General features: G+C 42.1%; 3 protein-coding genes and 1 long non-coding RNA gene across 6 annotated transcripts; 1 reads left to right on the forward strand and 3 right to left on the reverse strand.

Annotated features, from left to right (window-relative positions):
- Window positions 1-80887: 80887 nt before the first annotated feature.
- On the forward strand, window positions 80888-196743 carry SLC7A14 (solute carrier family 7 member 14). Its single transcript, XM_061416113.1, has 8 exons — window positions 80888-81103; window positions 139071-139525; window positions 159632-159868; window positions 161416-161633; window positions 171908-172054; window positions 174022-174230; window positions 176017-176894; window positions 189650-196743. Exons 2-8 carry the CDS (start codon window positions 139222-139224, stop codon window positions 189970-189972), a joined length of 2316 nt encoding a protein of 771 aa, XP_061272097.1. The 5' UTR covers window positions 80888-81103; window positions 139071-139221; the 3' UTR covers window positions 189973-196743.
- LOC133247390 (uncharacterized) lies at window positions 178015-189970 on the reverse strand. The gene is made up of 3 exons (XR_009736376.1): window positions 189736-189970; window positions 180873-180973; window positions 178015-180279 (listed from the first exon to the last, which is right to left on the reverse strand). It is a non-coding gene; the product is annotated as an uncharacterized LOC133247390 (long non-coding RNA).
- A 19334-nt stretch (window positions 196744-216077) lies between the features above and the next one.
- CLDN11 (claudin 11) lies at window positions 216078-230968 on the reverse strand. Of its 2 annotated transcripts, XM_061416131.1 has the most exons (4): window positions 230526-230968; window positions 226384-226548; window positions 220608-220709; window positions 216078-217364 (listed from the first exon to the last, which is right to left on the reverse strand). In XM_061416131.1, the coding sequence occupies exons 1-4, from the start codon at window positions 230752-230754 to the stop codon at window positions 217132-217134; spliced, it is 729 nt and encodes a 242-aa protein (XP_061272115.1). In that variant the 5' UTR covers window positions 230755-230968; the 3' UTR covers window positions 216078-217131. The 2 variants fall into 2 exon arrangements, with proteins under 2 accessions (XP_061272115.1, XP_061272121.1); XM_061416137.1 differs by lacking the exon at window positions 220608-220709 and having other exon boundaries at window positions 230526-230966.
- A 17470-nt stretch (window positions 230969-248438) lies between these two features.
- Window positions 248439-274437, reverse strand: SKIL (SKI like proto-oncogene). Of its 2 annotated transcripts, XM_061416151.1 has the most exons (7): window positions 274087-274437; window positions 270664-272432; window positions 259468-259565; window positions 257709-257941; window positions 253993-254234; window positions 253477-253701; window positions 248439-252806 (listed from the first exon to the last, which is right to left on the reverse strand). In XM_061416151.1, the coding sequence occupies exons 2-7, from the start codon at window positions 271759-271761 to the stop codon at window positions 252648-252650; spliced, it is 2055 nt and encodes a 684-aa protein (XP_061272135.1). In that variant the 5' UTR covers window positions 271762-272432; window positions 274087-274437; the 3' UTR covers window positions 248439-252647. The 2 variants fall into 2 exon arrangements, with proteins under 2 accessions (XP_061272135.1, XP_061272144.1); XM_061416160.1 differs by lacking the exon at window positions 274087-274437 and having other exon boundaries at window positions 253546-253701; window positions 270664-273350.
- Between the last annotated feature and the right edge of the window lie 13921 nt (window positions 274438-288358).

The following is a 288358-nucleotide window of genomic DNA, read 5'->3' on the forward strand; positions in this document are numbered from 1 at the left end:
ACCATGAGAAGCCTGTGAACCACAGCTAGAGAGCAGCCTCCACTCGCTGCAGCTAGAGAAAAGCTGGTGCTTCAACACAGACACAGCACAGCCAAAAATAAAGAAAGAAAAATTAAAAACTTTTAAAATCCCTAAAAAAATTAACTACTAAGAAAGGAATTCTCAAGAAAAACCCTTTCACACCCTCCACAGGCACATCTTATCTTTAAATGCTGCCCAGAGAGTAACTGGGCTTCCTAGGTGATGCTAATGGTAAAGAATCCACCTGCCAATGCAGGAAACATAATGAGATGTGGGTTCATTTCCTGGGTCAGGAAGATACCCTGGAGGAGGGCATGGCAACCCACTCCAGTATTCTTGTCTGGAGAATCCCATGGACAGAGGACCCTGGAGGATTTCAGTCCATAGGGTCACATAGAGTTGGACATGACTTAGTATTCACACACACAGAGAGTAACTATGCCCATAGAAAGAGTACTTGCCGACTGCTCTCTCCACATCCTCATATTGAATTTAATGCAGGACTTCACTCACGTAGGATTGCCTCAGTGTTAGAAGAATATGGGAGAAGAAGCTAAACTTTAGAGTTTGGGGATATTTTCCAAAGATTACTTGAATGTTGGGGCAGCCCGGCTAGAAGCCAGGAAATTGCGTTTGAGTTCACCATGAGACTTCCCTGGTGGCTCAGACGGTAAAGTGTCTGCCTGGTTGGATGGCATCACCAACAATGGACATAGGTTTGGGTGGACTCCGGGAGTTGGTGATGGACAGGGAGGCCTGGCATGCTGTGGTTCATGGGGTGGCAAAGAGTCCGACACGACTGAGCAACTGAACTGAACTGAACAATGCGGGAGACCCGGATTCAGTCCCTGGGTCTGGAAGATCTCTTGGAGAAGGAAATGGAACCCACTCCAGTACTCTTGCCTGGAAAAATCCCATGGACAGTGGAACCTGGTAGGCTACAGTCCATGGGGTCGCAAAGAGTTGGACATGACTGAGCGACTTCACTTTCACTTTTCACCATGTGACCCTGGGCAAGTGATTATCTGTTAACCACTTGCTCATCTTTACAATGCAGAATCTGATGTGAGTATTCCTAACATCCCTTCTGGCTCTTACTGTCAAGATTCTCTCATCCTGATTAGTGTTGTATGGACCTACAAAAAGCTGCTCTAGCTCTATAGGTTGACACAAGACAGATTTAAATGACAACTGTAGGGAAGCAGGAGAGGAAGAGGCATCATCTAAAGGCATCACGCTCTTTGTTAAGCCCCCAGAGGATATGTGCAAATTTTACCACAGTAAGCAGTTATCTTCAAATGCTTGAATCAGGGTGAGGCCACTCGACATGGGGCTAGGAGAAATGAACCATTGGGTTTTCCCATTTCTCCCCCTCTGAACCCAGCTGGCAATTTCAGGTGATAAATGCTCTGATGCAGAAGGACAAAAGGTTGAGGGAGCACAGAGGGTGGGCATCTGACCCAGGGTTAAGAGGCATCTAGGATAAAATTATCTTTAAGTAGAGGCCTGAAATGTGAGTAGGAGTTTAGCAGGCAAACAGAAACAGGAAATGCATTCTAATTAAGGAGAACAAAGAAGATAAGGGCCCAGAGTTGCAAAAGAGTTACCACATTAGAACTGATTGAAATTCAGGATGGCTGGAGCATGGATGTCAGTGGCTGGGACATGATCAAACAGACCGTGTCTGGAGACTTAGGCAGAAGCCACATCATGACAACCATATTAAGCCATGAACTCTATGGCCACGTCCTGGTTCCTTCATTTACTCATGCATCTATGCACCTCATTCATCCACTCATCCATCTATTTATTATTCATCTGTCACCCATCCAATAAATAATGCAATGCTTTCAACCGTGGCAACTCATTAGAATTACATGAAGAACGTGTAATTATCCCAAAGCCCAGGCTGCATCCCAGACTAGCTAAATCAGACTCTCTAGGGGTAGAACCCTGGCATTGGTATTTTCTATGCCTTCCTTCAAAATTCTAAAGCACAGCCAAGTTTGAGAACCATTGAAAAACGATGTATTAATTTACACAACTATCAGGGTTACCAGGGTTCCCACCACTACTGCACTTTCCTTTTATTGCTCTGAATCCGGGCTTCTCTCTCCTGGGCTCATGACTTGTATGGAACTAGACATTCAGTCTAGACCGTCGGCAGGCTATAGGACACCATTGTTAAATTACAACAGGTATCCCTCCCTCAAAATATGTTGCTTCATTCTTTTTGAAATTGTCTTGATATTGTATACTGATTATATTGGACGAAATCTGCCCACTGGTTGGGAAACTGCTGTACTACACATACAAATCAATGATGTCTACAGTGTGAATGTTGCAGAAACCAGTAATCGAGAAACCAAGTACCACACTCGGAGAGTTGGAGAACTCAGGTTTATTACGCCGGCGGGCCCAGAGGAGTTAACACTCCAAGTTCTGAGCCCCAAACAAAGGGGTTACAGGGTTTTTATAGACAGACTATAGTGGGCAACACTAGCTGTTAATAGGATGGTTTAAACTAAGGCGTTTTGAGCATGCAGGAATAGTGGTCAAGATGGGGAGGGGGATGCCTGATCTTTAAATGGACAGCCATGATTAAGCAGGTTTGCAGGGGTTGGGCAATTGCAAAGAGCAGGACAAGGGTGAGTGAGATAAATTCCAGTTCCTAGTGTTGTAAGTTCCCACTTTCTGAGACTACATGACCTACGTGATCCAGACTTTGCAAGGAGTAAGCTGAGTTACAGAGGCAGAACAAGCAGGAAATGATATAAAATTTTAACTTTTCCTTTTCACGAGCAGAGAACCCTTGTATGTGATAACCTTGCACAGTGCACAACCTGTACACTCACACATGATGGCCCTCATTTAGCCAGTGTAGGCATGTGACTCCAATTCCCTAACTCTCTGATCAGAGCCCAGCCAACTTCCTCTTTGATACTTTTCTAGTCAAGATGATCCACAAACAAGGGGAATGTATTTCCAAAGCCTAATGCAGACCCTTGGCACTGGCAAAGGCTTTTGTTTTTCTGATTAGTGGATTTATTTAAATGAAAAGTCCTATAAATAGCATAAAAATTAAATCACATTTGGTTACTTATGTAATGAGCCATCTTTATTAAAAATAATTATGTGGCATGAAATTGGAAGTGTTCTGGAAAATCTGAGAAGGATGGCTGCCAAACTCTGGCTTCCAGACTGGAATTCTGTAGCTCTGCTCTCTGGTCCCCCATAATGAGACATTCGTGACCCACTTTATACCTGGCAGGTTCCTTGTGATTGAGAAGCCACCGGTAACTAAGATGGTTCTGATGGGAAATGGGAGATGCACAGAGCATGTCCTTGTCTGGCCTCCCTCCATGAGCTCTTAGAGAGATGGCTGCTTGAGAAGGAACAGCTGCTAATCCCTGCATTCTCTCTCTTGCCCACCCCTGGGCAGGCATGCATGGTGGCACTGCAGTGGAAAATATTGGGCTCACTGATGGCTGAGGAAAGGAGAGGCAAAAACCAACAAGGGTGGTGATGATCCCAGAGACCCACTTACAGCATTTATCCCATGGATGATCAGGAGGAAGAAAAATGAGCCTTCAGATGAGAAGGAGAAAGTGAACCATATTTAGGGCAGTGAAACTATTAATATTTTGTATGATTCTATAATGGTGGATATATATCATTATACATTTGCTCAAAGGCATAGAAGGTATGACACCAAGAGTGAACTCTAATGTAAATTATGGACTTTGGGTGATCAGTCAGTTCAGTTCAGTCTCTCAGTCGTGTCCGACTCTCTGCGACCCCATGAATCACAGCACGACAGGCCTCCCTATCCATCACCAACTCCCGGAGTTCACTCAGACTCATGTCCATCGAATCAGTGATGCCATCCAGCCATCTCATTCTCTGTCGTCCCCTTCTCTTCCTGCCCCCAATCCCTCCCAGCATCAGAGTCTTTTCCAATGAGTCAACTCTTCACATGAGGTGGCCAAAGTACTGGTGTTTCAGCTTTAGCATCAGTCCTTCCAAAGAAATCCCATGGCTGATCTCTTTCAGAATGGACTGGTTGGATCTCCTTGCAGTCCAAGGGACTCTCAAGAGTCTTCTCCAACACCACAGTTCAAAAGCATCAATTCTTCAGCACTCAGCCTTCTTCACAGTCCAACTCTCACATCCATACATGACCACTGGAAAAACCATAGCCTTGACTAGACAGACCTTTGTTGGCAAAGTAATGTCTCTGCTTTTGAATATGCTATCTAGCTTGGTCATAACTTTCCTTCCAAGGAGTAAGCATCTATGGACTTTGGGTGATAATAATAGGTTAATATAGACTCATTGACCATAACTAATGTGCCACTCAGGTGGGATATATTGATGAAGGGAGACTTCCCAGATGGTGCTAGTGGTAAAGAACCCACCTGCCAATAGAGGAGACATAAGACATATGGGTTCAATCCCTGGATCAGGAAGATCCCCTGGAGGAGGAAATGGCAACCCACTCCAGTATTCTTGCCTGGAGAATTCCATGACAGAGAAGCCTGACAGGCTACAGTCCATAGGGTCACAAAGAGCTGGACACAACTGAAACAACTTAGTTTGAATGCATATGTATACATGTATGTATATGTACACATGTGAGGGGGCAAGGGGGCCTATGAGAATTCTGTATTTTCTGCCCAATTTTATTGTGAATCTAAAACTGCTCTAAAAAATATAACCTTTTTTTTTTTTTTTTTTTTTAAGAATAAACACTCTGATTCTATAGCATCATGATCAGGGTCTGCATTTGGGTCTCCTGACCTCTTGTCACATTGAGGGTTCCTACCATCATTCTTACCACGTGCAGAATCTTGAAGAAGTAAGATAGAGTAATGAAATATACAAATTACCAAAAATGGTCTGTTAGTTACTGTAACAGATTGCATTTTCCAAACATAGCTGCAATAATCTTTTCAGTCCCACATACTCTTCTAGAACCTTGCCACTTGCCCACCAAAAGATAGAGTCTAGATGCCCTCTGCTTGAACATGAGCAGGCCTTCTGATTGCCTCAACTGAAAACAGAATATGGTGAATATGATGCTTTGTGACCCTCTGAGGCTAGGTCATAAAAAGCAGTGCAACTTCCACCAGTTCTCTCTGTCATGAAATACTCAGCTTGGGACACTGCACAGCCATGTAAGAAGCCCACGACTGCCATGCTGTGGGGAAGCCCAAGCTCTTCCCTATGGAGAGACCCTGCAGAAATGCCCTGAGACCACCTGAAGGGACCAGCCCCCAGCTGCTCCTGGTTCCAGCTCTGGCTAGAATTGACTCACCGTAACTGTATGAGAGACCCTGAGCCAGAAGCATCTGGCTGAGTTGTCCTCCAGTTCCTGACTCACAGAAACTATGAGAAATAACAAATGTTTTTGTTTTAAAGCATTGTTTAGGATGACTTCTTCTGAAGCAGTGGATAAACTGGACAAAATGCTTGGCAAAGCGTAATAGCCGAGTCTGGCTTATTCAGGCCCACCTCTCTCAAGCCCCAGATGGCTATGTGACCCTTGAGAGAGTTGCTGCTTTTCTGGCCAGAATCCAAGCACAACTTCTTCCCAGTCCACCTGAGAATTTTCCTTTCGGGAGAACACCAAAACCCAAGCTTTGGCTTTCACTGTTCAAGCCCAAAGCATCACAGATTACTCTGGCCTTGGCCCCCAACCTTGCTGACCCTCATCACTCTCAGCAGGGACCCTGTTTTCTCCCTTTCCTTCAGTACCTACTAGGCATCTTGAAAACCCTATCTCACTGGCTCTTTCTTGAGAGGCTTCACATTCTCTTCCCCTTTTATCATTCAGCATCATTTTCCTCAAGTCTCAAGATGCCAGTAACTCCAGTGTCTTCTTCTGTCGTTACTCTTCAACTGATTATGAAGGTGATAATAAATCCTACATCCTCTCCAATAAGCATAATAAAGAGTTGATTCTAGGAGGATAAGTTTCATTTATCATGATGAGGGAGGAACTATTTATCATAATGTCAATTCAAGATGTTTACATATTAAAAAAAAAAAAACTATACTTGGGGTCATCTTGTATAATAAAGTATTCAAGGAGCTTTTTACTCAAATCTCTTCCTTTGATAAACTCAAGTCCTGGCTGCTCGTCTGAGGCAGGGACGTCAAGAAAGAACAAGCTCGTGTCAGACATAACATGTCTTGGTTGCCTGAAAGGAATATCCAAAGCTGAGAATAGAAAGTAAGAAACTGTAACTCCAAGGTGACAGTAGGGGACAAGTCAGGTCTGACTTCTTAGAAACAGCTCACAATATGGTAAAAAGAGCCCAGAATCTGATCTGGAGACAGAAACCAGCAATTGTATTCCAGCTCTGTAACTTACTAGCTTGATGACTTCTTCAACAAGTGTGATTTCCATCACCTAGTTTCTTCATCTTTAAAATAAGACATCAATAAATCTACTTTTAAAAGTATATAAAAAGAATCAGAAAAAAAAGAGTTCAAACAAAAACTTGTAAACAAATCTTCATACTGACATTATTTACAGTAGCCAGTAGGTGCAAAGAATCCAAATGTCCATTAACTGATAAGTGGATTAAAACCAATACAGTTATCCATTACAATATAATATTACTCAGCCATAGAAAGGAAGGAAGTACTGATACACGCTACAACATGGATGAAAACATGGTAAATGAAGAAGTCAGGCATATTGACAGATTCCCATTTATATATGGTGACCAGGATAGGTAAATCCAGAGACTGGAAGCAGATCAGTGGTTGCCAAGGCACGGGAGTAAGGAAGGATAGGCAGTAACACTAATGAGTACTGGGTGCCTTTCTGTGCTGATGGAAATGTTCTAGAGCAAGATGGTGGTGATGGCTGCACAGACTGTGCATGTCCTACACGCTGTTGAATTCACTATATTCACTACAAAATGGTGAATTGTATGCTTTGTGTGTTTTAACACAACAAATGATGTAAGCACCTAGCACACAAATCCCTTCTCCCGTTCTCTGTGTTATTAGACAGAAAGAAACCAGCAAGAGCTTGGAATGGTTTGTCCCAACCTCTCCATCCCAAATGGCGATTCCCATTAAAAAGTTCATACGAGAGAAAAGACAACAGAGGTCAGAGATTCTGCTTCATTTTCTTTGGGTGCAACTGTGATGCATGTATTTAGAAAAATTTCCCTGGTGATTCTCATGTGCACGCCTACCTAGGAACTTCTCTATTGATCAGCTGGCCTCCGAAGAGGACTTGGCCAAACACTCTGCTTCCTACTGAGAGCCCTGTTTATCACCTGAGTTCACCTACTGTGAAGTTCTCTCCAACAGAGACACAGAGCTCAGAAGACATTCTATTCAGGAACACTTTCAGGAGGACAGAAAAGCCCCTTGGTGGCCCCATTAAATGAAGCTACCTACCTCAAGTGGGCTGAATTGCAATCAAAACACTATCCTTTTATCACTGTGAGAGACAGCCATTAAAAGACTTCTAATTAGTTGGCAGAATTGCTGTTAAATGCTTTTTGTAGTGAACTGAATAGTGGGCCCCCACCAAATGCTACGTGCAAGTCAAAGCCCTAGTGTATATATGAATATGACCTTACTTGAAAATAACTTCTTCCCAAATGCAATTAAGTTAAAGATCTCAAGATGAGATCAGCCTGGATTAAGGGTGGGCCCTAAATCCAATGACTGCTGTCCTTAGGAAAGGAAGGAGAGGCAGTTTTGAGACACAGAGGGGAAGACCATGCAAAGACCCAGGGATCAGAGGCACACAGGGCGAAGGCCACGTGAAGATGGAAGCAGTGATCTGAGTGATGTGTCTCCAAGCCACAGAACTCCAAGGACTGCTTGTGGCCACCAGAAGCTAGGAGAGAGGCTTGGATTCTCCCTCAAGCCCTCCAGGAGGAACCAATCCGGCGGCCACTTTGATTTTGGACTCTAGACTCCAAAACTGTGAGAAAATAAATTTCTGTTGTTTTAAGCCATAAATGCGCAATAATCTGTTACAGTCATCCTAGAAACTAATAAACTTGATATCTTATATCAAAAAATATCAGTGATTAGACCACAAATTTCCTTCTAGAATTCCATACAGCGAAGCAGAATCTCTCCAGATAAATATGTATGTTCCCCCCTCACCCAGCAAGTAGTAAGAGGGTTGTTGATTCCTGACACATTTTGTGCTTTTCTTGTCAGAAAGATCAAATAGAAGGCTAAGGCTTAGGATATATGACTATCCCTCCTGGATTCTTGCCATCAACTTCTCCTTGCTTTTCATGTTGCTGTTTTCTCTTTCATTTCAAATGTTATTTTTAATTTGCTTACTCTCCATATGCACAGTTTTATTTTGAATCATCTGAAAGTGATTTTGACAAGAGATGGCTATACAATCACTCAGTCATGTCTGACTCTTTGCGACCCCATAGACTATATAATCCATGAATTCTCCAGGCCAGAATACTGGAGTAGGTAGCCTTTCCCTTCTCCAGGGGATCTTCCTAACCCAGGGCTTGAACCCAGGTCTCCTGTATTGCAGGTGGATTCTTTACCAGCTGAGCTAACAGAGAAGCCCATAAAATTGTAAGTGATAGCAGAGTGGCAAAGAGGCTGGGCTCAGGAACCAAACTTCCTAGGTTCCAATCGCAGCTCCATACTTAGGAGCTTTGTGACTGTGGAGGCACTCCATGCCTCAACTTCCTCAGCTGGGAAATGGGGATAATAGTGGTAGGTGTCCTAAGGGCTGTTTTAAGGGTTAAGTGACTCCATCACATGCAAAGTACTTAAGACAATGCCTGGCATATAAAAAACATTCATTCAAGAAATGTTAGCTATTACTAACAGTTGTCCACATTACTGCCTTAGTTAAAACCCTCTCCTGCTGCTTGACTGCCTGCAGGATGAAGTTCAAGCTCCCATCACAACACACAAGGCTTTCCATGAATGTCTTCTTTCGGGGGCTGCAGGTGTGTCCTGCCTGACCCTCCTGAGATGCTGACCACATCCACACACTTGACTGTCAGCTCCAGACTCGGCTCCGGGTTACTTTCTCCAGAAGCCCAGCCCTGGCTTCCCCATCCATGGTGGATGGTCCTCATTGCGGCTCCATCTCCAGCTCTCCACTTCCACAAACTAAGTGATGCGTGCTGCGTCTCCTGCATCCAGGAGGTATCTGAGTCTCCTCGTTTTTGATGTCTTTGTGGGCAGAGAATGAAAGCACTGAGGCTGTTTGGAAGATTGAGCTGTTAGGCGGTGGTGAGGGAGGGACCCGTCTGAAGTCTGTGTCGTGACTGACCAGACTGTCCCTGAAGGGATGAGGGATGAAGAGCACTCAACAATTTAGAACTCCAAAGGAGCCACAAACCACATCCAGTCTCCAGTGGTTGGGGTAAACACTGGCTTTTCCAAGAAAGCCTTTGACCCTCGGGGCTGGTGCTACTCAGTTGGATAAATGTCATTCTGCATTTAGCACCACAAAGCCTTGCTTTTGAGGGAGTTAAAGAATAACAGCCTCTGAGAGAGTTTCCAGGTGGCTTTGTTTAATCAAGTTTGGAAGTGTGACATTAAATCCTCTGAGAGGTTTGCCCTCATGCCTTTTTTTTCCTCAGCTTATTGAGGTATAATTGAAAAAAAAAATATTTAAAGGGTTCAGTTCAGTTCAGTCGCTTAGTCGTGTCCGACTCTTTGCGACCCCATGAATCGCAGCACGCCAGGCCTCCCTGTCCATCACCAACTCCCAGAGTTCACTCAGACTCACGTCCATCGAGTCATTGATGCCATCCAGCCATCTCATCCTCTGTCATCCCCTTCTCCTCCTGCCCCCAATCCCTCCCAGCATCAGAGTCTTTTCCAATGAGTCAACTCTTCGCATGAGATGGCCAAAGTACTGGAGTTTCAGCTTTAGCATCATTCCTTCCAAAGAAATCCCAGGGCTGATCTCCTTCCGAATGGACTGGTTGGATCTCCTTGCAGTCCAAGGGACTCTCAGGAGTCTTCTCCAACACCACAGTTCAAAAGCATCAATTCTTTGGCACTCAGCTGTGGTAATTCACTGTACATATACATTGTGAAGGGATTCCCTCCATCCAGTTACGTAACATATCCATCACCATTCATCACGTATTTATTTATTTTGGGGGTTAAAACATCTAAATTCTACTCTCGTAACAAATTTTGATTTACAGCACAGTGCAATCAACTATAGTCATCATGTGTGACATTAGATCCTCAGATCTTATTCATCTTATGTTGATGAATCCAAGTCCATGTGCTGGACCCACAGTGAAGCCAAACAAGCCGAGCAGTCAGAACTGGGTCAGGCAAGGAGAATGATGCTGGGAAAGACTGAGGGCAGGAGGGGAAGGGGACGACAGAGGATGAGATGGTTGGATGGCATCACTGACTCAACGGACATGAGTTTGAGCAACCTCCAGGAGATCGTGAAGGACAGGGAAGTCCAGCGTGCTGCAGTCCATGGGTCACAAAGAGTTGGACATGACCTAGAAGAATGCATGGCTCTTGCTCAAAAGAACTGAACTTCCCAGTGATTTTCAGGGAAGCATTTTTACAGGCAAAATTTGGGGTGAGAGCTGCAGGGTGTGTGATCTTCTACTAATCAGTTTGTGGTGAGGAAACAGGATGATTTTTCTGGAATCTCACCTGGTTCCAACCAGTCAGGAGGCTGAATTGTTGAGGTCAGCATGGAGTCACCATACTCCACCTGGTGGGAGTCTTATTGTCTACAGAACAACTCACGGACCATGCATCAGATTAGTATCTATACCCCTTCGGGAATCACTAGTCATCCTGTGACTATATTGTTGCATTAACTGCTTGAGCCTGCTCCTTGGAACTCAGGAAAGGCCAAGGAGACTAACACCTTTTCCCCTACAAACAAGAAACAAGGGACACAGAGGGGCTTTTGAACCCAGGAGGGTCCTGGTCAGTTTCATTTATAGTTGGAAGTTTGTACCCTTTTACCAATCTCTGCCTAATTCCTCCAGCTCCAGGCAACCACTTTTTTACTCTCTGTTTTTGTAAGTTTGACTTTATTTTCTCTGTTCATCATTTTTCTTAGATTTTACATATAAATGATACCATGCAGGATTGTTTTTGTCTGATTTAACTCACTTAGCATCATGTCCTCAAGGTCTACCCATGTCATCACAGAAAGCAGAATTTCCTTCTTTTTTAAGGCTGAATAATATTTCTGAGGGCCTCATATTTGAGATGTAGGGTGGAGTGTGCATGTGTGTGACTGAGAGACAGAGAGAGAAGAAATCAGTCAAACATTGCCTTGTGGTACCGTGGAAATTTCCCCATTTGAGCATCAAATGGTATCAAAGTCAAGGAGAAAACTTGAGTCCCAGTTCAGCTGTCCCTGTGTCCCATTCCCACTCACAGCCCTGCTCTCCAGCTTCTCCCCACAATGTTCAAGGCATGTCTCCCAGATCTCCCATTCTCCCAGGCCCCCTATTCCCACCAGGAGCAGGATATGTGAGCATGAAGGTCCCAGACCGGGTCTATAAGGGTCTGTGTACCTTCTAGGGTGGGGACCTGAGCCTGCACAGAGAGAGCAATGGAGTCACTAGGCTGCAGGTTCCCAGACTGCAAGTTGACCTCCTGCTGTCCCCAGGGCCCTCCCAAGCCTGCCCCTCTGACACTCTCCCATTCAAGGAAGCTCTTGCTGGTCTCAATGTCTCAGATTCAGAAAAACCAGGAGTTATTCAGATTCAGTTATTCAGAGGTGTATGTGGGTGAGCAGAGGGGGAGGCCCAGGGTGATTTCTCTCGGGCCCAAACCGCAGCCATCATCTGGTGCAGAAACAAGCTGAAGCCTGGAGTCAGGCAGTGCTGAGTCAGGTCCTGGGCAGGGAAGAGGGAGGAAAATGGGAGCCCGCTATGTGCACGCTGGGTTTTGAAGGCCTGTGGATGGGCAGCTGGTGGAGGCTCTGCTCGCTGCAGCCAACCATGAAGCCTGTCTCAGGACACATTCTCTTGCTTGCAGAAATCCTGGCCCGTCGACCTCTACCATATCCCCACCCCCAGCTCCTCCATGCTCAGTCCCAACCTGTGATGGGCTGGGCCGCTGGATACTCCTTTGAGATTATCTGGCCCAGTCTCCTCATTCAGCAAATGGGAAAATGGGACTCATTGGTGTTCATGCCAAGATTATATCTGTTTTAACCGGAGTGGCACTAGTGGTAAATCCAGAACCTGCCTGCCAACACAGGCGCAGTTTCGATCCCTGGGTTGGGAAGATCCCCTGGAGGAGAGCATGGCAATCCACTCCAGTATTCTTGCCTGGAGAATCCCATGGACAGAGGAACCTGGCGGGCTACAGTCCATAGGATCACAAAAAGTCAGACACGAACTAAAGAGACTTAGCACGCACGCATAAGCCTGAGTTAGAGAGAGGCCACAGACAAAAGTCAAGCACAACCCAGGAGGCAAGGCATGAACTCAGAGTCAGTTCAAATCAAGGGCAAAAAGCATCAAGTGAAGCAACCATCTGCCTCCATGTGGTTACAAGCTAAGGATGGACATCACCAGCAGCAAACAGGTGACAGCCAGCTAGTCAGTGGGTATTCACTGAACACCTGGTAAGTGTCATGCTGCCTTCCAGGTACTGAAGACAGAGTGGAAGCCTCTGTCTTCCAAGAAGATGCTGGTGAGCCAGCCCCAGCAAAAGGGGCACTGCGGTATGGTAAGAAGCTTGGATTCTGTCTGAATTTGACTCTGCCTCTTAACTCTGTGACCTCAGGAAAGCCATGTTAACTCTCTGTGTTAGTTTCCTCATCTGTAAAGTGGAGCTAATAAGAGTAACACCCACAGAGGGCTGCTGAGAATATTAAATCCATGAGCGAAGCACCGAGCACGGTGAGAATGTAGTTATTATCATCCCAGACACTGATCTTATAAAAGTGCTGAGATTGGGCCATGCTTGCACTGGCAAACCTTTGAAAGAGGTCACCCAGGCGTCTGACAGCTTGTGTTCCATCGGTGGTAACAAATTGCTGCCTGGCATTAGACAGGTCAGGTCACTAACTATTCTCAGCCTCCGTTCCATTCCATCCAGGGACAGCAGAGGAAGGGTGATGGCATTCTGCTCAAGAGGTACCAGCAGGTGACATGAGGCCACCTCCAGAAGAGTCAGGGCCAGTGATCCTGGGTTTACCGTGGAAGGAAACAGCAAGGCAGCCTGATCACAGAGGGGCTTCGTCTGGCGGGGATCTTGGGGCTTCTAAGGTTGTATGCACTTGAACTGCTTGAAGGGTAGCGTCTGGTATTGTCCGGGCATGATTTATTGAAAGCTGTACTCAAGTTTAATCAAGAATGAAAGGTTAATCACTGAGTGCAGAGTTTCAAATATGTATAATTGGCTGAGCAGGAGCCAATTATATATTGGGAGAAGAGCAAGCAAGGAGAGGATTCAGTGTCCTACAAGTAAAACTCAGGAAGATTCTCACTTATTTGCTTTGATTTGTCCTCTCCAGGACACAGTCTGCAATAATATGACAGTCTAGCCACTGAAAATGATGCCCTTTGCTGTGTTTAGAATACCTGTACTGTCCCATATGGTAGCCGCAAGTCATATGCAGCCATGCAGCACTTGAAATGTGGCTAGTCCACGGTGGAGGTTGAAAGGTTGTTGTTGAATCACGCGAATACACCGGGATTCTTGGCCCCCGGAGGAGAAGAATTCAATCCGGGGCCAGAGACGAGGCTTGATCGCTCAGAGCTTTTGTGTAATAAAGTTTTATTAAAGTATAAAGGAGATAGAGAAAGCTTCTGACATAGGCGTCAGAAGGGGGCAGAAAGAGTACCCACTTGCTAGTGTTAACAACGAAGTTATATACTCGCCAATGAATCCAAAGAATGTCTGGAGGTTGTAAAGACCTCACCAGACCTACTCCCATAATTTACATTTTAAGATAACAGAAGGTTTAATCCAAAGACTGTCCTTAGGCAGGATACATAATTGTTATATAATCCTGAGGAATGTGGAGAAAGAAAAAAAGTTTGTCCTTTCTTCCTCCTTAAGAATTCCAGACCCCTCTCTCCTTGGGGACCCCTAGACTCCCTATCAACCTGCCTAGGAAATGACTCTCTCAAGGTGCTGTATGAGTACCCCCTGGACTTTCAAGACTTAGTGTAAAAAAGTGTAAATGTCTCATTAACAGTTTTGTTAATTACATATTGAAATGCTAATACTTTGGATGTGCGGTGATAGGCATGTGCACTGTGCTTAGTCACTCAGTTGTGTCTGACTTTGCAACGCATAGGCTGTGGCCTGCCAGGTTCCTCTATCCATGGGATTCCCCAGCCAGGAATACTGGAGTGGGTTGCCATTTCCTTTTCCAGGTGATCTTCCCGACTCAGGGACTGAACCCACGTCTCTTGGGTCTCCTGCTTTGGCAGGCAGATTCTTTATCACTGTACCACCTGGGAAGCTGTACTTTGGCCATATTGTGCTAAATAAAATAGATTATCAAAATTAATTCCACCTGTTTCTTTTTTTTTTTTTAAGTGGCTACTAGGAAATCTACTGTTACATATGTGGCTTGCCTAATATTTTCATTGGACAGTAAAGTTTAAATGGAGGATGGTGGTCAAGGGGTCTGCTTTTTCAGCAGTGCTGGTTGAGCCATCAATGATTCTCTTCTTCAAATCACAAGAAGACATTGAGAAGGAGAAAACATGGAACCAAGAGACTGCAGATCCAAATTATTATTTCATACTGGTCATTGACTTGCTGCATGGCCCTGATAATGACAGTAGTTGTAGCAAACACTTCTATAGTATTCCTAATAGTTAAAGCCCCATTCTAAGCATTTGACACTTGTCAGTGTCTCACAACAATCCTGTGAGATGGGAGCTTTTATGAGTTCCATTTTCCACATGAGGACACTGAGCCATGAAGAGACTAGCCCAGAGCTCACTGATGGAAGGTGGTGGCACTAAGATTCAAACCCAGGCAGGCTGGTTATAGGGTCTGTGTTGTGGATTACTTTATTGCCTCTCAAGTTATCCAAACTAGCTAAAATTCAGTTTCTTCACCTGTAAAATAGACTTAGTAGGTACTCTGTTGACCTTGCAGGATTGTAATGAGGACCAGAAAGTGACTTGGGTGACCACAGACCGTAAACAGGTAAGGTGGCAGAAGCTTAAGAAAGGAAATTACACTGACAGAGCGTCCCATCTGTAAGACCATTAAAATCCAGATACAGTTCTTTCAAACAGTGTTTCCCCAAATAGAGTTAATTTTTCCCCCTCCTGAGTGCCATAGCACTCTATGATATATCACAATCCTTCATACACTTTGTCTTTCATTGCATGCTTTTTCTTCATTACACTTCAAGTTTCTTAAAGACAATCTGTCTTTTTTTTTTTTCTCTAATTTTATTTTATTTTTAAACTTTACATAATTGTATTAGTTTTGCCAAATATCAAAATGAATCTGTCTTAAAGATCAGTGCTTCTCAACTGGAGATCGTTTTGCATCCCCCACCCAGGGGGCATTTGAAAATGGCTGGAGACATTTTTGATCCTCATTGCTTGGCAGGGGGTGAGGTGCTACTGGCATCTAGTGGGTAAAGGTCAAAGATGCTTCCAAACATCCTACAATACACAGGACATCTCCCCAAGCAACAAAGGATTATCTAGTCAAAATGTCAATAGTGCTGAGATCATTTTATGACCCATTGTGGCTCAGACATGCATGACACGGTAGGTACTTAATAAATGATGAAAGGATTATTGAATGAATGAATAATAAATACTATAATCACTATCTGCCTTGGATATAACTTCCTTTCAGTTATACTCTACTAATACATACTAAATACCCACTACATATCAGATATTTGCTAAGGCTGGAGGACAGGGAGATGCCAAAGTCTGAAAGACAAACTCAAAGATCTGGCTGTCTTCTAGACAGGTCAAATAACAAACATCAAAGAGACTGTTAAATAGTGTGCTGTGGTCCTCACCAGCTCCGGGCAGCAGCATCACTCAGGAGCTTGTAAGAAGACAGATGGCCCAACCAAATGGATAGAACTAATAATTTTTCTCAAATTTTTATTTTGAAAATTTTCAGACACCCAAAAGGTAGAATAACTTTAGAAAATTTTCAAACAGCCAAAAAGTACAATAAACATTATATACATATTAACATTTGGATAGATAGCTGGATAAGTGAGAAATGAAGATAGATGATAGGCAGGTAGATACATGATATAAATATGACACATATACATACCTTTTTCTGAACCACTGGGGAATAAGGTGCAGACATTACGACCTCAGCTAAAAGTACCAGCCTGCCTAGAGGAGACCTACGGATTTAAAAGTTCTGGAGTGGGGACAAAAGTAGTTTTTTAAAAAAAATCTCCATTTGGACACTCAGACAAGGCTGAGAACCCTTAAGATAGATAGAGGGATTGTGGGCCCAGACCATTCTTGGGCAAGATGGAAGCTTTCTGAAGGAGGCAAAGCCAAACTGAGTCTTGAAAATGAGTCACGCAGGTAAATAAGACATAAAGGGGAGTTCAAGCAAAGGTAAGAATGTGAACTCAAGTTCAGAAGTTAGAAATGATGTGTTTAGTATTCCTGGAGCACAAACGTGCTCACAATGAGGCTGCAAAAGAGGAAGAGACCATTAGTAAGGCCTCATATGCCATTTGAGGGTGGGCGCAAGGAGCTATTGAGTGCTTTAGGCGGAAGAGAGACGAGGGAGGAAATGATGGGGAAGGTGATGCCAGTTAAGCTATTGCCTTAGTCTTAAGACAGACATGGGAATCTGAACAAGGGCAGTGGTGGGTCTGCAGAAGGAGGAGAGAAGGCTTTGAGGAAATTTGTTTAGTAAGTAATCAGAAGCACTTGGTTCCTGTTCCCTTCTCCCCGCTTTGGACTGGAGTGTTCCCATTTTCAAGCATACTTCTTCAAGTCTCTGGAGCTCATCATGAATCTTGACAGGCTGATAGAAGGATCTAAGGTTCAAAATCAAACCACTCTTGCCAGGGTCCCAATTCTGACAGCTGCCCTTCTGTCCTGTCCCCTTGGCATGCCTCAGTCTTGGAATCTGGGGCCTTGCCTTGTTCCTGCCCTTGAGCCTAAGTCTGCATCTCAATAATCTGCCAGGAACACATAGGCCTTCTAAGATTGGAGTTTCCGTGAATCCTCCTCCTTTTATCAGAGGTTCCTAAAGCATTTTGCCTGAATCTCCAAGCTCTGCCTGCTCATCAGCTGACCACTCCACTTTCGATGTATCAGTAGGCACCTCGTGCATGCTGGTTGTGCTATTGAGAAGTGACTGTTGCAGTGCCCTTTGGATGCCTTGCTCTAACTGCCATAAAGGATGTTCAAATGCCCAACCCAGCTCACCACCCCATCGAGTGCCTGGGTCTGTTTCCAGGGCCCCTTTCCCTTTCAGCTACCAGGGCCCTCATACACTTCCCCTCTTCCAGTTGCCATTGCCTCATCTGTATGTGCACAAGCAAGAGGCTTGCATACTCATGATCCTAGGGCATTGTGCAGGTCCTCTGATACTCAAATTCTCAGATCTGACTGTCTGATTCTCAAATGTGACTGGTGTTAACAGCAAGCATCAGACCATATGCAGGGAATCTACTCCTTGGCCATGGCCATCCTAAAACTTAGCCTAGCAAGCACATGGTTTCAATATTTAGTGAGGGCAAAGCATCAGACAGGTTCCAGTGTAGTCAATGTACCAATAAAATATGCATTGGTGGGTTGATAGCATTGTTGAATAATCTTCTACTAAATATCTTATTGGGCTTCCCAGGTGGCTCAGACAGTAAAAAATTTGCCTGCAGTGCAGGAGACCTGGGTTCAATCCCTGAGTAGAGAAGATCCCCAGAAGGAGGGCACGGCAACCCACTCCAGCATTCTTGCCTGGAAAATTCCACTGACAGAGGAGCCTGGCAGGCTACTGCCCATGGGGTTGCAAAGAGTTGGAAACGACTGAAGCAACTTAGCAAGCACGCAGCCACGCAAATATCTGATTAATGTCCTCCTATCCCCAGTATTCTGGCTAATACTTCACTCTGTTCCCCTCAGGTATATTTATCCCTTTCATTTCTCTCAATTCTGTTAACTGAGGCAAAATACTTCCATGCCCCTCTGATTTCCAGAGGACCTACCAAAGCAGCTACCTTTAAATAAGTCAAAACAGAAGAGAGATGCCACTGGAGAACACATGCAGTCAGGCCTGGCCCTTGGGCTTATCTCTTCCAGTGCTGTTCTGCTAGCTGTGCACAGAAGCAGTTTGGCTCCCAGATGGCTGTGGTGGCCTAGACCCAGGGACACAGTGTCTGTCGGTAGATCACAAGGGCCAAACAGCTCCCCTGGTGGCTCAGAGGATAAAGCGTCTCCCTACAATGCGGGAGACCTGGGTTCAATCTCTGGGTCGGGAAGATCCCCTGGAGAAGGAAATAGCAACCCATTCCGGTACTCTTGCCTGGAAAATCCCACAGACGGAGAAGTCTGGTAGGCTACAGTCCACGGGGCTGCAAAGCGTCAGACACGACTGAGCAACTTCACTTTCACTTTCATTACATATTTTAAAACTTAAATAAACATATAGGCCATGTGACAGACTGGAGGCTGCTAGCTTATCCAAAGTGGCACAGCTGGCTAAATGGCAGATTTGCTCCTAGGACATAGACTTCCTTATTCTTTTTAAATGTTTTTGATGTATGCTGGGGGGACAGGGCAGTGATCAGTTGATATAACAAGTTTATATAATTCATCTTAACCATAGTAATAATTTTAACCAAAGTTTTCATTTTTCTTTCTTCATCTAGGTTTCCAGACCACTGAAAAGTGAAAGATAATTTTTAGTCACCAACAAAAGTCAACTCTGAAACCTCTGAAATAATGTGATGTGTAAGATTTGTTTCAGAGAAATCTCTGGGTGGAGGCAGGAGTGGAGATCAACAGCACTGGCCATGAGCTGGCAATTGTTGCGGCTGAGTGATGGGTACATGGGGACCATCATACTATTCTTTCTACTTTTGAATCTACCTGAAATTTTTCAGTATTAAGGCTTTAAAAAACTGGTAAGGTGAGCTAGGGATCTCTGTAATATCTTTCTGTGCCTTTCCCAAGTGCTTCTTTTTTTGTTTGAAATATAGCTGACTTCTAGTATTATTTTGGCTTCAGGTGTACTACCTAATTATTTGACATCTGCATACATTATGAAATGATCATCACCATGGTAAGTCTCATAACCATCTGTCCCCATATAAAGTTATTACAATAAAGTTATTATTGACCACATTTCTTATGCTGTATGTTACATCTGGGTGACTTATTTATTATATAACTGGAGGTTTGTACCTTTCAATTCCCTTCACCTATTTCTCTCAGCCCTCTCACTCCCACCCCACTACCTGGTAACCACCAATTTTTTTCTCTGTATCTATGAGTATGTTTTTATTTTGTTTGGTCTGTTTTATTTATATTTCACATATAGTGACAACACATAGTCTTTGTCTTTCTCTAACTTACTTCACTTAGCATAATATGCTCTAGTCCATACATGTTACAAATGGCAAGATTTCATCTTATATGGCTGAGTAATGTTTCATTAATATACATGATATGTATACATTATATATCTCTCTCTCTCTCACATCATTGTCTATTTGTCTATTGATGGGCACTTCAGTTGCTTCCATATCACGGCTATTCTAACTAATGCTGCAATGAACACACGGCTGCATACATCTATTTGAATTAGTATTTTTGTTCTCTTCAGGTAAATACTCGGAGGTGAAATTGTTCGATCATATTGTTGGATATAATTCTATTCATAATTTTTTTGAGGCACCTCCAGAGTGGCTACACCAGTTTAAAATCTTACCAAAAGTGAACGAGGTTCCTTTTTCTTCATAGCTTACCCAGCACTTGCTATTTTTGGTCTTCTTGAGAATAGTCATTCTGACAGGTGTGAGGCTGTATCTCACTGTGGTTTTGATTTGCATTTCCCTGAAGGTTAGATCATGGCATCTGGTCCCATCACTTCATGGGAAATAGATGGGGAAACAGTGGAAACAGTGTCAGACTTTATTTTGGGGGGCTGCAAAATCACTGCAGATGGTGATTGCAGCCATGAAATTAAAAGACGCTTACTCCTTGGAAGGAAAGTTATGACCAACCTAGATAGAATATTCAAAAGCAGAGATATTACTTTGTCAACAAAGGTCCATCTAGTCAAGGCTATGGTTTTTCCAGTGGTCATGTATGGATGTGAGTTGGACTGTGAAGAAAGCTGAGCGCCGAAGAATTGATGCTTTTGAACTGTGGTGTTGGAGAAGACTCTCGAGAGTCCCTTGGACTGCAAGGAAATCCAACCAGTCCATTCTAAAGGAGATCAGTCCTGGGTGTTCTTTGGAAGGAATGATGCTGAAGCTGAAACTCCAGTACTTTGGCCACCTCATGCGAAGAGTTGACTCATTGGAAAAGACTCTGATGCTGGGAGGGATTGGGGGCAGGAGGAGAAGGGGATGACAGAGGATGAGATGGCTGGATGGCATCAAGGACTTGATGGACATGAGTCTGGGTGAACTCCGGGAGTTGGTGATGGACAGGGAGGCCTGGTGTGCTGCGATTCATGGGGTCGCAAAGAGTTGGACATGACTGAGCAACTGAACTGAACTGAACTGAACTGTAGGTTAGTGATGTTGAGCATCTTTTCCCATGTCTGTTGGCCATCTGTGTGTCTTTAGGATGCCTTATTCTTGACCTACATATAAATAAACGTTTTCCAGAACTTAAAGTCTAGAAAGAGACAAGTGGTCAATTTAAAAGAAGAGGAAAAGAATTTGAAGATGGGCGAAGTGCAATTCAGCAAAGAGAGAAGACAAAGGGGAGAGGGAAAGGGAGCCAGGGAGGAGAGTGGAGGTGAAGGATGGGGTGAGCAGAAGTCCTGTGAGAAGTGATGGTAGACTGGGAACCGGCGTCCCTCAGCCTACATGTGGCTGGAGGTGAGCAGCCCTCAGTAACCAGGACTTGTCTGCTAAGTAGCAACAGCAAGCATGTCGGGGAGGGCAGGAGCTTGCGGTGGTACTGCCACAAGCTCCGCAGAGGGGCCATCAAACACACCAGACCACGTCCAGGCCAAAAAACCACCTCACTCATGTTGCTCGGGCACCAACCTGCTTCAGCTCAAACCCTGCAGGATAGTCCCTGTCCCAGGCTGTGTGAGTTCCAGCAACACCACAGCCTCTCCTGGATGGCCGGGCATCAATCTCTCCAGGCTCCCAGGGAGCGACATCCTCCATGAGGCCCCAGTTTCCTCACCAGAGGTGTGACAGAACCTGCTGACGGCAATGACTGGGGCGCCAGCCGTGGGCTCTGCCAGCCTGGCCCTGGGCAAGGGTTCCTGCTGAGTCAGTCATTCGCTCTTCCATTCTCTCAGCCTGCCCTATATGAAGAGAGCTGCTCTGGCAGAGGACCATTTAAACAGCCTCCCTCCTCAGCTCTGATCGTCTCGTGGCAAAAGAGAAGAGGCCTGGGCAAGTCAGGCCCTATGCAGTTTTCACACTGTCATGTCAGTTCTAAAGGAAATCAATCCTGAATATTCATTGGAAGGACTGATGCTGAAGCTGAAACTCATACTTTGGCCACCTGATGCGAATAACTGACTCATTGGAAAAGACCTTGATGCTGGGAAAGAATGAAGGTGAGAGGAGAAGGGGATGACAGAGGATAAGATGGTTGGATGCCATCACTGACTCAATGGACGTGAATTTGAGCAAGCTCCAGGAGTTGGTGAAGGACAAGGAAGCCTGGCATGCCACAATCCATGGGGTCGCAGAGTCGGACATGACATAGTGACCGAACTGATGGGAAGTGAAGTGACGGTCCCCAAAAAGCAAAAGCCCAGGCCCAAAGGCCAGCCCTCCACCTGCCCTTCGGGATCCTGGCACTTTGTTTTCTTTTCTCACTTGTGAAGCACAGAAGCAACTTTCTGCTTCTGTTTAGACAAACGAACACAAACACGGTGAGAATCAGAAAAGACCTCTGCCCTCCCACAGCCCAGTTCCTGCTTGACAGTAATAGTCATGTCTGAGCGCTAAGGCTGAGGGGTCATAGCGAATCCTTGGGGGTGCCGTGTGGTTGCCGGGAAGTCCCACCAGCCTGGGTGCCCCAGCCCTAGCCATATACTGAGCCCAAGGACCTGAGGCACTGGCCTTATTGGTGACAACAAAGTCCCTCACTTTGAAGGGGAAACAACACCAGAGCTTCAGATGGCTTGTCTTGGTTAGTGTATCACAAGAAAGAGAGGAAGAGAAATCAAAGAAGTTGTTAGTCCAACACAGGAAATCCCTAGGTGCAGACATGACCTAGTGACTTCAGTGAATGAGTCCTCGCGAGCAAGACGGCTGGGCTGAGTCAGCTGGATACAAAATGGGTGGTGGTCTCCCAGGTCCTTCCACCCCAGGCAGGTGCTGCAGCTGCTGACAGCGGCTGGGGCCCCAGTTCTGCACAGGTATAGGCCTTTAGAGGGGAGACCCAGGTAGTGTGAGAGGGGAGGTTCACCCAGACTCCTCACAGTGTCTCATGAGTCTCTGGAGGGTACAATTCCTCTATCACAGGAGGGCAGGACGGAGGGGAGAGGGTCCCATCGCAGGACCATAGGTGGGGAATGCACATCTAGGGGTTTTCTCTGTGACTATCATACCTTCTTCTGATTATAATATATTTTCTAACAAATATGGTCATTAGAATCTTCCATGATAAGTATTTCATTCATGAATAAATGTGGAAAGGAGCAGGAAGCACTAGCTGGCAATATGATGCAGAGTAATTGTGAGCTAAGTGAAGAGAATGATGCCTGGCAATTTTCAAGCATGGCACAGGGGTGGTCTTAACTGTAAAACTGACTCCATCCCCCCACAACAGCCCCACATTCCACACTTTACCCCATCCTACAACAAAGCTGAAGCTCCAATACTTTGGCCACCTGATGCAAAGAGTCAATTCACTGAAAAAGACTGATGCTGGGAAAGATTGAAGGCAAAAGGAGAAGAGGGCAGCAGAGGATGAGATGGTTAGATAGCACCACCAACTCAATGGATGTGAATCTGAGCAAACCCAAGGAGATAGTGGAGTACAGAAGAGTCTGGCGTGCTGCAGTCCATGGAGTTGCAAAGAGTCAGACACGACTTAGTGACTGAACAACAACAAGAATGCAACAAAGCTCATGATTTTTGAGCTTCAGTTGAGCCCTAAATTGCCTGTACCTGGTCCAATACTGATCCTGGGAGAGTAGACTGGCATTGTTAGGCTCTTTGCACTATGTACAACCCCAGGGACCAGACTAGTTCTAGGAAAACTGCAAAGTTGAGCCTCTGCCTCCATCAAGCACCCACATGATCTAGGCTCAGCCACTTCCCACTGGAAACCTTCAAAACTCTCTGCTTCAGACCCACTGTTTGGATATGGTCCATGATGGATCTGGATTCAACCACCACTTTACTCCAAGTGATAATTGTTTTCTGTAGGTTTTGGCTTTCGGCTGAGAGCCAAGCATTTCCACATTTCACTCAATAAAACTAAAGACTTTGTTGCAAAGACATGAAGAAACCAGATTCACGAAACTAAGGTCAGGTGACAGCCGGCTCCCACTATCTGTCAGTGGCCAGCTTGTTGATAGTTGTCTTTTCTGAAGCCAAACCAAGACCTAAGCTGTTTAGGAAGAGAAGGCCCAGATGTAATTTAGCAGGAAAATGAGATGCCAGCTCATCAACATTGCATCTCCAAGTCCCTTATTTCTCTCTGTAGACATCTGCTGCTTTTGGCTTCAACATCACGATGGTATCTATCAGTAGTAGCAAAGAAATTACTTCTGAGGTTCCAACATTGGACTAACTTGTGTTTATTCATTTTGTTTTCCTTCATTATGAAAGGCTTTGATTATAATTAGTACATTCCATGGAGTGTTATTGAGTTTCAGAGTCTTTATGTATCTACAGTGAAAATATTTCCTTTTCACACTAAGATACTCAATACATTGGTGTTTAGTCTAAGTATATACTGAGCCTCATAAATGAATATAATTTGCACACAGATGTCTGGACAAGTCTGGACATCTTCATTGTGTGGGGGCCTGGGGTTGGATGATAGAGAGTGAGAGATGTCCTGGACCTCTTCCCTTGTTGCCATAGGCTTGAGTAGTTATGGTTTAGTAAACACCCTTCACCTTGGACTCCTGTTCTCCCAGAGCGAGTGAGAAACCACAGCCAGCTATCAGCTACAGAGCTTTGCCCTGGACTTTTGGCCATGTGCATAAACAATGGGCCAGGCAAATTTGATGGTAATTAATTCTTTTTCCATTTAAACTGCTACTCTAATTGCATGTTACATGGTGACCTGTTTGGTCTCCAGAGAAGCTTCTCCCAATATTTGTGGGTGTTGGACTTGTGTCAAAAAGGCAGGGTTCAGAACCTTTGGGAATGCCAATCCCTTTCTCAGTCCCACTGACACTTGCCTTGCCCAAAAACAGAGAAGCAGTCTGGGACCATTCACCCTCCAGCCCCTTCAAATATGTGCATCTCCTACTTCATCTGGAGTGTGATCTCCCCACCTCACCTCCATTCACCCTACATCTATTTGCAAGATCAACCTCCCTAAAGACAAGCTCTAGTCTTGTCACTTACCTGCCAAAACTCCGTGATGGCTTCCTATGTGAATTACAGAATTATGTCTAAAGTCCTTAGTGATGAACTTACTTGAAACTCAGTATTGGCAAGAGAAATTTCCCATTTTCTTGTGGTTGTAAAGTGAGGTCTGCCCACCCCCAGACTGTGGCTGGAGGTTTCTCCATTCCCGGTAGACCACTCTTCTAGCGTGTGTCCATTACAAGCTGCTCTTTGAAGCAAGGCATGGCACCTTTAAGTCAGGGTTCCATCTTCCCTGGCAATTACTATTGGCTGAAAAGTTAAGTTGCTCAGTCATGCCTGACTCTTTGTGACCCCATGACTATAGGCTGCCAGGCTCCTCTGTCCATGGAATTCTCCAGGCAAAAATACTGGAATGGGTAGTCGTTCTCTACTCCAGGGGATCTTCCCAACCCAGGGATTGAACCCAGGTCTCCCACATTGCAGGCAAATTCTTTACCATCTGAGCCACCAGGGAAGCCCCAAAATCCTGGAGTGGGTAGTCTATTCCTTCTCCAGCAGATCTTCCTGACCCAGGAATCAAACGGGGATCTCCTGCATTGCAGGTGAATTCTTTACCAACTGAGCTAAACTATTGGCTACTAGGACATAATCAGTCATGGAAATCTGATCTGGCACGGGTATGAGAAAAAGAATTGATCGGTCGCACCTCTTCCTAGTAATTGTCATTCATAGTTATGACATCAAGAAAAACAGGTGTGTGTGTGTGCGTGCATGCGCGTGCGTGCACAGGCACATAATCACTAACTGTACACCATAGAAGTCTACTAACCAGTGGACCCCAAAGAAGATAGCAGTGGCCTCCTAACTGTAAACAGAGCCTGAGGACTCCAACCTAGAAGCTGAAACCAGAAGATCTCGGTACAGGCTGGAGTGCTTACTGGGGGGTGTCGGGTGCTCCAGGCTGTGATGTTGAAAGGAGAAGGTCAAGAGGAAGCAGATAATCAAAGTCAGCCCCCTATCAGGTGGCTGAAGTCAGGAAGAGAACCAGGGACAAAGTAAGAAGCGACTGCAAGCTGAGCAATCGGCAGACAGAGGGAATTCTGAAACTGAAGGAAGTCCAAACAGAATCCTCTTCCAGCTTCTGGCTCAGGAGGCCCGGTTTCCCAGGGGGAGCCCTGCCCTAGTCTAGGCTTTGTAGCATCGCTCTGAGCCCCCCACATCAGGCCTTGGGGTTCAGTCTTCTCCTTCATCAGCAGAGACCTGCCTCCCTCCACCACATCCAGTTCTCTATGTCCAAGTCCTTCCCACCTAATGGCTCAAACGCAACAACTTTCTCACCCCAGAAAGAAGCTACTACATTCCTCCTAACCCCGTTTCTACAAAGATTTTCATTTTTGCTACCGAGTCCACCAAAGCTAAAGGCCCTCAACCAGGTAACACATTCACCTCACCTGGTGAACTTTTATAAAATATTGGTGACTTCACTCCCATGGAGCCTGATTTTTGTTGATCTTGGGGGGATCCTGTGCGTGGAGTGGCCCAGGAGACCCCAATGTACAGCCAGGTCTCAGAATGACTGACTTCAACCCTTCCTCCGCCAGCTGAATCTCAGCCACAGAAGACACTCTAACGACATGTTCTACTTGATGCTTCCCAAAGGATTTTCTCTCTTACCCTTAGAACAAACACTGAGTCTTTGCCCCCCTTTCCCCCACGGGTCTGAGGACACCAAGCACACTTCTGCCTCAGTGCCTCTGCCCTTGCTGTTCCCTCTGCCTGAAATGCCCTTCTACCACAATCCCTTGGCTTGCTCCCACATTTCATTCAGTGGGAGCTGAAATGTCACTTTCTCAGGCTGGCCTGCCCTGAGTTCCTGGATAAATGCACAGCTCCTATGTCTTTCTATTCCTTCCCTTGCTTATTGTTATTCATGGCAGTGAATAACTTCTTTCTGCCTGATAATGTTTAAGTTCCTATTTAATTATGTTTTTATCATTTTATTTCCAGCAGAATGCAAGCCAGCTACAGACAGAGATATTTTCTTCTTCACTGTTGTATCCTCAAGCTTAGGGCAGCTCCTAGAACATAGTGGAGTATCCATTAGAGGACTGTCTGATAGCAAATGGATTTAACAGATGAGAAAACTGACACTCAGATGGAGGAAGTGACTTACAGAAGTCAAGGAAGCTCCCAAATATTCTACAACACACAGGACGCTCTTCCCTAACAAAGCCATGATGTCAATGGTGCCGAGGTGAGAGACACTGGACCTAAGTTGGAGGCAGGGTGGTGAGGTTGGGAGTGGGGAGGAAGCCTTAGAGCTGGACATGGAATGGGAGCTTATTTGCACGTGGGGACAATGAGCCTGTGCCTGGGTCCAGCACCTCCCAGCCTGTGACCACTCGAAGTTCACACCTTCATTTTGAGCCTAGCATCCACCCCTCAGTTTTGCCAACCAAAAACATCTCCAGACATTAGCAAATGTTCCCAAGGGGACAAAAATGCCCTGGTTGAGAACCACTGGGGGTCTACACTCTCCTTCCTGGGAACTTCAGCCCCCGCCTTTGCACCCTTCTCAGAGGTCTGAGTTCCATCTCAAGGTCAAGGGCGCTCCTGAACGCACACAGCTCCTCTCCTGCTAGGCAGTGGGCTCTTCATCCACCATCTTCCCCACTCCCTGTGCACACTCCTTCATTATACAGAGCCTGTTCCTCACACAGGGACCAGGGGCCTCCAGGGGAATCAGTTTCTAAGGCGCTTGGCAACCTTCAAAGGGGAAATGACTTAACATGGGGCCAAACAGAAATAAATCAAAAGTCTAGAGATTCTGCCTATTGCTGGCTGCCGTACTATAGGTGTGATGATCTTAAGCCATTACGCAGAATGATTTGCAAATAGCTCTAATACAGATGCTTTTGAACGGTGGTGTTGGAGAAGACTCTTGAGAGTCCCTTGGACTGCAAGGAGATCCAACCAGTCCATTCGGAAGGAGATCAGCCCTGGGATTTCTTTGGAAGGAATGATGCTAAAGCTGAAACTCCAGTACTTTGGCCACCTCATGTGAAAAGTTGACTCATTGGAAAAGACTCTGATGCTGGGAGGGATTGGGGGCAGGAGGAGAAGGAGAAGACAGAGGATGAGGTAGCTGGATGGCATCACTGACTCGATGGACATGAGTCTGAGTGAACTCCAGGAGTTGGTGATGGACAGGGAGGCCTGGTGTGCTGCGATTCATGGGGTCGCAAAGAGTCGGGTGGATGCTAGACTGAGCGACTGAACTGAACTGAACTGATACAGTTCTAACATTACAGGGAAAGTGTTAGTCACTCAGTCCTGTCTGACCCTTTGCTACCCCATGGACTGTAGCCCACCAGGTTCCTCTGTTCATGGGATTCTCCAGGCAAGAATACCGGAGTGGGGTACTATTCCTTTCTCCAGGGGATCTTCCCCACCTGGGGATTGAACCCAAGCATCCTGCATTGCAGACAGATTCTTTACATCTGAGACACCAAGGAAGCCCCAAATATTACACAGGTCTTGCAAAATAAAAGGCCAACTCCTCTATTAATCACTGCAGAACATTTGAATGAAAGCTGGGAAAAGAAAGAAGCACAGAGGGCAGAAAACCAAGAAATTTGATTGTCAGTTCAGACAACAGTCCCCGAGGGGCACTCGAGAGGGCTTGGGATGACATTATTTAGCATTTAAAGTTGTTGCTATCCGTTCTTTCAAAGTGAAAAACAACCATTTTTTGTTTGATTTGGCTTTCTTTCTGGTTTAAGATTCAGCACATCACCCAGCTTGGCGGATTTCATTGAAATATTTTCCCCAAATGACCTACAGTTTCATTTTCTAATACACTGCCACCCACCCACCGTATATAAGCCGACGATTGATATTCTGTAATTTTCTGTAAGTAACTGAAGCTTTCCTGTGTGCTTCAGTACTACTGCTGCTTGTTTCAGGTAAAAATAAAGAAAGTGGTTATTATGCTGCTGGAAAAGTCAGTTGTAGCTCTATGATGATATCACTCTAAATTGTAGAAAGATTAGGGATGCATGGCTGGATTGAGCAAGTACAGGTCAGCAATTTCATGTTAAATTGCTTATTGCAAGGTGGGGCTGGAAGATACCCGCAGAGCAAATTCAATTTACCTTGAAAATAATTAGTGAGATGCAAAGACCTGGAGATGGAAGATTTCTTGGAAACTAATTATTGCTGTTGACATCTAGCCAGTCTCTTTCAGCGGCAAGAACAGTCTGCAGCTAGAGATTTCATCTCTTTGAGCACTGCTGAAAGGATCTGTTGGATTCTGATCTGAAATCAGGAGACACTATACATGATAGTGCTGCACAAGGAGCTGAACAGTCAGAGGGTCGGATGAGCTTCAAAATGCACACTGAAGAAGAAAATGGAAAGCAACATCCAAACGGATCTAGGGGTCTGCACCTCATCTAGTAACCCAGGTAACTGTCCATTCCTTTGTGTGGATAAGGAGGGATGAACGTCTTCTTCACTGCCCTCAGCCAGCACACCCTTGGTCACTGAAGACAGACAAATCAGACAGAGTGACACATCCCATTTCTACCCTCATGTAGTTCACAGCACCCTCACTTGGGAGCATTCAGGCTGTAAGGCAGAAATTGTGAAGTCAATTAAAACCATCAGCAATGACTGGCAAGGAAACCTGAACAAAATAAATGGGCTGGAAGTCTAAGCCCCGCCAAGGGACTGGGCCTCGCATTTCACAAGGGAAGGGGTGAGAGGTAAGAGCAGATCACATCATGGCACTGAGGTATCCTTTGTCCTTTCAATCTGCTTCCTTCATCCACACTAAGGATGCGAATGGTAAGGACAGGTTCTACCAGTCCTGCAGGATGCAGGGGGATGGCGCGTTGAGGAAGGGTAAGTCTGCAGGAAAATTCAGCAAAAACAGCCACTGGAGGCTGCTCTGCCTGCAGAACACCAAATAACCAGAGGTGTCACTGGTTTGTGTGACCTTTCCGTAGAAGCAGGCAAAGCAGTCAACATTTGGATGGCAGTGGGAGTCCCCGCCCCCCAACAGTGTTACTGCTTTTGTGGCTGCAGCTGTGGTGAGAGATGACTCACTCGGGCGGGATAAGCAGGGAGTAAGGGGGAGACAACAGAGAAAACAGATCTGTCAGCAGGTTTTCTTCTCTAATAAGTTAAGGCTCAGGTACAGACACTCAGCCAAAGGTGGCACGATCCATGCTCTCCAGTATGAACGTTAGGAACAGACACCTCCTTCCTCCAGGGCACACAGCCTAGTGAGCAGATGGTAGGCTGAATTTTAGGGCGCAGTCACTAAACCAACATATATATACCCCATTGATGTTGTTGCTGTTGTTCAGTTGCTAAGTCATGTCTGACTCTGCGACTCCATGGACTCTTCTGTCCTCTGCTATCTTCCAGAGTTTGCTCAAATTCATGTCCACTGAGTCGGTGATGCTATCATATACCTTGAAACCTTCCATATCAGTCATGTTCCAACAGGAAAGAGTTGGCACATTCAAATTAGGGTACTTTGTGGAGAGTTTAATAAAGAGACATCCCTTAAGGTGAGGGCAGGGTGTAGAGAAGGAACCACGATGGACAGGACAGAGCTCCTAGTGTTAGGGGAAGCACACTGACTGAAACCGCCCACCCTGGCCAGGCACAGTAGTAACAATTTGCATGAGTTGTTTTAGAACAGGAGGTCCTGGTAATGAAGACGGAACTAAGAAGCCTCCACCAACTGGAAGAGTTCAGGAAAGGTCAAAAGGAGACACCACATGTCCAACCACCTCCCAGAATCCTCTCTCGCATCCATCTTGGCTGAACAAGGTGTGCACCTCCAGGAAGGACTCTGAGTCAGAACAATTGGCCAAAGACCACCCGGAAACTACTCCCATCACCATAAAACCCAAGACTGTGAGCCATGTGGCAGAGCTGTTCTCCTGGGTTCCCTTACCCTACTGCTCTCCACCCAGCTGCCCTTTCCCAATAAAATCTCTTGCTTTGTCAGCACATGTGTCTCCTCGGACAATTCATTTCCAAGTCTTAGACAAGAGCCCAGTTTCAGGCCCTGGAAGGGGTCCCCCTTCCTGCAACACTAGGCTCAAGAGATGAGGGTCAGGGGACCACTAGGACCTGGATCAGGTGAAAGGTTTCCTGGCAGGTGCTGTGATCTCTGGAGAGTAGCCTGCCAGAGACAATCCCACTTGGAGGACACCCAGGAAATATATACCCCAACCTCACTCTGCTCCAGCCCTCCAGACTCTTTCTGGGGTCCCTTGTTGGCTGAACTCACCTGGAAAGCCACAAGTGAAGGGAGCCCATGGATGCGGGCAGCCTCCGAGGCAGAGAAGTAGATAGATGATGAGAGCGGGCTTAGGGGTGCACACGGGAAGGATCCACCATCCAAGGCAGGGCCACCCCAATCATTTATTCATCTTTCAAATGAGTATTCAGAGACATCTCCTAGGCAATGCACCAGGTTCACAATGACGTGTCTATAATGAATCCCTACCTTAAGAAGGGCTTCCCTAGTAGCTTAGCTGGTAAAGAATCCGCCCGCAATGCAGGAGGCCCCGGTTGGATTCCTGGGTTGGGAAGATCCCCTGGAGAAGAGACAGGCTACCCACTCCAGTATTCTTGGGCTTCCCTGATAGATCAGACTTAGCAGCAGCAGCAGACCTAAGCTTCCATGCTGATTAGAGGGGGCTGATGTTATCTTGAAGACTTCTGACAGCTTGTATTTTATGAGTCTGTCTGCTTGGTAAGACATTAACCAGGAAAATATTAAAGTTTGCAAATTCACCAACAGACCCAGAGGGACAATGTGATGATACAATTTTTGATATGTTTTTAAAAAAAAAAAAACACGAAAAGGCTGCTACTGCTAAGTCACTTCAGTCGTGTCCAACTCTGTGTGACCCCATAGACAGCAGCCCACCAGGCTCCCCGTCCCTGGGATTCTCCAGCAAGAACACTGGAGTGGGTTGCCATTTCCTTCTCCAATGCGTGAAAGTGAAGTCACTCAGTCGTGTCTGACTCTTAGCGACCCCATGGACTGCAGCCTACCAGGCTCCTCAGTCCATGGGATTTTCCAGGCAAGAGTACTGGAGTGGGGTGCCATTGCCTTCTCTGGAAAGGCTAACTAACCGAAAAAGGTGAGGAGGGGTGCAGAGGAAGCAAGTAGAGTCTTCTTTCTCTTTTCACTGTAAATAGGATAGTATGGATTTGTTTTCTATGGACAGTGCTGATTCACCAATGATTTAAGGGTTACTAATGGGTGTTTTCACTTCTCATTTGCAAATGGAATATGTTAAGAAATTACTCAGCCACTCCGTGTGCTTTTGATCGAAACCTACCTCTCTGCATAGACAATCAGAATTTGTTTTCACTGCAGGCAGAGGCTGGTTGACCTTTTCAGCTTCAAAGGGCCTGAAATGTGGTCGGCACAGCCACCCTTTTCACAACAATAAGCCATGAAATCTGCCTAAAGACTAACCAGATTGTCTGACTTTTCTCAGAACTCACTGCTTTAAAATTCCCTTCCCTTCTCTTCTCTCTCCCTCCCCTCCCGCCCTCCTCATCTTTCCTCTTTCTCTCTTTCTTCATGCCCCCTCTTCCAAGCTCCTTTAAGGACACAAAATGCAGCAGGAGATGACACATTTGTGAGCCCAATGTCTACCCCCTGTTTGAAAACATGAAATAAACCATATTTGCTGGAAAAAATATATTAGACCCAATATAACAGGCAAAGAGTTCTCATACTCAAACGTGAGTAAAAATGAATAAAAATCTGACTCTGATAAGTAAACATAGGACACAACCAGACAATGCCTTCAGAAATCACAGCTACTGAACAAACATGGAGGGCAGGATGTTCAGCTTCATTTACTCGTTCATTCATTCGTCCATTTGTTAAATAAGTATTTACTGAGCACCCACTGTGTGCCAAGCACTACACAAGCTCCTGGACACCTATAGATAAATAAAAGAGACTTTATCCCTAGGGTTCCTCTTCAAGAGAGACCTGAAAACAAGAACCACGGAGCAGGCTGTTTTGTTTAGGGAACTATAAGCAGTTAAGAAACTAAAATGCTTAAGGTAGAAACAGTAAAGATGTCCAGAGGAGAACTCAGCAGCCATTAAAGAAGTGAGAGCTCAAACAAGTGCCATTTTCAATGAGAAAATAGCAAATATTTTTAAAAATAATACTTAACCTTATAAAGCAAGAGTGAATCAAGATGACCTTAACTATGGTTCTTTAATTCTATTTCTGGAGTTCCATATTAAGGGCATAATCTATCAGGAAAGCTATATGCCGTAAGAAATTTATATCATATAAAATATTGCTAGATACAGTAGTAAAAATTGTAATCATCCAAAATACCCAACAACCACAGAAACATTCAGTGAGTTATAATATATCCAGTTGTCTGACTATTCTGCATTCATTAGAAATTCTTCTAACATATTAACTGCAAAACTGAAAATTATGTAAACACTAAATAACAATTACTTGAAAATATGCACAGAAAAAACCTCTGGGAAACAATGTGTTAAAATGCTAACAGTGATTAAGTTTCTTCATCCTAGTTCCTCCCAATTTTTCAATAGAATGAAAAGCCCAACTGGCATAGAATGAACAGTTAACAAAGAAAGCAAAATCTTACCCATGTCAAGCAGCTCTCTACTAGTTGGAATTCAAACAACAGAAAAAGCAGGGCATCCTGAGTCCCAGATGGTGGGCCTGTCTCACTACTTAGAGTTCTGTTGAACAAGCCCTTTACCTCTCTCATTCTGCCTTTGGAAAGTAAGATGCACTGAATTATCTTCAAAGCTCTTGCTGCCCCTAAAATCTATGAATCTTGACATCCTAGAAGGCAGAGTACATACCTCAACTCTCACTGAAATCACTAACAGGCATAGAGACACTTCACATAAATCAGGTGCAAAACATGGGTAGAGAAGAGACAGAATCAGAAAATAATGCCTCTTGGGCTCATCAGACATTTCTCAGAAAAGATTAAACAGTGTCTTTTCCCCACTGAATTCATTATGTCCTCTGGTTCTTGTCTTTACAGAAGAGGATGCTTTATCAATTACTTAACACATGTCAGTTTACTGTTTTTCAGCCTTGCTTGTGAAGACGATGCCTTTTTTGTAGGCCTTGGGTTTCCTCAGGCCAACGCAAAACTGTCGCTCTAATTGATAGGGTCTCTTGCGTTTTTTATGGTCACTCACAGTACTGCATACTCTGAGCCTCTGCAGATGCAGCATCTCAAACTGGAGATGATGCTGGATAATGCAATCTATATCATTTCTTCAGGCTGGGGTAAAGTACAGCACTAGTCAGATATTTCTTAGCACATCTGTGCTTCAGGCCAGGAAATACACTCGATTTCTTTTTCTAATCAGAGAGGTTTTAAACATTGAATCAGTCTTTTCTTAGGAGTCACAGTGAAGTCAGCTCATGGACTGAATGAAGGCTAATGGGTTCACTCGATCAGAGGAAGTTATCAGTGGTTAGTGAAATGAAAACTGAAATATCTTTCATTTCATGGGGGCACTGTGGGTGAATAAATTCCCTCATTTGTAAAATGAGAGGCTTGGGCTTTATACTTCCAGAGGTCCCTTCTGGCTCCTTACTTTAAAATCTCACTCTGGGGCATCAGAGCTGTGAAGCACTGACCCACAAACTATTAGAAGCTGCAGAGGTAAGAGCCTGTGGTATTCTGGCTCTCAGGGAAGATCCTCAATAGCTGCTTGCACCCATGAAAAGAGAAAAACAAACAGCAAATAATACAGCAACTGTGCAGAGCTTCCAACGTCTAGCTGCTAAAGGTGACGGCCCACACAGTCACTGAGCATGAACGACCTAACCCACACTCGCCTCCTCTTTTTCGTAGGAGGGCTCCCAGGGTTCAGAGCATACCAGAGTTAAGAGAGAGAGGCAGGGGCTTCCCTGGTGGCTCACAGGTTAAGAATCCAGCTGCCAATGCAGGAGACATGGGTTAGATCCAGGAAGATCCTACATGGCTCGGAGCAACAAAGCTCATGTGCCACAATTATTGAGCCTGTGCTCTAGGGCCAGGAAAACACAACTACTAAAGCCCGAGTGCCCTAGAGCTCCACAACAAGAACAGCCACGGTAATAATAATAATAATAATAAAGCCTATACACCACAACTAAGAGGAGACCCCACTCACCACAACTAGAGAAAAGCTCGAGCAGCAATGAAGACTCAGCAGAGCCAGAAATAAAGAAATATTTTTTTAAAAAGAGAGAGAGAGAGAGATGCAGGAAAGAAACTAAGAGATCTGAAAGGAAAAAACATCTCTGGACAATTTCCCAATCATGGAGGGTGGGGTCAGGTAATAATGACTACATGATGAATCCTCAGAGAATTTGAGGTCCCACTATGTGAGGATTTATTTCTGGGCATCTTTGGGCAGGTCACAGGTTTAGTCCTGGGCCCCTTTCTCTTCCATAACTACACACTCTCCTTCAGAGTCTCATCCAGTCTTCAGGTGTCAAATATCATCAGGCTGCTAACAACTCCCAAATTGATCCCAGACTCATGTGTCTAACTGTCTGGCTGACAGCTCCACTTTGATGCCTCATAAGGCACCTCCAACTTCAGGATCCAAAGAGAACTCCTGATTGTCTGCCTTCCACTTCTGAGTTTGGGGAGCCCCTAGAATCCCCAGAGTCATTACTGATATCTTCCTTTTTCCTCATCCTCATAGCCATTTCAGCTGTCAGCCTTGTGTCTGATGGAGACCCACCATCAGTGCCCACCATCGCTGTCGCCACTCAGGTGCCAGCCACGGTCGCCTCTCATGGGGGCGACACCAGCCATCTCTTAATTACTCTCTTGACCGCCACTCTTTCCCACCCCCCAGTCTGTTTTCCATGCAGGGTTCAAAAGTTCTTTTTGAACTATGGTTTGTATTATTCTGTGAACCTGCTTAAGTTTCATCTAGCTTCCCATGTGTTTATAATGAAATCCAGTTTCATACCGTGGTGTCCTGGACTGTGCACCCGGGGACCCTTACGTGCCTCTCCACCTCACCCAGGCCCACACTTCCTTTTGCCTGACGCACTGCACTCCCACTGGCCATGTCGATCTGGCAGCTTTGACCACACCTTAGAGCCTCTGCCCCACTGTTCCTCCTTTCCCCTACTCTTTGTATAGCTGACGCTTTCTTCTCCAAGTTTCAGTGTTTATACAACTTAGATAGACCTTCTCTGATCACTTGTCTAAAGGATGCCCACCTTCATTTCTATCTGTGATTGTGCCCTGTTTCTTTCTTAGCGTTTATTGAAACTTGCAATTATTTTATTATTTAGTTAGTTATGGTTCTACACCTTATCTAGACTGTAAACAGTAAGGGAGCAGAGGTTATCTTCTTCCCTATGTATTTCACACCCAGCATATGATAGATGCTCAATAAATATTTATTGATAAGTTAATGAATTAAAGAAGACCATTAGTGATTCACACTTGCCAGCTAGTTGTTAGGAAATCAATCTAATTAATCTAATCTGATTTGAGGCACACAATTTTTTCTCGCTCCATCTCTGTGCAAGCAGAGATCCAGATGCAGAAAAGGGGGAAAAAATGCAGCCTCATTTCCTGAAACTAACTCTTAAAGGAATAGAAATGTCAGTTCCTTTTTAGGAGGGCGTCTCAATAGTTTCCTTTTCCATCACTCCTCCCCTAAAACATTCTGATTTCATAGGGTATAGAATATGATTATTATGATTTATGTGAGCTGCTCTCCATTTTATAGTCAATTACACTGCCGTTCATAACATGTATATATATCATTAATATGTGTCAGATTGACTTCTTGTAAGCTTTATTTAATTATAGCTCAGATAATACAGTTGTCCGTTTTTTAATTAGAGGAAACAATACATCAACCGGATAGATTATTATCCAACCATGCAAAATTATTATGTAAACAAACAAATAGCACTACAGTAACAAATGGCAGTGTTTATGATTCACTGTAAGAGACAAAAGCAGAATACATAATTGCTCTGATTAGTAATTAAAACTATTACACAAATGAACAAGTACTGTAGGGAACAAGGAGGAACACCTTGGTTTTCTAGCATAGTGAATTTATGCACAATTCTTTAAAAAAATTATTATTTCTTGGTGCAATATTAATTGTATTATAAAGTCAGAGAAACACCAAATATAAATGTGATTGCTGGTGGGTAGCTGTAGTTACAGTACTAACTAGAAACACACGAGGTCTATCTGAAAAATGTCTTGCTGTGACTATTCCTGCTTATTCGAACTGCCTAAAAACCATACCCTTCTGTTTATTGCCTGTGGCTTTAGTGCCTGATTAAATCCTTCACTCAAATATTCATATCAGGAAACAGCAGCAAGAATGAACCTCTTTAGAATTATATTTCCTATTCATGCTCCATGTGGCTATCATATGAAAGTGTGTGGGTTAATCAGGGAGGAAGCAGGCAGGACAACACATTTAAAATAAACGCAACGAAAGAAGTTACAGAGAATGATGTGGATTAGTATGTCCTATATGGAACCACTCCAAAGATACACCATTAAATTTATTCTCTTTAAAAAGTAGAAGAGGGTCCATTATATTATGATTTGTTAAAAACAAAATAGAACAGAAAAGAAAACCAGAGAGGAGGACATATATTTATATCTATATAGAGAGAGAGCTTCATAAAGTATATGTATGTATAAATAGGTATGTTGTATATCTGTAATATGAATATGTAGGTCCTACACAGACACCAAGATTTTTAAGTAAAGGTAACTGGTAAGATAGATAAACCCTATATTGGTAATGATAGCTGCTTCCAGAAAAGAACAAGAGACTGAGATGTGAGTGAGGTTTGTGTGTGTGTGTTCAGTCATGTCCAAATTTTTGTGACCCCATGGACTATAGCCCACCAGGCTCCTCTGTCCATGGGGTTCTCCAGGCAAGAACATGGGAATGGGTTACCATTTCCTTCCCCAGAGGATCTTCCCAACCCAGGGATCGAACCTGCATCTCCTGCTTGGCAGGTGGATTCTTTACCACTGAGCCACCTAGAAAGCCCCCAGATATTTTTCACTATATAGTCCTTCACAGCTGTTTAAAATATTTACCATGGACACATACTAGCCATTCAAGCAGGTGATTTAGTCTCTGTTAATGGAAGTAGAAAGTTGATGGCCAAAAAACCAAAATAACTGCGTATGAAATAAATTATGCTAAAGATTTCATGAATAAAGTTTACTAAATACATAACAAAAAATAAAGTAAATGCAGGTGGTATTATTAAGTGCCGTCTAAATCGTGTGCTGGGCATTTTGTGAGGCACAATGTGGCGGAGATGCACCAGAGAAACTCAAGGTGTCACTATCCCTATGAGCCTGCTCGGGCTGCCACAACAAAATACCACCGAGTGGCTCAACCACAGCTCTTCTCACCGCTCTGGAGTCTGGAAGACCAAGATGCCAGCAGGTTTGGTTTCTTTTGAGGCCTCTTTCCTTGATTTGCAGATGGCTGCCTTCTTGTCATGGTTTTTTCCTTCTGAGTGTTCATCCCTGGTGTCTCTTTATAGGTGTCTCTTTATAGGAGCCAATCTCTTTTTATAAGGACACAGTCAGATTGGATTACAACCCACCCCAACAGCCTCATTTTAATTTTATTGCTTTTGTTAAAGGCCCTCTTTCCAAATACAGTGACATTTTGAAGGGTTCAGCACATGTATTTGTGGGAACACAATTGAGCCCACAGAATTCCCTTGGTGGCTCAGTGACAAAGAATCCACTTGCCAATGCAGGAGATGCAAGAGACTTGGGTTCAATCCCTGGGTGGGGAAAATCCCTGGAGAAGGAAATGTCAACCCACTCCAGTATTTTTGCCTGGGAAATGCCATGGACAGAGGAGCCTGGCAGGCTACAGTCCATGGGGTCACAAAGAGTCAGACATGACTTAGTGACTAAACAACGACTATTGAGTCCACAGCACTGTCCTTGAGGAGTTTTCAATTGAGTCAGGGAGCTAAGCCATATATGCTTGAAATAATGTTAAGGGTAGCAAACAATTAAATATCAAAGTGAATAATAACCTACAAGCTAAGCAGTACGATTTTCTAAAGATTCCCAGACACAAACTCTTTATTTAAAAAAATGGAAATCAGAATACAGGAGGAGGAAAACAGTCCTTGTCACAGGCACTGTGTACAAGGCAAGGGTCTGCCTACACTGAGTTTGGAGAAACAATTAGTTCACTAGATTATAATATAGGAGATATGTTATCAGAGCAACTCACTAATTCAACCATTTTAGTGGAAAGATATTACCCTCATGCTATTTGAAATTATCTAATAAGGAAGAGAAAATTAGATTGTTGGAATGCTTTCTTTGTTACCAGTTATTTTATGACAAGAACAAGAGAGTAAACTCAAACACATACAAATATTAGAATTCCTTCATTCAGGAGGAAGCCTTATAAATCCCCCCTGTTAGTCAATTCAAGTAGCAAATACTGAAGTGCATGCCCCCACGAGGTTCTCAGGCCATTTCAGGGCTTCTGAACAATCAGAGAAGGGAACCACCAAGTCTTCCCTGATGGAGTGCTCAATCCAGCCAACTGGGGCTTTCCATTGGTTAAATGCTCAACTATTTTATTAACGCTGTGACTCATCTTCTGTCTTTGCTTCCTCTTACCCAATTTCTCCTTTCTTTCTTTCCTCATTTGGCCTCATTTTTTGCACCTTTATATAGGTAAAAGAGCACATGGTCCAGAACCACACCAAGGTAACTTGGTCCCTCACTTTCCAGATCCACGCAGTATGATGGTGGAGCCATTATATGACCCACTATATACGAGGGCTCCTAATGATATTCTGCTCAACTTACTCCACAGATATTTTGAGGGTTTGATTAGGCAACACATGTAAAAGCATTGTAGGAGCAGTGAGGCCCTCTTCAAATGTTGGCTATTACTACAGTGGAGAATTAAACAAAAAAAAGAAACAAAAGCCAGGTTCATTGGACTGGTCAACTGACCAGTCCGTTATAGCCATTGGGTATCTTGAGAGTACCAGAGCCAATAAGATGCTTTTGTTCCCCCAAATGATGACTTACAATGAGGGAAAGCTTCACTGGTCAATATAGCAGGAGAAAATATACATATGGTGGAACAAGGGGAATTTTGTTATCCTCTTGCTTTTTGTAAATCACTTAAATATCAGTGTTGACCCTTAGATATTCTACAAAATGCCTTTTTTGAATGCATATCAAAAGAATATATCATGAAACAGAGCAAAATGATATTTTTGGCGCTCTGAATTCCAGGAATGCAGAAAGAGACCTAAGAAATGTAAGTGCATATCAGTTCCTCGAAATGATCCAACACTTGGGGAAGACAGATTACACAGGGGCTCAAACACACTTCAAAAGCAAAACAAATGATGGCTGGTGTCCTGTGGTTGACTACACAGCTCTCCTTTCCATGATCACAGGCTAACAGCTGACTCATTCTGCCCTTCTCTCTCCTAGGCAGCCACACCTGCTCCTGGACGCTGGCCCCTGTGACATGCCAGAGCAGGTGACTGAGCAATTCTCCAGGCCACTGACCCAGGCTGGGTTTACCCTGAAACACAGAAACCTAGGGGGGAAATCGAACAAAGGGAAGGAGGGGTTGCCAACTCCATTCTCTCAGTTTAATTCTCTGGAGGAAAAATGTCATTGATGTATTTTAAAAAATAAAAAGCAGCAATGTCAGACCCCTTTTTGGGTTAGCTGAGCTCTGTACGTAGGTTGGTTGGTTGGTTTCTCCCTGCTCACCTGACTTAACCTGGCAATCTAAGGAGCAAAATTTCACTCTGCCTTAACGGACAGCCTGATTTTCATTAGATCACCTATTTGTGTTGAATGAGAGGCTCTTGGAGCATTCCCCTTCCTACAGGGAAGTGCCTTCATCCAGTCTCGGATGATGGATTTCCCAGGTACTTGAGGGGCAGGGAGAAAGCTGGGAAAGGAGTGCAGGCCCATCACTCTGGTCAGGGACTGTCCACCAGATCACAACAGCTTCACTAAGCCAAGCCAGAGAGACTATCTGGAAAGCGCTTGGGCAGCACAGAACTCCTTGCTGTCATCCTGTTCTTCGCTCCCCTGCTTTCAGTTCAGTTCAGTTGCTAAGCCGTGTCCAACTCTTTGCAACCCCATGGACCACAGCATGCCAGGCCTGCCTGTCCATCACCAACTCCCAGAGCTTGCTCAAACTCATGTCCATCGAGCTGGTGATGCCATCCAACCATCTCATTCTCTGTCATCCCCGTCTCCTCCTGCCTTCAATCTTTCCCAGCATCAGGGTCTTTTCAAATTAGTCAACTCTTTACATCAGGTGGCCAAAGGACTGGAGTTTCAGCTTCAACATCAGTCCTACCAATGAGCACTCAGGACTGATCTCCTTTAGGATGGACTGGTTGAATCTCCTTGCAGTCCAAGGGACTCTCAAGAGTCTTCTCCAACACCATAGTTCAAAAGCATCAATTCTTTGGCGCTCAGCTTTCTTTATAGTTCAAATCTCACATCCATACATGACTACTGGAAAACCCATAGCCTTGACTAGACGGACCTTTGTTGGCAAAGTAATGTCTCTGCTCATTAATATGCTGTCTAGGTTGGTCACAACTTTCCTTCCAAGGAGTAAGTGTCTTTTAATTTGATGGCTGCAATCACCATCTGCAGTGATTTTGGAGCCCCCCAAAATAAAGTCAGCCGCTGTTTCCACTGTTTCCTTATTTATTTGCCATGAAGTGATGGAACCGGATGCCATGATCTTAGTTTTCTGAATGTTGAGCTTTAAGCCAACTTTTTCACTCTCTTCTTTAACTTTCATCTTTAGTCCTTCCAAGAAGGGGTAGGCTGATGGGAAACCAAGGGAAGCTGGCCGGAAACTGAGGAACCAGATCTGCTATGTGGAAGCATTTTATTCACATCTAGGCGGGGCTCCTCTGGGAATGGCCGTGCTCTCCTAACACTTTCTCAGGCTTTCACTAGGCAAACTCATAGATGGAAGTGGGAAGAGGGAAGAGAAAGAGAAGCCACCTTCTCTGAGACAAATGTTTATGCCTCCATGTCTTTTCTGCAGTGAGGTTTACCATGCTATGAAGGAAAGGACGTGACCCCTGGGTGTCAGACAGGCCTGAGTTCAAATCCTGTTTCAGTCACTGTATTAATCAGCTTAGGCTCAATTATGTTGCAGTAACAAAACAAATCCAGAATCTTGGCAGCTGTGATAACAGAGGTTTACTTCTCACTCAGTCTACACATCCACGATAGGTCCGCCAAAGTTTTCATCTCAAGACCCAGGCTAAAGGAGCAACTTTATCTGCAGATTCAACCCTTGGCCATTCATCTCTATCACCAGGGAAGATTACATAACCCCAGAACAGAAACTTGTTGACTCGGTATCAAGGCAACCTTAAAAAGAGCTCCATGCACCTTTTCATGTGGTTCTTACAGGTTCAGTGGCTGAGGCCCTGTACTGATTTGCTGCCATGTAGCAGTTTCTTCTAAAGCCTGCCTTGCTACCACACTGGTCCCCATCTTCTGGAAACCAGAGTCCTCCTTCTGACCTCCAGCCTGGGAGCTCCTGTCTTCCAATCCTCTTATATAAATTAAACAATGCCACAGTTCTCCCACCTGCCAGGGCATTCATTTTTTGCCTCCCCAGATCCTCTCTGATACTCACTATCCACCCGTCTGGATTACTGCCTCTTGCCAGTTCACTGTACCTCCCAAACTCCCACTGATATCTTAGGACCATAAAAACACATCCTGATGGTCCAGACCCAACCACCCTTCAGTTCTGCACCAGGTAGTCAAGGAGGCATTTTGTGGAGTACATATGCAGTCATGTACTGCCACCAAAGGCAGGCCTGACTAATATTCCATAAATAGTTCCTCCAGGCACAAAACCAAAAGACATTTTCTTCAGCAGTTGGGGTCACCACAGCTGCACCTCCACAAAGTCTCAACATTAGCAGGCCAGAGATGGGGACAAAGGCAGCAATAAACAAAAGCTGGGAGTCCACATCTATTACCAATCTCAGGCTTCTAGCCCTTTCAAGGCTTTGTGATGATGATAATGAGGAGTCCAATATGAACATGTTTCATATTTTCAGAAGTTCTTGTCACTACATGCTGAAGGAGACGTTTTCTATTGCCCTAGAACTGATAACCAGATAGTTTTACTTTCTAACACAACCGTCAATGACTGGATCACACACTGCGCTCAGAGCTACATAGAAGCCGAAACATCCCCTCCTACTCCCAAGCTTCATTCTTGCCTCTAGTTTTAATTTTTTTTTTCTTTTTATGCCTCTAGTTTATATAAGTGGAGAAGGCAATGGCAAGCCACTCCAGTACTCTTGCCTGGAAAATCTCATGGATGGAGGAGCCTGGTAGGCTGCAGTCCATGGGGTCGCTACGAGTCGGACGCGACTGAGCGACTTCACTTTCACTTTTCACTTTCACGCAACGGAGAAGGAAATGGCAACCCACTCCAGTGTTCTTGCCTGGAGAATCCCAGGGACGGGGAGCCTGGTGGGCTGTCTATGGGGTCGCACAGAGTCGACACGACTGATGCGACTTAGCAGAGGCAGCAGTTTATATAAGACTGGAAATTGAGAAAGAGAATGTGCAGTGTCCCATGGAAGGAGTTCAGTGTTCACTGTGGGAGACTTCTTTCTTCCTTAACTAGGGGAGAGGACAGGAGCTTCCTCCTTACATGTAGTAGTTAGTGTAATATTGGCTGCCATAACCAATGAGCCCAAACTATAGAATAGCTCAAACACAATAGTTTATTTCTCACGTCACAGTTCAAACCAGATGTTCTCATTTAGCAGAGAGCTCCTATCTATACGTGATTCAGGGATTCTGACTTCTCCTATCATTTGGTTTTGCCATCATTCCCTGAGTCTTCATCATCATCTGCAACCAAGCATTGGAAGTAGAAAGAGTGCCTGCAGGGAGCAATTCTACTTCTTAAATGCTTTACTCTGGAAGTGTCCTGTATCACTTCTGCTCACTTTTCACCAGTGAGAGCAAGTCACATGGGCAAACCTAGATGCAAAGCGGGCTGAGAATTGCAGTTCCTGATTGGGAAGCTCTTTCCCAGAGACCTCTCTATTGTGGAAAAGGAACTCAGATTGGAGGGGACACCAACCCACAACCACACATCACCTAGTACCACACAATGGAGAGAAGACTCCAAGGACATCTTTTTTTTTTTTTTTTTTTGAGAGAGAGAGAAAGGATCCCTCTTTATTTTTTAATATTTGTTTATTTATTTTTATTTTGGCCGCATCAGGTCTTAGTTGTTGCACACAGGATCTTCGCTGTGGTGCAGGGGTTTCTCTCTAGCGTGGCACTCGGGCTCCAGCGCACAGGCTTTAGTAGTTGTGGAGTGTAGGCTTAGTTGCCCCACAGCATTTGGGACCTTACTTTCTGGACCAGGGATCAAACCCGTGTACCCTGCATTGGAAGGCAGATTCTTAACCACTGGACCACTAGGGAAGTCCTGGAAATCTTTTGCAGAGATTGGAGATACTCGCAAGAAGTGGCACCTATCATCTTATCCCCATATGGATGGTCGCTAAGCAATGGAGTCTAAATCCTGTTCTGACAATGCCTTCCAGGGAGAGCCAGAATGTGATAATAGAATTCTTAGGACATATTGACATTGCGTCACTGATGGGGAGAGGAGATACTCCTGAATCTAGAGACTGGTGCTTGCTTCTTGTATGGATATGACTAAAGGAGGGTTGTCAGGATGAGAAAGAGCTATAATGTGTCATGCCATGTACAGAAATGACAGTTGAGACAGCCTCAATCCAGGCCCCCAGAACTCTCACGGGGTGTGGAACATACTTGAATGGTTTTGATGACATCATGCAAGAAGCATAGAAGCTGTAGCAGGAGAGAGGAGTTTTAGGGTTACCAAAGCAGCCACTGGGCCAGGTGAGGTGATAACCCATCAGAAGGGGAGGGTAAAGACCTGGACCACTTGCCAGACCAAAAAGAGACCCATTTGTCTTTCACTGAGGGATTCTCAGTACTAGGGTGGAAAGGGAAGGAAAGCAGACAAAATTCTATACCACCCTCAAAAAACCTGAATAGCATCTGTGCAAAACCTCTGCATCAGCAGAGGCCACCAGCATCAAACAGAACCATATCAAAACTGAATGGTCCAGGGACATCTCCCTGACACACACATGTGGCCAGGTATGGAAGATGACCCTCCTGTACCATCTCTCCATCCAGCTCCCTACTGTCCAGGAAGATGGAGACCTAGAAGAGGAGAAGGTGGGACATGTGCACCTCCACTCCTCTGCTTACAAAATCAGAGGTCTGTCAGGCCTGTGTTGGAGGGAGGGGAGTGGATGAATTGTAATAGACTGTGAAATTGAACTGGACTTTGAATTAGCAATAGTGGCAAGGAAGTTATGGAATCAGCTGAAGATACTGTTAAGAAATAAGAAATGGAGGACTTATCAGAGCATAGTTTAAAGAGGTAATTGGAAAAAGTAAAACTGTTATACTCCACTGAATTAAATCTCCTCGATACACTGTTAAGCCTATTTATGAATCATTACCTGTTTGTATTTGGCTGATTAAAGACTAACTTTCTAATTTCAGGGGCAGAGTTAAAAGCAGGTTCCTTTTTCCTTTAAATAGAGGGCATTAATTCAGGGAAAGCAGGCTGGTAAGCAGAGGTAAAACCTAACCAAGCTTTAAATCTGCCTTTCAGAGATTTCCCTGGTGGTCCAGTGGCTAAGATGCCACGCTCCCAATGCAGGGGGCCAGGTTCAATCCCTGGTCAGGAACCTAGATCCTACGAACCACAACGGAAAGTCCACATGCCACAAGTAAAGATCCTGCGTGCCACAATGAAGACTGAAGATTCCCCGTGGCAGATGAAGCCCCAGCACACCATGGCCGACTCATACTGATGTACGGCAAACCCACCATCATATTGTAAAGCAATTATCTCCCAATTAAAATAAATTAATTTAAAAATGTTTTAAAAAGAGATGAACTGTGCCATGGCCTTGGCCCTGTCATTCAAAAGCGGTTTAGCAAAAGAAAAAAAAAAAGACACAGCACAGCCAAATAAATAAATAAAATAAATATTTAGAAAATCTGCCTCCCAATCTAATCCTAATTTGAGGGATTCCAAAAGAGTATAAAGCTGTCAGCCAGGGAAGGGTAAAGTTTCTTCACATTCCAAGTAGGATTTCACACTTAAGGATGGCAGAGAAGGGATGGAGTGATTCCAACTGTGATTTCCTAAGAAAATTAGATCTGCTTCCTCCAGACAGAGGAAAGGACAGCACGGGAGCTGCTCTCAGAAGGTGTGATATGAAAGCATGGACTGGTGTGTCCTGTTACCTGAGATTTTCCTGGGAAGACAAGGCAGAGCCCTGAATCTTAGTTAATAGAGCAGCAAGGCCACATCTTCACTGATTGAGCCAATAGGTTGTCTCATCAGATATAATGTGTACTGAGCACCACAGTGTATCAGCAACCCTCTGCTTCACTGTGGGGATATATCAGTGAACAGATGTATATCCTACCCTTGTAGGGCTCAGAGAGACATCATAAACAGCGATCATATAGTATATGGTTTTTGAATCAAGTTAGGAAGTAGGCTGTGCAATTGTCTAGGAGAAGAATATTCCAGAGGCTCTGAGGCAGGAGCTTGCCTGTGTTGTTTTTTGGGTTTGGAGGTTTTGGGGTTTTCTGTTTGTTTGTTCTGAAGAGCAGTGAAAAGACCAGTGTGACTAGAGTAAGTGTGAGGGGAGGGGAATTTGGTAGGAGATATGGTCTTAAAAGTAAAGGTGAGGCCCATCACAGGGGCTCTGGATTGTATTCTGCATGAAACTGGGAGCCAGCAGAAATTTTTGAGCAGAGGAGTAACATAATCTGATGCTTAAAAAAGGATCATTCTGGCTACTTGAAGGATTTGATGATAGAGTCTACAGAGGGCAAGGCTGGGTGGCAGAAAACCCATTAGGAGACTACGGCAAAAATCAGTTAAGAGAGAGTGGGGACTTAGGGTGGAAGAGTGAGAAATAACCAAATTTGTGTATATATTGATCTACAACATGATAGAAAGACAGAAATTGTGAATGACTATAAGATTTCCTGATTGAGTAACTGGAATGCGGGGTTGCCAACAACTGAGACAGCAGGCCTGGGGGAGTATATCAGGAGGTCAGCTTTGATCATGTTAAATCCAAAATGTCTGTTACACATCAAGGAAGAGAGTTCAGTTGACAACTGGCCATGTAAATCTAGCATTTAGGAGAATGGTCCAGGCTAGAGATAGAAATTTGGAACTCATGGGAATATGGGTGGGTTTAAAACCCTGAAACTAGACAAGATCACCAGGGGCAGTCAGTATAGACAGAGATGAAAAGGGGACCAAGGATTGTGTAATGGGACACTGAAATCTTAAGAGTTAAGGAAAAGAGGAAAAATCAATAAAGGAGATTGAGAAGGAGGGACCAGTGAGTTATGAGAGTAAACAGTGTTGTGCAGGCAATTTCAACAACCACTTTAGTAGAAAAGAAAATCCTAATGTGTAGTGTTTACCCATTTCCATGGAGTAAATACTCCCACCATAGCCAATTTCCAATTGTGACCAACTACCAATGTGATATTAACCACTCATCATTACTGAAAATTTAACAGTCATCACCTCTTATGAACCAGTATGAATTAGCTTCATCATACCACTTACATGACTATTATGAACAACTATAAACCAATGTACTTGAAATTCTAGTTAAAGTGAATAACTCTCTTGCAATATATATAAAATATAGCACTTACTTGGCTTCCCTGGTGGCTCAGACAGTAAAGTGTCTGCCTACAATGCGGGAGACCCAGGTTCGATTCCTGGGTCGGGAAGATCCCCTGGAGAAGTGTTGGGGGCTGGCGTGAGGCACTCCGCCCATGGCAAAGGTCATGAGGAAGGAGGCTCGACATATGCAAAGGCGGGATCAAGCCTCAGGAGTCCCCCTGGAAATCCTCGAGCATCTACCCCCATAACCAGAGCCTGCCTACTTTACTACTTTGTGCTCTCACCTACACCTCTGACTTTATGGGGGGCTGTCCCCCACCACATCTTTCGGAGAAGGAGTTAACTTAGAGCTCCAGTTAATAAAAACTCCTGGGCATGACAAGAGTGTTTTAACCTACAAACGCCTCTGAAGGTTCTCTAGCCTGCCTGACAGGCTTGTCCGGCCACATGTGATTGCTCACAGCCTCCCAACTGTGAGAGGCACGAGATGCTTTAAACCTTCTAAAAACAGGTTCCTTAGAAAAGTTAGAAAACCATTAGTATAAGTATAGTGGGCTGATTAGAAATTGTATTGGTGAAGGGTTTTTCATTTGTTGAGCCAATGTTTATTGCTACGTCTCTACATCCCCTGCCCTTACACACATTAATGAATATATAGAAGAAATAAGTATTAACCTTTGATATAAATCACATTAGACCTTAGGCTAAGTAAATTCTTTCCTTAACTAAAACCCACTACACCCTCACCCTATAGGAATGTAACTTTATTTGGGTGGCGTCTGTTTTAAGAATAATCACCCCTGGAGAAATAAGTGTCCTGGTTGACTGACTGCTGTCACAAGGAGAGGGTCATAAATTGTCAGCAGGCCCCCTGGCCAGAAGATGATGTAACATCCCTAAGACCTCTGTATACATTTGTATGAAGCACCGACTTTGATAAAAGTCAGGACTGCTGACCCCACGTGACTTTTGCATAACATCTCAGTGTATAAAAGTAGACCATGGAAAATAAAGAATTGGGATCAGTTCCTCGAAATACTGGTCTCCCCATGTCGCTCTCTCTCTCAAACTCTGGCTGAGTCTCCATCTCGAGCGCGGAACCCACCATGCTTACTAATTATGCCTGGGCTTCTAAGATCCGACCGGGGAAGCCTCAGTGTCTCCTCTCCTTTGGGAGAATGGAAGGACGCCTGCGGCCTACATAAGTGGTGCAGACTTCTTGTCTTGAAGTTTTATTGGTCTCCCGCGTAAACCAAGCTACTCAGCCTCTTTTCTCCACTGAATTTTCCTACTGAGCTATCCTCATTCTAGTACTCTTTACATCTTTAATTAATATCTAATTGAAGCTATTGTATCCTGATCCTCGCTGACGCCGTCCCTGCTTCGAACTCCCTGGATCAGCCGGGGCTGGACCCCGGCAGAGAAGGAAATGGCAATCCACTCCAGCACTCTTGCCTGGAAAATCCCATGGATGGAGGAGCCTGATAGGCTACAGTCCATGGGGTCTCAAAGAGTCGGACACGACTGAGCGACTTCACTTCACTTCACTTCACATAGCTATTATAAACAACTATAAACCAATGTACTTGAAACCCTAGTTAAAGTGAATAACTTTTTGCAATATATATAAAATATAGCAAAGTTTACACAAGAAGAAATAGAAAATTTATGTAAACCAATCACTATCAGACAAATTATAATTACAGTCAAATCTTTCTCTTTCCTCCCCCAAAATCATCACCCCCAGATGGTTCTGGATAAGTTTTATAGAACTTTGAAGAACAGATAATCACTCTCTAACATAAGTTCTTTAAAAAGAAAAAAGGTAAAGCTATCAAACTAACTTAATTAGGATTGTATAATTTTCATAAGAAAACTGTAAAAGGGCAAAATAAGATTTTACAATTCAGGCTGGGTTTACTTTTTAACGTAGGTGCAAAATTTAAAAGAAAATGTTAGTTATTTATTTGGGGACACTCCAGAAACAGATACTAAGATAAAGATTCATGGGCAATGATTTGCTTAGAAGGTGACTCTAGGAAACACCAGTAAGGGAGTAAGAGAATGAAAGGAAACAAGTGCATTTTTCAAGCACATTATCATGGTGGGCAACTTGTGTTTAATCCATTAGCTTAGACCGGAAGCCAATGGAGAACACATGTCTCAGATTTATCCTTCCAAGGGGGCATAGAAAATAGGTCCTTTATCCTCTCAACTCCATCAGTCATTGGCTGAGGGCTGCCCTTGTTATGGGAAAAGTGTTAATTCTCTGGTACTTGCAGCCTGACCTGCATACAGACAGAGGAGGTTCCAGTGACTAGAGAAAACTCTCAGGCCAAGAGTCACAGATACTGGTAGTGGGCTCAGCATGCATGGAAATGGTTCATCCCATGTGGGTATGAGCAGGGCACAAACACATTCTACCACTTCAGCTAACTGAATTGAATAGAATATTAAATATAATATTATGATCAAGAAAGTTTAAACACAATAACACAGAGAATGTTAGAAAATCTATCAATGTGATTTATACCACATGATTCCACTATATGTGAAAACCCACACAAATATCTCAGTAGATGCATAAAACACTGAAGTCTAACAGCTAACTTCTTTTGGATCAACCTGCATACATAGATATACATTTCTTCAGCTCTTCTTTGCCAATAGGCCAGATGCCACATGAACAACTTTAAATTCCTTATTGCCTTGATTCTTGGTATCAAGCAGATTTATAGTGAACTGCTGCCCTTATAAAGATATCTATGATAAGAATTACCTACTCTTCAGATCAGATCAGTCGCTCAGTCGTGTCCGACTCTTTGCGACCCCATGAATCACAGCGTGCCTGGCCTCCCTGTCCATCACCAACTCCCGGAGTTCACTCAGACTCACATCCATTGAGTCAGTGATGCCATCCAGCCACCTCATCCTCTGTCTTCCCCTTCTCTTCCTGCCCCCAGTCCCTCCCAGCATCAGAGTCTTTTCCAATGAGTCAACTCTTCACATGAGGTGGCCAAAGTACTGGAGTTTCAGCTTTAGCATCATTCCTTCCTAAGAGATCCCAGGGCTGATCTCCTTCAGAATGGACTGGTTGGATCTCCTTGCAGTCCAAGGCACTCTCAAGAGTCTTCTCCAACACCACAATTCAAAAGCATCAATTCTTTGGCGCTCAGCTTTCTTCACAGTCCAACTCTCACATCCCTACATGACCACAGGAAAAACCATAGCCTTGACTAGACGTACTCTTAAGCTAAGCAAATAACCAGAAATCTTTATCACTGTCATGCCACACCCAGAGTACATGCAATCTTTTCTGTTTTCGTGGGTTGTACTAACATTTAAATTAGAAAAAATAAAAGGTCTTTTAAACAATACCCCAAATCTGGCCATGTCTCACAAAATCTATCACTCCTATACTGACACAACTGATCATTATTGCTTATCTGGTATAAAATCAAAGGGACAAGTCAAATCAGTAGCAAACAAATGTATTATTTATAATAGGGCATTGGAAAAAATATCAATATGTAGAAAAAACTGAGTGGAATTCCCACCTCTTACTATGTTTTTAAAGATGCTTTTTGTGGATTGATATTTAAATGTAAAGGTAAATACAAAGAAGTAGGCATAGATTTCAAATTCTGAGATTAGAAATAGAGCAAGAATGTTTGCTACCATCCCTCTTATTAAACATTGTACTGGAAGTCATAGCCAGTGCAATGCAAAAATAAATAACATCTGGAAAAGAAAAATGAAATTATTGTTATTTGTACATGACATGATAGTATAGGCAATCCACAGACACTAAACATTTAGAACTAATAATTTAATTCAGCACAGTTACAGGGTACCAAGTCAATATTTTAAAAATCAGTGGTATTTCTACATGGAAACATAACAAAATAAAAAATATTTCAATTGCCTAGGAATAAATTTAACAAAAGATACACAAGGCCTCTACCAAAAACTCTAAAATTACTAAATTACTAAGATAATTCAGTAATTATTAAATTACTGAGAAAAATAAAAGATATCTAAATAAATGGAAGGCTCCAGCATGTTGTGGGTTAGAATACTCCATGTTGTAAATCAATTGATCCTCGCTAAAACTAATCTCAACATTTAATACAATCCAAGTTGAAATTCTAAGTAGATTCTTTTATAGAAATGAAACAGATGATTCAAAAATTAATAAAGAAGTACAAAAGGTCAAGAATAGGCAAAAATATTAGATAATTTTGAAAGGAAGTTCTTGAATAAATTCAAGACATATGAAGATATGGTTTTTAATAGAGTGTAGTACTGAAATGTTAAATAGATGAATGAAATATAATAGAGTCTAGAAACAGATCCCTAAGCCTATGGACCTGAACTATAACATAGGTGGCAATGCAGAGTAGAGATAAAGGACAATCTTTTCAATGCTGAGTCAATTATTTATGTGAATGTTTTAAAAAATGGAATGACTCCTACTTTACCTTACACAGAAATCAATGCCAGATCGATTGAAGATCTATCTGGAGAAGGTAAAATATTAAAATTTAATGAAAATAATGTAGATTAATATTTTCATATTAGACATAGAGAAATATAAGCAGATAAAATAGCAAAGGAAATTATTTTAAAAACTGGATTAAAGTAAAAAAACTTCTATTCATCAAAAGATGCCATTAAGAGAGTGAAAAAAAGTAAGTCACAGAGTGGGAAAAGATATTTGTAATTCATGCAATGAAAGTTTATAAAGGATTTCCATAAATCAATTTTTAAAAAAAAGGTAACTCAGTAGAAAAGTCGGCAAGAGACTTCAAGAGACAATTTACAAGAGAAGTTATCCAAATGGTCAATGAGATTAAAAGGATCTCAATCTCATTAGTCATCAGAAAATACAAATTAAAACTAAAATGAGATGCTGCAATACATTTCCTAGATGACTAAAACTTAACAGACTGACCACACTTAGTGCTAACAAAAATGTGGAGCAACCAAAACTCATATACTGCTGGTGAAAATGTAAATCAATACAACCACTATGGAAAATGCTCAGCATTATTTACTAATGCTAAGTACATAAGGCTGCCTATTCTACAATCCAGCAATTGACTCCAAAATACGTAACTATCAGAAATACACATATATGTGCACTAAAGGTTATGTCCAAGAACATTCATGCACTATGATTTATAATAGCACCAAACTAGGATCAACCCATATTCATGAATAAATCAACTGTCATATATTTACATAATAGAATACTATCCAGAAATTAAACAGAAGATTCAGTTCAGTTCAGTCGCTCAGTCGTATCCGACTCTTTGCAACCCCATGAACAGCAGCACACCAGGCCTCCCTGTCTATCACCAACTCCCGGAGTTCACCCAAACCCATGTCCATTGAGTTGCTGATGCCATCCAGCCATCTCATCCTCTGTTATCCCCTTCTCCTCCTGCCCTCAATCTTTCCCAGCATCAGGGTCTTTTCCAATGAGTCAGCTCTTTGCATCAGGTGGCCAAAGTATTGGAGTTTCAGCTTCAAATCAGTCCTACCAATGAACACCCGGGACTGATCTCCTTTAGGATGGACTGGTTGGATCTCCTTGCAGTCCAAGGGACTCTCAAGAGTATTCTCTAACACCACAGTTAAAAAGCATCAATTCTTCTGCACTCATTTTTCTTTATAGTCCAACTCTCACATCCATATATGACCACTGGAAAAACCATACCCTTGACTAGACAGACCTTTGTTGACAAAGTAATGTCTCCGCTTTTCAATATGCTGTCTACATTGGTCATAACTTTCCTCCCAAGGAGTAAGCATCTTTTAATTTCACGGCTGCAATCACCATCTGCAGTGATTTTGGAGCCCAGAAAAATAAAGTCAGTCACTGTTTCCACTGTTTCCCCATCTATCTGCCATGAAGTGATGGGACCAGATGCCATGATCTTAGTTTTCTGAATGTTGAGCTTTAAGCCAACTTTTTCACTCTCCACTTTCACTTTCATCAAGAGGCTCTTTAGTTCTTCTTCACGTCCTGCCATAAGGGTGGTGTCATCTGCATATCTGAGGTTATTGATGTTTCTCCCGGCAATCTTGATTCCAGCTTGTGCTTCTTCCAGCCCAGCATTTCTCATGATGTACTTGCATAGAAGTTAAATAAGCAGGGTGACAATATACAGCCTTGACAAACTCCTTTTCCTATTTGGAACCAGTCTGTTGTTTCATGTCCAGTTCTGACTGTTGTTTCCTGACCTGCATACAGGTTTCTCAAGAGGCAGCTCAGGTGGTCTGGTATTCCCATTTCTTTCAGAATTTTCCACAGTTTCCTGTGATCCACACAGTCAAAGGCTTTGACATAGTCAATAAAGCAGAATTAGATGTTTTTCTGGAACTCTCTTGCTTTTTTGATGGTCCAGCGGATGTTGGCAATTTGATCTCTGGTTCCTCTGCCTTTTCTAAAACCAGCTTGAACATCTGGAAGTTCATGGTTCATGTATTGTTGAAGCCTGGCTTGGAGAATTTTGAGCATTACTTTACTAGCATGTGAGATGAGTGCAATTGTGTGGTAGTTTGAGCATTCTTTGGCATTGCCTTTCTTTGGGATTGGAATGAAAACTGACCTTTTCCAGTCCTGTGATCACTGCTGAGTTTTCCAAATTTGCTGGCATATTGAGTGCAGCACTTTCACAGCATCATCTTTCAGGATTTGAAATAGCTCAACTTGAATTCCATCACCTCCACTAGCTTTTGGTACAAATGTAATTGAAGTTTCAGACTGTGAATTTTAAATCATTATAACTAGGCTCAAATACATCTTTATTAATCAAAATAAGAACCATTACAATCAACTCATTTTGCCAATGAGAAATAAGTTTGTTTATTCCTGTAGCATATCCTGTGCTTCAGGAGTCAATGAACTCTTAGAAAGCATTTTCAGCCTCCTGCTGCCTGTGGAAGTGTTTTCCCTGCAAAAAGTTGTTGAGATGCCTGAAGAAGTGGTAGTCAGTTGGTGAGAGGTCAGGTGAATATAGCAGATGAAGCAAAACTTCATAACCCCATTCATTCAACTTTTGAAGCATTATTTACGCAACATGTGGTTGTGCCACATACATTCGGGTATTGTCATGGAGAAGAATTAGGCCCCTTCTGTTGAACAATACTAGCTGCAAGCGCTGTAGTTTTCAGTGCATCTCATTGATTTGCTGAACATACTTCTCAGATGAAATGCTTTCTCTGGGATTCAGAAAGTTGTAGTGCATTAGGAGGACAGCAGACCACCAGTAACCATGACCTTTTTTGGTGCGTTTGGCTTTGGGAAGTGCTTTGGAGCTTCTTCTTGGTTCAGCCACTAAGTTGGACATTGCCAGGTGCTGGATAAAATCAACTTTTTGCAGTATGTCACAATCCAATCAAGAAATGGTTTGTTGTTGTTGTACAAAATAAAAGATGACTCTGAAACGACAGCGTTTTTGATTTGTAGTCAGCTCATGAGGAACCTACTTATTGAGTTTTTCACCTTTCCAATTTGTTTCAAATGCCAAATGACTGTAGAATGGTCAACATTGAGTTCCTAGGCAACTTCTCATGTAGCTGTGAGAGGATCAGCTTCAGTGATAACACTCAGTTGGTTGTTGTCAACTTCTGAAGGCCGGCCACTACCCTCCTCATCCTCAAGGCTCTCATCTCCTTTGCAAAACTTCTTGAACCACCACCGCACTGTATGTTCGTTAGCAGTTCCTGGGCCAAATGCATTGCTGATGTTGCAAGTTGTCTCCACTGCTTTACGACCCGTTTTGAACTTGAAAAAAAAAACACTCGAATTTACTTTGTGTCTAACATCATTTCTATAGTCTAAAATAAATATAAAATAAACAGCAAGTAATAAGTCATTAGCAAAAAAAAAGTGAGAACTGTGCATTAAAATGATGCATAACATAACCACATTTATTTAAAAATGTATTCCAATATCAAATGGCAAAGTGCAATAATGCAAAACCGCAATTACTTTTGCACCAACCTAATACTACATTTAGAATGGACAAACAACAGGTCTTAAAGTATAGCACAGGGAACTATATTCAATATTCTGTGATAAACCATAGTGGAAAAGAATATTAAAAAAGAATGTATATATGCATAATTGAGTCACTTTGTTGTACAGCAGAGATTGGCACAATGTTATAAATCAACTACACTTCAATTAAAAAATTGAAAAAAAGAAGAAAGGGAGCAAAAGGAAGACATTCATAAAGTTTTATTTCTTATTTTGAAAGATTAACATAGGAGTACTCTGAGAAATCAATAAGCTGTGCACTTATGATTTGGGCAAATTTTTATAACTTTATATTCTAATTATAACTCAACCTAAATTTTTTTGTAAATTCAATTTTTTGATTCAAAAGATCTTTTATAATGTCATTAAAAAGATACTACAGACAAAATTAACAAAATTCCAGGTGACTGGAAGATGTTTATAATGTCCACAATGAACAATAGATTAATACCTAAAGTAAACAAAGAATTCTTCAATACAAATAGGAAAATGGTCAAATAACAACAATAATTCACAGTAAAGGAAATACAATTACTTAATAACTATGTAAAGAAATGTTCAACTTCACCAGCAATCAAGAAATTCAAATAAAACAATAGAAAGATGTCACTGTACACGTATCAGATGGGCAAAAATAGAAAAGCAGGTAATATTAAGTACTGATGAGAACATACAAGAACAGAAACCCTCTGATGCACTATTATTGGAAATTCAAACTAAGTAGCCATTTTAAAGCAGTCAAGCCTATAGAATATGCTTGTACTTGACAACTCTGTAATTGTACTCCTAGATGTATACTCACAGAAAGTCCCATACGAGTGCACAAGGAAACATGTAAGTGAGTATTAATTGAAGTGTGATATGAAACAGTAAGAGTCAAACACCATGGATTTCTTAAATAAAATGCAGCAGATGCACAAGAAAGAAATCTATACAGGTATCTGATAGAATAAAATAGATCTGCAGTCTGCAATGGAAATGAAGCTCAAAACATAATTCTAAACTTTCAAATGAGGAACAAATGACATTTCTGATGAAATGCCATTTCTGTACATTGAAAACATAGATAAAATACCATGCATTTTTATTTATAGACATTTGTGTAAATAGACATATGAGTAGTAAAATAAAAAGATATTCATAAATTAAGCAAGAGTGAGTGTCCTTTTTAAAAAGAACTTTTTATTTTGTATTGAAGTATAAACAATTAACAATGTTGTGATAGTTTCAGATGGACAGTAAAGAGACTCAGCCATACATATACATGTATCCATATAAAAGTGAATGTCTTTGAATCAAGATTGCCAGAAGGAATATTAATAACCTCAGATACACAGATGACACCACCCTTATGGCAGAAAGCAAAGAAGAATGAAAGAGCCTCTTAGTGAAAGTGAAAGAGGTGAGTGAAAATGTTGGTTTAAAACTCAGTATTCAAAAAACTAAGATCGCAGCATCCGGTCCCCACACTTCATGGCAAATATTTGGGGAAACAATGGAAACAGTGAGAGACTTTATTTTGGGGGAACCCCAAAATCACTGCAGATGGTGACTGCAGTCATGAAATTAAAAGACCCTTGCTCCTTGGAAGAAAAGCTACGACCAACCTAGACAGCATATTAAAAAGCAAAGACATTGCCTTGCCAACAAAAGTCCATCTAGCCAAAGCTATGGTTTTTCCATTAGTCATGTATGAATGTGAGAATTGGACTATAAAGAAAGCTGAGTGCCAAAGAATTGATGCTTTTGAACTGTGGTGTTTGAGAAGACTGTAGAGAGTCCCTTGGACTGCAAGGAGATCAAACCAGTCCATCCTAAAGGAAATTAGTTCTGAATATTCATTGGAAGGACTGATGCTGAAGCTGAAACTCCAATACTTTGGCCACCTGATGCAAAGAACTGACTCCTTGGAAAAGCCCCTGATGATGGGCAAGATTGAAGGCAGGAGGAGAAGGGGATGACAGAGGATGAGATGTTTGGATGGCATCACCAACTTGATGGACATGAGTCTGATCAAGCTCTGGGAGTTAGTGATGGACAGGGAAGTCTGGTGTGCTGCAGTTCACAGGGTCGCAAAAAGTCAGACACAACTGAATGACTGAACTGTTTTTGAATGAAGGAAGAAAGAAGGGTCAGTGTTATAGAGAGAAGAAAATATTTAAATGAAATATAAACAAAGAAAGATTTTCTCTGATGAGATAAAATGAATATTTTCTGAAATTCCTGAATATTTCATGAAAATTTCAATGATGAGAATGAGGCATCAACTTAGGAGTAAGTATGATGAACTCAGTTCTGTACTCCAAAATGCAAGGAAAGAAAAAGAAATCCAAGAACAGTGGATAACCCATTTTGATTCTGCCTGGGTAGGAAATTTAGTGCCAACGCCATAAAGGGGTTCATTCTTGACTTCCTATGATTCTGCCGTGTACCTACTAGTCAGCTCCTTTCCCAGTAAGAATAAAAGAAATAAAGTGCCCCAGGCCTACCTGCAATGAGAATGCATTGGCTCCTATCAAAAAAATAATATATTCAGCTTCTCTGCCCACACTCCCTCCCCAAGAAGAAAAAAAAACACCTTACTGAGAACAGTAATACTTAAGTTTAATAACTACCATTTATGAGGCACCTACTGTTTGTCAGGAACTGTACTACCAGTTTCCATGTGTTATGCCTGTAAAGTCTCACTACAATGCTGCAAGTTGAGTTTCTTATTCCATTTCATATATTCACAAATCAGTGCTTAGAGAATTAATTGCCCCCCAAAGCATAAAGCTGGCAAACAAATAAACTGAGCTTCCAAGTCTATCTGAAACTGACTGTGTTGCCTCTACAGTGGTCTTAAGAAACAGATACAAGCCCTTAGGGACAAAATATCTAGACATCATATGACTAAGGGATGGAAAGCATTGCCATGTTTAAACATATTTTTTAAAAAAGTGTGTCCCCAGAATTGGCACATTTAAATAGACAGTCTTGACCACAACTCTGACAACAGCTGCTGGGAAAGTGGAACCAGGAATAGCTTCTGTACTGTTTTTCCAGACACTCACCCCCCATCTGCCTACACACATTGATGGCATTTTCTGTATCAGGACGTGGGGACAGAGAACACCTCCACTCATTGTACTTCCCCCACAGTACTAGGGATTCCCTGGTAGCTCAGTTGGTAAAGAATCTGCCTGCAATGCAGGAGACCCAGTTCGATTCCTGGGTTGGGAAGATCCGCTGGAGAAGGGATAGGCTACCCACTCCAGTATTCTTGGGCTTCCCTGGTGGCTCAGCTGGTAAAGAATCCACCTGCAATGTGAGAGACTTGGGTTTGATCCCTGGGTTGGGAAGATCCCCTGGAGAAGTGAAAGGCTACCCACTCCAGTATTCTGGCCTAGAGAATTCCAGAGACTGTATAGTCCATGGGGGTCGCAAAGAGTTGGACACAACTGAGTGACTTTCACTTTCACACTAGTATGGTAAGTCTTCCTTGGATCCAGTGAATCATAAAAGGAGCTGTACTATCAAGGAACTGTGCTGTCTCTCAATGATGACTGTGTATGAACACTTCTTTCTCTATTAGTCAAAATGAAGTTCACCCACTTTCTGCCCAGCTTGACCTCTATCTAAATAAATAGCTTCATTCTTGCCCCTAGTTTTAGAAACCAGCACTGTTTATAAGATCTGTTTCACCTACACAGACTTAGCACTTAACAGCACCAAGGACAGCAACAGTCGGTTTCATAGGCGCAATGTCCTGCCATTCTAAGAACCACACGAAGTTTAAGGAAAATGTCTTCAGGAGGTGAAAGGGACTTACAAATACTGTCTGGAATAGTGTTTGATCTTTTCTGCCTAACTAACCAACCTGACTTTATTTCCAGGCCATCTCATGAAATGAAAGCCATAAACACTAACTATTGCTTTAGGTAATCCATGATTCTTTTGGAGCTTTCCAATAACACCCACCATAGTGAACTGTAATTTTCAGTGTACTTCTCCATCTACTCCATTAGAATAAGCTCCTGGAAAGCAGACATTGTATCTTGTACCTCCTTATTCCTAGTAAATAGTGTGTCACTGGGTATGTAGAACCTATAAGTGGCTGCTGAAATAAATGAGATTCAGAGCTTGATGATGAGTCTAAGTAAACACCCAGAGGATGCACAGGTTTTAAAACTAAAATCAAGGGCTACATTCCACAATCACTTCCTTGATCCTTTTTTACTTCCTCCCCAACACCAAGCCTTCCCCATCTCATTCAATCAAGCCACCATCTTAAACTGAAAGAAGACTCATAAAACAATTATTTTTATCTACTCAAAAATGTGATCTAGGAATTAAGCATGGCTGAAAAGATAGTGAAAGAGAAACTCAGTGGACCAGGTGGTAAAGGGGAATGATTTCACTCAAGGTAATGTCAACTCCCAAAATCAGGAAAGAAACCATATGAATAATAATAAAAGAAGACACATACAAGAGTTCTCAGTAAAAATGCCAGGAGACTGTCCAAAGCCAAAGGCACTGAAGTCAGAGTACAGAGTACAGATTCAAAGTTAGTAAGATGAAAGCAAGAGCAAACATGAGTGAATGTCATTATCTTTGAACATGGAGGCATAAAGGAGAGTACAAGTCACACACTCTATTTGTGGATGCCATCTATCTAGATAATTTAAGAGAAACAATGAAAGTATGTCTTTTTCATTGAAAGGCATTGTATTTTATATATAGCTGTGTGTGCATGTCAATCCCAAACTCCCAATCTAATTCCCCCCCTGACCCTTGCTCCCTGGTAACCGTAAATTCATTCTCTGTCTTAATGTAATTTTTTCAGAAAAAATATTCACAAATAACTCCTGGCATAAACACAGGCAATTTCTAATCAAAGCACTTAGGCATTTCTGCCATCACTTAATAGCTGCACACGTACTTTAACAGCAATTCAACTTCAATATGACTTAAGATATTTTAAGAATTGTTCACTTAGTTTTGCAATAGCACAGAAGTGCTCCCCTTTAAAATGATGTACTTTTCCATGAAAAATTTGTACTGAAGTGTTAAATGAATCATGAACTCTGATACAGACTGTTTTAGAATAAAGCAATATGGAAAAGAAATTCTACTCATTTTTCCTGCAAACTCGCAGTCTCTAATGAATGCTCTGATTTTTCAACTATTCCTCTGTGAAAATAAACAGAAAGTATGATCATTTAATTTAGTAGAATTTTATTTCATGAAAAATCTCCATTGGAATAGAAAAAAACATTTGCATGGACATATGGAAGCTTTGACAGGTCATTCATTTGAGTGGCCATAGCTTGCCATAGTGATATCAACTTTACTAACAAATTATTATACACTGATGATTGAAGATGATCCTTTGAGTAATACATTCTACTATGTGTAACAAACATTTCACATAAGGGTAGTTTAAAAGATTTATATGTTAATTTTTCCTTCACATAAAAGAGGGCTCTAGGTAGGAGCCTGGGGCTGAACAGGCAATTCTATAGTCATAAAGGTCCTCCTCTCTTTCTGCCCTACCATCTCAACACATGGTCTCTTCTCAAGACCACCTCCTGGTCCAAAATGGTAACCTGGGTTCCTGATTCAAGGTAGGGAGAAAGACAAGAAAGTCACATAAGCACTATCAGCATACTTTTCAAAGAGACTTTTTTTCAAAGGCCTTGTGGCAGAGTAGACTAAGTAGGGACTTTAGCTGGCAATTTTCCAACCAGAAAATAAAGGAGGTACTGTTATTAAGAAAAGAGAAAGTGCCTACCAAGTACATGAGAAGCCTCTGTTATTTAGTTAAGGAAAATAGAGCTCAAAGTAGCTATCTTGCTTGCCCAATATCACACAGCTGATAAGGACAGATTCTAGACTAGGTTCTGGGCATCCATTCATTTCTTTCTTCTTCCTCTTAACAGAACCCTGATTTTCTTCAGGTATCTATTCCCCCCACACATGGTGCCCTTGTATTGACAGAAGCTGTCTCCATATTTAGCCCCAGAAGTGAGCTTGATTTGTTAAAGGGCAGCCCATCTTCCTTGCTATAATTGGACCATATTAGTCCATGATGTCAACCGGGTCTACTAAAGCAGAAAGAAATTTCCTAATGGTTTCCTGAAAAGTTATTTCTTGGTCTGGTCTTCTAGAGGTCACCAGCTTTTTCTCCCTTTCATACTTTTTCTCCCTTTTAGATCTCATTAGTAGACATGAGATATATAATTCTAGGATAACCCCTCAATACCAGTATGAAGCTACCCTGCAGGAGAGAAGAACTAAGATAAAAGCCAAAAAAAAAAAAAAAGTGAATGGATTAAGTTAACATAGATTGTACCTACCTCTAGATTGTAGATAAATTTCCTTATTCTTTACCATGCTTTGAGTTTGGTAGTTCTTGTCAGTTTGTCAGACACCCCTGGTTTGGCACTGACTTTTACTTGTTTGCCTGAACCATCCTAAAAGACTCTTTTTCTATAAGGAGAGCCATACTATTAACATCTTAGGGCCTGACAGTACTTTGAAAACAACATACAAAAGGTCAAATGGGTAATAATATGTATTTCCTTGAATTTAGGCTAACCTAGTGATATTGACTATGCCAAAGCCTTTAACTGTGTGGATCACAATAAACTATGGAAAATTCTGAAAGAGATGGGAATACCAGACCACTTGACCTGCCTCTTGAGAAACCCGTATGCAGGTCAGGACGCAACAGTTAGAACTGGACATGGAACAACAGACTGGTTCCAAATAGGAAAAGGAGTACATCAAGGCTGTACATTGTCACCCTGCTTATTTAACTTCTATGCAGAGTACATCATGAGAAATGCTGGGCTGGAGGAAGCACAAGCTGGAATCAAGATTGCCGGGAGAAATATCAATAACCTCAGATATGCAGATGACACCACCCTTATGGCAGAACGTGAAGAAGAACTAAAGAGCCTCTTGATGAAAGTGAAAGAGAAGAGTGAAAAAGTTGGTTTAAAGCTCAACATTCAGAAAACTAAGATCATGGCATCTGGCCCCATCACTTCATGGCAAATAGATGGGGACACAGTGGAAACAGTGGCTGACTATATTTTTCTGGGCTCCAAAATCACCGCAGATGGTGATTGCAGCCATGAAATTAAAAGATGCTTACTTCTGGAAACTTAACTTTCCAGAAGTAAGTTATGACCAACCTAGACAGCATATTAAAAAGCAGAGACATTACTTTGTCAACAACGGTCTGTCTGGTCAAGGCTATGGTTTTTCCAGTGGTCATGTATGGATGTGAGAGTTGGACTATAAAGAGATCTGAGCGCTGAAGAATTGATGCTTTTGAACTGTGGTGTTGGAGAGGACTCTTGAGAATCCCTTGGACTGCAAGGAGATCCAACCAGTCCATCCTAAAGGAGATCAGTCCTGGGTGTTCATTGGAAGGACTGATTTGAAGCTGAAACTCCAATACTTTGGCCACCTGATGGGAAGAGCTGACTCATTGGAAAAGATCCTGATGCTAGGAAAGTTTGAAGGCAGGAGGAAAAGGGGACGACAGAGGATGAGATGGTTGGATGGTATCACCTACTCAATGGACATGGGTTTGGGTGGACTCCAGGCATTGGTGATGGTAGACAGGGAGGCCTGGCGTGCTGCGGTTCATAGGGTCGCAAAGAGTCGGACACGACTGAGTGACTGAACTGAACTGAGTGATATTTTCACATTTAGTTACTCACTACAGTAACTATAATTAAGGCTTCATTTTTCTGCTTTCAGAGAAAGCCATGATGCATTCTCCTCTAAAGCCTGGTGTCATGGTAAGGGTCACAGTATGTCTTCTCTACCTCAACAATCACATCAGTTTTGCCATATGACACAGATCATGCATCTCTTGACTTCCCATTGCTTAAGTCTGAATACATTGCTCTCCAGCTCTTGCTGGTGCATATTTAAGGCAACAATCTAATCAGCTGAAATTGATGCTGCTACATTTGCTTCTGGGTGAGTTTCCATCACAAATACTATGGCAGCTGGAGTGAACATGCCATGACCAAAGTCCACTAACAAGTTAACATTGATCAATGCCAGCTTTTCAGAAGTATACACAAGTCATCTTTACTGATGGCTTGTTTATATATCCAGCCATGTTTGTTGATCCTAGTGCTTATCACAACTGGGAATTTTAAAGCTTTTTTGTTGTACTAAGTATTTTTTATGATTAATACTTAAATAAGAAACAGATCATTAGAGAATGTAAGAAAAAATGTCAACAAATGCATAAATATTGATTTGAGGATTATTAACCTAGATAGTATATTGAAAAGCAGAGACATTACTTTGCCAACAAAGGTCCGTCTAGTCAAGGCTATAGTTTTTCCAGTGGTCATGTATGGATGTGAGAGTTGGACTGTGAAGAAAGCTGAGCACCGAAGAATTGATGCTTTTGAACTGTGGTGTTGGAGAAGACTCTTGAGAATCCCTTGGACTGCAAGGAGATCCAACCAGTCCATCCTAAAGGAGATCAGTCCTGGGTGTTCATTGGAAGGAATGATGCTAAAGCTGAAACTCCAATACTTTGGCCACCTCATGCAAAGAGTTGACTCATTGGGAAAGACCCTGATGCTGGGAGGGATTGGGGGTAGGAGGAGAAGGGGGCAACAGAGGATGAGATGGCTGGATGGCATCACCGACTTGATGGACATGAGTTTGAGTGAACTCTGGGAGTTGGTGATGGACAGGGAGGCCTGGCATGCTGTGATTCATGGGGTCACAAAGAGTCGGACATGACTGAGTGACTGAACTGAACTGAATGAATTTTAGCCAGTTGATAGACATTTGCTGTAACAGTATATATGTAAATAGATGTGTCTATAAATGAAGTTATTCATTTATATCAAGATTTGAAGAAGGTAATGATATAATATTGGTTAATAAGGGAAGACAGAAGATTTGCTCAAAACATAGATCTATTCACATTTCAATGAATGTGAATAGACCTATATGCATAGAACTATTCTCATATCAATATAACAAGCTATATTGATAAATATATCTTAACTGTCTATCCAAAATAAGGTACTTCCATCTCAAAAATACTAATGATGTATACATTTGGGGTTTGTTCCCTGAAGTATGTCCTTACTCAATTGTTTTAAACAGTGATTGTCTTTATAAAGGTAACATGTCATGGCAGTGGTGATTTAGTCGCTTAGTTGTGTCCAACTCTTGCAACCCCATAGACTATAGCCCATCAGGCTCCTCTGTCCATGGGATCTCCAAGGCAAAAATACTGGAGTGGGTTGCCATTTCCTCTTCCAGGGGATCTTCCTGAGCCAGGGAACAGACCTGTGTCTCCTGCATTATAGATGGTCTCCTGAATTGCAGGTGGATGCTTTACCACTAAAAGCATCAGTGGTAAAGCCACCAGGGAAAACCAATCATCTAGTACAACTCCCTTATTTACAAAGTTGAAACCAGGGAGGTTGAGTTGCTCAAGGTTATGAAAATACTTATGGTTTAGAACCTACAGCTCCTAATTCTTAGCCTGTGATCCTCCCATTAGCCCACAGTACTGGTGATTATTACTGCTTGTAAATGTTTATGTGCATGCATGCTAAGTCACTTCAGTCATGTATGACTCTGTGTGACCCCATAGACTGTAGCCTGCCAGGCTCCTCTGGTCATGGGATTCTCCAGGCAAGAATACTGGAATGGGTTCCCATGCCCTCCTTCAGGGGATCTTCCCAACTCAATGATCAAACCTGTGTCTCTTTTATCTCCTGCATTGCCAGGCAGGTTATTTACCAATAGTGCCACCTGCATGCATGCGTGCTAAGTCACTTCAGTCATGTCCGACTCTCTGGAACCCCATTGACTGTAGCCTGCTAGGCTCCTCTGTCCATGGTATTCTCCAGGCAAAGATACTGAAGTAGGTTGCTCTTTCCTCCTCCAGGGGATCTTCCTGACCCAGGGATCGAACCACATCTCTTGTGTCTCCTACATTGGCAGGCAGGCTGTTGACCACTCGCACCACCACCTGGGAAGCCCATTAGTGTTAACAATCATCTTTAACCACAAACTTCTATTTCCTTCATCATAGCCACAGTTTTTATTAGAGTACAAAGTCTACCTGGAATTTCCAGTTGGATTGAGATTTCTGTATTAGTTCCAGGTTCAGAAACAAACTTCTAAAGTTCAACCTATAAAAATGTCTAGTAGCAAGATAGAATTTGTGCCATGAATACAAATTTCAGAGAATTCAAATAGAACAAAATGCATTTAACACTAAGTCTATTTTGAATGTTACTCACTTCATATACGATAATTCAGAGGTACTAGCAATATCCTAAAAGTCATCATTACAAATATTAACCAACACTGAAGTAAATATTAATTCATAGTTATATTGGCCAGCAGAAATTTCCAGTATATAAAGGCTAAAATTGATTTTCCAAATTTCCAAGAACCATTAAATATTCTTGAATTTTGAAAAAGAAGAATAGCTATCTTCTATAAAGAAATCCTATAAACTTTCCAAAAGGTTAAGAATTAAGTCAATAAATTGACATGTAAATAACTAAATGAATGGCTACCTGTTTGTACTTTATATCCAAATCACTCTGGTAATAGAAATTGACTAGGAAACACAGAGCCAATCATGCTAAGACATTTTAAGAAATTCAGAAATCACTGTCTGATTTTAAATATCTTAGTGTCATCTCTAAATCATTTTTCCTGGGAATAAGTATATAAAGAATTCTATTCAAAATGTTTATGGACTTCTGTGACTTAGAGAAGAAAGCTTCAGAGATAAAAGTGTGTGTGTGTGTGTGTGTGTGTGTATTTAGTCGCTCAGTCGTGTCCAACTCTTTGCTACCCCATGGACTTAACTTTCCCCTATGGAGCTCGCCAGGCTCTTCTGTCCATGGAATTCTCCAGGCAAGAATACTGGAGTGGGTTGTCATTTCCTTCTCTATCAGAGATAAAGTTCTCCTATTATTATCTACTTATACATTTATTGATTACTGTAGGCAGCCAGAGGCGTTATTTAATAAGTAGCTACTATGTGCCAGGCACCATTTGGCACTGTATGTCACCACTTGTATAACCATCCCCCAAATACTATAAGGTCAGTGTTATTTTCAACTTCATCATATGAGAAAGCTGAAAATCAAAGAGGTTAATGATTGGCCCAAGGTTACATGATAATTAGGTATCTGTTTGTTTCAAAACTCATGTATTTTTTACCTCTGGATATTCCAAAGGTAATAAAAAAGGTATATACAAAGGTAATCCAAAGGTATATACAAGTACTATACTTGTATAGTACTTTATACTGTGGAGCATAATTTCTTCCCACATGACACTGTCCTAGGATACTGAACATGTTGCTAAAAATAACCCCTTTGATCATACAGGCCTCCATCTGGTCTTTCTCCAGCTATTCCAAAGTCATTGTTTTCTGTGCTCAGCACCATATATCAAAAAGCCACTGCTGCTGCTTTTTTTCTGCAACTGGATGTTTGGGATAGAACATTTTCCAAAGTAAATCCATTTCTCTGAGTGATTGATCTGAAATCTCTATTCTTCACTAAATGAAGCCACCCATGAAAAAAAAATAGTAATAATTTGCATTTGAATTGTAAATTAGAAAATGCTACTAAATTCATGATCCTTTTCTTGATCACAACAACCTTGTGAGGTGAATAGGTAAATATTATTCTCATTTATCCAGTGAAAAAGGTTGAATTTTAGATATGAGATATGGGGACTTGCCCAAGGTCATAGAGATAGAACATGGCATCACTGAATTCCAAATCCAGTGCTCTTTCTGTTATCCCCAAATCCCTTCTATAGACAGCCTGTGTCTGCCTGAAATCCTTTGTAGAATGAGGCTAAATACATAATATTTTAAAGGAGAGAGAAGTAGAGAGGGAATATAATATGATAGTCCTACTCCAATGGGCATTGAAGTTGCCTCCCCCATATCCAGCTCCCATTCCTTGGTAACCACCCAGTTCACTTGACCCCATAGGACTAAAGGGAAAATAATTTCAAGTCTGGCTTCAGAGGCAGAATACAAATTGGCATAAAGCAAACATCCAGTTAGAGCTTTTGATCAGAAGAGGGAATATGAAAGAGTTCATAGGAAAGAAAGGCTTGTTCTCTCTCCTCCTGGATGGCATATGGTGCAGATGTGGAGCCTAGAACCATTGCAGCCATTTTGACACCATAAAAAGAACCCTTTTCTGATGATTGTGTTAAGCTACTAAATCAAACAAATCTTGAACTCTATCATACATATGATATGATTGACCAATCGAGCTATCTATCTAGCCATTCTTGTCCTAAAATGATCTAAGGTAGACATAGGGTTATAAGAGCCATAAATTCCCTTTATTTTCAAGTCAGTTTGAATTGGACTTTCCATTACCTGCAACCAAATGCATCCTCACTGATACATGCACACATACATTTATACACTCCTGGGTAAAAATGAAGTCCCCAGTGCTCAGTGAAAGCTCCACATAAACTGTCTCAATGCCACCGCTTTTGAAAACAAATAACTTGGAGCCTGGACCACTGCCTTCTGTCACTTTTCAGTTTGACAGCTGGAAGTAATTTGTGTCTTCTTCCTTTAAGCAGCTCTTTCCTCTGCTAATTTCTTATCACACTAAAATAAAAGACATTTTCACCAAGGCAAAGTTAATTAGCACATTTAATACCTTCATTAAGAGTTTTTGAGTCCAGCAAAGAGACAGGTGGAGCTGAAGGGAGCTGGGAATCAGGTATGATATTTTGACAATTAGTGACAAGAAGACTGATGTCTGGTAACTGAAGTCGTTGAGTAATTACCTACAGTTGATAGCATCTTAGAGCTAATGAAATGGTATTTGGGGGAAAATTTTGAAAACATGTAAAGCACTGAACAAATGCAGAGAGATAGTCTTAAGAATGGGCTTCCCTGATAGCTCAATTGGTAAAGAATCCACCTGCAATGCAGGAGACCCCAGTTTGATTCCTGGGCCAGGAAGATCCCCTGGAGAAGTGATAGGCTACCAACTCCAGTATTCTTGGGCTTCCCTGGTGGCTCAGCTGGTAAAGAATCCGTCTGCAATGTGGGAGACCTGGGTTTGATCCCTGGGTTGGGAAGATCCCCTGGAGAATTGAAAGGCTACCCACTCCAGTATTCTGGCCTAGAGAATTCCATGGACTGTATAGTTTATGGGGTCACCAAGAGTCAGACACGACTGAGCGACTTTTACTTCACTCTCAAGAACAAATTTAATCACCATTATCATTGTGAATATGGCAGTTCCTAAGGGTATCAAAGGGCTTCCCAGGTGGCGCTAGTGGTAAAAAAAAACCCACCTGCCAATGCAGAAGACCTCAGAGATGCAGGTCCGATCCCTGGGTTGGGAAGATCCCTTGGAGGAGGGCACAGCAACCCACTCCAGTATTCTTGCCTGGAGAATCCCATGGACAGAGGAGACTGGGGGCTATGGCTTGTGCTAAGTTGCTTCAGTCACGTCTGACTCTTTGCAACCCTGTGGACTGTAGTCTGTCAGGCTACAATAGGGTTGCAGAGAGTTGGACGCGACTGAAGCGACTTAGCACGCACAAGCACAAGGGTATAAAAACTCAGGTAATGCATTTTCATCTTTGTTTAAAAACAACATTAATGGGTCAGATAAGAATTTCTAGGCACAAGACAATGAATATTATGAGAAACTGAAGACTGCATTTCCCCAAATATGTTCTACTGAATAGTAACTTCAAGAAAAAAAATTATTCTTTGAGCGATAAATTTTGGGAAATGCTCATTGTTTTCACCTGTCTAGAATGTATTTCTTTCTCCTAATAACAGTATCTTATCCCCCCTGCTAGTCCATGTGGCTTATGTGGTCCTAACCTCATTTCCCAGAACTATAGTGAACACAGGGCCTAGATCAGCCGATTATTACATACCATTTCCCTGAACTTAGTTATTAACTGATGAATGAGCAAATGACCTCTGTCAGCTCAATGAGAGTCAGCCCTGGGACTTGTGTAGGAAGGATTAGAAAAGAGATCCTCTCCTTCTATTTGGATTGTCAACCTGGTTTAAAAAAATTTAAAAAGTGATTATGTGGCCCCTGGCAGCTGTCTGCCACCCTTGAGTAGAGAGCTTGGCTGAGGAGGAAGCTAACTCTGAAACAAACAGAACTGAGAAAGGATGACAGACACCTCTTGATGTTCTCTCAGCACCTGGACCCAGCTGTGCCTGAAGCCCCTAACTTCATTTAGAAGGTCATGCACAGGGAAGCCTGAAAAGGCCAGGCCACAGTCACATTCTCCGTATCGCCCAGCAAGCTAGCTAAACTGCTGGACACCAATTTCGTCTCACCCCTACCTATTCTTCATATACACATACCATATTGGGCTCTATATATTTTTTAAAAAATTAGTTTTACTCAGCAACTTGGTTGTAGGCAGTTCTGTTTTTCCTCTTTTCCTTTATCACAAAGGCCCTACTTGGTCACCATGCAAGCAGTCAGCTCTTGAGAAATATCCATTAATACACGATGTTCATTTAGTGAACTTTCCACAAGGCAGGTATTCTGAAATTCTCTTTGAAAACTCATACATCAGATTCTACCACTAATTTGGTCGGAGTTTATTTGACTCAGTCAATGAATGACTAATATCTATGACCTTCTTGAGCCCTATCTAATCAGCTCCCTATGAATGTTAGTCATTATAATTTTAACTTTTAAACATTTTCTGGCTTTCTTGGCCAGGTTGAAATCACCCTTCCTCCCCTCCCAAAAAAATGCTTTTTTTTTTTTCACTTGCATCTTCCCCATTTTGTTAAAATAAACAGCTCCACCAACAACTGTCCTAAACCCACCCAAGTCTCATCACAGAAGGCCTCAGGGAATAACAATCATTTCCACATCTCACATCACTAAGGTTATTTTACACTCCACACCCCCTCCCCTGGCATAAACACAATACATTCAACTTGGGATTTCTTTATCTTGTAATTCACTTACCTGACTTGGAAGACCTAATTCTTGAAAAGTTTCATGATATTCCCTTGACTACAAACAGACTTTTCCCATCCTGAGTAGGGCAAACATTTTATCTTTGCTGTCCTTCACATTGACTCTTCTTTTATGAAGATTCCTAAGCAACCAAATACATTGGCATGTGTGAGGCAGCCCAAGTTTTATGCAGAATTCTTTTAGTAAAGAATCCGGGAGTTAAAACCACTTACAGAATTCACAGGAGATGGGCAGTTACTTGTTATACCAGCCATTGTTAGCATCTGTTCTGGACAAAACAATTGAAGTCTTGAAGCTATTGTGAGATGGGATTAAGTTTGCCTCATTTCCCATTATAGTTTAAACTACTTCTTCTGATGATACATTAATTGGTACAAATGCCTCCTAGGCTAAGCGTAGTGGAAAGGGCAGCAGCTGATTCAGCCAGGGTAGGGGGCTTGAGGTTTGGAGAATGGGGTGGGAAGATGTCGGCCCTGTTACTGCATCGCCATCTTCATCTGTATCACCATGTCACCACCTCAGTAGGTGGAAAGCCAAAGAATAGAAGGAAAAGCACAAGACTGGAAACACACCTCATGAATGAAGCAAACTCATGTCCCTCATCAGGACAGGTTAAGGATAAAGGGAGCCATCCTTATTTCTCACAACAGCATTTTTATACATTAGATCAGGACCTCCTTTTGATCACCATTTTAATAGATGCTCAAGCCTCTACTGAACATGGATATATAAACATATGGGCTTCCCCGGTGGCTCAGTGGTAAAGACTCTGCCTGCAATGCAGGAGCTGCAGGAGACACGGGTTCAATCCCTGGATTGGGAAGATCCCCTGGAGGAGGGCATGGCAACCCACTCCAGTATTCTTGCCTGGGAAATCCCATGGACAGAGGAGCCTGGAAGGCTACAGTCCATAGGGTTGCAAAGAGTCAGACATGACTGAACAACTTAGCATGCATATAAACATAGATTAAATGAAGAAAAATCCTCAGTGTATCTTGTGTGCAATTACATAAGGCTTAGCTAGATAATTAAAAGTGGGGCCTGCAGGCTCAGAGCCTAGAAACCATGAACTAGTGTCCGGTTCAGGACTTGATCCAAGAGGCCAAGTCATGTTTCAAGAGCTGGATGTTCACTGGCAGTTGCTCCAAACCCCTTGGAGAAGGTGTCCCAAACCAAGTTGGACACAGAGCTGACAGCCAGTGCCCAGAGTGATTGGCCAACCTGAAGACAGAGGACTGCAGGGACGGGATGACTGAATCCTCCAAGCAGGACATACTAATTCTTGCCTTGAATCATCTTGAAGGCACTCCTGGTACCTGACACAGACACTGAGACAAAAACCTTAATGCAAGGACAATTAAACACGAACACTTTGTAGAAGCAGCCAATGAACTCTCCCCTCCCTGGGGTTCTGAAAACAGACCTCTGTGGTTGAGGGTTGAGGCCTTCTCTAGCTGGGACTGGGAAAAGACAGAGACTACAGCTTCATTCCCTTCTCTAAATTGTCTTATCACTTTCATCTAATGTACTAGAAGGCTTTATAGAGACTTTGGTCTTCTTAAGAGCTTTAAGAAATGAGTAAATGGCATGAAATATTCTCATTTTCTAAAAGTCATTGAATTAAACAGGAGAAAGCTTATACACAGCAGGTGAATACATACCTTCAAAAGGCTGACAATAAAATAATCACTGTTTTACATGATGGATGCTTACTCAGAGGGTACTGATTTGCCTGTCCAGCTCATGAAGGGAATCTGCTGTGGACTTAATTGACCCACTACCAGTATAATCTATTCTCCGCTTGGCAGCAATAGCATGAGCTGCTGAGACTGGAGTAAGCTAACAATCCCATTAGTGCAAGCATTGTTACTCTCCCTCCAATTCTCTCTGGTGCTTATTGACATTTTTGTTCTGTATTCAAAGCTGCGGCTTGTGGTTGCTGCCTTGGCAGGCACTGCTTCTGTTAGCAGCATGACTTTTCCTATATGCAAAAGTGACTGCAAAGACCACCCCTGGACCCACAGCCATCCCTACATTGCCTATTGTTGCAGAGAGTCAATGGTTGGTGGCAATGGCAACAGAAATAAGCTTGTTACTGTTGGGCTCAGGAGCCCTACTGGTGGGCCCAGGGACTCTTAATTCAGCAGAAGCTATTCAACCCTTGTCAATGCTGCACTGAATATGGCTGCTCACCAGGCCCATTCTCCAGCTGTCCCCAGGAGAAGCTCATGACTCCTGGTGTACTAACTTGAGTCCATGGAAGAGCTATTAGAGGAAATCTGCTCCCATCCCCTCAATTTTCTGAAGAACAAATAGAGGCTCAGAACAAGACACCTCTAAGGATGAACTCAGGTAGGTAAAGGCATCTTCTTACTGCAAATAACACTAAGACTAGCCATTGACATTGAGGAACTATGTGTTCTGGGCTCTTTATGTATGTTATTTCCAGTCTTCACCACAACTCTGAAGTTAGGCATTACTATCCCCTTTTACAGGTTGGAATACTGAGTCTCAGAGAACTTGAACAATTTGCCAAACACCACATCATTTATAAGTGGTTAAGTCTGGATACAAACCTAGGTCTGTCTGACTCCAGAGTCCCTGTCCCTTCCCACCTTGACCTGAATAGTACACGTGACAATTCTAGCCCTCATCACTCTCAGGCTTCCAGAACATGACTTCCCAACACTCACACTGACCTTAACTATTACACCCTCCCTTTGGGGCCTTTAGAAGAGGCTTGGTCTCTCCAGGCATACGGCAAAACCTCATGTCGTAACCAGTATAAAATCAGGACATCTCAGTTGTTTGTCTACACATGCCTACTAGAGCCAAGGAACTCCAATGTCAGTGTGAACAAGGAGTCTATTCTTCAGGACCAATTCTGCCTTGCTTTGTGAGAGTGACTTTCTTAGACTTCCTGGGAGAGATTCTAGGCTTACAGTCTGGCATCGATCCTGGTTTACCCTCTGCATTGACCTTGACAAGTTATATAAGCCCTCTGAGACTCTGTTTCCTTGAGTGTGAAACAAGCCAATAACACCCTGAATGTTCTAAGGGCAAAATCATGTAAATATGCTAGCATAGGGCCTACCCTTTCATAGGCCCTGAAGAAATGATTGTTTCCTCTCCTTCCCCTGACTTCTTTTTCTCTACCCCTCTCTCTCTCCCAGTCACCATGGCCATTTTCCTTGACTTGGTCTGTCTCTTTTGATGCTCCTGCTATCACCACAGTTTCTGGCATCCTGAATTCCCTCCACCATTATATTGCCTATTCTTTCTGTATGATACAGAAGGACTTGAGGGTGGGGCAGGGGTGGGGAGGCGGCTAACAGTGGCCCTACTGGCCTGGGAACATTGGATATGTGAGATCCTGAGAAAAGAGAAAAGACTGAGATAATGAAATGAAGGATCGTTAGTGATAGAAGAACTATTTATTTGATGGAGACTTTCAGTGTTTCCTCTATCTGATTGTACTCTTATTCCAAGAAGATGGAAGTCTTCTTCTTCTCCACTCCTGGCTTGCAATTGCAGTTGAGTGGGTCCATGTGCCAGCTAATTGGCTTGTGGGCAATAGTGACATGCATCGCTTTCAAGCCAGAGCATTTAGTTGCTGGTGCAAGGTCCTCCAGCTTTGGTTCTACCTGCCAAGGCCAGCTCTGAATTATCTTGTTGAGATGGGGCATCAAAACATGGTATAAAGTGACTTATGTGGAGCAGGACCCATAGTAATCCAAAACAGAGACAATGTGAACAATAATAATGTGACTTAATGAGACATAATGTCAACAATTGCTATTTTAAGCTACTGAGAGTTTGTGCATGTCTGTTACCACAGAATAACCTATAAAACACAGCAATCCAAACCTTGACTTTCATGCCATAGCCCCTTGAAAAACGGTTCTGGTGGGCTCTAGCAGCAAGTCAGTGACCATACAGATCTTTTGGGAAAGAACACTGGACTGAGAAACTGGAAGCCTGTGAAAAGGAGTTTTAGACCTGGTTCATCTACTAACTAACCATTGGACCTTAGGTTATTTACAACCTCCAACTCCTTACTTTTCTCATCTACAAAATAAAAGTTGCCATCTCCCAAAATGTAGGACACATACCATCACTGGTACTTGGATCCTTGCCACTCACAGAGTGATCCAACAACAAGAAGCACCAGCGTCACTGATATTGTGTTAGAAATGCAAGTCCTTGGGTTCCACCCCAGAACTACTGAATTCAGTTCAGCATTTTTAACAAGCTCTCCATTTGATTCCTATGCATGTTAAAATTGGGAGAAATGCTGATTTAAATAGGGCTTCCCAGGTGGTGATAGTGGTAAAGAACCTACCTGCCAGTGCAGGAGACATAAGAGACGTGGATTCGATCCCTGGATCAGAAAGATCCCCTGGAGGAGGGCATGGGAACCCACTCTAGTGATCTTGCCTGGAGAATCCCATGGACAGAGGAGACTGGTGGGCTATGGTCCATAGGGTCTCAAAGAATCAGACACATCTGAAGAGACACAGCACACATGCAAGGCTCAGTACTAAATCACCTATCATCACACAGTGAGAAAATAATTCTTTTCCATTTGTCCTTCAATGTTTCTGATTACTTCATGGAGAAAGTCTCAGTTTGATGCCAATATGTCTTTAACACCTCTTTAATAGTTTCTTTCTTTTTTTAATAATGAGAAAGCAAACCTCAGATTCCTGGGCAGGCAATAGTATTTAGCTTGACTATAATAGCATCATTTTATTTTCACTGTGCTTATTTAAATAATTATCTTGTACAGATGGCAACAGATACCCATTTTCTACTTAAACTAGTGATAGAAACCTCTTTAAAATAAATTAAGTGTAAAAGTGAATGTATTTAAAGAAAACATATAATAAATGTGAAGAAGTGTTTCCTTTAATATTTCCTTCCATGTCAAGGAATTCCACTGTTTTGGCATTTCTGACTTCTTTCCACAGCTTCATCATTAAGGAACTTTATTCACACTGCATGGGGTGGGACGGGAAGAGTTGCTGTACCTCACTGTAAATTTGGGAGGAATAAAATGAACGTGTTCAAGTCAGCATCCCCCTTCTTCCTCTTGGAATTTAGATACACAGAGGATAGTTACTCACAGATAACTGCTGATAAATTCCCAGTCCGATTGGTAGAATACTAGCAGCAAGTTATCTGTTTAGTATATATTTATTGTGTGCCTGTGGTAGTTGGGTTCTGGGTCTATCTTTTCTTCTTTTTCTGCACAGTAAGCAACCTCTCCATTCAGAAGTTTCTTGACCAGCCTCTGGCCAGGCTGTCACAGTGCTTTTGATTTCTCAGGCTCTGAATCTCTTAAAGGAAGAAGTCAGGGGGGCATTGATGAGTTTGTGTTCCTTTTAGAAGAGAGCATCAACTATTCATCACCATGAAGCATGAGACAAAAACAGGTAATGGTTGTTAAGGCATCTGGTCAATCCCCTGGTGGCCTAATCATAATCCATCCATGTGGGTCAACTGCGAAGGTTTTAGTGATTACCCTGCTAATGATGTAGACTTTTGGCAAAAGGCCCCGGGTAAGAGGGCACTGGAAAATGTACATTTTCATCCCAATTCCAAAGAAGGGCAATGCCAAAGAATGTTCAAAATACCACACAATTGCACTCATTTCACATGCTAGCAAAGTAATGCTCAAAATCCTCAAAGCTAGGCTTTAACAGTACATGAACCAAAGACTTCCAGATGTACAAGATGGATTTAGAAAAGGCAGAGGAATCAGAGATTAAATTGTCAACATCTGTTGGATCATTGAAAAAACAAGAGATTTCCAGAAAAGCATCTACTTCTGCATCATTGACTATGTTAAGGTCTTTGACTATGTGGATCACAACAAATTGTGGAAAATTCTTCAAGAGATGGGAATACCAGGCCACCCCACCTGCCTCCTGAGAAACCTGTATGCAGGTCAAGAAGCAACATTTAGAACCAGACATGGAACAACAGACTAGGTCAAAATTGGGAAAGGAGTAGTCAAGGCTGTATATTGTCACCCTGCTTATTTAACTTATATGCAGAGTACATCATCCAAAATGTCAGGCTGGATGAAGCACAAGATGGAATCAAGATTGCTGGAAGAAGTATCAGCAAGCTCAGACATGCAGGTGATACCACCCTTATGGCAGAAAGTGAAGAGCAACTAAAGAGCCTTTTGATGAAGATGAAAAAGGAGAGTGAAAAAGCTGGCTTAAGACTCAGCATTGAAAAAATGAAGATCATGGCATCTGGTCCCATCACTTCATGGCAAATAGATGGGGAAACAATGGAAACATGACAGACTATTTTCTTGGGCTCCAAAATCACTGCAGATGGTGACTGCAACCATGAAATTAAAAGACACTTGCTCCTTGGAAGAAAAGCTATGACAAACTTAGACAGCATATTAAAAAGCAGAGACATTACTTTGCCAACAAAGGTTCATATAGTCAAAGCTATGGTTTTGCCAGTAGTCATGTAAGTGTACGAGAAGTGGGCCACAAATAAGGCTGAATGCCAAAGAATTGATGCTTTTGAACTGTGGTGTTGAAGAAGACTCATTTGAGAGTGAGAATCCCTTGGACTGCAAGGAGATTAAACCAGTCAATCCTAAAGGAAATCAATCCTGAATATTCACTAGAATGACTGATGCTGAAGCTGAAACTCCAATACTTTGGCCACCTGATGCAAAGAGTCAACTTATTGGAAGAGACCTTAATGCTGGGAAAGACTGAGGCAGGAGGAGAAGGGGACGACAGAGGATGAGATTGTTGGATGGCATCACCAACTCAATGGACATGAGCTTGAGCAAGCTCTGGGAGATGGTGAAGGACAGGGAAGCCTGATGTGCTGCAGTCCATGGGGCTGCAAAGAGTCAGACATGACTGAGCAACTGAACAACAAAGAGGGCACTGCCCTTTCCTTGGAAAGTAGTAAGTTGTATGTCTAGGCCCCTGCATTTGCTTTTGTCAGTTCTCCACCACTCAACTAAAGTGGTGTCCTCACTCCTTGTATATCACTCTATTTTATTTTTTTTTTAATCATGGTTCTTATCTTCACCTCTTTGTTTACTTGATTAGGGTCTGACTCCCTCTACTAGACTGTAAGCTCAAGGAGAACAGGAGCCATTTCTCTGCAGTTCATGGCTGTATCTCAAGTGTCTAGAACACACTGAATAAATCAATCAACAGTCCCATATTCCAATTGTTAGAAAAAGAAAAATAGAATGTGTACTTTCAAGATGTAATTAGCAGTCAATTTGCAGTATCATTGCTTAACCCTGGAACTAAGATATGCATCAATTGTTCCTGCTGTGTGTGGCTCTAAATGCTCTGCTACACTTTTATCTACCGCATTTCTATTCATTGATTCATTAATGCTTGGTCTACAGCTGGAAAGTGTCTGCAGTGACTCATAAAGGCAACAATCAACAGGTAAAAGATAAGACCTTGTAAGTAAAGGAGTAGGACCCAAGGGAAACCTTATCAGGAAATCATTGTTAAGGTGTAACTTTCAATTACAATCAATGCAAGATTTGTCCCCCAAGCTTCCTTTTTCTGTCCTATGCTGTGAAAGGTGACTTGAACATTGAAAAGTTGTTTGGAAAAATTATTCAGAGTCCCAGAGCAATTTCTGGTAAAACTGTCCAAATTTTTCTGAAATTTATACTCATCCAAGTAACTGTTCATAATGGTACCATTTTTGAGGCAAAATTATATTATTTCATGCTAATTCTTCCATTCCTTATGCTTCCTCATGACAACACAGAAGTAGGTAGGAGACAGAGGTAGCATTTTACCTAGCCTGGACAATTTTTTTTTTTAATGATATATATATATAGGAGCATGAGTTGGCACCTTCTGGTCTTTTGGTGTCCCTAAACATAAAGAGGTCCAAACTGACACTTCCTGAAGAATATTTTTAAAAAGAAAATCAGCAAAGTGGACTAGAATTTGCTTACAAATGGGAAAACTCCTCAGGAGTTCCTGGTTCGTGTAAAGATGTCATTGGGTTCATAGGCAGTGAACTGGAGACTCATATCACTCAAGGAGCTGATGGCTAACCAGAAATTGCTCCTGGATGCTGAATATTCTTGCTTTGAAATCAAACTCATTTTGAATTTCTAACCCAAATCAGTTTTACCTGGGAAAGGCAGAAGAGTGTAAAGCTGCTGTCCTGAAATATAAGTGCAAACTTATCTCAGTTATGAAATACTCATAACCACTGTGACTGTGGCTGGTGTTGTTCTAAAAATTAAAAGGCAGGAAAAAAATTAAATTTAATCCAGAAATTCATCACAGAAGACACTGAAAATGAAAATATAATGCTCAAAACACTACACCCCTTAAATTACATGCACACACACAGACTTACAGAAAAATACTGACAGTTTAGTTGTTGCACATTCCATGATAAATCCCAACTTCCTACCCCTTCATGCCCATAATGCATCTGGACCAGGCTAAATTCAGGGTTTTCTTCAGTCTGTAATGTCAATAATTCACATTTATTCACTCTGGACATTTAATGGTATGGCTTGTCATACATTATCCTCCATTTGAACCAGCTCATGGAAAAGGCAGACAAACATTCTATTCCCATTGAAAAGCTGAAACTCGAAGAGCTTGAGTGATTTGCCAAAGATCATATAATAAGTAACTGGCAGAGCCTGTATTTGGAGAAGGAAACAGCAACCCACTCCAGTATTCTTGCCTGGAGAATCCCATAGTCAGAGGAGCCTACTGTCCTCTGGGGTCGCAAGAGTCAGACATGACTTAGTGACTAAACCACCACCACCAGAGCCTGTATTAAGATGCCAAACTTCTGATTCTTTAACTCTATGCCTTTCCTGCAAAGTTCCACAGCTTCTTGGGTATCCTAGAAGATCTGATATACCCTGCATAAGCTCAAATGAAGGAGATATCTCGATACTTAAGACCTGGATGCTGGTCCAAGGCAGTAATAAATTTAAGCTAGGTAGACTTTCCCAGACTGTCACCCAGGTCCTCTAGCTAGAACTCACAATCTAAAGGTACATTTGACTGCTCCATGCTAGGAAAGAAGTGTCAGACAGCCAACATTCTTCTCAATCAGAAGTCCAGTGAATGTGTTTCCAAGGATGGGGAGTTACATCTCATTAGCTCCCATATATTTTGAAGGCCTGGACCAAAGATACAAGATTATGTAGGTACTGTCCATCTAAAGCAGTCTTTTCAATTAATTATAAATAATTAATTCTCTGATGAGGCCAAACATGCCTCGGTTTGTACTACATAGTCCTCATCCTTTTGAGACATAACATAGTTCTCAACAAAACCAATGAAAAAATATAAGCCCAGTAAATTGCTTTTCTCCTTTCATATATTATCTGTCAAGCCTGAATGCACAGACACCCCTTTCTAAGTTTACAAAAAATACTTCCATTCTACTGGTGCAAATCACAGTCTCCTTGTTTCTGAGATTTATTTTAACAGAGACGGGGGAAGGATTCCCATTTATTGAGTTCTAAATATGTTAGGCAACTTTAAGAATATTACCATTTTTAATTCTCATAATAGTTCTGTGAAGGGGTCATTTCACAGATGAGAGAAGAAAGGCTAACAGAAGTTAAATACTCCCAAGGGTATCTATTTTTGGTATGGACCAAAATTCCTCCTCAATCTTCAAATCTCAAAGCCTCAATCTTTTCTACTAATAAGATGTTTATCAAAAGATAAACTTGGTCTATTGGAGAAAGAGGAAGATCTTGTCGTTTTTAGGAGGGGAGGGGAAATCAATCTCCCCCATCCTTTCCTTTCAGCAATGCTGAGGGAGGTGGAAGAAATTTAAGAGCAGCAAGAGCTCGGTGAAGAAGGGGGAAGCTTCCAGAGGGCAGGAACCAGGTCTGGGTAGCCAGCTTTGTCCAATGTCAAGTCCAGCAGAGGTGGAGCTTCTCGCAGAGGCTGTGCATTCGCAACACATCAACACTGCAGAGTCCTGCCTGGTACTCTCCCAGGACGGAGAGCTGCCCGCATCTCTTTCCCTCAGCCTCACATACCATGAGGTACTGGAAGCAGCACCTGGAGGCTTAATAGGCCGGGGAGGAGTTGAGAGCGGCAGATAGCAGTGTGTGTGTGTGTGTGTGTGTGTGTGTGTGTGTGTGTGTGTGTACTGGGGGCGGGGGGGGGGCGTCTGGTGAGAGGCTTCTGCTCGGTAATGTAAGGGGTTGGGCAGCCCACGTGACTCCAGGAAGGCGGAGACAGGCTAGCTGGAGGGAGGGCTGAGAGGCCGCGGGGAGGGTGCAGATAGAGGGGCAATCTGAATAATTGAGGAGCCGTTCGGCAGCGGCGGCTGCCTCCTGCTTTCCTTTGCCGCCAGCACCCCGCATCACGGGAGAAGAGACAAACCCCGAGCTGTAAGTGAGGACCGCCAGCCATCAGCCCCGGTAGCCAGTTCATCACCTCCAGCCCTCCGGTGAGTGAACGTCCCCCTGACGCTGTAGTCTGTCCCCCTCCGTGGCCCCTGCATCCCAGCTGGAAAATGGGATGATCACCTCTTGTTGAATGAACCAGGGAGCCGGAGCCACCCGGAGCGGGTAAGCAGGAACATGGCGCGGAGGCTGAGGGCGCCCTCCGGGAAGGGGTCTCCTAGAAGGAAGGATGGAGCCGGGTCGGGGTCTCTCCGGCTCTGGCCCGGAATGGGGCCTGGATAGCATCCAGGGTTGGGGGACGCCGGGCTCCAGCTGCGGGGCTGCCAGGCAGGTCTGGCCCGCGGGAGCTAGAGGCGGAGGAGGGAGCCGCCAGCAGCGTTCGGGCCGCCCAGGTCTCCACAGACGCCGGGCCCGTCCTGTCCCCCCAGTGCCTTGGCACGCACCTTGGCTCGCGCCGCTCGGTTTTCTCGGCGTCTGAAAGAGTCCAACGAGAGAGATGCTTTTCCAGCCGAAGCCCGAAGGACGGGCGGGAACAATGTCTGCCCTTTTACATGAGAGCAAACTCTTCAAAGGGACTCTATCTGAGCCAGGTGACCTGACAAGGCCATGCGCTCGCAGGAGCATCTGTCCCCAGAGACCGGTGACACACCGGGGGCGACGAGGAGGACGTGATGGGTGAGGTGTCAGGGAAGCTCCCTGAACAGAGGGGGCAACCCCGGGGAGAGGACTCTCACACTTACACCTAAGTCAGAGCCCGCCCCACTTCCCCATCCCAAAGCACATCAGTGTCCTAAGAATCCAAAGGGCCAGAGTAGGGCAGTGTAGCCTCGCCGGACGCAGCCACAACCTCCTTCTAGCTCTTGAGTCAGCACCCTCCTCTCCCCCCCCCCCACCCCCCGCCACCGCACCTACACACACACATGTATTTTGTATTGTGATTGAAAAGTAAGACAGAAGTCGCTGAATGGCTAGAAGTAAAGTGAAAGGTGGAGAAAAGGTGCAGGAATGCTGGAAAAATAGAGCCCTCACCGGGCTATATTTTAGCATTCCCCACCCCACCACCTATGCTGACTTCGGTTCTTGGAGGTCTTCAACCGAGAGGAGAAAAGGAACCGGCCCTTGGGAGGTATTCTCACCGTAGCGGCAGGGCCGGTCACTGGCCAAAGTTGACCGAGAAACACAGAATGATAACCCACCCTCCCCTCTCCCAACCCCACTCCGACAGGAGCCCCCTCCAGGAAGGGGTTCGGGAGAATGCCAGTCCAGAGAGTGGGCCACAGAGAGGACGGCGGGAGCTGTCCGCGGTGCTGAAAGTTCTCCAAGGCGGCGAGATAACACCGCCAAGGGACTGGAGGCTCACTGCTTGCCAACATTTTTCTCCAAAGCAGAAACTGTGTTAGAACCCTCGTAAAGGAAGTCAAGTGGATCAAGTGACCTAAAGAGAGGGGTAAAGGTGCTATGCATTCCCCGTTTCTCTGCCTTCCCCTTCCCCTCCCCCTCCCCCACCCCTGGATTCCACTTGGAAGCAGGTTTTCCCCGATGCTGGGTTGAGGAGCAAGGAGCGGGTGTCACTCTAGGATCCAGCTTTGCTTACTTGAATGGGAACGAACGTGGTGCCTCATTCTGTTTTCTCTGCCTGCGCTGTGAATCTTCCTGTTGGTGAAGTGTTGGAAACACAGGGTGTTGTTCTGATAAACGCTACTGTGGCTTTCAAGAACCAGAGAACTGTGAGGCTGCACAAAGGAAGAGGCTTCATTAACGGAGAGACTAACTAGGCTTTCTATTCCTGGCTGAGGTTTTTTCTCTCTTCAGTACCCTTCTCTCTCCACCACGCGTTATCTACAATGTAAATTTTGCATCCTCTAGATATAGATCTCTAAGCAGTCTTGTATGTTTCTTTGAGAGTCTTTTACATTATGGGCTAGATGAGGAATGAACTAAGCCAATTTCAGGAGGCCAAGTTAAGAGACTATTTATTTAAAAAAAAAAAAAAAACCTACTATATGCTGGGCCATATCATCTCATTTAAGCTTCACAATAGCTGCTAACCAAAAGTATCACAAAGTTTAGAAAACTGAAGTTATGTATCTCGAATCCAGAACTTGGATTCAAATTCAAGTCTGCTTAACTCTGAAGTCCAAGCTATTTCCATGCCCTTATTTTGGCATTGACTTTGGGCAGTGGTTACTGGAGACTATAGCAAGAATCTGTCAAAGGTAGAGGACCAGCTTTGCTTTTCACAGACACTACTCTCTCTTCCAACCCTTTCCTCTTTAATCTGTTCACCCACCCACTGTCACTAACTCCCACCATACCAACTGCTTTTGTGCATGCTGCTTGAGATACCACTGTTCACACACTTGAGCTTCAGGATAACAGAAACATGACAGAGGAATAAACGGTAGGCTTTCCTGAAGAACAGCAAGGCTTCGGGGAGTCTGGAGAACTAGATCTCACTCGTGCTTTCATATTTAGAATTACACCCTTGAGTTATAGGGCTGGAAAAACCTTCAAGATCATTAAGCATCATTGTTTTACAAAAAAGAGAATTTGGGAACCAAAAGATGCTTATTAGTCTAACGCACATGACTGAAAAGTTAGGACTGGAATCCAGTTGACCTGACTCCAAGGCCAGTGCCCTTTCCACTACTCCCATGATGCCTCAAATATTCTTCCATGCCTTCTCTGATTATCTTTGACAAGAATATCAGCAGGACTGAACTATATTCAGTAATTTGTTGTTTTTGTTGTTGTCATTTAGTTGCTGAGTTGTATTCGACTCTTTGCCACCCTATGAACAGTAGTTCACCAGGCTCCTCTGTCCATGGAATTCTCCAGGCAAGAATACTGGAGTGGGTTGCCATCTCCTTCAGAGGATCCTCCCAATTCATGGGTTGAACCTGCATCACCTCCTTGGCAGGCAGATTCTTTTACCACTGAGCCACCTGAGAGGCACAAACACTCAAAATACAAGTAGTCCTCCTACCTAATTTTTCTTCCTGTTCTTCCCTCTCTGGTCTCACTGTTCCAGTGTTGGCTGACCGAATATAACTGAGATACCTGACCCACATTCCTCAACAACTGTTTTCCCTATACCAACAATTTGCAAATCGGGATGGTGGTATGGCATTTCTTTACTTGCCTTTATGCTGTCTATATTTCCTCTTCTATGATCTATTCTCAACAAAATAATTTTTCCAAAATCAATTACCCTTAGCATCTTCCTGTGTTCTCACAGGTACTTACTTGGCAGAGGCCTCAAAAAGATTTAGGCAGAAATAAGTGATCATCCTAAGTCCTGATATTTATCAATGCTAGGCAGTATGCTAAGTCCTTTCATAAGTCATTGAATTTTCACAATTCTGTCAAATAGACAATTTCATTAGACATGGTCCTAGAGTTCTAGTCCACTCTAACATACAACAGACTTGATACTCTATTCATTTTTGCTTGCTTCTCTTCTAGCCCATAGTAAAATCTCACTTTCATTAATTAGATTTTTGTAGCCCTAGTAATCACACTTGGCAAGATGAAATTTTTATATTAAATTGGACAGTTCTATCCTGCTCCAAAATGTAGAATTTAGAGATTCAAATTCAGTTCAAATGGCACCATTCCACTGTTTCATCTCTTAATATTTACCATAACATATTCCTCCCATTTATTATTCTTTACTTAAAGATCCCCTTATGCCTTCCTAATGCTATTACTGACATTCTGCTTCAAACCTGCTCCAGAAGCAATTAAGGCATAACTCATAATTAAATACATAACTTCTATTATATCATCACTGGGTGATTCTGCAAGGATGATGTTGCTGGGTTACTCAGTCCCAGGTACCATAAGCTTACACTGTCTAGAACCACTCTATCCAATATGGTAGTCACTAGCCATATGTAGTTATTTACCATTTTAATTAGCTAAAATTTAAATGTTAAAAATTCAGCTCCTTAATTACACTAGCCATATTTCAGCTGCTTAATAAAACCATATGTGGCCACTGACTGCCTTATTGGACAAAGCAGATACAGAAAATTTCCAGCATTGCAGAAAGTTCTATTGGACAACATTTCTATAGGAAGTGCTAAAAACATCACAGCAACTGAGAATATGAAATTGGGAATAAGGACTTGGGACTCTGCTTTGAAACTTTTTCCAAGAGAAGAGAAAAATCCACCTGTGCTGAGAACATCCCCCAAAGCCCAAAGATGCTCAAGACAATAAGGCTAGGAAGGAAAAACATGTATCTCACTGAAGGAGCCGATGCCTTCTGGAGTTTAATTACACATAGATTCCTTTTTACCATAAAGTCAAATGCTCTATTTTACTGTCTTACTGGTTTCCTGAGTTCCAACTTAGAAATAACATAGCTGTTCTTATTCAGATTTCAAATTTATATATACTTTACATAAATATCTTATACATATATATATATTTATCTTAAGATAGATAAATAGATCTTAACAAAAGAATGGATGGTAACTTGAAAGATACTCTTTCAGAAAAAGAGCTGAGATATACTCTCAGCCTGATGTTGGTCAAGGATGCCATTCTCAGGCAATTGTTACATACGGAATCTTATTACTAAAGGAGAGCTTAGAGAAACTGTCTACTCCGGTCTCCAGCAGATCATGCTGGCTTTAATAATAAATACCACTTTGGGGGGAATCATGGTTTATTCATTTCATGGGAACTCTTTATCTCTTAGAGAGGCCTGGATTTTGGAAGAGAGAAATACATTGCCTTGGAGCTGAAAAGAGTTTAATTTTCACTGTCTTCAGCTTGAGGGATTTAACTGATTTTGTATCTCAAGAAATAAATAGAACTGACCGTGTAGCTTTGAAACTCATGCTGGTAGCATACAATCATTCACTTAATCAATAAAGTAGTTGAGGAGTGTCATATATTTGCACAGAAAGGCTGTGGTCACAGGTGTTTGGAATGCCTATAGCCTAGCACATGGGTGCTCAAAAGATATTTGCTGAATTCATACCATTGTTCCAGGTCACTTCATGCCACAAACTCATCTAGCCAAGAAATGAGTACTCCCCGTGGCATTTTCCCTTATCAAATAAAACAGGAGACAGACACAGAACATCAAATCTTACCCTGATAACCACCCTCCTAACCCCTCTGGGGGCATAGGTAGTGATGGCCAAGACAGACCGCCACTGAGAACTGTGTCTTGCTGTTCTCCTCCAGGGAACAAGGAACACATCAGTCCAAGAGTGTTTCATTTCTTTATGATGAGGCAATTTCACAAACAATACTTATATGGAATTGTATGATACTTTTCACTTTTACCTTAAAGAGACATTTATTTCCTTAAGAAATAAATGATTGGCCTTCATGATTGTTGCAGGCAACTACTACTATTCCTAAGTTTAGAAGGGGCTTAGCTCAAAATGAAAACACATATAATAATAAAAGGAGAGCTGACAACATCACAGTTTGATTGGTCATATAATATTATCCTTTTCCAGGAATAATTGGGCTTTCCTTTACAAGTTTTAACTGGTGATTACTGACAAAAGTGAAAGAAAAACATCTTTCTATTCTAGCAAGTCATTAAGCAAATGCCTGGAATTAGCTGATTCTCACTTGCCAAAGGCAAAATATTCCAACCCAATAAACTGTCCTACAAATGAGCAAGCTGATCTCCATCATCTGTTCATTTGAAAAATTGTTTTCCTTTGTTTGTTTTAAAAATAATCAGCAAATTTAAAAAAACAATTGCATCCAGGTGTTTGAACATTTTGATGACAAAATGTTTCTCATAATTGTAAAGATTTAATTGTTCATTAGAGAAAATCTTTATACAATATATTATTGTGCCAATATTTTGTAACAGTTGCATAACCTAACTCTCTTACTTTGCAAACAGAAAAACTGAGGCTGAGAGTGGTCACTCAAGTTAATAACAGAGGCAGAAGCAAGACCTGAGTCTTCTTTCATAATTCACTGCTCCTTGCATCTTTTAACATCATGCATCTTTTCATTAGTCATTAAAATTTTTATCAATGACTTTAGCCACCAAAACTTTACCAGAGATGCTAAGAGTAGGAAAATGAATGTATCTGGATTTCAGATTATTTCCCTTGTACCCTGGTGTGAACTACTAGTCAAGGATAGTCAACAGGTAGAAATTTCATGGCTGGTATTATAAGGCAGAAGAAAAGCATTCAAAACTTCAGAATCTTTGTTGCCAAGAATTTGAACAAGGATTTTACTTCTCTCACCTTCATTACCTTCATCTTTAAACCAAGAAATTTGGATTAAATAGTGTTTCAGGTCCCACAAGCTGTAATATTCCATGGTTCTATGAAATGAGGCTAAAGACTTGAATATGCTGTCTCACTGAGCCCAAAGAATCAAAAATAAATGAAGGATTCCTATTTTTACATCATTATTTATTGGAAGCTCTGACATGTCATGACATGTCATGCTAGTATTTCACCTAGTTACAGCAATAATGATAATGATAATGATCATGATAGCGAATACTCTTACTCTGACCCTAAATGTTGGTAATGTTATTATCCCTTTTTTACAGATGAAGAACTGGATCCTAGAGTACTTAAATAACCTGCCCCAATTCTTATTTCTTCATGGCTATGCTGGATCTTCACTGCTACACATGGGCTTTCTCTAGTTGTGGAGATTGGGGGCTGCTCTCTAGCTGCAATACTCAGACTTCTCATTGCAGTGGCTTCTTTTGTTGTGGAGCATGGGTTCTAGGGCATGCAGGCTCCAGTAATTGTGGTGCACGGATTTAGTTGCCTGTGGCATGTGGAATCTTCCCAGACCAGGGATAGAACCCATGTCCCCTGTGTTGGCAGGCGGATTCTTAACCACTGGGCCACCAGGGAAGTCTGACACTTCCTCTTTGAAAACCACTAGTCTCTCAGATAACTGATGTGAATCATTTTTAGGCCACAACATACAAGCCCCTTCTCTGGGGAATTTTCACTTTACCTACATTTTCTGGCTAGAATAGCAATCACAAGGTGAATAGAATTCCAGGTTTCTGGTTCGGATGAAGTTACATAGGGATCTGTATTGTCTTTCTGCAAGATGGCTCTTGTCCTTCTGTAAGTTACGACACTGATCAATTGTTTCGGTAGTTCAGTACTGAATGTTGTTGCTTTGCACCATGCTGCTTTTCCCAGAGTACATGAACTGCCTGTACTGCCAGAAATGAATGAATGCTGGTGCAGGATCCATCACCTTTTAACGCTACAAATGTCAGCCTACCACATCTTCACTGTTCAGTAGAGTTTTCTGGCGTTTACCTCCAGGTTTTTTACTCAGAGTGACAATCTAGACAGCTTTTAAGGAAGAGAAGGAGAGCTTCCAGAGTGTCATTTCCTAGTGATGGGCTTCTATCAAAAATAAGACTAAAATTTTCAAAATCATGTGTAGAATTCATTTTCTTCTCATTGCTGCTAAGTCACTTCAGTCGTGTCTGACTCTGTGCGACCCCATAGACGGCAGCCCACCAGGCTCCCTTGTCCCTGGGATCCTCCAGACAAGAACACTGGAGTGGGTTGCCATTTCCTTCTCCAATGCATGAAAGTGAAAAGTGAAAGTGAAGTTGCTCAGGCGTGTCCAACTCTTAGCGACCCCATGGACTGCAGCCTACCAGGCTTCTCCGTCCATGGGATTTTCCAGGCAAGAGTACTGGAGTGGGGTGCCATTGCCTTCTCCATTCTTCTCATTAACCCTATCTTAAAACCAAATTAGTCAAATAGAATACATGACAGTATCTATCTACCTCACTGTGGGTTTTAACGTATATTAAATCTGCTCCTCATATCACAAAAAGGGCCAATGAGATACTCCTTGTGAACCATAAAGTCTTTACAAAGGAAAGGATGGATTTTCTGTCCTTTCTGTTCTTTTCAAAAATAGCTCTTCTCTTCAAAAAATAGCTCCAGTCCTGAACCTGACTTCACAGCTATATCAAAGTCTTTAGGGTTAAGATCTTAGACCTAAGCTTGCACGTCTAGAAAATGCTTATTAACAATAAGGGAGGCTTCCTGGTTCCTTCTAAAATCAATAGTTCTCAAACTCAGGTGCTATCTCACTAAAGGGTTTTGTTTTTTTTTTTATTCTTACAAACACTGGGGGAAGGGGGAGGTATTATCACTGGCTTTGGCAGCCTGGGATCAGGGATGCTAAATATCCTGCATCAGCAGGACAACCCTGCACAATTTAAAAAAAAAAAAAATCCCACCTGAAATGCCAATAGCACTCCTCCTGCACTGAGAAATCATGCTCAAAGTGAGATGCTGTTCCAGCTTCCTAATTCCCCAATTGATACAGAGAATTTACTTTAGTATCCTTCCCCAGATGGAATGCAACCAATGTGAAGTCTACAGCAGCTCAGATGCATTACTGGGATTTCAGTAATTTTATTGAATTCAGGGCTGGTTCATGCCCTGAATCATGAAGTCTATTGTCACAGCTACAAGAAACCTCAGAAATCAACCCAACCAGCCTTCTCCCTTCCCTATGTTTTAAAGATGAAGTAATTGAAACCCAGAAATGTTAAGTGACTTGCCTAAGGTCAGCCAGCAAATTAGTGACAGGACCAAGACTAGAGTGCAGTCCATCCTCTTTGTTGATAGCATTTTGCCCTGCTCTGTACTGCCTTCAGGAATTTTATTCACCCTTGGAGCACAATCCAGTGTAACACACAGTGTGATTATTAAGTATTTATGAGGCTCCAAGTTTTCCACTGCTCACTATTGAGATATGGTTCCTTCATAACAACCAGGTAAGAGATCAGATCCTGGGCTACTTCTATACAAGAGCATTCTTCTTAGAAATACAGATAAGCAGCATACCCAACACATGGGCACAGCCATTCTTCCCCCGCCTCACACACCCTCCCCTGCCTCCTCGTTTCAAACTGCCAGAGATTATAGAGGCACAGCCTGAACAGAAGGCATCTTAATCTCCGGTGATTCTGTAAATAATATGCTGTTCATGCTTGCATATAAATGATCACAGCCTCTCTACTTTCCAGATGAGGGAGACTTCAGAAAGATGAAGTTGCCTGCACACAGAGTATGTCAGAGAGAGGATTTTCAGATTCCAAGCACCAGCTCTCTTTGTAGCAGGGTTAAATTTTTCACCCATCTGCACATTCCTAATTATTTATCCAGGCTTATGGTCTTAAATTTCACCTCACAGTCAAGTTAGTTTGTGCATATTTAGATTCTCAAATTGCTTATTTCCTACTTTTCATTCTCTGGCCACCGTTCTTCTACCTCTCATCCAATATACATCCAATAGAGATCATCTAAACCAATCCACTCAATTTACAAGAGATGAAACTCTATCTCTGAAAGCCAGAGAGGCAAAGCTGCCAGTTCAAGGTTAGATTCTCTGACTCCCACCCCCATGCTTTTCCCTCCACACCAAGCTGCGACTTTCCAAGGGTAGGTAAAAGAGCATCTTCCCACTCCCCACACACCTCCCATTCGTTGACCAACCCCATAAGGATGGATGGAAATGACTAACTGCACTGTGCTCTGATGCTTATTCCAGGACCTTATTTAGAATATCCACAACTTAGTATCTCTCACTTTGTATTGATCCATCTATCATATTAAGAAGCTGGTTATAGAGGACACTTTCTAGTCCAGAGGGTATATATAATCAATATCATCAAGGCAGAGATCACCACAGAAAACTATGCTCAAGAAAAAAGAGGGCATGATCCATGGCTCCCATCACTTGATAATGGAGCAAAGTTCATCCTGCATTCACTGTAAATGGCAGGTCATTGGATTCATAATCCCAGAAAGCAGATAACCGGATAAATGGGTAGGCTGAAAAGAGTAAGAAAGTTAAAAAAGACAACTCCTAAACCATGTCTGCTTTAGAAGCAAGGTGTTTTTCCTGAATTGATCAGCATGTGTTCATGCTAAGTTGCTTTAGTCGTGTCCAACTCTTTGCGACCCAATGTACTGTAGCCCACCAGGCTGCTGTCCATGGGATTCTCCAGGCAAGAATACTGGAGTGGGTTGCCATTTCCTTCTCCAGGGAATTGATTAGCATGGTACATTTAATTTAATGTACACAAGGCTTACAATAATAGGGTTTTTCTTTTTTTTTAGAAAATCAATGAAACATTTTCTATTTAAATTCATTCTGAAGAATCATTTAAAAACAAAAACAGGTGGTGTTTCAGTAAAAATTGCACTGAAAAGAGAATTGGTGAAGAAATCTAAGAACCAGCTTCTCAGGCAGGGCTTCACACCGTCATGATTGTCTCATCGTCTGACCAGGCTTATTAGGTTTAGAAACCTGATTTTATCAGTTCTATCAAAAGTCTTCTAGCTCTGCAGAGCCAAGCCATGCTCCCCAAATCCCAAGAGAATGACCTGATAACTAGATGCCAATACAGTCACTTCTAATGTAGGATGCTTTCAAGTATTGCCCAGGTCATTCCCATCCTGGTATTAGGATAGTAAGAAAACCAAACAAGTCATAGAAGATGACTTGAGAGCACAAGATCAGGATCAGTGGAGTTGGAGAAGCAGTCTCAGGAAATCTACCATCCACCCTGAAACAGGGACTAGAGAATTCTTCCAAATTCCACCAAGAACACCTTTCAGATTACTGGAATATTGGGCCCTCCAAGTGGAGGATCTTGTTTCCCCTTTCTCTAGTGTTAGAGAAACTTTGGAAAATTATTTCAGTAGAAGGTAGACTTTAGCTTCTGTGCATCCCTCATCTTCTGTTAGGATATTATTTCATACATGTTATAACTTCTTAACTCATAGCTTGTCTTATATTTAGTTACATTCTAGTCTCCTTTAGGGAGTTTTGGTAGATGCCCCAGTTTAACCACCAGTCATGAATAAGTCACCCTAGTGGCTGGGTTATTTCTAAGGGGCAAATCTCTTGTATTTTGCACATATTCTATTTATTCCACTTCTCAGAGGGTGCCATGATCTGACCTCGCTCTGAGAGCACTGGGTCTGGTGTATACTTGTCAGTAATCTTCATGTGTGGACCCTGACATTTGAAACTGTATTCATTAGTCACTCTCAACACAGAAAACATTCATGGGGTGACTATGACTCATCCACAAAAATGCCAAAGGAATCAACTCTCAAAAGGTTTTTTTAAAAAAAATCAGACACCATTGTTACCTCTGACAGAGGTCAAACAATCATTTAACTATTTTTATTCTCCCCTTGAGCAGGCTAGTTATCCTAGTTCCAAGCAAGCATAAACTGCAACAGACGGTCTGGGATTCATCTTAAGTTCTTTCCTAGTCACACAGACTTTTGACACACTTTCTATTCCAGCATCAGAACATAGAGGAGGAAAATATCTGAATGAGTATAGACTGTTGTGCCAGAAATAAGTTCCTAATATAGACAACTAAAACATGCCACCATAGAACTTAACTGTCAAAACAGAAACAAGACTTCTCCATTTCAATACTGTCTTAGTGACTAGCCTGTGTTCTTCTTTTCTGCCCCCAAGTCTATTCCAAACCAGTTGTAAATAAATATTATGGTGCCAACACAGTAATACTAGGTATCTGGGGAGAACCTTCAGTTGAGCTTTGTGATGTTGTCTCTTTACACACGTGATTCCAATATGGCAAGTTACTGAAGTCAGGGATAATTACATAGCTACATCATAATACTTCTGACAATAGTCACAACAGCTCAGTTCAGTTCAGTTCAGTCACTCAGTCATGTCCGACTCTTTGCAAACCCATGAATCACAGCACACCAAGCCTCCCTGTCCATCACCAACTCCCGGAGTTCACTCAGACTCATGTCCATTGAGTCGGTGATGCCATCCAGCCATCTCATCCTCTGTTGCCCCCTTCTCCTCCTGCCCCCAATCCCTCCCAGCATCAGAGTCTTTTCCAATGAGTCAACTCTTCACATGAGGTGGGCAAAGTACTGGAGTTTCCGCTTTAGCATCATTCCTTCCAAAGAAATCCCAGGGCTGATCTCCTTCAGAATGGACTGGTTGGATCTCCTTGCAGTCCAAGGCACTCTCAAGAGTCTTCTCCAACACCACAGTTCAAAAGCATCAATTCTTCAGCGCTCAGCCTCCTTCACAGTCCAACTCTCACATCCATACATGACCACTGGAAAAACCATAGCCTTGACTAGACGGACCTTTGTTGGCAAAGTAATGTCTCTGCTTTTGAATATGTTATCTAGGTTGGTCATAACTTTCCTTCCAAAGAGTAAGCGTCTTTTAATTTCATGGCTGCAGTCACCATCTGCAGTGATTTTCACATGTACTCATTTAATCTGAGGAGTAGGTATATTTATCCCAATTCTTCATATGAGAATTATCAATTTTAAATGACATGCCCAAGGTCTCAGAGCCAGATTCAGATCTGTGCTACCTGACACCAAAATCCTCCCCATTCATACTACTCATCCACAGTTTTCTTAATTAGTTTATTTATTTTAATTGGAGGATAATTACTTTACAGTATTGTGATGGGTTTTGCCATACATCAACATGAATTAGCCACAGGTGCACACGTGTCCCCCAATCCTGAACCCTCCTCCCACCCCACTCCCCACCCCATCCCTCTGGGTTCTCCCAGAACACCGACTTTGAGTACCCTGCTTCACACATTGAACCTGCACTGGTCATCTATTTTAAATATGGTAACATACATGTTTCAATGCTATTCTCTCAAATCATCCCACCCTCGTCTTCTCCCACATAGTCCAAAAGTCTGTTCTTTACATTTGCGTCTCTTTTGCTGTCTTGCATACAGGGTCATCGTTATTGTCTTTCTAAATTCCATATATATACATTAATATACTGCATTGGTATTTCCCATTCTGACTTACTTCAGTCTGTATAATAGGCTCCAGTTTCATCTACCTCTTCAGAACTGACTCAAATGCGTTCTTTTTTATAGCTAAGTAGTATTCTATTATGTATATGTACCAAAACTTCCTTATCCATTCATGTACTGATAGACATCTAGGTTGCTTCTATGTCCTAGCTATTGTAAACAGTGCTACAGTGAACATTGGAGTACATGTGTCTCTTTCAATTCTGCTTTCTTTGGTGTGTATGCCCAGCAGTGGAATTGCTGAATCATATGGCAGTTCTATTTCCAGTTTTTAAGGAATCTCCACACTGTTCTCCATAGTGGCTACACCAGTCTGCATTCCCTCCAGCAGTATAAAAGGGTTCCCCTTTCTCCACACCCTCTCCAGCATTTACAGTTTGTAGACTTTTTGATGGCAGCCATTCTGACCAATGTGAGATGAAACCTCATTGTGGTTTTGATTTGCATTTCTCTAATAATGAGTGATGTTGAGCAACATTTCATGTATTTGTCAGCCATCTGAATGTCTTCTTTGGAGAAATGTCTGTTTAGTTCTTTGGCCCACTTTTTGATTGGGTCATTTATTTTTCTGGTATTGAGCTGCATGAGCTGCTTATATATTTTGGAGATTAATTCTTTGTCAGTTGTTTTGTTTGCTATTCTCTCCCATTCTGAAGGCTGTCTTTTCACTTTGCTAATAGTTTCCTTCATTGTGCAAAAGTTTTTAAGTTTAATTAGATCCCATTTGTTTATTTTTGTGTTTTGTTTTTTTTTCCATTACTCTGGGAGGTGGGTCATAGAGGATCTTGCTGTGATTTATGTCAGAGAGTGTTCTGCCTCTCTTTTCCTCTCAGAGTTTAATAGTTTCTGGTCTCACATTTAGATCTTTAATCCATTTTCAGTTTATTTTTGTGTAACTTATCCACAATTTTAAAAGTCTCTCTGAGACAGACTGATCCTAATATATCTTACATGAGTACACGGATGACAAGAATGGCTCCGCAAGTGCACTTACCTTCGTGGCCTTATCAGAGGAGTTAGACCCAGAGGTCCAAAGGTTTCACGTGGAACCGTGAAAAAGTCATACTTTTTCTAGGCCTCAGTCATTCCATCTAAGAAAGATAAATAATAGTGGCTCTTTAGTTATTCACTCATTCAACAAATATTCTAAAAACTGAAGTGACAGTGGAAAAAAACACAGGTTAAGAGTTGTTAATAAAAATAGGAACCCCTGTTCAGATTATTGTTGCTAAAATAAAGATAATACTAAGTGCCAATGGCCTAGGGTATGTGGAAGACTGCATTCAAGATTGTTTTGGGTTAGTTTCTTAATCAGCAAAGCAGTTTGAAATCTTCTCATGTATCTGTCAAATAAAACTACAGGCCCAACTGACCAACATAATGCAAGTTGTTACTTATGAAAAACAATAGCCTGGATCCTCAAGGTTCCTGTGAATGGTTTCTGAAGACAAATTTGTCCTAAGCGATGAACAATACATCTTTAGACTTAAATTATTACAGAACTTCAAAGTGCCTTTTCATTTGCCTAAGGAACTCATTTCTTTCAGTGAAGGCTGAGATCATGTGATTACTCAAAGCAAGAACACAGTACAGGAAGACTAATAATCTATAATGGCAAAAGAGATATCTATTAAGCAAACAGAATGGGCAATTTGAAATGAAGGGAAGTAAGGCCATTTTGAAAGGCCATTTTGTTCAGTTTAAGAAAATTCTTAAGTTTAATCTTGCTGGAACTAGTGAATGTTAAGAAAACACTGAATGAGAGAGTAAAAAAGAAAACTTGCTGTTCAGTTGCTAAGTCATGTCTGACTATTTGTGACCCCATTGATTGTAGCGCTTCAGGCTTCCCTGTCCTTCACTATCTCCCGGAGTTTGCTCAAACTCATATCCATTGAGTCAGTGATGCCATCCAACCATCTCATCCTCTGCCGCCCCTTTTCTCCTCCTGCCCTCGATCCTTCCCAGCATCAGGGTCTTTTCTGATGACTCTTCACATCAGGTGGTCCAAGTACTGGAGCTTCAGCTGAAGTCAACCCACAAAAAGGAGGGGGAAGAGATGGCATTCTTCCTAAAGCACTTTCCCTAGAAAGGAAGAGTTGAAGTGGGAGGTGCAGAGGCGTTTGCTGGGCGGTGAGAAGTGAGATGTGTTTCCTTCCCCTCAGTCAAAGACTTTACCGTGTCCCAGGCTTGAGAGTAAGAGACATCGCACACATAAATAAGCAGATGGCTCTTTCTTCAGTTCTGAATCATCCAATTTGTCCCCAGTTTTCAGAAGTCACTTGGCAAAAGGCATCATCATGAAGCCATTAACTAATGATTGCAAATTCACCAAGCCTAGAAGCCTAATTTATACACAGGAAACTATTTGGACTTTTAAAGTAATTTTCTCCTGTTAAGAAAAGGGGCATCAAGCCTTTCTTGGCATAAAAACAAAACAAACACAGACTCAAAAAATCAAGGGGGAAGCACTGGCATTAGAAAATGAAGGAAATTTGCCAGCCTAATCTCGCAGCTTAGCTTGTTTGCAAGGCCAGTTTCTAGTCAAAAAGTAGGATAATAAGAGTTGTAAACAGAATGTTAAAATGTGATTTATGACTGGACTGTGTCATATCACTCAAGGTGATCCATTTTAACTTAGCTTTAAATATCAAAGCAAAGTTCTCAGTGTTGGCTTTTTTTGTTTGTATTTTAATGAACTATAAGGAGGTCCTTATTGGAATTTATTTGCTGCTCAGCTGCTTGCAGTTTTTTGGAGAAGTGTTTCATTACAAGCTCTATGGCTATAAGATTAGTAAAACTCATCTCTCCTGGACCTTGAATGCTGAGCTAAGGGGATTAAGCTTTAAGCCACAAGCGCTGGGAGCCACCAAAGGTTTTAGTATGGTGAAAGTTATGACCAGAAGAGTAAGAGAAGGTTCTGGCAACAGTGAGTGGGATAGCTGAGGGAGACAGAGAGAGGAGGGGAACAGAAAAGTCAAGTCAGGAGATTGTCAAAAACATTCAAAAGAAAGAGCATTTCATAGCTGCAGAATCAGGGGCCATTGTTATTTCTTGGCTGGTGTTAAATCATGTTGCCTGGATCTGGAGATGAGCACAGCTCCCAGGACTAGGGCTCAAGAGCGCCCTCTCCTTGACTTCACACCTGACCCACGCCCTCCCTCTCCTTTCTGTCAGCTGACTGGAACCCCTCTCCACTCATGGTGAAAGGGTTGGTGGGGATGGGCTGGAGTGCAGAGAGAGGTAAACCAGAGGAGCTTTGCCTGCCTGGAACCAAGACGGTGCCAAGAAGGCACCACAGGGAAGCAAAGCAGGGGTGGTGGTTTCAGGCCAGCCTCTCTAGCAGTGTGTGCCTCACCTCGCACAGGTTACTTTGCTTTTCTGAGCCTGAGATGCCCCAACCTTCGAACAGAAAGGCTACTGTGGATGCTTGCCATGGTTCTTTCCAGCTTGAGAATTTATAAAATCAGCAGTGCGTTATTAATTTAAAGATGCATTTCATGGACCACATTCAATTCAGTTCAATTCCAGGGCGGACACTGTGCAAAATGCCAAAGGGTTTGATTTCCTCCTTTTATTCCCCACCACTCCATTTCTTGTATTTTTCCATTATTTCTCAGATACAGTATTTTTCCCCCGTTCCTTTTTTTTTTTTTTTTTCCTCCATTTTCCAGTGGTAGCAGGGAGGGGGCTGTTTCCATAAGACAAGACACTGGGATCATCTGTTTATTGACAGGACAAGGGACTAGCCCGCCAGCTCTTTTGCACATCATTCTGCTGATGTCCCGTAGTCCTGTAGCAGCAGGAAGAGGAAGTTGAACTCAACCTCCCTTCTGACTTTTATTTTTTAATCACTGCTTTCTCCACCAAGCTGCAGGCTTCCAGATGTTCTAGGCAACTCTCCCTCACTGCCTACAGGTCAAGCAAGATGATTGCTGTTACCCACTTTTCCCTAGGAAAACAAATAAAGAAGGAGGCTATTTATACTGTCTTGCTGTAGTTTAACTTGACAATAATTAATACGCATGTGCATATGTACACACACAGCCCAGCCTCTTGAATGCAACTGCATCTGTTTAACCTTGGCCTACTCAACTCTAACCAGAGAGCAGGGCCATGGAGGCCTCACTCCCAAGGAAACAACTGAACCCTGAATTAGTCACCTGTCTTTTAGTCCCCTGAGCTACTATTCCATTTGAGAACTATCAAATACTTGTCTTGCTCATCTCAGTTGAAGCTGAGCTCAGCTAGGGTCTCCCCTATTTTACTGCCCCACCCAACCCCCAACCCCAGCCTAAGGCTTTCAACCCCCGACTCAGTATCTCACTTCCTACACCAGCCTGGTTAATATTCTAAGCACAACTTCTAAAGAAAGAGAAACAGGCCAGCAGAGGAAGCGAGAATCTATTTCTTCCAGTGCTCACAGCCTAAGGAGGCTAGAGATTTTCTCCTAACAATCCAGGATTCTGCGATGAGAACCAGGTTATTGGGTAGCTAGAAATACTTCAAAAATAAAACACTCAACACCCAAGAGAGGCCTACGTGGATGTACATGGAGCCCAAAGCTGGAGAGATGAGGAAAGACTTTAGGAAAGACTACCAAAAAAGTATTATAGAAAATGTAAATTATTATTAAAATTAGAGGGAGCAGTTGATCCAGCCCCATCTCCTAGAGCAATAACAATAATATCTGTATTTTAATCTAGTACATACCACACACTTCATATACATTAACATGAATTAGCACAAAAATCCTAATAAGGTGGGCATTTTTATGCTCTTTTTTTTTTAAAAAGAAAAGCTCTTCCCTGGTGGCTCAGATGGTAAAGAATCTGCCTGCAATGCAGGAGACCCGGGTTTGATCCCTCAGTCAGGAAGATCCCCTGGAGAAGGGAATGGCAACGAATTCCAGTATTCTTGCCTGGAGAATCCCATTGACAGAGAAGCCTGGAGGGATATAGTCCATGGGTTCCCAGAGAGTCAGACAAAACTGAGCAGACTAATACTTTAGATAAAGAAACCAGGCTTAGAAAGACCATAACTCTAACACAGATGTGTCTAACTTCAGAGACTAGAGATGATTACTTCTGCAAAAAATAAACTGCTGAAACTTAAACTTGGTAAAATAAAACCAAAGCCAGTGTACTGGAGGCAGACCTTTTGGGTCCAGGGAACAGCAGTGTGACCCTGGGCACATCCTTTAGGTCACACTTTCTTGTCTATGAAATACAAGTTTGGGATCCAATCATTTCTTCCAACCCAGCACCTGGGAGTGAGCTTTATAGTCCCTGCATGTCTCAGCCACAGGAGCCAACAGCTAAAATCTTAGCTCAGCACCACAGATCTCTAACAACAGGAAATGCCACTTCAGAGGCTCTGGAAATGACTCAGAAAATCATTCTGTTCTCCAAAGAGAACCTATAATTTATACGATTGTGATTATCCCACCAGTCAGGGCCTAGGTAACATTCAGCATTCCATTCCATGGCACTCTGACAACACTGGAGACAGGAGCTGTGCTCAGTTTTTTTAAATACATGTGTTTAAAGCAGATAGTGACTCAAAAATGAAACAGGGTAAAAAAATCAATATTACAACCCACACATTCCTCTTATGTGAGAACCCATGACAAGAACATGTTAATGGCAGGGAGGGCTGGGGTTATTTACCAGCAAAGAGTCTTCATTTAATAAAAGGAGTCACCAGGATTCCTAAATAGTGTATGTTTATAGTCTGCAGAGACTGAACTTGATGGAGAGATAGACACTAAACCAATGGTGACTGAATGCAGATCAAAACCAAAGTGAGAACATGTGTTATTTAAATTGAAAATAAGATATCCTGTTTACAAAGGTTTGCTTTACACATAAGTGTTAGGAACCAGTGTTTGCTGAACGGATGTGAGTGTCCCTTTGGTATGGCAGGAGCCCTCTAGGTACAAATCTACACAGAGGGGCTGGATGCACACAGGTGAGGGAGGGAGAAAGAGAGGTGGAGGCGAGATGTGAGGGAGCCTCATTTCTGCTTAGAAAGGCATCATGGCAGTAAAAAATTGTATTGACTTAAAATAAAAATGGATGTTGCTAGAAAAGAGGATGATATATGGTGCAATTCTTTGAGTTAAACAACCAAAAATGAACCTTTGTCTAAGCCATCTAGAATATCAATAGGGCTTCTTCGGTCAGTATGTTAACCATTAAAGAGAGTTTGACAAGCAAAAGCAATATTTCTTGTAGCAAGGCCGGCAATCAGACAATGCTAGCATAAACAACGTCCCCCAGGAGGAATCGGAAATCTCATAACTGCCTTTGTGGTTTACCATGTCCTGACCCACAAACAACCAAACATTACCAACAACACACTGTGGATCGCCTTTTAAAGTTTATACCCCCTTTTCATGTGGCATTTCTTATTTAATCCTCTTCACAACTCTTCAGGGTAAGCAGAGCCAATATATTATCTTTGTTTTGAAGACAAAGAAACAGGTTCAGAAAGGTAGACGGATTTGTTTAAAGACATACACTTTTTCTGTAACAGGTTAATCTAAAACCCTGGAGTTCTGACTCTTAGTCCAATGCTCTCTCCACAATACCCCAGTAGGATCTGAGGCTTGGAGTACTCTCTTTCATAGGCTTACGTGGAAGGCAGCTCATATGTTTTGTGTGAAGATACAGACACAGCAATTTCCCACACTGGGAAGTTTGTGAATCAGTAAACAAATATTTGTTGCAAGAAGTCTGCTCGATCGTATATTAACACTGAAGAAGACTAAAACATGAGCCATGTCCTCAGGGAGCTGATAGCTGTGAGGCCTAGACTGTGAAGGGACTTAAAACCACAAGATGTATTATCAAAAGTAGTATTAGCATCAGTTAAGCCTCAGAGAATGAAGAGGTGAATCAGAAGGGGAAATGGGAGAAAGAGGGGAAGAAGGGTTAGTACCCAGGACGGGGCACTACTGCTTAAGGACATGAAGGCCCACACAGGAGGGACAGTAGATTTAGGCCCCCTGGAAGAGGGGAGTTGGAACTGAGATACCCACACAGATCTAGGACTTTCAAAGGACCTCATCGTCAGTGAAAGGAAACACAAGAAAAATCCTACTCACCCATCAGAGATCATCAAGGGAGCTGGTCTCTGCCCAGAGTTCTGAATACAAAACAAAAAAGGCTTGCATGAGAAACCAAAACCTTAGCCTTTCCACAAAAGGGTGGAGTCTAGATTCACAGTACTCACTCAGTATGAGAATTCCAAGGCTAAGAATTTAACATAAAGACTGGGCCACAAATACCCATAAGGCACCTTTCACAAAGGCTTCCCAGGTGGCCCAGTGGTAAAGAATCTGCCTGCCAACGCTGGAGACAAAGGAGACATGGATTTGACCTTTGGGTCAGGAAGATCCCTTGGAGGAGGAAATGTCAACCCACTCCAGTATTCTTGTCTGGAGAATCCCATGGACAGAGGACTCTGTTGGGCTACAGTCCATGGGGTCACAAAGAGTAGACACAACTGAGCAAGTAAACAACGAGAACCTTGCAGAAGAAAAATGCAAAAAACTCTGAAAGGATACTCTGACCACCCAGGCCAGATGGGATATCCCAGACAAAATAAACTCCACTGAAGTTTGCTCACAACCAAAAATTTAAAAACATATAAAGAAATATTCTCCAACGAGTCAGAATGGGTAACACAAAGAACTGGAGATTATCCCAAGAACCTGAGCATTACTCCAATTAAATTCTCTTTTGAAGCAAATTTTACATTAGCTATCAGAAGTGGAGAGAAACAGCATGGGAGGTCTACATTTGCCATGATATTTTAGCGTTTTCCATTTCAGGTTCTGAAAACCATCCCTCTTTATTTTGAAGATTCTGTTGGCCAAATAAGTTCAATAGCTGTAAGTCTCCATGACACCATGATAAAATGAACTTTAAAAAAGAAAAGAAAGAAAGAAAAGCCACAGATCTAGAAAAGATACATTCACTGTATCTAACTAACAAAGGATTAGTATAAATCACATGTATTTTAAAATTCCTACAGATGAATAAAAAAAAGAAACAACACAATAGAAAACGGGCAAAGATTAGAAACAAGCAATTCACAGAAAAGGTAAAGAAAAAAAAGACCTACTTAACAAATTGAATAATCAGAGAAATACTTAACAAAGTAAACCCACTGAAGTCTTTCTAAACCTATCGTTTAAGCAACAATTTTAAAGTCTCATAACACCAGGTGTTGGTGATGATGTGCAGAAACAAGAAGTCTTACATATGTCTGATGGAAGAACAAATTTCTGCAACCACTTCAGAAAGAAATTTGACAATATATTGTAAGTTAAAGTTACTTTACACCCCAGTAACTCCAAGCACACATGTGTAAGGAGACGTACTTTGCCAACAAAGGTTCATATAGTGAAAGCTATGGTTTTTCCAGTGGTCATGTATGGATGTGAGAGTTGGACTAAAAAGAAGGCTGAGTGCCAAATAATTGATACTTTCAAACTGTGGTGCTAGAGAAGACCCTTAAGAGTCCCTTGGACTGCAAGGAGATCCTGAAGGAAATAAACCCTGAATACTCACTGGAAGGACTTGATGCTGAAGCTGAACCTCCAATACTTCGGCCACCTGGTGCAAAGAGCAGACTCATTGGAAAAGACTCTGATGCTGGGAAAGATTGAGAGCCAGAGGAGAAGGCAGTGACAGAGGATGAGATGGTTGGATAGATCACTGACTCAATGGACATGAGTTTGAGCAAATTCTGGGAGATGGTGAAGGACAGGAAAGCCTGGTGTGCTGTAGTACATGGGGTCACAAAGTTGGACACAGCTTAGCAGTTGAACAGCAACAGTTCAGTAAGAGATTACACCTGAGTTATAATAGATTATCTAGACCTAGAGACAGATTAACTTCAAAATTAAAACTCTGAGTGAAAACGTTAGTTGATACTATTTTTAAACATTTTAAACACATACAAAACAATCTATAAGGATACAACTTATGTGATTTAAAAAAATGTTTAAAACATCTGTGGGGATGATGAATATCATCTCCAGGATAGTAGTTACCTCTACAGAGAAAGAAGGAAGCAAGGAAATAGAAGAGTCTTAGCTATTGATTGGTACCTTTTATTTATTTCCAGAAAGAAAGATCTATAGCAAAATTGGTAAAAATCTGTTAAATAGGAGCAGTTATCATTTTGCTTTCTAAACTTTTTTTAAAAAGTAGTTTTATTTATTTATTTCTGGCTGTGCCGGTTCTTCATTGCTGCACGGGCTTTTCTGTAGCTGTGGTGAGTGGGGGCTACTCTCTAATTGCAGTGCATGGGCTTCCCATTGTGGTGGCTTTTCTTGTGGCTCCTGGGCTCTAGAGCACAGGCTCAACAGTTGTGGCACATGGGGCTTAGTTGCTCCACTGACATGTGGGATCTTCCCAGATCAGGGATCATTGGCAGGCTGATTCTTTACCACAGAGCCACTAGGGAAGCCTCTGCTCTCTACACTTTGGCCTATGTCTGAAATATTTCATAATGTAAATTTTTTAATGTTTTATTTTAAAAGTTGACGCACTGTGCCTAGCCCCATATCAGAGAGCAAGATGGCCTCAGTGAGGTTGGCAGGGACTGAGAAAAGTTTTCCTAACCATTACTGAGAGAGAGTAGAATTTAGAGGTCATGGTCCCACGGAGAGAGACAAGGAATGAGACCATAAGGTACACCAGGCAGGGCTCTCACACACCCCTACCAGCCCAGTTGGATCAGGGCTTGTTTATTCAGAGACTGGAGACCTCAGCAGCTATAGCCACAGGCGCTTTGTCTTGGAAGGAAGTTCCTAGTCCCAGTGGACAATTCAGCCTGGCCAGAGGGTTGGCAAAGACTGAGCTGGTGCTTCTTACCTCTAGCAATGCCAGTTTGATTTGGTTGTTAATTATACACTGTGCGAGACTGAAGTCCCACCTAATAAAGCCAACCATAGTGTGGCCTCCCAAATTTGAAAGAGGGGTGGGTGGAGAGGAACTCTGCATGTTATTAGTTGAATCTATTTGCTTGTTTTATAACCTAGGTATTAGAATTAGTAGTTTTTTTTTTAATCTATGGCATTCACTTAAAACAGGACTTAATAAATATCCCATTCTTGATTCAAGCAAACTAATGAGTGTTCATGGATGAAAAAATTTTTCTAGAGAAAAAGAAAGGAACAAAAAATATGCTCTGAATGCTACATCTCTTACATGAAAATAATTTGTAAACTGATATAACAGTAGGCATGTTAAAGTGACAGACTATAGTCTTCTTCCTCCTGCCTAAATTTTTTATGTTAGTTATCACTTTTTTATAGTAACAGAATTTTTAAGAAAAAGGAGTAACACTGTATTTCTGAAATCAATTAGTTCTACTGATTGAGAGAAATAGATCTTTTCTGGTACCTAGAAGAGAATCTTACAGTTGGTTAAGAAATAAGTTTTAATTAATGATATTCCACCTTTCTAAAAGAGAAAAGAACTATATTCTATCTTCTCCCCCTGAACAAATTTAAAAATTGAAACAACCCTTTGAAATCACTAATGTTCTATTTGAATAGGCCCTTTATCAGCATTAATACTAGGAACTGGCAGGAACACATTAATTAGTAATTTTGTGAGGTTCAGGTTTTGAAATCACTGTATGCCATTTGTGGGTTTTACGAAATAGACTTTCATGGAATTGGACTCCTATATAAACCTCCCAGGACAGTCATTCAGCCAGGCAGTTACTAGCATGAAAATCAGCAGGTCACATCCTTTATCTGAACAGGGTCACACTCAGGGAGAACTATTTATACCAGGCTAAGCACTGTTATAACAGGAAGGAATTGCCACCCCTTCTGCTTAGGTGTAAGGAGAAACTTAAACAAGCCATTCTTATCCTATAACCTTGTATTTATAGCCAGTGAAAAAGGCCAGTCATTGAAATCCAACTTTGTAATTCTCCATTCAGAATGCCACTGTAGGGAAAACATCATGTTTAACTCTGTCATTTGACATTTTTCATACCACATGGGTGTGTTTCCTATTTGAATTTCAGCCACAGTCTTATTACTGAGCTACTCACATCTACCACTGTGATGGGAAAATAAAACTGGCTATTTGCCCAGATACCTCAGTGTACAAAACACAATAAGTTAGAAGTAGAATGGGGATTTAGAACTTGAGAATTATAAATCTGAAAGGTAATGTAAGTAGTTAATTCCCCCAACCCTGCCTTTTTATTTTCTAAATTGAGAATACCAAGCCTCCAAGCAGTCTTGTCTGAATTGGCTCGGTGCCGTTTCCCAGTGACTTGAACACAGGACAAGCAGTATAAGATGCTATATTCCAGACTAATCCTTCTTGCCCCCAGTGTGTGCGTGTGTGCTCAGCCTCTTCAGTCTGTGCCTGATTCCTTGAGACACTATGGACTGTAGCCCACAAGGCTCCTCTGTCCATGGGATTCTCCAGACAAGAATACTGGAGTGGGTTGCTATGCCCTCCTCCTGGGGATCTTCCTGACCCAGGCATCGAACCTGCATTTCCTGCATTGCAGGCAGATTCTTTATCCACTGAGCCACCTGGGAAGCCTGCCCCCACTGTGTAAGGAAAGGAAAGTGAAGTCACTCAGTCATGTCCCACTCTTTGCGACCCCATGGACTGTAGCCTACCAGGCTCCTCTGTCCTTGGGATTTTCCAGGCAGCAGTTCTGGAGTGGATTGCCATTTCCTTCTCCAGGGGATCTTCCCGACCCAGGGATCGAACCCAGGTCTCCCGCATTGTAGACAGACGCTTTACTGTCTGAGCCTTCCTTGACAGTCAGAACCAACTGGCCCACACAGTAACCCCCTTCCTTCCTTCCTTCCTTTTTGATTCAGAGACATGAGCCTTGCCCAAGATTACAAAACTATTCAGTGAGAAAGAGAAGACTAGAATTTAGAATTCACTCTTGTTCTCACAAGACAGTAATTAAACAACATTTACTGGTGCTTACCTTCAGCCCTGCATTTTCTTAAGCAAGATGCATGGAGCATCTCATTTAATCCCTACAATAAGAAAAACAAATACTGCATAATATTGCTTATATGTGGAACCTAGAAAACTGGTACAGGTGAACTTATTAGCAGAGCAGAAATAGAGTCACAGAGGTAAAGAACAAACTTATGGTTACCAAGGGGAGAAGGTGGGGGTGGGGGAGTGGTGAATTGGGAGATTGGCATTGACATATATACTACTATGTTTAAAACAGATAACTAATGAGAACCTACTGTATAGAACAGAGAACTCTATTCAGGGATCCGTGGTGACCTAAATGGTAAGGGAATCTAAAAAAGAGGAGATATATGTATATGCATAGCTGATTCACTTTGCTGTACAGCAGAAACTAACACAACATTGTAAAGCAAGTATACTCCAATTTAAAAAATGTTTTTAATGTGGTTAAAATTAGAAAAAAAAATCCCTGCAATAGCACTTTTAGGAAATATGCTATTATTACCCCCATTTTACAAAAGGAAGGACTTCACTGGTGGCTCAGATGGTAAAGAGCTTGCCTGCAATGCATGAGACATGGGTTCAAATCCCTGGGTCGGGAAGATCCCCAGGAGAAGGGAATGGCACCCGACTCCAGTATTCTTGCCTGGAGAATCCCAAGGACAGAGGAGCCTGGCGGGCTACAGTCCATGGGGTCTCAAAGAGTTGGACACGACTGAGCAACTAACACTTTCACTTTACAAAAGGAAAAACTGAGATGTGGAGAGCTCAAGTTACAAGGTCACAAGGCCATCACTGATAGAGCTGGGATTTGAAAGAGGTAGTCGGATGCCAGACCTCCACTCTCATCCACTATGTCTTCCTTCTTCCTTCCCATCTGTCTCCCACTCCAGTGCCATTTCCACTACACAGGCTCAAGGGGTCGCATTCCTTCATCTCTGGCCTTAGCACCCAGCAGTGTCTGACACAGACTCGTCACTTAGTTTGATAAAAGGGGTTGAACTTCTCCATGTAACACATATAGGCAACTCCAGATGCACTGTTCTTAAAATCAATATTGAATTACATAACTCAAGGATAGTGACAAACTAAGGCTGATTGAAAACTTCCTGGCCTGAAGCCAAGACATTTTAAATCATAAAAGGTTTGGCTTGAGGGTTTGTTGGGTTTGTTTCCTTAGCACTTTCAATGTGCCTAGACTGTACTAAGCACTTCACATACATCACTGTATAGAACTGCTCGCAGAAATCCTGTAACATATGTCTGTGATTATCCCCAGTTTACCCTGGTGGAGTAGCTTGCCCAAGGCCATGCACCAGTACGGGGTGGAGACAGACTTTTCATACAGAAATGTTTCATTCCAAACTCTGCACTTTTCTACTATAAATATGAAATGAGTGTTAACCCAGCCATTTATACTATTTTTCCCAAAATCTTTTCATCAGCTTGTTAACGTAAATATTCATGTTGAAGACTCCCCACCCCCACCACCCACTTCAGCTGTACAGAATATTCTTGGGCCCCAGCAGCTAGAAGGAGAAAGGTAGGAGGGTAGTGCCAACTCAGCAGGGAGGCCAGGCCAATCACCCTCTAGAGAACAGAGTTCTGCCCCTTTCTCTGAGACACAGACAGCAAGGATCTGGGCAGTGCCCAGGCAGCAAGCACTTATCTTGTTTATAACCTGCCCATCCCTCCTTAGCCACACCACTTTCCTTTACAGGACCCAGTTCAACTAGTCTGTCTCTGATGAGGTGTCTACATCTCCCCATTCTGTGGATTCAGGCTCAACTGGGCAATAGAACCACCCATCATTATGTGGCTTCTGTGAAAGTGGGCTCCAAATTCCAAAGGATGAGCTTCCAGTGAACCCCACAGCACATCTCATGATAAAGTCCTAGACAGCCTTCACCCAGTAAGAAGACCAGCCAGTTCATTCCCTAAAGGCAGAAGCTAGCACAGAAATACACTAAACAGGAGAACTGTGTCCCATAACCCACCTGGAAACCACTGGAAAAGCAGGGGGTGAGAATGCACTTGAAGCCTGATCCACTCTCTCATCAGGACTGAGAGACAGGTGAAAAAAGACGAATTCCTTGAGGCACCAGAGAGGCCTCATAAACACTATTTTTTTAATTTTGTTTTTATCACTTTTTTAAAAAATTTATTTATTCCTCTGGCCTCTTCTAGGACCCTCCTCTTGTTTTCCGGCCTTAGTACCTTAGTGGCCTTAAAATTACTTTTGTTACAAGGTTGTGATGGGAGTGGGGGAGAGCCTGGTAGGCTATATTTTAGCAAGGGTAATGTAGACCTTGGCGCTAGTGGTAAAGAAACTGCCTGCCAGTGTAGGAAATGTAAGAGACATGGGTTCGACCCCTGGGTAGGGAAGACTCCCCAGAGGAGGGCATGGCAACCCACTCCAGTATTCTTGCGTCGAGAATCCCATGGACACAGGAGCCTGGCAGGCTACAGTCCGTAGGGTCGCAAAGAGTCGGACACAACTGAAGTGACTTAGCACGCACACGCGAAATGCTGATCTCGAAATATTTAATAATTTACCTGAAAAATCAATGAATTGATTTCATTTTCTGGGTCTGTGTATGCCTATGGTAGGACAAAATCAATACCTAGTTTCTCTAGATTTCATGAGGAATGTTTAAACAGCCCCTGTGTCTAGATTCTGCTATTAAAAACACAATATTAAAAATATTAAAGGCCTATACAGAAAATAGGCTTATGTGGTGACTCACCATTTAATGTGCTGATGTTGAAAAAGAGAATTAATGCCTTCCTTGAAGAGCAACCCTGTTAAATCAAACTTGTGTGTCATCATTCAGGGCACAGGATGCCTAAGTGATTGACTAAAATGTGCATTACAAAAATAGCATGACAATTAAAACCCACCCTTACAAGGAGCCCTACATAGATTATTTCTTGTAGTCCTCCCATTAAAGTAGGCATGATTGATAGTGTTTACAAAAGATCTGAAATCCAGAGAGGCAAAGGTGCTTTATCCAAGGTCACAAAGAGGGGAAATGGAAGCCAGGGCTAAGGGAATGCAATCCTGTGGACTGCCCAACTTGCCATCCCACCTCCCAGCATCTACCGCCAGTCCTTACACAGGCTGCAGGCCATCCTGAGCCTCACGGACATTAGCTATCTATATGAGAAATGGGCTGTGGTTCCAACTATTTATGAATATCGTATCTTAAATATACAGTGTTAGCTGAAGTCTGAAGGTACAAAAAATTTGAAATGTCATGGCTTAAAAGGTATTATAATTCAATGCTTCCGTTTTGCAAAGAAAGAATCTGAGATCTGGGGCGGTGAATTGTCTTCTAACTCAACCAACATTTAGAGTACACCTACTTCGGGCAAAACCTTTTGCCAGTTCAGCGTACACAGTGTATGTTACTTGCTTAGTAATGGAAATAAAACAAATACACCATTTATTAAAATATAGTAGGCAGAAGTATTATAAAGTGCCATCCTCTAGAAATCTCTTCTAACCAAATATAAAAAATGTTGTAAAAAAGTATATGCAAGCAAGTTCATTTTGCATTATTTATAATAGTAAAACCTTGATAGAACCCTAAATGTCTGGGGCATTCCCTGGAGGTCCAGTCGTTAAGGACACACTTCCACTTCAAGGGACACTGCTTCCATCCCTGGTCGAGGAACTGAGATTCTGCATGCAGCATGACATGGCCAAAAAAGGGAAACTGAAACCTAAATGTCTAACAGTCCCAACAATAGTTGAATGATTACACTAATTATGGCCCAACTATGTCATGAAACATTGAACAACCACCCAAATCACATTTTATGAGAATATTTAATGATCTGAGCAAACGTCCATAACATAATAAGAACTGAAAACATCAGAATACAATATTTTATGTATAGTTTGAGTGTAATTTGAAACATTTGGACCCAAAATATTAACAGTGGCTAACTCTAGGCAGTGGGATATGAGCGATTATTAATTTCTTCTTTACATTCTCTGTGTTTTCAAAGTTGTCTACGATGGACGTGTGTAACTTTCATAATTAGCTAAACAAGCAAATATTTTTCAAAGTGCTTGGCAGTCTCTTCCAAGATTCCTTTCCACTGGAGCCATTTGAGAATAACAGAATAGTAGACAGGAGAGGCAGACTGGGGTAAACAACCTACTAAGGGCTGAACTTAATTCCTTTTACATCAGGGACCTGTTAAAGGTTTCTGAGCAAAAAGGTACTAACTAGGGCTGGGCTTTAGAAGCTGCGTCTGCTGTGGGGCAGAGGATGAGGAGGAAGGAATTGAAAGCAGAATCTTAAGGGCTGTCAGAAGCAGTCAGGGCAGTCCTAGTTCATGAAGGATGAAGTGCATGCGGACTGTGGGAAGAAGGAGGGGAGCCTTGCCAGAGACACTGCATAGGCTTAGTGTTGGCCATTTGGGGAGAAGAAAATGCTGAACATCAGTTAGAATGCAGTTTCAACATCACCCTTTGGACTTGACGTGAAGTCCAAAAGGAAACACAAAAAATGAAACAAAAGCCATAGGAGAGAAAATATTGAATCAAAAAACCCTGACCAAAATCATTCTTCCTTGGCTTAAAAAGCCAGGAGCTGCCATCTGACTCATGGTTAATTTCATTCTGGTCATTCTGAATTGTGTTACTGACGTCACAGCTGTGCAGTGCAAGATATAATAGAATCAATACCCTAATCACTCAGAGCCATGCCCAGCACAGTCCTTGGACAGAGGAGAAGAGCCGGCAAACTCCTCACCACTTCTTGTTTACCCTCTTTTTGCTCTTGTCCCATTTTTTCTTTTGTAACCCTGAAACTGGCAGTTTTACCCAATGACTAACTATCAAAAACAAACCGAGGAGGGGTTAAAAATATGGAGAGAAAGTGACTGGAAACATGTGCACCAGAATATTCACAGTGCCATCTGTAGGCAGTGGAATTCATGGCGATGGATGTTGTCTCTTTTTATTTAATCATATTTCTTCATATTTTTCTAACTAACATGTAGTAATTTTGGAATGAAAAAAGTCATATTAAAATGTCAAATCATGAAAATAAAAAATTTTAACAATGGCTTGGACATCAGAGTCCTAGCAGAAGGATTGGTGTCCAAGGTCAACTCCAGTGTCAATGTTTGCAAACAAGTAATTTAAACACAGCACCTGCCACCTCAGACAAATGTATTCTTCCAACTGTTCCCTATATTCTTGCTGCTTTTAGGTCCCTCAGGCTCCCTAATCTCTCCATGCTGCTGCTACTGCTGCTAAGTCGCTTCAGTCATGTCCGACTCTGTGCGACCCCATAGATGGCAGCCCACCAGGCTCCCCTGTCCCTGGGATTCTCCAGGCAAGAACACTGGAGTGAGTTGCCATTGCCTTCTACAATGCATGAAAGTGAAAAGTGAAAGTGAAATCGCTCAGTCGTGTCCGACTCTTAGCGACCCCATGGACTGCAGCCTACCAGGCTCCTCTGTCCATGGCATTTTCCAAGCAAGAGTACTGGAGTGGGGTGCCATTGCCTTCTCCGAATCTCTCCATAACCTCTGCTTATTTTCCACCAGACATTTCCACTTTCCTGAATATCTCACTTGGGGCATTTGGGTTTTAAATCACCTCTTTCCTCATGGAACAAAAAGGCTTTGTCCCATCAGAAAACTTCTAACATTTGGAAGACTTTCTATCATTGTTCTCAATGACGTTGATGATGATGAAGTTGAGGGGTTTAATTAATTTATTTTTTAGTTGAAGGATAATCGCTTTACAGGATTTTGTTGTTTTTCTGCCAAATATCAAAGTTGATGTTTTGACCTGGAAGCTTCCTTTCCTTACTCTCTGGAATTAAACATACAGTCCCTTGTCTATCTTCTCAAATAAATGTGTATGTGTTATATAAATAAGTGATAATAAATCTTTATGTGTTGCAAGGTAAATCAATGCATCAGGAGAAAGAGAGTAGTTAGTTTCCTGAAGGAATAAGAACTTAAAGGAGTCCTGAGGATTCATCCTTTCAACAAAATTCATTGATCCTAACAGTGCCAGACAGTGTGTTTGGGACTGAGGTGAAACTACAGATGACAAGATGAACAAAGTCCCAGCACACAGGGAACTAAAGGAAGGGCATCACCGGTTGGAGAGGAGAACCCCAAGGCTTCCAGAGGGGCTGATGGACCTGGTTCTGAAAAACGAATGTGATTTCCAAAGAGCTGTCAGTGTACCCAATGGAGGGGCAACAAGGCCAGTTCCTAGGCCAGGTGGTGTGCAGGGTACCCTCGATTTGAAGGGTAATCAAGCTGATGGGCGATGTAGGAAAGCTTGTCCTTCATTTCACAGAGCATAGGGAACTATTACAAGCCTTTCAGCAAAAGGAATAACCTGGAAATACTCATAGTTTAGCCATGAGAGATGTACTGGAAAGGCAGAGAAGGAAGTAAGTTGAAGGGTGCAGAAGGTACCTTTACAGAAGTGGTTCTTAACAGGAATACTGCTTCTTGAGGGATATTCTAAAGATTTATGAGACATCTGAACTGTCACAGTGACTGGAGGGCACACTGGCATTTAATTGGCAGGGACTAATGATGCTAGTTATACTGCAATGGGTAGCATAGTCTCACAGGAGGAAGAATGGCCTTGCCGCTCACATGATGTTCAAATGTCCCACTAGACAGTTACACAGGTGAAAACCTGTTGACAATTGTCTGAGCCCAGAACATAATTCCATTTTATATGTAAATAGTGTGCATACATTTTATATATGCCATAAAGACAGGCATATAGATCAATGAAATAGAATTGAGAGCTCCAAATAAAATCCTTACACTTACGGGCAATTGATTTTGACAAGGGTATCAAGATAATTCAATGAGGAAAGTACAGTCTTTTCAACAAATGGTGCTGGGGCAGCTGGATATCCATACACGAAAGACTCTTATCTCAAACCATACACAAAAATTAACTCATAGTGATCAAAGACCTAAGTGTAAGAGTTAAAACCATGAAAGTCTTAAAAGAAAACATAAGCATAAGTCTTCATGACCTTGGAGTAAGCAAGTTTCTTAGATATGACACCAAAAGCAAGCAATAAAAGAAAACATAAATTAGACTAAATCAAAACCAAAAACTTCTGCATGCAAATGACTCCATCAAGAAAGTAAAAAGACAGTCCACAGGATGGGAGAAAGTGTTAGCAAATTATGTATCTGATAAAGATCTAGTATCCAGAATATATAAAGAACTCTTAGGGGTCAATTATAAAAAGATGAATATTCAATTTAAAGATGGGCAAAGGATTTCAAGGGCTTCCCTGGTGGCTCAGATGGTAAAGAATCTGCCTGCAATGCAGGAGACCCAGGTTCAATCCCTGGGTAGGGAAGATCCTCTGGAGAAGGGAACGGCAACCCACTCCAGTATTCTTGCCTGGGAAATCCCATGGACAGAGGAGCCTGGTGAGCTACAGTCCCAGGGTCACAAAGAGTCGGACACGACTGAGCAACTAACACACACACAAGGGATTTCAATAGACATTTCTCTCAAGGAGATATACAAATGGATAATGAGCACATGAAAAGATGTTCACTAGTTATTAAAGAAATTCAAATCAAAACCACAATGAGATACTAAATGATACTCACTAGGACAGTGATAGTAAAAAAAAACAATGGACAGTAACAAGTGTTGATGAAGATGTGGAGAAATCGGTGACTTTACATGTGCTGGTGGGAAAGTAAAATACTGCTGCTGCCTTGGAACACAGCCTAGCATTTCCTTAAAATGTTAAACATAGAGTTGACATATACAGCAATTTCACCCCTCATATATGCACAATGGACTTGAAAGCATACGTCCAGACAAAAATTTGTGCATAAATGTTCACAGCAACATTATTCATAATAGCCAAATAGTGTAAACACCCAAAATGACATCAACCAATGAAAGGATAAACAAAACGTGCTGTATCCACACCACAGAATATTATTCAACTATAAAAAGAAATGAAGCTCTGATATGTGAAACAACAGGGGTCAACTTTGAAAACATTATAAATGCAAGAAGCCAGACACAAAAGGCCACAAATACTATTACATTTATATGAAATACTTGAAAAAGGCAAATCCATGGAGACAGAAGGTAGATTAGTGGTTTCCAGAAGTTTAGGGGAAGGGCTGCTCATGGGTATGGGTTTCTTTGGGGGTCATAAAATGTTCTGAAATTGGGTAACTGTGATGGATATGCAATTAAAAACAATTGAATCATGCATTTAAGAAACGAATTTTATGGCAGATGAGTTACGCTTCAATTTTTAAAATTTACATGTACTTAATTTTCAGGAAGGCAACTAACATATAAATCAAGGAAAAGTGGTATTAGGTTTAATTTGAAAGTTTCTGGAAAATCACTTCACCCACAAGCCCTCATCAGCAGTATTTGCATTACCAACACCCCACAACTTTATTACTTGTGGCTGTTGAGATCACTCTGGGCAAAGATGCAAGTTCGAATACTTCATTATATTGTGCTTGAGCATTTACAGTTTGAAAGTATTTTTCTTATAAATTAATTGCCTTCTAGTTCTTCATATTATGAGTGCACTGTATTGATTTTTCTTAAATGTCTGTGGGTCAAGTATATTATCTATGAATTTCATGTCAGTTTAGGAATGAGTGTGATTCCCCATCACATTAATAATATATTATGTGCTATAAAAAAGCTGGCACTGAGGCTAATAGAATTGAGGGCTCTTGATCTATTTTCAGATCAACCCCTCATTACACACGTGCCGAATCACATCATTTAATTATAGCCCAAGATCTTCCTCGTTTCTTCTCTGCACGTAAAACCCCAGACAGGTGAAACCATAGCAGCCCAGCTTCAGTATTTCCTTACACGGAAGCCTGCACAAATTAGGTCTCTGCCTCTGCAATTACAAAAATTTCCTGTAAAAAGCTTAAATTGCTTTTCTGTCTTTGGGAATGTTCAGACTCCCCACATCTCCATGGTTTGGGGGCAAGGCGATTTTGCTGATTGATCTATGTATGTTTTCTCCCCTGCTATGTTTTAAAGTATAATGTGGAAGGGACTACAGGAACCATTATTTATTCTCAAAGGATGCAATCTTCATGTCAGTGTTCAAGCCAAGTGCCTCTCTGTAGGATGTCAGGTGGGAATAACTTAGCATTCTTAATATCTGAGATCATAACAAAGTGTCACATTGAGGACATTTAAACAAATTTCCTCATCTCTGGCTGAGTATAAAAAGATATAGAGGAACTGCCAGGAGAGGCAGAGAAGGGACAGAAATCCAATGTCCAAGTCTAGACCTAAGCTGTGTCATCATTAATGAGTCACTTTCTGTCTCCAAACTTCTCTTCTTCATTTGTAGGTTATGGATATTAATGCCTATGCTTCCTGCCTTACAGACTTATGACAATTTAATGTGAAAATATTTACAAAGTGTTTTATAAAGTATAGACTCATTTATTCATTCCTATGTTCTGAGTATCACTTTCCTGCCAGAAGGCCCTTGCTTGGTGCTGGGGACACTACAATGCCCAGGACAGCCACAGCTCTGCCTTCATGGGAATTCAGGGACTAAAAGGGACACAGACTCTAATCAATAATGACAAAATTAGTTCACTGATTCCATGGAGGGCTCCAAAGGAGAAGTATGGGGTGCTTTAACAGCTTACAGAGGCGGGATAGGGCCACACTCGTTCATATATCAGAAATGATGCTCGGGTGAAGCCTGGGGTTGCTAAGAGCAACCTAACCAGCAATTCCAAGAGTCTGATCTGTGATTTTGTTTAAAACACAGATTCTTATACCTCACTCCCAGAGATGTGGAAAAGCCTGAAGAGCTGAGTTTGTGCTTTTGGTTTTTTGAGTTTCCTGGGTGATATCTCATGTGCAGCCAGAAGTGGGAACAACTGACCTGAGCTAGGAGTAGGGAAGATTAAGCAGGTTAAAGAGAGCAAGCCACTGTGAAGGCCCAGAGGTGGGACTGAGTCTTGCTGCCAGATGCAGAACAACTGCACAGGCACTGCATCTTCTCGAAGGTTCTTAGGAATGCAGAATCTGAGATCCCATCTCAGACTCACCGAGGCAGAAACTACATTTTATTTTTTATTTTTTTTTACATTTTCTAGTTTGCTTTTATTTTTTTGGTCAATATTAATTTAATTTAACTTTATTTTTTAACTTTACAATATTGTATTGGTTTTGCCATATATCAAAATGAATCCACCACAGGTATACATGTGTTCCCCATCCTGAACCCTTCTCCCACCTCCTTCCCCATACCATCCCCCTGGGTCGTCCCAGTGCACCAGCCCCAAGCATCCAGTATCATGCATCAAACCTGGACTGGCGACTCGTTTCATATATGATATTATACATGTTGCGATGCCATTCTCCCAAATCATCCCACCCTCGCCCTCTCCCACAGAGTCCAAAAGACTGTTCTATACATCAGTGTCTCTTTTGCTGTCTCATATACAGGGTTATTGTTACCATCTTTCTAAATTCCATATATATGCGTTTGTATACTGTATTGGTGTTTTTCTTTCTGGCTTACTTCACTCTGTATAATAGGCTCCAGTTTCGTCCACCTCATTAGAACTGATTCAAATGTATTCTTTTTAATGGCTGAGCTAATACTCCATTGTGTATATGTACCACTGCTTTCTTATCCATTCATCTGCTGATGGACATCTAGGTTGCTTCCATGTCCTGGCTATTATAAACAGTGCTGCGATGAACATTGGGGTACACGTATCTCTTTCAATTCTGGTTTCCTCGGTGTGTATGCCCAGGAGTGGGATTGCTGAATCATAAGGCAGTTCTATTCCCAGTTTTTTAAGGAATCTCCACACTGTTCTCCATAGTGGCTGTACTAGTTTGCATTCCCACCAACAGTGTAAGAGGGTTCCCTTTTCTCCACACCCTCTCCAGCATTTATTGCTTGCAGACTTTTGGATCGCAGCCATTCTGACTGGCGTGAAATGGTACCTCATAGTGGTTTTGATTTGCATTTCTCTGATAATGAGTGATGTTGAGCATCTTTTCATGTGTTTGTTAGCCATCTGTATGTCTTCTTTGGAGAAATGTCTATTTAGTTCTTTGGCCCATTTTTTGATTGGGTCATTTATTTTTCTGGAATTGAGCTGTAGGAGTTGCTCGTATATTTTTGAGATTAGTTGTTTGTCAGGTGCTTCATTTGCTATTATTTTCTCCCATTCTGAAGGCTGTCTTGTCACCTTGCTTATAGTTTCCTTTGTTGTGCAGAAGCTTTTAAGTTTAGTTAGGTCCCATTTGTTTATTTTTGCTTTTATTTCCAATATTCTGGGAGGTGGGTCATAGAGGATCCTGCTGTGATGTATGTCAGAGAGTGTTTTGCCTATGTTCTCCTCTAGGAGTTTTATAGCAGAAACTACATTTTAATAAAATGCCCAGGATATATGTATGTATATGAAAGCACCCAGGAGTACTGGGTAGAAAAAGGCAAGAACTCTGGCTTATATGTCTTGATATTCTTAGCACCCAACACATATCAGGCACTCTGTAAATGCAGCCTGAATCAAGTTTTACAGGTGAAAATTTTTATTTTATGGGAACTGTCCATTTCAGAAGCTGTTGAGACTGACAGGAAATGGATACAGGCACATTATACTGAGGAGTGTGTAAAGTGGCACAATCTTTTGAAAGGCCAATCTGGAAAAGACACCTAAACATGAAAGGTGTCTACCTGTTCACTTGGGAGCTCCACTTCTAGGAACCTGGGGTAAGATATGGAAATGTCTGCAAAAAATACCTCCACCATGGCATTGTTTGTGAGAGGAAAATAATGAGAAGAGCTTCAATTTTCATTAAAAGAAGATTAATTGTTGTATACTGATCTTCCTCTACTTGTGATGGAATTACATCCCAAGAAACCCATCAGAAGTCAAAAGAAACAACAGCTCAGCCTAGGGTACCTTAAATGTGCTCAGAACATTTACATTAGCCTACAGTTGGGCAAAAATCATCTAACACAAAGCCTCTTTTGTAATAAAGTGTTGAATATATCATGTAATGTATTGAATCTCATTGTTATTGTTCAGTCATGTCAAACTCTTTGTGACCCCATGGACTGCAGCATGCCAGGCTTCCCTGTCCTTCACTATCTCCCAGAGTTTGCTTAAACTCATGTCCATTGAATCAGTGATACAATCAACCATCTCATCCTCTGCCACTCCCTTCTTCAAAAGTGAAAAATAAAATAGTTGTGTGGGTTCAGAATGGTTGTAATTGTATCAGTCATTTACACAGCAGCTGATTGCCCAGCATCACAAGACAATATCGTACCATATATCGCTAACCTGAAAAAAGATCAAAATTTGAAATACAGTTTCTACTGAACATGGATTGCTTTCACACCATCATAAGGCAAGCCACTGTACGTTGGGGAAGGTCTATATACATAAAAAGACCAAATATGGTAACTCTTTAAAATGATGTACATCCATGTGTATGGTCTCAATATCTCTGATACAGTAAGTGAAAGAAGATCATAAAATAGTGTTTCAATTCTGTAAATATATGTATAGTGTGTGTGTGCATATGTGTGTGTGGTTAAAAAGAAATAGTAGTAGTTTAACATTTTTTTTTAGATACCTCTAAATCGTCTGAAATTATTTGCAAGAGGTATATATTGTTTTAGGCTTCCTAGGTGGCGCTAGTGGTAAAGAACTATCTGCCAACGCAGGAGAATTGAGAGACACGGGTTCAATCCTTGGGTCAGGAAGATCCCCTGGAGAAGAGTATAGCAACGCATTCCAGTATTCTTGCTTGGAGAATGCCATGGACAGAGGAGCCTGGGAGACTATCGTCTATAGGGTCGCAAAGAATCAGACACGATTGAAGCAACTTAGCACAGCACACACAGACAGCTCATATATTGTTTTGTTTACAGGCAATGGAAAACATTGTCATGCTCATAAAAGAAAAGAAAACCCCGTACTTCAGAAAGTAGAACAGACTGTATTTGGCTTTTTGAGTCGCTGCAGGAGACAGGGAGGAGGAAGGGGAGGAGGAGGAGCAGGACGAGGTTCTGATGTCCTGAGGTTGCTAGTTGCTCCATCCAGGGTCTCACTGCATTGGAATCACCTGGGGTTCCCACACATCACTGATGCTAGGTTCCCAACCCAGAGCAATTAAATATAAGTCTTTTGGGAGTGCGACTGGTCCCTGTTACTTTTAGAAGCTCCCCAAATGACTCAAATTGTTCTAAAAAGTTCAAAGGCTGAGAATCCCTGGGGATCTAATATGAAAGACCAAGGACATCTATGTCTCATCCAATATTCATGGTGCTACAACTTTCACCAATGACACTAGTTCAAGTCCAGTTTTCAGGGAGAGAAAAAGGATTTGACAAGTGAAAGGCTGAACCAAATCAGCTTCTAGATCAGCTGAGCATCAGTGTGAGGGTCCACCCAACTGCTTTATTGGTGGGCACATCAGGAAACAGTAGAATTGCTCCAGGAGGTGGCTTGGAGGCCTGACTGGGAATAGAAAGAGCTTCTGTTTAAAAGTACAATGCTAGACTTCATCCCTTGAGAAAGTATAAAGTGCCTTCTTACCCCTTTTCCTTCTCTATTTGTACTACCACGTGAATTTGTTCCCTCTAAATGAGTCAGTGGAAATGAGAACACTAATCTACGTCAGTGCTCTGAATTTTTAAGTACCATCAGGTTGGCTGTAGTTGCATAACTCAGTCATCATTTGAGAGCCGCTAAGTCCAGGGTTTGTCACAGGGGAATTGGAAGCATCAAGGAGATTCAAACACAGATGCCTTTCCTCCCCACCATTCAATGGCCTAGAAGAGTCCTCATCAGTCTCTCAAGCTGCTTTCCAATGAACTACTTTCCAGGTCACTGGAAATACTTGTGTGCTCCTCCTCAATAGGAAACATTAGATTCTCCCTCCTGACTGTGAGTTGGATGAGTCTTGTCTCCAGACAAGACAGCAATCGAGTTTGGTGATCAGATGGGCAGAACCGCTACCTGAAGAAGTCACAGCATTTCTTTTCTTGTGATGCCAGAAAGGACTGGCCTCCCAGGCAGCAGTACCCAGTACCCAAAGCCTGGGTACACCAGTAAGAATCAGGGCTTTCTTTGCTTAATAGAGTTCTGTTTTCTCTGTCCATGCCCAAGAGTTAAAGTAGGGTTTCCTATTCACATAAATCCTAAGTCTCTAAAGGGATGTAGAGGCAGGCAAATCAATGAAATGTTAATATTAATAGTTGTTGAGAGGTTACTGGGTACAAGATACTGAGCGTGGTTCACAGTGGGTAACATGAGGTTGGCTTATTCAAAACTATGCTTAAGAAAACTGACGGTCTCCCAAACCATACATGATTGTGTATCTTTTCTTTAATAATACTACTAGCTAAGGGGAACCTAATTGAATAAAAGGTTTTGTTTTGTTAGTTTCTGGGTGTTTTGGTGGGAGGTGGGTTCAAATTAAAGAACAAAGCTTGAGGTAGACATAAATTTAGTACTTTTAACTAAAGGCTGTTTTGATTTGGGAGCATATATTTTGTTATTGTTTTGTTGTTGTTTAGTCTCCAACGTGTGTCCAACTCTTCCACTACCCCGTGGACTGCAGCCCACCAGGCTCCTCTGTCCATGGGATTCTCCAGGTAAGAATACTGGAGTGGGTTGCCATTTCCTTCTCCACTGGATCTTTCTGACCCAAGGATCAAACCCATGTCTCCTGCATTGGCAGGTGGATTCTTTACCACTGAGCCACTTGGGAAGCCCATACATTTTGTTACCAATGGTAAAAGAATTGGAGTGGATTGGAAGGAAAAATAACCAAGAAGAAAGAGACAACAGAATAATGTTTGAGATAAGCCCTTAAGAATGGTAAGAGTGAGCACACTACTCACTACCAAGTTAAGCTGTTCCAGTCTACTCAATTAAACGATACAGGACCATGCCACGTCCCCCGAACATAGAGCGTGATGTCCTGTCACAAAGCGCTGTTCTACTGTTACGGCGTTAATAATGGAGGAGGGGAAAAAGAGACTCTTTGATAAGGGTGAAGGAAGAAAGATGCTTTCCGATCCTGTTTGGAAAGAGATGAAGAGCCAGGAGAGTGGATGGGGGCTGGGGGTTGCATCTCTGGTGACCAGAGCTTGTGATTTCAGCATGTGGCATCCTGGCTCTTCCACATTCCAGCTTCAGAACCTTGAATAAATCCCCCCAGTTTCACTGACACTCACTGTCCTCTTTTCTAAAGGATATCACCACCTTTCTGATGCTATTTTGAAAGTTATTAGACTCTACAGCTATGTGGCCCAGTATCATAGCGACTAACCACATGTGGCCATTTAAAATTAAATAAAATTTTAAATCCAGTTTTTCAGCTACACTAGCCAAGTGCCCAATAGCCACCTATGGTTATGGCTACCATAACAGACTTCACAAAGAACACTTCATCATCACAGGACTCAGCTGGACACTGCTGCTCTAGATGGGCCACTGCCCTGGAGATTCACTTCCTAGGTTCAAATCCCAGCTCTGCCACTTCATAGCTATGTCACTTTGAAAAAATGCCTTAACTCTTCTGTACCTCAGTTTGGAGATGGTTAAAAATAAATCTCCCTCATAGGGCTGTTGTAAGAACAATATATGCTCAGTTGCTAAGTCATGTCTGACTCTTTGCGACCCCATGGACTGTCGCCCACCAAGCTCAGACTTTGTCCATGGGATTTCCTAGACAAGAATACTGGAGTGGGTTGCTATTTCCTTCTCCAAAAGAATAATATATATATATTTATATATTATATTTATTATATATATATATATAAATCAGTTAAAGTTGTGCCTGATACATAGTAAGCCTCATATAAGTGGTTATAAGCTATTCTAGAAGTGAAGGTTACCCAGGAGAGGACAAGGCTGCGTCTGGCACATAGAATGAGATGAGCGAATATTTCTACCCGAGGTGCATGGACAAAAAACACAGAGAGGGAGGACCTTTTTTTAAGCATTATGACTTACATTTTAGATATATAACCATGTAACCTCCCCATTTTTTTAGCCTCACAATAAGGGACTCTCTTTTTTGTCTATTTTATCCTCATCCACTTGCAACAGAATGAGACTCAGAGTTCAAAATAAGAAGGGGGCAGTTTTAATCCTTTTATTTGTCCCAAGGGGTGCACACCCCTTTATACACTTAGGGATGTTCACTAAGTGGAATTGGGGTCCTGCTGCTGCTGCTGCTAAGTCGCTTCAGTTGTGTCCGACCCCATAGATGGCAGCCCACCAGGCTTCCGGTCCCTGGGATTCTCCAGGCAAGAACACTGGAGTGGGTTGCCATTTCCTTCTCCAATGCATGAAAGTGAAAAGAGAAAGTGAAGTTGCTCAGTCATGTCCGACTCCTAGCAATCTCGTGGACTGCAGCCTACCAGGCTCCTCTACCCATGGGATTTTCCAGGCAAGAGTACTGGAGTGGGTTGCCATTGCCTTCTCCGAATTGGGGTCCTAGTCACATCTAAACCACAGACAGGAAAGAATTACACTCTCAGCATCTGCCTATGGCAGGTGGAGCCAATTAAGTGTTCTCAATGCCAGGTTCTGAACACAGATGCTCACTTGTTGGGATACTCATCAGTTGTCAAAAATATGACACAGTTTGACCCACCCTTTTCATGGCAACCCACTCCAGTACTCTTGCCTGGAAAATCCCATGGATGGAGGAGCGTCCATCCATGGGGTCACAGAGTTGGACATGACTGAGCGACTTCACTTCACTTTTCCCAGCCCAGCCCACTTGGTACTAGAGATTATACTTCTTATGTATCCCATTGATGCAGAACATAGTGAAATGAGTCTTCTGGCGCTGGTTCTAAGTACAAGACACCCCAGCCTTCTCTTCTAGGGGAGACAGAGAAGACTAGGTCACATCTGGGCTGGTGTCTTCTGGGGAGAAAGAGGAGGTCAAAGGCTCCAGGGCAGCAGGTCCACCAGCCTAGCCTGGCAAAGGGACTTTACACTTTCTACCAAGCTTCAGATCTCAGAGACGGCAACAGCCTCAGAAAGGTCAGCTCCAAGTATGCGTCAGTGTGCACAGGTGACCCACAGTCCAGATGGACTTGAAAGTTTGTAAACCATCTAATTCTTTACCTCAAGGAATACTTTTATTCTAGCTTTAATTGTGTAAGTAAGTTCTTCCATTTCTTTTTCATGTTGAATGAAAGGGTGTCCTTTCCCTTTCCAGATCATTTGGCAGACATTCCAGTATCACGGCATGACGGTTTCTTGATGTTGACTCACACTGACTAATACTGGTTACTTGTAAATATCATCCTATGATTCCATTTAATAGTAGACACCATATCAAGGACTAAAAATGTACCAGGAGTGAGGATCTTCTAGAGGATGCATTCTTCCTTTCAAAATTGCATTACACTGAGGAAGAAAATCACAACAGCTTATTCCTAATAGGAGGTTACCATCAAGCTTGTGCATTACATACACACAACTTCTAGCTCTCACTGCTGTCAGATGAAATTAAGAGTGTCTGAGAAGGAGGGTGTGAACAGCTAAGTTGAATGCCTCTGACAGGTGAAGGGAGGGAGATGAGAACTAAGATATGTCCATTGGATTTAGCAACACAGAAGTCACTGATAACTTCAGCAATGCAGTTTTGGTGGCAAGCAAAATACAGAAGGCAGAATAAAGAAGGCCAATGACTGACAATATACGAAGAAGTGGAGACAGCCAGGATGACAATAGCTAAAGTGTGGCAATACCTAAAGAGGGCATGGCAGTTTGGGGGAGGGGGGCTGTTTTTAATTGTTTGTTTTGTAAAATAAAGTGAAAGTGAAAGTGAAGTCGCTTAGTCGTGTCCGACTCTTTGCAACCCCATGGACTTTGCGACCCCATGGACAGTAACCTACCAGGCTCCGAGGTCCATGGGATTTTCCAGGCAAGAATACTGGAATGGGCTGCCATTTCCTTCTCCAGGGGATCTTCCCAACCCAGGGGTCGAACCCAGGTCTCCTGCATTACAAACAGACGCTTTACCGTCTGAGCCACCAGGGAAAGCCTTGTAAAATAAACCTGTTGAGAATAATTCAAATTCTTAGAAAAGTCCAAGAAATCATCAGAATTAGTTGCCTTTGGGGGATGGAGGATAATCAATATGGAATGAAAGAAAGCCAATCTAAGAGAAGCCAAGGGGACTTCCCTGGTGGTCCAGTGGCTGGGACTCTGCACTCCAAATTCTGGGGGCCTGAGTTCGATCCCTGGTTAGAAGGCTAGATCCCACATGCCACAACTAAGACCAGGTGCAGCCAAATAAATAAATTAAATATTAAGAGAAGCCAAGGTCACAGGACTAGATACTTGCTTCAGGGGCAGATTCTATCTTCCTATATTGGCCTGAGCTTTGTGTAGCATCTGAGAGAATCCTGCCTCCGGGTTCCAGGTAACTCGTATCTGCTGTGTAAGGCTGATTCGTTAACCAAGTCAGAGCATTCCCTGGAAATTTCCTGAAAATTCTATCTCCAAAGTGAAGAGAGTGACAGTGATAATATTGGCTAATCTAATTCCATGGGGGAAACAGATGCTAGAACAGTTCCCTGTAACAGAGACGCATAGAAGCATAACTACAAAACCCAAGGATAAGTCTTCATGACCAGGAACAGGAACAGGCTCATTATTCTGGGATCTTCTATGTTTTTTTCTGATTTTCAACTAAATATTTTTCCCTGATTTTTAAAAAATACATGCCGACCACAGAAAAGAAGAAAACAGAAATAATTTCTAAGTCAATCACCCATTGATCCCTCCTTTTAACATTTTTTGTGTTAGTTGCTTGTCGTGTCTGCTCTTTGCAACTCCGTGGACTGTAGCCCACCAGTCTCCTCTGTCTATGAAATTCTCCAGCCAAGATTACTGGAGTGGGTTGCCATTCTCTTCTCCAGGGGATCTTCCCGACCTAGGGACTGAGCCCAGGTCTCCAGCATTTCAGGCAGATTCTTAACCATCTGAGGCACCAGGGGAGCCCCTTTAACATTTTAGTCCTCTGCTTCCAGAAGAGAATGCAATTGGATCATATGCTATACAGTTTATATCTTTTATTGTTACTTTTTAAATTTAATATATTCTGAATAATTTGTTACTATGTTATTAAATATTATTTCTGAACAATATTTTGTTGGTTGCTTAAATTTTTATATTTTGAATCCCTTAAATCCATTTAACTCTGCCCTTATTTTTGGACATTCAGATTGTCCCCAATTTTCACCACTATAAATGATATTGCAACAACCATTGGGGGAAAAAAACCTTTTTTTTGTACCTGATTATTTTCACGTGATAGATTTATATTCCAAACACACTTATGTCAGCCCACTCTCCCACCATCAAAGTATGAAAGTATCATTTCTTTGATCCATATTATTTAATATTTGTTTGCATTAACAATTGCTCCTTAAAGGGCTCTATGAGGAATACATTCAAACTCAAGAACTTGCAGTTTGCAAAAATATTAACTCAACAGCATGGAAGCAAGCACTTTTCAGTCAAATAGCTTGCAGTCTGGAAGTTCATTTAAAAGTCCCCAAATGAAATCTGGCATTTCTCACCATTGACATTGAAATACGCTCTCTGAATTTTCAGATTTCCTAATGAAAAGACATGCTGATTGTCAGGAAAGGAACCTGCCTCCAGGGAGTTCTCTGGCTATGTATCCAGAGTGCACCCCAAGGGCCTCAGACCCATGAATCCTGAATGGGTGCTATCTTCCAAGGAAGCCCAGAAGCTGAAATGAACATGTACCCACAGGGCAAAGTGATCTCCATTTTTCAAAAAAAATATTGAATTCCAGGTTGTCAAAGTTCTCAACTATATTCTACACAGATTGAAAAAAAAAAATGACGCAAACTAAAACTCAAACCCTCTCTGCTATGGTGGATACTCTATGATTTATGAGACGTTTACTGCTCCGATGAGGTGAAATACTTTTTGAGGTCTTCAAGGAGCTACATGAATCATCAACATCAAAAAATACAACTCTAACCCTAACTGGATGTTAATATTTTAATGTTAAATATTTTTAATATTATAATAGTGTGAATTTTTAACTGTCTTCCCTTGACTGAATATTAAAGGATCAAAAACATAGAAAGATCATTTATTTATAACTATGTAATATAGATAATTTGGTTTCCCAAAGGGATTTGTGAAGGCAGCCAAGGAAAATAGAGTTCAATCATTTGTAAAATCTGAGACTTGGATTAAATGATTTCTGAGGTTTTGTGTTCTTTGATTTTATGCACACAGGGTACTCAACAAAGGAACTCCTCCTACGTTGTAACAGAGAACAGGGATTATTACAAACTGCTATTGTCAAAGACACCTTTCATAAAGAAATATTTATGCAGAATATTCTTTTTAGCACTGTGGAAAAACCTTCATTCTACAAACATTTGTTGATTACCTATGGCTTGCCAGTCCCTAATGTGGTCCCTGAAGATTCAGCAAAAAATGAGACAGACAAATCCATACCTTCAGAGAGTTTATAGTCTAAAGAGTGTGTGTTCCAAGAACAGAGAGATCAGTGTGGCTGGACCAAAAGGGAGGGTGGCAGGCAATGACCTCTGAGATGAAGCAGATGCCAGGCCACTTAGGGCTCTTCAAGCCATTGTATAGGGCTTCTCAGGTGGTGCTTGTGGTCAAGAATCCATCTGTGCAGGAGACATAAGAGATGTGGGTTCAATCCCTAGGTCAGGAAGATCCCCTGGAGAAGGTCATGGCAACCCACTCCAGTATTCTTGCCTGGAGAACCCCATGGACAGAGGAGCCTGGTGGGCTACAGTCCATAGCGTTGCAAAGAGTCGGACGTGACTAACGCGACTGAGCACACACCCAGACCATTATAAGGAACTTGGATTTTACTCTTTCCAAGATACAACCATTTGCAGGGTTTTAAGGAGATACAAGCCTTCAGGTGTATATCAATCTGTGTCAAGGCACAAATTAATATATGCTGAGTTGGGGGGAATCAGAGAAGAAGTGGCCCAAGTCATTAGCACACACTTAATGACAGGTGGGCTATGAGCTATGTGCCAAAAGAACATGAAAATGTGGATAGCTTTGGGGAGGCGAAGGTGGGGGAAAATAGCAAGAAGAACAGCTAAAAAGTAAAATCACTGTAACCATCAGGGAGACCTGCTCTGTCACACCGGATGGTTACATCGTCATCACGCCTGTCTTCCCGGCCAGTGTGGGGGCTCCGAGAGCAAGGAAGCCATCTTCTTCTTTCTGTTTCTGCATCTTGCACACACGATGCTCTGAACCCATTAAAGCAGATGGTGTGTACTGAAAACAGTACACACCCAGAAGAGAGAGGGGAGGGGAATGTGGCATCAGGCTTTGTTGAGAACTGAAAGTTCATGAAGCATGTATAATAACCTACATCCGTCAAATTTATATTCCATCCACTTGTCTGTTGATTATTGTATCACATAGAAATGGCCATTTTCAAAATGTGAAGGACCTGCTTGAAATTATCTGACTTAAAATATAGACTCTTTAGAAGAGTAGAAATTTCCTTTGGGGGCCTTGGAAGGAAACACAGAGCCAGGAATATCCAGAATAACTGGATCAAAGTACAAAGGGGTCTGGGTATGTGTTGACACAGTGACGAGGGAACACAAAACAAGTTTCAGACATAAGCTCCAAACCCAAGGCACAATGCCATACTAACTGCAGTCACGAGTGCGTGAGGGAGCTTCTCACATCGGCAGTTCTGTTCAGCATTTCCAGGGAGAGAAGCTGCACAGATGTATCCACTGAAGGATTCTCCTGAGCAGTGCTGAGGAAACCAGCCGGTTAATAAGGAAAAGCATTTATTAAATCCCTGAAAGACTCGTGCTTCTCCAAATTAGATGAAGAAATTCCCACTGAGGCTGAGTCACTAGGAAAACTCCTGAGGAACATTAAACACCCTCAGCTCCTCTAAAGGAACATTACCACCTAGGCAGGGATCATTCCAAGCCTGGCACGACAATAATTTCATACAGAAAAAATATAGGCAGCTCTGTCCACTGTCTTAAATATGGAGCGGTAGGAAGAGGGGAGGGGGAGGAAGGAGAGGAAGATGATGTCAGGTGGGGATATCCTCCCTGACCTGCTACTGGAGGAGAAAGGGCTTCCCTGCAGGAGGTACGGGTTCAACCCCTGGGTCAGAAATCCCAGGAAATGGCAACCCGTTCCAGTATCCTTACCTGAAGAACCTCATGGACAGAGGAGCCTGGTGGATTACAGTCCATGGGGTCTCCAAAGAGTCAGACACGACTGAGCAACTAAAACAACAACAAATATGTGTGTGTGTAACTGAATCACTTTGCTGTACACCAAAACTAACATATTATAAGTCAATAAAAATTAGTATTTTTTTAAAAATTTATCAGAAAAAAGAAAAAAGATAGATGTGATTGTTTTAACATATTGAAATTTAACATATTGCTTGTTACTGCAGCAAAAGCTTATTAATGGAGTCAATAACTTTTTAGAAACAGAAAAAGAAATAGCACACTTTGTAAAGGAAGCTGAAATGATACCACCTCTTTTGCATAGCTATTCAGATGTCATAGATTCAAACTCTCCTTTAAAAATCTTCCAAGCAAAACAAAGTCAGCTGTGTCTGAGATCTCATATACAACATAAATGGGCTAGCAATTGGTAAGTAACATGGTAGGTGATCAAGAAATAACAGAGGTAGGCTTGATCAATCAAACACTTAGCAAAGATATTGTTGGGAAGATTAGCAATCTGAAAATCAGGAACCCTGGTTTTAAAGCCAATTGTACATCTGAGTGAGTCTGTCAGGCACTAGTATTGCATGATTTAGGAGATACATGTATACACAAACACAGCCAGACAGATCAAAAACATCTCCCCTAACACTCTGGTCCAAAACTGTCACCATGATAAACTGCAGCCTGCCCAGGAAGTACAAATCAGAAAGTGAAAGATCTGGAAGCTGTACCACATGAGACATTGCTTATCACTGAAGAAACTGAAGATGTTTAGTCTAGGGAAGATAAGACTCCAAGAGACATGTTAGCTGCCTTCAAAGACTTGAAGATGTTCCCATAAACAGATTAGCCCTAATCTGAACAGATAGAGACAGCAAAACAGGGGACAACAAGAGAAATCTACCAGGACATCCATCTCAATTCAATTTACTAGGTGTTCTGTTCAGATGGCACAGACCCTGGGATTCACATATATCTGACCTGTATCTGGCCAACCCTGTAAAACCACAGTGACTGACAGACAAGTGACTCCACAGTTGAGATACAAACACAGAGCTGTAATTGACAAGCTTGGAAGAAACAGAAGAGCAACAGAAGCCAGGACCTCAGCAGAGAATCTGCCACCAAAGACTCTGGCCAAGTAAGCCACAGTAAGCCACACATATGATGGCCCAGGGCTTCCCAGATGACGCTAATGGTAAAGAATTCTCCTGACAATCAGGAGACATAAGAGACATGGGTTCAATCCCTGGGTCTGGAAGATCCCCTGAAGGAGGGCATGGCAACCCACTCCAGTATTCTTGCCTGAAAAATCCCATGGACAGAGGAGCCTGGAGGACTGCAGTCCATAGGGTCACAAAGAGTTGGACAAGACTGAAATGACTTAGCACGCATGCAGGCATGAAGGTCAGAAGGAGGTCAGGCTTTCAGAGATAGGGTGGTGACTATAGATGAACCCACCATGCCCTGACCACCAGCATGTGTATGCGTCTGGGGCAGAAAAGTCAAGGGTGTAAGAGTATGAGAGCAGATGTAACATTCAAAGCTCCAGGCAAATCTGCCAAGGACTGTCTTTAGATAATAAAAGACAGGAAAGGAGAAAGCCTTTCTCTAAAAGCTTGAGAAAGGCAAACATGAGCACCTAGGATTGCAATACCAAGGTGTACAATCTGCAGCCAGAGGATCCAGGAGGTTTCAGTAGAGAAGAGTTGTGGGTGAGGGCTGGGCAGCAGGCCAAGGGCCCTCTGAGAGCTGCCTAGTGGGGGTGGGAGGGCATGTCAGCAGTAGGGGACAGAAAGACCTGGTCATCCACCAGAGCTGGGTGATGCTAGCAGGCGGCTGTTCCCTGGCTTCCGTGCACGCCAGGCCCTGTGCTAAAAGCTCCATACACGTTAACTCTGATCCTCCCCACAGCCCTGTGAGCTAGTTCAGTTCAGTTCAGTTGCTCAGTCGTGGCCAACTCTTTGCGAGCCCATGAATCGCAGCACGCCAGGCCTTCCTATCCATCACCAACTCCCAGAGTTTACCCAAACTCAGGTCCATCCAGTTGGTGATGCCATCCAGCCATCTCATCCTCTGTTGCCCCCTTCTCCTCCTGCCCCCAATCCCTCCCAGCATCAGAGTCTTTTCCAATGAGTCAACTCTTCGCATGAGGTGGCCAAAGTATTGGAGTTTCAGCTTCAGCATCGGTCCTTCCAATGAACACCCAGGACTGATCTCCTTTAGAATGGACTGGTTGGATCTCCTTGCAGTCCAAGGGACTCTCAAGAGTCTTCTCCAACACCACAGTTCAAAAGCATCAATTCTTCAGCACTCAGCTTTCCTTATAGTCCAACTCTCAGATCTATACATGGCCACTGGAAAAACCATAGCCTTGACTAGATGGACCTTTGTTGGCAAAGTGATGTCTCTGCTTTTTAATATGCTGTCTAGGTTGGTCATAACTTTCCTTCCAAAGAGTAAGCGTCTTTTAATTTCATGGCTGCACAATCACCATCTGCAGTGATTTTGGAGCCCAAAAAAATAAAGTCTGACACTGTTTCCATTGTTTCCCCATCTATTTCCCATGAATTGATGGGAACAGATGCCACGATCTTAGTTTTCTGAATGTTGAACTTTAAGCCAACTTTTTCACTCTCCACTTTCACTTTCATCAAGGGGCTTTTTAGTTCCTCTTCACATTCTGCCATAAGGGTGGTGTCATCTGCATATCTGAGGTTATTGATATTTCTCCCAGCAATCTTGATTCCAGCTTGTGCTTCCTCCAGCCCAGCATTTCTCATGATGTACTCTGCATAGAAGTTAAATAAGCAAGGTGACAATATACAGCCTTGATGTACTCCTTTTCCTATTTGGAACTGGTCTGTTGTTCCATGTCCAGTTCTAACTTTTGCTTCCTGACCTGCATTACAGGTTTCTCAAGAGGCAGGTCAGGTGGTCTGGTATTCCCATCTCTTTCAGAATTTCCCACAGTTTGTTGTGATCCACATGGTCAAAGGCTTTGGCATAGTCAATAAAGCAGAAATAGATGTTTTTCCGGAACTCTCTTGCTTTTTCATGAGCTAGTTAGTGCCCTTCTTATCCCATTTTATAGACGGCACCAGCCAGGCAGAGAGAGGCTCATAGCTAGGAAAGGCAGAGTCAGACTTTGAACCCAGGAAATACGGCTTCTGAATTAGGTCCTGAACCAGAAGCCAGGAGCTCAGGGCAGAGGATAAGCAGTGAAGCTGGGGGCAAGGGTGGAGGGGCTAGCACATGACCTGGGTACAGGAGTAGGGAGGGGTCTCCGATGGCTTCTTCACATCCTGCGGTTCCAAGGAGGGGCTCTTCAAACCTGGCACCTTCAACTGCAACTTCCATTTGCCTGGGTAAAGAATCCGCCTGCAATACAGGAGACACAGGAGACGCAGGTTCAATCTCTGGGTCAGGGAGATCCCCTGGAGAAGGAAATGGCAACTCACTCCAGTATTCTTGCCTGAAAAATCCCTTGGACAGAGAAGCCTGGAGGGCTACAGTCCGTGGGGTCATAAAGAGTAGGACGCAACTGAGCAGGCCTGCATGCAAGCAAGGTACAGAATGAAAAAAAAAAAAAAGATGAGAAGGATTTTGCTGCAATCCTAACTGTCCAGCCACATGAGGGGCAGCTCCCGTCAGCCACCGCTTCCTGCTGCTCCAGATGTTCCAACAAAGGCCTGCTCCTGGGGAGAGTCAGGAAGGGATTTCTGTAATCCCTTCGTGTATTTGCAAAATCAGTCAGGAAAGATTTGAAGCTGGTTACTGTTTTGTTTGCCTTCATTTACTCCCTCTCCTCACCTCCAAAGGCAGGCTCCAACCTAATTCGATAATCCTACCTAGCCAGTAAACTTCCAAGCCATAATTATTCTCATCCTCACACAAACCTGCTCTTACCATCATTATCCTTGGAACCCACTGAACCCTCAAGCATGCAGGCCAGCACCACAAGGATGCCTCCCTCCTCCCAAGGGCCCCGCAAGCCTTCCTTAGTTATAGCTGTGAAGTATTTTGAGAAACCTGAATTAAAGTGCTAGAGAAAGCACAACACACATTTATTGCTCATCTTGGAAAGACAACAGCAATAAGCTTCCAAAACTCCTTTTGATTAGCATAATCTGGGGGTAATGAATATGGATATTGTCAATAGTCACTTAGAAGCATGTTTTCTTTTGCACATTTTGTTCTCTCCAGTAAATTTCCAACCAAGGAAGGAAATGCCCCAAGTCCCTGCCTGCATCAATAAAGCTAGCACTCAGAGGAATTACATGGGGAGAATAGAGCCAGGAAGGAACTCTCACCACCTTCAACCTTTCTTCTAGTTGATTTTCAGTGTTTTCACCATGATTTCTGATTATCAAATAGAAACTCTCAGTTCCCTAACCCATCTGGTTCTTTTTTCAGTGTCCTTATGACAGTTTCTGATGAAGGGCTGATCAGAACAAATATCCCGAATGGTATCTCCAGATAGCACAGCATCCATAGTCACCACCTGAAAAAGACAGCTGCTGAGAGGCACAGGTACCTGCCTAGGAAGAGAAAGAGGAAGTACCTGTGGGCCTTGGGACCTCATGTGGAAAATGGCAATGGGTCAGTCAGGGTTTCTCCAGAGAAAGAGAACCAAGAGTACTTATAGAGAGACTATGTATATGAGGACATCACTTCATGAGAAATAGATGGGGAAACAGTGGAAACAGTGTCAGACTTTATTTTTCTGGGCTCCAAAATCACTGCAGATGGTGACTGCAGCCATGAAATTAAAAGACGCTTATTCCTTGGAAGGAAAGTTATGACCAACCTAGATAACATATTCAAAAGCAGAGACGTTACTTTGCCAACAAAGGTCCGTCTAGTCAAGGCTATGGTTTTTCCTGTGGTCAGGTATGGATGTGAGAGTTGGACTATGAAGAAGGCTGAGCACCGAAGAATTGATGCTTTTGAACTGTGGTGTTGGAGAAGACTCTTGAGAATGCCTTGGACTGCAAGGAGATCCAACCAGTCCATCCTGAAGGAGATCAGCCCTGGGATTTCTTTGGAAGGAATGATGCTAAAGCTGAAACTCCAGTACTTTGGCCACCTCATGCGAAGAGTTGACTCATTGGAAAAGACTCTGATGCTGGGAGGGATTGGGGGCAAGAGGAGAAGGGGACGACAGAGGATGAGACGGCTGGATGGCATCACTGACTCGATGGACGTGAGTCTGGGTGAACTCCGAGAGTTGGTGATGGACAGGGAGGCCTGGTGTGCTGCGATTCATGGGGTCGCAGAGTCGGACATGACTGAGCGACTGATCTGATCTCATCTGATCTGATGTATATGAGGAGGGTTCCTTACAGGAATTGGCTCATATATTATAGAGGCTAAGAAGTCCCATGATCAGCTATCTGCAGGCTGGAGAACCAAGAAAGCTGGTGGTGTCAGTCAGTCTGACACCAAAGGCCTGAAAATTTGGGAGGGGCCGGTGGTGTGAGTCTTGGTCTAAGTCTGAAAGCTCAGGAACCACAAGACTTCCCTAGTGGTCCAATGATTAAGACTCTGTGTTTCCAATGCCAGGGGCACAGGATCGGTCCCTGGTCAGGAAACTAAGATCCCACATGTTACATGGAGCAGCCAATAAATAAATGACTTTTTAAAAGAACCAAGATCACCAATGTACAAGAAAAGGAGAAGATGAATGTCTTGGCTCAAGCGGAATCAGTGAATTCACCCCTCTTCTGCCTTTTTGTTCTATCAGGCCCTCAGTGGATCAGACGATGTCCACCTATGCTGTTTCGTCCTAATCTCTTCCAGAAACACCCTCACAGACATATCCAGAAGTATTAATAGTTACCAGTCAGCTTGACACATAAAATTAACCATCCCAGGCAGTATCTGGTTTTCTACACCAGTGCTGCAGTCATTATTAACAGGGCAGTGGACCCCCACCCTGCAATGCAAGAATGAGCAAGGGAACTCTAAGGAATCTCTATGTTGATGCCACAGCTCAGACCAATTAAACTGGGGTCCCTGGGGTTGAGGCCAAGCACCAGTGTTCCTGAAAGATCCCCAGGTAATTCCCCAGTGTAGCCAAGTTGGAGAACCAGGGTGGCCATCGGCAGCAGGCCCACACCTCACTCCCCTTTGTACACTGGTCCTGGGATTGACACATCAGACAGCACGAGCCTTCACTGAACCTCGCTGCACCAACAATGATCTTTTTAATAATGTAAATCACATTGTGTTGCTCACCTTAATAAAACCCTCCCGTGGCTTCTGAAGGCTCTTAGAGTCAATGCAAGCCCCTCATCTTGGCTTGAGAGACACTCAGCAGTACAAGCTTGCACACCTCAGGCGGGAGAAGGGAAAAGTGTTAGTTGCTCAGTCATGTCTGACTCTTTGCCACCCATGGGCTGTAGCCCTTTTCATACAGTTTATGGGGTTTTCAAGGCAAGAATACTGAAGTGGCTTGCCATTCCCTTCTCCAGAGTATAAAGCACAAGCTGGAATCAAGATTGCAGGGAGAAATATCAATAACCTCAGATATGCAAATGACACCACCTTTATGGCAGAAAGTGAAGAAGAACGAAAGAGCCTCATGATGAAAGTGAAAGAGGAGAGTGAAAAAGTTGGCTTAAAATTCAACATTCAAAAAAAGAAGATTATGGCATCCGGTCCCATCACTTCATGACAAATAGATGGGGGAAACAATGGAAACAGTAAGAGACTTTATTTTTGGGGGCTGAAAAATTACTGCAAATGGTGGCTGCAGCCATGAAATTAAAAGACACTTGCTCCTTGGAAGAAAAGCTATGACCAACTTAGATAGCATATTGAAAAGCAGAGACATTACTTTGCCAACAAAAGTCCTAGTCTAAACTATGGTTTTTCCAGTAGTCATGTATGGATGTGAGAGTTGGACCATAAAGAAAGCTGAGTGCTAAAGAAATGATGTTTTTGAATTGTGGTGTTGGAGAAGACTCTTGAGAGTCCCTTGGACTGCAAAGAGATCAAACCAGTCCATCCTAAAGGAAATCAGTCCTGAATATTCATTGGAAGGACTGATGCTGAAGCTGAAACTCCAATACTTTGGCCTCCTGATGTGAAGAACTGACTCACTGGAAAAGATCCTGTTGCTGGGAAAGATTGAAGGTAGGAGGAGAAGGGGACAACAGAGGATGAGATGGTTGGATGGCATCACTGATTCAATGGACATAAGTTTGAGCAAGCTCCGGGAGTTGATGATGGACAGGGAAGCCTGACATGCTGCAGTCCATGGGGTCACGACTGAGCAACTGAGCTGAACTGGACTGCAGCCCACCCAGCTCCTCTGTCCAGGCAAGGAATTTCAAGGAATGTCCAGGAATTTCCCAGGCAAGAATACTGGAGCGGTTGCCATTTCCTTCTGCAGGCGATCTTTCCGACCCAGGGATGGAACCCGGTTCTCCCTCATTGCAAGTGGATTCTTTACCGACTGAGCCACCAGGAAAACCCTCAGGCAGGAGAGCTGAGACTAACACTCTGAAAGCAGGGCCAAGGGCCAGCTCTGCCCTAATGTGCTTCATGACTTCAGAGGAGTTACTGGACCCCCAGCCTTCTCTGCCTCATGTGTCAATGCAGGTTTGCCTAGGATTTGATTAGTTGACACGCATAACACTCTAACATGGCACCTGATTCCTCCTTGTCACCCTGACCTAGTGTCACTCAGTCCCCAAAGCAGTCATCCTGTCCCCCCTCTGACCCAGCTCTGCAGGACACTCTCCCTGACACCTGGCATAACTTTCCACCACTTGGGAGCCAATGCTATGACTACAGAGACCCTCTCACCCCTTCACTGCCCTGTTTTATTTTCTTTATAGCCTGTATTCATTCACCAGGGCTGCTATAACAAAGTATCACAAACCGCATGACTTAAACAACAGAAATGCATTGTCTCACAGTTCTGGAGGCTGCAAGTCTGAGATCAAGGTTCAGAAGTGTGGGTTTCTTCTGAGGGCTTTGAGTAAAACTCTGTTGCAGGGCTCTCTCCTAGGTTCTGGTGGCTGGCTGGCAGCCCCTGGTGTCCTCTGGGTGGTAGATGCATCACCATGACGTCTGCCTACATCTTCACCTCCCATGCTCCCTGTGTGTGTGGCTCTGTGTCTAAATTGCCTCTTTTTATAAGAACACCAGTCATGTTGGATTAGGGTCCCATCCTACTCCAGTATGGCTTCATCTTAGTTACCGCTGCAGAAACTGTTTCCAATTGAGGTCACTTTCTCAGGCACTGAGGGTTAAGACTTCAACATATAAATTTGGGGGGAGGGGATGCTGTTCAACCCATAACATACCTTCATCCCTCTCTAGAATGATCTGGTTTTATTTTTATATCTGTGTATTGAATTATCTTGTCTCTCCTCACTGAATGTCATTGCTTATATTGCCTGATTGTTCTGCAATGGCCATGCTATGCCTTTGTCACACACAAAAAATAATAAAATATAAGCCTTTCAGAAAAAAAAAACAAAAATGAACCTTCTCCCTTGCACTGTGATTTGGGTGACTATCATCTCCAGTTCTAGACTGGAAACTCCATGAGAACAGGGACAGTGTCTTTGCATCCATCCCTGAGCTTAACACCATGCCTGCTCATAACAGATGCTCAGTACATACTGGCTGGATTGGATTAAACAGATATGTACACTGATTTCCCCACAGGAGCTCAAGTAGAGCACTGTTCTTGCAGCCTTCCAGATATACCTTTTCTCAAAAATCTGGAAATCTTAATAATGTTAGCACTCTAAGCTTTTGAATGACGCTGCCATATACAGTGGCACAATTCAACTATTCTGATATCTTAGATGTTGTCAAGAATTAACACACAGCATGAAGCAATGCTGTCAAATCTAGGAGGAAATTAAACCAGTAGGTCCATCACCCAATCCCTGTGAACTAAACTGCGACATTTCACCTAATTCTTCTAATTAGGTTGTGTTTGCAATGTCTTTAGAAGCAGACAAGTGTTACATCAAGTGCTAAGTAGTATTAATTAATAATATTGGTAGATTACACCAGTTGGTACTTGCTGTAAATGTAAATGTTCTAAGCCTATCAGTATAGTACCTGGGATCAATGTTCTAGCTGTACTTTAAAAATTCTTCATAGAATTTTATAAAGCCTCTGACTTCCAAGTCTTCCCTGGTAACTCAGATGGTAAAGAATCAGCCTGCAAGGCAGGAGACCCGGGTTGAATCCCTGGGTCAGGAAGAGCTCCTGGAGAAGGGAATGGCAACCCACTCCAGTATTCTTGCCTGGAGAATTCCATGGACAGAGGAGCCAGGTGGGCTACAGTCCATGGAGTCACAAAGAGTCAGACATGACTTAGTGACTGACACTTTAACACTGACTTCCAAAGAAAGTAGCTTCATAAAATCTTTGCATTTTCTGTAACTACTTGACAAAATTTTATAAATCATCTATTACAACAATTCTCAAATCTATCAGACCAAGCATCTCTTTTTTATAATAAATGTTTTGACACACCCTTCTTTAATGTCCTAAAGCAAAATTCATGAGTAACCTGCCTGTATATAACATATTTCAGTATATAAACACTCAGGCAAGTACAAATATTGTCGTAAGATGATGGCACTGTATGAAAAATCACTGTCAACATGCCAGTTTCAAATGGCACCTTTGCAGACTGTTATAGGTGTACTGAATGGGCGATGCAGTACCATGGGTTGCACTGAAAGGGGGTCTCTTGGTTTTCCAAAATGGTGATGAACTCCTTTCAAGTTCCAAATTAAAGAATTTACAATCTTCCCTCAATACATTCTATAATTGCCTTCCTGGAAAAGCCAAGAGACTGGTCTACTAAAAACATCCAAAATAGTCTCATGTGCTTATATGTTAAACAGGGATAGGTTTCAGTTCTTGTAGGTGAAGAATCATAACCAGATTCTTCACCTACAAGAATATCCAATGAGACATCTGAAGATAGTATGACACCACCCAACACATTTAGCATCTTTGGGCCCCACCAAATGCCATGGGCACTGCCCCTACCCCAATCTCTGAGAGCAAAAATTCTCAAAACTTTCCATTTCATTAGAGAACAAAATTCCAAGATAATCCCATGGGGTGGCTCTGCCCCTCTTGAGATCTGACTTTACATCTTTATATTAAAAAATGAGGATTTGTGTCCCCAAAGAATATGCTCAAGAATCACAGACCAAGTCTTAGCAAAGCCAGGTAAGAAGCACTTGCGGGTTGACAGAAGAGCACCTTCCACCTGCCAGGCATTGTCTTAAGATCCTTCTGTGTATGTGTATCCAACTCTTTGTGAACCCATGGACTGTAGCCTGACAGGCATCTCTGTCCACAGAATTCTCCAGGCAAGAATACTTAAGTGGGTTGCCATTTCCTTCTCCAGGGGATCTTCCTGACCTAGGGATAAAACCTGGGTCTCCCATATTATAGGCAGATTCTTTACCATCTGAGCTACCAGGGAAACCCCTAAGATCTTTTTAGACAAACACTTATTTAATTCTCACATCAACACAAGGCAGGAGGCTTGACCATCCCCATGGTACAGTTGAAACTGAAATACAAAGACATGACATAACTTACTGCAGGTCCAGTGGCAGAGCCCTAACTCAGACCACCCTCTTCAGAATGACCATGCAACATAGGGCAAACTACTCATTTAGGACTGGAAGGGACACAAAGCGGGAAAAGCAACCCTCTGCATTATGAATACACCCAACAGATCAGTTCCACCAGTTCAGCGCACTGACCTCTAGCTATGTCTCCAAGTCATGGTTTGTTCCCCCTTGGTCTCACCTTCCTCCTTCTTGTGTGTTTCCTGCAGACATTCATGCCCAGGAGAAGGCTGCTGCAGGTCCCTCTGGACCTTTCCTGAAAGGGAGATCCCCATTCACTAGATGAGTTCCAGAAGCATCCACTGAGGTTTCTGCAGCCCACCTCTGTCAGCGGACCTTCACCACTGCCTGTCTCTCAGGATGAGTGGCTTCCTCACCTCCCTCGACCCCCGGCGGGTGCAGTGGGGGGCCGCCTGGTATGCCATGCACTCTCGGATCCTGCGCACCAAACCGGTTGAGTCCATGCTGGAGGGAACTGGGGCCACCACGGCACATGGCACCAAGCTAGCCCAAGTGCTCACCACCATGGACCTCATCTCGCTCGGCGTCGGCAGCTGCGTGGGCACAGGGATGTACGTGGTGTCTGGGCTGGTGGCCAAGGAGATGGCAGGACCCGGTGTCATTGTGTCCTTCATCATTGCAGCCGTCGCATCCATATTGTCAGGTAAGCATCTCGACGAAGGCGAAGGCCGCGCTCACCAGCCTGTTACCGTTCCTCCCACTCTTCTAGAGTATTCAGTAGTGAGAGGAGTGAAATGGTAGACCTTTTTGCTTTGACTAACAGGGAGTTCACTAGGTTTGGCTCATTGGAGTAGCTTCCTTTTCCTTTGGTTTCTCCATCCAAATAATTACCCTGGTGCCTAGCTACTGCGCAATGTCTCATTCCCTGTTACATCCCAGTGGCTCTATTTTTATTCTAAGTCTCCTTTCATGGGAAGGTGGGTCAGTTCCCTTTGTGTGTGTGGTGGGGGTGGGGGCGGGATATAGCCAAGATATAAACAATAAATAATGGATAGGCAGAGTAGCAAAATGACACGTCAGTAAACCTGATGTGATTGGGACTTGATGAGCCTCAAATTGGCATTGTGATCACCAAGGAGGAGGAAACCAAGCTAGGAAATATAAAGCCATTGTGAGAACCACAAAGCACCACCTGCTGCAAGCGTTTCAACAGCTTGATATTCTACAGTGGTAGCCCAGCAAGCACCTTCTCTCTCCTTGAGAAAAAATCATAAAGCTCATTTGTTTGTTTTTTTAAATAAGAACCAGGGCTTACATACTGATAGTTTATGAAACAGCACTATTTCTTTTTCCTCTTTCTTCCTCTTGAGTTGGGGTCCACAGTATTTTCCCAGAATGCCAGGGATGGGTCAGTGGAAACCCTGAAAAAGAAGGGAAACGTCTTGCTCTTGAAGCTTATACTGCAAAAGCTCAAGGTGGACTTGAGGGTGGCAAATCACGTGGGTCAACTCATGTCTTGGCAATGAATGCTGTGGCCTCTTCAACTGTTTCTGGAGCAGTAAAGGTGCTGACTTATACTGGGAGTTCTGTGTACTAATGCATACAACCACAAGGAGAGTTCCACACTAGTATCACACATCCAGGCTAAATAGTCTTCATCTTTATGGGATGCACGGGCTTCCCGGGTGGCATTAGTGGTAAAGAACCCACCTGCCAATGCAGAAGAAGCAAGAGACGTCTTCCCACTAGGTTGGGAAGGTTCCCTTGGAGTAGGAAATGGCAACCCACTCCAGTAATCTTGCCTGCAAAATTCCATGGACAGAAGAGCCTGATGGGCTACACAGTCCATGGGGTCACAAACAGACACGACTGAGCATACATCCACGCATGCACACATATGGGACGCACAGACCAGGGACACGCAACCACAAAGTACACTGGTTTACATTTGTCATCTTTTTAATGTGATGAGAAAAGTAATTCCAGACTGATTTGAAAATTTATCTCCTGCCATGGCTTATATCCTTGTTGGTTTTACCACTATCTTTTCCTTAAGTCATTCTCTAATATGCATGAATATCCTAATAACTGAGATTCCTGCAGAAAAGAGGATTTTTTTCCTTATAGATGAAAATAAATTTTATTCACATGAATGAATCCTGTGGATGCTTGAAATTCTATTAACCTGATTGCAATCATTTTCAAACTTGTTTGGCAAAGAAATTATCTGGGGGAGATGCCAGATTCTTACTCACCATAAATTTATAAATCTGAAAATGTCAGCATACAGAACAGAATAGCAATGGTAAGACAAAAGGCAGGCATGTAACCACAGGTCCTACAGAGGGCATAGGGCAGATGGCTAAGGTCCTGCCTGGTCAATGCAGACCACTTGCTCTCTGCTTAGTCGCTCATTTGTGTCCAACTCATTGTGGCCCTATGGACTGTAACCCTCCAGCCCCTCTGTCCATGGAATTTTTTAGGCAAGAATGCTGGAGTGAGTTACCATTTCCTTCTCCAGTGGATCTTCCCAACCTAGGGATCAAACCCACATCCCCTGCATTGGCAGGTAGATTCTTTACCTGCTGAGCCATCGGGGAAGCCCCACAGTCTCCTCTATGTCCCATTCTATTGTGCCCCAGTCCCCCAAACCCACAATAGTTCCCACAAGTGAATCCCCACAGCTTATCCTTCATGTGCCAGCTTGCATTTAGAAATTAGAACCAGGCCCAGTCACATTCTGGGAGCCTCTCCCCCTCTCACCATGCTCATGTGTAACCTAGCCCAGGGTTCTGGAAGGAGTATTGACACCACAGATATTGGCAAACACTACAAATCAGCATTTGTTTGTTTGTTGTTTTCAGAGAGTGAGTTGTTATCCATTAACCAGCACATCACTGGCCTAGCTTCTCAGAAGGCCCCAGTACTATCCAGTAACTCCACCAGGCACCAAGAGAAAGTCCTGCTTCTCCCCCATTAGGGACACTCCTCTCTGCACCTGGTCTCAGCCATAATCCTGCTCTACCCTTCGTAACAGACACCTCCTCACTGAGGCCAACCAGAACCTTCCCTGAGCTCCCAGCCAGGGCCAGGACCAAAATAACTGTGCCAAAGTTGGCAGTTTTACATTAGGTTTCTTCATCCAGGCCTCTCACTCTATGATCCTCGGTCACTAAACCAAGGAAGGCCCCCCTCCACTGTGCTCCTTCCACTCCTGCATCGTGACCTCAGTAGTACCTCCCGCTGGACCCAGTTCCCCACCACTTCTCCGTATCACAGTAATCAAGCTCCTGTCTACCCTCAGGCTTTTTAATACATGGTCCCTTTCTACTCTGGCCTTAAGCAGAATGGTTTTAATTCGCATTTCCCTAATTATGAATATTTGAACATCTTTTTGCATTTATTTGCCATGTATATATACTCTTTGGTAAAGTATTTGTTCAAATCTTTTTCCCATTATTTAATTGGAGTCTTCAGGGTTTTTTTAAATCAACTTTTTAAACTCCTTTATATAGTTTGTATACAAGGCTTTTATTAGATGTGTGGTTTTACAAACATTTTCTCTCAGCTTGTGGCTCATTTTTAAATTTTCTTTTCATTTTGTTTTCTTTTTTAAGATACTGCTGCCCAGGCTCTACCCCCTAGAGATTCTAATCCAATTCAGTTGGATCAGGGTACAGCCCAAGGATCAATGGCTTTTTTTTTTAATTCCCTGGGGAATTCTAATGTGCAGTCCAGGTTAAGAACTACTCCATTATAGGAACCGGGACTTACCTATGGAATAGCCATGACCTACAAGAAAAGGAAACATATACTAAGATAGAAACTCTTTGGCCAGCAGATTCTTAAGAGAATTTTGCCCCTGTGGCATCATCCTCCATGCCACGCAAACCAGTTTATGATATGGAACAAATTCAACTAAGAGAGGGAGCCACTTTCTCTATAACTGGACAAGATTCAAAGCTACAATAACTTCCCAGGCTCCTCCTACTGTTCCTGCCCCAACACCAGAGCTGCCCACAGCCTATCACAGGTAGGAGAAAATTTATCAGAGGAAGCAGCTTGTGCTGTAACCTTTACCCTTCATCCAAAAGGTCTTATCTACTCTCGAATAGCTCAGCAGTGCACATCCAGACCCCATGCCTGTGCCAAACCTTAGAAACCCTTTGTGTATACCAGATTGTATAAACCAGATAGGGGAAGTAGTTTTCTCTCTGGTTGCCACTGACAGCTTTATGAAGAGATGAGGGATGAAAGCAGGATAGTTTTCAGAGTTTCTCTAGTTCAGCTGGCTTGGGATGAAACACAAAGCAAGGTCTCCATGCCAGCGACACCTGGCCATTCAATGCAACCTGCCCCAAGAGGCTCCTGTGGACGTGAGTTGGGAAATCAAACTTGTTTATTTTCAGTCCTTTTAATATTAATAAAATTGAACCTCAAACAGAATATAGGTCTGAATGACTCCTAAGATCATGCACTGTCTATAATAACTCTTTGAGCCCACATCTCGGGGTCGGGGGGCGTTGTAAGGATTAAATGACAGTAAGCATTCACAAGCTCAGTCCCCTGGCTGGTACACAATACTGATAATTTTTATCTGCTCATGAAAAACAGTAGCAAAAATCTAATAAGATACAGTTTGGGAAAGCTGTATTGGGTACCCACTATATGCCAGTCTTAGGGCAATAGCAGAAATTAATAAGAAATTGTCTCTACCCTAAAGGACCAATCACTTATTGGGTTCATCTCCACTGTTGGAGATAAACACTAAACCTGCTAAGTAATTACAGCAATAATAATATTATTGGCAGCAGAAGCAGCTGATTTGAGCACTTCCTGTGAACCAAAAGAGTTCTAAGTGATTTACACACTATTGTACTCAGTCTTCAAAACAACCCTATGTGGTAAGTGGTGTTACTGTCCTCATATTACAGATGAGAAAAAAAGGAGGCTTCTGAACAGTTTGGCAATTGGTTTAAGGTTCTTGCTTAAGAGGTGACAGAACAAGGAACAGCATGAACAGTCTGACTCCAGTGACCACTTGGCACTCAGTTTACGGTTCAGCACTAGGGTTGATTATTTTGTGTTGATCATGTGAAAGACTCTCACTTGCTCTTTCGCATCTTCTCATCCATCATCAGGTGAGCCCTGGTAACTGAATCCCCGGGGAGGTGGAAAGGGGAGCAGAACTCTTTCCCACAGACGAGGCTCCCAATCTCCTCCCTGCGCCGGTTCTGCAGATCTTCACAAAGTTTAAGCTGGGCCTCCTCGTTCCGGTGTTCATCTCCAGTTGATTTTCATGGCCAAAGAGGTCTCTAAAGACTTAGGGTCTATTTAGATAGTCTGGTGAGCTTCTCCTCCTCAAACTGAAGCACAGGTGAGAGGTGACCACCAGAAGGGTTGCCCCTTCTGCAACCTGTTTTCAGTGACGTAGATCGCTCATTCATTCCACAAACTTGCATTTACTAGTTCCTCCAAACATACTTGAGAACTGCTCTTAATCACTAGGGGGAGTGGGAGAGGCAGGAACATTGAGAGGATAGAGAAGAAATGCAAAGATGAACAGATGCGGGGCAGCCTTCAAGCTTCTTGAAGACTAGCTCTCCAACATATTGTCCAAATACACAGCTGTAAGTTGGAAATCTTAATAATGATAGCGGCTGCCCCTGATGTTTGTAAAGTCTGTAAGACATCAGTTAGTAAACACTTGATAAATGTTAGCCACTACTATTATTACTGTTGTTATTATTATTCTTAAGTGAATACTGTGCTTTAGGCACCACAAATATACTACTTCATTTAATCCTCTCGGCCTCCCTGCTGGGCGAGAATACTTTCCTGTTGTATAGCTCACCATAATAGCTAAACCACTGGGCACTGATAACATGCCTGGCACCAGCTGAACACCAGCTGCACAATCCTCCCAACAAATCCTACAAAATAAGTACCACTGTCAGATTCACCTTGCAGATGACAAAACTGAGGCTCAGGGAGGTTGGGTGACTTGTCCAGGACAACAAAGTAGTCAGAGGCAAAAAAGGCAAGTCTACATTTGATTCTGCCTTCTCCAGAGGCTGTTACCCCCATATTGCTTCATGCAGACACACACCCCCAAAATTTAAAAACTCACCAGAGAAAACTGAGTGAATCAAGGAAACCCTCATTCTTTTTTTTTTTTTTTTGAACTAAAGCTTCATTCTTATTGGGGTTTTAGAAGAGCCTGTAGCTCACTCTGTTCTATTGATTAAATGAGTACTTTTCTAGATCAAAACTTCTGTAACCTGGGTCATGAAAGTGACTTCAAAGTTCAGTGTCTTTCCGTCACCTGTCGGCAGTGAGAAGGGTGCTCTGAAGTGCAGACAGCTCTTCCACAGGGGGCTGGATTGACAGCCCTGTAGGAAGGCTGTCAGTTACCAGTTCAGGAAAGGTGAGCACAATCTAATAGAAATATGCAAGTTTCTCAGATCACTTAATGTGAAAATGAGCTTCCTCCAGCAAATCCAGGAGAGGCTGGGCTTCTTTTACATCTTCTCCAGCACTGGCTGGGGTGGACAGGGCATACTGAGAGCACCCAGCGTGGCTGTGGGAGGGACTGGCCACCAGCTTGGCAACGCAGAGATGTTGCAGAAGACAGGAAAGAACTCCGAGACAAGGGGCTTGGCATGGACGCAAAGAAACAAGACAGGCACACATGAAATAGTCGTGGGCACTGCAGGAGACAAAGGGCCTGGGACACCCGGGATCTGGTCCAGCCCTGTCCCCCAGCAGCTTGGGACCCTGGAACAAGTCATTTACATCTTGTGCCCTCAGTTTCCTCCTCTGCAAAATGAAGAGTTTAGATTGAAAGCGAAAGTGTTAGTCGCTTCAGTCACGTCCAACTCTTTGTGATCCCATGGACTGTATCCCACCAGGCTCCTCTGTCCATGGAATTTGCCAGGCAAGAATACTAGAGTGGGTTGCCTTTCCTTTCTCCAGGGGATCTTCTGGACCCAGGGATCAAACCTGGGTCTCCTGCATTACAGGTGGATTCTTTACCATCTGAGCTACCAGAGAGGCTTGCCCATATGAGTTAGGGTGAAAAAGAGAACCCAGGGAGGGGAAAGATTTGTAAAGAAAGGTCCAGTGCCTCAATTCCACCCCCTACACACACCCCAGCACCACATAGCATGGGAGGGGATCAGTCCCAGAGCTGACATACCTCACTTCAAGCCCTGCCCAGCCATTTACTACTTGTGAGACTTAAAGAATGCACTTAACCTAGGGCTCCCCAAGCAGGTTGCCAGAAATGACAGATGTGCCAAGGTATTGCTCCCTTAGCCCTCAGGGCCACAGGAGGTGACCAGGCTTGACACTTGTACCTGTGAACAGCCTCGTCCCTTTACACAGGACCTCCTGACCACATTCAAACAAGCATCATTGTCTAGGTGTATTCTGTCAAGCGGAAAAGATCAGGGAGTCTGGAGAACCTACCTAGATCTTGACCTCAATTTCTATAAATGGGATAATGATAGCCTCAGCACCATTATGACCTTGTGAGGTTCAGATCATGTATGGAAAGCGCTAACCAGAGCTGGTGCGTGTAGTCAATGTTTAGTAATGTTCGCTATTATTTTTATGACTATCACTACTGCTTACCAGGTCTCCAACCTACCAAGGCTAGGCTCGTTCCTGGTGCAAATGAGCCATCTGTGGTTCAGATTCGGAAGTCCCTCCACACACACCTAGCAGAAGACTCAGACCCACCTCCTACCCAACCTTTCTCCAGATAAACCTTGGGCGAAGAGCTTGCTTTTGCTTCTGAAGGTATTTGCCAAAGAGGAACTCTATCTCTGCAGGGACAGTCCCTTCAAACAAGCTGTGCTTCAAAACATACAAGAAGACTGTTCCTCAGAAGACAAGTAAATAAATATATAGAAAAATTCCAAACTGTAGTAAATGCTCCGTGGAAATTAAGCAGGGTACCATGGCAAAGTACTCTCTCTCTCGGAACAAATGGTATTTAAGCAGCCTCCATTCTGTGCACTGAAATAGGGGCTAGAGATGAGTCAGGCACAGCAGCCAAGGATAACCACCTGATGCAGGAGTGCAGACGGAAACCATGAAGAGCAGCTGTGCCAGGCACCAGCTCTCACCCTTGGAGGCCTGGTAAAGGCAGACACTGTGGCCGACCACAGCAGCTCAGGGATTGCTCGTGCCAGGCACCTGCTCTAAACACCCTGTCCCACTCAAGTGTCCCTCCTCATGCTGCCTGGTCACAAAGGCTGGATTAAGGGGCCAGGGCCACCCAAGTGAATCAGGGAGGGCCCTGCAAACTCCCCAAGCCCTGGCAAAGAGGTGAGGTCACCAAAGCAGAGGGGGTATGAAGAGAAAAGAACTAAGGGCAGGACTTTGTTAAATGGCCACAGTCAGATGGAGATGGAGAAATAGGAAGCAACAGTGGAGAAAGAAAAATGTAGGCAGAGGAGTAGGAAGGAAACTGAAGGAAGAATAGATTCTTACACAAGGAAGTGAAGAATGCACAAGTGCTGACATCCCAAGCCACAGGGACACTGATGAACGGCCTTTCCAGTGGACTGCCTACACACTGGAGCGGGCCGCTTCTGGGGTACAGACAAACGCTGTAAGACAAAGGGTAGAGGTGGCATGAAAAACAGAACAGCAAGCAATAAAGTGAACCTTTGATTTAACAACCCAGGGAATGCATTCATCCTGGACACAGCCTGGGCCTGGGCTTTACTGCATGTCCGTGGGTGACTGTATGTGTGTGAAAAGCAAGCATCACACATGTTTCACGCTCTACTTCACCATGGCTGTTGACATAGACTTCAGTTCAGTTCAGTCGCTCAGTTGTGTCCTCTTCGTGACCCCATGAATTGCAGCACGCCAGGCCTCCCTGTCCATCACCAACTCCCAGAGTTCACTCAAACTCATGTCCATCGAGTCAGTGATGCCATCCAGCCATCTCATCCTCTGTCGTCCCCTTCTCCTCCTGCCCCCAATCCCTCTCAGCATCAGAGTCTTTTCAAATGAGTCAGTTCTTCACATCAGGTGGCCAAAGTATTGGAGTTTCAGCTTCAACATCAGTCCTTCCAGTGAACACCCAGGACTGATCTCCTTTAGGATGGACTGGTTGGATCTCCTTGCAGTCCAAGGGACTCTCAAGAGTCGTCTCCAACACCACAGTTCAAAAGCATCAATTCTTCAGTGCTCAGCTTTCTTTATAGTCCAACTCTCACATCCATACGCAACTACTAGACATAGACTTGGGTCCCAAAATTCCATGCAAAGTAGTTGAAAATATAGAAATATTTTGTATATAGAAAAATGTATATAGAAATATACATTTACATAATTATGTATGTATACACATACACACATAAATATATCTTTATATCCTATCAGTGCTTCAGGAATTTCCTATTCTGGAATGAATTCAATAATAGCCCTTCGCAACCTACTGTGTAGTACAGGGAACACTGCTCAGTGTCCTATGCCAGCCTGGCTGGATGGGAGGGGGTTTGGAGGAGAAAGGATACTTGTATATGTATGGCTGAATCCCTTCACTGTTCACTTGAAACTACCACAACATTGTTAATTGGCTCTACCCCAATACAAAATAAAAAGCTTAAAAAAAATAATAGTCCTTTGCTATTCATCTTTTTTTTTAATCAGAGAATAATCGCCTTACAATGTTGTGTTCGTTTCTGCCATACAACAACGTGAATCAGCCATAAGTAAGCATATATTGCCTCCCTCTTGAACCTGCCTCCCACTCCTTGCTATTTATCTTGAGATTTTATTTATAAATACCCCAGTTTATAATTTCCTACCCATTTTAAGGAAAATAAACAATGCAGTAAGTTTCTCTTACGTATAAAACATGGATACAAATGCCTGCTCCTTTGCAAACACATCTAAGCGTGTTTTAATTATGAGAGCACTCGACATGATACATCAGGCCAAAAGCACTCCACGTTCCCCTTGGAGGGAATGCCTCTGTCAAGAAGCCACCGACATATCCAAGGGATTCACTGCTCCATTCACTGGAGTGGTCTTACACAAGAGTGAGCTAAAATCCCACCACTGTTACTGCATTCAGTAGGGGCTGTCTAGTTGGAAAAAAACCCATCAGGACCACTTAGATGAGAATCTGGCAAGAGCAGTAACCCCTGGATCCTGGTCAGCTGTGCCCAGTACTGTTTGATACACACACTATCCTTCCTACCTCATGGACCAGTAGGCAGCAACACTCACTCCTAAAATACAAACTTCAGACTTATGCCCTATGGAAGACCAAACTCTTCTAGAGTTTGTGGGCTAGAGAGCAGAAACAGGGCTGGAAAGGAAGGGAGGTTGAAAGTGTTAGGCGTTCATATCCTGGGAGGGAGGACAATTAGAGAAGCAGGAGCTGCCACCAGGTCCCCACACCCAGAAAGTTCTCTCTAACCGCCTCCCAAATCTTGAGCCTCTCTCTGGCTCTGCTCTGCCCTCCCTGCATGTGGCCACTTTGGAAAAAAGTCAAGATGGTGCCTGTCTCTTCAGGGGGTTTCTCCAGGAATATCCTCCACTGAGAGCAGACCCAGGCCCGCGAAAGACTCACCCACCCAGGCATCTGCCGAGAACACAGCCTGTCCCAGCAGAACCTGGTCCTACCTGCTCATCAGGTGGGCTGAGGAGGCCACACAAGTGCTCAAGTGTGTTCTCTTAGCACTCACTTTTAATCCTGCCCATTAAATTCTCAGGACAAGGGGGTGGTGGTCTGGTCCCCTCACTTGTTAGAAGTCTTCTCTGTCGGTGCCACATTCCTATGCTTCAGGAATAGGGGGATTGCCCAATTTTGGAGAGAAATGAGCTGGAAAATCTTCAATAAGCTGTTACTTCCATGCCTGCTCTCCTTGCCTTTCTGCACAAAGCCATTTTGGTCCAGTCATCAGTCATCTGGATGAGGGGCAGCGCGACCCCATGGACTGCAGCCCACCAGGCTCCTCCATCCATGGGATTTTCCAGGCAAGAGTACTGGAGTGGGTTGCCATTGCCTTCTCCACATAAAGAAAGGCTGAACAAGAAAATGGGAACTCTCTTTTCATCCTCACAATTTCTAACTGAATTTGTGGAACAGAACAGTTATTACTATACTAAAGATTAGGAACCAGAAAGAAATTTTTCCAGGTTCAGATTTAGAAGTGAACCAAGCACACACAGGGCTTGATCTGAATGCTACATTACTTCTGATACCTCTGCCAATGCTGACTCTCTAACACTATCAGCCAACAATACTCGCTTCTAATCTCTTTTATTCCACCTACGAGGCCAAGGCTCCCACATAAACACTCCAGAAGCTACTTCTAAGTAAAGTTCTCAGATTCCTTTTCCTCAACTATAATTACAGCCATAGATGCCACTGGAGGGGTGCCTGCTAAATGCCAAGACCCATGACAGCTTGCCTGGTAGGCATCACCATTGCCAATTTCCAGATGGAGAAACTAAGGCTCAGTGAATTGGGTGACTTATTCAAGGCCACAGTTAGCAAAACTTCTAGTTGCCATTTATCAAGCACTTATAGTGTGCTAGACACTAGGCAACGTGATCTGTGTGCGTTATCTTATTTAACTGTCATAAGTACTCTCTGTCTCCCTCCAGAGGCTGTGTGACTCCTATGATACCACACAGCTTCTCCTAAAGCAAAGAGGGGCCGTTGATGGAGACTCTAGCATTACCTCACAGCTCACCTGTATGGGTACTGCATACCTGATGGGTAACTGCATACAATGGGCCTAACAGAGGTAGATGCCCCCAAACATGTCTTACCCTTTTGTAACATCTTTTGCCCTCTGAGGCTGCCTTTGATGTTTACCCAAGGTCACCAACATGAAATTGTTAGGAGCAGAAAAAGGCAGTTTGAGACCACCTGCCACCTTAGCAATGAAGAGGGATCAATCTGGACCAGAAGACAGACTCAGAAACAACTAACCCTGTGGATTCTTTAGTTGAAAGCAGCCACATGATCATTATTATTATTACCAACCTCATACCTTGATAATGTACTAAAAATTAACCAATGTACACTAATGAAGATATTAACAACAGAATGACTAGACTGTAAAATTCATCATATTATGGAATAATATTACTGGAATTCATCATATTATGAAAACTATACCTCTAATAACCTTTAAAATATTTTCAAAGGGGAGATCAAGGCAAGAGAGTAAACAGTCTGATCACACTTAATCAGTAAATTATTAAACTTCCTTGACCTATTTTGGGGGTCACTTCTCTGACCTTGAGGTCAGCTTCTTTCCTTCCTGTCTGTATGTTGATATGCTGGTGCTGTGGGCTGGGAACTTTCCAGTTCTGTTTCCTCCCAACTGTAATTGGAGTCCTGTCAGTTTCCGTAAGTAATAGTGTCGCACCCCTCTGATTGAAGGTGCTACCCATCCCCTAAACACAAGCTCTTATTGTCCACCTGAGGCCCACTTTGGCATAAAAGTTATAAGTCTCTTCTCAGACACAAAGAAACAGGAGTTCCAAGACAAATTATTTTTCTTCCAGACACATTTGTAAAAATTGGCCCAAGCTTCACTGACAAGTGATGAAGTAACCAAGGTTACTCAGGTAGAAGAGACAGCTGAGGTGAGAAGGAGAGAGTGCCTGATGGATTACCCCCTGAAAAAGAAACCCCATAGTTTCTTGGCTGACGAAGAGCATAGGAACAGGACGTTGGGGCAGGGTCGTAGGGGTTCACCACACTTGACAGGGGGCTGAATAGATGTTTCTTAGATCCCAACAATATGCTTCTCAAGGGACCAAATGATGGGGATACTTCAGTACCACCTCCTGGAATTCAGTGCTGCTGAGAAAACAAATGTTTCCCAGAGAATTCACACATTATTTCTCTCTAGGGTCCTGTGATTTCTCCTTACACCCCACTCCAAAGCCACATGTAAGCAGTACTAGCATCCACAGTAAAACAGGAAGTCCCCTACATACGAGTAAGTTCCATTCCAAGAGCCTGCAAGTCCAATTCATTCGAAAATCCAACAGAGTTAGCCTAGGTACCTAACACATTCGGCTATACAGTCCTGTACTGTAATAAGTTTATAATACTTTTCACACAAATAATACATAAAAAACAAACACAAAAAATAAAGAAAACATTTTTAATCTTACAGTTCAGTACCTTGAAAAGTACAGTAGAACCAGCTACATCACTGCTGCTTTTATGCTGCTTCTAGACATCCTGGGCTTGAAATATAGATACTGTACTCTACACAGTAATGTACAGTAAAGTACACAAAAGCACAACCACTCGTAGAGGGTTTACACATGTGACAATGTACGCTGGACACAGGCACTAACTTATGTGATTGGACATGTGAATGCATGTTTACATCTTTGAAAGTTTGCAACCTGAAGGTTCATATGTAGGGGACTCACTGTATATACAACATCTATAGCCTTGCTGTGAATTTATAAATGGAACAGAGACGTTTTAAGAAGACTAAGAAAATGGGAAGGAAATGGATAACAATTATCTCAGCAAAATGCCATCTTTGGTGAGGATGTCCTTAAAGACATGTTTGGGTTTAAGTGGTGAGTTGCTATGGTGTCACCCAACAACTGATTCCTCCCTGAGTCTGGAAGACAGAGGATAAGTGGCACTCAGGAGGACTGGTGACAGATAAAACATGTTCAAAACAACCAACCAGGCTGGGTATCTGCAACCTATGGCCAGTTACCCCAGACAGAAGCTCTGATCAACACGCAGGCCGGGACCAATCCCAGAGACCTGAGTGAAACTGCAGGGCTGGTTAACTGTTTCCATGAACACTTCTCTCCACTCCTTCTCATATCTCCTGACACCCTCTTTCCCTATGGGTAGATCTTCTGGCTCTCTGAAGACCTCACTTCAGAACTCAATGTTGCATCTCTTTAAATCAGCCCATGTGTTCCCCCAGCCCCTGCAACTAATATCTCCTTTCTTGTTTTCTTAAACTTGTTGTTTTTCTGGTCTGTATTCTCCACTAGACTGTCAGACCCACAAAAAGAAGAACTATATTCTTCCTATTCACCTTTAAGTTCCTAAAATCTCACATAGATGCATCAAGATGGTGCCGTATAAATATTTCAGATGATGAAAGAATGAATTGGAAAGTGCCTAGAACTGGGTATCTGGGAACTTCCGTTTGGATCCCAGCTCTGTCATTAACTGAATACTCAGCTTCATGTCTGGGGTTCAGCTGCATCGTCTGTCAAGTAAGAAAACCACCCCGATGAGAAGCCAATACCCCTCCCCATGCCATGTTCATTACAGCCTGTGGGTCCACAGAGTATACTCACAGGCTTTGGGGAGGCATGGGATGAGGGAGGTCCTGAGCAGGCCTCCCACTCCCTCCTCAGACAGAGCCACCCTGCTTTCACTTATTTATGAATTAGGCTCTCAAATAAGACTTTGTGTGCAGAGTGGGTTTTACAACTAAGACAAAACTTTACAACTATAGTAGATAACGGTACAGCCCTTTTCTGCTAGATTCCCCCAACCTAATAACCAGGTTCTTTCCCTCAACACTTGGTCCCAGTCCCCCTCTGCAGACTCATCACCCTCAGTCCCCAGAGTTGCCCATAGATCATTCCAGCTGTGCCCTTTCATCCGCCTGAGACCATCCTTTCCCATTTTCTTCTGCCTGAGAAAGCCCAGTTCACCCTTCAAGATGCAGTTCAAAAGCCTCCTCACTTTGTCTCCACTTCCCCAGCCACCAAAGAACCATGCTCCCCAAGAACCACACTCCCCCCACTGAGCTCCTAGAGCACCTCATATATACTCTACAGCATTAAACACCAGCTGTGTGGAATCATCTGTTTATTAAACCCTTTCCTGACTAGAATATAGACACTTCAAGGTCAGGAGAGCTGCCTTACCATTTAAGTCTCTGATATGATATCACCACAGTGCCTGATTTAGTAGGCACTAAAGGAAGGAAATTAGGAAGTCTGAAGTTATTCAGGAAATTAGTAAGTTCACTGATAAGTAGGTTAGTGAATTAGTCAATAAGTTTAACTACACAGTAATGGGAAAACCTCTGTTTATCTGAGTAGAGTAATTGGCATTTAAGTGTAAATAATCACTAGATTTAATCTTTCTAGGAGCAAGTACACTTTTAAAAAGGACGTATTTGTCTGATGGCTCTCTTTGGTGGAAGGAAGAGGGAAACATATTTCTTGAGTGGAGAACGTGTTCTCTTTTACCTACTGTCAGTTGGATCTCTCTCCTTTACACCCTCCTAGGGTGGAGAATCTTTGCCTCCTGGCTCTATGCCTCCTGGAACTAGAGAACCAGTACAGGTTTTAAGTGACAGGATGACACTATATGGGGAGGAACATGTAGTGATTGTCTTGGTAGTGCTGTCTTCGGCACAAGTTTAAAAGTTCAATATTGTTTGTAGACTCCCTGGGAGCATCTAATTGAAGGTTGGTCTGTTACACCTATATATGTCATGCTGCTAAGTCTGCTGCTAAGTCGCTTCAGTCGTGTCCGACTCTGTGCAACCCCATAGACGGCAGCCCATTAGGCTCCCCCGTCCCTGGGATTCTCCAGGCAAGAACACTGGAGTGGGTTGCCATTTCCTTCTCCAATGCATGAAAGTAAAAAGTGAAAGTGAAGTCACTCAGTCATGTCTGACTCTTCATGACCCCATGGACTGCAGCTACCAGGCTCCTCCGTCCATGGGATTTTCCAGGCAAGAGCTCAAAAGAAATTCACATTGAAAGGAACCAAATTTTTCTGAACCTCAAATCACATATGACTTGAAGTATACACAAAAGGATTGACAGTGAATGTTTCAAAAATGAAAGCTTCTGGTATCTTGTCCCAAGCCTCTTTTCAATGTGTAAGTCCTAATTTTCCCTGGGTTTCAGGCTGGTAGTTAGTCAATTTAACCAAAAATAGTTCTAGATATAGAAATAAATCAGAACACTAGGGATACTACAAAATAAGAACAGGAGGAGGGGCTTCCCAGGAGGCGTAGTGGTAAAGAATCTGCCTGCAATGCAGGAGACACAGGTTCTATCCCTGGGTCAGGAAGTTCTCCTGGAGAAGGAAATGGCAACCCACTCCAGTATTCTTGCCTGGAAAATCCCATAGACAGAGGAGCCTAGAGGGCTACAGTCCATGCGGTCGCCAAGAGTCAGATACAACTAAGAAACTAAATGACAACAACGAATGTTTACAATATACTTAAAAGGCAGATAACCAAAAAGGGTATCAGAGTTGCAGGGTGTGAGGAATAAATCACTCCTCTTCTCTTTAGTCCCACTGAAATGAAGCCACTGTATTGCTCAAGGACTTGCCTCTCTGAACAGCTCTAAAGGGAACACTTCCAGCATGTCTGCAGCACACACTCACTCGATGGCCATCTGCACCCTGACACTGTACTCCATGTTGATTTTCTCCAGCTACACGGTTATACTTTCGGAATCAATATGCCTCTCCCTCTCCAGCCACTTGATGAATAGCCGAGGAATGCAAAGTCACTTTGATAACAGCATAAGGCAAATATGATTAGGAGGGTAACTCTGGGGCAATAAATTTTTGAAATGAGTTGCTAAACTGAGTAGAGATTATTTATAAACTTATCTCTCATTTAGAATAGTGAGTCTGCATCTTGGTTCACCAAATCAATTTTAGGTGATAAATATTCTGCAATTCTTTTTCTACTATTCTGCAATGCAAACTAGAGATAATGTTACCTTCCTACGCACTAACTTAAAAAAAAATCACCTCTGTATGGAAGACAAAGGAAAGAAAAGCAATTTCTCATAAAAATAATATTTCAGCATACGGATGCTGGGGCATAACCACTGTGAATGCAGCTGCTACAAACGCACGCTCACATACATGTGCCGTCTGGCGCTCAAAGACCATGAGTCTTGAGCTGCTGCTGATGTGGCTTTCCCAAATGACAACCAGCTCCTGGTAAATTTCAAACCAAACAAATTACAACTGGCCCTTAATTTACCCAATTGTTACATCCCTGAATAATTCAGAGTATGTAAGACCATGCAAAAAAAAATGCTTTGTGCAATGAAGATAGATTTAAGCTCAGAAATTACAAACACGTTGTGTCTTACATGAATGTCCACTGAGACCTTTGGAATCAAGTAAGAGAACAATGCATCATCCTGTGGGATGGTCCCACACACTACAAAATGTCTAACAGCCCAGGCTTTTGCCCATTTAATGCCACAAGGGCCCACAATAATCGTGTGCACCATAGACACCCTCATAGCATACCAAAACTCCCCCTAGGACGCAGTACAAACTTGCAAGAGTACTGGCTTGCAGTATTTCCTACAGGGCTTCCCCCATTAACACAAATGATTAAGAGTTGATTCTAGGTTTAAACCAAAGAACGAAAGTACTAGAAGGGAGCATGAAGCTCCTCTAACTGGCCCTCTAGTTTTACCCACATGAGATAAGTAACTTGCCTTTGAATACTCAGTGACCACCTAATCTAGGATAAAAAATTTTTTTAAGAAATGGCATCCTTTTTCATGGTTTTTATTTCTTATTGAAATTAAAAAGACATCCTTGAATGTGTCTCTTACACATGAGATAGTTGGGGCGGGGGTGTGGAGGTAGTAGAATGATTGACAACATTTTCCAGTTTTTTTCCCAGGATACTGGAGTTGAAATCATTCACTCCTCATCACTGAGTTGCCCTAGATACACTCTATATACAATGTGTGCTCAGTCATGTCTGACTCTGCGACCCTATGGACTATAGCCCACCAGGCTCCTCTGTCCATGGAATTCTCCAGGCAAGAATACTAGAGTGGGTTTCCATGCCCTCCTCCAGGGGAATCTTCCTGACCCAGGGATAGAATCCACATCTCTTGCATTGGTAGGTGGGTTCTTTACCACTGAGCCACCAGTGAAGCCCTCTAGCACCCACTAAAAGCTTGGATTCCTGCATGCAAATAAATCAGAAGGTTTCAAAAATAAAATCCTTTACAACATGTTCAAAATGAGAGTGTGTCCCAAAGGATGATTTCCGCGAGCAGAAACTATCCCACGTGATTAGTGGCTAATTGATTTTCCCACTGTTCTCCCCAAACCCCAGTCATCAAGATCCAAGCATGTTTGGGGGAAATAAGTAAGATTCTATATGCTCCTACACTGCGCACAGCACAGGGCCCATTCCTCTGACCCAAGAGAGCAAGGGACGGGCAGGTCCCTTCACAAGACCTAAGGAAGACTTGACTTGACTCTTTGCTAATCACCCTTGGCCAGTGACTTGAGTGTTTTCTAACTTAATTTGGCAGATCAAATATTAAGGAGAAAATGTTTGATTGGTCAAACTGCACAATATTGGCTCTCCAAGTTAAATCTGCAATCAAACTGACGTCCATTTCAAAAGTGCCACTTGGAAAAAATCCTACTTATAAGCCTTGTACATTATTAGGTGGTGAAGAAGGATGAAGAAAAGAAGCTCACAGAGTATAGGAATAAATCATTTACCTCCCAAATCCTTACACTGCACTTAAAGAGACACCTACTCAACATGCAAACTCAATTCCCTTCAGGAGATGAGAATACATAATTCATACCAGTTCCCCCAGCAACCAAGGAAATATCATCAGGCCCTCACACTGTACACTTTCCTCCTAGAGTTCCTCAGGCTTTCCTTCTGAGACCACTTCCTCTTAATTTTAGACTCACTCCAACAATTTAAACATCAGGTGTTAGAAGCAGCAATTTAGAACAGGAGGAGGTCAGACCGCTCCAGGTAAGCCCCACAACAGTGACAAGAAGAAATGACTGATAGTCTGACCTCCAAGGAGATGGAAAACTATTTTACAAAGTGGAGGGAAGGGGGCTGACACCGAAACTCAAAATAATAACAGCTTAGGCCATTCAAGGTACGGACAAACAGCTTTGCTGGCCTTGAGTAACTAATGTGAAAGGAAACGATGCTTAATATATTTTGTAGCAGAATTCCTTATAACAATAGAATCCCAGGTTGAAAGAGTAGGAAGATCCTAAAGAGAGCATCCCGGCCTAATTCCTTTACCTTACAAGGAAAGTGAAAGTGAAGTCGCTCAGTCGTGTCCGACTCTCAGCGACCCCATGGACTGCAGCCCACCAGGCTCTGCCGTCCATGGGATTTTCCAGGCAAGAATACTGGAGTGGATTGCCATTTCCTTCTCCAACCTTACAAGGAAAGAAACACATAAAGCGGTGCACAGGTTCGAGGCAGAGTTGAGACAAGACGGCAACCCAGCTGTCCAGGGCTCCTTCCATATGGAGGCGACACTGACGCCCGAGGGGAAGGAAGAGAGGCCGCCTCACTTGTAGTCACGCATTGTGTCACTGTTTCTGACATCTCTGCTTTTGCATCCATGCATTGATTTTTACTCTCTTCCAAAGGAGAAGAAACTTGCTCTCTTCAGTCACAAAAGAATGAACGATATTTCCCTGATTTGTGATGAGAACCGCAGGGCTGGCCCTGAACAAAATTGGCACGGACAGTAATGTTTACTTTGCGTTCCCCTCTACCTCTATCTCCCATCCTGGTGTGTCTCCTCCAAGCTGTTGCTCTGTCCTCCCACTCAGTACCCCACCCACTGGCCCCAAATCTAGAGTTTTTAGTACAATGTAGAATATTCTCCCAACTTCCAGAAGTTTTATATACTCCCAGCCCCTTTCTAATTTAATTTCTAATGCTATAAAACAAAAAATGAGCTATACACCAGTGTTTCTCAAATATAAGTGGCAAGCTTATTAAAATGCATATTCCTGGTCCCCATCTCCTGAAATCACAACTCAATAGATGACTCTGATCACTTCTTGGCCTTCTGGCTAAGATCAAGTGTAATAGATGACTCTGGTAGAAGTGTCCCACCAGACCCACTTTGGAAAACATGTGACTTCTGCCTGCCTCTCCAGCCTCATCTCCTCCCAGTCCCCCAATGCACATCCCCTTCCACCCAAAACTTCATACAGTCTCTCCCCACCATGCCTTTGCCTCATAGTCCATCTTCTGAGTCCAATTAATTCCTCCATATACCTCAAAACCAGCTGATGCACACGTCTCATCTCTGCTCTCTGTGTTCCTATACGTTTCTGCATTACTGAGCTCCTACAGCCTACAAAGTGTGGGGATTTCCTGGCATAGTTCCACTTGAAGGCAAGGCCCTGCCTCATTTGTCTTTTTTCTATTCCCAGCATTTGGTATCTTGCCAAGCACATAGGAGATACTCTAAAGGTGTTCATTAGATTATCTTTTGCATGTGCAAATTTCCTAGTTAATAACTAGTCATTTATTTATATTTGCATTGTTAATTAACCCCCCATCCCATATAGTACAGGATTTTCAAAGATTGCTCCAGCTATCACCCTTAAATGAGGAACACATTTTGTAACAAATAAAAATGAAAAGAGAAGAATGCTAACATAATCTAACCTTGGTGACATCAATTGTATAGTCATAATGAATTAGACCCAAGTTCACTCAGGATATCTGACACTTAAGGAACAACAACAGAGACACATACAATAAATGGGAGTTTTTCTAATAAGATCAGTTTCTAATCGTTCCTTAGAATTTGGTCTGGCATTCGGGTTTAGACTTTTTACAGAAGTAAAGTTGGAAGACATCAGAACTGGCTTTGAATTGATTCATTTACATAAAACTTTGCGTACTTGTTCTAAGACCCCAGAGATGTCCAGGATTATCTATCCCAGATGGTTAGCCACCAAAAGGGTAGCTCATCTCCTGAAATTCACCTTTCATGTGTGTGTCCCGTGCAGGTGTCTGCTATGCAGAGTTTGGAGTCCGCGTCCCCAAGACCACAGGGTCAGCCTACACCTATAGCTACGTCACTGTCGGGGAGTTTGTGGCATTTTTCATTGGCTGGAACCTGATCCTGGAGTACTTGATTGGCACCGCGGCCGGCGCCAGCGCTCTGAGCAGCATGTTTGACTCGCTGGCCAACCACACCATCAGCCGCTGGATGGTGGACAGCGTGGGAACCCTCAACGGCCTGGGTGAGACTGCCACAGCCTCTAACTCCAACATGCAAACTCACTAAGCCAAATAAAGGGGCTCCTCTTTCAGGATGCAATTTGGCAAAAAGTTCCAAGGGCCTTAATATGTCTTTTTTTTGCCAAGTAATGGGTGAATGAATCTGTCCTAAGGAAACTGTTCTAATTTCCATAAAAGTTTTATATGAAAAAATGTTCATCACAGCCTTGTTTATAATAACAAAACAATTAGAAACTGTTTAAGGATTCTACATTGGAGCAACTGATTAAGTAAACTCTGGCAGTGTATAACATAGCTAGCAATTAAAAGGATGACCAGGAAGTCTGTTGTAAGAGCATGGAATGTTTTTAATGTAATTCTGTATGACAAAGGACACAAACTGTATATGTATCATGTTAATAACTATATAAAAATATGAGTAATTTGGAAAAAGAAATAGAAAACTATGAGGAACTTCTCTGATGGATTCTTTAGAAGATTTTTAAAAATTTTTCCTAAAGCAGCATGCATTAATTTTTAAATAAGGGAATATATTTAAAAGAAACAAAATGAATGGGTATAACAAAATGAGTGAATACTAAATAACCAGAAGCTCATGTAACAAATACCTTGAGATTTCAGCTTCTGAGCCCCACCTTCCATTCTGTCATCTGACTATCCCTTCACAATCAAGGGAAGCTAAACTGTAGTGGAGGAGACTTTGGAAGTCTTGCCCCAAAACATCCAGGGACTAACTCAGTGGCTGCATACAAGTCATTGGTGCCCCTGTCTCAGAAGAGCTGACCAAAATGCTGAGCACCTAGATACCATGAGAAAATTTAAAAATATGAAGAAAACATCTTCTCAGGATACTGATTTCATAAATTTTAGGCCCGAAAGGGTCCTCCAAAATCAGGTAGCCCCAGTTTTTCACTTTACAGATGAGGTTCAGAGAAAGGAGACATTTGCCCACGACCACACAGCTGGTTACAGGTCAGAGTTGAGCTGAAATCCAGGAGCCTGCCTGCTGAAGCAGTGCCACTTTCCCTCTATAGAGGGCAGGAGTCCACTGGCCAACAGACAAGACCAAACAGGCGAGAGAGTTCCCCAGCCATCTTCTTTGCAATCACACAAGTGGAAAGTACACCCTTCTTCCAGTAATCGTCAAAGACACACATTTTAAATTTTCCTAATAAAGAGATTGCTGGAATGAAATGGAATATTTATGGGCTATAAAGTAAACGACAATGAAGATAAAATCGTTCAAATAACATGGTAGATCCGTGTATACATTTGAATGTCCTTGGATAGTCCTGACTTCGGATGTTCCATGCTATGGCTCCAGAGGAACTGCTGTAGTTGTCATATTATGAATCCCAATTTTTGGTCCGGGATATCAGGTCATCTCACCTATATACCAAAACCTTCCCATTTGCAACTAGACACCTGTGGACCACACACACACAGTCCCTTCTCCTTCCACGACACACTGACCACCCTTCTCTAAGCTGAGTGCAGATGCACTGGGTGGGCCTGGACAATATTATTAATTCACATCTTATCCCTCTAGGGAAAGGAGAACAATCATACCCAGACCTTCTGGCTTTGGTGATCGCAATCATCGTCACCATCATCGTCGCGCTGGGGGTGAAGAATTCTGTGGGCTTCAACAATGTACTCAATGTGCTGAACCTGGCCGTGTGGGTGTTCATCATGATTGCAGGCTTCTTCTTCATCAATGGGAAATACTGGGCTGAGGGCCAATTCTTGCCCTATGGCTGGTCAGGGGTAAGTTCATTCCTAAATCCCTGTGGGTGTACCTGCTGCACGCTCTGCCTACTACCCTATGACCTGTTTGAGACATGAGTTAAAGGAAATGCTGCTTGTCCCATAACCTTCATGGCACTCTCTTCATCACCTTTTATCCAAATTTCATCAGAATGTTCTGAAGAAATGGTTCTTTTTTATTTAGCTGTTTCACAAACATTTCTTGAGCTCCTATGTTATATGGAAAATGATAATAGATTTGAAGTTTTGATCACTTGCAATTATGCCTAATTCTGCATATAATATCTCATTTAATCTTCCTGCAATTCAGGAGACTGGGATTCTATCCCTGGGTCGGGAAGATTCCCTGGAGAAGGAAATGGTTACCCACTCCAGTATTCTTTCCTGGAGAATTCCAGGGACAGAGGAGCCTGGCAACAGTCCATGGGGTCACAAAGAGTCACATGACTAAGAGACTAACATTCATTCAATAACCTTGCAAGGAGGATATTTACATTCTAGTCTTACAGATGAAAAAACTCAATACTCAGAGGAGTCAAATGACTTGCTACTGAGCACATAGCATAAGTGCCCAAGTTAGGAGCCAAAGACAGGACTGTCTGATTCCAAAGCCTGCACATGAACAGCTCAGCCCTATAGAATCTCTCTATAGGACTGCTCAGTTCAGACAGCTGGTAAATAGACAAGCAGTAAAAGAGGCCCAAACAGTGAGCAGGCAAGGAAGGGGTGAGCATTGCTTCAGTATGGAACTAAGAAAGGAACAGTTCTCAAATCTAAACTCAATGTTTGATCCAAGGTGGAGAGTCCTGTTGGGGTCCGAGAGCTGAGAAGCCCACTGGTGTGGTCTGGGGATTGACAAAAGAGTGGGCTGGACCAAAATCTTCAGATCTCATCCCGGTGATCTGATGGTGTGGTTTATGCTAAAGAAAGGTGGAAAGGTCCAAGCAGCAAATTCTTTATACTGACAAGTGCTAGTTCTAAGTCACACCTGAATTCTTCCTCCATATGACTAAAAATGCCACCTTTACGGATTTACTGGTAAAATTCGCTCGCCCATTCTTCTTTTTCTCAAACTGTAGAACAGAAATCAGAGAAGTTCGAGCTAGAAGGGATCTTAGAGGCCCCCTGGTCCCACCCCCTCACTTAACAGATAAAGAAACTGAGGCCAGAAGACAAGCCCACCCAGCATCAGTGACAGACAGCCAGGATTCCACCAGATTTGCTTTTGCAGTCTTTGCTTACACTGGCTTTCCAGGGACCAGAAATTGCTCTTGGAGAACACTCAAAATAACTTCTGTGTATTCTAAACCATGCCATGCTGTTCAGTGAAGAGAAATAAGCAAGAAACAGTTTAAACCAACGTTTCTAGTCTTCTGCTTATCAGTAAGAATTCTGCAGAATCACAGAGTTCATCCCTCCTCCTTGAGGTGAATAAATCCTCAAACTGGTTAAAACCAGAAGAAGAGACAAAGAAACACTGTTGACCCCATTCTGGATCCCCAAGTCTATGTTTTCTTATGATACAAATTGTTCCCTTCCTATCATATAAGAAAACAACAAATGATAATCGTGACAAAGAAAGAATGTTTTCCCAGAACTCCACTGCATTTTCATCAGAGCACATGAAAATGTTCTCACCCTTTTCTTAACAATGTAAGAAATTACTGGGTCAGGGACTTACTGTAAGGCTTTGGCCAACAATTAACTTCTCTGCTTTCCAGTTTTCTCATCTATCAGGTGGTTAAACTAATTGCACCAAATGTTTCCAAAAAGATAATAAAACCTTAGACATTTTTAAGTCCACATTGTATAATTAGCAACAATGATCATGATGGAGGAAGGAGCTAGAATTTACCCACTACCTTCTGGGTGGGCACATGCTCTATGGATATTATCTCACTCTTACAACAAAACTTTGAAGTAGGTGCCGCTATCCGCAACTTACAGATGGAGAACTCAAGGCTCGGAGAAGCTGGTAACTTGCCGGAAGTCACTTAGCTAGTCAGTGCCAGGACTGAAATCCCCGCTCAGGTGTATGGCTCCAAAGCCCCCTCCACTATCTCGAGTACCTTGTGTATGATGACCCCTGCCTTCTGAGTCTTCTTAACACTTCCTTTCGGGGAAGACAATGGCACCCCACTCCAGTACTCTTGCCTGGAAAATCCCATGGGCGGAGAGCCTGGTAGGCTGCTGTCTATGGGGTCGCACAGAGTCGGACACGACTGAAGCGACTTAGCAGCAACACTGCCTTTAAGCTTCACAAAGACTTGGAGTCTTGGAGCTGGGAGGAGCATTAAGATGGGAGGATAGTTAAGTCTGGGTTTCCCAGGTGGTGCTAGTGGTAAAGAACCCTCCTGCCAAGGCAGGAGACATAGGAGACACGAGTTCGATCCCTGGGTCAGGAAGATCCCCTGGAGAGGGGCATGTAACCCACTCCAGTATTCTTGTCTGGAGAATCCAATGGACAGAGGAACCTGGCAGGCTACAGTCTGTGGGGTCACAAAGAGTCAGACCTGACTGAGCAACTGAGCACAAGAAAAGTTAAGATCACAGGTTTAGACCATAATAGAATGAAATTCAACTCCGGTCCTGGAGGAGTCAAAGTCCTTATTTACTCCACGGGTCCCAGGACCTCACGCATGGGACCAACTGTCTTTTTTTTGCACCTTTGGCCACTGACCTCACTCCAACCCAAACCTACTACCTGGAGTAGGCTGGTCGTTGGTACCATATAAACCTGGCTGGGATTTTGGATTTTTCCCTGTGAGTCCTCTTTCCCTGCAGGAAATTCAAATCTGTGTCCTAGTGGCTGTCCCTAAAAACATCATCTGAGCACAAAGGACAGCCCAGCATGAAGATGGTGCTGACTCATCCTCTCTGCCTGGCCTCGGATTTCTGCATCGCACATCTCCTCCCCAGCCCTCTGCCTGGACCTGTTCTTTCTTGACTTTGGTTTTAGGTCACTTTTCCAGTCCAGCAAGGCCACTCTGAATATACATGGTATTTTTTGAGATCTCACACTTTCTCATGAGCATATCATCCACCAAGTGAATAAACACACTCCCTACTCTGTTCTCTAACAACTGTCAGCAAAATCAAGTTGCCTACTTGCCAACTGCATGAACTTCCTCACTCCTTAGGGAAAATCTGACCCCCAACTCCGACCAAAAAAAAAAAATCTGATGAAATTTGTTTGTCACTCAGGCATATCCAACTCTTTGCAACTCCATGGACTGTAGCCTGGCCAGGGTCCTCTGTCCATGGAATTTTCCAGGCAAGTTTACTGGAATGGGTTGCTATTTCCTTCTCCAGGGGATCTTCCCAACCCAGGGATTGAACCTGAGTCTCCTGCACAGCAGGCAGATTCTTTACCATCTGAGCCACAAGGGAAGCCCACCTCTGACAAGGGGACTGACAAGTTCAGAGTACCAACCCACTTTCTTCTTCAGTCCCGATAGGTAAGACGGGATGGAGGACACCATTGTGGAGGGAATGGTTTATACGGATACTGTTACGTGACTTAAAACACAACTCTCAAGGACTTCTAAAGGGTTAATGAGCAATCCATCCTCTGGCCACGGACCCGTCAGAAGCCTAGTCTTTCCTGTTCCAAACACTTCCTTCCAAAGAAAATAGCATAACGAATGGTTTACTCACTTACGGGTTCTGGGTCAAATGCTTCTTTGGTCTTGAAGAGCTTAAGAACAACAAACATTTTTTCCCTATATCAAGTAACTGCTGGCCCTCAGCTGAACCCCACTTCCATCTGCAATTCCTCAGCCCCTGAACATTGTTGGATGCGTATTCACTGTATGTTATTTGTTCTTGATGCTATCTTATGGTTTCTCTTTGACCAAATAAAACATTCTATCAGCACAAATAGCTCCCAGGAAAATGGTTCAGAGCAAGTATTTGTGGGGAATGCTGACAGTCTCCAAAAAGAGGAAAAGCTGTTTTCCATGTCTCCACATTTGAATCCACTTGCTGGAACCTATTAGCACATTCCACTGTCGCTGTGGACAGGCCGCTAACAGGTCTGGAGCAAGAGAGTGGTAGGAAATGCTGCTGAAGTTGGCGTTTTGTCTTGTTACCTTGAGAGTGAATTACACAAAGGTGCCTAATTATCTCGTGGGCATATCTAAGGTAGAATGTGGAGAGCCGCCTCATCCTAATGCCTCTCAAATATCAGCAAGGCACAGGGATCCCAGCTTTTAGGGATCCCTGAAGTTGAGTGGCAGGCTGGCAATGACATTCTTTTGTCAACGAATTAAGCAACAGTCCTCCAGCAACTGAGGCAGGTACTGCTGCCCCACAAAGCTCTGTAGAGGGAAAGACTGACCTGCATCGTCTGGCTGAGCAGCTTTACTAGGTTGACCTTGGAAAATAATTTCCAGTGATGTCATCAAAGTGAAAAGTCAATACTGGTTTTTATTTATGTAAGACATTAAAGCAAAGTTAGGATAAGTACTGATGAAGGCAGAAACATGTATACACACACACACACACACACACACACACACGCTTCACCCACTAATTTAATTCACAGATGCTCACCCCTGGGTACTAAACACATTCTTTCAAGCATGGAAGTGTATCCTAATTATGAATACCAGAGGCTCGATCTGAAATCTGGGTAGAGTGAAGTAGAGAGCGGATTTAGCGGTTTGGGGGTAGAGACACACCCATGCGGTTTCATTTCATGGCTTTATTGTATTTACCAACCAGGGATTATTTGCTTGAAGGACACACACACACACACACACACACAAAAACTCAATGAAATTAACTCATGTAAAAAGGTGACCCAATTTGTTAAGGTATTATCTTTTCTTAAATAATCTGTTTATTTAATCTCTATCTTCTAGGCCAGAGTCTGTTCCATCCTGGCAGGTGTGCTGCTTTTCTTCCATTTGCCCACACTCCCTCAGATCACCTCTCTACTCCTCCTGCTCTGGTCTGTGCTCCAGAAGACCCCCTGCTGGTGGCTTCCTGTTAGGGTTAGCCAATGGGAGATATCAATCAGGAGATCAGAAGGGGAGAAGAGAACAGGCCAGGGTACTTCTTCCTCACTTCCTCTCAGCCTTGACCCCTAGAGTCCCTTCATCGAAATCATTCCATTTGAACCATTTGAATTAAATTTCATGGCCTTCCCATCACAGTAGAACCTCCAGATGGTCTACTTTTGATCTGTTTAGTCTTTCTTCAATCATAACTGCTTTCTAGTTCTACAAATTGGGGCTAACATGCATTTGCAATTTGCATCTATGTGCAAATTGGGGCTAACAGACATTCTCTTTGCAAACTTATTCTCTCTCTTCCCAACTAACCTAGTTCCCATAGTTAATTTTCTGGTATCTAATCATTATCAGTAATTGCCATTCGTGCTTTCACTCATTTGGGAAATAGCATCTGTGTTTTACAAATAATGTTCAGTTCAGTTGCTCAGTTGTGTCCAACTCAGTGACCCCATGGACTGCAGCACACCAGGCTTCCCTGTTCATACCAACTCCTGGAGCTTGCTCAAACTCATGTCCATCAAGTTGGTGATGCCATCCAACCATTTCATCCTCTGTTCATCCCCTTCTTCTCCTGCCTTCAATCTTTCCCAGCATTAGGGTCTTTTCCAATGAGTCAGTTTTTCACATCAGGTGAACAAATTATTGGAGCTTCAGCTTTAGCATCCGTCCTTCCAGTGAATATTCAGGACTGCTTTTCTTTAGGATGGACTGGTTGTATCTCCTTGCTGTCCAAGGGACTCTCAAGAGTCATCTCCAACACCACAGTTGAAAAGCATCAATTCTTCAGCACTCAGCTTTCTTTATAGTCCAACTCTCACATACATACATGACTACTGGAAAAACCATAGCTTTGACTATATGGACCCTTGTTGGTAAAATGATGTCTCTGCTTTGTAATAATGTAGGTATTTGCTAATCTTGATCAATTTGTCACCACAATCAAGGTAGCATTTCTGGTCTTGCAGTGTCCTCTAGGGTCCTAACCCCAGGAGGTCATGCTCAGAGTACTTTTTGCACATGACTGTATCCATATCACTAAGCACAGTTCCTGGTTCATGGGAGCAGTTAATAAAATAGGCATCAAGTTCTAAAAGAAAAATAAGGAGGAAGAAGAGGAGGAATTTGTTTGTGTCCTTGGTTTCATCTGTTCTAGAAAAACTTACAATAGTAATAAAAATATTACTGATAAAAGCAGTATTTATTAAGCACCTACCCAGGTGGTGCTAGTGGTAAAGAATCCTCCTGCCAAAGCAGGAAATACAAAAGACTCGGGTTTGATCCCTGGGTTGGGAAGATACCCTGGAGAAGGAAATGGCAACCCACTCCAGCATTCTTGCCTGTAGAATCTCATGGACAGAGGAGCCTGGCAGGCTACACTCCATGAGGCCACACAGAGAGTCAGACATGACTGAGTAACTGAGCATATATTCTACAACCGTGGTGGACTATCTCATTTAATCCTTGTAACAATCCAATGAGCTAAATACTATTTTTATTTCCATTTAAGTGATAAAGAAAATGAAGCCCCATGGGGTTAGGAACTTTTTCTATGTCACCAAGCTAGTTCTTGGCAGAACCAATCAAGGTCTGACAGGCTATAGAATTTGCACTCCTAACAAAGTCCTATCCACCCATACACACAGCTCTGAGATTCCCCCTGGAGCCTACAGTGCACCTCTCCTCCAACAACTATGAGTCATACTTCAAAATTGGAAGGTGTTGCTCCAAGATACCTGTGTCTTGGAGGCATCTCCCACTGAGACTTCTCTTTCAGTTGGGCCTCCCTGTGTCCTCAGTTAATCTTACGGCATGGTTTAGACCTCTCACCTTATTTTATTTTATTTTATTTTTTGGTAAATTTATTTATTTTAATTGGAGGCTAATTACTTTACAATATTGTAGCGGTTTTGCCATATATCACATGAATCGACCATGGGTGTATGTGTGTCCCCCATCCTGAACCCCTCTCCCACCTCCCTCCCCATCCCATCCCTCAGGGTTGTCCCAGTGCACCAGCCCTGAGCACCCTGTCTCATGCATCAAACCTGGCTGGTGATCTATTTCACATATGGTAATATACATGTTTCAATGCTAATCTCTCAAATCATCCCACCCTCGTCTTCTCCCACAGAGTCCAAAAGTCTGTTCTTTACATCTGTGTCTCTTTTGCTGTCTTGCATATAGGGTCATCGTTACCATCTTTCTAAATTCCACATGTATGCGTTATTATACTGTATTGGTGTTTTTCTTTCTAACTTACTTCACTCTGTATAATAGGTTCCAGTTTCATCCACCTCATTAGGACTGATTCAAATGCATTCTTTTTAATAGCTGAGTAATATTCTATTGTGTATATGAACACAATAGCTTTCTTATCCATTCATCTGCCAATGGACATCTAGGTTGCTTCCATGTCCTAGCTATTGTAAACAGTGCTGCAATGAACACTGGGGTACACATGTCTCTTTTAACTTTTTCCAGGGTAGCTTGGCCCTGAATTCTTACTTAGGACCTTCCCACCCTCCTGTCCTCAGCAGGGAGCTCTTCCAGTATCTAAGACCATCCAGCACTGATCACTCCAAGTGGTATGGCACTGTAGCCCTGGGACATCCTAATTGGAATTGATTGCATCATCAGACTGATTGTCATAAAATGTCACTGTATGATTTATAAGAGGGGTGTGTGTGTGTGTGTGTGTGTGTGTATGTATGGAAAGAAAGATGTTAAAGGAAGAGAAAGCAGGACCTGTTTTTCTGGAAGCTGTCTTAAAGCAAGGCCTTCCTGGATTGGGGCAGCTTGGTGAGCCTGAAATTCCAGCATCCATCCATCCTTGAACACCAGAAACATTTTTTAGACAAGTGAAAACAAGTACCTTTCCAAACCTGTGAACCTCCGTGTACCATGAGGTGAGATCTCTTTTATCTCCTTGTCTGGAGGCAAGACACTTTCCACACCCTGAAATGCAGGACTCTGCTGGAGTGAAAGTGGGAGTTATCTCCTCTCCCAGATAGTAGCCCCCTGGTGACAACTGCTTGTATGGAAGTTCTTTCTACTAGAATAGATCAGGAGTTCTTAGACTTTTGTGTGTGTAGTAGACTCCTTGGCAGTCTGGTGAAGCAGATGAACTCCTTTGGGATTGTATTTATATTGTATATAAACTGTGTTTATAAATGAATAACCTAATTACATAGAAGTTCGAAAGAAACCAATTACAGTTAACCTATGAACAGCAGCAGTCTGAATCAGGCTGTTACATTTTTTTTTCAAAAGTAAATACTATGGTACTACATCAGTGAGTGGTTGGCTGAATCTGTGGACATGGAACCACAGATATGGAGGAATCAAGTACACAAGGAACCACGGACACAGAGGGCCAAGATAAGTATACTCGAATTTTCAACTGTGCTGGGGTCAGCATCCCTAACCCCCACATTGTTCAAGAGTCAACTGTAAATTGAAATACAGTTACAAAAATATTTTTAAATTGTGATATAACCGTGGGCTTCTTTACTAGTGTTTTAAATATTAATATCTGTCTAACAACTAACATAAATTGGAAGTAGCAATGAGCACAAATGGTATTTCAAGATCTCTGCAACAACTAATATGATTGGGAAAATATCTGACTGGTGACAAATATCACAATACTGTTAGTCATCTATGCTCATAATCAAAAGAAATGATAACATTCAATAGAAGGGTAAGGAAAATAAAGATTTATTTTTCTCATCAAAATTCTCAGACTCTCCTGAATTGCATGGACCCCAGAATAAGAGCCCCCAATTAGAGAACTGAAGCATTAGAGCCCGAATGGGAGAGACTAGAGAAGAGACTAACTCCTTTTACAGATGAGCAAATGTTGCTTTTGAAAGTTTGAGACGATCTTCCATTTTGTGATGTACTTTGTAGGTTCTAGTTCTTTGTATTATGCCTTTTACTTATTGAGAAGTCAGTCAGAAAGGTAAGAGTGAAAATTTAGGGACAGGTATCTGCTTGGCACATTTTTAGAATTTCATCCTTTATAAACCAAATATGGACAAAAAGGAAAAACTGGCCCAGTCTACAATGAGCCACACTCCTGGACTCCTAGCTAGAGTTTGCTGCTGCTGCTGCTGCTAAGTCGCTTCAGTCGTGTCCGACTCTGTGCGACCCCATAGACAGCAGCCCACCAGGCTCCCCCGTCCCTGGGATTCTCCAGGCAAGAACACTCGAGTGGGTTGCCATTTTGCATGGTGTCAAATGCCTTCACCCCATACACAGAAAATCCAGAAAAATCTCTTTCATCTTCCCCTGAAAGGATATCCCCAAACATTTCTTACTTTCAGCTGGTAATGAGAATGCTAAGCTGGGAAAACAGAATTTAAACTTTGAAAAATTCTTTGGAAGAAAGTTACATGCTCCTCAATGGAGGATTTTCACTGACATCTTGACCCATCAAATTACAACCATCTTTGGAATCACATAGGCTCCTATCAGACAGACATCCAGCAGATGTCACTGGATACCACCTCCCCAGCTTCACTCTGCCTCACTCTTCATCCCTTCCCCAGCCATGTAGCCCAACTAGGCTGCTCAAACCCCCAAAATCAGTTCTCCCTTTCTTTCCATGGAAGACAAGAGTCTACCTGAAAAATCTATAAATCCTTTATATCATTTAACATCTGGAAGATACCCTGAAAATGATCTACCAGGATCACTAGCAGTGATTTGAGCAGGAGAATTTGTGCAACTGCATCTGAGACCCCTACTAAATGCCAGAAGTGCACACTCCATGTCTCTGTGTCAGTCACAAGTACCTCCCCACATTTCCAAACATTTCCTAGCGGTTATCACACAGCCCCTGGTTATGGTTGAGAACCACTAAATGAAAATAAAGAACAAAGAAATTAATGAGTTCCCCCAAGACATAGGGGCAGCCAACTTACTGATTTACTTATAAGCCCACTTACTTCCAAAAATGATTTCAATGTGTTGAATGAACCTAATTTTTATTTGGGCATAATTCTTCTTATCTTCATCTTATACATGAAGAAATTTCCCAGTGTCACACAGCTAGTAGAAGTCAGAACTCAAGCCTTTAGCACAAGTTCCACCATGTTACCCTCTCTGCTGCTGCTTAGTCACTTCAGTCGTGTCCGACTCTGAGCGACCCCATAGTCAGTAATCTGCTGACCATCGGGCAATTAAGGGGCCCACGTGTCAGGCGCTGGTGATCCACTGACACTCTAAATATTTCAAATGTTTTCATCTCTATAGGTGCTGCAAGGAGCAGCCACATGTTTCTATGCTTTCATTGGCTTTGACATCATCGCCACCACTGGAGAGGAAGCCAAGAATCCCAACACATCCATCCCTTATGCTATCACCGCCTCCCTAGTCATCTGCCTGACAGCATATGTATCTGTAAGTAACAAAGGCTTATTATGGCACCTTCCACATGGACTTTTCATATTTGACCTTAAACGTGGCTCTGAGACTGGGTTTCCTTCTGTCAGGAAGTAATCCTTCACTTGTGCATTCATGGTGTTTGTACGCAGATGTTCATGTTGCTCCCTCTTTTAACACGGGCTCAAGCTCACCCCACCCACTGATGACAGGGAGAAAATCAGGGTTCCAAGCTGGACACAGGAGAAGCCCCAGGCCCTCACTTGGGCCGTGGCTCACATCCCTGCTCCGCCCCATGCATAGGCTCTCGGCATCCCGGCATCCGGTGCCGGGGAGTGGGGGTGGTGGGGGGAGCATGCAGGGAGTGGGCTGCCGTCCAAGGAGTTCAGATCATAGGCTGGCAGTAACGGGTGGGTGTGCGAGCAAGCAGAGGCATTGTAGGCCTCTGTGCACCCTCCTCAATGCTCTTCTGTCTTCTGGGAGCTTCCCAGCAGCAAAGAAGCAAGGCTCCCCTAGAGTGGGGAAGGAGAAAACAGGATCGTCCTGGAAGCTAAAGGAAAACATGGGAGCAGCACTGGATATGGTTTGCCCACCAAAACGTTTCTCTTCATGGATAGTCAATTATCATTTCCCCTATGCACATGGCTTCTCAGGCGGTGTTAGTGGTAAAGAACCCACCTGCCAATACAGGAGACATGGGTTGGATCCCTGGATGCAGAAGATTCCCTGGAAAAGGGCATGTCAACCCACTCCAGTATTCTTGCAGGGAAAATCCCACAGACAGAGGAGCCTGAAGGGCTACAGTCCATGGGGTCACAAAGAGTCAGACACAACTGAGCACAGAGCTTATGCAACATGCATGCAACTTACCTTACCCAGCCCTGATTATCCCTGTAGACAGAATGTTCAGGAACAGTGTGGGGGGAGGGGCAGCAGGGGGAGCAACAGAGACACTCTGCTGTGTATTCCCCCTCCTGTACCACCTCATACCTTCCCCTCCTCCAGGAGTCAACCCTTGCAGCACACACAATAAAGTTAATCACAGTTCCTTCCTTAGGATAGTGCTTTATAGGCTACAGAGTAAGTCTACCACATATTGCCCTAATCGAACATGGGCAGGAGACCCACCGAGAATTGCTATAAGAATCCACCCCACTCTCCTCCAGTCTACCCCACCACATCCCCAAAGAGGATGTTGCAAGTGATGATGTTACTGGGACAGATTCCCTTTTAGAATGTGTGGGCCCTAACCACGCCTCAAGAGTTGTTTGGTCTTGTGTTGGTCACCAGGCGCACTCTACCGCCAGGAGAAGAGCCACACTGCTGGGCTGTGGTCACACATCTTGCCAGCCTCCCCTGTGGCCACTTTGTTTCACTGGGGGATCTTGGCTCCTGAGACATAAGGCGAAAAAGTGATCTAGAAATGAACCACTCTCTCCTTTTCAGGCTCTGAACTCCCTCAATGATGCCAGGATTGGCCTTCACAGCCCAGGGGTCTCCTGGCCTTATGACTGGCGTCTCCATTGCCTGGGGCCAATTATAGGGGAGGGATGTCTTGGTAGATCTATGACATGTGAGGAGAAACAGGTCCTGGTTAAGCAAAGCCATAGTGGTCTTAAGTACAAAAGAAATGAGTCTTGTCCATGAGGGCACAGTGCCCTGGCTCCAGGGCCTCTGGCTACAGGTCCTGCCATCAGATAATACCTGCTCTTCATTGAACTATCCAGGTAGCTCCACTTTCAGGAGCTGAAATACCAGCAGACTTATTCCTCAGATATGAAAGGACCAGAGAGAGATTTTCAGAGGAAATCCTGAGACCAAGAGCTCCAGAGGCCAGATGACTTGTCTAAAGTAAAGCACACACCAGGAAGTGGCAGATGCAGGCTCCCATGCAGGACCAGGTCTCTTTCCTCTGCTATGGGACACCCACCCATGCATCAGACTGATCCCTCTACCTCCAACCACGTTTCATCTTGTTTTAACAGGTGAGCATGATCCTAACTCTGATGGTGCCATATGACACCATTGACACGGAGTCCCCACTCATGGAGATGTTTGTGGCTCGTGGGTTCTATGCGGCAAAGTTCCTCGTGGCCATTGGGTCGGTTGCAGGACTGACGGTCAGCTTGCTGGGCTCCCTCTTCCCAATGCCGAGGGTCATCTATGCCATGGCCGGCGATGGGCTCCTCTTCAGGTAAGGGCTATGCTCGTGGCATTTATTTTACTCTTCCATGCCTGTCCAGGGAGACTGTCACCCATCTTCCCTGTCACATGGACCATGGAACTTGTCATATATCTTGGCAAAGAGTTTGAGTGAAAATAATTTAGATCCTAAAACAGCCCCTCAGTTTGACTCTGGGTCCCTCAATCTAGCCACAAACTGGTTTGTTCCCCCAACTGCCCCTCCCCTTTTATTTGACACTGTCGGCTCCTTCGTAAAGATGGTGGGTGCCAAAATGCTACATGGGTGGCCTCTGGAAGGAAGGACCCATCCCAGGGGCATCTTAGGCTTGCCCTCACATTGAGCCCTGACAACTGCCCCTCTGAAGTTGAAAAAAGTTAAAAGTTACAATCAAAGAGAGGATAAGACCCTCTGAGCAGAACCTAGTAATAGTAGCAATGACTACCACCATTTATTGACCATCTGTGTATCCCAGGTATATGGTATCCCATTAGTCATCACAATAACTCTATTTAACAGAACAGTGTACTAGATGAAAACTCAGAGAGGTAAAAAAGCAAAAACTTGCCCCGAATCCCCCAGTTGCTGGGGGGGCGGGGGGGCGGTCAGGATTTGAACCCAGGACTGTTTGACCACAATGACCAGATTTTTAACTACATCAAGACACTGACACTTCCAGTCGCCTAATCTGGCCAGGAAGTAGCCTATCTGCCCACGGTACACAGGGCATGTGGCCCCATCTCTTGATGCCTCATGCCTCCTGTGTGAGGAACTTGCAGGTAAAGCATTCTTCAAGTGCACCGAACAAGGAGCAAACTTCCAAGGAGGTCTCAGGCATTCAGAGGGGCCCAGCTCAGAAACCTTACCTCCGCCATTAGCTGTCACCTTCTGCAGCAGTTCCTGTGCATACCCTCTGAGGTCACCACTGGGTCAGAGCTGAGACCGTGGGGGAGCTGGAGGCTGACTGCGGTGGAGATGTGACAACTTCACACATCCAAAAGGTCTTTCTGCTGTCAAAGAAAACCAAGAGATGCTAGGCCTCTGAGCAGTTTATAGTCTTGTGTGAATCACGGAAATAAGAGAGGACTGGAAGAGCAGCAAGAATGAGGGCCAGGAGGAGATGAAGGTGGAAGGTGGGAGCCTACCTAAGTCTAAGGAACTGCTAAACAAGCCCCCGTCATTCAATCACCCTTGATGGTCTTCTCTATCTTCTCCAGTGAGTAACTGGCCAGATTTAGCTTTCATCCACGAGCACATGTTCTTAATGACTGTGCTATTTTGCAACCAAATCCCTGTACTTTCATTGTGGAGCAAGCTTCTCAGGCTTTGGCATAAATCAGAATCCTCTAGAGGTTTTTTAAAGTGTATAGTTTGTTGGGCCCCACTCCCAGAGAATCTGACATAGTAGGTGAAACCTGAAAATACATATTTCGAACAAGTTCCAAGGTGTTGCTAACGCTGCTGATCCATGGACCATACTTTGGGTAACACAGGTGGAGAGGACCACCAGGCAGGTATGTGACTTCAACTATCCCCTCTTCATAGCAAAGTCTGGGCTTCCATTTAGATTCCTGAGGACCTCCTAGATTCAATCAACCCACCACATCACATAATGAAGTAGGCACTTTAATAGAGCAGTTTGCCTCATACCCAAGGAATTAAAATAGATTCTGTTTAAATTATATTTCAGAAACTAAATCCTGGAGTAGGAACAGCAACAGTATTTAAAGCAGTGACCAGGAGGTGTTAAACCATGTTGAGTCAATCACCGTTAACCCTCTGCTTGCCCCTCCTCCAGATTCCTGGCTCACGTGAGCTCCTACACAGAGACCCCCGTGGTGGCCTGCATTGTTTCGGGGTTCCTGGCAGCTCTCCTCTCCCTATTAGTCAGCTTGAGAGACCTGATTGAGATGATGTCCATCGGCACCCTCCTCGCCTACACCTTGGTCTCTGTCTGTGTCTTGCTCCTTCGATACCAGCCCGAGAGTGACATTGACGGCTTTGTCAAATTCCTGTCTGAGGAGCACACGAAGAAGAAGGAGGGCATTCTGGCTGACTGCGAGAAGGAAGTCTGCTCTCCTGTGAGTGAAGGGGAAGAGTTCTCCGGCCCAGCCACCAACACATGTGGGGCCAAGAACCTGCCATCCTTGGGAGACAATGAGATGCTCATAGGGAAATCAGACAAGTCAACCTACAACGTCAACCACCCAAACTACGGCACCGTGGACATGACCACAGGCATAGAAGCCGATGAATCTGAAAACATCTATCTCATCAAGTTGAAGAAGCTGATTGGGCCCCGTTACTACACCATGAGGATCCAGCTGGGCCTTCCGGGCAAAATGGACCGGCCCACAGCCGCTACAGGGCACACGGTGACCATCTGCGTGCTCCTGCTCTTTATTCTCATGTTCGTCTTCTGCTCCTTCATCATCTTTGGTTCTGACTACATCTCAGAGCAGAGCTGGTGGGCCATCCTTCTAGTCGTTCTGATGGTGCTGCTGATCAGCGCCCTGGTGTTTGTGATCCTGCAGCAACCAGAGAACCCCAAGAAGCTGCCCTACATGGCTCCCTGCCTCCCCTTTGTGCCTGCCTTTGCCATGCTGGTGAACATCTATCTCATGCTAAAGCTCTCCACCATCACGTGGATCCGGTTTGCAGTCTGGTGCTTTGTGGGTAAGCAACTGCCCCAGACAATCCTGTATCTTCCCCAAGATTTCTAATTTTCCTTTGGAATCAGTTTACCTGTTTAACATATTTGACCATTCCTGATGAAATGGCTTGGGATAGGTGCTCATGATAACTTAAGAGAGATGTTTAAGTGAATGCTTATTTTAAGGTTCCTTATTTATTATTTTTATATTTCCTATATAATTTGGTACCCCTGGGGTCTCTGGCAACAAATACTTAGCTAAGGAGGGTCCTTAGGTGCTTTGAGGAATAGGAAAGTAAAGAATAAGGGAGGCAAAATAAATACGTGTGAATCAATCAGCCTGGGCAAGGCAACAAAAAGACTCGTGGAGTTGTAGCCCAACCACTCCTTGAGATGAGGAATATGCATGTTCAACGTGGTGACCTCTGTTCCCAAACCATATTGTTGTTCATGCTTAATAAATACTTATCTGTGATTATAAAGCACTCTTCAAATAAGAAAAAGGAAACTTTCAGTCAGAATAGTTGGGAAGGACTTTAAGGAGGCAGAATTTGAACTGGACGACAAGATAGGTTTTAGAGAGAGGGAAGTTGGCAGGGGGGAACACAGTAATCAAAGGCAAGAGTATATATATTCCAGAAGATTCCTCACCTCTGAAGGTCATCCTGCACCTTCCTGTAAGGATTTCGTACCAATTTTCCACTACCTAAGCCTCATCCCTTGTTAGACTTTAAGGGATCTCTGGAAAGGACCCCACTGACTTGTCAAAGTTCTCAGCACTCACATGATTTATTCACAATCTCTTGCTTCTGTATAAACATTTTGCCACTGGAACAAGAAGCAAACCAATGGAAAGATGATACTATGGGTAGAAATGACTGAAGTGTGTAGAAATATTAGAGTCTGTATTCGTCAAATTTATAAAGGCACAGACACAAATACCCAAGAATGTATTCATCTTTTCCTGGACTATCCAAGCTAGATATAGCCTTCAATATCTAGTGCAATGTTACCCACAGTGTGGTAACCATTCCACTATAGATATTTGGACTGATTTTAGAGAGTATATGAACTTTTCAAAATATCGTATGGTTGTTACTTTCACAAACACTACAAAAACAGACATATTCAAATCATTGCTTTTTTAATAATTCATTTATTTTAATTTTGACTGTACTGGGTCTTCATTGCTGCACTCAAGCTTTCCCAGGCTTTCTCTAGTTGCTGCGAGCAGAAGCTACGCTCTCATTTCAGTGCTTGGGCTTCTCATTGCGGTGGTGTCTTTTGTTGTGGAGCACAGCCTCCAGGTGCACAGGCTTCAGCGGTTGTGGCACGAGGGTTCAATACTTGCAGCACGAGGACTCAGTAGATGTGGCACACAGGCCTGGTTGCTCCAAGGCATGTAGGATCTTCCCAGATCAGGGATCAAACCCGTGTCCCCTGCACTGGCAGGCAGACTCTCATCCATGGTACCACCAGGAAAGCCCAATTATTTTTAAATTTCAAAAGTGAGTTAAACAGAAGAAAAAATGTTAGTACATGTGCCATATGATTCAAAGCGATAAATAACACTTATATGGCACTTACCACATATCAGCCATCATTCCAAAGGCTTCACTTCTATTAACTTATTTAATCCACACAACCAGATCCATTTTACAGATGAGGAAACTAAGGCACTTGACTGAGGTCACATACAATATAAAGTGATAAAGTGAAGTTGCTCAGTTGTGTCCGACTCTTTGCGACCCCGTGGACTGTAGCCCACCAGGCTCCTCCGTCCATGGGATTCTCCAGGCAAGAATACTGGAGTGGGTTGCCATTTCGTTCTCCAGGGGATCTTCCCCAGGTCTTCCAGGATCTTCCCTGGATCCCGACCCAGGGATCAAACCTAGGTCTCCCGCATTGCAGGCAGACACTTTAACCTCTGAGCCACTAGGGATATACCAAAGCCAAATTAGAACTCAGGTGGTATAATTCCAGAGTCCACAATCATAGTCACTACATTAAAAATGTAGTATATAAATCAAATGTAAATAAATTTTGAGAAACATTGAAACACTCCCCATTTCTCCCTATCTCAACTATACAGTTAAGTAAACTGAACCTCCAAAAGGTTCAATAACATGCTCAAGGTCAGCAAGAATAACAGGAAATTATTCACAGAGCTATTACCACAATCCAGAATCTCCATGTTCAATGGGGGCCTCCTACCTCCCCACCACAGTGCTTCTGAGCAGACCTTCGTATCTGCCCAGAATGTTTGAGATGTAGTCTGTGCAGATTAACAGAGGGCTGGCTTCATGGGTGGATGATCTGTATAGTCACACAGGGCCTCATGCTTGGCTTAATGCTCTGGTGCTGTCTTCTTGAATTCTTAACAATGTTTTAACAAGAGGCTCCATGGTTTCATTTTGCACTGGGACCTATAAATTATGTAGTCAGTCCTACCTAATATCTATGTTTCTGGAACACCAGAGGAATTTTGCAAAAATGACGCAATGGCCTATTGCCTTTGGAGTCAGACAGCCCCAAGTCCAAATCAAAACTCTGCCATTTCCTTGTGACCTCGGGAAATTCATTTAATTCCTTTGGGCCTCAGTTTACTCATCTGTAAAAATGCAGATGATTCTACTAGACTTGATCTAGTTGCAGTTTGGGGCTTAAACAAGAAAACAGCAGGGAAAGCAGTAAGAACTATTTCTTTCCTGCCTTTCTTGTAAAAAGCTGAAATGATTCATTGTCTCCCAGACTAGCTGTCACATGCAAGAGTACAACGTGAACCTGTTCTGACTCAGGCTGCCTTCCCAATTGTCAGGCAGAAGAAAGTTCCCAGAGAACCTTTTGTAATCTTGCTGATAACACAAACTTCAAGCTGGCTCCAGAAACTGATACTCCCTGGCATGGGAGGGTGCCACCCTGCAGCCTGAGTGGGCCAGACAGAGGGCACTGGAGGCTGTAGTTTAAGAAGCACCCAGCTGCTGGCTACTAACTGCTTTGGTATCATTATCTCTGAAGGCTCATAGATAAGTAAGTTTCGCCCAGAACAAAGATTCTCAACTCAGACTACACAACAGAATCATGTGAGTTGCTTCTGAAACACTCTACGCCCAGAATCCCCCCACAGAGATGTTCTGATTCAATTGATCTGGTACAACCAACCACGGTATTCTTAAAGCTTCCCTGGGTGATTCTGTTGTATAACCAGGTTTACAATGATCTAGAACAGTGGTTCTCAAAGTAAGATCCCAGACCTGCCACATCAGTATTACGTGGAAACTAGTGAAAAATGCAATTTCACACCCCAGCCCAGACCTACAGATAGAATCAGAATCTCTGAGGGCAAAATAGATTTTAACAAGTCCACCAGGTAATTCTGATGTGTGCTCAAATATGAGATCCACTGATCTAAAGAGAAGAATAAGACAATAATTAGCAGGTAGGCAGATAATTTAATTACAAAACTCCCTGTTTTTTGCTATATAAAATATATCCATCCCACAACCACAAATTGGCTTATAAAATCTTTAACGATCTTATAGAATAAATTTCCCATCTCTAAACATCTGAGTCTCCAAAATGTCAGATTTTTCTTCTTCATCTCTCTATTCATAATATAAATTTCCCAAGGATAACAGTAGAGAGATTTCTAAATGGAGCTTATTATGAAACATCCACTACTCTTTAAAAAGATTTACATGGTTGGGCTGAGTCATAACTTGATAATCTTCTCAAACACATTTTTTACCCAAATTTCTCTAAATGAATCTTAATTACAGCATTTTTGTAACAATATTTAGCTAAGCTTTTGTCCTTCGGAAGAGCCCAACTCATAGCGAGAAACAAAGCAGTTCTTAATAGATACCCAGCACTTGTTTCTTTTCCTTCTGACAAGAGAAATAACACACATAGCAAAAGTTTCATAATTCCCAACAAAATGAACACAAAGCCAGCCTTCATTTACCCTTTCTCTTAAATGATGCAGTTTTGTAAAAGAATACCTCAAGGAGTTGGGCAGAGTCCCAGAAACCAGCAGAGACCAGTAAGAACACTGTATGATGGTATTCTCCAGGCATGTGTCAGTCAACTTGTCCCTGTGGGCCTTTATTGTAAATTAATCATCGTTAGACCAGCTCACGGGTACCCTTACCCTGCATGCCAAGTTGCTCCAGTCGTGTCTGACTCTTTGTGACCCCATGGACCATAAGCCTTACTCTAGGTGTTGTCAAGATTTCATTTGGAATTTTTTCAGTCCCTCTGAGGAAAACCAGGTGGCTCTAGTAGTAAAGAACCTGCTGGCCAATACAGGAGACTAAAGAAATGCAGGTTGCATCCCTGGGTTGGGAAGCTCCCCTGGAGGAGGGCCCAGCAACCCTCCAGTATTCTTGCCTAGAGAATCCCACAGAGGATCCTGGCAGGCTACAGTCCGTCAGGTTGCAGAGAGTTGGCCACAACTGAAGCAACTTAGCACACACACAGCTGTAGAGAACAGACGGGATGTATGATTTGGGCAACAGACCTCATAAATCCTGGACTAAACCATCAACATCCCAAAGAGAAGACACACTTCACGGTTTTCGCCTGAGCTCTCATCTGAAACCCTACTGGAAACTGACTCAAAGCAGCCACTGTGATGAAGGGAAGAGAAGGGAGAGAAGGGGGCCATGAATTCGACCTGAGAGGGCACCAAGATAAACAAATTCCGGATGATATGTCCCATAAATCAGTTCGAAATTCTCCTTGTAGGAAGTGAGAAAACAATTGGCAGCTTCAACATCAAAATTATGCTTAGAAGAGCAAGAAAAATCTCAGAGGCCAGGATGAGGATGGCAACAAAGCCAAGCTGATTCCAAGAGGGAAGGAGGGGGCAGGTAAACCCTGAGGCTGCCTGCTGGTGGAGGCGCTGGGCTGGCCAGGGAGATGCCTCGGGAGGAGGGGGCAGCTGAGACTGAAGGGCCAGGAGACCACGCAGTGGAAGGCCCTGGAACAGGCAGTGCTGTGAGTGATGGGCTCTTTCCCTCAGCAGTATAGGTTCGAGGTCATCCCAACCTTGTGCTTGCAGTTTTAGTTTGTTCATTCTCCTTGCTGTCTAGCATCCCACAGTGTTGATATACGACAATGTATTTATCCATTCTTGTATCCATGGGCATTCAGCATGGCAGCTGCTACGAACATTCTTATACATGATTTCGATGGATACACAGGGTTTGTGTTTTGGTTGGGTTTCTGCTGAGTTAGAGGTGGAACTGCTGGAGTTTTTCATGTTCTTTAAGAAGGCTGCCTTTGGTCTCATAGCCATTATATTCCTCGAATAAAATAAGGGCCCCCAGCTCCATTCTGCAGCTGGGAAACTGAAGCATAAAGAACCTGACATTATGTTAGATCAACTGCAGGCCCAGAAGAGAAGCTCCTCTGGTCCCCACTTCATCCTGAGCCTTGCTCTTCCTGGCCACACCATATTAAACAAATCTAACTGTTGTTACAATCAACAGGGCTTGTGGGTATTTAAAAAATAACCAGCAAAGTGGGAGCTGGTGGGGACTGTGCTGGATGGGAGGGCACCTTCTCATTACTATCTTCATTTCTGCACCAGCAAGTGTCTGTTTTGGAAAGTTGATCCCAGACTAGAAAAAATAAAAAAGACTCTGGGCATAACAAAGTGCCTCAGTTATCTGCAGCGGGCAGGGCTTCCTGCCTGAATGGGCGCCCCAGAAAGAGACAGCTCCACCCAGCCTGCGGTCAGGTGGCCCACCCCCCTGGCACTGAGTGTGGAGCCATGTGCGGGGCACAGGAAGCTCCTGGGGGCTCTAGAGAGCAGGAACCTGCTTCGTGACCTGAGCTAGAACCTGCGAGGCTGGGAATCTGTCTAGCTCCGGGTCACCTAGCCTCTTCTCAGAGCTGAGGGGTTTTTTTCTTTATTTATTTAAATATCACTTTTTATTTAAATTGCCAGTTTTCCTTCTTTTTTTTTTTAATTTTATTTTATTTTTAAACTTTACAATAATGTATTAGTTTTGCCAAATACCGAACAGGTATACATGTGTTCCCCATCCTGAACTCTCCTCTCTCCTCCCTTCCCATACCATCCCTCTGGGTCGTCCCAGTGCACCAGCCCCAAGCATCCAGTATCGTGCATCGAACTTGGACTGGCGACTCATTTCATACATGATATTATACATGTTTCAATGCCATTCTCCCAAATCATCCCACCCTCTCCCTCTCCCACAGAGTCCATAAGACTGTTCTATACATCAGTGTCTCTTTTGCTGTCTCTCTTTCTAAATTCCATATATATGCGTTAGTATACTGTATTGGTGTTTTCCTTTCTGGCTTACTTCACTCTGTATAATAGGCTCCAGTTTCATCCACCTCATTAGAACTGATTCAAATGTATTCTTTTTAATGGCTGAGTAATACTCCATTGTGTATATGTACCACTGCTTTCTTATCCATTCATCTGCTGATGGACATCTAGGTTGCTTCCATGTCCTGGCTATTATAAACAGTGCTGCGATGAACATTGGGGTACACGTGTCTCTTTCCCTTCTGGTTTCCTCAGTGTGTATGCCCAGCAGTGGGATTGCTGGATCATAAGGCAGTTCTATTTCCAGTTTTTTAAGGAATCTCCACACTGTTCACCATAGTGGCTGTACTAGTTTGCATTCCCACCAACAGTGTAAGAGGGTTCCCTTTTCTCCACACCCTCTCCAGCATTTATTGCTTGTAGACTTTTGGATCGCAGCCATTCTGACTGGCGTGAAATGGTACCTCATAGTGGTTTTGATTTGCATTTCTCTGATAATGAGTGATGTTGAGCATCTTTTCATGTGTTTGTTAGCCATCTGTATGTCTTCTTTGGAGAAATGTCTATTTAGTTCTTTGGTCCATTTTTTTGAGTTTTTGTCCTAGAATTTCTCCCACATGATCCAGAGGACCCTCTACCCTTCTCATTTGTACATTTGAGGTCATTTGTTTAGTTTGCACAGAATGACACAGGGCTTTGCACAGGGCCAAAACAAGTGGAATAAATAGGTGTTTTGCTAGCTGATACTGAAGTGCCCCAGGCTTGTAAAAGCAACGTGGCATCCCAAACCTCCCTGTAGGCCCCCAGTAGGCAGCCCTCCATGCAGACTCAAGAGATGTGAGTTCTGATGCCATTTCAATCCCTGCATGTTGCGCAGGTCTTAACTCCTCTGGGGTGATGTGCGAGAAAGTAGATTTGTATAAAGGGCTTTCCAATCACAAGGTGTCCTGTTACATAAAGAAAGCCCATTCAATGGCTGAAGGCATGATCCTTCACCTTGTCCAGCCTGAACCTCTCACAGGCACAGAACTGTCTGGAAAAGAAGCCAGAGCCTCCATTTCAATACTTACCTTCCATATAAACAGCTTCCCAGGGGACTCACTGCCATTAATGGGTGGCCAGTACAGCCATGTTTGCTGTGAAAATATTGGAACACTTCTGTGCCTTCTGCTAACTAGTTGCTGCCTTGAATACCCCATCTACAATCCATCACATAAAAAAATAATTCCAGCCTACCAGGGGGGCCTCCAAGACCCTCTGCAGCACAAAAGCTGGCTGCCTTCTGATTTTTTACCTGCCTTTCATTTATTCAGATATCAGATAGGTAACTACAAAGCAGTGGATCTACGTTTTTATGGAACTGGAGAATTAAATCCACAAATAGAATAAATAATATTACTTATCAATTAGCCACCTTATTTTTGAGACTTTATTCCAAATGACTTCTGGCTTATGCTAAAAGCTAATCCACTGTCAAAAGATAAAACTTTGCCATCTACAAGGATTTACAAAAGAATAAACCCAATCTCACTGACAACCTGAATAATAGGACCCAAAACCTATTTCAAGCAAAGACAGCATTATTGGAATAAGTGTATAGCTTTAAAAAGTGAAGAGTCTATCCAAACAAATAATTCAGGGAAATTTTGATGCTTCTGGATATCAGATGATTTAAGGAATTATTAGTTTTTAGACGTGATAATGGGACTAAGTTTTTTAGAGGAGTCTATTTTATAGATACCTGCTAGAGCATTTACAGAGGAAACAGGATGAAAGGAATTTGTTTCAAAGTAATCTAAAGAGAAAGGGGTAGGTGAGTGGGTGTCAGGAGAGACAGAGCTAGTGATGACTATATGGGCCTTTTTATATTGTTCTCTCCACTTCTGTACGTTTCAAATTCTTCAAAAGTAAAGTTCAGGGACTCCCCTCGCAGTCCAGTGGCTAAGACTCTGCGTTCTCCATGCAAAGGGACCAGTTCAATCCCTGGTCAGGGAACTGGAGTCCACTTGCTGCATCTATAAGATCCTGCATGCCACAACTAAGAGCCGGCACAGCCAAATAAACAAATAATAAAATAATAAATGTTATAAAAAGTCAAGTTCAGCAAAATCATTTCCAATTTAGCGTATACCTCCCAACCACCCCCTGGTAGGTGGGAGAAATAACAATTGCAAGCAGCCAGGATCAGGACATGGAAGGACCTGGCAGGAACTGCCATCTGCACAGTCTAAACACTGACTGTGCAGCTGTAGAAAATCCTGTATTTGGTCTTGTGCCACAGCTTCTGTGAAATGCCATAATCATAACCTATACACACACACACACACACACACACACACACACCATTCTCAGGAGGAATCTAAACAAGATAACACTTGTAGAGTATTTTTAGTTCCTTGGGAGAAAGGCCGCATCACTGGAGGACCTCAGCACCCAGGGGCGCTGGGTGAAGTGTTGTTCAGATGGTTCAGGATTCCCAGAATCCCCACAGATTTTTCAGAAACTACCTCATGCTTCATTCTCAAAGCCAACTGAAAAAAGGAGCAGAAACAAAACACCCTGCTTCTACACAGGAGGCTTTTAGCAGCTCTGTTTACTCCTCCAACACAAAGCCCTTGTTTATGTGTGACAGATGGTAATACATGTTTCTCTCCTCCCGCCCTCTCTCTCTCTCTCTGCTCCCCTTTCATTTGCTCCCCTCTGTTTCTTTGTCCCTCTCCATTCTCTTTTCTCCAGTCCTTCTCTGCCTCACACCACTTTTCCTGAACTGACTCTAGGGCCAGCAAGTAAGATAAGGGTAGACAGAACACCAAGCCCTAGGAGAACACATTTGCCCAAACTGTCTATTCATGCTGTCAGGCCAATGCACCCAGTCGCTTCTGGGTTCACAGTCCTCATATTTGAAATGTGCTTTTCACATCACTGCAGACCTTAGTTACATCCTGGGAAAAAGACTATTTCCTAAACTAAAAAAAAAAAAAAAGAAATGTACTTTTGAAGATAGAGTGACACGCCTTAGAAACTGTAGGGGGCTCAGAGCAAACATTAAAAGGCCCATAAATATTTATGTGGCAAGTTTCCATGGATTGCTTTCCCAAAGTAATCATAGTTGACACATTTGCGTACTGACACATACATACACACACATACACACACACACGTATACATACTCATGTTCCTTCCAAGCCAACCACTCCCAAAACAAAACCTAAGCTCGTACTGACTATTTCTGCACTAGGCAGTCTCTAACCCAGCAAGGGAGGGGATGTGAAGGGCTGGATAAGCTAGAGCCTTCTCTCTCTCATGGACTGCTGGTGCTGCCTATCAAACGCCCAGGCAAGTGACTCAGTCTTTCCCAGTCTCCATTTCTCCATCTGTAAAATGAAGGTGTTCAAACAGATAAATGACACAGACTCTTTTCCAACTCTAAATCTCTATGATTCTATAAGGAATCACACCAAAGTTCTTACAGAATTACCATAAACCAATCTAGCTGATGGGCTTCCCTGGGGGTTCAGACAGTAAAGAATCCACCTCCAGTGCAGGAGATGGAAGTTCAATCCCTGGGTCAGGAAGATCCCCTGGAGAAGGGACTGGCTACCTACTCCAGTATTCTTGCCTGGAGAATTCCGTGGACAGAGAAGCCTGGCGGGCTACAGTCTATGGAGTCACAAAGAGTCGGACACAACTGAACGACTAACACTTTCACACTCACTTCATAGTCTATCAGACAAAACATCTCAATACTTGGTGGGGTTAGGGGAAGGTCTGTCAGAATAGATGTCAAACCAGTGCTTGATGACCTCTGCAGTACAGAGAAGAGAAGCCAGGGGCAAGGGGAAAAGAAAAATTTTTATTAAGTTTAGTAGGGAAACAACACACTTACAAACAGGATCTGAGAACGGGATAAAAAGGAAAGAACTGACATAACAGATACCAAGCAGACAGAGGAGGCAAGCTTTGCCACCTACTTGGATGCCTAGGAGAAAAGATAGCAAGAAAGAAAAACTGGGCAAAAGGAGGTGTGTGCCCGACAATAAACTCAGTCTCCTGAAATTTACTCTCTCATTTCAAATGTGTTTCCAACAGAGGTATTCTCCAAGCAGCAAACTGCTAGCCCTTTTAAAAGAGGCCTCGATTTGGTGCCTTGTTCTCCACAACGATAAGAACTATCCCCCATACCCACCCCACCCCCAGCCCCAGCCAAGAAAGAGTAAGATCCATGCTCAGAAAAAATGAAATTGCTATTTGAGAACAGCCACATCTGCCAATGATTAACTCCAGGATTTATTACCAATTAGAACGATAAATCTCTGCTTACTTTGGCTCCTGGAAAGTTGATTTCACAGGAAAATGGCAGGGAGGAGTGGTGGTGGCAGGGAGAGTCATTTGAGACAAGGAGGGAGAAATCCAAGCTTAAAAAGACACACTTCAAATTCAAAAGGAAGCAGAATACCTCGGGGACCAGAGCGGAAAGCAGGCTTCACCTTGTGGTTCTAAGCAAACAGCCCAGCAGATGCCCGCAGGGTTAGCAAAGTCAGAGAGACTAGTGCCACCCAGAAGAGTGTGTTGGTACCTGGAAGGAGTTGCAAAACCGAGGGGACGGCAGTGGCCAGGCCACCAAACGGCCGAAGTTGGCAGTGGAGCACACGCATCAGGAGGTTTTTGTTTTTTGGGGGTTTTTTTTGGCGACATCACAAGGCTTGCAGTGGTATTTTGTGAGTCCATTTTATCTCCTTTGTTAGTCTATATTAATATTACGGACTGAATTGTGTCCCTCCCAAATTCATGCTGAAGCCCCAACCCCCAACATTGTTTTTTTCACCAAGCTGTGCAGCTGGCGGGATCTTAGTTCCCCAACCAGGGATTGAACTGGGCCCAGGGCGATGAAATGGTAAATCCTGACTATTGGACTGCAAGGGAATTCCTGCCTCAGGAGCTTTAAGGTTCCTTATCTCAGGGGTTCTCAGCTTTGGCTGACCACTGGAATCACCTGTGAAGCTCTAAAAACACCTACACCTGAGTCATGATGAAGACCAATTAAATCAGAATCGCCAAGGGATGAGGTATCAGGATTGTGCAGGAACTCCCCAAGTGACCTGCCACGTGCAGCCAGAGTTGAGAATCACTGCTTACATCGTTTCCTCCTCATAGCAGCTCCCTGTATTGGTACGGTACTCTCGAGATTTCATACAAGAGAAAGCTGAGGCACAATGAGGCCCAGTAACTGGTCCAGGGTTACACAGTAATGCAGGCAGGATTTGTACTCAGACCTCACCTTCTTAACCATCATGCTCCTTGGCCTCCAATGCTATGCTTCTCAGCATTCCAGGCCCTGAGCTTCCATGGGCTTTTCTCAAACTATTTTCATATATTTTTTTCCTAAATATTCTTCCAGAAATGAGACATTAGCCCATATAATGCTACAGGTTAACTAGGAAGGCAGGCTTCTTTCCTTTGCTTGGAATGACATCAAAACAAGGAGGTTGCACTGAACATTTCATGCTCATTGGGAGTTCTCATTCATCCCTTCAACAAACATTAAGTGGCAGTTTTCTACAGTCTATAAACTAGAGCCCCCCTGTACAGATAATCACACAACAGATATCCTAAGGTCCTAACAGTGGCATGAGAGTCCACAGGCACTGAGTCCACAAACGAAAGTGGACAGCTGAGTGACAGGAAAGTATTATGACTCTGGTGAGTGAAAAGGGGCAAAGTAAATCATAGGCTCATACATGCATGTTGCTACGTGGTAAAATGGGGCTTCCCAGGTGGCACTAGTGGTAAAGAACCCGTTCGCCAACGTAGGAGACAGAAGAGACGTGGGTTCGATTCCAGGCTGAGGAGATCACCCAGAGAAGGAAATGGCAATCTATCCCAGTATTCTTGCCTGGAGAATCCCATGGACAGAGGGACCTGGTGGGCTATATAGTCCAAAGAGTTGCAAAGAGTCAGACACAACCAAACCAACTTAGTACCCACACATGTGGTGAAATAAAAGAATGAGCCCATAAGTGGAAATCTGGGATAGTAAAATGCTATGAGAAGGCTGGGAGTACACTGTGGGAGATCCGTAACTATTTAAACAAGAAAAGGCAAATTCCTGGCTGGCACCTACACGAGTATAGTGAGCTAGATGTCCAACAGGGGAGTGGGGACTGAGGGGACCTCAAGTGCGCCATATCCTAACCAAAGAGATGGCCAGTTCTCACCTCCAGCCAGAAGTTTCCATGTAGGAATGTGGGTACAGCATTGTCAGTCCTTCGGTTCTAAGTACTGGTTGTTTAAAGATTTACCATTTTTAAATGGCATCTAAGTCAAATCTTTTCAAAACACTGTGCAGACCAAAGAAAACACATCCACCACCAGGTCTGCTCTCATCGTTGAGAGTAAGCCCCCTGCTTGACGTGTGGATCCCCAAACAACAGCTTATTCACCTGTGCTTCCTCCCACTCACCCCACCCCCTGCAGGTATACTCATTTATTTTGGGTACGGCATCTGGAATAGCACCCTGGAAATCAGCGCCCGAGAAGAAGCCCTGCACCAGAGCACCTACCAGCGCTACGACGTGGACGACCCCTTCTCAGTGGAGGAGGGCTTCTCCTATGCCACTGAGGGCGAGAGCCAGGAGAACTGGGGCGGGCCGGCCGAGGACAAAGGCTTCTATTACCAGCAGATGTCAGATACGCAGCCCAACACCCGGACGAGTAGCAAGGCGAAGAGCAAAAGCAAACACAAACAGAACTCAGAGGCCCTGATTGCAAACGATGAGTTAGATTACTCTCCAGAGTAGGAGCACACACACCAGAAATGTGCAGACATGGTGGTGATTTCTTTTCAGTAACTTCACCCGTGGGCTAGAAGGTGGAAACTTCTTTGGCTCTCATTTCAAAACTCCAGCCTTCCCCAAAGTCAGTCCCCAGTCATAGCCTGTCATTGGCCACCTCTGCTCTTCATGACCGTTCTGTGGAAGGGCTTCACCCGGGTCCCATAACTAGTCCCCTTGCAAAAACAAACAAAAAACTAAACTAAAAGCTATGAGAAATTCTATCAGGTGCAACCATCAGAGCTGATGGCAGTGTCTCCCAGGCCTTTGCTTTGCTGGTTGAATCTTTTTGCTTCTTACTAAGGCCCCAAGATGCAGGGAGTGAAACCCCTGGAGATGTGCCAAAGCAGGTGGGGTTGGGCAGAAGGCAGCATTTCAACCACCTGAGATCTCAAGGGCAAAGCCCTGTTAGAACGCTAGGCTGAGAGCCACTCCTCGAGGCCATGTGGCACTTGGCACTTTCTCAGAAAGCAACATTTTGTTCTGAAATCTCACAAAAACAAATTCATGGTGATGCATACTTCTTTTTCCTTCGCCAAGGTTCTCACAGTCTCCAAACTAGAACTTTAGGATGCAGCAAAGGTCAGGAACTCTGAAACCATGATCCCAAAGATCTCAGACTCACTGTAAGACAGTCAGACCCAATAATAAGGTAAGAAGCACCATCAAAACTCTACTTAAATGCCCAGGAGGAAAAAAAAAAACCCTGAATAACCATCTCTTGCAGTGAAAGCCAGAAGGGCACTGGCAAAAATTAACTCTCTGTCATGTCATGCCTTCTCTTATACCAGACTCTAAGCTCCTGCTGACATGATGAAAGAAGGCAAAGTGGAGCATGATTTCATGGCACTAATATGCCTTGAAGAAGTAGGCTATTTGTTTTATGATCAGATAAAAAAGCTTTACAAGGAGAAGTGACCCAGCCACTGAGATCACATTGCAAACTCTATTTCAGATTTCTAAAATTATAAATTCTGAAGTTTTTTGAGATATGCAGCCACTTGATTGGTGGGTGCTAATCTGAAAACAAAAAATACTGAAGCATAGCTACTTAGGTAATCACATTCCATGAGATCACATTTCATTCTGAACCCTACTCCTCTGGAGTAGCTCACTTTCAGACATGGATTTTTCCTATTATTTCCCAAAGTAGTTTCACTAAAGCCCAGAGGAAAAAATCTACCTGATAAGGTCTAAACCCTGGAGAAGGGCAAGGCAACCCACTCCAGTATTCTTGCCTGGAGAATCCTCGTGAATAGGGAAGGCTAGTGGCTACAGTCCATGGGGTCACAAAGAGTCAGACATGACTGAAGCAACTTAAGAGGGACTCTTAAAGATTATTTTCTCAGAAACAAACTAGAAGAGGACATTTGCAACAAGAAAAAAACACATGGTCTGTGCATTCTAGTCTTGGGCTATAGGGATTCATACAGTACCTTGAGACGTGTACACATGTATGTGAAGGCACAATTTGGATCAAGCTAAAATCTTTGTGAGGATTTCCTGAAAGCAGGGCAAAATAGTAAATTCTTTGCTCTCTCTGTCTCCTGGATCTCGAGTTATGCCAAAAGTTTTCCAGAACATCAACTAATGTTTAAGTCTGTTCTTTCTTAAAGGTTGAGATTTGTGCCATCTTGGCATGGTTCAGGATTATAGACAGGATACAAAAGCACATTTTTATGTGAAACTAACAATGACCAAAAATGCACCAAATCCTAAACAATAGGAATAAAAAGAAATGTAACATCTGCCCTAGGAGGTTCACAGCCCAGGGAAAGGGCAGCACCGGAACCTGATAAATGTAGATAAAACAACCAAACATGGCAAGTCCTCTTGGTTGATGAACTGGGCTTTAAAAATAATAATATTTATAAAAAGGCCAACTGAAACTAGTTTTTCTTTAATAAATTGGATATCCCACCCGAAGCCAATGTATGCCATTTAAATTCAAATAATTACTATTCTCCAGATCTTTTTTTTTTTTCATTCCTCTATAGTAATTGTTCAGCACTCTGGTTTTCCTGAGGTCATTTTTTCATCTTAATGTAATGCTTGGCAATTCCATTTCTCTCTCCCCTAAGATTAACCATAAAGATACAGTGGCTGGTGTGTGAAATATATCTTTGGAGATTAAATTAGTACTTCTTGTGAAAACAAACTTTGGAACTGGTCTTGCTGCTGCTGCTGCGTCGCTTCAGTCGTGTCCGACTCTGTGCGACCCCATAGACGGCAGCCCGCCAGGCTTCCCATCCCGGGGATTCTCCAGGCAAGAACACTGGAGTGGGTTGCCATTTCCTTCTCCAATGCATGAAAGGGAAAAGTGAAAGTGAAGTCGCTCAGTCGTGTCTGACTCTAGCGACCCCATGAACTGCAGCCCACCAGGCTCCTCCATCCATGGGATTTTCCAGGCAAAAGTACTGGAGTGGGGTGCCATTGCCTTCTCCGGGAACTGGTCTTAGGACTGAACAAATCTGCCTAGTTTAAATATAATCTATTAGACTTGAGACATATCCAGACAGATGGGGTGGAACTGTATTTATTAAAAGTGTTCAAAGAGAAATATGAGAAATATGAATGCAAATAGCAAAATCTTAACATGCCTGAAAGAGCTTCCTTTTACTAATAAGGTGTAAGTATTATTGTAACAACTGTCTGCTGGTAGATGTGTGGAGTTTCTGTAGCATGAGAAGAGAGGACCCGTGCTTGGTAAACCCTGTTGGTACTGATTTCATAAAGACCCTCTCAAAATCACCCTCATTCCAGGAGTCATTTCTCTCAAATAGTATCTCTATATTTTTTTTAAGCTTTGCTCTCTTTATTGCTCTAAATTGGTTAGTCATTTCACCAGTGACCTCGGTTTTTTTAAAAAATTAGTCAATATGATAGAAAGTTTTTCAAGATAAATAGACATGTTTTTCTCTCATGGTTCCCAGCCTCTGTGAAATAGATTTCACAGTGCAGTTTTCAAATATCATTAATCACTAGAATGATATTAGCATCTCCTAATTCATTTTCTTAAGACTATATTTGTAGGACCACACTAAAAGTAAGATCACCCTATAATTACCTCAGACACTTAGCCCCTTGAACAACATCCTAGGAAGACCTATATGTTACTGAATCCTCTGTAGCAAGAGCTCTTTTGGTGAGATCTCATAATATGGATTTATGGCTTGGAGCTAATTATTTGGCTTTTTAAATGTATGCTACTTATTAGTACTCTCCTTCACTTCAAGAGGATTTCAAGTGGTTATTAAAATACATATAATACCAAAAAAAAAAAAAAGAAATGAGGAATGTGAGGCAAATAAAAATAGAAAAGAAAGGATAAGACAAAGCTAGAAGTGTATTTAGTGCACAAATGGAGAACCTTGATATGCATTGCTAAATTTGCCAATGAGGGAGCAACTTAAGAAATGATGAAATTGTTGATAATGACAGCAAGAAGTATTTCAGCATGATAAGACTAAATCTTTCCTCAGGAGGGCGAAGAATTGTAACAGCAGAGACCATTGACACCCACAGAAAAGCTTCAGGGCTAGATTTTACCAACTACATGTGCCTGGCTTATAGTGGATGTTCAATAAATACCTGATAATCTGATGGATGGGTAGATGAATGAAAGGAAAATGAAATACTTATTCAACAATATTTGTGGAGAGCATATTATGTGCTGTAGAGATTCAAATATGGAAAAGACCTTCCTCCAATGGAAAGATCAAAGAGAACGCAGCCCTTGTGTTGAGCCTTGTGGGATGGGCAAAATTTTGCCAGGTAGAAACGAAAGCGATGCCTGCCAAGTGCAGGATCAGCATGAGTAAGGTATAGATTGTGGCTGATAACTATCTCTTGACTAATAACTTGTACTGTGTCTCCTTCAAGGGAAAGCAAGAAGCTAGTTTAACAAGAAGACATGATTTATATTTTGAACTGTAGGAAATAATGCTGAGAAGGCAGGTCAGGGCTCATGCACAGATAGACATGAATGTTGAACTGAGCTCGGCAGCTCTCCTTGGGTGGGGAGGCACTGAGAAAATGATGAAAGTATGAATCAGTGAAGGCTGGACTTTAAGAAACTGGAGCAGTGGCTTCCTCTGCCCAGGCAAGGAGCTAATAAATCACATACACACTCCAAGTTGATTTCACATATTAAAGGAGAAAAATATCCATTCTTAAAACAACATATGATACTTCCTTTGAAATCCTGTCTGATTTCATCATTAGCTGAGGAGAAGTTTGTTCATTTAACATGTAGACAGACAACACAATTATTTCCAGCCACATTAAAATTTTCAGTAATACGTTTAAACAACAAAGCTAACAACATTTTATATCTATCTAACCTAAACGTTAAAACTGCAGCTCACGATTTTACTCAAACCTGAGTACAAAGCCACTTTGAACTAGTGAAAGGAAAAGAATGACAGAATTAGGTCAAGAATCCAGTTCTACTTCTTAGTAACAAACTAACAGCAATCAAATATCAACATAATGGTTATGATGAGCCTGTTTAATAAACAGGGGGAGAAAACTACTGAATTTAATGATCTTTCTTTCTCTAAAACCTATGGGTTGTTCAGGATATAAACCTAGTAATACTGGTTAAATAAAACACAAACTCCTTCAAAGAAATGTCTTCTCCCATTCTGAAAAGAGTTGATGAACCTGAACTCCTTTACACCCCACTTGTTGGAAATCAACTTTACAAGGGGCTAGAACTCTTCACGGCAACATAAAGAGAAACTACAAGAGTCTGAGAATCAGCCTAAAAGACTAGAGGAAATTGCTGTCCACTTTTTCACCAGGTTTTAGCAGGGCTGAGATGTCAGTGAAAGCCAACTGAGGGTCAGCCACAGGTTTACTGATTTTGCGTCTCCGATTAGACTGCCTTGTTGGGTGGAGATGTCAGAAATCGGAAGACGTGTCTGAAGCCACAGCTGGGGGTCAACCCACCGAGTCCAGGAGGCAATCAGCAGTCCACTCTTGGACTAAAGCCCTCGGGTTAGTCAGCACTCCGAAGCTGGCCTTAGTATCTTATGCTAGTGGAGAGAACGGAGCAAAGGAAACACACCCTCCAAATGCGCCACGTGGAATTTGCACTCCATTTTCTCGCTGTTTCAGAATATAACTTGTTCAGGAGCGTTTTTCTATCCCAAATTTTCGCGGAGCCTCGGTTTCTCCCATATGCATGCACCTCCCAGACTCTAAGGACCCCTTTGTCTACAGAGGCCTCTAGAGTCCCTCGGAAAGATGGGCACCAACCTGTACGCAGCAATGCTGCCGCAGTGAAAGAGCCAGAAATGTGTAAATGAACAACGCGCGCGCAGGACAGCGTCCCAGCCAGCAGGCCTCAGCCGCGACCGGAAATCCGGATGCTGTTTTCCCAAGGCATTTTTATTTCTCAGCTGGAATGATGATGGATAGCAAGAAACCCCTATCGTGTACGATAGTCCTGTATCTACTTTCATTGTCTCAAAGATTTTAGAGGAGAGACTGTTGTAATTTTCTTCCCGCTCAGGAGCAAGTTCGTTCCTAAAAAGCTTTCCTATTTTTGCTTGGTTTGAGTAACTCACGCATCCTTTTGAAATACCTAGGCACTTGCCTTTTGCCAAAACTCCTTCTCTAGGAAAACCTTCTCTTCTTTTTTTAGAACTTAAAGCCCAAAAAGGATTAGTGGACATTTTGAAGGCCATCGAAAGTGAACATATGTTCTGTAGTATCAACTAAAATAGTGTTAGACGTCATTAAACAGTATACTACCTGAATGGAGTTAATAAAATGCACAACAGCTTTGGGCTTGAAATCTTCTGAAACCAGGCAACTATAATTCCATATTCTATAAGAACATGTAGTGCATTTTGATACAATAAGGAAAGAAAATGGCTTGGTATTAGAACTAGGAAACAGGGGCAGCCTGTGGATTTTTTCATATAGACTCTGTGATTTTCCCCCCATTTTTCTGACATTGGCATTGGTGACATTGGCTAATGGGAACTGTGGGTCATGTGAGTCCCCCAGAAAGTGCAGACTATGAAGGACTGAGTTCATTCTGGTACTGGGATGAGGACGCTGTTCCTTGTACATCTCCTACTGATTGGTCTTTGCAGTTGCAGATACTTTGCTTCACTCACTCATGCTCACAAAAGCTAGAATCTACCCTGGAAATCATAAACCTCTACTTTCCAAAGCAAAAGCACGGTTAATGCTATGATGGTGTATAAATACCTCATCTGTCTGGGCTAATAGAAGGGGCTGCAGGTCTTTTAAAGAGCAGCTACAGTCCTCATTCCATGTTGGCACACCATCTATCCAGGACTCACATTCTAGCTTTTCTCACTGTGGAAAAGAAATGTTACTGTTTAATTCATATCCAAAGTTATAAATACAGCTTGTAAATTTTACTAACATGTTTCATTTTTGTTTGATCCTTAAGAAGTACAACTTGCTTTCTGCAGATGGTAACTTCTGGTGGTGTTCTCTGCTTTTTTTTTTTTTTCCTGGTATGAACTTCTGTGTTTGTTAAAGTTTGTTCGTTTTGTGGTTTCTAATTCCCATTGGTGCACTGTACAATGGGGTGTGTAGTGTTATGAAGAAAGAAATAATATCCAGATATGTTATGAAGTGTGTTTTATTTTCAAATGACTGTGATGTTGACAATATATTGATTTATCAAGATACTAAGGGAAAAATTCTAAATTTACCAAAATGTGTATATTTTAATAAATGGATAAAGCTTTATTGTGTGCCTTTAAATTTTAAAATGGGCTTATAAAGAAAGTCAGAAACAAAAGTGTCTTACTATAAAATATCCATAGTAATGTAAAGCTCTTATACAGGAAGCGACCAAAAGAAAAAAAAGAAAAGGAGCTTTCCCATATTTTGTTAACCTCAACCAATATCTGAAGTCTGCTACTTTCTTTCCATATTAAAATGGAGATGAATAAGTGAATCTTGCCTTAAATGTTTCAATTGTCCTTTGTAGAAAAGTGAGATAAATGAGCTCATTTTTTGGAACTAATTGCATTATTGTGGAAAATTCATTTTCAGAATAAAAAAACTTTTAAAAATTACAGGTAATCGACTATTAAAATTTAAATTTGAAGAAAGTCAGTGCCATCCTACCTTTTAAAATTCACTTTACTTCAGTAAAGAAACTGAAAGTTCCACTTTAGCAGACTTGGGAGAACATGAAGTGACTCCATCTCCCTCTCACCATTTTCCTCCAACAAGATACAGGGCTTTACCCAGGACCCTGCTCACTAGGCTGCCTTGTGAGTTACCGCTTTCCCAGCTCCAATTTCCAGGCACAGCCACACATCCCTCCACCCTTAGAACATTAGAGTTATTGCCCACGTTCATTTTATGGCCTAATTGCAAGAACATTACCTGCGGATAGTCTCAAACCCAATTAATGATGATAGCATTCATTTATTTTACTTTTTGATGGCATAGATAGTGACATCTGCAGAAAAGATAGAGAGGAGCATCAGGGTCACATATTGTCCACACCACATGAGATGTGAAGAACCTGCCTTGTCTTTATTACCTACAACTCCTTAATCTCCCTTGCAAAGGTCTACCCCACTGGGTAGCAGGGAAGAGAAAAACAAACGTTAAATATATTAATTTATGGAATCACATTTGCCTTCCAGTTTGGTCTCTTTTTAGATGATCTAGTCTCTTTGTAATAAATTCTCCATCTTCTGGATTTCCTCCCTTCTCCCTTGCTTCTGTCCAAAATGGCATCTGGGAACAGAGCCGATGAGATCTCATAAGAGAGGGGAGTTCAGGTGTAGATGAGTACTAGGGTGCTCTGAATCACTAATGGATGCTCCTGCAGAATGACTCCCTGGGTAGCTCCCTGGACAGATGACCACTGAAGAACATGTGGGTCTCATGATGACACTCACTTCCAAAGTTCATAGGCCTGGCAGTTAACTCTGGAAAAGTTCCTGAACATTGACGCCTCTTCAGCTGGACTCCAGACCTTTGCTGGTCTGCTGAGGCCTCAGCACTTCTGGATTAGAATTCACTGCATCCCACCACGGGATGGGCCTGAGAACCAGGAGCTGGGGCACCAGCTGGGGCTCGAGTAGCAGCCACGCCTGTCACTAACGATACACTATCGTTTCTGGCCTCTGCTCACAGAGGCATATAGCTGATGGTGTACGACAGCCTGCTCATGAGAATGATTAACTTTCCATGACTTTGGTGACTCAGTTGCAGAAACAATCATTATTAACACTTAACTTCTACAAACTTACAATTAGTTATATTGAAAGTAAAGGTGATAAATACTCAAAACTGTTTTATTACATGTAACTGTGATCTATGCTCTTGAGGTTATTTACAACTGTTACGTCTGTATGGAGGAAATACTATGTAATGATGAGCTATTACACATTTCTTCCCAGCTCTGTGTTCAGTGAATTCACACAGCTCAGCCACGGTGAGCGTTATTTACGCCATGCAAATTGGCACAAGCTGCAAGATCAGGGTTGGGTTGTTTTTTTTTCCTTTCCCAGAGAGCTGTCTGTTAAACCTTTATAAGCACTGCTAAGTCACTTCAGTCGTGTCCGACTCTGTGCGACCCCATAGACAGCAGCCCACCAGGCTTCCCCATCCCTGGGATTCTCCAGGCAAGAACACTGGAGTGGGTTGCCATTTCCTTCTCCAATGCATGAAAGGGAAAAGTGAAAGTGAAGTCGCTCAGTCGTGTCCGACTCTTCGTGACCGCATGGACTGCAGCCTACCAGGCTCCTCCATCCATGGGATTTTCTAGGCAAAAGTACTGGAGTGGGGTGCCATTGCCTTCTCTGTTTTATAAGCACACCACAAACCAAAACAGTGTATTAAAAAACAAAGACTTTGCTGACAAAGGTCAGTATCGTCAAAGCTGTGGTTTTTTCAGTAGTCATGTATGGATGTGAGAGTTAGGCCATAAAGAAGGTTCAGTGCCAAAGAATTGATGCCTTCAAATTGTGGTTCTGGATAAGATTCCTGAGAGTCCCTTGGACTGCAAGGAGATCAAACCAGTCAATCCTAAAGGAAATGAATCCTGAATATTCATTGGAAAGGCTGATGCTGAAGCTAAAGCTACAATTCTTTGGCCATCTGATGGGAAGAACCGACTCATTGGGAAAGACCCTGATGCTGGGAAAGACTGAAGGCAAAAGGAGAAGAGGACAGCAGAGGATGAGATGGTTAGATAACATCACTGACTCAATGGAATGAATCTGAGCAAACACAGGAGATTGTGAAGGATGGTGTGCTGCATTCATAGGGTCACGGAGGGTCAGACACAACTTAGTGACTGAACAACAACAACAAGCACACCACAGCTTATATCTTTCCAGCTCACTGTACCATAACCCTTTGGATGTTTTCAGGCATTCTCACTCCTATCACATCCTGCCCACAGAGTGGGGAAAGCCTGGACATGTGTTTTTCCCTCTCTGTCTTACCTCCATTTCTCTTCCTCTCCCCATCATCTAGCAGGACCAGTAGGGGCTGGACTAGCCCTCTTCTTTCAGTCTGAAAAGGACTTCCCTACATATTATCCTTCTTCCAGGGCAGGGGGTAGGTGGCAATAAGCCTGATAATTTAGTCTTACTGGTGGGAGGATGCCCATTTGCACGTTTACAAACAGTATCCAAGAAGAGTCATAGGGCAACCTGGAACTAGGGATTATCAGGATCAAAAATAATTGGATTGATATTCCAAAATACAACCTGATTACATGGGTCTTAAAGTTGAAAGGTTATTTAATAACAAATACTGATGACTATTTGGAGAAAATGGAACCCTTGTGCACTGTTAGTGAAAATGTAAAATGATGCAGCTGCTGTGAAAACAGCTTGGCAATTCCCCAAAGCATTAAAGATAGAACTACCATATGAGCCAACAATTCCACTTCTAGGCATATATCCAAAAATAAGGAAAGTAGAGTCTCGAAGGTATTTGTTCATAGCAGCATTATTCACCATGGCTAACACATGAAGGGAACCAAATGTCCATCAATGAATAAATGAATAAAGAAAATGTGGTCTATACATAGGATAGAAAATTATTCAGCCTTAAAAATGAATACAGTTATGACATATGCTACAGCACGGAGGACATTATGCTAAGTTAAATAAGCCAATTGCAAAGAGACAAATATTAACTAATATGAGGTACCAAGAGTAGTCAAAATCATAGAGACAGTAAAAAGAATAGAGGTTGCCAGGGGCTGGGGGAGGGAAGAGTGCAGAGTTACTGTGGATATAGAGCTTCTCACTGGGAGAGGGTGGTGTTGACATTTGCACGACAATATGAAGGTACTTAATACCACTGAACTGTACTCTTAAAAATGGCTACTATGGTATGTTTTATGTTATATATATTTTACCATAATTCTAAAAATTGGGAAAAAAAGATTAAAAGGTTTATTCAGAGTATTGAAGGTGTTTTAGAGGCATCTTCTCCTTAGTCTGTAGCTCAAAACCATTTTTAAAAATTAAATACTCATTAGAAATGTAAAGGATTCACATATCTCAAGCATTCAGTGGACAGCTTTCCCACATGTTATTTCCAACTGTTAGGAGCTCACTGACTGGCAATGAGTCCTTTCTGTGTCGAGTTCCCTTCCTCTCCTCAGCCCACATGCTTCTACCCCATGAGAAGTTCTTTGCATTCTCCTATTGGCCTCAATCAAATCAAGAAAAACTCTAAGCTGTGAGGCTCAGAGAGAAAAGCCTCACCGTGCCCCCATCCATTTTTATGACCTAAAATTTGAATTCTCCAAGTGCTTATTACATATATGTGTAAGTCTGATGCTTACAGAGCCATTTAGAGTGTTTTCAGGAAGGGATGAGCCCTCTGAAAGTCAATTAACTGGATGAGATAAGTACTGTGGCAGACTTGCCTTCAGAGAAGGGAAATATGAATGATTTGTGACTCTAATTAACTTCAAACACAGCAACAGGAATACAATTTGGAATAGAATCCAAAGAGGAAATAGTCCATCCAAATTCAATTCTGGTGACTGGAAGACTGTAATTGAATTTCCTTCCTAGCGGAGACACTCCTCACAGGGCAGGTGGGAAGGGGGCAGGGGGTTTCCTAGCAATGGGGTTCCCTGTTCTCTGAAGCTCTAGGTTCAAAGCAGCCTCTTTTTTTTAACGTTTTAATTGGTGTTGCAATATAACCGATGAACAATGTTGTGATAGCTTCACATTAACAGTGAAGGGACTCAGCCTTACATATACAGGTATCCACTCTTCCCCAAACTAAAGCAGCCCCTTTAATATACTGGAAATAAACTCAGGATATGGATACAGTGTCCTCAACTTCCCCACCCAGCCTTGTCAACCTTGTATTTAAGGGGGAGATTGGGCTAACAAACTATGGTAGAAATGGTGTGGGAAGATGTGCTGTGAAAGAAGGGCATCCCTGCCCTACCTACTCCCTGATGCCCAAAATGCCTCCATTGGAAACAAAGTCTGGCATTCTTCGATAAGAAAGAGATCTTCAAATGCCTTCACAGTTAACTCCCCTTGGAAGAAGAAACACTGTCTTAATTCATTCACATTGAGATACAAGTGACTGATATCAGTTCCTTCCCAGAAAGGGGAGTTTTCACAAGTCACGAGAAAAGATTACGAGTTCGTGGGGTGCCTGAGAGAGAGGATTAGGGGACTCCAGGAGGGGAAATGGCACAAAAGGGAGAGGCCCGAGCCCCAACAACAGGCTTGGCCCCATTCACTTCACAACTTTGCTGAGAGTTAGATATAAGTACAGAAGACACCAAAAGCCAGCCCTGAACTGTTGCCCTCAAGGTCTCACTGAGGGGAGAGATGGCTGGTTGGGGGCAGAGAGGCTTCAGCTGCAGGAGAGAAACCTGTATTCCATTCCTGGCTCTCCATGGATGGCTGTGTAAAACCGGACAAGCTGCTTGCCCTGTTTTCTGTAACAGGAAGTTGACCCATGATTTCTAACTTTCTGGATTACTGCCATAATGGAGGTGAACACATCTCTCTTGCTTCCTGCTGCACCTTAGCACCCAGGAACAGAGCCTGGGATGAGGAGGCATTCAGAGAATATTTGTTGAAGGGCTGGATGAATCAAAGTTTTCTCTTATCATACAAAGGCCCTCCATATGCTTTTGCCAAAGTGGAGAACAATTTCAATCACTCTCTTTAAATATTCGACAGATCACCTCTCCTACAAATTCCAGATCCTTTGAGCACTTTTAGAAATTGATCCTAAAAAATTAAATATTCAGAGATGTGATCAAAGGTTTATGCCAAAGAATATCTCTATGAGTACAGGAAAAAAAATTGTAATCAATCTAATGTCCCAAAGTGAAAGTTGTTTAAATAAATTATAGTGTAATTTTAGAACTCAATACGGCACAGTCATATAAAAATATCTTCAATGAACATCCCATGACATAAAAATATTCACTAACTATATTTTTAAGGTAATAAGATGAAAAGATTATATATAATGTCTTTAGTTTTGAAAATACATGTATTTTACATATGCACATAAAAAACATTTGCTGCTAAGTCACTTCAGTCATGTCCAACTCTGTGGGACCCCATGGACGGCAGCCCACCAGGCTCCCCGTCCCTGGGATTCTCCAGGCAAGAACACTGGAGTGGGTTGCCATTTCCTTCTCCAATGCATGAAAGGGAAAAGTGAAAGTGAAGTCGTTGAGTCATGTCCGACTCTTGGCGACCCCATGGACTGCAGCCCGCCAGGCTCCTCCATCCATGGGATTTTCCAGGCAAGAGTACTGGAGTGGGGTGCCATTGCCTTCTCAAAAACATTTAGGAGATTATATAAAGTATTAACCATTGTGGCAGAGAAGGCAATGGCACCCCACTCCAGTACTCTTGCCTGGAAAATCCCAAGGGCGGAGGAGCCTGGCGGGCTGCAGTTCATGGGGTCGCTAGAGTCGGACACGACTGAGCGACTTCACTTTCACTTTTCCCTTTCATGCATTGGAGAAGGAAATGGCAACCCACTCCAGTGTTCTTGCCTGGAGAATCCCAGGGACGGGGAGCCTGGTGGGCTGCCGTCCATCGGGTCCCACAGAGTTGGACACGACTGAAGCGACTTAGCAGCAGCAGCAACCATTGTGGGCTTCCCTGTGGCTCAGCTGGTAAAGAATCTGCCTTCAGTGATGGAGACCATTGTTACCTCTGAGAAGTCTGATTTGGGGTGGATTTGCATTTTCTTCTTTATGATTTTCTGTTTTTCCCAAACTTTCTTCAAAGCATATTTCACTTTCATTTTCAAAGATACAATGTAATTAATGTTTATTCCGTGTAACACAAGGGCCTTTTACAAATATTTGTTGTGCTAAATAGCAAACCAATAAGACACCTTGCGCCTCCCCCCAAGCAATGACACAAACAACAGAAACTATCCTTTCAAAGCCATATCATAGGCAGATTTCTCTCTATATACTGACACTTGTAGAAGGCTCATATTCCTTCAGGAGAAGAAATCCAAACTCAAGTGGAGTTCATAAGCTTGGATACTTGGATCACATGTGTATTGTTAAGTATTAAATACCAGTGTTAATTTGTTCCGGATGTTGAGGTTATCAAAAAGACATCACAATGGTAAAGAATAAATGCAGATATGTGTGTATTCAGTTGTAAATGCTTAGCTTAATTCTTCTACCAAGTAAAATATGCTCCAATATACCTTTGTGTTGCCTTGGGGATATTGCCTGTCACACAGAATATGGTCAATAATATTAGTTAAATTAGATTGAACAGAATTTCACTCACACCTGCCAAAAATTTAATTATTTTCAAAACCTGCATTTTGTTCATGATTTATAAATGAAATACATCCTTCACTAAGGTCATTCCTTTATTTAAAATCTCCAGTAGTTCCCACTTACCAATAGAATGAAGCCCTTCACTGCCTGCATCCCATCCATCTCTCCAGTCTCAGGTCTAACTCTTCCCCCAGGCATCCTATATTCCGATCCCAGCAGACTACTCAAGGTTTTCTGGGCATACTCTCCTGTCTCCTTGTGTCTCCTTGAATGTCCTTCACCCCCTTATCCACTCAGCAATCTCCCATTCATCCTTCAAGTTCCTCTCAAATATATCTTCTCTCTGAATTTCTGGAATTTCACCTCTGTCCTACCTCGTCCTTCCCTGATTACATGATTCCATAGCATTTTTTCCCCATGTATATAGCATTTTACATGTTGAATACAGTTATTTGTTTATATTTCTCTCTTCTGCTATAGATCATAAGCCTCCAAAAAATATGAAAAAAATTAGAACTGTTTTTCTAAAATAATTTTCATCTAAAAATTAAGAATAAAATTAAGCCTTAAATTAGTATAATAATATAATAACAATACATTACAGTGTATTGATTACAATATATATTAAAGTAACAATATAATATGTTGATTATAACATATATTAACATATTGTTAAATAATATATTCAGTGTTAAATATAAGGCATAATTTGATTTGTATTGTATTATTATTATTGTGGATCCTATTGAGGCACATATTCATCAGACTATCCCTGTGAGGGTCTAATGGTCATCTGGGTCTTGAAGAGCTCCTGATGTTCATCTTCAGTGAGGAGGGGTATACAGCACCACCCTCACCACCTTCACTATCTCATTCAAGTTATGCTGTTTTGTATAATACACATATCCATTTAAGTAGATTTATAGATTGCATTCCCAGGTGGCACTAGTGGTTGAGAACCGACCTGCCAGTGCAGGAGACTTAAGAGACTTGGGTTTGATCCCCGGACCAGGAAGATCCCCTGGAGAAGGAAATGGTAACCCCCTCAGTATTCTTGCCTGGAGAATCCCATGGGCAGAGGAGCCTGGAAGGCTACAGTCCAGGGGGTCACAAAGAATCGGACATGACTGAAGTGACTTAGCACACAGGTACATAGATTGTATTATCTCTTTTTACCAAACTAACCTCACAAAAAGAGCTAGTCAGTTAAAAAGATTCCTGCAAAGAAACCATAAAATAGCCCATTTATAGCAGCAAGAACAGTGAAGCTACAAGTACAAAAGTTTGCTGTCTGACAAGAATTTAAAACAAAATAAACCTTGTTAATCAATGATCTTATACAATTCATGAGACAGCAGTTGCATTTTGAAATTAGTGCAAAGGAGAGATCATTATGTAAAAAGATGTTTGGACATGTATGTGATTTTCTTACTGAAAATAATATGTATCAACTATGAAAACAGTTCTGTACGTGTAGAAAATTTTATAGCCTGATTAAGAAATTTTACAGAGTATCTATAGGCTTTCAAATAATTTATTTAGAAATAAAAACATGCAACTTACCTGATTCGTTTGAAAAAAACAATTGAAAGGCATTAAGGAATATGGAGAACTGCCAAATTTTAATACAAATCTTTGCAAAATTGGTGGAGGAGGTTGACACAAGAGTATAACGATTAAGGAATATGGTCAATGATGTACTTCTTCTGTCTGGTTCTGTGTATACACACGAAGTATCTTTTTTCAGTTAAAGCAGCTATTAAAACCAAGCAGTAAAATTAACTGAACTAAGAATCAGACTTCTGAACGTTTTTATCTCAGTATTAAATAATGAAGTAGGTTCAAGAGCATTGCTCTCATTAAAATATTATTACTAGTAAAAAGAAAAATAGCTTGTGTCATTAATATAAATAGTATGAAATAAAATTAAAATATTATGCCATTTTTGCCCATTCTCCCAACTTTCTGTACATTTTGTACAGTACATAATACGTTAATACAGTTGTTCATCTATAGAGATAAGAAAATAAACATACATAGGTTTATCTAGAGACAGAAGAGATAATAAAAGATTGCAGAATGAAAATCTTCTTACAAAATTTAATAGCAGAAATATAAAAATATTTCCTCCGTGGATCCTCTGCACAGAATGTGAAAAAATTTAAAACTTGGAGGTGGGGAATACTTTTAGGTACACTATTGTTTGCTTATTCTGTAGTAATTAAGAGGAGAGAAACTCTCTCTAAAAGTTTTGGTGTCCTAGGATTTAAACTATAGCACTGAATAGAAGATCAGAATGTAAATTATAGCACTGTGCAAGATAAAAAAGTGAAACCATGCATTCAGCTCTCAGAGAGGAATTAAATATTGAAATTTATTGGCATTTTCTGACAAAGTCTCAAGATCTCATTATTAAATAAATTCACTTGACCAAACAAAGGCACATTCTAGTATCTTTCCTAAGAGGACCCTGATTTGAATTCATGAATATAATGAAATTCTGTTTCCAGAAAATGTTCAGAGGGAAATGAGGCATTTTTATCACTTATCATTATAAAGCAATACAGTGCTTTGAAAATGGGATTCAAACATGTTTTGTGTTTTCTTCTCTTAAATTCTGTGGAGCTATTGTTTCCATTTAACAAATTAGAAGATGGATGCATTTGAAGCTGATTCACTTGTTACTATGCCCAGATCTTCAATTGCTACAGAATATTTATCCAATCTTCCTCCCCACACTTGCATCCCAAAAGCTGCTCAGGGACTGGGTTGGGTGCCCTGGGGCAACCTGGGGGTGGGGCGGGAGGGGGGGCGGTAATTGAGGCGGGGAGCTGGGAAGGAGGCTCAAAAGGGAGGGGATATATGTATACATACAGTTGATTCACTTTGTTGTACAGCAGAAATTAACACAACATTGTAAAACAATTATAGTCCAATTTTTAAAAATCCATGGTAATCATTGACATGACTATTTTCCAATAAATAAAGTATCTTGAGAAAGCCGGGGGGAAAAGCTGCTCAGTTGCTGAGATCAGCTTACTGACCTAGGAAAGGACCTAAGTGACAACCAAATGAACTCTTATTGAGACAAAAGCAACCAGCTCACCAGAGACAATCTGAGGACAAATAAAAGGCAAAACTACTTTCACTATGGGTGGCAAACATATGGAACTTGTTAAATCCGAGTGACGGTGCTAACTGAAGCATAAATGGGTTCATGGAAGGTTCAGATATATTCAGAGAGAAAAACTCTCTAAAGGGTTATTAAATGGAAGTTAGGTGTGTTGGGGAAAACTCCATGCCCTGGAAATGGCCCTCAAGGAGAACCTGAATCCCACTCTTCTAGCCATTAAAAGCACTGCAGCCACTCCAGCCTGACACAGAGCAAAGTTATTTTGTTCTTACCATGACATCAGAAATAAATTTCAGATCCTATTACACAGACGGCATCTTTGATAGCCTCCCAGGTCTTGGCTGTATATCATCAAGGCGGTATACTGTCACCCTTCTTATTTAACTTAGAGTACAACATGAGAAATGCAGGGCTGGATGAAGCACAAGCTGGAATCAAGATTGCTGGGAGAAATATCAATAACCTCAGATATGCAGATGACACCACCCTTATGACAGAAAGCAGAGGAACTAAAGAGCCTCTTGATGAAGGTGAAAGAGGAGAGCGAAAAAGCTGCCTTAAAACTCAGCATTCAAAAAACAAAGATCATGGCATCCGGTCCCATCATTTTATGGGAAATAGATGGGGCAACAATGGAAACAGTGACAGACTTTACTTTCTTGGGCTCCAAAATCACTGCAGATGGTGACTGCAGCCATGAAATTAAAAGACACTTGCTCCGTGGAAGAAAAGCTATGACCAACCTAGACAGCATATTAAAAAGCAGAGGCATTGCTTTGTCAACAAAGGTCTGTCTAGTCAAAGCTATGGCTTTTCCAATAATCATATATGAATGTGATAGTTGGACCATAAAGAAGGCTGAGCACTGAAGAATTGATGCTTTTGAACTGTGGTGTTGTAAAAGATTCGAGAGTCCTTTAGACTGCAAGGATATCACACCAGTCAATTGTAAAGGAAATCTGTCCTGAATATTCATTGTAAGGACTGATGCTGAAGCTGAAACCCCAATACTTTGGCCAATACTGATGCGAAGAACTGACTCATTGGAAAAGACCCTGATGCTGGGAAAGACTGAAGACAGGGGAGAAGGGGATGACAGGGAATGAGATGGTTGGATGGCATCACTGTCTTGAGGGACATGAGTTTGAGCAAGCTCCGGGAACTGGTGATGGACAGGGAAGCCTGGCGTGCTGCAGTCCAGGGGTCGCAAAGAGATGGACACAACCAAGAGACTGAACAGCAAGCCTTGGCCCCGCCAACCCTCCCTGGGCTAGGGAGGAAAGTACATGACTAAGAAATCAGAATCCTGGCTCTCTCTTTCCCATTCTGAAGCTAAATATACTTTTTTAACAAAATCAAGGCCCTACTTCCTTTTGAGGGGCCTTTTGGAATTGAAAGTAGTTCAGAAAGACCTCTTGACCTATAGTGGTCTTTTTTTAATTTTATTTTCAAATTCTAAGCCAAAACTGGTTGACTTCAAAGGTCTCTGTACAAAAATCACAGCATTGTTTTCCTAAGGAGACCTTATGGAGTGATTGATATTTTGAGGGTTTTCCAGCCCAGTGATTTCTTTGCTAAAAAAAAAAAAAAAAAAAGTGTACTCACTCATCTTGGCATTTGTTTGCAAACTAAACCCATGGTTTGAACTCTGTTTATCATCCCCCACCTCACCCCTCGCCCTTGACACTGGAATTGCTAACACACAGAGAACACAGTGGTCTGTTGCTAGCAAAATGTGCTCCCCTGTGACTTTGCTTTTTATGCACAGATTATCATCTCTGTCATTCATTATAACTTCAAAGGCTACAAGAGAGTATACTCCCTTTAGTAGCTAATTCCCCTTATTTCCTGAAAATCTGTTTGTGGAGAATTTGAGTCCACATTTCCTCTTTCCAAAGATACGAATATTGACTAGCCCTTATACTATAGAGAAGCTTGAGTGTGTGGGGCTTCCCTATAGAGAAGCTTGAATTCCCTCAATTTTCCAGTTACCACAGATTAAAGGAACCATTTCTAAGAACATTTGTTTTGAAGACTAACAGGTCCAGAATTTAACCTTACTCCTAAACTAACATTCTCAATTGGGAGAATATTTATGTTAATGAATCTTAAGGGAATTTCCTGGACATCCAGTGGTTAGGACTCTGTTTTCATTATAGGGGGCCCAGGGTTTGATCCCTGGTCAGGGATTTAAGATACTACAAGCTGAGCAGCATGGCCAAAAGAAAAAAAGAATCTTAAGCTAATTTTGAATCTGTCCTTTCATTAAACGGCTTTCTATAGTAATTCATTCCCTTAAGGAACAAATTCCACGTGAAGCTGGAGCAGTGGTCAGTACTTGGGGCTTTAGAATCAGGCTTGCAAGGCTGTAGAACCTTAGGCAATCTACTTAACCTCTCTGTGTCTCTGCTTTCTCATCTATAAAATAGGTATATGATAGCCCTCAATTCATGAAATTGTTATAAGAATTGAATGAACAATATACGTATGGTGCACTTAGTTACTATTTTAACTAAAAGGTATGCTTGTTTTTAATATCTTATGAGAAAGACCCATACTCTTGACATTTTCATTCTACTGTATTTCATTAAACATAATTTAGTTTCATTTTGTAAATTCCAAATATGTTGTAGCAGTATGAGAACTGGCCTTAGCATTGGAAGACATGGGTTCAATCCTGATCTTGATACTTACTAGCTCTGTAGCCTGGACTCATTACTTCACCTCCTTAACCTCCAGTTTCATCATGTAGATAAGAGGGATGATACTGATTGCTGAATGGACTGAATGTGTGCTCTGCAAAATTCATGTGCTGAAGCCCTAATCCCTGGTATGATATTTGGAGGTGGGTCCCTTAGGAAGTAATAAGTTTAGATGAGGTCAGGAGGATGGAGTCCCCATGATAGAATTTGGGTCTTTGTAAGAAGAAGAAAGACTAGAACCTCTCTCTCTCTCTCTCTCTTCCCCCTTCCTCTCTCCCCACCAAGCGATGACACAGCAAGAAGGCAGCTGTCTACAAGCCAGGAAGAGAGTCCTCCGCAGACACCAGATCTGCCAACACCTTGATCTTGGGTTTTCCTGCCTCCAGAACAGTCTATAGTATTTTGTTGTAGCAGTCCCAACTGACTAAGACAGATGCCTTCCTAAGAGTGTCAGAAGGTATAACACAGGCTACAAGTTTCCCTCAAAATCTACTTTTTTTCTTTTTGGAGACTTACTCAAAAAATTTAACCAGGTACATGGCCAGATGGAAGAAAGGCCAGGGTCAGCTGCATAGCCTCACAGGCCCCACAAGCAGAAGGATTATTAAACCCTGGTTTAATTCTGTGCTGTTGGCATTCTCAATAATTTTTTCATTGAACTTGTGTTTTGTAAGTGAAGTCTAAGGAGACCATGGAGCATGTGTGTGAGGAGAGAAAATAAATGCAGTATATGTGTCCATCACTTCTTACCACTATATCCGCACATAGTGCCCATGATACCCCATGAGCACAGATTTCCCATGGACCCACATGTGTGAAAGTTCAGCAGGACTCAGAAGTTCAGAGGTGAGTGTGTGTTATGCCTGTGGCTGATGATACCACAAGCGATGGTATTAGGAGGTGGGGCCTTTGGGAGGTGTTTAGCTCATGAGGGTGAAGCCCTTATAACAGCATTAGGGCTTTTATAAAGGTGGCCCCACGGAACCACCTCACTCCTTCTGCCACATGAGGACGCAGGGAAAGACACCAGCTCTGAACCAGGAAGAAGGTCCTCATCAGAAAGCGACCATGTTGGTCTCTTGGTCTTGGACTTCCTAGAACTGTGAGAAATAAATTTCTGTCGTTTATAAGCCCCCAACCTGTGGTATTTTGTTGTAGCAGCCTGAACAGACTAAAACTGAGTAAAGAAGTGCACTGAAAGTCCCCGGAGGACAAACTTACCATTCAAACCACAGCTCTCTTCAAATGTAGAAAGAAGGCAGTGGGTTCTAAGAAACATGAATGACCTTAACCTTGTATTAATAATTCCCTGTATTCACCAACCATTTTACGCTGAAAATGATGACATAGATAGAAAGGGAAAGATAGGTCCCATTCATTTTGGTCCCATTCATTTCATTCCTTCTTACTCTTCAGTAAGCTGAAGGCAGTGTGTTGGCAGAATGGGTGCATATCAAGAAGTAAAAAAAAAAATAAGTGAATTAGTTTTGTGCAATGTTTCCACTATTCTAATGAGTAATACTGAAATGTGTACATGCTACCAAATACAAATTGTGGGATTTTGGTGTTTCCACAGGAAAAAGTGAAACTGTCTTTTATTTGCACTTAAAACAGATTGCACAATTTAAAAAATGGTAAAATTCATGCTTGTAATTTAGTTTTTCTTAGAAAATTTACTTAGAAAAATTTCATTTTTTTTTCACTTAGGACAACATTAAATAGGGGAAAAAAAAAAAAACCACCATGACAGTCAAGAGAGAGACCACAAAAAAAGGAAAAACTATCTGTTTTTAGTAACAACACTTTTTCCCTGGTTTTTTGAAAAAGGAGCTGTTTTCATTTTATACTGGGCTCTACAAATTACATAGCCAATCTTGATTAAAAAAAAAAAAAACAACTTCCCAGTGTCTCTTGCAGCAACATGTGGCCATGTAACTTATTGCAAGCAGATTCCTGCAGCAGCTTCAGGAAACTATCTTAGGAGATGGTGGGCATGAACCTTTGCCCTTTTCCTTTGATCCTTTCTCCACCTGAAATGTAGATGCTACCATCTTGGACCCCTGGGTTTGGTGAAGCAGTGAGTTGGAAGGATCCAGGATCCCTGAGGGCTTTGTAAAGAAGCACCTAGTTAGCCAAGACTCCACAGTCTTGGCTTGCTAAACTTTTACAGTGTGTGGAATGGATTTCATGAAATGATTCGTGTGATAGTATATGTCTATATTAGTCACTCAACAAATGACTAGATTTTTATTTTTGTTTGATTTTAGTCAACTAGGAAAAGATATATTATTCTTCATATTTTTCTTGGGAACAGTTCAGCACCTTCTGACCACCTACAAGGCCCAGCTTGGGGATCTCTGCTTCAGGTCTCCACTTTGCTCACTGTACCTGATTGAGCCTTTTAAGTACGAATCAGTGCCAGCAGATTCTGCTGCCCTGTTGTACTTATCACAATAAAAACTGAGCTCTGTCACCAGGACAGGAAGTTTTTGTTTCTTTTCACTATTTTTTTTTAATTTGGTCGCACTGCACAGCATGTGGGATCCTAGTTCCTAGACCAGGAATTGAACCCATACACCTTGCACTGGAAACATTGAATGTTAACCACTGGACTGCCAGGAAAGTCCTTGGAGAGGAAGTTTGTAAAATATTCAAACTAGAGAAGATTGACACCTTCAACTAAATTCCAGCCCTAAAAAATAGCAAGCTTCTCTGTGGAAGGTTTCAGCAAGACTTGGCAGAAGCCTGGACAAGGCCTTCTCTGCCCATTCCTCACTCTTCTGCATATAATCAAGTCAATAGCCTTCAAGGAGTTTGGGAGTTGGCTGACTTTCAACACCCATTTTAAAAATGTATCAAGTTGGGAGAAGATCTGGTCAACATGCCTTTATATATCAAATATTCTGTAAACTCTCATCTTCCATCTGTGCACTAATATGCTTCTGTCAGTATTTTATTTTCCCCTCTCAGTCAGGGTGTACGTTTCCAAAGTCAATTAAAGATGACAATGATAAGAAGATAACAGCATCATTATTCATGGTGCTCCTAACTACATCACTAGGCTACAAGTTAATTGAGGACTGGGATTGACTTTGTGATTCTTTTTTATATCTGGTGGCTAATGCATGGCTGGCACATAACTAGGGCTCATCAAATGCTTGTTTAATTAGTTAACAAATGAATCAACGAATGAATAAAGAAATAAATTTTAGCAGTTGCTTTTAAAATCCATTTTAAGATAACCCAAGTTCTAAGAGTTTGTGAACTGCCTTTTTCTACAGTGTTCAGATTTTTTTTAATGAGTGTCTGTGACTCCGGGTTTGAGTCTAGACCAACAGAATCAGCATTCCCTGAGAGCTGGTTAGATGACAGGGTCCCAGGCCCCACCCTAGACCTGCTGGATCAGAGACTGCATTTTAACAAGACCCCCACATGATCCATGTGCCTCTTACACACAAAGTTGTAAAACAAAGTTGAATATAACTCAATATAACATTTTAATTAAAGAAAGTACCAGACTGTGACAACTAGGTGCTCTTTGCCATTTAGAAGGTCATTTTGTTGTAAAGCATAAGCAGTTCTTACCTTCTACAACCCTACAATCTTATGGTGTCCACATTTTTCATTTCAACAATGGGGCATGGAGCAGTGACAAGTTCCTCCATCTCCACTCCCTCCTGCTGTCCCGGAGCCACAAAGCCTGAGCTGAGATTCTGCGTGAGGTAGAATAATATAGATTCCTCAAGAGCTGCTATTCAAGCCATAAGCAGCATGTGCCAAAGTTCCACCCACAATTCTGGTTCAGTCTCCTTTAGGCTGCACAGCTGGCTGTCACACACTCTTTTGTGGGGACATCTCAATGGCCGCACTGATGCTGCCTCTGCCCGAGGCCAGCCCTACAGTGGCCTCCCTGTCTTCCCAGCATGTGATGTCATGAGCATGAATGTCCTGCCAAACATTTAAGATGTTGCAGTTCACATTGTGTACATTGTATAGAGAAACACTGACATGCAGATTTGAAATTAAAAAAAAAAAAGAGAGAGAGAGAACCACAGGACAAGATACAACCAAACTTTGTTCTATTGTTATCTCTAACCACCAGTTCAGCACAAATATGTAACTTGTATTGTTAAAGTACACGATCTTCTCTCTCTCTTTTTTTTTTTTAATTTCAAATCTACAGATGCTGTTGTAACTAGCATCTGTAGATGCAGAGATTTCTTGAAACATTCATTCTCTAATTTGGTTTCTATCAAATTCTTGGAAAGTGTGAGCAGAACTGGTTCATTTCAAACTAAAGACCCTCTGCATGTGGTCCCTTCAGAATGGACCAAGGAGTTGGAGGGAAGCTGGGTAAAACAAAGTCATCTTGTCTCTGAGGACCATCTAAGAGGGATGAGGGAGGGGATCAGCTGCACTACCAAAAGACATGAGAAAGGGTCTCTTGCCTTCACTCTATCAAAGTGTGGCATGGGGATCACCTCTTCAGAATCACTGGGGTGCACAATAGAAGTGCAGGTTCTTGGGTACCAACCCACATCCACTGAGTTGGTGTCCAAAGTGAATCTGAAATTTACCTGACTTTCTATATTGACTGTTATTTTGGAGAACAAAGGCTTTAGAGTTAGACTTGAATCCTATTTTAGTCCTGTATAAGGGCAATCTGACCTTGACAAATAACCTAAACTCTCTACACCTTCTTTTCCTTATCTATACAACAGGGACTGTGAGAAGGATTAAGTGTACAAAGTTCTTGGAACAAACAGGTCTCAAGAGCAGGTCTTCCCTTTTCCCTATTACTCAGGCAGAGCACTTTGAGTCTGCCATTTCACCTGTGACTGGGGGGCCGTTGTCTTCCCCTGTAGGTGCCAGGTTCTCATGGAGCTCTAATGAGGGCAGCTAAGATCAAGAGTCATCCCTTTAAACATCCCTTAGTTTTGTCACTAAGGTGGAACCTGTTATTCTATAGCTGTGCTCTCCAGTCCAAGAGCCATCAGCCATATGTGGCCACTGAACACTTACAGTGTGGCCAGGACTAATGGAGAGATGCTGTAAGTGTAGAATCCACACTGGAGTGCAAAGACTTAACACAAAAGGAAGAGCATAAAAATGTAATTGATTACATATTGAAATGATAATGCTTTGAATGCACTGGAATAAAATAGAATATATTAAAAATTGATTTCACTTGTTTACATTTAGCTTTTTAATGTGGCTCCTAGGACATTTTAAATTATATATGTGGCTCAGGTTATATTTCTACTGGACAGTGCTGTTCAGGGGCAACAGTGACCCCTCCCCTCCTCCTTCACACTGATAATATAACCCAACACTGGAGTTATGACCTACAAAATGGGATTCCCTAATGAGGCAATGATCATCCAGGAGACATTGAGGGTGTCTCTTCTCCTGCTGCAGGGGAAAGTGGGGCTCCTGCAGCACAGCCCCTCATGTGAGAAAGCACGGAGCAGCCTTGGGAAGCAGGGAAAGCAGGGAAAGCAGGGAAAGAGGTGTGTGAGTGAGCACAGCCATAAGAAGACACTTTTGATTCTATGAGGAGACAAGGGGTGTGAGACCTACAGTCTTCTGTGTCCACACCCCCTGAGGCCCTCTTGCTCCATTCATGTTCACAGTCATTACACTCTGGCAAGTTTTCATGAGGTAGAGAGGGTCCGGCAATATAATCACAAAACTTGCATTCTTACAAAGCTGTCATAACTGAGCAAATATTTTGGTCAACATGAAGATTATCTTTTCTCCACAAGTTAATTTGGAAATACTTTCCACTAGGTTATAATCTCCTAATGTACACACATCTCTACAAAAATGATTAGTCCAAGTGGATATTTCCAAAGAGGAAATGTTTGCCAACCATTATGCTATCAGCTAGTGAAATTAGTATTTTTGGAAAAATACTACCAAAGTAGATTGTAATCTGTTTTTTTCTAACAGCAGACTCATAACTTGACAGACTTTCTGGAATAGAAAACAAACAAAAATCAATTTGCTATATCCAATTTTGTTCAAAATTTCTAAACATCTACATACATATGTTCAAACAAAATGCACTTAGATATTATTACCTGAAGATCCAATAAAAATGAGATTGCTTTATAGTTCCCCTTATACTGAGCCAATTCCTTTACTATGCCTAGAATAGATAAAGGAGTTTGTGTGATACTTGGCAGTTGGTATCTGATGGTTGCCTATTTATATGACTTAAAGAAGCCATAATGTCCCTCCTTAAGAGACCTAGAGAGCATCTAAGTTCCCCTTATGACCACATGTAACCATCACGATACAGTGAATAAAATATCTTTTCAATTTTTCAGCATAGGGCAGAAAGACTTACTCTTGAATCCCTGACCAGATTCCCTGTAGATTACTAGTAGAGATCAACGAAAAAGTTTAAATTGATGGATGATACCTCTGGATACAACAGAATATTACAGGCCAGTTTTGCAGACAGTCTGTTATTTTATTGCACAGATTTCACTTAAAGAACAAAATGCACCATCAAGTTTGGAGAGTTTAGGGTCTTGGATACCAGTACACCATCAGTGTTTGCACCCGTAAAGCCAAATTCAACAGTACAATTTATGTTAAACAGTATCACTTCAAGACAGCTCACAGAATGAAAATAGAAAAGGGAGAAAGTTTTTAAAATATGTTATATTGAAGCATATGAAAGTGTAGGATTAAAAACTATATCCTACAAACCTGGAAATCAAGAATGTTTTGTGGCATGTCAGTTAGTTATACTCACTTGTACTGTTATTTACGGTAACATTAAAGTCTGTTTGGTTCATTTCCTTCATACTGATGCATTGAGAATTTCAGGAAAACCGTGGTTATAAAAATGAGCAACCTTAAAAAGTATGTACAGATAAATGTAAAATCACAAACTAAAAAATATCCCCACCCCTTTCCCTCACCTTACAAGAGGGAAACTTCCCCTTGGAGGGCAAGGTCCACAATGCCCTTCCCTACCCCACCCCACATTCCCTATTCTATCTTTTTCTATTGGTTATAACTAAGTGACCTTGGAGCTGAGAGGAGAGAGGGAACAGAGAGGCATCTCTATGAGGCTCCCATTGTCATCTGTAACAGCTTGAAAGTGTCTTTTCTTTCTTTCCCCACACCCAACGCGGCAATGTTTGCAAGGTATTTGAAATTTAAAGAGAGAGGAAAATTTTTTTCATATATATGTGTGTGTATGTGTATATATACATATATATATGTATGACAAAAGAACGCCCCAGAAAAGAGCTAGTAGTGGGCAAAACCATGGGAAAAAATGTGCGGCATTATCTGAGCTAAACATTTCTTTTAAGGCAACAGAAGGAGAAGGAGATGTTAAGACTACAGAGTGCCAGACAGGATGCTCTTCTAGAACTTTGGCTTTGGAGCCTGGCAGAGGAGTGGGCTTCCCAGCCCCTCACAGTGGCAAGCGAACCTAGGGCCATGGGCCCGGCATCTACAGCACCTCCGTGGGCAGGCTGGCAGCTCTCTTATACATGGGCACTCTTGGCATGAGTAGGGGAACTGGAGCCTGAAGAGTAGTAGAAACGATTTTCCCCGAACGCCTGGGCATCTCCAGCGCAGCAGACGATGACACAGCCCCCCACGAGGCACAGCACGGCACCAATCCAGCCCGCGTACAGGGAGTAGCCAAAGCTCACGATGGTGGTCTCACGGTGGGCGCACACAGGGAACCAGATGGTGGCGACCATGGCACAGAGAGCTGGGGAGACAAGGAGAGGGCTGTGACTGAGGAGCCCCATCACACACCAACAAGACCAGGCTCCCCTTCAGTCCACACACGCACCCCTCTGGCTTCCAACCAACTCCAAAACTCAGTACACTCAGCTCTGCTCCCTTTAGGTCCCAGTCTGAACCTAACAGTTGACATCTATTGAATAAACAGATCAAAATCACGTGCCAAACTGCTAGGTCCTTATTTTTTCAACAGGTGGCAGAAACAAAAGAGGGCTGCTCAGGCTAAGTCGCTTCATTTGTGTTCAACTCTGTGAGACCCTGTGGACTGTAGCCTGCCAGGCTCCTGTCCATGGAGTCCTCCAGGTAAGAATACTGGAGTGGGTTTCCATGCCCTTCTCCAGAGGATCTTCCCCAGAAACAAAAAAAAAAAGTCCAATGTAAAAACTTAGAAATAAATCATTTAAGCCCAAAAAATATGCATCTGTATTTATTTATATATCTTGACTTTATATACTTACATTTCTATTCTTACACTTACTTAAATGTATTGTAATTATCTCTTTACAACTCTATTTCCCATGCCAAGTTCTGAGATCCTTGAAGGCAGGGCCCATGTCTTATGTTTATAAAGTCAGTGTTTAGCTCAGCACAGAGTACAGAGTGTGTGCTCAATGTATACCAGGTGAATGACTGGATGACCTGAGCCATTCAGAAATGAGAGACAAGATGGTGCCACTTCAATGTCCACTCTTGTTTTCTATTTGGTCAATTCACAGTACAAAGACCTGAAGAAGCTATACAAATTCTCTTGCTGTAGAGAATACTGCCAGACATCAGTGGAGTATCAGCTAAGAGTCTGAGTTTGTATTGTGCTGCTCACAGTCACAAAACCTCCACAAACACACACACATGAACAGTTCCCAGAGTAAAAGAAATTACCCATTCAAGGACTGTGACCCATCACGACAAATGTCATCATCATAAGAAATAGCCTCTGCATCAGTTAGCTTTTCCCCTCCTCCTAAGCAAAGTAACAAAACAGGACAGGCAGGAGCCTAAAAAGATTTTTTAGAAGGTTTTAAACCTCTACACGAGCACTGTCAAATAGGGTAGCTAACAAGCTACATGGGCTATTGAACATTTCTTATGAGGTTATGCTGAGTCACTTCAGTCGTGTCCAACTCTGTGCGACCCCATAAACAGCAGCCCACCAGGCTCCCCGTCCCTAGGATTCTCCAGGCAAGAACACTGGAGTGGGTTGCCATTTCCTTCTCCAGTGCATGAAAGTGAAAAGTGAAAGTGAAGTGCTCAGTCATGTCTGACTCCTAGCGACCCCATGGACGGCAACCTACCAGGCTCCTCCGTCAGTGGGATTTTCCAGGCAAGCGTACTGGAGTGGGGTGCCATTGCCTTCTCCGTCTTATGAAAACCAAATTCTGAGTTTTCATTAAATTTAAGTGAACACATAGCTAGCGGCTAATGTACTAAGCAACAAAGCTCTAGAAAGTAACTTTATTCTTACTTTGATATCATCTGATTTCTCACGACTACAAGTAGACAGAAATTTTAGGTAAAGCTTTGAGTTGGGGGACTTCCCTGGTGGTCCAGTGGTTAAGAATCCACCCCTCAAGGCAAAGAACTCAAGTTCCATCCCTGGTTGGGGAACTAAGATCTCACATGTTGCGGGGGAACTAAGGCCTGCCCGGCACAATTAGAGAGAAGCCCACCTGCCCGCTGCAACTAAGACCCGAGGCAGCCAAATACATAAACATTTTTTAAAACAAATATTAAAATAAATTTTTTTTAAACTTTAAGTTGGGATGTCACATTAAAGTTAACAGACCAAAATAAAAATGTTTCTAATTGTTAGTCATAAACACTTTGATAAATTCAAGGCAGTCGTTGCACTGTTTGCTACCCAGGGAACTCTTGTCACTTCAGCTTAGCACACTTTTTCCAATTTCTGCTCATACTGAGTAATTTTCTAACTGACCTCTATGCCCACAGAGAAAAAATGTAATTTTTCTTTAATAGCACTCAAATCTTACAGCCTTGTACATTAGATCTAAAGAAAAGATTTTTAAGTCTTACCCATTTGAAAGACCTCTTAGACTATTTCATTGCATTTGTGTAGCTTGTACAATAAGGTTTTGTTGACAACACACTAAGTCCATCCCCACAAGGTGTGTATAGATATACATACATAGACGTGATTCATGTCCTAAAAATGTATAGATCCTAAGTGGAAGTCAGAGTAAAGAAGTGAATTTGGAGGCTCTGAATTGCTCCAACTGGCTTTCTAACAGCCTAAATTCACTCTATTAGTTGTGAACTACTCACATATTTAAGGAGTTTATGTAGATTATCTAAGATGCTAAAATCTATCCATATGTTAATAACTTCACTTTACTTAAAGAGCAAAGCCCCATCATGTAATATTTTTATATGAGATTGAGAAGATGTATTTTCCTTCCGTGAATAGAGTATACTCAAATAGACCAGCTGATCTGATTGACCAAACCTTCCCTTTCCAGCACAGGGCTTTAAAGATCTATGATGCATTTTTTTTATCTTTCTCTGGCCACAGATTCCAAATCTGGCACTCTTGGAGAACTGCTTGGCTATTGTCATCGTTATAATCTGGAGTGTCTGAGCCAGAAGGAATTGCTCTAGATTCTCCACATCAAAAATATGATCCAGCTACACACACTTAAATACCAAAAGGGGGCATTTGTTCTGAGATGGGCAAAAACAGCAATCTAGCAAGGGCTTCCAAACACCCATGCTTGATTAGAGGGAAAAGCTGAACTCCATAGGAAAAAAAACAGATTTGATTCCCAGTTGATGTGGCTCAATCCAATTGATCTTTCCTATAAACAATTAACTGGATTCAAAACAGGTTATGGTTCAAGTAAAGTTTTATATTTTCCAATTATTTACACACACCACACATACACACTCACACACACATACACACACGGGCATTCTTCACATTTCGTTGTAATCTCACTTAACTTCCAGGTTTGGTTTAGATTTTACAGAGTAAGATTTAAATATTGCCTCTAATTTCACTGAATTCTTCCTCTTTTACTAAGCAAAGTAATAAAACTAGGTTATTTTCATATAGGGAAATAATCAGGCTCAACATACCAAAAGTAACCATCAGTCTTGATTTTGAGTGTTAGATTTTGTTAGACTTTATTCCTATAGATTTCACTAGGAAAGGGAAAAATCAGAAAAATGTCTAAAGATTTAAATATGGACTTACAGGACTGGATGAGTGAGTGGGTGGATGGACGGACAAATGGATAGATGAGAGGTAGACCCATTTCTAGTCTATTCTCCACTTCATTCACACCAAAATTGACTTCTAAAATTATAAAACTTTAATGTAACTTTAACACACTCAAAGCTACAAACTCATGATTTACCTCATTAGAGATTTCCTTCTTTTACAATCCATGCAAAACAAGGCAAATGAGCACCAGCAGACCCTTTATTTCCTCATTGATAATTGAACTCTGGGTGGAATTCCTGTGACTCTCAGAGACCAACCACATCAAAAACCGCTAGAAGATGACAGACCACCACACAACATGAAGGGAATGAGAGGTTCACTGGGAAGAGTGACCTGCAGTTGAACTCACAATGAAGAACGCTTAAAAACTAAAAAAGGGAGAGTTTACTCAATTTGAGCATGGCTTGAAGGGAAAGAAGAATATGTTTTAATCGTAAAGTTAAAAATGCAAGTCATATCATACTCAACTAAAAGATGTGAAATGTTAATAGAACTGGCAGTAATTTTTGGCTTTCTTAAAGACAGAGAAGGCCTGCTAAGACTTATTTCTACTTGCAGACACATACACACACACACGTGCATGCGAACTTGTAATGATTCTCTCCATATTTGAGGAAAATACAATGTTTTTCTTAAAAACCCACAATTACCTATAAAGTAAAGAACATGGAAGGGAATTGTCATTTCTTTTTGTGTCATCAGAATTTAAGTCTCTAAAAATAAGACAGGAGAATTTTAACATTCACATTTTTCTGTTTCTCCCCTTCTACCTTCAGAAGATGTAATAGCTAACTGCATAAGAGGAAAAAAATTCTCCCACTTGACGGGGAGTAGAAAGGGAAAATCAGAGATATCATCATCTTAAAAATCAAAAGAAGGACAAGGGGAGAAAAAAACTTCACTTTGTAGATAGAGATTCATCTGGACTCAGTCCTCTCACAAGCAAAATTCCTTGCTCTTCATAAAAGAAAATAGTTTGTCTCTTTTGATAAATTTCAAATCATTTAATATAATCATTTTTTTAGTTGATAGAAAACAGCCTTATTAAAAGTTATCAATGATCTTGATGTAGCCAAACACAGAAAATATTTGGGAAAGCAGTTTTAGAGCAATGAAATGTTAAGTGTAGTTTTTCATCTCTTTGCTGCTAAGTCACTTCAGTCGTGTCCGACTCTGTGCGACACCATAGACGGCAGCCCACCAGGCTCCCCCGTCCCTGGGATTCTCCAGGCAAGAACACTGGAGTGGGTTGCCATGGAGTTAAATAAATGTGATGAAATTAAATAAAATTGGCACAGGTGTTTAGCTTTGGAGGTAACAACCTAGAAAGAGAAGGGCAGATAGACAGAGAAGCCTAGAAAGACAAAAGAGCAGCAGGTCCTGACATTTCTTCCTTCCTCCAATGAACACCTGTTTTCAGACTTTGTCACTTTCTATATAAAGCACTGAAAAGACTTTTAAAAGCATCTTTTCTAGATCAAACTAGTATTTTTCATTAAACTCACTTAAATTACCCTGAGTTTCATTAGTAATACCAGGGGGAAAAAATCTTCCTTTATCTGATAACTGGGATTTGCTTCCAAAAAAAAAAAAGTGTGAAGACTGGGAGAAAAGTAGAAGTACAGAGACGAAGCAAGTTGACTGTGAGTTGATCATTATTGGGAATGAGTTTGGGTTCATGGAGTTCATGATACTAGTCTACTTTTGTGTATGTGTGAAATTTTTCACAATAAAAACTGTTTAAAAATCCCCCTCCAAGTAACATTTTAGGAGGCATTGAACACAGCCTTCTACAATTGATACTATTATATCATACGATCTAACTGGCTATTCACATCAGCTTGTCACAAAGAAGCCAGTTAACTCAAGGCGACAAGTAATGAGATTTCTAAGGAGCTGTTGGTTGAAGTCATGTGTACTTTGTTGTTTCTTTATAATTTGAAACCAGAAAAATTTGGGTTCTACTTTCTTCACTTGCCATTCTCTAAGTTTTGATTAAAGCAATCAGTGGTGGGACATCACAACGACTTTTACGAATATCTAATATTTACAACAATCATCAAGTCAATGGAATATTTGAGTACATTATTTTCCTAGCCTGTTTTCAACACTTTCCCCTTTATTTCTATTCCACAAATCACTCTTTTTTTTTCCTGCACCCTTTAAAAAAAAAGCTTCATGGTTATTAGTAAAAATTTTAATCACAAAGTTCCAAGTTAAAAATTTTTTTCAATACAAATAGGATTCCTGGGGCCACATCTTTTAAAAGGAGGAGAGAAGACAAAGAATTCCACTTAGGAATTCCACTTTCCTTTCCTTCCATTCCCTACCCTGTCTCCCCAAGAAACACCAAAATCTAACTTATAGCAAGGTGCAGATTAGTCTGAATCAGAACTAAGCTTGAGCATTTTCAGTTGTATAGCTTCCTGTGACTTTTTATAATGGAATAAGCCAAAAACTCAAACCATTAATCCCCACATTCTGGTTTCCACAAAGCAATCAAAGGCAGTATTTCCATTAGACCAGGATGTGACCTGGTGTCATCTCTCCTTACCAGTTCCACGTGTGGACATAACCCTGCAGAAATTAGACGTGATGGAAGGAATACACAGTTGCCTTCTAGGCAGCTCCTTTCTAGGTTACCTCTCTGTTTCCTCTAACCAACAACAGCTACAAAATAGCAACCATTTGTTGACCACTTAGCCAGACACGATGCTAAATAACTTGAATATCCCATTTCACTATTCTTACCAGCCTCAGAAGTAGGCAGTATTGTCCCCATTTTATATAAAGTCTCAGAGACTTTAAGTGACTTTAACTGCCCCCGTTCACAGAGCTAGAAAGCGGCAGGTCTGAGATTTAGTACAGTTGGTCTGACTCCACACGATAAGATGAAGCATCTCAAGGCATAGGTATCACCTGCTTCGGCAGGGCGTCTTGAAAAGCCACAGATTAGAATGATATACATCCTGGATCTGAGGATCCTGATGCTCCTTGAACTACTCATCTGGCTTAAGAAGTCAGCAGCATCAGGCTCCCATTCCTTCCCTCAAAGCAGGAACCAAATCCTCACACCACTGAACTCAGACTCCTGAGAAGATAAGCTGTTGTATCAGAGACATAATTTTTTAAGCTTTCAGAAAAATAAAGGTTTCCAGAGTCAGGAAGGATGGATTTTAATTAGTGGTGCTTACAGTCTTCATCCCAAGATTAGCTTTGACTCTGTTCCTGTTCCCAGGTCCCCACACCACAGTGTGCTTGGTCAGGGACCACATCTCACCTGGACCACTGTCAGTGACCCCAAGGCCCCAGCAAGAGCCCAGTGCCGGCTTCTGCTAGAAGAGCACCAGAAGCCCTTCCCAGCCACACAAAGGGAGCCTTCACTGCCAGCCGGGGAAACAGGGCTCTCGGGCTCCCAGCAGAGAAGACAGGGGAGGCCAGCAGGTGTCACACTTGAGACAATGAGCTTTACATTTCCAGGGTGAGCGAGCTCGGTCCAGTCCAAACAACATCCAACCGAAAGGCAAGGGGTGACCCACTGAGAAGTAAATCCAGACAGGAGCAATCCAAGAGGATGCAGGCACCACTGGAGATGCAAGGAGCAGTGCCCTTGTTCCATCATAGCAGTGATGGGTCAGAAGGGGCAGCCTCCCTGCGGGGTGGGGTGTCCAACCACTCAATGCCCCTGCCATCAGCTCCCTCCAGGCTGCAAACAGGGACTGAGGAGCTCCCACCCCTACCTGCCCACCCACCTCACTCTCCGAAGATTCTGTCTATATCCACCAGCCCACTTGAAAAAGATAAACTGTATATAATTTGACTAGGAAGTTTCGGACAACAGGTTGCTATTTTTTTTAATAGCCATTATCTTCAACTAGGTAATTCAGTGGTTTTCAGGAGAGTTTTAAATACCAATTTGTCTGTATGACGTTGCTTTTATGTCTTTATTTCCTACAAGATTTGGGTTCAGGAAATTTTGATGTATTCTCTTTTAATGTGACTCTCATACAGATGACCAGGGTTTCTAAAGATGAACACTCAACACAGTAGACCAATTCTTTGGCTTTGGCATCCTCTGAGTCAAAGAGAGAGCCTTCTGGGGCTTCTGTTACACTGTGAGGAAAGTTACAAACAACCGCAAACGTCTAGGATAAGAAGGGTTTCACCTGGATTCTGCAAAACAGCTTACTTGCAGAACTTTGGTCTACTTACTAGAAAGGGAGTTCAGATACAGAGATCCGACCACCGAAAAGCCTCGCAGGGAAGGACCCTGTGAGTTGGATGAAGCACGTGATGCTGACCCACCATGTGTTCCTCATGGCACCCCCGCAGAAGTTCTTTGTGGCTGGAACCACAAGGGTCCATGCCCAGATTCTTCTCCCGAAATTATAGAGATTTTCTGGTCTTTTTACTCCTATTCACACATACACAGGCAAGCCCTTCTGAATTCTCCATAGCTTCACAAGTCTCTAAACACCTTTACAATCAAGGGAAATGGCACCCCTATGTCTTATGTCCCCCTCCCCTCACTGGTGACACTGTGGGTGACCATCATTAAACGGCACTGACCCACACAGAACCCTGACTCCCTACCTTGCCCCCTCAGACACCCAGTCTGATACCAGTTTGGGGATGGAAATTTCCTGTCCCCAGGGAACTTAATTTATATCTAACTCATATCCAGACCAATGTCTCTTCACTGCTATCTCAGTGCATTTTGCAACAAGAGCTACCACTCTTAAAATGCCTATCTTCTATTAAGATTTAGAATGGTGGATATAGCCTTCACAAAAACCAAGAGATGAAATCACTGATGAGAGCAGAGCTATAAGGACCCTCCCTAGGTTGGTAAACCAAGCCCCCAGTGTGCAGGTGTAATCAGGAACACTGAACGAGCACATGTCATGCCCTTGGTCTGGGCTGTCCCTCTCTCCAACCCATGACCTGACCATCTTCTCTCCAACTCTCAAAAGTCATTGCTGGGATCCTCTGTGCTGGGAAACTCCTCCAGTCTGAATTAGATACCTTGCTCTAGGTATGCACAGCCTGTGTACTTTTTATAGGTAAGTATGTCCCATGCTCTATCAAGATGTTCAAGAACACTCAAGGCAGAGGCTGCCTTCTGTTTGCCAATATGCCCAGTGCCTACCACGGTGCCTGGCCCTCAGCAGGTGCTCAATGAAATGCGTACAGAACGAAAGATGGAGTGATTCATCACCTAGTGATCTACTAGTGATCTACCTAGTGATCTACCCTTGACCTCTTACTTTTCTCTTGCCCTTCTTTTCCTCTAGTCTTTCTTTATACGTTAAGTTCTCAATCTTGGTTTCACTTAAGAGCCACCTGAGAAGTTTTCAAAAAAATATCTTTGCCTGGTCGGCTGTCCAGAAATTCTGAGTCAATGGACCTGCAGTGGGACCTGGGCACAGATGTTTCTGAAAACAGACTCCATGGTGAAGTCTGAATGGAGGGCCAGCCTATACCTCTCTTCTGTCCTCTGGTCTCTCTCTTACATATTCCCTCAAAATCCTTTTTGTTTGTTTTTTCCTATTTTTATGTTCAGTGACTCCCATAGACATCATTTGTCCCTCTGCCTCAACCACCAGGAAACATAAAGGAATACACATGGTGAGGGGCTTTTCCCCAGTGGATTCATATGTCTTCCTGGCCACATCTCTTGAGCAGCAAGACCTGAGATTCTTCAGGTCCGCTCAGAGTGGGCGTGCTCTACAGAAAGCTGTCTTACCCACAAGAATGAGCATGACACCAGCCAGCTGGGCCCGCCTGTACTTGGCCACGCCAGGCTCGTGGCCCATTCGGATGCACGGGAGAACTGTGAGCAGCAGGAGAATAGCCGGCAGACCCAGGACGGAGGCAGCGATCATCAGGGCTCGGCAGGCCTGCACATAGCCTGGAAACAAGAGCACAGACAGTGGGGTTAGGCCACAGGTCCCCTTGGATCCTGCATCCTGCCTCACAGAATTCAGCACCATCTGCCTGCCTTCCCTTTGTCCCACTGCAGGACTTAAAATATGTTCAGAGGTATCCAAACGCAGTGACAGATGAAAGAGAGGCTGGGGGCAGGAGAGACTGAACAAGGATCCCTGGCTTTAGACCGCTCATCCAAGCTTCCAAGATGAAGGGGCCAAGAGTCCAATTATATCACCTTGTAAAAGATTCAGATTAAAATCTAAATCTTCCAACAAGTCTTCTGCTGTTGATGTGCTCTACCTGGGTTACCTTGGCCAAGTGCCTTGACACTTTCCTCATCTAGAGAGTAAAAATAATAATAGTACCTATGTCTTGCCAATGGAATCTAACTAAGATTCAATTTGTAAATTCATGCAGTGCTCGAACAGTGCCTAGCACAATCTAAGTACTCCAAAAGGGGTCAGCTATTATAACTGGAATTGCTAATATTATTGTGTCAAGGCAGTACTTTTATCCCCAGGTATACTAGGTGATTTTTTCCCTTAACCATGTTTTTTTAAATTCACATTGTGTATAGTGTGTGGCTCTAACTAGACTAAGCAAAGGCTCAGGGTCATTTTCTTGATTATCGCCTGAGAAGCTGCTATGCTCATGAATCCTGCCCCCCAAAATGGTCAAGCTCCCCCACAGTGCCCTGGACGTACTTCCACAATGGTACATTATCCATAAAGCAATATCTCCAACCCCCTAAGGATTCCTGGAGAACAGACACCTGCCTTGGCCTTCGTGGGTTAACACAGTGGTCACACCAGATGATGCAAACATACAGTTATGAACAATGGAGTTAACAAGTTGAATAGTAACAGTGAAGCAAAACGACCTGCACTTTATACTCTCCAATAAAATGCCAGGTAACTGCTTTATTAAGAAACAGATTAGAATGTGTTCAATGTTTATGTAAAATAAATATGAGAAGATTCTGGGAGAATATGACAGACTTGAATGTACCGTTTCTCACTAAAACACTCCTTCTTTCCAAAAAAGGAGAGGAATGGTATATATGTACTCTTCCTCTTTACTCAGTGGAAAGTAGAGCCAGTGGCCTGGGGGAGGAAGAGTTAATGGCAAAACCAGAAACAAGCCCCAACTTCTGCCTCATGTGCCAGGACCCTGACACCAAACCAGCCTACCTGTGCACCAAGACCCAACTGCAAGAGTGCCTCTTAGCAAGATGTAGCTTGCCAGAATTCAGAGTCCACACCCACTGACGTCACTGACATGAGTTTGAACAAACTCTGGGAGATGGTGAAGGACAGGGAAGCCTGGCCTGCTGTAGTCCATGGGGTCGCAAAGAGTTGGACACAACTGAGCGACTGAACAACAAGAGTCCACAAGGGCACTCTCTCAACCTTGCTCACCTCAGTTTCTTCTGAATTAAGGATAATCAATCAAGTATCTGTTGACTTGAAGACCCCCAGAAAGCAGCTACAGGTCGTCTGAGGCAAGACCTCTGACCACAGGACCGTGCCCCTGTGGCTGAGAACCAGGGCTGGCAAAAAAGAGAGTCAGTCAGCCACCCAGGTTCCAAAGTTTATGACTCAGGCGATCCACAAGCTAGATGCCAAGGCCACATTTAGAATCTAAAGAAGGAGACTGAGATCAGTCCCTGTCTCCACCTAGAGTGTGAGAGAGGGGACCCAGTAAGAAGGAGTCCCTCCCTGAAATGTACCCCATCTGTGGGATGGTCTGTGTTCTCTGTAAACAAACCACTTGTCACCAAATGCTCAGCAAACTTAATTTCAGGAAAAGGAAGCAGAGGGTAATTATTTGCTTCACTCAGATTCTAACAAATACCATGCCCAGCTTTTAATAAAAAAATTAATAAAATCACCATTTATGAAGCCTTTACTACATCTAAGAAGGCTTTTGCATCTCTCATCTCATTTAATCCCCAAAACAATTCTGAAAGATGGAATGAAGAAGACAGCTGGGTTCATAGAGGTTAGTAACTTGTCCCCAGTCACCCAGGTTGTGAGGGCTGGATCCCAGAGTCTGACCCAGATCTACCAACAGCAGCTTTAACTGAAGGCATAGCCACATCTGGGTCCCTGACCTCTGTCATTCTGAAAGTCCAAAATGGAGGGCAGAGCAGGGGAAGATGCAGAAAGGGCAGGATGCTATCTATATCTCTGAGGAATTTAAAATTTGGTAGGAGAACCTGATGCCGGGAAAAGATTAAGCCCAGGAGAAGGGAGTGACAGAGGATGAGATGGTTGGATGGCATCATCAACTCAACAGACGTGAGTCTGAGCAAACTCTGGGAGATGGTGAAGGACAGGGAAGCCAGGCATGCTGCAGTCCATGGGGTCGCAAAGAGTCAGACACAGCTTAGCGACTGAACAACAAAGTAGAACCTGACTCACAAACAATGAGCAAAAAAAGCCCTAAATGTGCACTAACGGGAATAAGAGTCAAATATCACGGCAACAAGGAGGAAGGGATAGATTCCGACTACAGAGACCTGGAAACAGGAAGCACTGAGGTGAGGCTCGAAGAAGGGCAGAGCCTGGAGGTGGGGCAGGGGGGCGGGGCTTCCCTGGTGGCCCAGACTGTAAAGTACCTGCCGGCAATGCAGGAGACTCTGGAGACCGGCGTTCCACCCGGTTGTATTCCCTTGAGAAAATAATGGCTACCCACGCCAGTATTCTTGCCCGGAGAATCACATAAACAGAGGAGCCTGGGAGGCTACGGTCCATGGGGTCGCGAAAAGTCGGACACGACTGAGCGACTTTCAGACACACACACACACACACACACAGAGCCTCTAGGAGGGAGGGAGCGAAAGGCTCCTCCAGGGAAGGCAAAAGCCAAAGGATCTCAGGCTGGCGGCCTGGGGCCCCAGTTACTCCGCTCGTTAAAGAAGCCAGGAAAGGCCTTTAGAGGTGCACCATCCTCAAAGGCTAGGGGCGCAGAAGGCAGTGGTGCTTTCGCCAGGGCAGGGATAAGCCAAGATTCCAGGCAGAAAACCCATAGGGGCGCCCGAGACCTTGTAAATCACCCAACTGGCTCGATGTTTAAATCTGAATTGAAACTTGCCCAGAATTTTCACCGGGGCAGCAAGTAAGGATGGGACTCGAGTGGCGTCGGGGAAGGTGGAGACTAGGCAATCTTCCCTCCCCTCCCCACTGTGAGACGCTCCGGGGGAGGAGGGGTCGGCCCGCGGCGGTGCGCCTTTTCCTAGGATGGGTCGGCCCTCCAGCGCACCCGCTCTTCTCTGTCCGACCCCAGGGTGCAGAGACGCGAAGGGGAGTCGCGGCAGGCCCGACTGATATTACTATTACTATTCGAGGGGCAGAGGGTGGGGGAAAAGAGATAGGCCGCGGGGACAGCGGGAACCCTCCGGGCGCAGCTAGGAGGACCTTAACTTGGCCAGGACACCTCGGCCGTCCCACAAGGACTGGGAAACTCAGCCTGGGCCTGTTCCGATCACAGGAATGCTTTTGTTTCTCTCTTTCCTCCTCGCCCCTGTGGGTAGATTCTTACTGGGAAAGCAGGGCGCCTGGGGGAGGTGGGGAGGGGTGGGGGGTGTTGAAGTACTGATCTATCACCGACGGTGGGAGCAGGCAGCGGGTGAGGCGGCGGTAATTAACATGCACGGAGTTCCAACTATGTATCTATATCTCAGTTCATTACCTTCTTAGGGTGATTTGCCAGTGGTCACCACTATCATCCCAAATTTCAGATAAGAAAACTGAGACCGAGAGAAGTTAATCTCAGGGCTGCCTAATTCCTCCTCAACAAAGTGGGACTGAAGATGTCAAAAGGTTCCCCCCAATCTTCAAGCGCCCAAATACTTCTGTGAACGTCTCCCAATGCCCCCTCCCGCGTCTGCCCAGAGGGAAAGGGTTTATTCAGGAGAAGCCACTTGAGGGGCATGGGGAAGGGTTCTTATCTTACCCGGCAGGATGAGGATGTCCACCAGGGGCTTGCAGTGGTAAAGCCCCGTGGCCATAACGCAGTCGGCCCACAGCCCCTTGGAGCCCAGCTCGTCCAGCTTGCGGCAGGTGGGGATGGTGTAGCCGCATGTCACCACCCAGTCATTGGTAGACGTGGTGACGATGATGCCGATCCATCCCACAAAGCTCGTGACGAAGCCCACTACCTGCAAGCATGTGGCCACCATCATGGCCAGCCTGGAGTCCCGGCGCCTCGCCCCTCACTAGTTGTGCCCGCGCCTGGGCTGGACGGCGCCTGCCCCTCTCCCGCGCTCTCGAGCCGCTGGCCGGCGACAGCGCGATGCAGGACGCTGGAGGTGGCGGGAGGCCAGGAGACGCTACAAGCCCAGCTGCGCGACGGGCACAAGGCGAGGACAGCAGAGCGGCTGGGCAGCGCGCCCCCGCCCCCCTCTTTAAACCCCGCAGACCAGGCCGGCGAGCTCCAATCCGCGACGGCTCCCCGTCCGCTGGCCAATTGCAGGGCGGGGTCCGGAGTGGGATGTGGAGGGAAGCAGGAGGGCGGGGGTCGGGGGGAGGGGGGGGGTGCGGCCCGCGAGCGAGCTTCGCACGGTTAGTGTTGGAAATAACAAAGTTTGGTAATAAAATAATTCGAACCACGTCCCAGTGATGGAGAGCGACAAGAGGGCCCGCGTAGAGCGCGAGTTCTATTTTGCTGAGAATTATTTCCCTTCTAGCTGCCCTCTCTCATCTCTATCCCTGGGTCTCCGCTTCGCTCCATCCCTCCTGAGCTTCTCCCTACTCCTTTTCCCCAGCTGAGAGCAGGGACCGTGGGACTCCAGGAGGAGCCCAGTACAGTTCCTCCTCGGCCCATGATGATAACTGATAAGCTAAGAATTGCCCTAAACAACAGACGCGAAGCATTCAGCATTATCCTAGTTACTGGCAGAAAGAAAATGAACCTCTGCCCGTGGTTAAAAATCATCAGAGGTGGCCATGGCCATCGACATGACAACAAACCATTGTTGCTGTCTCTAGCCACTCACGTTTGTGCAGCTGTGTCACCTACTACGTGTTTGTATTTGTGCTGTGCTTAGTTGCTCAGTCCTCCATGGACTGTAGCCCACCTGGCTCCTTTGTCCATGGGGATTCTCCAGGCAAGAACACTGAAGTGGGTTGCCATGCCCTCTTCCAGGGGATCTTCCCAACCCAGGGATGGAACCCAGGGATCAAACCCAGGTCTCCCGCATTGCAGGCGGATTCTTTACCATTTGAGCCACCAGGGAAGCCTGATGCATGTGCTTATGCTAATGTATTTATTTCATTTAAATGGTTGCTACCTTTGTTTAAACGTAGGAACAATTTGTCATTTGTCCTAGGAACAATTGTTTATACATGGTACTCATGAAGAGACAGCATGAGAGAGGTTAAGTTGCCCAAGTACAGTAGCAAGGAAGGGATAGATTCCACCCTCCCATCTCAACCCTCCTCACTGACCATTCCTGGGAACCTGTCCTAATTGTCACTTTCTGAAAATTCCTACAGGACTCAAGTGTCTCATTTGTTACCTTAAAAGCTAGGCTGACAGCGCCTTCTCAATGTAAATAAATTAATATCTGTTCTCCACTGAGAATACTACCTAGCCTAGAGCGAGTGCTCTGCAAGTGTAAGCTATCATCATCATCATAATCATTATCACCATCACCTTCATCACCACCACCACCATCATCACCGTCGCCTTCATCACCACTACCATCATCACGGTTACCTTCATCACCCACCATTAACATCATCACCATTGCCTTCATCACCACCACCACCATCATCATCACCACCTTCATCACCACTACCATCATCACGGTTACCTTCATCACCCACCATTAACATCATCACCATTGCCTTCATCACCACCACCACCATCATCATCACCACCTTCGTCACCACTACCATCATCACGGTTACCTTCATCACCCACCATTTACATCATCACCATTGCCTTCATCACCACCACCACCATCATCACCGTCGCCTTCATCACCCACCATCAACATCATCAAGCCACCTTCTCACCGTGCATTTGAGGAGACCTATTATATGTACTTTTCTATCATGTAGAGAAGTCCTCCTTGGGCTATATTTACATTAAACAGTTTTAACTCTCTTTCATACATTTGACTTCTTGTATACCTCTATCAACAAGCATGAGATTTAAAGATAAGAAGGATTTCAAGAAACACAAAACTTCCTACTCAACACTCTAAGATATGGATCGTAAGTCACAAGTACTAAGCTTCCCCCTATCTCTGCTGGATGTCAGGGTAAATCACTGTGTTTCCTAGAGAAGACTTGCCTCAAGGAGACCCCAAAGAAATCAAGTGCACAGACAGAAAAGCCTCTGTAATAGATGCCAGAGTGTCAAGTGCAAGAGCTGCAATAATCACCCAAGAGAGCAAGGTGGTTAAGAATGCAGGTCAGGCTGCCTGGTCTCGAATCCTGTCTCCACTCTTTACTAGCTGTGAATTCAAGTTACTTTACTTCTCTGGGCCTCAGTTTTCTCATTCATAAAAAGGGGATTAAGATAGTGCCTAATACATAGGTTCCTTGATGATTATGTGAGTTAATCATCATGTAATCATAATGATTACATGTTTAAAGCTTTAAACAATGTCTGATACAAAATATTTATTTTTGGGGGCTCCAAAATCACTGCAGATGGTGATTGCAGCCATGAAATAAAAGACACTTACTCCTTGGAAGGAAAGTCATGTCCAACCTAGATAGCATATTCAAAAGCAGAGACATTACTTTGCCAAAAAAGGTTCGTCTAGTCAAGGCTATGGTTTTTCCTGTGGTCATGTATGGATGTGAGAGCTGGACTGTGAAGAAGGCTGAGCGCCAAAGAATTGATGCTTTTGAACTGTGGTGTTGGAGAAGACTCTTGAGAGTCCCTTGGACTGCAAGGAGATCCAACCAGTCCATTCTGAAAGAGATCAGCCCTGGGATTTCTTTGGAAGGAATGATACTAAAGCTGAAACTCCAGTACTTTGGCCACCTCATGCCAAGAGTTGACTCATTGGAAAAGACTCTGATGCTGGGAGGGATTGGGGGCAGGAGGAGAAGGGGACGACAGAGGATGAGACGACTGGATGGCATCACTGACTCGATGGACGTGAGTCTGAGTGAACTCCGGGAGTTGGTGATGGACAGGGAGGCCTGGCGTGCTGCGATTCATGGGGTCGCAAAGAGTCGGACACAACTGAGCGACTGAACTAACTGAACTGATACAAAGAAAGGCCTTAGGGAACCTGGGCTGCTATTGTATATGCTGCATATGCTCTTGTATATAGAATTCTTATCTACATAAAATTCAGAACTCTTGCTTTGGTACTCTTATGTGTTCTTGAATTCATAGTTTGATTTGTGGAAACTACTATATTATAGGACTATGCCCTTTTTTTTGGAATGAGTCATTGTGTCTGGGGCCTTGTCATCACCAGGGTTTATTGACCTGGATGCTTTCAGGTATTTCCTTATAACATAAAAAAGAGCTTTTGTATGAAGTACAATATAAAATATAAAACCCTAGCAACATCATTCATTGAAAAAGCAATTATGAAATCTGATCTCATGCATTTGGCATGAGCATTTGACATTCTAATGATAAAAATTAAACCAATCATAATTCAACAATGCCCAGATTTCCCACAGGTCACTCACAAACACACATACAAACACACACAGAGGCTTTGTAAAGCCAGATTTCAGAACTTAGGCACTAACTGGTAAAAAAAGTTGTGAAGTTAAGATCTTGGAATGGAATTTCTTGAGTTCATAGTCTGATTTTATCACTTGGGCTGTCCATTAGCCTATGTGATTCATCTTTTAAAGTAAGACTAGCAGATGTCCCCACAGGGTTATTGCGTGGACTGAGATACCTTTAACAATTGTGCAAAGCACAGTACCCAGCACGGATGGGTTCTCAGAAATGTCAGCTACTGTTAGTATTATTCTGGAGAAGGCAATGGCACCCCACACCAGTACTCTTGCCTGGAAAATCCCATGGACTGAGGAGCCTGGTAGGCTGCAGACCATGGGGTCACGAAGAGTCGGACACGACTGAGCGACTTCACTTTCACTTTTCACTTTCATGCACTGGAGAAGGAAATGGCAACCCACTCCAGTATTCTTGCCTGGAGAATCCCAGGGATGGGGGAGCCTGGTGGGCCGCCGTCTATGGGGTTGCACAGAGTCGGACACGACTGAAGCGACTTAGCAGTTAGTATTATTCACAGGCAATATGGGTTAACTGGAAATGAGTTACCTTTGATAAAGACTAAAACTTAAATAATTAGGTTATTATTATCATTTTGTACTAATGGAAGATACAATCCTGAGATTTTATCTGTGTCTAAACGATCACAGCACAGATGGAGAGAAGGCTGCTCAAGGGAGGCCAGCAAAGAATACCCTGTTTGGAGGAATTAGCTGCCAATAAGAGAGTGTGTTCCTTGGAAAGGAAGTTGGGCAGCCCTGCAATCACAGAAAACTGGGAGCCAAGACGCAGAGAGAGACCATGAGAACCCTTTGCTATCCACAAGAGATGCAGATGGTATGGTGATCGCAGAATCCAAGGATGTCATCCCTTTGGCAAGGCTCTCTGTAACGTGGGAAAGTCCCTCAAGCTGTCTTAGCCAAGGGACTTTTCCCAAAGTCATCTGCATTCTTTGGTTGTGACTCTGCTCCCTCAAGCCCTCCTCATAATTAGAATCTGACTTCCTACATAGTGTAACTTAATAAACCGACATTCTAGGTCTACCACTGTTCCAGGTATCCTTTTAGTTGTGAGAAACAGTCTCTCAGAGTCAACCACAGCAGATGAGTGAGAACAATGAATCCCCAGACCTACTGGACAGAGGTTTTTCCAGCTAATTTTCTCTAAGAAAATTTTCCCATCTCTTCACATTTCTCTAGTATATAGCAGAGCTATTAATAACAAGGTACACCTGAAATCTTATTCAGGTCTTCTGTCCCTAAGTCCAACATTCTTTCCATTATGAGAAATGGTCTTTCCTATGGTTTGAGCATACTTTTTTCAACCTTATTCTTATTTAAAGATACTTAAAGGGGAGGATTAGAGAAATGGTCAGTGTCCTAAACCCCAGATGTGTACTGAACAAAGGATGGAGCTCTGGTTAACTGTTATTCTACCATTAGAATAGGTACTATTTTATACCTAAAAATAGTTAATCAAACTCAGTGTGATTCAGTTAGAGCACAAATGCATATCATATTGGCAAATTATTTGCTGACAGGCATCAAAAGCAAAGCTTTCAAAGGAATGGGCTCGCAGCGCCTACTAGTGGTTATTTTTTATCACTGCATAGCTGGTGAAAACATTTTCTGTGTAAATAGGAGCCTGACTCATAGGCAAACATATTAACCACAAATTCCAAATGTGTGATCATTCGATCCAAATGCAATGTACATTTGCTTGAGAAAGTTCTACTCATATATTAAGAGGTATCTCTTTAGGAAACCAAACATGAAAACATAAAACATATATGAAATTACTTAGGTGAGATTATTCATTTAAAAATAAAGTACTTTTAATAAGATCCCTTTTTAAAAGGAGAAATTTCTCTTGTGGATTTTTCTATTTGGTAAGGCAAAAATTCCACATACACGCATTTTTAGAAATATTGTAGGGCAAATCCAAGTGTAAACTAATGTATTAAACATAAGCTTTAAAAATTAAATGCCATTTACAATAGTGAAGATATAGAAACAACCTGAGTGTCCATGAATAGATGAATGGGAAAAGATGTGGTATATTACAGTGAAATACTACTCACCCTTAAAGAAGGTAAAATCTTGCCATTTGTGATAACATGAATGGATCTTGAGGGTATTAATGCTAAGTGAAATAAGTCAGAGAAAGACAAATACTGTATTATTTCATTCATATGTAGAGCAAGAAAAATAAATGAGTAAACCAAACAAAAACAAACATGTAGATACAGAGAACAGAGTAGTGACTATCAGAGGAGAAGGGGCAGAAAGAAGGCAAAATGAGTAAAGGGTGTCAACTGTGTAATAATGGCAAGAAACTGAACAAAGGAAGCAGCTTGGTTAACTGTTCTTCTACCATTTATACCTAAAAAGAGTTAATCAAACAGTGTAATTCAGTTAGAGCACAAGTGTGTATCATACTGTCAAGGCACCAAAAGCCCACATTAAAAGCAAAGTTTTCAAAGGAATGGGCTTGCAGCAGGGAGCATGTTGTAGTATACAGAATTAGAAATATAATGTTGTACACATGCAGCTTACAGAATGTTATAAAGCAGTAAAGAATAAAATAAATACATCAATAAAAATAAATATAAAAAAACATAAAACAAATCTTTTCTTACCCGCCCCTTAAAAAAAAAATTAAATGCCCTGGGAGTCGGGGGGTTTTGTCTGGTTGGTTGGTCACTGAAATCTGGGTCTGGCACGGTGCCTGGCAAGCATTAAGGTGCTCAATAAATATGTGTTGGATGCTAGTGAACTGAAGTGCATGTGTGCATGCTAAGTAGCTTCAGTCATGTCAGACCCTTTGTGACCCTACGGGTCATAGCCCGCCAAGCTCCTCTGTCCATGGAATTCTCCAAGCAAGAATACTGGAGTGGGTTGCCATGCCCTCCTTCAGGGGATTTTCCCAACCCAGGGATCGAACCCAAGTCTCTTATGTCTCCTGCATTGGCAGGCGTATTCTTTACCACTAGCGCCACCTGGGAAGCCCCTACTTCCCAGGTGAACTGAAGGATCCTGCCAAAGAGATTGAATTTGCAAGTCTCCAGGTTTCACTGGGATGCTGTCCTACTCTGTTCGGGCTGCTATGACAGAATACCATAGACAGCAGAAACTCCTTTCTCACAGTTCTGGAGATGGGAACTCTAAGATCACGGCACCAGCTGGTAGATTCTGTGTCTGCTGAAGAGTCCTGCTCCTCATTCATAGACAGCAGTCTTCTCACCGTGTCTTCTCATGGTGGAAGGAACAAAGGAGCTCTCTGGGGGTCTCTTTTATAAAGGCACCAATCCCATTAATGAGGGCTCCCTCCTCATGACTTATTCACCTTCCAAAGACACCAATTCCAAACATCATCACATTGAAGATTAGGTTTCCTCATATGAATGTTGGCAGGACACAAATACACAGTCTATAGCAGATGGGACTCCAAAAACACAGCACAGAAGAAATCAGGTGCGGATTATAGCTGTTCTAGGGAAAGGGCAGGAGGCAGAGTGAAGGCCTATTTTGGTCTATGCCACCATCTGCGACCCCCATGGACTGTAGTCCACCCGGCTCCTCTGTCTATGGGATTTTCCCAGCAAGAATACAGGAGTGGGATGCCATTTCCTCCTCCAGGGCATCTTCCAGACCCAGGGATCAAATCTGCTTCTCCCGCATCTCCTGCATTCCAGGCAGATTCTGTACCTGCTGAGCTACTGGGGAAGCATCAATATTATACTATTTCAATTTTTTTAAATGGCTAGTAGAGAAGCTTATGTTTCAATCACACCAATGGTTTTTGTTGTTTCTTACATAAATAAAGATTCTATTTTATGAAACGATCCTGAATGAGAACATTCTTGGACACCAAGTTCCCAGGGAGGCATTCGACCAGGGAAGTTAAGGGCACTGGTGTTTAGAAACTCAAATTCCATTTCCTGTCAGTAAAATGGTATTAAGAATAGTAATTATTTCATAATAGCCATGGAGAATGCATTGCTACATGTAAAGTGCTTGGAGCATTGCCTAATACATAGTAAGTACTCAGTATGTATTAGCTTTTACACCAAAAATAGTTAATCAGTTGATTGTAAACCTGTTTGAAATTAACACGATCTTAACCTTCATTTTACACAGCTGCGAAATTCAAAACATTTCATAGTCTAACAGCAGATGAGCAAGAATTTGAAAGGAAAGCCAATGGCATCTCTTCTCTGACTACAGGATAAGCCCTTTTTTATCAGCTATTTCTAGGCACTCTCTGATTTCTACCATTAAGATTTAACAACTAAATTCAATTCCTTTTTAATCCACTGACAATATTTTTATAGGAATTAGCTTGGCCACTGGAGGGCTCTCACAGTCTCTCATTAATGCTATTTAAAATGATTCAGTAAAAATAACTAATTCAAAGAATGAACATCAAAAAATGCCAATAACACAACTGACAAATCTCTTTTCAAAGGTAATTCAGCAATATATAGCAAATACAATAAAATATGTATATTCTTTGATCAGCTTCTAACAGTCTATCTAAAAAAAAGTATTATGTGGCAGCCTAGATGGGAGGGGAGTTTGGGGGAGAAAGGATACATGTTCGTGTATGGCTGATTCCCTTAGCTGTTCACCTGAAACTACCACAACATTGTTAACTGGCTATACCCCAGTACAAAATTAAAAAGTTTTTAAAAATTATTACAAAAGTGTTCAATTAATTCTTTCAATTTACATTTCAATTAGGTGTTCAACTAAGAAGTAGATGATATCTTGCTGCTGCTGCTGCTAAGTCACTTCAGTCGTGTCCAACTCTGTGCGACCCCATAGACAGCAGCCCACCAGGCTCCCCCGTCCCTGGGATTCTCCAGGCAAGAACACTGGAGTGGGTTGCTACCTCCTTCTCCAATGCATGAAAGTGAAAAGTGAAAGTGAAGTCGCTCAGTCGTGTCCAACTCTTCACAACCCCATGGACTGCAGCCCAACAGGCTCCTCTGTCCATGGGGTTCTCCAGGCAAGAGTACTGGAGTGGGGTGCCATCACCTTCTCCGAGATGATATCTTATCTCAGTTTGATTTCAAAGTGCAAACTGCTAATTTAATTTCAAAATATCTGTACAGTTAGAGACTGATCTTTAAATTATATTTGGAAAATATACACTGAAATGTTAACAAGCAGTTCCTTGGAGTAGTGATATTGATGGGTTTTCCTCTTTTGTGTGTAAGCATTTTCCGTATTTTCCATAATGAACATGAGTTGATTTTATGATGAGAAAAAAATGTTTAATTTTTTATTTTAAAATATTTTGGGGGAATTCCCTGGTGGTCCAGTGGTTAGGACTCCATGCTTCCACTGCACAGGGCGAGGGTTTGATCCTTGGTCTGGGAACTAAGATCCCACAAGCCATATGGCACAGCCAATAAATAAATTAATTAAATATTTTCAAATTTTAAAAATATTCATTATTATAAGGGTATATAAAGAATGCTCATGTCCCTGTACACTATGTGATGATTATGTTACTACCTCACTGGCAGTCCTCTTTGGAACATAATTCAAGCCCTTGAGGATACAGGATCACACAGGCCTTTTATGACACAACCCCCTCAATACCCGCTTCCCTCCACTGTATAGCCCCCTACCCCAAGTAACATCCACACCTCGTAGAGAAATATCACAGTCTCATCCCTTATGCTTCATACCTGCCCTTCGTTCTGCAAGAAGTGACCTCTCCACCCAGCTACTTTTCAGTCACCCAAAATTAGCATAAGAACCTCCTGTGACATGACTATCCTACCTCTTTCGATGAAGTTCTGAACAGTTCCCATAATACCTTGTGCATGCTTTCAACAAAACTTAAATTATCCATATTTTATCCATCTGGTTTCTAATTTAACTGTGTGAGTTGTTTCTCAGAAAGTATAATATTGCATTCATTACTGAATTCTCTGCTTCCCTGGTGGCTCAGACAGTAAAGAATCTGCCTGCAATGCAGGAGACCTATGTTCAATCCCTGGATCGGGAAGATCTCCTGGGGAAGGGAATGGCAACCCACTCCAGTATTCTTGCCTGGAGAATTCCATGGAGAGAGGAGCCTGGCAGGCTATAGTCCATGGGGTCACAGAGTCGGACACAACTGAGCAACTAACACTTTCTTTCACTTTCTTAATATGGCATTCATTACTAGCCTCCAACCTATCCTCACATAGTTCCTTCTACCTAGAATGCTTTCCAACACAGCCACAGCTCCCTCTCTCTCCAGCTCACTTCTAAGTTCTGTCCAGGGGTCATTTGGAACTGGAACGTTCCTCACCCCAGGTTGAATGAAGTCTCTTCCTCATGTTTCCCTAGCCCTCTGTATAGGACTGAGTCATTCTGCTATCCACCTGTCTGGGAGTTCCTCAAAGGCCAAAGTTGTACCTGACTCATTCTAGGAAGTCCAATATCTAGCAGAGTATCAGTGTCAGGCCAGGCAAACAGTAGTCATTTTCATCTGAGTTAAACACCTTCTCTTAAAGCTTTCCAAACCAAAGTTCTAATTTGAATGTCTAAAGCACTGCGGCCTCAACCCAAATCACTTTGGAGAAAAGTTCTGGTCCTAGCCTGTGGTAAGCAACCTCCAAGATGATGCCCAGTGATCCCCACCTCCTAGGATTCGCACCCTTGCATAGTTCGCCCCACATTGTTCCAGGGTGAGTCTGTATGAACAGCACATGACAGAAGTGATGGGGTATCACTTGCAAGATCAAGTTATAAAAAGACTGTGGCTAAATAGATGAGTGGTAAGAAAAACCATCTGGAGAAGGCAATGGCACCCCACTCCAGTACTCTTGCCTGGAAAATCCCACGGATGGAGGAGCCTTGGAAGGCTGCAGTCCATGGGGTTGCTAAGAGTCGGACATGACTGAGCGACTTCACTTTCACTTTTCCCTTTCATGCACTGGAGAAGGAAATGGCAACCCACTCCAGTGTTCTTGCCTGGAGAATCCCAGGGACGGGGGAGCCTGGTGGGCTGCCGTCTATGGGGTCACACAGAGTCGGACATGACTGAAGCGACTTAGCAGCAGCAGCAGCAAGAAAAACGATCAACTAGGAAACTCCAAGCTCTCATTCTCCCACAAAAAGATCCAAAGAGAGAGAAAGAAAAGTGAAGTCGCTCAATCGTGTCCGACTCTTTGCAACCCCATGGACTGTAGCCTACCAGGCTCCTCAGTCCATGGACTTTTCCAGGCAAGAGTACTGGAGTTGGTTGCCATTTCCTTCTCCAGGGGATCTTCCCAACCCAGGGACTGAACCTGGGTCTCCCACATTGCAAGCAGACGCTTTACCATCTGAGCCACCAGGGAAGCCCCTTTGAGAGAGAAAGAGAAAGACAAGAAAATGTCAGGACCAACTTTGTTGTTGCTCTGGAAAACAGTCAAATGTTAATAGCAACCAAGCAAACACCCAGTCAAGAAAAGCCACCTTCAAAATGACAGGAAAGTTTGGGACATTTTTATTCATACTTTCACCTTCCTCGGGCTTCCCTGATGGCTCAGATCAGAGAAAAATCTGCCTGCAATGCGGGAGACCCAGGTTCGACCCTGGGTCAGGAAGATCCCATGGAGAAGGGCATGGCAACACGCTGCAGTACTCTTGCCTGGAAAACCCCATGGACTGAGGAACCCTGTGGGTTACTGTCGGTGGGGTTGCAAAGAGTCAGGCACGACTGAGCAACTTAACTTTTTTTCACCTTTCTGTCCCAGAGCAGCAGCAGCCCCATTGCCAGTTCCTCCCTTGAACAAGGGAGCAGAGCAGACCTTATTTAAAACCATCATGTACATCTGATCTGACCTCTCTGGGGAATCTTTGTACTACCAACACAAGAGTCTCATCTTCAATTTGCCTAACTTGAAACTCAGATGCAAAAAGCAGTGGGTACTGCTTGTAAAAGATGCAAGGTGAACTACAGACTCAGATGCCTGGGACAAAATATTACAGGTGTAAACAACCAACAGACTGTCTAAGAACTAGAGGGTAAGTTAGGATGAGATTCTCTGGGAAATTAGAACATTCAAAAACAGCTATCTATAAGATGGGGAATTTAGAAAGCCCAAGCAAGATGCATACCCAGGAAAGTCTTAAGAGTACCTAAGTTTTCACTTTGGACTGATTCCTAGGTTCAGAGCAAGCCTACCTAAGTACTGAAGGAGCATCTTATAGAGCCAAGCTGCAGGCTGAGAGAAGTAGTCAGATCTTGTATTTTTCTGCTTTTCTGTTTCATGAGGTTTTGTTATTGTTTTGTTTGTTTAGCTCCTGGCATTCAAGGAACTCTTTCAAAACATCAGCTGAACATGAGCTAAAGGAACAGACACTTTCATGAGCACACACAATCAGGAATAGTCTTTGCAAAATAGTGTGGAAAAGTCTCAAAGCAAGTGGACTATCACAGACTACTGCAATAATTAAAAAAAAAAAAAAAAACACCTTCAGGAAGAGGGAAAATCTGATTTCCAGTTACCACATTATAGTTGTCAAAGGCTTAATTTTGTATAACAGAAAATCATAAGGCATACAAAAAATGAGCAATATATAATTCCTTACAAAGAACAAACAAACTGACAGAAACCACCCTCATAAAAGTCCAGACATTGGACTTGTTACACAAAGACTTTATAACAAGGGTATTCAACATGCTCAAAAAGCTAAAGGAAAATGTGGACAAAAAAGAAAGGAAATCAGGAAAATAATTTATGAACAAAATAAGAATATCAATAAAAGAATACAAATTCTAAAAATAAACCAAATTCTGAAAAATGACGGGAGTCCTAGAAGAGAGAAAACAGCAGATTATTTGAAGAGATAATCCCTGAAAACAGTGCAGATATGACAAAATACTTAAAATCTACAAATCTAACAAGCTTAATGTATTGCACATAAGGTAAACTCCCATGCCAAGACACATTATAATCAAACTGCTGACAGACATAGGTAAAGGGAGAATCCTGAAAGCAGCTACAGAAACGTGACATCATGAATAAGGAATTCTCAGTAAGATCACTAACGGTGGCTCAGCCAAAACCTTGAAGACTAGAAGTCAGTGGAATGATGTAAAATGCCAAAAGAAAAACTTTTCAACAAGAAATTTATATATGGCAAAACTGTCCTTCCAAAATGAAGGAGAAATTAAGACACTGCCAGATATTCTTGCCTGGAGAATCCCATGGACAGAGGAGCCCGGAGGGCTACAGTCCATGGGGTTGTAAAGAGTCAGACACTACTAATGCACATGCACACAAAAAAAACAAAAACCGACTACCACTAGACCAGTCTTACAAGAAATGTTAACGGGAATCCTTTAAATTGAAATAAAGGGATACAGTAGACAGTACACTGGACAGTAACTTAAGAAGAAATAAAGATCTCCAGTGAAGGTGAATACATGGACAAATATAAAAGCAATTATTGCTTTTTTCTGCAATTATTATTATTGCAATTTTGGTTTATAACTATTTTTATTTTCTAAGATGGAAATTTATAGCTACAAAAGCATCCATTAAAAAAGATCTCAAACTCTGAGAAACTAGAAAAACAAACTAAACTCAAAACTAGTAGAAGGAAATAATATAGATTAGAGTGGAAATAAATAAAATAAAAACTATAAAAAGAAAATCAATAGAAATCAAAAGTTGGTTCTTTGAAAAGATCAACAAAATTAACAAACCTTTACCTATATTGACTAAGGGGAAAATAAAGACTCAAATTCCTAAAATCAGAAATGAAAATAGGAACATTTTAAACTATTTTACAGAAATAAAAGGATTTTGAGGATGCTATGAACAATTGTATGCCATCAAATTAGATAAACTAGATGAAACTGACAAATTCATAGAAACAAATGAACTATTGAAAGTGACTCATGAAGAAACAGGAGACAGATAAAACCTATAACTACTAAGGAGATTAAATCAGCAATCAAAACCTCCCAACAGAGCAAAGCCTAGGACCAGATGGCTTCATTGGTGAGTTCTGTCAAATATTGCAAGAAGAATTAACACCAATCCTTCTTAAACTCTTCCAAAAAAATCAAAACAGAGAGAACAATTTCTAGGTCACTTTATGATGCAGGATTAACTTAATACCAACTACAAAGATGGGGCTTCCCTGGTGGCTCAGAGGTAAAGAATCCACATGCAGCAGGAGACGCAGGTTTGATCCCTAGGTTAAGATGCCCTGGAGGAGAGGATGGCAACCCACTCCAGTATTCTTGCCTGGAGAATCCCCTGGTCAGAGGAGCCTGGCAGCGTACAGTCCATAAGGTTGCAAAGAGTCAGACAGGAGTGAAGCAACTGAACATGCAAGCAGGCAACAACAAAGACACTACAAAATAACCAACAAAAAACTACAGGCCAGTATCCCTTGTGACTTGCTACTAACATCCATGAATTTAACAAACCAAATTCAGCGTATTCAGTTCACTCACTCAGTCGTGTCCAACTCTTTGTGACCCCATGGACTGCAGCACGCCAGGCCTCCCTATCCCTCACCAACTCCTGGAGCTTGCTCAAATTCATGTTCATCAAGTCGGTGATGCCATCCAACCATCTCATCCTCTGTCATCCCTTCTCCTCCTGCCTTCAATCTTTCCCAGCATAAGGATCTTTTCTAATGGGTCAGTTCTTCACATCAGGTGGCCAAGATATTCAAGCTTCAGCTTCAGCATCAGCCCTTCCAATGAATATTCAGGACTGATTTCCTTTACAATTGACTGGTGTGATATCCTTGCAGTCTAAAGGACTCTCAGGAGTCTTCTCCAACACCACAGTTCAAAAGCATCAATTCTTCAGCACTCAGCTTTATGGTCCAACTCTCACATCCATACATGACTACTGGAAAAACCACAGCTTTGACTAGACGGACCTTTGTTGACAAAGTAATGTCTCTGCTTTTTAATATGCTGTCTAGATTGGTCATAGCTTTTCTTCCAAGGAGCAAGCATCTTTTATTTTCATGGCTGCAGTCACCATCTGAAGTGATTTTGGAGCCCAAGATAATAGTCTGTCACTGTTTCCATTGCTTCCCCATCTATTTGCCATGAAGTGACGGGACCAGATGCCATGATCTTCGTTATTTGAATGTTGAGTTTTAAGCCAGCTTTTTCACTCTCCTCTTTCACTTTCAAGAGGTTCTGTAGTTCCTCTTCGCTTTCTGCCGTAAGGGTGGTATTATCTGCATATCTGAGATTATTATTTCTCTCTGCAATCTTGATTCCAGTTATGCTTCATTCAGCCTGGCATTTCTCATGTTGTCCTCTGAATATAAATTAAATAAGTAGGATCACAATGTACAACCTTGATGTATTCCCTTCCCAATTTGGAACCAGTGTATTGTGCCATTTCTGATTCTAACTGTTGCTTCTTGACCTGCACACAGATTTCTCATGGGGGAAGGTAAAGTGGTCTGATACTCCCATCTCCAGAATAATTTTAGGTTATATATAGCCTAAAGAAGAATATTAGGCTACATATAAATGTATGAAATGAACTTGTTGTGCACCTTAAATTTATAGAATGCTGTATATCAAATTATTTCAAATACATAAATAACAACACATTAAAATGATTATACACCATGAACAAGTGAGATTTATTCTTAAAATAAATTTATGAAAAGTTCAATTTATGAAAACCAAGCAATGTACTATATCATAGGAATAAAATGAAGGGGAAAACTACATTATCATCTCCACTGATACAAAAAAAAAAAACTTTTGACAAAATTCAGCACCATTTCATCATTTAAAGAAAAAAAAAATTCAACTCGGTATAAAAGGGAGCTTCAAGATGATATAGACCATATATGAAAAAACCACAGCCAACATCATACTCAGAGGTAAAAGACTGAAAGCATTCCCTCTTAGACAAGAGCAAAAACAAGGATGCCTGCTTTCACCACTTCTAGCATTGGAAGTTCTAGTTGGAGCAATTAGACAAGAGAAAGAAACAAAAAGCGTCCAAATTGGAAAGGAAGAAGTAAAAATTATCTCTATTCCCTAGTGATTTGATCTTGGTAGTGATGGTTTTAGTCACTAAGTTGTGCCCAGTTCTTCTGACCCCATGAACAGTGGTAGCCTGCCAGGCTCCTCTGTCCATCAGATTTTTCAGGCAAGAATACTTGAGTGGGTTGCCATTTCCTTCTCCGGAGATCTTCCCAACACAAAGATCAAACCCAGATTTCCTGCATTGCAGATGGATTCTTTCTTTATTGATTGAGCCATCAGGGAAGCCCACCACCATGAAACCACTACCAAGTGATGATGTGATCTTACACACAGAAAACCCTAAAGGTTACACACACACACACACACACACACACACACAGTTAGCTAATAAAAAAATTTAGTAAAGTTCCAGAATACAGAATCAACACCCAAAAATCAATTGCATTTTCTAAACACTGGCAATAGACAATCTGAAATGGAAACTAACATAAGTCCAATAAGAACTAAAAATATAAACTCTCAGAAGAAAACACAGGGAGAAAGCTTCACGATATTGGATTCGGCAATGATTTCTTGGATATAACACCGGAAGTACAGACAACAAAAGAAAAAATAAATAAAATGAATTTGATCAAAACATAAGGACAATATTGAGAGTGAAAAGACAATCCCAAGAATGGGTGAGGGACTTCCCTGGTGGTCCAGTGGCCAGAACTCCACACTCCCAACACAGGGGACATGGGGTCAGAGAACTAGATCCTGCATGCCACAACTAGATCAGTGCAGTTAAATAAATACATAAATGTATTTTTTTTAAATGGGAGAAAATATTTGCAAATCATATACCTGATAAGGAATTAATACTCTTAACATATAAAGAAGCCTTACAACTCAACAACAAAAAACAACCCAGTTTAAAAATGGGCAAAGAAGCTGGACAGACATCCTTCCAGTTGTATACAGATACAATGGTATATTGTAAAGCCATAAAAAGGAATTAAATTGATACATGCTACATGGTATACCTTGAAAACATTATGCTAAGTGAAACACAATGCTTAATGAGAAACAAAAGGATAAATATTTTGATTCCACTGTGTATGTGGATTGCCTATAATAGGCAAATTCATAGAGATAGGAAATAGAGGATATCAAGAGCTGGAGGGGGGGTAATAGGGGGTTACTGTTTAATAGGTACAGAGCTGTTTGGGATAGTTAAGTTTTGGATATGGGATGATAATTACACAACACTGTGAATGTACTTAATACCACTGAATTACACTTTAAAATGGTTAAATGCTAAAATTAATGATACGTACATTTTGCCACACACAAAAATATTTGGAGGATATGATAACCAGACTCCTAAGTCCCCAATGATCCCTGCCTCCTGGGGTTCATACCCTGTATAATCTCCTCCAACTGAGTATGGGCTGTACTTTGTGACTGACTTCTAACAAACTGCATAAGGCAAAACAGTATATGACTTAAAAATCTAGATCATAAATGAAATTGTGGCATCACTCTTTCCCTCCTTTGGATCACTCAGTTGAGATGTCACTCACCAGACTTGAAGAGATTCATGGACAGGTTCAAACAGTGGGAACTGAGCTCCTGTCAATCAGTGGCCCTGTGAGTGAGCTGGGAAGCAGATTAGAGCTGTCAAGCTCTCATTCGCCTTCAGCCCCAGGTTAACACCAGAAAAGTACCCTTCTAAGAGCCATCACATTCAGGCAGCCTACTCCTGGACTTCAGCCCCTCAGATACCACGTGTGATCCTTTAAGCTTCTAGCTTTTAAAATAATGTTATATAGTAACTAATACCTGAGGTGGAGGTGAGGAAAGGATGTTAAAGCAAGAATAAACACACAATAAACACACATAAAACATTACATAGGGGACTTCCCTGGCAGTCCACTAGTTAAGACTCCATGCTTCCAATGCAGGTACAAGGGTTAGATCCCTGGTCAGGGAACTAGAGTCCCAGATGTTCTGCAGTATGGCCAACAGAATAAAACAAAATCACACAGAATTTCACATTTTACTATCTTTAAAAAGTTCCTAGTCACTTGCTGTGTAATGAATAGACTTTAAAGGAACCAAAGGAGAAAATGTCAATCTTAAGAAATAAGAAAGTTGAGTTCACACAGGATACCAAGAAGGCTTAAATCAATTTCACTGGCATTAAAAGTTTTTATTTGGAATTTGATCCACAATCTATACAAGTTATTTACAAGGCATGAAAATGGAAAACAGCACAAAATACAATTGAGGTATAAGCTAAGAGCACAGTATGTCATGTTTCAATAAATATAATTCAAAATTTGTAAACTAAGTGACCAGATAGATGAGTCTTGTTTTATAGTAAAACCATATAAAATACTTATTTCACGTGAGGTAGAGGACAGTTTTGTGTGTCATGTAATGCAACCAACCACAGCAATTTTACCCATAAAACTGTACATCATTGGCAAGATTTTAAATTGAATCATGGTCAATGTAGTCAACAATTTGTTTCAACAGTTGCACGAAAGATCTTTCATTTACTGCTTTCACAGATTAGAAATTCAGAAATAATTTAAGACTACTGTGTTGGCTTAAAATTATCAGGATAAATAAATACTTCTAACAGGATGGTTAAAAGCAAGTATATTTTATTTCTCCCAAACTACAATTCTCCCCAAGAGTTGTTCAAGATTTAGTAATTTTAGTAGGATTTTTTTTTAAACTATAACTACTTTAAGTATGCTGTGCTTTATTTTCAAGTGAGGTATCTATAGGAAAAAAATCTTATAAATTTCTTTTACATTCAACTAACTTAATACACTATTTTGTTTTCTAGGCCTAATTTTTTAATTTCAGTTTTTACATTTGTTCTCTTTAATTCAAACACAGTAGCACTATATAAAACATTTACTACTATCACTAAAAAAAACAGGCTCCAAATTGCATTATGTAGTTTAAAATGGATTTTACAAAAAAAAAAGACTGTCCTTTTAAACAAGATGAAATATAGAATACCCATACAAATTCCTTCCAATAATGGAAATGCTTAAGTGTCTTACGCCAGGAAAAAAATTTAAGCTGTTTATTCAATCTCACAATGTATAATACAGCAGTAATGTGTCCCTTATTGCTGGCAGCTTCAATAAAAACTAACAAGTAGTTTTAAGCACAGAAATAAATGTACAGTATGAGCACAACTTTTCATTCTATTAATCTGTAATATGCTGTCGTGTGGATTAAATGCATAAGAGCAAATAAAAGTAAGGATTTTTTCCTAAGCAATCAAAACATAAGTCATTGAGTAGAAAATTTTAGAAACTGATCAAAAATCTTCAGCACCAGCTTTACTACTCATATAGGGAAATAACTTTGAGCATGTACTATATTGCTCAAGTTTATCATTTTACTTTCCTTCAAACAGAAACCAAAGATGTGTAAATGAATTGGTTGTTCTGTCATGACTTCTAGAACATATGGGTAACCAACCTGCAGGTATCACTGTACTCAGTCTATTACACCTACTTTAGCAACTGGTTTTTAATTCAATATGTACAAATTTTATATATCTCAACTGGTAATATATTAAATATATTATAAAATTAGCTCAAGAACCATTAAACATCCAAACTCTCCTGGACACAGAAACTGAAGCAAAAAAGTATGCCTTACAAAACTAAAGCACAAGCCAAACTTACATTATTGGTCAAATTCTTTCAAAGTGTTATTTGTGAAACCAGGGTTGTTCAGAGCTTCCTCAATGACAGCAGGTTTTACAATAGACTTGGTACCTTTTTCTCATCAAGTTTAGAATACAGAAACTATCATTATTCAAATTTAACATCATTCATCACCCAGTCAACTAATATTCTATCTTTTCTTCCTTTTAAAGATGCTCTAGCACTTGTGATATGTCATTCCTTTAACACAGCTTTTGAAAGTATTTTTATATTTTTCCTAAAAAGAAAAATATTATGACGTCTGAGGGAAAATATTCTTGCCTGATGAGCTGGCACCCAAAAGTTAACATTAAAACAAACTTTAAGCTAACAACCAACACACAAAATGGGCATGCAAAGAATAGAAGAATAATTATATGGATAAGATATTTTTAGCAGAGGCCACTTGTAAAGTATTACAAAGTCTCTATACTTTCAAGCTATGTTGTACAGTTTAACTTAAAATTACTTTTATCTAGAATAGGCATACTATTTACAATTGGCTTAAAAAAAAAAACACTATTTTCAAAGAAGTTAGAAACTGATGGCACATTAATGTATCTTCTGAAAAATGAAGACTATACAATTTCATGTGGCAAGTTTCCCTTATGTGAAGGACTAGAAAAAATAGTTCTTTATTCAAAGCTAATAAATTAAGAGCTTATGACAATTTAAAGGTGATTAAGCATTGCTTAGAATTTTTAAAAACATATTTTAATGATTAAACAAATTATTTTAGATGTTTTGACTTGAAACTTCAATAGCTTATCATTTTAACTAAGTAACATAAGTAGATTTTGAGTGAAATAGAAAAATAAATTATACAGGCTTGAGTTTTACCTCCCAAAAACCTTAGCTGTGATGCAACTAATCCACAACTAAAACGAAACTGTGTCATAAATTTCTTTGTGTTTTTCTTTCTCCAGATAAAGGCAAATAAAAAGTATTAGAAGCATATGTCATTTTTAATATTTATTCCTGTATGTCATTTTAACATGTGTTCTTCCTTAAGGAGATTCCAAGGATCAACCAATTAAACTGCAGGGTTAACACAGTAAAACTTAAATGGAAAATAGAAAATACACATTTAGATGATATTCTAGTAAAGAAACTATACTTTGGGAAGTACAAAAATTCTTTTAGACTATGTAAGTACCATTAAGCAAAATATGAAAATAACTGGTTAAATGATAACCTACTTACTTTTGAAGTTCTATACCAAGCATCTATTGTCTATTATGGGAAGAGTAAATAACCTCAACTTTAGCTGATTTATTTATAAAATAAATTTAGCTCTCAAGTAATTTCATATAGTACCATACACAAGAATATAAAAATTAAATTCATGAGATAACAATGTCAATTAATGGTAGCTTCAGGAAACTTTCTTTTAAAAAATGCATACTAAGAATTTTACCTAGTATCTTTTAAGCCAAGAATTAACTAACATGAAATTTGCCATTAATGATAGACTTTTATGTGCAAAAAAAAAAGTGCAGAAAGAAGTTGTCCCTCCCCAAACTATGGAATTTCTGTCTTCTAAAAACTATCTAAAAATCTCTTAGTAGCAGATAAGTAAACTTCTCTATATTAACCTATCATACACTACTAGTTGACTGTAAATTCCTGATTTTGGTATTAAATAATAATTGAAAATGGTCCATTCATGCACATTTGGTAAGACTTAACATTTAAACATACAAAAGTCCAAAATAACCTTCAAAGTGTTTAATATCTTACAATTTAAAGGAAAACAAATCCATTATATAAATTTCAGTACGACCCACAACTACATAAAAAACTGTACAGGAGGATTATGGATTGTATAGAAACCGATGTACATCAATGGGATCAGTTTTTCTCAAGTACATTAATATTTTCACAACACTATTAACAACATAAACAAAAGTTCAAAAATTACGACATTTTATTCCCTCTTCTAAAGTTGCTGCATAAAAAATTTTCTCTAAATATAACCACATTTAAACAGAAAATCTAATTATAACTGCTTCTTGAGTTTAGCAGCAGTATATAAGAAAGCATGTTATCTTTTCCCTTGGGGTGTGCTATAACCTCATCAATGAAATTCCTCTACTGACAAAATGTCTCTTAGGAGACATTAAATAGAAAGGAACTGATGGAAATTCATGCCACAAGACGAAACAAAAAAAATTTTGATTATAATAATGAGTATACTTTCAACTTAGAAAGGAGATTGAGTTAATGAAAAAAATGGACAACTCCTTGAGTAGCTCTATATATGAAATATGAAGCCATCATTGTATCTAAAATTGAGTCTAAAATATGGATAACAAAATTGATCAAAACTATTTTCCATCACACAATGCAGCTTTTAAAAAGTATGCAATTGTTAAACTGCATTAGAAATATAGGCATCATATCTAATAGTTGAAATTGCAAAGTATTGGTTTGAAGCTGGTTGAAAAGAAAAGTACAAAGAAACATACATTTTCATTCGTTTGGAAAATGTAAAAATTTATATACTAATATATAATCTCTTCACTTTCTCTGATCTACAAATGGATAGAACGCCTAGTTATTTCATGCAGCTAAATTGTTCAGAATTCATTTACCAAAGTAAACAAATAAAAATAAACCCTGTTGGGAACACACAGATGGATTTCTTTGAAGGTTTCTATTCTTTAGCAGTCTTTGATGATTTCAAAATTTGCAGCTTAAGCTCTTTTATCATCATCTCTAACTTCTGTCTTGCCTCCCGTTCCTGTCTGAGTTCGTCTTGGAGCTCTTGCCTATCAGCCTCAGCATGGTCCAGTCTCTGTCTCAGTTCTGCCAGCTGTGTGATTCAGAAGATTGTGTCAGTTTTTCATTCAGTTTTGGTTTTCCTTTACTTCTCGCATCATGGCAAAGACCTACTTTCAATTCACTTTTTGCAAAAATGAACTATTTCACGCATAGTATAATCTCTTGAATATCCAATACTATTAATCTGACTTTGACATGACCTTAAAATGAGGGCAAAACAAAGGTCAAGGGAACTGAACACTCAGAACACTTTCATTATGCCTTACACCTCAGTATACCTTTTACCACAGCATGCTCAGATTAGGAGTTACTTGTTCATCTTTCCCAAGTTGTGAGCTACTGTGCACTTTTGCCCCAGGGCTTGTGAACATAGTAGGCAACAGTTTACATTTGTTAAGCCATTGATTTGAAAGCCCATGTATTACATTATAATAACACTGATACTCAGATAGCTAGAGATTAGCAATTAGGACAACTAAACTACAGAAATCCAATAAAAATGTAAAGTAATGCAACAACCAAGATCAAAACAATCATCTTGAATGATATAGCATAAAATTGTGTTTAACAGAATTATCTATTTCAAAGTCTAGCCTAAATGAAACAAGTTTAACAAAAAGTAATTTCTGTAATAAAATTAAAGTAACAGCTTCAATTTCCACATTGAAAAGGCAACACTATACAAACTGTGTAATTCTTACCTGTGCTGCATATTCAGCCTCTTTATCTTTTTCTAAATTTGAGTCACAGGTACATTTTTGCTTCATTACCTGCTCTAGTTTTTTCTCTAAGTCTTTCTGTTCAACATAAAATTCTTCCATTCTTTGAGCATGTTCATTCTGCAAAGATTCAAGCTCTTTCTGTAAATTCTGCTGTTCTTCAGTAAGTTCCTTCATAGCTTTTGAACTACTCAACATTTCAACTTCCTGTAATTTAAAGAGTCACAATGTAATTTTTACTTTATTTCTATCACATTAAACCTTTCAATTCAGAAAAAAAACAGGACAGAAAGTATCTATTACAAAACTGAGGTGTCATATTAATTCTATACATAAGTAGTTATCTTGAAAACTATTTTCTCTAAAAATTTAAAAGTATATTCATATTTCTTATAAGTATAAAACTGAACAATGTTAAATACATTTATAGCATCTCATCTTGAAGAATATGCAAAAGTATTTTTTCACAATGGACTATCATTTAAATAACAATTTTACCATCTGAAGTTGTTGCTTCTTCTGTAAAATTGAGTTCAATTTTTCCTGTTGTTTTACATAAGTTCTCACTACTTCTTCCATGATTTTTCCCTTATCGTCCTCACAAGTGACGTCTTTGACAAGAAGTGGAGATGAAGCTGCAACATCACAGTCAGTTCCTGACTTGCTTATGTCTCTGGCTAAGCTGCAAGTGGTAGACTCAGGTTTCTTTTTGCTGGTAGAATTATTCGAGACTGATGGATCTTCCAAGGCAAAAAAGAAGTAACAAAGTATAAACACCACTCTGTCAAAAGTCACTAGAATGATCCATAAATGAAATTAAGAAAACAATTTCATTTATAAACAAAATAAAAAAATAAAGATACTTAGGAATAAACTTAACAATAGTAGTATAAAACTTATACAACAGAAACTATAAAATACTATTGAAAGAAATAAAAGACCTAAATAAATGGAAAGGAATCCTATGTTCATGGATTGGAAGACTTAATATTAAGACGATATCATGATCTGGAAGTCAGTGATCTCTAAAATTCCTATGCTGAAATCCTAACCCCCAATGTGATGGTATTAGGAAATGAAACCTTTCGGAGATAATTAGCTCATAAGGGTAGAGACCCCATGATGGGATTTATGCCCTTATAAAAAAGACTCCAGAGCGCTCTCCCACAATTTGGGTACATAATGAGAAGACCAGGAGGCAAACCCCTGCCAGACCAAATCCACTAGTGCCTTGATCTTAAGACTCCCCAGCCTCTAGAACAGTGAAAGGGTAAGTGTCTATGGTATAAGCTACCCAGTCATGTTATTTTTGTTATAGCAGCCCAAACAGACTACAATAAATGGTAGTCTCAAACTGATTCTACTTTTTCAATGCAGACCCTATCAAAATCTCACCTGGCTGTGTGGCAGAATTTGGCAAACTGATTCTAAAACTCATATGGAAATAAAAGGAAACCAAAATAGCCAAAGTAATCTTGAAAAAGAAAAACAAAGTTGGAAGACTCACAATCTCCAATTGCAAAGCTTGTTATGAAGCTACAGAAATCAAAACCATGTGTAGTACGGACATAAAGACTGGGTCCAGAAATAAACGTATACTTTTACAGGCAACTGGTTTTTAACAAAGGTGCCAAAACAATTCAATGAGTAATAGTAGCTTTTTCAACCCTGTTGGGACAACTGTATCTATATACAATTGAGGTTGAACTTCACATTTTACATAAAAATTAATTAAAAGTGGATGACCAAAGTAAGCAACCAAAGAAGGAACAAATTGGACTTCATCTGAATTTAAAACTTCTGTGTTTCAAAGGACACTACCAAGAAAGTGAAAAGACAACTGACACAATGGCAAATCCTCTAATTGGTAAGGCTCTAGTACCCAGAATGTACTCGTAACTCTTACAACAATAAAGAGACAACCCAACTTAAAAACAGCAAAGGATCTCAACGGTTCTTCTCCAAAGATTTGCAATCTTTGGACTTCCTGGTGGCCCAGTGGCTAAGACTCTGCACTCCTAATGCAGGGGACCTGGATTCCATCGCTGGTCAGAGGACTAGAGTCCACACGCTGCAACTGAGAGTGCACACGAAACTAAAGACCCTACCTATGTGCTGCGGCTAAGACCTGGCACAGCCAAATAAGTAAAAAGAGAAAGATTTGCATTGTCCAATAAAAACATGAAAAGATATTCAGTACCATCAGTCAACTTGGAGAATTGCAAATGAAAACTATGAGATACCACTTCACAACCACGAGGATGGCTCTCATCAAAAGACAAACAATGACAACTGTTGGCAAAGGTGTGCAGAAACTGGAAACCTCAGAGACTGCTGCTAGAAATGAAAATGGTATACTGCTAAGTCACTTCAGTCGTGTCCGACTCTGTGCGACCCCATAGACGGCGGCCCACCAGGCTCCCCCTGTCCCTGGGATTCTCCAGGCAAGAACACTGGAATGGGTTGCCATTTCCTTCTCCAATGCATGAAAGTGAAAAGTGAAAGTGAAGTTGCTCAGTCGTGTCCGACTCTTCGTGACCCCATGGACTGTAGCCTACCAGGCTCCTCCGCCTATGGGATTTTCCAGGCAAGAGTACTGGAGTGGTGTGCCATTGCCTTCTCCGGAAAATGGTATGGTTGCTTTGAAAAACAGTTTGGCAGTCCCTCAAGATATTAAACATAGAGTTACCATATGACCCAGCAATTCCACTCCTAAATATATAGCCAAGAGAAATAAAAACATATGTTCACATTAAAACTTGTGCTTAAGTGTTCATAGTAGCATTAGTCGTTAACAGCCAAATGTGGACACATCCAAATGTCCATCAGCTGGATATTTGGATATGTCCACATGGATAAACAAAACAGGGTCTTATCCATCCACACAACAGAAAGTTACTAAGCCATAAACAGGGAAGAAGTCCTAATACATGCTATAACATCTACTGAGGAAACATCCTTAGTGGAAGAAGCCAGGCAACAGAAGGCCACATGCTGTACAATCATTTTATATGAAATGTCCAGAACAGGCAAATCCATAAAAACAGAAAACAGATTAGAGGCTGGTAAAAGGGGAGAGTGAAGACTAACTTCTGGATTACAGGATTTAAGGTTGATGAAATGTTCTGAAATTAATTGTGATCATTATACAACTTTGTGAATTTACTAAAAACCACTCAATTGTACAATCTAAAAGGATAAATTTTATGGTATATGAATTACACCTCAACAATTTTTTTAAAGCCTCTAGAATACTTTAGGAAATATAATATAAACATGCTATAAACGTATGTTACTAATTATTCTTTGCCATAGTTAAATCCAAGGAAAATCTCAAAATTAAAGTAAAAACTCCCCCCAAAGAATCGCAACTATCTATGAAAACAATTACATAACAAAAGGATTCTTCCATTGCTCTGAGAAAGCTGAAAGAATTGTTACATTTGCTTAAGCTGTAGGCAAAACTCTGTAGCTACAGAGAGGGTAACACAGGCAGCAAGTGAGCAGACATATCTTGTTTGGTCCACCATATTTTAAAAGGCACTGTAACTATGCAGCTTTTTTTTAAATGTCCAGCCAGCATTCTGCATTTATGCCATCTGCCTGGCTCCCATAGCTATTCATTTTCAATCCTTGTTTATTCCACAACTTAATGTCTCTGAGTCCTATACCTAACTACACTTAGTACACTTCTTTCTCTTTTTAATTGAAGCAGTTGATTAACAGTATCATGTTAGTTCCAGGTGTACAACATAATTGATTCAATATTTTTACAGATTATCATATATTTTTTTAAGATAATTTTATTAATCTATTTTTGGCTACCTATTGTGCTGGCTCTTCGTTGCTAGATGGGCTTTTCTCTAGTAGAAGCAAGTGGGGGCTACTCTTCATTGCAGTGTGCAGGCTTCTCATTGCTGTAGTTTCCCTTCTTGCAGAGCACAGGCTACAGGGCGGGTGGGCTTCGGCAGCTGCAGTTCCTGGGATCTAGAGCACACGCTCAACAGCTGTGGCACATGGGCTTAGCTATTCCCCGGCACCTGGGATCTTCCCAGACTTCAGAGTTTTGAAAGGTGTTTTGTTTTTTTTTTTTAAGATATAAGCTTCAATTATTCGGAAAATTCTCTTATTAAAAGAAACCCTCTTTTTGAAAATGCTGAATAAATATGCTGATTAGGGACATGATTTTAAAAAGGTAATTTCTGAATCCTTACCTAAGTGGCTATATAATTCTTTACTTGCTTTTAGATCCATTTTCTCCTGTTCCTCCAGTGAGACATCTGGATAAGACACTATTTTTTGATGTTTCCCACTACTGTGAGGCTTCTCTGACTGTCTTGGTATAGATTTGCTTGCCTCTGTCTTTGTGACCTCTTTAGGCTGGGGTACAGCTGAAGTAAGTGACACGTTTGGTGCAACCACTTTATCACACATGTATAAGTAGTAGCTGAAAACAAAGAATGGCAAAATAAGATACATATTACATTTAGGTAAAAATATATTAACATCAATTTCTATAGCTAAACAATTTTTTTTAACCAAAACAGATAATGCAACAATTTAGAAAATAAGGGTCTTAGAAAAGAATTCTTGAAAATGTCAGTAAGTAGTTGAGGCACAAAGAGCAAAATTATGAGGATATTTCTGTTATTTTGCAAAAAGCAGTTTCTAAACAATAAAAAGATACTCACTGAAAAGAAAATCAGTTTTCCTTCCCTCAAAACCTCATGAGAACTAAAACCATGAAGTACTTTACACAGCAGTTCAACAACCCTGAGTAGGTAATGTTTATGCCCGAAGAAAACAAACTACATGGTACTTCAGAGGACCATTTCCCTGTGTGCCACCCCTCCAAAGCAAGGAGCCCTTGCTCTGCTATAGTGAGGCTGATTCAGGCCACACTGCATGGCTATGGCCTGATTCACTGCAGCCCCAAAGCTCCCAGGGCCCTTCTCTCTTTTCAAGAAAACAATCAGCGTTCTGAACAATGCCCAGCTACTGGGCTATCCTCCTTGGATCAGACTCTACCACGAAATCTTCTGAAAATAGTTTGATATTTCCTACTTAATTTGATAAAACAGCAATAATAAAATCAAGCAAAACTAAGATCAAAGGGATAACCACCAATACCAATTTTGCTCAAAGCTCACATAAAATTGTGCAAGAGATTATCTGAGAGACCTATGGAACAAATTTGAGCTAGATATTTAAGTACCATATGATTAACTATAATCTGCTTAACCTTAACCAAAAGATGCAACCATTTAAGTGACCTAACACTTCATCCTCTAAGTTCTAAATAATATCCTCTTATATTACATTTTCTTTGTACAGGACATCTATATTGTCCCTCTAGACCAATTACATGAATTCTGAGGGTGAAAACTCAGTATCCCGCAAAAAAAACTGACAGGTTTAATACTGCTCCAAAGCTTATTTCAAATGTAAAAGGAATAGAAGGAACTATATAAATGTAAGATTGAGATTCTCCATCACTGTGCTTGAGGAGATAAATGTGTACAGCAGCAGATAAAAGTCTAGGTTTTTTTAAATAAAAAGTTTATAATCTAAGGTGTATCTTTATTGAAAATATGAACATTGATTTTGAGGGGTGTGGCTACTATGAAAACCTCTAAGTTCAAAAAAAGGTTCATTTTAAAAAAATCAAAGTTGTACACCACACTCTTGGAGAGTTGGTTTACCTCTTGAAGGGAAGTAAGGAAAATTTTTAAACTTTCATTTTTTCCACTTTAGGGCAAAAAGGAAATAACATATTTCCAGGAAAAAACATAGAAACATACAAAAAAAGTTAATTCAAATATTCAACCTATTTGAACTCATTCCCTGGATTAGCAAAAAAAAAACAAAAACAAAAACACCACCCTAAAATGATATAACGAACTCCCAGAGCCTAGAAAAGCATCTGCTGTATAGATGTTGAATGAAGGAACGAACGTGCTAATACCCACTCACCTGGGATGTAAAAATGAATGTGTCTGAGAGACATGATCACCTTCCTGTTTTATAACTGGATACCATGACTGCAATTCCATTCCTGGTGGTGTATCTATCTGTAGAAAATGTAGAAGTGGAAAAGTTTATTGAAGGAAGATATGATGGTTAATCTTAGGTGTGTATTCGACAGAGCCGTAGGCTGCCTCTGGAGAACACTGACTAGTAAAGAATTATGTAATTCAAGAATCATCTTTGAATAGGGCAGTCTTTCTTTAAAATACCAGGTCTAGTCACTTAAAACTCAAAGAGACATTAACTACCTCATCACAAGAACAGCTTCAGCATGTATATTAACATGGACTACCAGAAATGATTTCATCAAATATCATACTTATGGAATCTGTGTTAAAAATCCATTTTAAATAACAGTACTCTGCAAATGTACAGTATTTCTTAGCATACTACATTAGATAACATCCTACAGCAATACTTTGCCAAATTTCGAAACCACTTTGTCTGCTAACACTTATCAGTAAACCACATTTTATCATAAATAGGAAAAGCTCTTTTTAGCCTTGTACTTGTAAATAAAGGAAAAGGAGAGGGTAACTGGCTACCTCAAAGTTCATGATAAGAACTTTATATCCTGCTGAATTCTAACAAATAGCTTATTAAGTTAGGTACAATTATCTCCACTTTACAGATCAGAAAACTGAGGCTCAGAAACTGAGAAAAAATAAATAACCTGTGGTTACTAACTTCCTCATTTGGTTTGTTTTACACGTCTCCCCTCCCCCTACATACACATATTGGGAGATCAACATTTTGTTAAGAATTATTGGGCAAAGAATTTAAAAGACTAACAAGGCCATAAGATTATAGGGAAAAGAATAATGTTTTGAAAGGATTTAAGAGGTGAGTATTCAGTGAGGGCCTCTAGACTCTATATACAGAGTAGAATTTGTTTTAAAACTTCACAATCCTGGTCAAGTGTTGTAAAGAAGTTCAGGATCTGGGGCAAAATCAACTGCTTATTTATAAAATACAACAATCATTTGTTTACATAATTTCTCAGCCTATAGCTTAGTTCTACCATAAATTAGAAGGGGAACTGACTAATGGCAACAGAAATACTAAATGATAGATGCCAGGTGCCAGCTGACAGCCTAAAGAGAGAGAAGAATTACAAGACACAAACACAAAAACTGATTCAAAAAGCAAGACAATCTGAGGGCTTTCTCATACACAGGCTAGGAAAAATAATATATCTCAACTGTTCCCTATCCTTATTCCAACAGAGTGTCTAATGTTTAAGAAGTCTTGAGTCAATATGACATAGTTATAGTCAATATTTATACTCATAAGTAGTATACCATATATATACATATTCATACATACACTTAGAAAGACTGAAAAGTATTTGGCATTTTAGATTTTAAAAAAGGTTAAAGTTTTTAAAAAAGACACAGTGCTGAGAAGAGTAGTTTCATTATCTAGAAAACTCATTTAGGCAGAACATTTTTCACCCCAACACTGTAATGAAAGAGGTGTTAATGAACAAAAAGCTCATTCTAACAAATCAATGAAATATAAGATCAGCTCAAAATAAATGAGAAATTCCTTTTTAGAGGTCATTTGTTAAATTCATTATTTAGAAAATAAAGAAGGCTCCACTTTACATCAGTTTTATATCTGAGACATCCTGGATGTACTACTGCCCAAGAAATCAACAGTTTCCAGATTTTTTTAATTAAAACTATTAAAATTGATATTTATATTTAAAAGTTTTTACTATTATGGATAGCTGGATTTTAAATCTTCAGAATAACAAATTCTAAACTTCTTCAGCCAAAGATCTTGACTCCACATCTGACCCAATTTTGATCATGTTCATTTCAAAATTCTATAGCTTGATAAGTTTGTATAAGTTTTACTTTTTTATTCATAATCCACACTCAGTATAGTTTTGCTTTTATGATATCTCTAAACTTCAAATGCCACCTTAAATAACTGTTAGCACATTCGTTTCTATTTAAACACCCATCCCTCTCTTGTTTCTGACCTTTGTTTCCTATTCTTGTACCTACCCACGAAGAGAGACCCAGAGGAGGGGGTTCTTAAAAAAACCTACCTTAAAGATCATCTAGTGCAGTCCTCTAGCAAATGTCTGAATTTCCTATACAAGACTCCTGATGAGTGGTTATCTGGCCTCTGCTTAAGTAGCAGCTTGAGGTCAAGGACTGTCTTAATTACTTTCGTATTTTCAGTACCTAGCACCACGCCTGGCAATGCAGTAGAGACTCAATAAATATTCGTTGAATGAATTCTGAATGACAGTGTAGCTCATTAAATTCCCAGGGTGGCCCCCTTTAAGGTTACTCTGCTACTAGTCCCTTTCACATTTACTAATACCCCTTTATTCCATGAAGTGTTGAAGAATCTCAACTGTCTCTGGGTGCATTTTTAGAGATCCGATTTACAAATTAAATAATATAAATGATGGGGAAATGCACAACACTAACCATGATAAAATGTTGGGAGTTAATTTTACCTAATATTCTGTGGTAAGCCATAAACACATTTACAACAAATTATCCTAACTGCATGTTAAAAACAATTAAGAAAAGAACACAACAGAACATTCACAGTCATGCCAGATTTTCTCATCTATTCCGCATTTGTGGCAACATACAAATTAGGTCGTCAAAAAAATAACAGTATAATTAAATGGCACAGCAGTAATGCTACTACTGATCAGGAATAAAAATGAAACACCAAGATACAGCTATTGCCTTTTCTTTTACCTTTCAATATGAGGGTAATTTATTCCCTCTAAGTAATTAAACACTAAAACAGACTACATTACATTATTTGGCAAAGAAAAGAAATAGATCACTTAGTAGCTCAAGTTAGAGCCTTAACATTTTAAAATACTTTTATCATTCAACTTCCCCATCATTATCTACCACAAAATGAACAGATGGCATCCTCATCTGAAACACATAAGAAAAATTTCAGGCATGATTTCATTCCTAAAGTTCTTTCTCTAAGTCATAAAACAACAAATACGTCTAAGAAAGCAAAATTTAAACAAGTCTAAAATGTATAGTAGAAGAATTAATTTTAAATAAGTAAATATTAGAAACTGTTTTACACAAAGTTTCTCTAAGTTTCAACTTAACTGTGTTATGTATACATGACCTTTTAATAATCAGGTTTCCTGATAAAGAACTACTGTATTTCGGTATAATGCTTATTAGTCTCACAATGACAAATAATATAGAAAACCTGGTTTCATTTACAAAAAGACCAATAAGTATTTCTGTCATCACTTTGTAGTAACAAAAGCAATTTCATCCACTCAGCACCATTAGTACATATACATTCCAATTTGCACTAAAAAAATATATAGACAAATAAGACAAAAACCCTTTAAAACTCTCAGACTTATCTTCAATAGTGACCTCTGATTTTAGGTGGCACTCTTAGTTTCTAATTATAGTGGCAGATTAATATTGTGATCTTTAATTAAATCCTAATGACAAACATTGATGAACTGAAGTAATCAAGACAATATCTCAAAGTATTGATGGGATTTTAAAAGTTCCCCTCAAAAAATCTGGATTAAATTTTTTTACTATATGGGAAAAGAATTTTTTAAAATAGAATTTAGGAAGACAAAAATTAATTTTTACATTTTGGTATTTATAAGCCAGTATATGTATGAAGGACTGGTAGATTGGTAAATTTCATAGTCTATACCTATTTCATAGTCTATACCCATATTTCACACCTATAATGGTGTGCTTACATTAAATAAAATATAATGCATATTAAATACACATTATTTTATACAGCCAAACATAAATTGTTAGCAACCTTAGTAAATACATGACTGAACACACTGTTAAGCAATAACTCCTTAGGTATAAAGCAAATGTCCCTACCAAGTTCATTATGTATAATACTAAGACATTCAAGTGGTCCATAAATGATTTCAGGACACTAGACACCCTACCACCCTATCAGACAGCTGCCAACATACTCTTACTGAAAGAAATGGAATCTCTCAGAATAGGATAAGGTTTCCTCAATACTTTCAACATGTTGTGAATGAGTGTTTCAACAACTGAAATAGGAATAGTGTTACAAGGTAGCATTTTAAGGCTTAGTTTTGTGCCTCATTTCACTGTAAAAGTAATCACTGTAATGATTAATTATAATTATTAATCAACCTGATACAAACCTGTAACAATATGATCTAAGAACTTCCACTAACTTATCAAAGATGATCTGCAGGAAATCATGGGCTTCCCCAGTGGCTCAGTGGTAAAGAATTCGCCTGCCAATGCAGGAGACGTGGGTTTGATCCCTGGAAGGGGAAGATCCCCAGCAGAAGGAAATTGCAACCCACACCTGGGAAATCCCATGAACAGAGGAGCCTGGCAAGTCCACAGAATCCCAAAGAATCAGACACAACTTAGCAACTAACAACCACAACAAGCAGCAATCAGCAATCAGCAATGTCTCCTGCTACTCAACACTACAAAATTGTGTCATCTACCTCATAAAGCCAATTTTAGGTTTAAAGTGCTTAAAAACTCGCACAGGAAAAGCAAAGGCTCACATTCTTATGTGCAATTATCATTTAAATCCTTCATGGAAACAAAGACATGTAAAAATCAGTAGTATAACATCACTTCCTTTTCTATCTGAACAAACTGATAAAAATCGTGTTAATTTCTGGGACTTAAAAAAAATTAACTTCTTTACAGTGGCATTCTATGGTGTCTAGTTCACTTAATATTGCAATTATTTGAAAATTTACGTGTCACATACATCCTTTCACTAAACTATGTGTCAAAAGTTAATCTATGTAAATGTAAGGCTTTGCTTTTCTATCCCATTTCAGGATATATGCTTTTAAAAAACTGAGATTATTTTGACCTTCATATAATGTAAATTAACATCAAAATGTAAACTATTTTATTATGTGCAATAGAATGCACTTTTAAAATTTTACTCTATTTCATGTATTTTTAAAGTGCTGATGACCCACTAAATTGACTTCCTTTACATCCCCCCATCCTTCTCAACTGAGGTTCTCAAGAGACAAGCCTAAATTCTGCAAAGTCCCCATTGTATGCATTAAATTAACTTCTCTCCAAAGGACTTAGAACAGTACTATATACAATCTTTCTAAAGGGCTTAATTCTCCTCAGAGAACCCCAGATGGGAAAGGGTATATAGATGAAAAACTGCAATTTGATGACTGCTGCTCTAAGTGCAAGTTCTACAGTTTATCCAAATGTATTATTTCAACAATTAGTCCTAAATTAACAAGCGCACTCTACAGATAATTTTGCACAGATCTGTAATACAAAGCATTACAGATATAAAGGAATAAATTCCCATGGTGGTTATCACTCCATGGTAAAATGATGAGAAAATTCTGTTTTCTTCTTTGCACTTTTTTTAGGATGTACTATAATGGGCCTATAGTGCTTCCATAATCACACCAAAAAACCTTTTCAAAAAGGAGTAAAAGCCTTATTTTTATGTACCAAAGTGATTTTTAGTTAAGTTTAATTTTTGTATTCTTTGTCCCCAAAGATACTCAAAATACACACTTTTAAGGTTATTTGAAACCGTAAAATAAATTCAATACCACAAATAAAAACAAAATGCTATATTGCTTTAAAACTAAACTGTTTTCCTCCTTGAAAATCACTGGTAGCTTTCTACGGCTAGTAAGACTTTTCATTCAGCTTTATCCAAACCTTTGTTAAGCATCTACCACCTTCTACATTTAGAAACTACAGGATGCATTCCTGGCCCAGGGAACCTCCAGCTAGTCTTTACACACACACTTCTGTGACCCATTTCTAAGTTTCAGAATCAAAATGAGTTTTAAACTAACTGTGTGTGTGTGTGCTCATTCACGTCAGTCATGGCCAACTCTTCGCAACCCCATGGAGTATAGTGCACCAGGCTCCTGCATTCACAGGATTCTCCAAGCAAGAATACTGGAATGGGCCATCATGGCCCCCTCCAGGGAAACTAACTTACATCTGTCCTATTCAATACTCTTTCTGCCTAACATGGGGCTATACTGTATTTAGTGATGGAACTAAACCACACCCTTAAAAATGGTTAAGGTTTAATTATATATTCTTTAGGTTTCTTGTAGTCAAATAAAATCCTTACATTACTTTAATGTACATGTAACATACATGAAACCTCAAAAGAGCAAAATTTTACACATGGACAAAATATATATTCCCACACTAGTTTTACCTCTTTACTTGATCAAATTGAGTCCTGGCTGTGTATGTTCTGCTTTCAGAATTCTAAAGGCATTAAAATTATCCAATTCTTGCTTTCCTCCTTATTCTCAACTGGCATAAATTATAACATATGCATAGCTACAAGAACACTATTGGCTGACTATGCACTGATTCAGGCCTATCCCTTTTCTTCAAAGTTTTTAAGGAGACTTGATTTCCTTGAAGTTTTTCAACATTTCTCAGACCAAAAGGATAAAGTTTTTTTAGCAGAAGCCTTTTTAAAAATATTAACATTTTTAAAAGTTCTACCATTTTTTAATGATAAAAATGAACAGACTATATTTCTAAACCATAAGGGGGCACTATTCCCAAAGCCATTCTAATGATTCCACTGAAATGTCCCTATAACATATTTTATAACAAACTTGTTTTATACTTTCTTCTTGCAAACTTCATTTTGGTAAGTAAACAAATATCCAACTAATATAATTACTGTGTACAAACAATTAATGTGAGATACATTTGAGCCCAATACTCAGTTATCTTACTTAGAAATATCTTCAGATACTTCTAGAAAAATCAAGAAAAGTGGGGAAAGGAAAAATCCAAAATTACATATTAGTAAATATTTCAATCATAGTTTGAAGTATCATCCTATGTTTCTAGACTCTTCAAAAATACTTTTACATCCACTCCCTCATTTGATCAGTTGTCTTATTCAATAGTTTACTTGCGAATTATATGTTTATTAAGGGTTAAACCATCATTTTTCAAAAAAAAAAAAAAATCCCAATTATTCTAAAATACAGGGTTGTCTCTTAAAAATTTGTTCAGTTTAAAAAAGTTTCCTTTTCCCTGAGTAACTGACATGCCAAGCACTAGACTAAATTCTGGGAAAACCCAGAATTTAGAGTCTCTAAACCCATTAAGATAGTTGTTAATTTTAGAAAGTCAGACAAAAATATTCATACTGGTCCCTTCTATGAGCATAAATACTTCATTTGATTCTGAGCTTACCACCACTTGATAAAAATTTATGCTAATCATAAAATGCAAACTACGCCTCTGATGTAACAAATTACCATCAAATCTATCACAATTAGTATTTTACATATTACATATTTTGTCCCAACACAACTCTTATAGTTACCCATCCTCTCTAGTGTATTTCCTTCCCTCATTTAGGTTTGTACTAAGAAACACACTTCCTAAACAAAAGTAACTCTCAAAAATAGCTTACAAGAGGGGAGAAAGTTTTTGTAGTATTATTATTCCAAATGACCTCTACAGAAATGAACTGTAAGAAAAATGCAAAACTAAAAGTGAAATGTTGAATAGACTTTAAAAGGAAAACTTCTAAGTTGATATCTTTAAGTAATCTATTCGCATCACAGATAATTCATAGGGCCTTTTCCCTGAGTAGGAATAAACACTATACTATTTTACAGTCAAGTCTAAATGCTAGAAATCTAAATTTTAACTCCTAAAAAAAAAAATAAGGGCATAAATCATCTTTACTTAGTGATCTGGAGATTGTTGGCCACATGCTCTAACAGGAAAGAATCACCTATAAAGATCTTATCAATTGACTACAAATAGGTTTTTCTAATGTGCTTGAAAATAATCCAAAGTAAACATTACTCTTCAAATTTTATTTACAAATGATCAGTTTGCTTGGCAAACCTTTTTCCAGATAGAAACATAAGACTCAACAAAATCAGAATTAGATCAAATAACACTGGAAGCTTGGAAAAGAATCCAAGCTTGGAAAAATTATATTCTTGCATATATTTGCACACTGTAAAATCCTATAATCATTTTTATAATAAAAACATAAAAAACTCAAATGATATGAAGAGGTAGTTTAGTTTTTATAACACCACTTTGCAAAGCAAGCTAGGCAGATCTAATATCAAGTATTATTTCTTGTGGTGACCTAAGAAAGAGTTCAAAATACTGTTATCTTTGGTGTCTGCAAAGAATAGTCAGGTCTCCACTTAGAACACTGACCATATCCCACTTATTTCTCTCATCTAAGTCCTAACTATGCAAAGTCAGTATAGTTATGCAAATAGTTTGGTAACCATTACTAATATAACTTTCATCCTTAGAAATAATTTAACAGTTGCTACATTTCAAACAATTGCCTACTGAGTTTGAGGGGGTTTTTTTAAAAGCAAGAAAACTGCTCTTTAGCTAAACATACCCAATTATATTAGTGTTCAGATTAAACCTAAAGCCCTTTAGATAAGAACTTAATATATTTAGTATATTCTTTAATTTTTTAAGCATTTTAAACTTTTTGTTTTGTATTGGAGCATAACTGATTAACAATGTTTTGATAGTTTCAAGTTGGTGGCAAAGGGACTCAGGCATACATATACATGTATCCTTTCTCCCACAAACTCTCCTCCCATCCCGACTGCTACTTAACATTGAGCAGAGTTCCTTGAGCTATACAGTAGGTTATTCTTTAATTTTTTAAAAAAAAGTCTATTTTGACTTTTTAAAATGAACTTCCTCTGGATCTATTTGGTTTGTTGGGCAACCAATTCAATGACTCATAGAAGATAATGAAAAATGTTCCCCAGTCAAAGGACCTTCTCCTTACTCCCTTCCCAGTAAAATACCTTAGTCTGAGTCTATATAAAAGTTAATAGAGAGCTTAAGAACCATTATACGAAGGTAAATTGACAAGAAAAGTTAATGTTTCTCAAAATTCAGTTTCTGCTATGGAGTGTGCTTTAGGGAAAAGTAGTGAAAATTTCTAGACTTCAAGTCAGAAGACCTGCATTCAATTCCCGATTCTACTGTCTTATCAGTTACACAGCCAGGAGCATGCAACCCATCTGGGACTGGTCTCTCATCTGAACTTCAAAAAAGAACTACTTTAACATGTTTTGAGGAACGTATTTCCAAAATGTGAAGTGGCAAGCACACATTACTATACATGAACTCCCCCCAAACTTCTTTCTGAAAGGTTTGATTATTGAAAATTTTCTTAAATTCTCTTAAATTGCTTAAAATTCACATTAAATTAGAAAAAATACCAAAATATGCCAAAAACACTGTAGCAAATACTGCAAAAAATAACATAGTAAAAAGATGGCAAAAAAACTCACATCTTCCCCAAATAAAAACTGAATTCAAATTAATAAATTCTGATACAATAAAAGGACTACATCCAGATGAAGGACGGTTTCAATTTTAACCAAACCCTAGCACATTCAGTTTCAGTTAAGTAAATTCATCACCTTTTTTTTTTTTTAACCTTTATCATGGTTCTCAGGTATTTTTTTCTCACAAACACAGAGCAAGAACATTAGGCAAAGCAATTTATCCCCAAAATGCTTATGTCAGAGCAATCAAGATCAGACCAAGAACATCTGGCAAACAATGTGGCCACCTATGGACATATAAGAGTTCTAGTTAGGTTAGGGCAAAATACCATAAATATTAAGGGGGGGCATTCCGCATTTTGAGAATATAGACAATTGTAATAAGCACAATCTTCAGCTTCTGACCAGGCCAGTTGTAAGCAAGTCCAACAACGTGAGAACTGGCTTGAGGTTAACTATGCTTTAAAATCAGTTAATAATGGCACCAGAACAATATAAACTTATCTAGTAGCCACAGGCGAGGAATTTCAAAGTACTGATGCTTTGGATTCAGCAAGGAGCAAACTACCCTGAATTCAAGTCTGAAAGTATCTTCACTGGGCTTCTGAAACAAATCACTGTCTTAGAACTACATTGTAACTAAATTTCCCTATTGGGAAAACTAAATTTCCCAAAAGGGAAAGACACCCTATTGAAGCACAGGACACTCAACCTTGGGTTCTTGTCTAAGCTCTAGTCTCACTATAAATAACCTTCAGTCATTTAGTAGACTTCATTCATTTCTTCTGTGAACGAGAAAAGATAGACTATTTGAAGGAATAAAAAGCTAATTAACAGTGGAAAGATTAGATTTTTACGATGAAATACAGCCACCTTTTTTGTGGTACCAATAAAATAAAATCATGTATGTAAAACTATTCAAGAACAATGCTTGGTACGTTTTAACAGTGTTAGCTATTATACTGATTTTATTCAAGTAGGAAAATATTTTAAAACCAGATCCACACACTGAATATTTAATAGCCTAAATCTTATTAGCCAGGTATTCAAACTCTTGGAATGAAGATACTCATTTAGCCTATCAAATAACGCAGTGAGAAAATAATAACTTTAAAATCTCTTTGCTGGTTGTTTTTATATTCATGTTTATTTAATCTAGAATAATCTTTATTCTAGCTGTCATAAATTTTTAAATTATTCCTCTTTAAAAAAATCTTGGAGACTAGAATCACAAAGTCTTCAGATCAATCTGTCTTTTGCATTTGTTTCCAATATTGATGAAGTCTGAATATTCAATTACAGAAACAACATCAGAAATCCTAAATATACCTCTGAAAAATGCTGTTTGGAGCCCATTACCAGAATTGTTTTGGCTAGCAATACACCATTTGCAAATGGAGATAAGACCAAAGTGTAAATTAAGAGTCCTAAGAAAACAACTGATTCAGTCATCAAAAGGCAAAATGTGTGAAAAAGAAAGCGGACTCAAGAAAAAAGCCCCAAATCCTCCACTCCCTGCTTATATAACGTTGGGAAAGTCACTTGATCTCTGAGCCTCATTCTCTTTATCTGTAAAATGGGAATAATCCCATTTCTCTCAGCAGGTTGTTTGGAACATCAAATGAGAACACACACTGGAAGCACTTTACAGCCTAAAATGTGTAATACAAACATCTTATACAGATCAATAGTTTTTGCTGTTGTAGAATGAGCAGTAATACTTTAAGTTAGATTCTAAATATACAATTTCAAAGTACACCATTACCAGTGTTCAAAATTGCTACTTAAAAAAAAAAAAAAAAACTTGCCTTGGATTGAGTCCTCTTCCCATTCCTCATGCTAAATTTCTCCTTCATTTCTTCTAAAATTATCTTCAGTTTCTTTTCTTCAGGTGTCCCCAAGTATTTTTGGTTCACATGAAGATAGCAATGCCATTTGGCTGATTCAAAGCCCCAGTGGCAAGTCCTTTTGTCCGGTGATCTGTGAGAATGCATCACAAACGTCTGGGGTGCAAACATTCCACAGCACTCCAGACACTGAATACATGGAGCATCTGGCTGAACATAAAATTGGGGTGCAAATAAACCCTGACATTTGCCCAAGCATTCATGTTCCACTTCAAAGGCACTGCCAGTTTCCTTCAGCTGGGCCAATGAGTTTTTTGCAGGTAGTATACTACCATTTTGAGGAAAGGTGCGTGGCCGCAATAAAGCGTTACATAGTCTTTGTGCATCGGTTAATGTGATCAGCCCACAGGATGGGGCATTGAATGGAAGTATTCCCAGGACCTTTAAGATATGAAGCTGGTCTGATGTACATCTTGAGCAATAGATGTACAATTCATCACACACTGTATTTATTTGTTGGAGTGAAAATTCTCGGAGAACAGAATTTAGGACTTGGGGCAAACAGAGTCTCTTTTCTCCTCCAACCTGAAAACAAGAAATAGACTCCCCTTCCAACATAGTCTGGGTGAGTTCTGTGGAGCTATCAGAAGGGATGAGCAGTGGACCAGGAAGAATCTGAGGAGATGGAAGAGGCAGAAATACCGTAGGTGACATGCTTTCTTGGGAATACCGAGCAGAAAACGCTGCTGGTCCACCCAAAGAACTCTGACTACTTAAATGGAATTGTGCCAAAGTATGTTTCAAACTAGGATTTAAATGTAAAGGTTCAGGCACAGAGGCGCAGGTCCTCTTGACATGCTCTTCGTCGGTTTCCATTGGTGTTTCATAATCATCCAAGTGTTCCTTCTTTACTGCTGGCAACTTGTTTATCATCACTTTTCCATTTGCATGAATGTCTGTCATCATCTTTTTCACTGGAGGGCTGCCATCATCTTCCATCCCATTCAATTTTTTATTTAAGCTCTGAACCAAGGAAAAATTCGTCTGTAGGTTTTCCATTGCTAAAAACTATTGTGTTAAACAAGTAAGTCTGAAATTTGCATTATTATTTAGTTGCTTATTTTAAGAGAGAGAATTGATGAATACCAATACTTATGGTAACTTATTCTCAAAGAAAATTTAAATTTCCATAGAGAGATCCCTACTCTACTCAATAGATTTTGCAACTTTGTTTGGTTCTGCTAATACTTCAGTATAAGTATTGCCAGTGCTATAAAAAAAATTATGTCTAATAACAAAGAAAATAATTTTAAGAGGCACACCTCCAAGGAAACCTTTTTGTTTTTTTTAATGTTCAGGTATATGTACTAAAATCAAGTTACCAGTTCTCTCAATTCAAGATGTCCATGCTCAGTGCAACAGTTTGGTTTAGTTTTAGGCACAACACCCAAAAAGTTTATGCTTGTGTCAAAAATCACTTGTGTCAAAATTATGCACCCAAATTTAGTATTTGGCACCAAGGATACCAAAAAAGGGGGGGAGGGGGTGGATATCTTCTCTAAAAATGATGATCTGTTGGTCTGTGTGAACAAAATGAAGGCTTGAATAAACCCTCACACCAGTAACAAGAGACTCTGACTCCACTTGAACTTCTGTATTAAAAATGAAACCTAAAGAAAAATCTGCCCAGTTATCTTCAAGGATTACTGTTCATTCTTCTTTTAATTAATCTGGAAGAGAAGGGGGTTGGGGAAGAGTTACATTTGAATTTGTTCCAGAGGCCAAAGGGTCAGTTTGAAACTAGTTTCTTAATCTTAAACTGAGTTCACTTTACCAAAGGTGACACTTGAGTGATTTCTTTCAATCTAACACCAGTTAATTAGAAGTACCTTCATTTAAATCGGAAAGCAATTTGGCAAATGAGTAAAGGGAGCAATAATATCCCTCAAACGGGAGAGGTTTACTCCAACCCAGAAAAGGAAAAACCTTAAACGGATCATCTCACCCAAAACTCAGTACTAGAGGTTTTTTCTCAATTATGCAATTTTAATTAAAATAATCTATTTTAACTAAAATAACCTATTACTCCATCTCTTAATTAAAAAACAAACAAAAAAACCCACCAGTTTCATCTAAAAATCAAACACCAGTTATAACACATCTACTACACACAAGTCACAATCTTAAGTGCATAATTAATCTAGTCAGTGTACGTTATTTTTCTGGAATAGCTATAGGCAAAAATTAGCTTTCCCTTTAAAAGGTTAGTGAATTTGCTTAATGGAAGCCAAAAGCTATAGACTCCACTCCTGGGAATCTCCATCCTTGAATAAGACTAATCCGGGACAAAAAGCACAAGGCAGACAGACCTCACAAAGAATGCAAATGGAGGAAGAGGGAAAAAGCAAAGATTCTTCTTCCACTTCCTTCTTGAGAGAAAATCCAAAAAAAATCTAGTAAACAGAAATTTTTGCTAGCCAAACTCCCAGCAATTTACCTTAAAACAGACCCAAAGGGTTAAGTACCAAGGCCACTAGCCAACGTACTGACTTTCGCCCACCACAGGAACACCTCAGCCTACGCAGGCCAAGGAAGAGGGCAGGAGGCATGACTTAGAATGGGGAGCCCTCAAACCCTGAAATCCTCGGCCCACGCAAAGCCACTCACCCACCTTAAACCCAAGGCGGAGGCGGGGAGAGGAGGGCAAGGGACCCGGGACGCCTCAGGCTTGCAAGCGGGTAGTGGGAAGTGGAGGAAAAGGACTCCCCAAACCCCGCCCCCCCCGCAGTCTCGGAACACCCCGGTGCCCTCTCAACACCGCCCCGCTAAGGGGGCCGCAGGCAGGACTGTGGAAATCCCCCGCGCACCCTCTCCCCGGGAAGTTCTCGGGTGTTACCCGAGCACCCCTAAGGCTGCACCTCCCCTCGTCTGCCCAGGGCAGAGGAGAGAGGGGTCAGCGGGCGGGAGGGGCGACGAGCCGGGACCTCCCAGTCGCTGAGCGCCGACCTACCGGGTCGAGCCCGGGGCATCCCCGCGGAGCGCAGACGGGCGGCGGGCGGGGGGCGGAAGGGGACAGTGACGGGCGTCCAGGGTTCGGGGTCCCGACGGGTCCAGTCAAGTGCAGCACCCGGCCACTGCCGGCGCCCATCACTCGGGATAAGCGAGGCATCATCCGCTGTAGGACACCGGCCCGCGCCCCCTCCGTGGCCCCGACCCCACCCGGGACCCAGCATCCGGACCCCCGACTACGGCCTCCGCACCCGAGGAAGCCCGACGAGCTTTGTTAACTCCCCTTGACGCCCGGCGCCGCCTTCGGGCGCCCCGGGAGCCGCGCGCCCCTAGCCTACCTCTGCGTCCCCCCCGCCCCGCAAGCCGAGGCCGCACCTGTGCCCGCCGCCGCCGCCGCCGCCGCCGCCGCCGCTCGCCCGCTCCCCTTGGCTGTGCCGGCGCCGCTCCGAACCCCACACACATCGCTACACACAGCCCTCTGACGTCACCGAGCCCTCGGCCCGCCCACGTCACTGCGGAGACACACGGCTTCCCGCAGACGCCGCCGCCGTCTCCGGCCGCCCGGGGGAGAGCGAGGGCGGCAGTGGGGGGAGGGGAGGAGAGGAGAACTGAGCCAGCGGCGGCACCGCGCGCGCAAGCCCGCCGCTGCCGCCTCGCGGCTCCTAGCCCCTCGGGGACGCGCGCGCCGTCTGCCCTATAGTGGCTCCCTAGGGCTCCCCCGGCCCGTCGTCTGGCGCGCGCGCCCCTCCCCCCAGGCGCGCGCCCGGCGCTCCTGGCCCCGCTCGCCGTCTGGGCGGCTGGCGCGCGGCGCTGTCTGCGGTGCACCCGGCGCAGACAGGATGTTCCCTCCCCGCCCCACCCCCACCGCCGCCCTCCCTCCTTCCTTCCTCGAGTCGCCTAGCCGGCTGTCTGGGGCCGCCACCGCCCCGCCCCCGCCCCACCCGCTGCTCCGTGGAGACGGGCCAGACCCGGGGGCGCCCTGGTCGCTCGGCCGCCGCGCGACACGGAGAGAGGGGGCAGGGCGACCGCGCGGTGCACTGTGCGCGACCCCAGCAGCCGGCTGGGCGGAGGCAAGGCCCGCCTGGCCGAGCGCCGCGGCCCGAGGTCAGGCACAGGCGACCCTCCCCCCGCGGGGCCGCAGCTGGGCCGCCCCGCCCCGGAGGCAGCCGGGTGGCGGCCGCCCAGCCGCGGCCCCCGTGTGGGCCCAGCGCGCGGGGGCTGCCCCCCGCCTCCGCGGGGCCTCCCGCCCGAGGGCCGCCCCGCCAGCTGCCGGCGCTGCGCTGCGCTGCGCTCCGCCCCACCCTACCCTGGCGGCCCCCGCCTTGCCTGGGCGGCCTCCGCCCAGACGCCTTCCCTGGGCTGACCTCCTCCGCCATCGGCCCGGGCTGGAGGGCTGGCAGAAGTTCTGGCAAAACCGAGAGAAAACATTTTTGTCTCTACTTCTCAGCCTCCCTCCCCCCACCCCCTCACCAGACTGCTACTCTCGGTTCCAAAAGGGAGCTAGAAATTACATGCTTCTACAGTGTTTCCTGAGGAGTTTGGGATTTTGTTTTGGAGGCGAACAGGAGGTGAGACGAGGAAAGCGATGACCGAAGCGCTTTCGGCTGTGACCCTCGGGGCCGAACAGAGTCGTCTCCCTGGTCGGTGTTCTTCTGTGGTCGATTAGCATATTGAACTCTGCCGAGCTGCTCCGTCATATTTCGAAACACCAAGAAAAACCCCTTTTTTCCACCCCACCGCAAAATTAGGAACTGAAATAGTACCCCAGATCTCAGTGCACCGAATTCAGAAGATTTGGCTTTGTCCTCCTCCCCCCCGCCCCCGCCCCTTTTGATGCATTTTCGTCCAATTTCTTCTGGTTTTACTGCTTCGAGGTCACTCATGGGATCCGCATTTGGAGCCAGCCGACTGGGAATACTTCTGTGCTCGTAGATTTTTTTTTTTTCCTCTTTTCCTCCCAACGGGCCTACCCGAGGCTTACAAGCCTCTCATTCCCTGCACATCCAAGTTCCATTCCTCCCACCCCCATCGCCGCGATCCCAGGTCGTGCCCCCTCTCGCACCCCGCACCTTCCCCTCCTTCTTGACTGCCTCCTTTCCAGAACATGAATAATTCCGCAGCACTTCCCATCTGTTATTGCCATAGAGACAGAAGCTCAGCAAAGATAATGATGTTCTGTGCAGAGCCAGTCGGGGGAGAACAGCATCTGCGAGACTGGGGGATAGGTTTTCTAACCTCGAGAATAGTCACAAGGCCCGGCTTAGTGTGGAAGACTGGACAGTCTTGAGAGTGAGCAATGTGGTCAGCTCTGGGCACTTGGCTCGTGTCTAGCGAGAAGAAACCAATTTTAAAAGCCAAAATGACGGATCTTTTTTTAAAGTGATTTCAAACTGCAATTAATGATAAATAAATATACAGTACTCATTTTATCAACCATAGAAATAAATAATTACTTGGTAGCACGATCAAAGGCCTAAGCAGCAGAATCAACTGGACAGTAAATAGACTCGAAAAATCAAAACATTTTATCCTCTCCCCTGTTCTTTTGATGTGCCTTCCCCAGGAATCTGTTTTTTGAGTAAAGGACCTTTTGTACCTGTAGTTCTGTGTACAATGGTTTGAGAAATAGTGACAGGCACATGTGCCTAGAACCCATCAAGCTTTGAGGATTTTTTTTTTTCCATCAAAGTACAAAATGTACCAAATTAAAATTCACTTTTCCCTTGAATTCCCAAGGCCTTGGCCTCAAAGGTACAGGTTAGAACTCAAGTGAAACTGAGCAGGGTACCTTTGCATAGATCTGATGCAGGTGGGAAGGTACGGTTTTGCAGGCTACTTAAGGATTTTCAGAAATTATCAGTAAAATTGATTGTATAACATAAAAAGCCCTGAAACAAATGATAATGGTTCTTTATCTCAGAAACAGGATTGAATGGACACAGAGAATATAGGCCCTAGAAAAAATAATCATGGTGAGGTAATGAAGTGTTAGTCACTCAGTCCTGTCCAACTCTTTGTGACCCCACCATGGACTGTAGCTGCCAGGCTCCTCTGTCTATGGAATTCTCCAGGCAAGAATACTGGAGTGGGTTTCCATTTCCTTCTCCAGGGGGCCTTCCCAATCCAGGGATTGAACCCAGGTCTTAAACATTGCAGGTAGACTCTTTATCGACTGAGCCACCAGGGAAGCCTGGTGATGAATATTGTAATCCCCACATACAGATGGTCTTCATCACTGTTGAAAAGTAAGTTTAAGTGCTGCTGCTGCTAAGTCACTTCAGTCATGTCCGACTCTGTGTGACCCCATAGAGGGCAGCCCACCAGGCTCCCCCGTCCCTGGGATTCTCCAGGCAAGAGTACTGGAGTGGGGTGCCATTGCCTTCTCCTAAGTTTAAGTATTGGTTAGTAAATAGCTATTACAGTGGTGTTGCACGGTCTTCTCCTACCATGTTGGCTGTCAGTAAGAGCTGAGCAAGACAGTGTGAGTGTGTGCCTGTCTACATGTTAAAATTCCGAATGATTAAGAATGGGGGTACAGAGAGGGCTATGGTGGCCTTAACACATTCTCAACTTCCATTAAGCAGCACAGATTCTAGATGCAAACTAACTGGTACTGGGTGGTCTAGAATTTCTAATTCAGTAGTTACAGATGTCTCAAGTAATATAAACCAAGAATTTAAAGGTTATAAATTTGAAGACCAGTTCTGCCCTCTGATCTGATAAATGGTTTGAGGCAAATGCTTTCTTCTTGTCTCCATTCGATGAACTATTGATAGTGACCTACTAATACAGCCTATTAATAATAGGCCTCCCTGGTGGCTCAGATGGTAAAGAATCTGCCTGCAATGCGAGAGACCTGGGTTCAATTGCTGAGAAGGCAGTGGCAACCCACTCCATTATTCTTGCCTGGACAATTCCATGGACAGAAGAGGCTGATGGGCTACAGTCCATGGGGTCACAAAGAATGGGACACAACTGAACGACTTTCACAAACTTGTCATACTAATATTAATTATGAAGAACATGGAAGCAAAAAAAAAAGGGTGAAGTGCAAATGTTCAATGTAAATTCATTTTATTTTTATGAAGTATGGGGAAGAAAAGTCAAGTAAATATTTGTCAAGCATAGCAACAGGCTTCTGTTTTCATTTATACTTTCTGTTCTTTTCCATTAGAAAGAGAAACTAGTTAGGCTTCTTCCTGCTTCCTTGATCCACAACAACAAATATTTTTTTTAATATCAACAATTATTTGTTTGAAATATTTTTGAGCAGCGAGTCAGATGCTACAAGTTTCTTCAGTGTCACAAAAGAATCGCAACTATTTTTTTCCCATCTCATTTTTTCCTGTAGCTTTTCATTGATTTCTACTTGTCATGATGATGATGATGCTCTTTAACTTTCTCAGAGCACTTTTATTTTTTCCTGCCAATCCTCTTCCCTTGCACTTTACTCCCCTTATTAGTTTAATGCTGCTATTTCTGCCAGTGCAAAGTTCCTTCCCCCTCACTGACTAGACTTCCTCCTTGGGACTTCATTCTCCTCTTAACTGCCAAATCAATATTGGGTCTACAAGATTCCAATTCCCATTTTAAATAAGATGAGAACCAGATGTTTAAAAACTAGTAACTTCCTGAATATCATATAGCAATTCTTTTCTTCACGTTTTAACTTGGGCTCTGTGCAGTTGAAATGGAAGTAAGAGGGAGAAAGCAAAAGCAATAGCTGGAAAGGGTAAAATAAAGAAAAGTGATGCCACAAATGTTTGAATTTTCAGCTTAAGTTTCAATAAACTTAAAAATCAATGTAACATATATTAAGTATTTTGTCATCAAAATACTTAATGGAAATTTCATGAGTGTTTAGAGAATTTAGCAAAGTTTGACTTGCTGCAAATATGTGTGTGTGTGTGTGTGTGCTGGTAGGGGGAGGGGGAGAGGGTTTCCAAAAAAAAATGAGGAGTCATAAATAACCCCCTGATGTTCCCAAGCTATAATTCAAACTTGCAAGTTGAGAAGTATTGTCTAGTTTATAGGTAGTGCTGGACTATAGAGCTCTCGGTGCTTACTTGCCTTTGAGATCTGTACAAAAAATTCCCTTCTTAATAGAGAGAAATTGAGACAGAGTTTAGGTCATGTGCCAAACCACTTTGCTGATCAATAACAGAGCAGGGGTTAGAACTAAAATGCATATGACCCTCAATCAGTGAAGTTTCCATTCTTTATTTTCTCAGGGAAGCTCAGGTGAATGATTAAAGAGGGGAGTGTTGGGCCACCAAAAAATAGAGTGAGACTTGCAGTGGCCCCCCATGGGGTTGGCTGCCAAGCTCTGTGTCTTGTCCTGGCTCCTGTCTCACCCTCTAAACCACATGGCAATGGAAGCAAGTCTTCATGTAGCTATACTTGACCCTGCCCCCTGTCACAGCCAGTTGGACCAGGAATAGACACCTGAGCCAAGCTAGGCCAATGAACACCTTCCCAAAGATGATTGGAATGAGCGCTGAAAGAGTCTAGCCTCAGCCTAGCTGGCCTATTGAGTGGAGGAAATATAATCTCAGGAGCTATTGGTGGTCACACTTGCTGCATCATGGAGAAAAGCAGTGTAAGCTGGTCTACAGAGAGAAGCCAAAATGAGGCAGGTCCAAAGAGAGGAGCAGATGGAGTGCTGATAACACCTAAGTCTTAGGTTCTAGTTTGGTTCCAGGCTGAGCTGTTCTCCTGTCCTTGGATGATCCTGCAGCTTTGAACTGAATCCCCCTTTTTACTTGAGCTAGTCAGAGTAGGTTTCTGTTACTTTGCACCAGGGAGTCTGAAGAAGTAGGAGGTTACAGTAGTGGCGGAAAGACCCACACACTTCAATTTTATGTATCACTGGACTTAGTTATAAACTGCCAAATCTCACTAGCAACTGAGTCCTCAACCAAACCAAACCAAACCAAACAAACAATTAAAAAAACACCCCATTTTTTTTTTTTTTTGTCTTTGGCATACGAGATATTTAAGGATCCTCTCACTTAAATGTAGGAGTCTTTGGATCAGTACTGTTGAATAAGAACTTCCTGCCATGATGGGTATGTTCAATATCTGTGTTGTCCAATAGGGAATCCCTACCTAAACCTTGAGTACTTGAAACGTGTCTGGTGCAACAAAGAAATTGATTTTTTTTTTTTTAAACCTGTGCCATGTGGCTTGCAAGATCTTAGTTCCCTGAACAGGGATTGAACCTGTGCCCTTGGCAGTGAAAACTCAGAGTCCTAACCACTTAACTACCAGGGAATTCCCCAATTTTTAAAAATATATCTAAATAGCCACCATGTGTGGTTAGTGGCTACCATATTAGACGACACAGCGCTCTAATTATAGAAAATGGGTTTTTTTCTGTAACAGGATACAAATAGTAAAGTCTGTTTGCAGTGTCAAGATGAGACTCAAGAGGAAACTGGGAGCAGTGCAGAAACATTAGGATACAACTATGAAGCACCTGACCCAGTAATTGTAAACTGCATCACTTACATCCTACTCTAAGCTATAACTTGGGAAAAGGATAATAAAAATTACCTGTAAATACATACAGAAAGAGAGAAAGGAACAAAACAAAGAAGGAGGGAAGCAGAAACAAGTAAAGTCATTTTGAAGAAAAAGGATAGTTCTCTGGTCAGAGTAAAACAACTGATAGAATGAACAAATCTACAAAATAAATATATCCCTCCGTAAGCTATCCAGGCAGCAAGATTAGCAAGGCTATCCCAGTTGTGGCAATGAATGCACCAGCCTTAAGGTACCCAGAAAGCTAATTATGTATTGAACCTCCTTTATTCTGATTTCTTACCCAGGAAGCAAATTCTGATTATGATTGGACTTCCCAAAGCACTGGAGTGCAAATATTCCAGTTCCTTTCTAACTGTAAACACATATGCGGCAGGCTGGTTGTGTGTACCAGCTGTGACTTTGGTTAAAGTGAACCTGCCTGCTCCCAGACCAAATCCACTCTTGTTTGTTGACAAAATCAAATATCTGAACCTTCAAGGCAAAGAGCCAGGCTCTAATTAGTCCAGATAACATCAGCCGGGTCCTCTCCTGGCAGACAGCCAAATGACCTTCCTGCATACTCCTTGACCTGTGACTAGTCTTTCGAAATACTAATTCCTAAAGAAGGAGCAGGAGAAACTGTAGAGCTCCTCAGTGGATTCTGGCATGGTCCAGAGGGAGAACCAGAGGATTCAGGAATGGAAGACTATGAGACAGAGGCGTAAATTAAATAGGGTGGATAATAGGAAAAAGCAAGGGCCAATTGCATTCTTGGGCTTCCCAGGTGTGCCAGTGGTAAAGAACCCATCTGTCAATGCAGGATTGATCCTGGGGTGGGGAGATCTCTTGGAGCAGGGCATGGCAATTCACTCCAGCATTCTAGCCTGGAGAATCCCATGGACAGAGGACCCAGCTGGGCTACGGTCCCATAGGGCCACAAAGAGTCAGACAAAACTGACTTAGCACAATTGCCATTCTTGTTTGCAAAGTATTGGAGAGACAGGGTTCAATACACTCTTTAAGAAAGTTGCTTGATAAGACCCAGAACTGACTTACTAAAACAAAGAGTAGCATAACCATTTTTAAAAATAGAACATACTCTTTTTAAATAGAAAACTTTTAATTTTCATTTCCTCTCACCCCAAAAGTACCCATTAAGTCCCTGAAGCAATATTTCTCAAAGTGTGGTTTATCAAGCACCTGGGCCAGCTATCTGAGGAACTTTTTAAACCAATAGTTCCCTGGGTCCTGGAACTACGTAGTTAGACTACCTCAGAGATTGGAGCACAGAAATCGCTACTTTGCATAAATGCCCAGGTGCTCCTCTGCTCTCTCAATCTGAGAAGCTCTACACCACGAGCAGTATAAAGACAAGCACAGGGAGAATTCTCCTCCCTAAACTGTGACCAGGGATGCCCACAGAAACAGGATCCCTCAGACCAGCCGCTTGGGCAGGCAGGGCAGAGTCTTCCCTGAGAAAAGAGCCAGGCTCAACTTTTCAAACTTTGTCAGCTATTCCACCATGCTGAGACCAGTTTGGGTTTTTTTAAAATTATTCTTTTACAAAATTTGCCAAATTAAGTGAAAAAGAGCACGTGGAATTTTATCTTTCCTTCTTTCTTGGATTGTAATCTCCCTGGCAGCAGTCAAGCTGTCTTAACTTTTCCTGAAGTAAAAAAAAAAAGAAAAAAAATTCTAGAAATAGGAATATTTCCCAAAATAATATTAAAATTCTTTCAAAAACAGTTTCATAGGAAAAAAAAAAGGAAAAGCACAAGGTTGTAAGACTCAACCATATTTGTGAGTTAATTACAGAAGTGAAACTTTTATTTCTTAAATGTTTACACACATGAAGAGAGGGAGTATTATATTCTCATTGCTCAGTAATTGAAATATTAAGGGAACAAGAGAAATATAATGGTAAAAATGAGACAAGATAGGTAGCAAAATTAAAAAATTTTATACCCATTGACTCAACAGTTACTCTTCTGGAAATTCATCCTAAGTTAATAGACAAGTGCAAAACATGGACAAGTGTATAATAAGGTTGTGTATCAATGTTGTTAATAATACAGAAAGACTGAACCGTTCTAATGTGAAATACATCGATCATGATGCATGCAACTCCTCCATCCTCTTACGACAGAAACCACCCTGCTCACGCTCCCTTACTGTGATCCCGGACTTTTCTTTGAACAAAGGATGGATGATCACGGGACTTCGCAGGGGGCGGTCCAGTGGTTTAGACTCTGCACATCCACTGCAGGAGGTGCCAGTTTGACCCCTGGTTGGGAAACTAGGAAACTGGGATCCCACATGCCTAGTGGGGCAACCAAAAACAAAAAAATTAAGGATGATTACTGAGTGGATCAGGAGTGGGATCCAAACCATAGACTTGTCAACAACTTAGTCTTAGCCTGACCCAAAAAGCCGAGTCAGAGAAGTTGGTGATAATTAATTAGGCCAATTAAACTTTCTACTTGTATGATTTAACATAAAAATATAGACTTGGCCAATTGGAATTGACATATACATTTTTATTTATAAATTAATTATAAAGTTCTATACTAAAACCTCAGACAGTAAGATGGTTATTTGCAAATATGCCTAATATAAGTATGAAAGTTATTTTCCTAGGAAAAATATTAACAACTCTGTTGTTTTACCCATTAATGTCTCAATCATTTACCAGTTAAACTAGTTACAATAGGTGGTCAACATATTCTTTCAGCTGACAGCATGGGAAATAAGTGTTGATAATAAAGTCTTATATTCTTAAAGTTAAATATCTTGAATTTTAAAGCTCACTAGAATTGGTCTCTGTGGGATATGAATATTTTCTCTGTTACTGAAATCAGAGACTGGGCTCCTAATGAATAGGTTTTCTTTACACAGGTAATATAGATTTTAAAGAAACCACATGGGCTCATTAAAGGGCAATATAAATGTGAAATTACTACCCTAAAGTTCCATCAGCCACTTTGTTGATTTTTAAATAAATCAGTTTGTCGAAAAGAAGCTCTGCATAATATTTTCCTCATGTGCTTCTGTTGCTTTCTCCTGGATGGACAAGGGCCAGGCATTCAGTATGTTTTACACATTTAAAAATAGACAAACATTGTATTAGCATAATTGTAAGAAAATGGATAACAACTTGCCAAGAAATGTTACCAAATTACTTAGCTGTAAACAATTACCCACAATGCTGCAGGCTCCTAAGGCCTTCCACCAAGTATACACCGCAGAGTCCACAGTCAGCCCAAAAGGAAGTGAGTCCAGTCTCCAACAGGCCTCTATGACATCATCAGCACCCCCACATCTGCTCAGACATTGAACTGAGAACTTCACCTAAACTGGAAGATCTCTGGTTTCCCCTCTCCCAAGTTTGGTCCTTTGCTTCCAGAAAGTGATGCCAACTATGACACTAACACCATTGACTGCCCAGAACACCAAAATGTCAGAAATACACATCTGCTGTTGTCAGCTGTATACAATTTCTATCCTAAAGGATACAGTCTCTCTGCCACCTCCCCTTTTTCTTAATTTTTTTTTTAAATTTTTTACCGTGCTAGGTCTTTGTTCTTGCCTGGAGAATCCCAGGGATGGCGGGGGATGGCGGAGCCTGGTGGGCTGCCGTCTATGGGGTCGCACAGAGTCGGACACGACTGAAGCGACTTAGCAGCAGCAGCAGGTCTTTGTTGCTTTGCGTGGGGTTTTCTCTATTTGCAGCGAGCAGGGACTACTCTTCGTCACAGTGCACAGGCTTCTCATTACGGTGGCTTTTCTTGTTGCACAGGTTCTAGAGCACAGGTTCTAGGCTCACAGGCTTCAGTAGTTGCAGCATGCAGGCTCAGTCGTTGCTGCTAGCAAGCTCTAGAGTGGGTCTTAGTAGTTGTGGTGCACAGGCTTAGTTGCTCCAGGCATGTGGGATCTTCCTGGACCAGGGTTGAACCCGTGTCCCCTGCATTGCTGAGCAGATTCAATCCATGCACCACCAGGGAAGTCCCTCTCTGCATCTTTATATGTTATATGTGTTAGTCGCTCAGTCACATCTGACTCTTTGTGACCCCATGGACTGTAGCCCACCAGGCTTCTCTGTCCATGGGATTCTCCATGAAAGAATACTGGAGCAGATTACCATTCCCTTCTCCAGAGGATCTTCCCGACCCAAGGTTTGAACCCTGATCTCCTTCATTGCAGTCAGATTCTTTACTGGTTGAGCTACAGGGAAGTCCTCTGCCCTTTAATTCTTATCAAAATACAGTTGTGAGGAATGCTATTCATCAAAGATTTCCTTGAGCACTGGAAAGCCGTTCACTCTTCTTAGGCATGTTATGTCTTCTCCCCCTTAGATTTTTCCCCCCACCTTGGATCAAATCAACCATTCAAAGTCTTCATACTTGAAACAACGAGAGATCGCCTCCTTGGCAGGATTTTTGTAAGAGCCACCTGTCATCTGCTGGTTGCGAATGGTATTCCCTTTATAAGGACTCATGAGAGAAATTTCTGTTGAGCTTCAACTGTTTTGCTTCTATCGCAAATACTAAAAAGGTTGTTATTAACCAGGTTTCCCTTCAGGTACTTTGATGCTCAGAAGCAAATTTGTAGGCTATATCCAGACACAGGTGTGGGTTCACTCTACACTTGGTTTGATTTTATTTCCCACCTAATCTCTCATTGCTCTTATTTCATCCATGAGACAAGAAATAAAGGAGGGTGGGAAAGAAGTTGGAGGTAAAACAGAGAGAAACCAGAAGTTCTGACTAACTTACACCATTTGTCAAATCCTCTCACATACAAAGGCAAGGCCAATGTCCACCTTATAATTACTAAAATGACTTTCAAGGTATTTGTACCAAGACAGTCTCAGAGCTAAGAGAGAAAAAAAAGTTTGTTACTATTTCCATTGAAATAGTATTGTCCATAGAATTTAATCAGATAATTTTGTTAAGGAACAGTTATCCATTGCATTTACTTCAAGTCACTTAGAGGTGGAGGATTATAAGAAGACCTGTTACTGGAACCAGAAAGCTCTCGTGCTCCAAGAGAGCACCATCCTCTTTCCTTCGTAACTTTGACTTACATATGGCATCCTTTTGGGCTTCCTAGGTGGTGCTAGTGGTAGAGAATCCGCCTGCCAACGCAGGAGACCCGAGACAAGCAAGTTCCATCCCTGGGTCAGGAATGGCAAACCACTTCAGTATTCTTGCCTGGAAAATTGCATGGACAAAGGAGCCTAGCAGGTTACAGTCCATGGGGTCACAGAGTCAGACACGACTGAGCACGCGTGGCATTGTTTAACTTGAGCTCTTTTATGTTCCTACATTTACATTATCAAAAAGAAGGCTTTCATGGGCTCAGAATGTCTATCTAAGCCCAGCTGTAGTAGTTAGACTGCCCTGGGGGTGACAGGAGACCACCTCTTGCCTAAACTGCTGGAATGGGGGTCGAAGGCATTGAAACATGACTGCCTAGAAGAGCCTTTGAGCAAGGCAGTTTCTTCAGAGGGAATGAAGACAGTCATGCCCTGACAACATCTAGTATACCATGGAAGAATTAGATGGGAATAAAGCGTTCTCTCCCTTTAACGCTTACTGAAATTCAGACCACCCTTCAAAGCTAGAGTCAATCCCCGGGTCTTTTGTGAAGCTTTGTCTGTCCATCTCTGCCTTTCCTAATTTCACAGTCATTTACATTTACCACATTATGTCTTACAGTGTTATTTTACAATCTCAGATTTTCATCTATATTTTAAGACCTGGCAGAGTGGAAACTGCATCTTACTTATGTCTGTCTTACCACAGGGGTTTGTATGGGTCTTTATATCATACTCTCAAGAAGTGTTTGTTCTTGACTGTGCAAAAGTTGATACCATCAGTCTTTCTGCTAAAACCCACCAAATACATTAATAATCCTTTTGTCAAGATCCTGAAACAGAGCAAAAATCCCATTTTTAAAAAATAAATAATTTATACCAACTTTTGACATTTCTCTAGTATTTAGGAAGAATCTCAGAATTGTCTTTAAATTGAATAAAAATCAATTGATCACAGGGAGGAAAGAAGAGGTAGGTTTTGTGCCACTTTATTAGGCCCTTCACCCACTTCCTTCCACTCCCTTTCAGAGGCCAGGAAAGTTTCCAGTGACTGCAAAGTTTAGATATGCCCTTTGCCTGTATGTGTATAAGGATGCCCTTTGGAGCCAATCAATATGGCCACAGCCTATCAGTCCAACTGGGGCACTTCTGACTCTCCACCAGAAGGAATTTCCGGTCTGGCTGACACCCTTGGTGTACAGATTCTTTATCATTAAATCAACACAGACAGACTCCCCAAGGGACTGCCTTTTTCCTGGTAGGGCATTTCCTACCAATTCTTGCTTTGTCAGTTCAATAAGCATAGTAGTGTTTAATCCATTCTGACTAGATGCTAGAATTCTCTACTGACTGTCCAAGAGGTGGAAATGGCCAAAAGTTGAATTAATACCTCTGGAAAAAAGTTGAGATATGGCTCAAGTATAGGTTCAGGTCTGCAGTGGGGATCACTACTTAGGCTAAGGATATAGCCTAGGCCTATGCTGTTTGGTCTCTAGTGTTGGTTCATACTCTCTCATTCTCTCTTTCTCTCTCTGGCATTGAATTTAAATGATTTCAGATAGAATTTACCACGGCCCCATCACTCCCTATCACTGACCCTGGCACACATTCTCATACTCAGCAATTACAGCCACTCCATTACAAAGATCCCCATCAGTTTTCAGTAATTGATTTTAGTAACCTCCGATGATCATTGCCTGGATCCATTGTTTCCTTAGGGGCTGCACTTATTTACTCCTTCCTCATACATTAGTGGGGATGTTTTTAAAAAAGAACTCTCAGGACTTCCCTGGTGTTCTAGTAGCTAAGACTCTGTGTTCCCAATGCAGGGGGCCCAGATTTGACCCCTGGTCAGGGCATTAGATCCCACACATGAAGTGAAAGTCACCAAGTTGTGTCCAACTCTTTGCAAGCCCATGGACTGTAGCCCACCAGGCTCCTCTGTCCATTGGATTCTCCAGGCAAGAATACTGGAGTAGGTAGGTAGCCATTCCCTTCTCCAGGGGATCTTCCCAACTCAAGGATCAAGCCCAGGTCTTGGTGGCCCATACTGCGAAGAACTAGATCCCACATACTGCAACCAAAAAAGATCCCACATACTGCGATAAAGATCTGAGATCCTGCATGCCACAACTAGAACCCAGCAGAGCAGCCAAATACTTTTTTTTTTTTTAAAGGAACTCTCCGTTTCTATCTGTTGCTGGACCCGAAATATAGCTTTATGTTATTGTTTTCAGAAAAGGCAGGATATTTGATTCTTTCCTTTTATTTACTGGTTTTCAGAAGGATGAGCATCCTCTAAAGATAACCAAAGAGTTTTGGGGGGTTTTAATTTCTTGTGTCCTTATGAACTCATAGATTTCAGCACATTTCATGTATCTCAATCCATTACAGTGTGGTTTTGCTCAAAATGTCCCACTTGGGGGCTGCTAAGAACCCACTGGGGCTGCTTTTGTTCTTAGAGATGAATGACCCACAATCATGTGAGCACTTCCTTTCCCATATGACTAAGAACTGCTTTCCAAAACGTACAGAATGATATTAGGATTTATATAATGTGATATTTGCAGCCTCAAATTAATGTGTTACTAGAGTGTAAGAGGACCCTACGTTTGATTGTGGAGTCAGCCATCATGCAGATGGTTGGAGTCAGCAAGAGCTGGAGGGGATGCTTCTTTTATGTGTGTCATTGGTGTTGCACCCATGCAGGGTCTTGTTTTGCAGATGCTGTTTCTGAGAGGCTGCTATGACCTTTACTCTACAAGACTGAGATTGGAACGTATCATTTTTCACTAGTATCTGCATCTTCCTGAACCTTCATTAAAAGTGAAGTCAATGGAGGACTTCCCTGGTGGTCCAGTGGCTGAGACTCTGCATTCCCAATGCAGGGGTCCCAGGTTCTCTCCCTGGTGGGGGAACTAGATCTTGCATGTTGCAACTAAGACCAATTGCAGCCAAAATAAATAAATATTTTTAAAAGATACCTCTAAAAAATAAGTGAAGTAAACGAATAAAGTAAGCATAAAA

This window comes from Bos javanicus, chromosome 1 (genome assembly GCF_032452875.1).
Source record: "Bos javanicus breed banteng chromosome 1, ARS-OSU_banteng_1.0, whole genome shotgun sequence".
NCBI lineage: Eukaryota > Metazoa > Chordata > Mammalia > Artiodactyla > Bovidae > Bos > Bos javanicus.

What these genes read in the sequence shown, in the direction of transcription:
- SKIL (XM_061416151.1), bottom strand. Translation starts at nt 271,761, where the DNA reads ATGGAAAACCTACAGACGAATTTTTCCTTGGTTCAGAGCTTAAATAAA. An exon ending in AGAATTATATAGCCACTTAG is followed by an intron (nt 254,235 to 257,708) that starts GTAAGGATTCAG and finishes TTGCCTTGGAAG; the next exon opens with ATCCATCAGTCTCGAATAAT. An exon ending in AGGCTGAATATGCAGCACAG is followed by an intron (nt 252,807 to 253,476) that starts GTAAGAATTACA and finishes TGAATCACACAG; the next exon opens with CTGGCAGAACTGAGACAGAG.
- CLDN11 (XM_061416131.1), bottom strand. Translation starts at nt 230,754, where the DNA reads ATGATGGTGGCCACATGCTTGCAGGTAGTGGGCTTCGTCACGAGCTTT. An exon ending in GGACATCCTCATCCTGCCGG is followed by an intron (nt 226,549 to 230,525) that starts GTAAGATAAGAA and finishes TCTTGTTTCCAG; the next exon opens with GCTATGTGCAGGCCTGCCGA. An exon ending in CCACTCACTCATCCAGTCCT is followed by an intron (nt 217,365 to 220,607) that starts GTAAGTCCATAT and finishes TTGTCTCCCCAG; the next exon opens with CTCTCTGTGCCATGGTCGCC.
- SLC7A14 (XM_061416113.1), top strand. Translation starts at nt 139,222, where the DNA reads ATGAGTGGCTTCCTCACCTCCCTCGACCCCCGGCGGGTGCAGTGGGGG. An exon ending in GCCTGACAGCATATGTATCT is followed by an intron (nt 172,055 to 174,021) that starts GTAAGTAACAAA and finishes TTGTTTTAACAG; the next exon opens with GTGAGCATGATCCTAACTCT. An exon ending in GGCGATGGGCTCCTCTTCAG is followed by an intron (nt 174,231 to 176,016) that starts GTAAGGGCTATG and finishes CCCCTCCTCCAG; the next exon opens with ATTCCTGGCTCACGTGAGCT.